The sequence below is a fragment of the Phytophthora cinnamomi genome (genome assembly GCF_018691715.1).
Source record: "Phytophthora cinnamomi strain GKB4 chromosome Unknown Contig29, whole genome shotgun sequence".
NCBI classification, from domain to species: domain Eukaryota; phylum Oomycota; class Peronosporomycetes; order Peronosporales; family Peronosporaceae; genus Phytophthora; species Phytophthora cinnamomi.
The window spans coordinates 92,296-346,478 of NW_027150962.1; the positions used below are offsets into that span (position 1 = coordinate 92,296).

At 56.1% G+C, this 254,183-nt stretch overlaps 69 protein-coding genes across 72 annotated transcripts; 38 read left to right on the plus strand and 31 right to left on the minus strand.

Moving 5' to 3' along the window:
• Window positions 1–2,469: 2,469 nt before the first annotated feature.
• Window positions 2,470–4,619, minus strand: IUM83_09911 (uncharacterized protein; the record flags this gene model as incomplete). The annotated part of the gene is made up of 3 exons (XM_067934386.1): window positions 2,470–2,966; window positions 3,168–3,770; window positions 3,869–4,619. 3 exons carry the CDS (start codon window positions 4,617–4,619, stop codon window positions 2,470–2,472), a joined length of 1,851 nt encoding a protein of 616 aa, XP_067793357.1.
• A 1,849-nt stretch (window positions 4,620–6,468) lies between these two features.
• IUM83_09912 (putative carboxypeptidase) lies at window positions 6,469–7,986 on the minus strand (the record flags this gene model as incomplete). Its single annotated transcript, XM_067934387.1, has 1 exon — window positions 6,469–7,986. The coding sequence occupies one exon, from the start codon at window positions 7,984–7,986 to the stop codon at window positions 6,469–6,471; it is 1,518 nt and encodes a 505-aa protein (XP_067793284.1).
• An 18,735-nt stretch (window positions 7,987–26,721) lies between these two features.
• IUM83_09913 (putative ubiquitin-conjugating enzyme E2) lies at window positions 26,722–28,080 on the plus strand (the record flags this gene model as incomplete). Its single annotated transcript, XM_067934388.1, has 7 exons — window positions 26,722–26,829; window positions 26,890–26,985; window positions 27,055–27,123; window positions 27,194–27,335; window positions 27,426–27,507; window positions 27,574–27,649; window positions 27,742–28,080. The coding sequence occupies 7 exons, from the start codon at window positions 26,722–26,724 to the stop codon at window positions 28,078–28,080; spliced, it is 912 nt and encodes a 303-aa protein (XP_067793282.1).
• Window positions 28,081–28,201: 121 nt separating this feature from the next.
• On the plus strand, window positions 28,202–28,908 carry IUM83_09914 (uncharacterized protein; the record flags this gene model as incomplete). Its single annotated transcript, XM_067934389.1, has 5 exons — window positions 28,202–28,234; window positions 28,315–28,469; window positions 28,555–28,627; window positions 28,710–28,772; window positions 28,849–28,908. The coding sequence occupies 5 exons, from the start codon at window positions 28,202–28,204 to the stop codon at window positions 28,906–28,908; spliced, it is 384 nt and encodes a 127-aa protein (XP_067793347.1).
• Window positions 28,909–29,041: 133 nt separating this feature from the next.
• On the minus strand, window positions 29,042–30,565 carry IUM83_09915 (putative mitochondrial protein; the record flags this gene model as incomplete). Its single annotated transcript, XM_067934390.1, has 1 exon — window positions 29,042–30,565. One exon carries the CDS (start codon window positions 30,563–30,565, stop codon window positions 29,042–29,044), a length of 1,524 nt encoding a protein of 507 aa, XP_067793281.1.
• A 1,003-nt stretch (window positions 30,566–31,568) lies between these two features.
• IUM83_09916 (CAMK protein kinase) lies at window positions 31,569–32,591 on the plus strand (the record flags this gene model as incomplete). Its single annotated transcript, XM_067934391.1, has 1 exon — window positions 31,569–32,591. One exon carries the CDS (start codon window positions 31,569–31,571, stop codon window positions 32,589–32,591), a length of 1,023 nt encoding a protein of 340 aa, XP_067793313.1.
• Window positions 32,592–33,056: 465 nt separating this feature from the next.
• Window positions 33,057–33,701, minus strand: IUM83_09917 (serine protease family S33; the record flags this gene model as incomplete). Its single annotated transcript, XM_067934392.1, has 2 exons — window positions 33,057–33,569; window positions 33,648–33,701. 2 exons carry the CDS (start codon window positions 33,699–33,701, stop codon window positions 33,057–33,059), a joined length of 567 nt encoding a protein of 188 aa, XP_067793312.1.
• An 818-nt stretch (window positions 33,702–34,519) lies between these two features.
• On the plus strand, window positions 34,520–35,676 carry IUM83_09918 (WW domain-containing oxidoreductase; the record flags this gene model as incomplete). Its single annotated transcript, XM_067934393.1, has 6 exons — window positions 34,520–34,890; window positions 35,007–35,108; window positions 35,189–35,252; window positions 35,331–35,362; window positions 35,443–35,531; window positions 35,603–35,676. 6 exons carry the CDS (start codon window positions 34,520–34,522, stop codon window positions 35,674–35,676), a joined length of 732 nt encoding a protein of 243 aa, XP_067793345.1.
• A 427-nt stretch (window positions 35,677–36,103) lies between these two features.
• IUM83_09919 (V-type proton ATPase subunit H) lies at window positions 36,104–38,136 on the minus strand (the record flags this gene model as incomplete). The annotated part of the gene is made up of 9 exons (XM_067934394.1): window positions 36,104–36,332; window positions 36,401–36,523; window positions 36,595–36,758; window positions 36,850–36,993; window positions 37,073–37,124; window positions 37,196–37,390; window positions 37,476–37,617; window positions 37,704–37,927; window positions 38,018–38,136. 9 exons carry the CDS (start codon window positions 38,134–38,136, stop codon window positions 36,104–36,106), a joined length of 1,392 nt encoding a protein of 463 aa, XP_067793311.1.
• Window positions 38,137–38,401: 265 nt separating this feature from the next.
• On the plus strand, window positions 38,402–39,064 carry IUM83_09920 (Flagellar adenylate Kinase; the record flags this gene model as incomplete). Its single annotated transcript, XM_067934395.1, has 2 exons — window positions 38,402–38,512; window positions 38,579–39,064. 2 exons carry the CDS (start codon window positions 38,402–38,404, stop codon window positions 39,062–39,064), a joined length of 597 nt encoding a protein of 198 aa, XP_067793299.1.
• A 559-nt stretch (window positions 39,065–39,623) lies between these two features.
• On the plus strand, window positions 39,624–41,732 carry IUM83_09921 (Golgi transport complex COD1 protein; the record flags this gene model as incomplete). Its single annotated transcript, XM_067934396.1, has 2 exons — window positions 39,624–40,606; window positions 40,685–41,732. 2 exons carry the CDS (start codon window positions 39,624–39,626, stop codon window positions 41,730–41,732), a joined length of 2,031 nt encoding a protein of 676 aa, XP_067793418.1.
• Window positions 41,733–44,606: 2,874 nt separating this feature from the next.
• Window positions 44,607–46,302, plus strand: IUM83_09922 (Major Facilitator Superfamily (MFS); the record flags this gene model as incomplete). The annotated part of the gene is made up of 3 exons (XM_067934397.1): window positions 44,607–44,719; window positions 44,782–44,916; window positions 44,985–46,302. 3 exons carry the CDS (start codon window positions 44,607–44,609, stop codon window positions 46,300–46,302), a joined length of 1,566 nt encoding a protein of 521 aa, XP_067793378.1.
• Window positions 46,303–47,197: 895 nt separating this feature from the next.
• IUM83_09923 (Major Facilitator Superfamily (MFS)) lies at window positions 47,198–48,960 on the plus strand (the record flags this gene model as incomplete). Its single annotated transcript, XM_067934398.1, has 3 exons — window positions 47,198–47,310; window positions 47,404–47,538; window positions 47,610–48,960. The coding sequence occupies 3 exons, from the start codon at window positions 47,198–47,200 to the stop codon at window positions 48,958–48,960; spliced, it is 1,599 nt and encodes a 532-aa protein (XP_067793379.1).
• A 324-nt stretch (window positions 48,961–49,284) lies between these two features.
• On the plus strand, window positions 49,285–50,972 carry IUM83_09924 (Major Facilitator Superfamily (MFS); the record flags this gene model as incomplete). The annotated part of the gene is made up of 3 exons (XM_067934399.1): window positions 49,285–49,397; window positions 49,472–49,606; window positions 49,676–50,972. The coding sequence occupies 3 exons, from the start codon at window positions 49,285–49,287 to the stop codon at window positions 50,970–50,972; spliced, it is 1,545 nt and encodes a 514-aa protein (XP_067793412.1).
• Window positions 50,973–51,183: 211 nt separating this feature from the next.
• Window positions 51,184–51,863, plus strand: IUM83_09925 (Rieske domain-containing protein; the record flags this gene model as incomplete). Its single annotated transcript, XM_067934400.1, has 3 exons — window positions 51,184–51,337; window positions 51,426–51,689; window positions 51,763–51,863. The coding sequence occupies 3 exons, from the start codon at window positions 51,184–51,186 to the stop codon at window positions 51,861–51,863; spliced, it is 519 nt and encodes a 172-aa protein (XP_067793298.1).
• Window positions 51,864–52,023: 160 nt separating this feature from the next.
• On the minus strand, window positions 52,024–55,187 carry IUM83_09926 (uncharacterized protein; the record flags this gene model as incomplete). The annotated part of the gene is made up of 4 exons (XM_067934401.1): window positions 52,024–53,244; window positions 53,319–54,479; window positions 54,568–55,043; window positions 55,121–55,187. The coding sequence occupies 4 exons, from the start codon at window positions 55,185–55,187 to the stop codon at window positions 52,024–52,026; spliced, it is 2,925 nt and encodes a 974-aa protein (XP_067793376.1).
• Window positions 55,188–57,664: 2,477 nt separating this feature from the next.
• Window positions 57,665–58,495, minus strand: IUM83_09927 (NPP1-like protein; the record flags this gene model as incomplete). Its single annotated transcript, XM_067934402.1, has 1 exon — window positions 57,665–58,495. One exon carries the CDS (start codon window positions 58,493–58,495, stop codon window positions 57,665–57,667), a length of 831 nt encoding a protein of 276 aa, XP_067793377.1.
• Window positions 58,496–82,140: 23,645 nt separating this feature from the next.
• On the minus strand, window positions 82,141–82,890 carry IUM83_09928 (Integral membrane protein; the record flags this gene model as incomplete). Its single annotated transcript, XM_067934403.1, has 1 exon — window positions 82,141–82,890. The coding sequence occupies one exon, from the start codon at window positions 82,888–82,890 to the stop codon at window positions 82,141–82,143; it is 750 nt and encodes a 249-aa protein (XP_067793300.1).
• Window positions 82,891–83,946: 1,056 nt separating this feature from the next.
• Window positions 83,947–85,323, plus strand: IUM83_09929 (protein phosphatase 2C BIPP2C1; the record flags this gene model as incomplete). The annotated part of the gene is made up of 1 exon (XM_067934404.1): window positions 83,947–85,323. The coding sequence occupies one exon, from the start codon at window positions 83,947–83,949 to the stop codon at window positions 85,321–85,323; it is 1,377 nt and encodes a 458-aa protein (XP_067793301.1).
• Window positions 85,324–85,397: 74 nt separating this feature from the next.
• On the minus strand, window positions 85,398–86,330 carry IUM83_09930 (peptidyl-prolyl cis-trans isomerase-like 3; the record flags this gene model as incomplete). Its single annotated transcript, XM_067934405.1, has 6 exons — window positions 85,398–85,524; window positions 85,679–85,797; window positions 85,872–85,980; window positions 86,058–86,110; window positions 86,179–86,253; window positions 86,328–86,330. The coding sequence occupies 6 exons, from the start codon at window positions 86,328–86,330 to the stop codon at window positions 85,398–85,400; spliced, it is 486 nt and encodes a 161-aa protein (XP_067793328.1).
• A 500-nt stretch (window positions 86,331–86,830) lies between these two features.
• On the minus strand, window positions 86,831–91,561 carry IUM83_09931 (ring zinc finger-containing protein; the record flags this gene model as incomplete). Its single annotated transcript, XM_067934406.1, has 4 exons — window positions 86,831–86,893; window positions 86,964–86,993; window positions 90,473–91,266; window positions 91,351–91,561. The coding sequence occupies 4 exons, from the start codon at window positions 91,559–91,561 to the stop codon at window positions 86,831–86,833; spliced, it is 1,098 nt and encodes a 365-aa protein (XP_067793327.1).
• An 891-nt stretch (window positions 91,562–92,452) lies between these two features.
• On the plus strand, window positions 92,453–96,086 carry IUM83_09932 (CRM1 C terminal Exportin 1-like protein; the record flags this gene model as incomplete). The annotated part of the gene is made up of 6 exons (XM_067934407.1): window positions 92,453–92,671; window positions 92,743–92,835; window positions 92,925–93,209; window positions 93,284–95,350; window positions 95,430–95,690; window positions 95,781–96,086. 6 exons carry the CDS (start codon window positions 92,453–92,455, stop codon window positions 96,084–96,086), a joined length of 3,231 nt encoding a protein of 1,076 aa, XP_067793329.1.
• A 294-nt stretch (window positions 96,087–96,380) lies between these two features.
• On the plus strand, window positions 96,381–100,057 carry IUM83_09933 (RWD domain-containing protein 1; the record flags this gene model as incomplete). Its single annotated transcript, XM_067934408.1, has 4 exons — window positions 96,381–97,206; window positions 99,322–99,564; window positions 99,645–99,677; window positions 99,753–100,057. 4 exons carry the CDS (start codon window positions 96,381–96,383, stop codon window positions 100,055–100,057), a joined length of 1,407 nt encoding a protein of 468 aa, XP_067793271.1.
• A 610-nt stretch (window positions 100,058–100,667) lies between these two features.
• Window positions 100,668–101,060, minus strand: IUM83_09934 (uncharacterized protein; the record flags this gene model as incomplete). The annotated part of the gene is made up of 1 exon (XM_067934409.1): window positions 100,668–101,060. The coding sequence occupies one exon, from the start codon at window positions 101,058–101,060 to the stop codon at window positions 100,668–100,670; it is 393 nt and encodes a 130-aa protein (XP_067793247.1).
• Window positions 101,061–103,444: 2,384 nt separating this feature from the next.
• Window positions 103,445–105,724, minus strand: IUM83_09935 (Cilia- and flagella-associated protein 52; the record flags this gene model as incomplete). Its single annotated transcript, XM_067934410.1, has 2 exons — window positions 103,445–105,543; window positions 105,610–105,724. 2 exons carry the CDS (start codon window positions 105,722–105,724, stop codon window positions 103,445–103,447), a joined length of 2,214 nt encoding a protein of 737 aa, XP_067793330.1.
• Window positions 105,725–105,802: 78 nt separating this feature from the next.
• IUM83_09936 (DEAD/DEAH box RNA helicase) lies at window positions 105,803–107,459 on the minus strand (the record flags this gene model as incomplete). The annotated part of the gene is made up of 3 exons (XM_067934411.1): window positions 105,803–106,420; window positions 106,490–106,573; window positions 106,728–107,459. 3 exons carry the CDS (start codon window positions 107,457–107,459, stop codon window positions 105,803–105,805), a joined length of 1,434 nt encoding a protein of 477 aa, XP_067793433.1.
• Window positions 107,460–110,134: 2,675 nt separating this feature from the next.
• Window positions 110,135–110,575, plus strand: IUM83_09937 (uncharacterized protein; the record flags this gene model as incomplete). The annotated part of the gene is made up of 1 exon (XM_067934412.1): window positions 110,135–110,575. The coding sequence occupies one exon, from the start codon at window positions 110,135–110,137 to the stop codon at window positions 110,573–110,575; it is 441 nt and encodes a 146-aa protein (XP_067793248.1).
• Window positions 110,576–113,128: 2,553 nt separating this feature from the next.
• Window positions 113,129–113,521, plus strand: IUM83_09938 (uncharacterized protein; the record flags this gene model as incomplete). Its single annotated transcript, XM_067934413.1, has 1 exon — window positions 113,129–113,521. One exon carries the CDS (start codon window positions 113,129–113,131, stop codon window positions 113,519–113,521), a length of 393 nt encoding a protein of 130 aa, XP_067793275.1.
• Window positions 113,522–114,903: 1,382 nt separating this feature from the next.
• IUM83_09939 (uncharacterized protein) lies at window positions 114,904–115,410 on the plus strand (the record flags this gene model as incomplete). The annotated part of the gene is made up of 1 exon (XM_067934414.1): window positions 114,904–115,410. The coding sequence occupies one exon, from the start codon at window positions 114,904–114,906 to the stop codon at window positions 115,408–115,410; it is 507 nt and encodes a 168-aa protein (XP_067793316.1).
• A 2,140-nt stretch (window positions 115,411–117,550) lies between these two features.
• Window positions 117,551–118,138, plus strand: IUM83_09940 (uncharacterized protein; the record flags this gene model as incomplete). 2 transcript variants are annotated; one of them, XM_067934415.1, is made up of 1 exon in its annotated part: window positions 117,551–118,138. In XM_067934415.1, one exon carries the CDS (start codon window positions 117,551–117,553, stop codon window positions 118,136–118,138), a length of 588 nt encoding a protein of 195 aa, XP_067793272.1. The 2 variants fall into 2 exon arrangements, with proteins under 2 accessions (XP_067793272.1, XP_067793273.1); XM_067934416.1 differs by having other exon boundaries at window positions 117,566–118,138.
• A 1,161-nt stretch (window positions 118,139–119,299) lies between these two features.
• IUM83_09941 (uncharacterized protein) lies at window positions 119,300–121,005 on the plus strand (the record flags this gene model as incomplete). Its single annotated transcript, XM_067934417.1, has 8 exons — window positions 119,300–119,332; window positions 119,393–119,526; window positions 119,604–119,802; window positions 119,868–120,288; window positions 120,359–120,438; window positions 120,515–120,592; window positions 120,666–120,806; window positions 120,883–121,005. The coding sequence occupies 8 exons, from the start codon at window positions 119,300–119,302 to the stop codon at window positions 121,003–121,005; spliced, it is 1,209 nt and encodes a 402-aa protein (XP_067793424.1).
• An 860-nt stretch (window positions 121,006–121,865) lies between these two features.
• Window positions 121,866–123,474, minus strand: IUM83_09942 (WD domain-containing protein; the record flags this gene model as incomplete). Of its 2 annotated transcripts, none has more annotated exons than XM_067934419.1 (6): window positions 121,866–121,903; window positions 121,987–122,759; window positions 122,834–122,941; window positions 123,023–123,134; window positions 123,202–123,293; window positions 123,359–123,474. In XM_067934419.1, 6 exons carry the CDS (start codon window positions 123,472–123,474, stop codon window positions 121,866–121,868), a joined length of 1,239 nt encoding a protein of 412 aa, XP_067793426.1. The 2 variants fall into 2 exon arrangements, with proteins under 2 accessions (XP_067793426.1, XP_067793425.1); XM_067934418.1 differs by having other exon boundaries at window positions 122,834–122,956.
• A 204-nt stretch (window positions 123,475–123,678) lies between these two features.
• Window positions 123,679–124,229, minus strand: IUM83_09943 (uncharacterized protein; the record flags this gene model as incomplete). The annotated part of the gene is made up of 2 exons (XM_067934420.1): window positions 123,679–123,807; window positions 123,882–124,229. The coding sequence occupies 2 exons, from the start codon at window positions 124,227–124,229 to the stop codon at window positions 123,679–123,681; spliced, it is 477 nt and encodes a 158-aa protein (XP_067793419.1).
• Window positions 124,230–127,594: 3,365 nt separating this feature from the next.
• On the minus strand, window positions 127,595–128,325 carry IUM83_09944 (uncharacterized protein; the record flags this gene model as incomplete). The annotated part of the gene is made up of 2 exons (XM_067934421.1): window positions 127,595–127,732; window positions 127,807–128,325. 2 exons carry the CDS (start codon window positions 128,323–128,325, stop codon window positions 127,595–127,597), a joined length of 657 nt encoding a protein of 218 aa, XP_067793420.1.
• Window positions 128,326–129,940: 1,615 nt separating this feature from the next.
• Window positions 129,941–130,933, minus strand: IUM83_09945 (Zinc (Zn2)-Iron (Fe2) Permease (ZIP) Family; the record flags this gene model as incomplete). Its single annotated transcript, XM_067934422.1, has 1 exon — window positions 129,941–130,933. One exon carries the CDS (start codon window positions 130,931–130,933, stop codon window positions 129,941–129,943), a length of 993 nt encoding a protein of 330 aa, XP_067793366.1.
• A 2,200-nt stretch (window positions 130,934–133,133) lies between these two features.
• On the plus strand, window positions 133,134–134,426 carry IUM83_09946 (uncharacterized protein; the record flags this gene model as incomplete). The annotated part of the gene is made up of 1 exon (XM_067934423.1): window positions 133,134–134,426. The coding sequence occupies one exon, from the start codon at window positions 133,134–133,136 to the stop codon at window positions 134,424–134,426; it is 1,293 nt and encodes a 430-aa protein (XP_067793421.1).
• A 5,644-nt stretch (window positions 134,427–140,070) lies between these two features.
• On the minus strand, window positions 140,071–142,857 carry IUM83_09947 (M96 mating-specific protein family; the record flags this gene model as incomplete). Its single annotated transcript, XM_067934424.1, has 6 exons — window positions 140,071–140,181; window positions 140,256–140,483; window positions 141,575–141,700; window positions 141,800–141,904; window positions 142,016–142,144; window positions 142,243–142,857. 6 exons carry the CDS (start codon window positions 142,855–142,857, stop codon window positions 140,071–140,073), a joined length of 1,314 nt encoding a protein of 437 aa, XP_067793422.1.
• A 1,370-nt stretch (window positions 142,858–144,227) lies between these two features.
• IUM83_09948 (Mucin-like protein) lies at window positions 144,228–144,827 on the plus strand (the record flags this gene model as incomplete). Its single annotated transcript, XM_067934425.1, has 1 exon — window positions 144,228–144,827. The coding sequence occupies one exon, from the start codon at window positions 144,228–144,230 to the stop codon at window positions 144,825–144,827; it is 600 nt and encodes a 199-aa protein (XP_067793432.1).
• A 644-nt stretch (window positions 144,828–145,471) lies between these two features.
• On the plus strand, window positions 145,472–146,325 carry IUM83_09949 (putative phosphatase PhoE; the record flags this gene model as incomplete). The annotated part of the gene is made up of 2 exons (XM_067934426.1): window positions 145,472–145,619; window positions 145,727–146,325. 2 exons carry the CDS (start codon window positions 145,472–145,474, stop codon window positions 146,323–146,325), a joined length of 747 nt encoding a protein of 248 aa, XP_067793368.1.
• A 563-nt stretch (window positions 146,326–146,888) lies between these two features.
• IUM83_09950 (Cellobiose dehydrogenase) lies at window positions 146,889–148,976 on the plus strand (the record flags this gene model as incomplete). The annotated part of the gene is made up of 3 exons (XM_067934427.1): window positions 146,889–148,237; window positions 148,397–148,629; window positions 148,783–148,976. 3 exons carry the CDS (start codon window positions 146,889–146,891, stop codon window positions 148,974–148,976), a joined length of 1,776 nt encoding a protein of 591 aa, XP_067793423.1.
• Window positions 148,977–149,189: 213 nt separating this feature from the next.
• Window positions 149,190–150,862, minus strand: IUM83_09951 (T-complex protein 1 subunit delta; the record flags this gene model as incomplete). The annotated part of the gene is made up of 2 exons (XM_067934428.1): window positions 149,190–150,691; window positions 150,763–150,862. The coding sequence occupies 2 exons, from the start codon at window positions 150,860–150,862 to the stop codon at window positions 149,190–149,192; spliced, it is 1,602 nt and encodes a 533-aa protein (XP_067793287.1).
• Window positions 150,863–152,384: 1,522 nt separating this feature from the next.
• On the plus strand, window positions 152,385–153,896 carry IUM83_09952 (M96 mating-specific protein family; the record flags this gene model as incomplete). Its single annotated transcript, XM_067934429.1, has 5 exons — window positions 152,385–153,035; window positions 153,133–153,205; window positions 153,272–153,477; window positions 153,589–153,716; window positions 153,797–153,896. 5 exons carry the CDS (start codon window positions 152,385–152,387, stop codon window positions 153,894–153,896), a joined length of 1,158 nt encoding a protein of 385 aa, XP_067793310.1.
• Window positions 153,897–154,242: 346 nt separating this feature from the next.
• Window positions 154,243–155,886, minus strand: IUM83_09953 (M96 mating-specific protein family; the record flags this gene model as incomplete). The annotated part of the gene is made up of 3 exons (XM_067934430.1): window positions 154,243–154,689; window positions 154,760–155,104; window positions 155,194–155,886. 3 exons carry the CDS (start codon window positions 155,884–155,886, stop codon window positions 154,243–154,245), a joined length of 1,485 nt encoding a protein of 494 aa, XP_067793309.1.
• A 2,782-nt stretch (window positions 155,887–158,668) lies between these two features.
• On the plus strand, window positions 158,669–160,231 carry IUM83_09954 (M96 mating-specific protein family; the record flags this gene model as incomplete). The annotated part of the gene is made up of 3 exons (XM_067934431.1): window positions 158,669–159,322; window positions 159,387–159,731; window positions 159,803–160,231. The coding sequence occupies 3 exons, from the start codon at window positions 158,669–158,671 to the stop codon at window positions 160,229–160,231; spliced, it is 1,428 nt and encodes a 475-aa protein (XP_067793315.1).
• Window positions 160,232–160,403: 172 nt separating this feature from the next.
• IUM83_09955 (M96 mating-specific protein family) lies at window positions 160,404–162,008 on the minus strand (the record flags this gene model as incomplete). Its single annotated transcript, XM_067934432.1, has 3 exons — window positions 160,404–160,838; window positions 160,928–161,272; window positions 161,346–162,008. 3 exons carry the CDS (start codon window positions 162,006–162,008, stop codon window positions 160,404–160,406), a joined length of 1,443 nt encoding a protein of 480 aa, XP_067793314.1.
• A 195-nt stretch (window positions 162,009–162,203) lies between these two features.
• Window positions 162,204–163,780, minus strand: IUM83_09956 (uncharacterized protein; the record flags this gene model as incomplete). The annotated part of the gene is made up of 4 exons (XM_067934433.1): window positions 162,204–162,638; window positions 162,730–163,071; window positions 163,137–163,471; window positions 163,651–163,780. The coding sequence occupies 4 exons, from the start codon at window positions 163,778–163,780 to the stop codon at window positions 162,204–162,206; spliced, it is 1,242 nt and encodes a 413-aa protein (XP_067793234.1).
• Window positions 163,781–166,055: 2,275 nt separating this feature from the next.
• IUM83_09957 (M96 mating-specific protein family) lies at window positions 166,056–167,618 on the plus strand (the record flags this gene model as incomplete). Its single annotated transcript, XM_067934434.1, has 3 exons — window positions 166,056–166,718; window positions 166,778–167,122; window positions 167,193–167,618. The coding sequence occupies 3 exons, from the start codon at window positions 166,056–166,058 to the stop codon at window positions 167,616–167,618; spliced, it is 1,434 nt and encodes a 477-aa protein (XP_067793288.1).
• A 415-nt stretch (window positions 167,619–168,033) lies between these two features.
• On the minus strand, window positions 168,034–168,597 carry IUM83_09958 (uncharacterized protein; the record flags this gene model as incomplete). The annotated part of the gene is made up of 1 exon (XM_067934435.1): window positions 168,034–168,597. One exon carries the CDS (start codon window positions 168,595–168,597, stop codon window positions 168,034–168,036), a length of 564 nt encoding a protein of 187 aa, XP_067793290.1.
• Window positions 168,598–169,354: 757 nt separating this feature from the next.
• On the plus strand, window positions 169,355–171,085 carry IUM83_09959 (imidazoleglycerol phosphate synthase, cyclase subunit; the record flags this gene model as incomplete). The annotated part of the gene is made up of 2 exons (XM_067934436.1): window positions 169,355–170,058; window positions 170,146–171,085. 2 exons carry the CDS (start codon window positions 169,355–169,357, stop codon window positions 171,083–171,085), a joined length of 1,644 nt encoding a protein of 547 aa, XP_067793289.1.
• An 874-nt stretch (window positions 171,086–171,959) lies between these two features.
• Window positions 171,960–173,269, minus strand: IUM83_09960 (uncharacterized protein; the record flags this gene model as incomplete). The annotated part of the gene is made up of 2 exons (XM_067934437.1): window positions 171,960–173,161; window positions 173,242–173,269. The coding sequence occupies 2 exons, from the start codon at window positions 173,267–173,269 to the stop codon at window positions 171,960–171,962; spliced, it is 1,230 nt and encodes a 409-aa protein (XP_067793429.1).
• A 626-nt stretch (window positions 173,270–173,895) lies between these two features.
• On the plus strand, window positions 173,896–175,585 carry IUM83_09961 (Protein phosphatase 2A regulatory subunit A; the record flags this gene model as incomplete). Its single annotated transcript, XM_067934438.1, has 2 exons — window positions 173,896–173,910; window positions 174,038–175,585. The coding sequence occupies 2 exons, from the start codon at window positions 173,896–173,898 to the stop codon at window positions 175,583–175,585; spliced, it is 1,563 nt and encodes a 520-aa protein (XP_067793416.1).
• Window positions 175,586–179,993: 4,408 nt separating this feature from the next.
• Window positions 179,994–180,602, minus strand: IUM83_09962 (uncharacterized protein; the record flags this gene model as incomplete). Its single annotated transcript, XM_067934439.1, has 1 exon — window positions 179,994–180,602. One exon carries the CDS (start codon window positions 180,600–180,602, stop codon window positions 179,994–179,996), a length of 609 nt encoding a protein of 202 aa, XP_067793440.1.
• Window positions 180,603–181,138: 536 nt separating this feature from the next.
• On the minus strand, window positions 181,139–186,124 carry IUM83_09963 (uncharacterized protein; the record flags this gene model as incomplete). Its single annotated transcript, XM_067934440.1, has 12 exons — window positions 181,139–181,570; window positions 181,646–181,858; window positions 181,918–182,965; window positions 183,761–183,909; window positions 183,980–184,088; window positions 184,161–184,262; window positions 184,336–185,021; window positions 185,087–185,218; window positions 185,305–185,400; window positions 185,475–185,549; window positions 185,616–185,986; window positions 186,091–186,124. The coding sequence occupies 12 exons, from the start codon at window positions 186,122–186,124 to the stop codon at window positions 181,139–181,141; spliced, it is 3,447 nt and encodes a 1,148-aa protein (XP_067793428.1).
• A 197-nt stretch (window positions 186,125–186,321) lies between these two features.
• Window positions 186,322–187,692, plus strand: IUM83_09964 (ELMO domain-containing protein B; the record flags this gene model as incomplete). Its single annotated transcript, XM_067934441.1, has 7 exons — window positions 186,322–186,409; window positions 186,475–186,635; window positions 186,739–186,797; window positions 186,862–187,070; window positions 187,133–187,226; window positions 187,303–187,487; window positions 187,559–187,692. 7 exons carry the CDS (start codon window positions 186,322–186,324, stop codon window positions 187,690–187,692), a joined length of 930 nt encoding a protein of 309 aa, XP_067793431.1.
• A 155-nt stretch (window positions 187,693–187,847) lies between these two features.
• On the plus strand, window positions 187,848–188,388 carry IUM83_09965 (zinc finger protein; the record flags this gene model as incomplete). The annotated part of the gene is made up of 3 exons (XM_067934442.1): window positions 187,848–188,026; window positions 188,107–188,199; window positions 188,268–188,388. 3 exons carry the CDS (start codon window positions 187,848–187,850, stop codon window positions 188,386–188,388), a joined length of 393 nt encoding a protein of 130 aa, XP_067793417.1.
• A 919-nt stretch (window positions 188,389–189,307) lies between these two features.
• Window positions 189,308–189,830, plus strand: IUM83_09966 (uncharacterized protein; the record flags this gene model as incomplete). Its single annotated transcript, XM_067934443.1, has 2 exons — window positions 189,308–189,310; window positions 189,378–189,830. The coding sequence occupies 2 exons, from the start codon at window positions 189,308–189,310 to the stop codon at window positions 189,828–189,830; spliced, it is 456 nt and encodes a 151-aa protein (XP_067793441.1).
• A 696-nt stretch (window positions 189,831–190,526) lies between these two features.
• IUM83_09967 (CK1/CK1/CK1-D protein kinase) lies at window positions 190,527–191,781 on the minus strand (the record flags this gene model as incomplete). Its single annotated transcript, XM_067934444.1, has 2 exons — window positions 190,527–191,511; window positions 191,567–191,781. The coding sequence occupies 2 exons, from the start codon at window positions 191,779–191,781 to the stop codon at window positions 190,527–190,529; spliced, it is 1,200 nt and encodes a 399-aa protein (XP_067793430.1).
• Window positions 191,782–193,521: 1,740 nt separating this feature from the next.
• On the plus strand, window positions 193,522–194,523 carry IUM83_09968 (putative 4-mercaptohistidine N1-methyltransferase, OvoA C-terminal domain; the record flags this gene model as incomplete). The annotated part of the gene is made up of 4 exons (XM_067934445.1): window positions 193,522–193,612; window positions 193,680–193,855; window positions 193,928–194,120; window positions 194,189–194,523. The coding sequence occupies 4 exons, from the start codon at window positions 193,522–193,524 to the stop codon at window positions 194,521–194,523; spliced, it is 795 nt and encodes a 264-aa protein (XP_067793427.1).
• Window positions 194,524–195,154: 631 nt separating this feature from the next.
• IUM83_09969 (uncharacterized protein) lies at window positions 195,155–196,021 on the minus strand (the record flags this gene model as incomplete). The annotated part of the gene is made up of 1 exon (XM_067934446.1): window positions 195,155–196,021. One exon carries the CDS (start codon window positions 196,019–196,021, stop codon window positions 195,155–195,157), a length of 867 nt encoding a protein of 288 aa, XP_067793439.1.
• Window positions 196,022–197,606: 1,585 nt separating this feature from the next.
• Window positions 197,607–198,101, plus strand: IUM83_09970 (Kri1 like protein; the record flags this gene model as incomplete). The annotated part of the gene is made up of 1 exon (XM_067934447.1): window positions 197,607–198,101. The coding sequence occupies one exon, from the start codon at window positions 197,607–197,609 to the stop codon at window positions 198,099–198,101; it is 495 nt and encodes a 164-aa protein (XP_067793338.1).
• Window positions 198,102–198,446: 345 nt separating this feature from the next.
• On the plus strand, window positions 198,447–199,751 carry IUM83_09971 (Kri1 like protein; the record flags this gene model as incomplete). Its single annotated transcript, XM_067934448.1, has 1 exon — window positions 198,447–199,751. The coding sequence occupies one exon, from the start codon at window positions 198,447–198,449 to the stop codon at window positions 199,749–199,751; it is 1,305 nt and encodes a 434-aa protein (XP_067793302.1).
• Window positions 199,752–201,117: 1,366 nt separating this feature from the next.
• Window positions 201,118–202,694, plus strand: IUM83_09972 (cAMP-dependent protein kinase regulatory subunit; the record flags this gene model as incomplete). Its single annotated transcript, XM_067934449.1, has 8 exons — window positions 201,118–201,141; window positions 201,217–201,283; window positions 201,355–201,404; window positions 201,463–201,569; window positions 201,641–201,800; window positions 201,875–202,172; window positions 202,370–202,435; window positions 202,513–202,694. 8 exons carry the CDS (start codon window positions 201,118–201,120, stop codon window positions 202,692–202,694), a joined length of 954 nt encoding a protein of 317 aa, XP_067793307.1.
• A 481-nt stretch (window positions 202,695–203,175) lies between these two features.
• IUM83_09973 (1-phosphatidylinositol 3-phosphate 5-kinase fab1) lies at window positions 203,176–205,200 on the minus strand (the record flags this gene model as incomplete). Its single annotated transcript, XM_067934450.1, has 1 exon — window positions 203,176–205,200. The coding sequence occupies one exon, from the start codon at window positions 205,198–205,200 to the stop codon at window positions 203,176–203,178; it is 2,025 nt and encodes a 674-aa protein (XP_067793303.1).
• A 2,595-nt stretch (window positions 205,201–207,795) lies between these two features.
• IUM83_09974 (4-aminobutyrate aminotransferase) lies at window positions 207,796–209,366 on the plus strand (the record flags this gene model as incomplete). The annotated part of the gene is made up of 2 exons (XM_067934451.1): window positions 207,796–209,302; window positions 209,356–209,366. The coding sequence occupies 2 exons, from the start codon at window positions 207,796–207,798 to the stop codon at window positions 209,364–209,366; spliced, it is 1,518 nt and encodes a 505-aa protein (XP_067793306.1).
• A 224-nt stretch (window positions 209,367–209,590) lies between these two features.
• Window positions 209,591–213,227, plus strand: IUM83_09975 (Kinesin-like protein; the record flags this gene model as incomplete). 2 transcript variants are annotated; one of them, XM_067934453.1, is made up of 8 exons in its annotated part: window positions 209,591–209,938; window positions 210,004–210,060; window positions 210,125–211,019; window positions 211,089–211,750; window positions 211,851–211,912; window positions 211,999–212,783; window positions 212,865–212,979; window positions 213,053–213,227. In XM_067934453.1, 8 exons carry the CDS (start codon window positions 209,591–209,593, stop codon window positions 213,225–213,227), a joined length of 3,099 nt encoding a protein of 1,032 aa, XP_067793305.1. The 2 variants fall into 2 exon arrangements, with proteins under 2 accessions (XP_067793305.1, XP_067793304.1); XM_067934452.1 differs by having other exon boundaries at window positions 210,125–212,783.
• Window positions 213,228–213,576: 349 nt separating this feature from the next.
• IUM83_09976 (putative phosphatidylinositol-3,4,5-trisphosphate 5-phosphatase) lies at window positions 213,577–216,058 on the plus strand (the record flags this gene model as incomplete). Its single annotated transcript, XM_067934454.1, has 7 exons — window positions 213,577–213,615; window positions 213,681–214,586; window positions 214,658–214,765; window positions 214,843–215,157; window positions 215,226–215,581; window positions 215,652–215,773; window positions 215,853–216,058. The coding sequence occupies 7 exons, from the start codon at window positions 213,577–213,579 to the stop codon at window positions 216,056–216,058; spliced, it is 2,052 nt and encodes a 683-aa protein (XP_067793414.1).
• A 153-nt stretch (window positions 216,059–216,211) lies between these two features.
• Window positions 216,212–217,096, minus strand: IUM83_09977 (Mitochondrial Carrier (MC) Family; the record flags this gene model as incomplete). The annotated part of the gene is made up of 1 exon (XM_067934455.1): window positions 216,212–217,096. The coding sequence occupies one exon, from the start codon at window positions 217,094–217,096 to the stop codon at window positions 216,212–216,214; it is 885 nt and encodes a 294-aa protein (XP_067793413.1).
• A 310-nt stretch (window positions 217,097–217,406) lies between these two features.
• IUM83_09978 (Mitochondrial Carrier (MC) Family) lies at window positions 217,407–218,264 on the minus strand (the record flags this gene model as incomplete). The annotated part of the gene is made up of 1 exon (XM_067934456.1): window positions 217,407–218,264. The coding sequence occupies one exon, from the start codon at window positions 218,262–218,264 to the stop codon at window positions 217,407–217,409; it is 858 nt and encodes a 285-aa protein (XP_067793380.1).
• Window positions 218,265–237,810: 19,546 nt separating this feature from the next.
• IUM83_09979 (reverse transcriptase) lies at window positions 237,811–240,967 on the plus strand (the record flags this gene model as incomplete). Its single annotated transcript, XM_067934457.1, has 2 exons — window positions 237,811–238,064; window positions 240,958–240,967. 2 exons carry the CDS (start codon window positions 237,811–237,813, stop codon window positions 240,965–240,967), a joined length of 264 nt encoding a protein of 87 aa, XP_067793308.1.
• Window positions 240,968–254,183: the final 13,216 nt, after the last annotated feature.

A 254,183-nucleotide genomic window follows, 5' to 3' on the forward strand; every position in this document is an offset into this window, starting at 1 on the left:
TTGACGGTGATAAATTTCACAAGCTAAAGCAACGCAACCTGGGGCTCACAGCTTGTGTAAAGGGGCAGCAACTTACGGGACAAGGAGTGGTTTGACCAGAGATTTTATAAATCGTCGCGGGAGGTGGCATGCCCAGAAGAGTGTCGTCGACGTTTATATTGGTAACACGCAGCCTTATCCGGACGCCGCAACGGCCAGCGTGCTAACAGGTCCACTGGGCCCGTGCTTTTACGTTATCGAAGATGGCATGAGATTTGTCACCGATAACTTGCTCGTCAACCGAATCGGCAGCGACATCAAGCAGAAAATGGGAGAAGGCGTAGCACACGAACTGAGTATAATCTTGTTGTGGGCGTCGCTGGTGCCCGACGGCTCGTTTGACTATGCATTAGTCCCTACGGCGCTGAAACAACGCGTGATTACAGCGTATCGGGATGCTGGCGGAACCCTACGGTAAATCCCGTCAAACGGGTTCCCATTCAGGTCGTGGGGGAGGGCGCACAACTCCAGCTTATTGAGCTCACAGAAGACGGCCCATATCCTGATAGCAGCACACCTGTAGAACACAGCAACATTCCCACCAGGACGAGCGCAGTCAATACTCGAACGGTGTTCACAGCATTACACTCACAGTTGTTTTGGAGTGCGAGTTGGTCACGATGTTCGAGACCAAGTACCATGCACGCTGCGCGTAAGCATGGACGTCATGCTTACCCTGCTGCAGGTCGAGGAACTCCGCCCTCGACCGGAACTCGTTTTGCGGGGGCTCAAACGCTTGTCTGAGCTCCTCTTTGAATACTTCGTACGTGCTAAAGCACGTAGGATCGGAGAGTCGGCGTCCGTACGCCCAACTCGTCGCTCGTCCGCCAAGACATGACATGGCGAACGCAACCTTTGACAACGGGTCGACGATACGTCGAGCCTCAATGGCTGTGTCGAGTTCGACAAGCCATCGGAGGAGAGGCTCGCCCTCTCTTCCTACATAATTGTTCACGCTCAATTTTAATGATTGAGCACGCGGTGTCGTCCCCGACGACGCCGTCGCTGAGTGGGCACATCCGTGCTCATGGGGTTCTCGGCTCCGCGTTCGTACACCCTGTACGAACGCCACGTAGTCGGTCGTTGGACGGACTACAAAGTGCTACCAGGTGTAGTGGGCCTACTTTGGCTCACTACTTTAGCTTACACGTCGCGCCACGTGTATGAGGAAGCGTAGGAGTTTATTAATAATTTGAATTAATTATACTTGAGTCCACAAGTATAATATAAATCAAATAAAACACCAAGTAGCTAGTTTAAGGTAAAATGAGAACTGTATTGTTTGTAAATTGATCTTCCTCCTAAATCTGCTAAAAACTGTTTATCATCTATGAAAGGGTTGACAGCGGCTGGCTGTCAGAGCCCCGCTAATATGCATGACTCTGATTGGTAGAAAGATGCTGCTTTCTACCAATAGGATCTTTGGGTAGGTGTGGACCACTCATTGTGGTGGCCCACTTCAATGTATCCATTGATGTGCCTTACACCAATGTGAGGAAGTATCTAAAACCTTTAACAGATATTTATCTGTTAAACCATAAGTGACAAATGTCATGCACAAGTGACAGTTATCACTTGTGACCGTTGTCGTGCACAAGTGACTGTTGTCACTTGTGTGTATAACTCCGTTACACGTCGACTCAACAAACTTTGCATTCAACCACGACGCTAACCACTCATCAAATGACACTCAGCCTACCGGTAGACGCTTCATCACCACTGCCTTCATTGTCGCCATCGTCGCCGCCCCCATCCTCGCTTCCTCCTCGCGACGAAGCTGTAGTTCCCGCCGGGTCTTCTTGCGCTTTTCTGCGTTCTGGCCGGGCCGGCGCAGCACGACGCGCTTCCCCAAGTTGGCTGGAATATCCTACCCGGCCCCGAAGTCATCGTGCCAGATCTCAAAGCAGGTCTTGGGGACGCCCTTGAAATCGCGGCGGATCTTTTTGCAGAGCCAACACTTAGCGTCGTCAATGGAGCAACGCTCGCAAAAGTAAGTCGTCGCGAAGGACCTCTTCTTTTCCGTGCGCAAGAGTGCACAGACCTTGCACGACCGTTGGCAGCGCTTCTGGACGCCGCTGACGGTGACCCAGTCTTCAGCCCGCTGAAGTGCGTGCGTCAGGCGAGGTGTCCGCCTGCGCTTTTGGCAGGATGCGGGTGGCGTAGCTTGGACCCCTGCGAAATCCTCGGCGTTGAGCTGCAGGAGCTGGTTCTGGAGGACCGCAAACCACTCAGCCCTTGGTATGGCAATCGTGCCCTTGATCTTCGCTGCCTCTTTGTGAGTCAGGAACGCATTCACCAGCGCGAGGTCCAAGAACACCAAGAATAACCCCTTGTAGTACTTGGTGAAGCGCGTGGACATTTGCAAAGAGTAACTCTGGAGGCGGAGTTGATCATGACGATCAACTCCGCCCATCCAGTTCTGGTAGTCGTTCACAGACTGAGGGCACCCCACTTGCAACGCGCCCACACGCCCACACGCTTGACCTTACGCTCGATTGTCGACGCCGTCATAGCGGAGCCTGTGCACAAGTAGTACACAGGCTTCCGTTCCCACCAAAGATACGAGATCATGGTGGGGATCACGACTGAGCGCGAGAAGAGGAACGAGCCACGGGGGATACGTGCTGGACGCGTCTTGTGATCGGACCGGATGGCCTTGTTGAATCCCAAGCGGTTGGTCTGGATCGTCCCCACCACGTACACGTTCATCTTCAGCAGCTCCACAGCAAGGAGAACTGAAGAATAAGACCTGTTGACCACGACCACATGCCATTTGCGGCGCGATTCAGGAGTGAAAGCAGCCGACAGGTTTCGAACTACGGCAGCTGCGCCAGCTTTGAAGTCAATTCCATTGTCAACGCCATCCCGCTTGCCCACGTAAACTTCAAGTCTAGATTGGTTACGATATAAAGAGCTGTTAGTACGCACTGGAAGGCGTAAGTTACGACATTAAAAAAATTGAAAAAAAAAATACCTGTGGCAGTACGCGGTCTTTGCGTCACACAGCATTTATAGTTTGGAGTCGTAGCGGTGCGGCTTGTCGTACATGAACATCCGAGTGGGGTTGCGCCTCGACGTGGCAGGAAGTACACCTTCATCAAATGAGAAGACGGCTGGAAGAGACCAACCTGACAAGAATCGTTCTTGGATCTTGTCCACTACAGGACGCAGCTTCCACAGCTTGTCGCAGTCGTGGTCTACGGTATTGTCTACGAAGTGAAGGTCACTCAGGATGCTGTTGCAGCGGTCACTACTCATGTACCGTCCACAGAGTCCGGCTGGTATGGCGCCATCCTCGACCATGGTCCAATGCGCAGCGAAGCGCCTCTTCTGAGGGCACAGCATACGCGCCACCAGAAGCCCAACTACATGAAGGATCTCGTGTGCTCCGTAGGCTTGCGTTGCCGTCAAGCGACGAGCAATTTGTGTGGCGGTCTCACGCTGGCGCCCGGACTGACGCGCAGCCATCTTTTCTGCTCGTTTGTTCATTTGCTGTAAGCTGTAGCGGTTGGTCTCGGTGGTGATCGAGACCCAAAGGGACTTCGGCACAAAGTAGAAGAGCGTCAGGAGTGGCGACCGCCACACGTCCAGCAACTCGCCCACAGGTCTCGCCTCCTCCGCACCTAAACCAGGGTACGGAGTTGTATCAGTCTTGAACTCTGCCGAGGGTGCAGTCCACTCCATCGCCCGCAGAGTGTTCTCGCGCTCGTCGAGTGCTGCTTTGCTCAAAGCTGTGTCACCAACATGCAGTGACGCGAGGAAAGCTTGATCCATTTCCTCCGCGTCACTGCCAGAGAGTCCTCCTCCTCCTCCTCCTCAAACTCGTCACCTCCGCAATCATGGTCGTCATCAGCGATAGCAGTACTATCGCTCTCATCACCGGAGCTGAAGTCCTCGTACTCACTGCTGCTCTCACCGTCCTGCAATACGTTCACGTCAGCGTTAGGTTTTGCCGGGATCTGGTGTCGCCGTGGGGGAGCAGCGGGGGGAGTGACAGCACGTTCGTCCTCCCCATCACTCTCCAGCCCCGACGCCTCCGACAGCAAGTGCAAACTGGCCGCTGCATCCCGTTGCTCCTCGTCCGCGTGGAAATCTCTCTGTGAGAGATCAAAGGCTCTGGCTACGGCATTCTGTGACAGCTCAACCTCCGATGCATCGGAGCCTGGGCCGAATATCTGGTCGACTGTTTTCTGCGAAAGCATAACACTAGTGCCTATCTGCGATGGTCGGGTGATGGCGTCGTCAATGCCACCATCGCCTCCGCCACCTTCGCCTCCTTCCTCTCCGACATGTTCGTCTTCTACATGCTCATCAGCGTCGTCTGCTCCGGCCTCGACCGAATCGTCCTCATCATCCACCAGCAAGCCAGACTGGAAGGCATATTCGACAACAGCACACTCACCAACCAGCACGTTGTTCTTTGGACTCGTATACGTCCAGTCGGTCTGGATTCCGGTCGGCCGTTTGGGTGTCCACCCCGCTGCCCTGAGCTGTCGCCATAGGTGCCCAAAGTCAACGTCGTGTGCTACCGTGGCCGGGGCGGCGGGGGTGGCGTGTTTCTTGCGGGGACTGGACCGCATGCTGGTTAGCTAGCAAAATCTCGAATGAGTGGTCTGACGAGACCTCTGGTATCCATCACCCATCTTGAACCTGTCCCTGTCCCGATTTTGTGAACTTGTCGCAGAGACCTCTCGCAGCTTATATGTTTCGGTTGCCTGAAAAACACTTGATTAAAGTATGGGGAAATCTTTTCTGAATCATTTTCTAATATAAATCTTCCTATATCGTAACTTACGACATAAAAAAGACATCTTGTATCTTACAACGTTAGGAAGGAAGGTGTTAAGTAGAGTACTCTTGCCAATCGAAATAGTTTGTGGCCAGGGAATGATCCCATCTACCATCCGTCAAACGATTTAACGACCAAATTTTCGCGGTAGGTTATTACTCGTGATCCTGTAGTCAGCTTGATCTATTGGAACTCGTCCTTCCTAAGAAGAGCGTGCTGGGCGACCCAAATCCTTAGTTACGTCTCAGATCCGACGGAGGATTTCCACACGACACTTACCTGAAGCATCGATCTCCTCTTCAGGTGTGGGATTTGAGCCCACGCCACCTGATAGACACCTCTCTATCTAGGCGCACGCCCTATGGGCATACTAAAATTTTCATGGCAAAACAAGTGCTACTAATACAAAACATCACACTAGTACATATTATACATATTATACAATATCAATTATAAACTAAAAGAGGTATCGAAGTTATAATTGCTAGGGATGAATGATGGTCAAAGTTGATCAATGATTGACCAATAAAGTGGATTGACCCAAAACTAATCGCTCCCATCAATCTTAATTTGTTTAGGCTATTTTTATTTACGTTACATTAATATTCATCACACAAGATGTTTCTTGGTCCAGAGATGAGACCGCGGCAAACAAAAAGATGCTTAGCCACAATTTGGAGTTATCGAGATAATCGCGTTTAAAGTTGACCAATCAAAATTCGTACATAACCGGACATCAAAATTTAAAAGTTAAAAACACTCGCATAAAGCATAAAATAACTCTTATTCGATTGCTTTTTACAAGAGGTTTCCGACAATATACAATACGCTAATATTGAAAAAATATTGAGGTCACACGCCCCAAATAAAGTCCAGGATTTTGGGAGTCCGGAAATGGAGATAATTTTTATCGACCGATGTAACTCCACGAGTTCTAAACATTTATAACGATCAATAGCTTAAAAGAAGCACAAGACGCAGCTCTTTCTGTTCATGCGGTTAAATCGTATTCGTACTTAGCTTCGTAAGCATTTTTTTGTTTGACGCGGTCTCCGATGAGCTTGCAAATTGATAAATGGTCTTGAAACTCGAAAGTTCGTCGTCCTCTGGCTTGTAAAATGAGAGGTAGAGCAAGTTCACCCTATGCCAGCATTCATTTTGCTCGGATAGACTTCCCAACATGTATATGTGGGAATCTCTTTGTCTATTGTCAGCTCCATCCTTGTCATCCCTGGAAGTAATAATAAGTTTAGAAATAAAGAGGATACAGTATCTGCGACGTGCCAACGCGGTGTGGTTATATCCAATGCTGTCCACCATGCTTGGACCATGTAATTACACTTCCCGCTGCGCCACTTAATAGCTGGAAACTACCTTCCTACGTCGGTGCGATTGTTCAACCGCCCTACCTTCAAGAAACTCTGATATGTCCATCGTGGTGACGTACTTACAGGCTACTGAAGTATTCAACATGCCGGTGAAAACGGTGAAAAACGTATACATGTAGTCGTTCGCACTTCCTGTCGGCAGTAGGAAGATCCTACATACTCCTGCTTGGATTATCATCTGCGATAAGATGAAGATCGGAGCTGTACGTCTGGATGACATCAGTCGCTTATATTTTTCAGCCACGAGAAACTTTACTCGTCGTTGCTGTTTCTGTAACTATCGTAATCAGCATTCACTTCCTCGACAAATTTGCTGTACTCCAGCGCCTCATGCGCAAATTGGCGCAGACCCAGGTAAATGTTCCCCCCCACGGGACGAATACTACTTTGCGGTGATACAAAATCGTCACCCTCGACCTCAATCGTCAACGCCGGCACTGTCAAATTATACTGGAGGAACATACCATCGTCGAAGCACCCATAGGCCTTGTACAGGTACGCTCCTGTTTCGCTTTGGTAGTGCACATTAGGCTGAGTGGACAGCGCTTTGCGGACGCTATCTCCCAGCGCACGCATTTTTGAGCCAAACGGCTCGGCTCCTTCTCCAGGTTGGTTGCTAAATGGACGCAGAACTTGACCACCGAACGTGTGCATGTCCAGAAGCCCAGCCAGCGATTCCAGACTCGTGATGAAGTCGAACAAACCCGCCGTGGAGGGTTCACTGAGTGGATATTCACCAGGGTACGTCTCTTCGTCCACGTCACTGGGGTCAAGGTTGAAATACTCCTTCGGCGGCCAGTTGCGGTTCAAATCCACTCCAGCATCCCTTCCATTCACTTTGACAATGTGGCGGTTGGTACGCCACATCCTATCAACCTCCCATGTGTACTGGTATCCGTCGAGATTGACGATCGGCACAAAATACCAGTCGACCTTGTCGAACAAACTCTTCGCAGCTTCGTCTCCAGCTCGCAGGTCGTCCACCATGGACGCCATCGTGTAGAACGTAGCAGCCCCCGCCTGCCACTCGCGAGCGTGAATGAGTGCCTGCGTGTAAAGCGTCTTCTTGTCGCTGTTCGCTTCGTCCTGCTCCGACGTGGTCGAGATCTTGAATGCCGGAATCGACTGGCCCTCGTACGTCACCGACACGTTCTCGTACTTGGTGATATACTCCGGGTTCTGTTCCGTCAGCGAGTCCAAGAACTCGAAAACCTCATGTGACGGCCTAAAGCATTCGAAGAAGGGGCTGTCAGTGTACACCACGTCCTCACCTGATCCATCGTTCGTGCTCCGTTTCAACTCGTCCAGATACCCCTCCGTGCGTTCCAGGCACGCGGTGACCTCTCCCCTGTCCTTGGCCACTATTTGGGCTTCGTTGTACTCTTTGTGCCTGAGAATCTTTAACGGGGACGAGGTGGTCGACACCTTGCCGCGGATGTGTTTGCCCATGTGAAAGTCCGAAGTCGAGTGCAGCTCTCCAGCCGCGGCAAAGGCCTCCACGTCCTTGTCGGAGCCCACCACGTCCGCTCTCACTCTGGTTTCTGCCGTGACTGGTTGGTCGGCGCCTTGGATCGCCTTGATGCTGCGGATATCCAGGGGTCCGCGAGATGTCCGCAGCGCCGCGTCCATTCCGGCTTTCGTGCCCTCGATGGTGTAGCGGTGTCTCGCTGCGTGGTGCCCATGGTGGTGACGGTGCGACGAGGCGTTGCATTCGACTAGCAGAGGCGAGATTAGCGCTGTTGCGGCGTATAATACGCCCCAGGCCTTCATGACTGGTTGCAGGTAGGCTGATCCCTTGAGGTGGATATCTCGGAATGACACAACTGAAGCAATGGCGCGCAGAGATGTGGCTACACCGTAACGGAAATCATGTAGGTTTTTGGGACGGATCTGATATTTTTAGGAACGAAGAATCAGATATGTTCACTTTGAGGTATCAGATGAATGTATACTTGACTGATGCACTTGTGAACTTCGAACTTCGGCTGCTCGCCGCCGCGCGAGCCTCCGCGGACCCGCAGGCGAGGCAACAACGGCAAGCGGGTGACGAGCACAGGCCCGGCAGGGTAGCGTCCGCAGTGGGACGATGCTTGCAGCATCGTCGAGCACGCCCATGTCCACGCAGGTCGCGAGTCTTCACAATTCTTTAACCTGAGCAAACTGATCGCAGCCTCCCGCAGCTCCACAAGTCATATACAGAAGCCGACAATGTTTTCGCCACCCCAGAGGGCCGCAACACCCTATTGTCTAGCCATCCATTCATCCACACTTTTCGTGCGATAGTTCTCTTTTGTCATTCAAAGTAATGTAAGTGCGTATTGAGTTTACTTACAGTGTCCAGCGGTCGGCCAGTTATTCTCCGCGTATGAATTGTTGGCTGGCGTTATCGTAGCTCCTACAAATGTGCATTAAATGCGAATAAATTTTTATTCAGCACCATTTTTGAGCTCTACACATGTATATTGTATACTGTATTATGCTTTGCAATGCGTTTGTCGTTTTCACCTAGTGATTTGCCCGAGTTATAATATCTGGCGCCCGATATAAAAACAGATGGCCATTTAATCCTTCAAGTTATAATCGCGAGCCTCGATATCGATCTCGATTTACGCTATATGTGGTCGAATTGCCGATCCTTCGCGCCGATTTATTTTAAATCGCGATGGCTGTGTACGGATTATAATGCCGCGCTTTATCTATATAATATGCAATAAGACACTTACATCTGGACACTTGACGAGCATTATCAACATATGGTCTTACATGGCGGGAGAAGCTCGCGCCACACAGAAGCGGAAAGCCCAGTGATGCAGGAGCCACTAGTTCACTCGCAGGCGAGACTAACGAGCCGTTAAACACGTCCAACAGAGCCGTACCGGAGTATCAGTGGCCAGCGATGTTACCTTGGTGTCCTGAGAACCAACGATGCGCTCGCTTTGTGAAGTAGGAAGAGGCGGTGCGATTTACCCACACCTGGGTTTTGTGGGAGGTCGATTTACTGCCATACATATAAATATCGACCATCGGTGCAACAATCAGTGCAACTGCGTTTTGATTGGTAAAAAGTCGCTCTAAACTACGCGCGGAGCGCTGGGTATCCGCCATTCTTCTTGTCGCGGCGAAGAGCTGTCAGGATCGCTGTCACTGGCCGCTGGCGTCCGTACGCTGCGTAGATCCTGTCGATAGCGACGTCGCTCGTGAGTCCCGCTCGAACGAGGTACGCCGCACTATCCCAGAAAGCTTTCCGTCGCGAATATGCGAACTTATTTGCTCCTCTCTCTGCTCGTATGAATTCTTTTGCAGGTTTGGTTCCATTCAAGCCGAACTCATACTCGTGCCGCAACTGGAACAAATTTCGCGGCCTCTTGGCCAGCCGCACGACTCTGCGAACTGCACCAACACCAGTAGCAACGTCAGAAACCTCACTACCCTCTGCCAGCGTTCGGACAACAGGCTGCAATGCGATGCGTCGCATCACAGCCATCATTCTTCGGTGCTCCTGCTGCATTTCTGTTATCAGCCGAAGGACCTCATTCATGGTGTTTGAGAGCTGAGGCGACTAAAGTCGTCACGTTCATGAAGGGACTGAGAGATGGGCCTGTGAAGACCTATCTCTTCCGAGAGTACCCGAGTACTCTCGAAGCTGCGATTACTCTCGCAATGCAAGAAGCGTTTAGCCTGCGGCAGGCTAAACTGCATGCGAACGTGCCGAGGCCGCAACCGCGCCCGGTAGTGAGCACGGGAGGTCCAGAACCAATGGACCTCTCGAACGCTACAACTGCTGGCTACCAGCAGCAGGGAGGCAACGTGCGATGCTTCCGTTGCGGAAGGATCGGTCACTTTGCACAGGAGTGCACAGCTCCCATGCCCCATGGAGGTGGCCGTCGTGGCGATGCTAGGCATCGCCGCGGACCAACAAAAAACGCGAGCATCCAGTAGGCGCGGGGCGCCCTACTGGTAATGCAGTCACGCGTGCCGACATCGGGCACACGACACTGAGGACTGCAGCCCCCAGTGAGGCTAGCTCTCGCTGTAGAAAACAAGATGACAGGCCGAACCTAGTCATCTTGAAAGTTTACTCGAAGAGAGCGAGTGACTCTCTTCGAGCTTTGGTAGATTCAGGCGCGTCGAACAACTTTGTTCGACTACGAAGCCTGTCGAGACTTGACTTCGAGGAGGTAAACGTACCTCGAAGTCTTCTGGAGGTACGACTGGCAACAGGTGCCATCGTGAAGACCGAGAAGCGCGTCGTGAACGTGCGCTGCTCGTACAAACAACGAGTGTTTGTCGAACACTTTATCGTCCTGGACCTGGACGATAAGTTCGACGTGAATGGGCATGCCGTGGCTTGCACGGCATGATCCGGTGATAGACTGGAAGAAGCGCACGCTCGTGCGCTTCGGACGCGACAGCGGAACAGAGAGTGATGGCCCTGTTACCGCAGCGCGCGCACCTGCTGGTGCGCGCGGCTCACTCAGTCGATACAGCGCTTAATGCCGCTGTCCCGGGGTGCCCAAGGGGTGCGCGAGGATGCGCACAAGAGGAATCCACGTCGGCAAGGCTGCCGACGTCGGAAGGAAAAGATGTGTCGGTTCCGGGAACCAACACTCGCGTTCAAGTACGCATGGGACAGTCCCTGACCCGAAGAGGTCAGGTTGACGACGACGCGTCGACTCCGGGAGTCGACGCACCCTCGGTGATGAGGGGATCCGCCAATAACTGGCGTCGAGGTGACAAAGGCGTGTCAACTCCGGGAGTTGACGCTGCAAACAGTACGGACGGTTGCAAACGTCCCGTACTGACGCAATTTGTATGCTGTCGTGCAGCCGGGCTGAACGACGAAGCGCCATGCGATCAAGCCGGGCTTGATACCGCGCGCCCGCGGACAGGGTCCGCCGGCGAACAACTGTCCACGGCCGGGCCTGGACCAGAAGAACCACCGTGCGGAGCCGGGCTCCGCACAACAAGAAGACGGCGCATGCGGAGAACGCTGCGCAAGTCTCGGTCCGGGACCGAGACGCAACAAGAGCAGTCTGCTGGGCAGACTGAGGCGGTGACGCCGGATGTCAAGACGCTAAGCGTCTTGACGCGCACCGATACTGGATTCCAGTATCAGGAAATGGAACTCGCTAATCCTCCGACGACGGCGTCGGAGTTGACTTCGCTTCCAGCCATGAGCTGGAAGCGCTTCACGCGCGACTTGCACGATGGACGCATCGAGCAAGTCTGCGTTCTTTCGGACAGCGAAAGAACGGCGAGCGAGAGCGAAGAGCTGAGGCAGCTCTTCATGGGAAGTACCACTGAGAGTGAAGACACTCTCAGTGCGAAGACGAAGCGAGAGCGCTTCGAGGAACAATGTTGGGACTCGCTGAAGTCGAGTCCCTATTACGAATTGTTGAGGGAGTACAAAGACGTACTCCCGGAAGAGATTCCTGCGGAGCTTCCGCAGGACAAGGGCATTCAGCACGAGATTGATCTCGTGCCGGGCACGAAGTACTGTGTCACGCGGCAGTGGCCACTGCCGCGAGAGCAAGTGAAAGCGATCGACGACTTCTTTGAAAGTCGTCGTAAAGCAGTACAAGTGCGGGAATCAAAGTCCCCGCATAGTGCTCCGACGTTCTGTGTCAAGAAGCCACAGGGCGGATGGCGCATCGTTCATGCCTACAACAAGCTGAACGATGCGACGGTACCGGCGCAGACGCCGATACCACGAAAAGATGTTATCATCGATTCGATGGCCGGGAGCACCGTTTACAGTGCTCTCGACTTGCGAGATGGATTTTATCAAATCCTAATGCGTGAGAGCGATATCCCTCTCACGGCAGTGAGCACGCCAAGCGGCATGCTCTGGGAATGGCTAGTGATGCCACATGGGCTTAAGAATGCCCCTGCGACTTTCAACAGGTGCGTGACGCACTTGTTGCGCTCGGTGCGCGACTTCGCACCGAGCTACTTCGATGATGTGTTCATCCACAGCCGGGCTGTGGACGGGAAGACCGACGTAGAGATGCACAGGGTGCATCTCCGGAAGCTACTTGAGCTTATGCGAAAGCATAAGCTCTACGCGAACCTGAAGAAGTGTATCTTCGGGGCGAGCGAGATACCCGTCCTCGGGTGTCTCGTAGGGAAGAATGGCGTTCGCTCTGACCCGGAAAAGGTCAGAGTGATCAATGAATGGCCAACGCCTTCAAGTGTCAAGGAACTGAGGCAGTTCTTTGAAGCGGCCACGTACTTGTGCAAGTACATGGAGGATTACGCGGGCAAGATCCGCCCGCTGTCACAGCTCCTTAAGGAGGAAGCTATGTGGAATTGGACAACCGATTGCCAAAAGGCATTCGATGCAGTCAAGCAGGGCTTGACTGAGGCGCCGATCTTGGCAGTGGCTGACCAAGATCGTCCATTCCACGTCGTATGCGACGCATCCGATTTAGCGATCGGATGCGCGTTGATGCAGCACGATCACGAGGGCCGTGATCGTGTCGTCTGCTACCAATCGCGTCAGCTGAAACCAGCTGAGCGCAACTATCCGGTACATGACAAGGAACTCCTTGCCATGAAGTACGCACTCGCAAAGTTCCGAGTGTATCTACTTGGAAGTAGACCATTTGTGGTCTACACCGACCATGCATCACTGCACACCGCGGTGAAGTCGCCACACATATCACAAAGAATGGCGAGATGGCTCTCATTCATTGCAGAATATAACTTCCGGGTCGAATACAAACCCGGAAGATTGAATGTGGTGGCCGACGCGTTATCACGTCGGCCGGACTACGCAGAAGCCGCTGACGTCAATACCATTGACGCCATGCGAACGAGCACACCCACGTCGTCTCTGTTGGACAACGTGAAGGCCGCGTACGCGCACGACGCGGACGCGAAACTCTTGCTGGCCTATGGCATAACACCTTCTGACAAGGCTCGTCAGAAGTTGCCCAAGCACCTTCGTGCGCGTGCACACCGATATAGGGTGCACGAGGGACTGCTTCTTTATAATGCAGTCGACGACAACGCAGACCGCGTTGTCGTGCCAAATGACCATGACCTGCGACTCAGGATCATGTACGAGTATCATGATGCCCCGTCTGCGGGACATCTCGGACGTGAGAAGACACACGTCCTTCTCACGCGTGACTTCTACTGGCACCACCAGTACAAGTGGGTGCGCAAGTACATCCGTGCTTGCGAGGTATGCCAACGCGTGAAGCCTGCGCCGTTTGCGCAGGCTCCATTGCAATCACTACCGACTCCGTCGGAGTGTTGGAAGTCCATGTCATTGGACTTCATCTTTGGTCTTCCCCCGGACAGCGGAGGGAATACCGATGTTGTGGTCTTCGTCGACCGCTTCAGCAAGATGTACCATCTTGCTGCGGTGCCGGCAGAAGTGACTGCGAAGCAGACGGCCCGTCTGTTCGTTGACATGGTGTTCAAACACCATGGCATGCCGACCGACATTGTGTCGGACCGAGACCCACACTTCACAGCGAACCTGTGGCAAGAAGTGTTTACACTTCTTGGGAGCCATCTTTCAATGTCGACTGCGGACCATCCGCAGACGGACGGCCAAACCGAGCGCGTGAACCGCGTGCTCGTCGACATTCTGAAGAGCTACGCTCACTCGTTCCAATACTGGAGCGAGTGTTTGTCGACGGCGGAATTCGCCATCAACAACTCGGTGCATGCCTCGACCGGGCATACACCGTTTTATGTGAATGCCATGCGGCATCCCCGTCTGCCGAGTTTACTCGGAGTGGTGGCTCCCACTTTAAGTGGCGGAGGATCTACGACTGCAACACAGCAGTCGCAAAAACCGCTGACACCTGCACAGTGTCAGCCGTGACAACAAGGAACAAGACAACCAGGTCTGCCCGGGGCGCAGACCTTGGCAGGAAGAACCAAGGGTCAGCGCACTGCGCTGACCCCCAGAACAAGGAAAACGAGTATGTGCAGAGCACAGACTCCACAAGGAACAAGGACCACGGGTCTGCGCAGGGCGCAGTCACCGCGAAGAACCACGCAGAGGCCGGGCCTCTTGCGGAGAGCGAGCTGAACGAGTTCAGCTCGGATGCGATTGACTTTATCAATAAAAGACAAGCCGTAATTCGGTTTGTCCAGGACACAATAGCAGCTTCTGTTGATAAACAGAAGCTGAACGCCGATAATATTGGCAGGGGCAACACAAATGAATTCAACGTGAATTCATTGGTTTTGTTATCTACTCAAAACCTGCTCAAACATGCAGTTTCGGATTTCGGAGCAAGCAAGCTTGCTCCGCGCTTCATCGGGCCATTCACGGTGATGGCACGCCACGGTAACGCATACACGCTAGACATACCGTCTAGCATGCGGCTCCACCCGACATTTTATGTCGGGCGGTTAAAGCCATACTTCCAGCACGAGCCAAGTGGCTCGTCTGACCCGAAGAGACAGACTCGACAGGGGAAACCCTCTCCAGCGCGTAGTCGCGCTGGAGCAGTTAATACAGTCGGGCCTACAGCCCGACCGGCACGTTCAAGGCGGTCTGGGAGACCGCCAGAGCCGGGAAACGAAGGAACAGAGCGGCAACCGCCGCGCTCTGAAGGTACTCCACGACCGACACTTGGTCGTGGAGCGACACGAGATGAAGGTCAACACGGCGTTGACCATCGGGGCGTGTTTCCACCACCTCCGCCACCGCTGCGAGACGCACACGGAGAAATTCGCTGGTTCGTCCAGCGAATTGTTGATCATAGGAAAACAATCCGAGGTCCGGATTGTTTTCGCATTCGCTGGAGAGGTTTCCCTCCCCAACACGACACGTGGAAACCACGGAACGTCCTGATGGAGGACGTTCCGGACATGGTGAAGGAGTACGAAACCCAACACGCACTACCAGCAAGAAGGTAGTGCGAGCGCTGTAGTAATCTACAACGCCTGACTACTCGCGTGCTAGATAATTAGCACGGAGGTCATTGAAGCTTTCAGGTATACATATAGTACACCTGTTGTGGTCGCGGTTGCTAATACGCACCGCTACCTGGACGGACATTGCGCACGACGCACGGACACCAGCCTCCACCGCAACAGCGTGGAGTTGCTAATACTTGCCTCACTTCGAGAAGGACTCGAAGTGCTTTGGCGCTTGCTTACCCGATCACGGTAAGCAACAGAAATTCGCTTAGAGATGTCGACGCACAGGCGCGGTCGACATCGAAGAATCGTACACAGACACTGTGTTGTCTGTTCCCGTGGTAGTGGCGAACCTCGCCCTACCGCGCATGGTACTCAGCAACAGAGAGCTTACCCTCTGTTGCAATGGCAGTCTTCAGCTTGGTCGTACTCATTGCGGATGAGTACGGAAATCCCCCAACTCAAACAATTGACAAGCAGTCAATATTAATTGACGTGTCGAGACCGACACGTCTGAGCTTAACGGGGGGATGGTGTAACGGGGTTATACACACAAGTGACAACAGTCACTTGTGCACGACAACGGTCACAAGTGACAACTGTCACTTGTGCATGACATTTGTCACTTATGGTTTAACAGATAAATATCTGTTAAAGGTTTTAGATACTTCCTCACATTGGTGTAAGACACACCAATGGATACATTGAAGTGGGCCACCACAATGAGTGGTCCACACCTACCCAAAGATCCTATTGGTAGAAAGCAGCATCTTTCTACCAATCAGAGTCATGCATATTAGCGGGGCTCTGACAGCCAGCCGCTGTCAACCCTTTCATAGATGATAAACAGTTTTTAGCAGATTTTAGAGGAAGATCAATTTACAAACAATACAGTTCTCATTTTACCTTAAACTAGCTACTTGGTGTTTTATTTGATTTATATTATACTTGTGGACTCAAGTATAATTAATTCAAATTATTAATAAACTCCTACGCTTCCTCATACACGTGGCGCGACGTGTAAGCTAAAGTAGTGAGCCAAAGTAGGCCCACTACACGACGTACCTTCTTTTGTTTGGTTTCTGAAATGAATTGCATAGACATGCCGCTTGCTTTTCATCTCCTGACTGCCCATGGGGTCAGTTACGACATTGAGCAGAGATTTCTCTTCACCAATGCCGTAACCCGTACGACATTGGCCGGAAAACCTGCTGACAATTTATACACCTATCCTCAAGTCAAACACATGGCCCATACAAATACCAAGCGACTTTGTATGTCATATCTTACGACATGCGCTTAGCCGTCTGAGGCGAGTACCGTTCGGAAAGACGGTGTTAACCAGTTTTTATTGCAAAATACTAGTATAATTCTTTCAACCCACTTTTTGGAGCAGTACAAAACAGTTACTCCTACACATTTCGATGGTGTATTCTTTGTGAATTGACTAAATCAGGAGAATTGCGAGTCTTCCAAACTCAAAGAAATGTGTATTATGCTAACTACTTAGCATACTTAGACAGTTTGGGTCATAATATTCAGGTGACATGACCTGGTTGAATCATTACCTGAGTCAGATTCATCAGAGTCATAGAAATTGACTTCCAAGTCAGAGTCCAAATATCTTCAACTTGGCTACCGTCACTCTCTTCGACTTCCGAGCTTAATGATTGGTACAGCAATATAATCATATTCCGTGTCGCTGAACTCAGATATTTCGGACAGGAGCGAGTTGGACATCGATTCATCGGAGGCGAGTCTTGCATCCATGGGGCGTGGTACTTGGTTTCGGTAGGGTGGAGGTGGTGGCGGTTCTTTAAACCTGGCAGATTTCAAAGTGGTCACTTCGGCACAGTACGGATAACGCCAGGATCTCACGTCACACATGATACTGCGGAATGACCACGCGAGCGACCTCGAAACTGGCAATCACGATGGAGCAATGGTGAAAGAGCGAACTAAGTAGCAATTATCGGCAAACCGACAACAGTGTAGTAAATATTTCTACCTCCGGTCCGATAGAGAATGTGCACTTCTACTTATTGGTCGCCATGTGAAGATGTGAAGATGGAAGAGTTATGAGCTCTGGGTAGATGCATTAGAATCATCGAGACGTCCTTCATACCACGATTTTTTAATGCGCATGACTAGCGGGCGCGCGGCGAGTTATTTATAAAGTTGTCTTATCAAATTGCCTGTCTGTCACTCAAGACTTCGATGTCACCGTAACTGTTCTCGTTTCAAGGTAATATGCACACGAAAACAATCCTGGCGGTGCGAACCGGAGGTTTAGCAGGGGGGGGGGTCTCCATTTATGTTAACCAATCGTGCTATTTGGCTGAAAACAATTCAGCATCGCTTCAGTTCCATTGGGTAATAGATTCTGTGACATTGTTATTTTGGCCAATCAGGCAGACGATACTTTTACGGTCAGTTTTACAACTAGTCAACCTACGAGTTAAATCAAAGCTATATGCAGGAAAAGAGTCGTGTTGAAGTGAGTAGTTTTACTGAGATGCACGGAGTGCTTCAGCAGAGCATGGCAGGCAAAATCAAATGGTGCCGGCTCTCGTTAGCGCATCTTTGCGAAGGTGGGGGACCTCGTAGCTGTTACCACCACCAACAAGCATCGACGCTTCGATTACATTCTGTAGCGTCAAAAAGCACTTGGTGGTGGTGGTGCTGTTCATCTCATCGTAGGCACCTTCGACAGCCTTAATCAAATCGTCAATGCCCTTAGTTCGGTTTTTGTGTTGCAGTGACTGGAGCGTGTTAAAGATCCCCAGATCGAGGACGTTGAAGTTCGGGCTACGTGGTTGATGGGCGAAAGTAATCTTCCAACCACCATCACTAGCAGCTGCTTGCACAGCTGGGCAGTCGGACGCACGGTGGGTTGATGCGTTATCCTGCTGAAAAACTACCTCCTTTTTATCTGTAAAAACGCACGGTAAAAATAAAATATTAGTAAAATAGTCCTGTAAGAATAAAAAATCGAATAAACACAATATATTACCAGGCCAAATTCGATTAATGGCAGGGATCACGTGGTGCGTTAGCATTCGCTCGTATGTGTCCTGTGTCATCTCGGTAGGGGCGGTGATCTCCGTGCCTTTAGGTCGATTCTTGCTGTTGCGCACAGCCTTCACGGCCTCGACGATGAGCCATAGACCGGCCTTTCCGCCGAACATCTTGTGCAGGTGATGGTCGTAACGGAGGCGGACAATTGCGACCAAGAACATGACCTTCGTCACGTGATGCTTGTTCTTCGTCACAAGGCGAGGAATTGGCTCATCTGTGGACGCGTATTACGTGTTTCGATTGCGGTGCACAAAAAACACTTTTCGTGCAGAACGTTGCGCATGTTGAAGAAGCGATACCCACGATCATCTGCAGCAAAACATGCGTAGCATAATCATCTAAGTAGACTAATATTGACAACTACATAAAGGATAAACTTACCGAGACGTACCTCTACATAGGACCGGGCAGATTTCCGGTACTGCGCCATGTGCTCTGGCGTGAGCTGCAGCTTCAGCATGACCGTTGCACGCGTGATCGTCTCCTTCTCTGCTATCCTCCGCGAGAGTTGCGTGCGGGGAATACCCGTGGCAACCGACAGTCAACGGAGGGTGGGGCGGTCTTCTAAGGCCGTCGCTGGCACAACCGTCTTGACCCCGCCGTCAGTGTAAGCTCGCGGGTGGCCACGGCTGCTTTGTTTGCTGCCAAGCGTGGACAGCTCACGCCACATCTTGCTGATAGTGTTGCGACGGCAGCAGAAGTGCTGGCTTGCCTCAGATTTGGTCTCCCATGGAAAATTCCCAAGGGTTGCCAAGTCCGAGAGAAACAGCGCTATCTCGAGCTGCGTGGAAAGCGGGAGCTCCTTGGCCAGCGGGGCATCTTGGTAGGATTCAAAAGTGTGTTTTGCAGCTTGCTTCTCGTAAAGGTTGCTGGGTTTACCGGGAACTCGTTGGCGGGAAGTCGCCCATGGAATAGGTGGTTCGGAGGTAGCAGATTGACTGGGCAAGTTTGTTGCGAAATTTGACCAATGAAAAGCTCACAATTTATTTTTGTGTGACACATCGGTGGAAACGCACACATATCGGAGGTAGTAACTCTTTCGCGAGCTAGCTGAGGCTGGTGTCCTACCACACAACGGCACCGGTGGACCACACTCACAAACAGTAGGCTACACCCGATCCGTGCGTTCTGTGCATCTAAATTATCAAAAGGGAGTGTCCACACAAACAGAGCGTTTATCTTGTCGGCAACTCAGCACAAATGAATTATTGAGTAGATTGCTAGTATTGCGACAAATGTTGAGACGAACTTCGCCAACTGTGTAGACATTCCACAGTGGGCGGTTGAAGTGGAGAAAATGTGTATCTCGAGTGTAACTTGATTCATATTCGTATGGAGGTCGCTCAATATCAGCCTAGCGCGTTTCAATAGACGCTCACACTCATTTAAAGTGGGAGGAACGTATCCCACGTCCACGTAGGCGTTGCGGTTCGATATCTTGCGTCGCTTGACGGCCTGAGCGTGTTATGAGTCGGTAACTAAAAATCACCGAGGTCGGAGAACCAGTTACCACTCGGCCTGTTTACCACGTGACCTATTTGGAAGCGCCGCAACCTTTGCTCCCTTACTTCGTTCGAGCTGAGGTGAAATAATATATTTGAACTTTCAATACAGATGCGAAGGCACCAGGTCAGAAAGCGAAACAGTAATAAACTTTCATTCCTTGCCCCTAACACGCAGGTTGGTGCAAATTTTCTACAACCTTGTACGGCCTGATATTGAGAGGTTATCTCCCTAGGGTTAGGTGTAGCTGTACTTGAATGCACTATAGAATGGGGACGACGTCCCTCCCTGCAGGCAGCTCTTCGGTGATAGCAAAAAATAGTCCATATCGTAAATTGTGTTTGGGGTGCCATGGAGCCACCAGGATTGCAAGTTGAGCTCGAAGAGGACGGTAACGCAACGATAGATCGCTGTCGCGAGGCAAGGCCTGCCGACACGATCCGCGAATAAGGAAGCTGTTTCTAATTTTCTAGAGCCGGCACTGTCGCATAATTTTAAGTTCTCAAGGCAGGAAAAAAATCAACAAAAGCAATGACATACCGAGCACATTACGGCGCTACCGTAAATTTTTCTCTGCCCTCAGTATGCACTCAAAAACTAAGACCCACGCTACCCGAGGATCTGGATCCTGAATGGCTAACCTAGCTGGAGCAACAGAGTCACAGATTAGAAGGTTGGCGCGCTGGAATGCTGGCGCTGTGGAGGGATATTACCTGGCGGCTTTGCCTCGGGACGCCATGCGCTCCCTTGCTGGGATTCCCCCGGACCGCCGCTCATTCGTTTTAGATCGAGCTGGTCTTACACCTTCTGATAGTCTGCAACGCGAAGTGTTTCCATTTAACTACATGACAACATAGGTAAAACAGTCAACGCCGCACATATGAACTCGAGGATTTTTGGAATTGCTACTGTACCTCTGGGTAGTCGTCCTACAAGATGCTGTGCTGCTGCGTGAAGTGCATCCATCCCATAAATTGTGGGCAAATCCTCCGTTTAACACGAACGCGAGCAATCCGTCTGTGCTGTCAAAGCACACCGTACACAGAGCAAGATTACACTCAATGCGCTGAGCGACAGTCTCAAAGGCAATTCCTAGTTCACATTTAAAACCAATTTCAAAACTAGTTAGTAGTTCAATCTATGCTCAGCCCCCTCCCCCTTGTTGTACGTACATATTTGACTGCCGCTCTTTAGCACTGGCGCTGGCCCCTGCTGCTCTGTTTCACCGCGCCGTCCTTCAGGCCGTCACCCCCTCCTGCGTCGACGCGCTAGTCGTCGGCGGGCTAGTCGTAGCAGCGCTGACCCCTGCTGCTCTGCTCCGCCGCGCTACCCTTCAGACCATCACTCCCTCCGGCGCCGGCGCGGTCGACGACCGTGTGGTGCCCCGCCCAGTTCGCTGGTTCCGCTGCGTTCTGTCAAACGGATTTTGTTTAAATGTGTTGTGCAAATGTGTTTTTTTGTGTTTTGAGTACGTGGATATGTGCTGTTATCCGGAAGTCCAAACTTCAGATAGTTGACATATCAGAGTGACGGGCGAGGGACGGGGTGGGGACGAGGTGGGGACCGCGTCTCCCTAAAACTTCCGATAATGCGTTTTATAAGCTTAATTTTAACGAGTATAGTTACAAGATCTTACGCGGCCTACCGAATCGCGTATAATTCTCTTTGAGAATTTGAAAACTGCTTAGGATTTTTTCCTTCATATCACATGTTAATAAGATATTTGATTCGATAAGTATTGGGCGAGGGAGTCGTGCGTAGCTTGTAGGAACATCAAAACTGAGCCATATCAAAGGTCGGTGTAGGGGCTGCGACTGCTACCGCCCGGAGCCAACGGAGCTCTGAAATCTATAAAAATGTAATATATATATATTATGAACTACTGGGGTGCTAATTAATATATGTTGCTCAAATACTGACACACCTGTTGCCTACCGTTTTGTAGGAACACCTGTTGCTAGGACTGGGGATAGTGAAATACTGTTGCTCCCTGCGACAGCTTGCACTACTTTCCTTGGTATGGGACACTTCGAAGGTGTAATCGTTTTTATAAGTCTCAAGTCGGAGATCATGTATGAATCCAGCTAGCAGTCAAAATCATACACATTCAAGTAATTTAACTGTAGCTAGCCGATGCACATCAATTCATTCTTAAATTTGTCGCTTAAGGACCACCGAGCTCCTACTCTGGTAGAGTTCGTGACAGTAAATTTACCATTAAGTGGACGCTGCCGTCGGCCATCGACGACCGCCCGCACCAGCGCCAGAGAACGAACCCCGAGGGTACGAGATGGGATGTGTCTCCTAGCAGCCACGCCCAGCCTCACCCAGCGCCAGGACAGCCGGGCTCCGCGACAACGACATGGTCGGCAACGACAACCGTGACTCCAGAACTGTTGGAGCAGATGCTTCAATGCACGCCCCAATCAACGTAGCAGCAAACGACTTAAATGGACCAGCTTCTCGATCAGAGAGCTAATCCTGGAGGCCCAGGCTCGTCCCAGGACGACGCGAAAGAAATCTGATCCGACGCGCTTCGAGGGCAGCAACAATGATGATCTGGAGCTCTAGATTTTTAGTACAGAGCAGTGCTATTCTGATTTGCAGACCGAGTTGCGCGAGCTCTCGTCAGATGGGATTCACCAACCTAGCTGATAATGCCCAAGCGTGGTTTTCAGATGTGAAACTATCCACAGTGTAACGGGGTTACACACACAAGTGACAACAGTCACTTGTGCATGACAACGGTCACAAGTGACAACTGTCACTTGTGCATGACATTTGTCACTTATGGTTTAACAGATAAATATCTGTTAAAGGTTTTAGATACTTCCTCACATTGGTGTAAGGCACACCAATGGATACATTGAAGTGGGCCACCACAATGAGTGGTCCACACCTACCCAAAGATCCTATTGGTAGAAAGCAGCATCTTTCTACCAATCAGAGTCATGCATATTAGCGGGGCTCTGACAGCCAGCCGCTGTCAACCCTTTCATAGATGATAAACAGTTTTTAGCAGCTTTTAGAGGAAGATCAATTTACAAACAATACAGTTCTCATTTTACCTAATCTAAGTCACTTGGAATCCTTTCTTACTTTACTTATATTTGTGTATTCAAATATAATTAACCTAAGTAATTACTAAGTACTTACGCTTCCTCAAACACGTTGCGCAACGTGTATGCTAAAGTAGTGAGTCAAGTTAGACCCACTACAGATGTGCCCATGGAGAGCTCCAATACGCCTGCAACGCATGTTGCACGCGCTGACTGCCCACACCTGTCTGACCCAGAGTGGGAGGCCCTCCAACGACTGTCAACAGTCATTGGAGAAGCGGCGATAGCTACGATGCTGCGTACGCTATCGCCGACGGAGCAACATGGTGTTGCTCTCGGGTTCAGCATGAAGGAGCAGCGTGATGCTGCTTCCTCAGTGACGGCGTCGTCGGGGACGACACCGCGTGCTCAACTATTAAAGTTGAGCGTGAACAATTATGTGGGAAGAGAGGGCGAGCCTCTCCTCCGATGGCTTGTCGAACTCGACACAGCCATAGCGGCTCGACGCATCGTCGACCCGCTGTCGAAGGTCGCGTTCGCCATGTCCTGCCTTGGCGGACGCGCAAGGAGTTGGGCGTATGGACGCCGACTCTCCGATCCAACGTGCTTCAGCACGTACGAAGTGTTCAAAGAGGAGCTCAGACAAGCGTTTGAGCCCCCGCAAAACGAGTTCCGGTCGAGGGCGGAATTCCTCGACCTGCAGCAGGGTAAGCATGACGTCCATGCTTACGCGCAGCGTGCATGGTACTTGGTCTCGAACATCGTGACCAACCCGATAGACGAGGCGACTAAAGTCGTCACGTTCATGAAGGGACTGAGAGATGGGCCTGTGAAGACCTATCTCTTCCGAGAGTACCCGAGTACTCTCGAAGCTGCGATTACTCTCGCAATGCAAGAAGCGTTTAGCCTGCGGCAGGCTAAACTGCATGCGAACGTGCCGAGGCCGCAACCGCGCCCGGTAGTGAGCACGGGAGGTCCGGAACCAATGGACCTCTCGAATGCAACGGCTGCTGGTTACCAGCAGCAGGGAGGTAACGTGCGATGCTTCCGTTGCGGAAGGATCGGTCACTTTGCAAGGGAGTGCACAGCTCCCATGCCCCATGGAGGTGGCCGTCGTGGCGATGCTAGGCATCGCCGCGGACCAACAAAAAACGCGAGCATCCAGTAGGCGCGGGGCGCCCTACTGGTAATGCAGTCACGCGTGCCGACATCGGGCACACGACACTGAGGACTGCAGCCCCCAGTGAGGCTAGCTCTCGCTGTAGAAAACAAGATGACAGGCCGAACCTAGTCATCTTGAAAGTTTACTCGAAGAGAGCGAGTGACTCTCTTCGAGCTTTGGTAGATTCAGGCGCGTCGAACAACTTTGTTCGACTACGAAGCCTGTCGAGACTTGACTTCGAGGAGGTAAACGTACCTCGAAGTCTTCTGGAGGTACGACTGGCAACAGGTGCCATCGTGAAGACCGAGAAGCGCGTCGTGAACGTGCGCTGCTCGTACAAACAACGAGTGTTTGTCGAACACTTTATCGTCCTGGACCTGGACGATAAGTTCGACGTGGTAATGGGCATGCCGTGGCTTGCACGGCATGATCCGGTGATAGACTGGAAGAAGCGCACGCTCGTGCGCTTCGGACGCGACAGCGGAACAGAGAGTGATGGCCCTGTTACCGCAGCGCGCGCACCTGCTGGTGCGCGCGGCTCACCAGTCGAGACAGCGCTTAATGCCGCTGTCCCGGGGTGCCCAAGGGGTGCGCGAGGATGCGCACAAGAGGAATCCACGTCGGCAAGGCTGCCGACGTCGGAAGGAAAAGATGTGTCGGTTCCGGGAACCAACACTCGCGTTCAAGTACGCATGGGACAGTCCCTGACCCGAAGAGGTCAGGTTGACGACGACGCGTCGACTCCGGGAGTCGACGCACCCTCGGTGATGAGGGGATCCGCCAATAACTGGCGTCGAGGTGACAAAGGCGTGTCAACTCCGGGAGTTGACGCTGCAAACAGTACGGACGGTTGCAAACGTCCCGTACTGACGCAATTTGTATGCTGTCGTGCAGCCGGGCTGAACGACGAAGCGCCATGCGATCAAGCCGGGCTTGATACCGCGCGCCCGCGGACAGGGCCCGCCGGCGAACAACTGTCCACGGCCGGGCCTGGACAAGAAGAACCACCGTGCGGAGCCGGGCTCCGCACAACAAGAAGACGGCGCATGCGGAGAACGCTGCGCAAGTCTCGGTCCGGGACCGAGACTCAACAAGAGCAGTCTGCTGGGCAGACTGCGGCGGTGACGCCGGATGTCGAGACGCTAAGCGTCTTGACGCGCACCGATACTGGATTCCAGTATCAGGAAATGGAACTCGCTAATCCTCCGACGACGGCGTCGGAGTTGACTTCGCTTCCAGCCATGAGCTGGAAGCGCTTCACGCGCGACTTGCACGATGGACGCATCGAGCAAGTCTGCGTTCTTTCGGACAGCGAAAGAACGGCGAGCGAGAGCGAAGAGCTGAGGCAGCTCTTCATGGGAAGTACCACTGAGAGTGAAGACACTCTCAGTGCGAAGACGAAGCGAGAGCGCTTCGAGGAACAAGGTTGGGACTCGCTGAAGTCGAGTCCCTATTACGAATTGTTGAGGGAGTACAAAGACGTACTCCCGGAAGAGATTCCTGCGGAGCTTCCGCAGGACAAGGGCATACAGCACGAGATTGATCTCGTGCCGGGCACGAAGTACTGTGTCACGCGGCAGTGGCCACTGCCGCGAGAGCAAGTAAAAGCAATCGACGACTTCTTTGAAAGTCGTCGCAAATCAGGACAAGTGCGGGAATCAAAGTCCCCGCACAGTGCTCCGACGTTCTGTGTCAAAAAGCCACAGGGCGGATGGCGCATCGTTCATGCGTATAACAAGCTGAACGATGCGACGGTACCAGCGCAGACGCCGATACCGCGAAAAGATGTTATCATCGATTCGATGGCCGGTAGCACCGTTTACAGTGCTCTCGACTTACGAGATGGATTCTATCAGATCCTAATGCGTGAGAGCGACATCCCTCTCACGGCAGTGAGCACGCCAAGTGGCATGCGCTGGGAGTGGCTAGTAATGCCGAACGTGGGCGGAAGCTCCTCGGCAACCCTACCCTCCGCAGACCGGTACACGCGCATCAGGTACATCTTCAATGTATTTTCGCTAATCGAGGACAAGGATGCGTTGTATTTCTCGTCACCTTTCGCTCGATGAAACGCAGAGGCAGATGGTCCAGGACGATCCACTCGCACCAGCGAAAAATGGTACGCGTCTCATCGTCGACTACACGTAGACGGAGCGTGTTGCAGTCCTTTGCGGCTTGAGAGGCGTCTTCAAGGTAGGTCGGGTGGTTGGTGCGGAGATGCGTGATCAGGTTGGTGTAGTCATGAGCACTCTTACACACCTTCGAGCAGGTCAAGCACACAAACTCTTTCTCGGACTTCCTAGTGAACATCAGGCTACACACTAGCTTGTTGCTGAGCTGGTTGGCGTTGGACGGCATCGGGGCAGGTTGTTTTCGGCTGTAGCGGGGGTAGAACTTTGTCAATTTAATTCTAACCGAATAATTCCACCTATGATAAGATCTTTCGCTTAGTTGAGTAGTATACTGAGCCCAAGTGTAGCGAGACGCCGCAGCCTACGATGCACAGCGGCCGTGATTGGACAATTTCGTAGATGTTAGAGGCATATGATTGGTCAATACACAAAGCGACTTACATTTGAGTAGTATACTGAGCCCAAGTGAAGTGGGACACCGCAGAAGTCACTGTTATCTTAGATATTAGAGGCATTGATTGTGTAGAATAGAGTATTGGATATTATTGTATGAAAATGCTGGGGAAATATCAGAACCTGGAATAATCGCGGTAATTTCCAAAACACACTGAAGCATGCAAGGTGGCCAAAAATACTCGATGAGTGTGTTCTTTTCTGGTGTGCCCCTACTGAGCTGGCAGGGATGAAGGTGAAAGTTCACGTCGGTGGGCCTGAAACTTGGATCGCATCTCTGCCGGAGAGCCTCAAGCATGAATTCTCGCGGGAAGAGCTCGAGCAGATGAAACAGCAGGTGCATCGAAGGCGCTTGTCGATCCATGATAATCTAATCTGACTGCTGGTGTGTGTGTAGTTCTCCGACTTTGACACAAGTGGTGACGGCAGTATAGCTGCGTCAGAGCTTATTGTCTTGATGGAATCCATGGGGATCACATCCACGCTGGAAGAAGTACGCATCGATAGTACATGTATAGGCTTTATTAGGACAATCCCGTCTGAATAGCTGTAATCCACCCAGGTCCAAGAACTCATTGATAAGGTTGACGATAATCGCTCAGGCGAACTGGAATACCCTGAATTTGTTCGGGTACGTGGAATTGGCACGTTTTGAAGCGTTCAAAAGAATCGAACAGCTCGCTCTTGATGTCGTGATCTAGCTTGTGAGCGATATTCGGAGAGGAAATGGAGACAAACTCGCTATGTTTCTGCAATATTCGAAGCATGTAATGGCTATTCGTCACGAATTGCTAGATTTGAACACCAACCCCACTGCCAACTCGCAGGTCTTCGGTGTAAAAGGTTTGTGCGTACAAATTCCTCTTGGAGAGTCACCCCCTCCCTCCCCCTTTCGAATCGAAAGTTTCGATACTAAAAGAACTTCATCCGCAGAAAGTGCCTGGGAGTGGGAGGTGTTGATGAATGGACCCACAGGAACGCCATACGAGGGCGGAGTCTTCCGCTTCCATGTTCGGTATGATACAGCACGCACTTTGTTGTTTCACTATTTTGTTAAGCTCATCCAACTCACGTATTGCAGGTTTAGCCACGAGTACCCGTTCGAACCACCGGTACTAAGCTGGCTCACACGCATCTACCATCCAAACTTTGTTCCGGTACGTAGCCACGCCTTCTCTAACATTGCGTCAAGCACAAAATAAAGACAACTTACACGTACTTGCAAAAAAAACGTTTTCCAACTTGAAAGCTGTTGAATGGCTCCATGTCGCTATACGGATTACTGCGTCGGTGGGATCCAGAGTGGCGCACGCGACGCCTCCTCGAAGCTGTCGAGGAGCTGCTTGCCACGCCAGACGAAGAGCTCATCGCCGAGTTCGAAGCTGACACAGCTCAGATGTTGCAGGGCGGGGGAGTCGACGCTGCATCCGCCGTCGCTTCCATCATCGCCAGCTCCAAATCTAAAGCTGCTCGCCACACTCGCGTCATCACGCTCGAGTGCATCGCCGCCTACCACAACGACCACGAAGCCTTCACTCGCGACGCGCAAAGACTCACTCAGCAATGCGCGCAGCACCACCAAGTGTAGCCATGTATCTAGATGCATGGCTCCATGTATCCACGTCCTAATACAGAGAGATTCAATATTCTTATATAGAGACCTTCGATTGACTGGGTCTCCATTTGCGAGGAGCTCCGATAGTGACAACATGCTGGCCCAGCAACAGGAAGTGGAGGCGGATGTGCGTGCATATCTCGGGCCCCAGTCCTCTATTGGAGGATATAAAGGCACGACCATGTAGCTGACGCGCGTGTGCACCAGGTCCGAAAGGAAGACCAGCTGCGCATCAACGAGTTCGGCCGCAACAACGCGTCGCTGCACGAGATCCGCGAGCAGAAGAAGGCGCTCAAGGACAAGCTCGATACCCTGGACGACGCCAACACGGACCTCATGATGGGCGAGGGCGACAACGTCCAGTGCGTTTTCATGGCCATACAAACTTGCAGTCAAAGCCTTGCACCTCCCAAATTGTTGACGGGGGTATGCTATGCGTTGTTGCAGGCTATTTATTGGGGAGAGCTTCGTGGAGGCCTCGGAGGATTTCGCCCAGGAGTACCTCGAGAAGCGCGTGGAGGTGGGTGGATGACGTGCAATTTTGGGTGAATGGGTGGGTGTAGTGGGTTTTATGGCGCTGATGCGGTGTTGGGTGGTTTTAGGAAGCCAACGCGGAGCTCAAGAAGCTGCAGGCGGAGGAGTCCAAGCTCGAGACGCGGCAGGCGGTGGGTGATTGTTGTGGTGGATGCGAGGGAAGTGGGTGACTGACGGTGGGTGGGTGGATGTTGATGGGGTTTTCAGGCTTTGAAGAAGGTGCTGTACGGCCGCTTCGGCCAGAGCATCAACCTGGAGGACAGCTAGATGGTGCAAGACAAACGACGAAGGACGGGTCCTTGACATTCAACACGCACACAGACTGTTCTCTAGGAGAGGAAGTCCATTTTGACATGTTTTGGAGACGTTGAATATTGCGTCTATTCAGCCATTTTGGTGGTCAAGCTAACCATTTGTAGCGCGAGTTTTGCTCTTCTACGAGAAGGTTGTCCGTGTGCCACATGGACGACTCCAGCTTTGAAATGAACTCGTCGTTCAGCGCCAGAGCTTCATGGTATTTCTCCCCCACGAGGTCCCATGTGCTTGTCGGTGGAGCAGGAGCGTCTTCGAGCGCCAACTGGATCAAAACGGCGTGCAAATGAGCTCGGAGAGCGTCCTGACTCGTTGCATGCTCCTCCAGCGCGAGGTCGATTCGATGCGGCCCACGTTCTACTAGTTTCAGGTTCAGCAGGTACTTCTCCGCCGAGTAGAACTCCTTCAGCCGACCCAAAGTCTCGGGACTGCCGTGCGAAAGCTGATCCAGCGTAGCATCCTCGTGAATAACCGACTTGCTGTGCAGCGTCTGGTACCCGCTGAGCATCGTGGGGATGAACACTTCTCGCTCGCTGACAGCCTTCAACCCGGGGATCTCCCTCGTCTCCGAAGAAGCGCGTAGGAAGTGCGTGGCCACGATATGCAGTCTCTGGCAGTTCAACGTGCGCAGCTGCACGCAGTCCACTGACTTGTACGTGCTGACCATGTGCACCGTCGAGAGCAGAGCGAACGCCGCCACCACATTCATTGTGGACGAGCCCGTGAACTGCGAGATCAAAATGCCCAATCCAGTACCAAAGATCGAGGACGCAATAGCTTGGGACCCCGCCTTCGCCGTCACGTCCGCCAGGTTCTCTCGGATCGCGAACGAGTTATGAAACCCCGCGCGCGTAGCACTAGCACTCAGCCACGCCACATTCTTGGCCACATTGGCCAGCGACGCAATGGCCAGAAAACTCCCAGGCGCCAACGGCGTCAGGATCTCCCCGAGCACCGACACGTCCAGCGCTACAGAAGACGCCACGCGCCAGCGCTTCGGGTCTGCGTCGTACCGGTTGTTGACGATGCTGGCGAACAGCACGCCGCCGAACTGGCCCAGTCCGTCCTTGAGCACCCAGTTGACTGCCGCAGCTGTGGGGATGGCCCCGGCGCCCAGTCCAATGGCATACAGTAGCGACTGCATGGACAGCACGCTGGCCGCGCAGGAGGCCACGGAGCCCGCGAAGCTCCACTTGGCGTACGGGAAGTAGTCGCCCGTGAGCGACGCGCGCGCGTCCTTGGGCAGGAACAGGTCCCACAACACGTCGTAGAGCCACGAGCCCGTGCGCCGCGCCGCCGCAAGGCTGAGGCTCGAGGGAACGCTGCCGGCCTCGGCCTTGCGGGTCCACAGGCCCAGCGCTCCCCCGGTCTTCTCCACGTCGAAGCGCTGCGAGGAGGCGGAGGCGACGTGGTAGATGGTGCGGCCGCGGGCGAATCCGTTGTCCTGCGACGCCACGGGCGCTGCGGGGGAGGAAGAAGAAGAGGCGGAGGAGGAAGAAGAGGAAGAGGAGGTGGAGTAGATGCAGACTGGAGGACGCAGCAGCGCGGACCGAGACGCGCTGCCAGCCCCGCGCAGCGCCACGAGCGGGCGGCGCAGTGCCAGCCGCAGCATTTTGCTCTCGGCCGTTGGCGGCGCTTCAACTGATGGCTCGAGGGCGCGGATTGGACGAAAATGATGGCTTCAACTTGGACCTGCCCATTGACCGAGCAGCTCCGATATAGAAGCATGGACATGGTTGCACAGACTTGTGACTTATGATATGCATTGTTTGCTGTGCTGGTACAGTGTGGTGTCCGAGTTGGTGCGCTGATACTTCTGCATCAGGCTGGCTGTAAGCGTTGGGTGTGATTGCTGCGGGGCTGACGTAAGCGGATAACGTCCACTGTTATACATATGCGTATTGCGGCTGAGGCCTCCCTAGCGTGCCGCCGTCGTCGCGGGGCTGACGAACCATGCGGCTATCAATACCAACTGAATGAATAATGCCCCGAGGCCCAAGATCGGCAGCCGAAGATCGTCCTGCGTGAAATGGCATAGCCACGCGAGCGGCGACTAAAATACCTCTCCCCCCACCCCACGCACGTAGAAGGCATCGACGGCGGTGACAGCGACCGGCAGGATTGCGAGCTTCACTCCACACATCGGATATTCATTCAGCGGCAGACGTTGCTTGCTATAAGTGCAAGCCGCCCGAGGAGCGTAGCCAAGTCAGATCGCCAGAATCAATTTGATTTTTGCAGCTGTGCTAGGCATTTTTCAAGCGGATGTACAGCCGGACAATCTTTTAGCCTCATTACCAATAACATCCCATAACCTGTTAGAATTCGTAATTCAAATACACCTTCTACATAGTACAATTACTTCATCATCTTAATAAATTTGAAATTGAATACCAGGAGAAACCCCTTATAACAAAACCAGTACTGCAAGATGTAGATTCAGAAGCGACATTTCCTGCGATTTTTTGCGATAAGAGCGTGTGGAAGTGCATACTCCCTTGAGATACCTTCACGACCCTGATGATACATCAACATCGCGCGTCATGGCTGGCATGGAGCTCTGCCCATTTCCCCAACGACTTCCAAGAGTCCACATCAACCCACCCTACTACATCATGCTGGCGTGCGTGACCCCGTCGCCCCTGGCGCCGCGGCGGCTGCAGACGCCGCCCGACGAGCAGCTCCGCAAAGGCCCGTACACCATCACCAAGGAGCTCGGCTCCGGGCTGCACGGGCGCGTGCTGCTGGCCTTCGACGACCGGCTGCAGCGCGACGTGGCCGTCAAGCTGCCGGCTGCGCTCACGGTCGACGCGCTCAGCGCGGACTGCGTTGACACTGACGCGCTGGAGCTGCAGGTGTCCTCCATCGTGCACGAGTGCAACGCCATGAGCCGCGTGCAGCACCCGAACGTGCTGCAGATCGACCGCCTCGTGTCCGGCACCAAGCTCGACTGCGACTACGTGGCCATGGTGACCGAGTTCGCGCCCAACGGCGACCTGTTCGACCTGCTGGAGGTCGGCGGCGCGCTCCCGGAGCCGCTGGTCAAGGTGTACGCGTGCCAATTGCTGCGTGCACTGGAGGCGTGCCATGCCAATGGCGTCGTGCACCGAGACGTGAAGCCAGAGAACTTGCTGCTGGACGCCAACTACCAGCTCAAGCTGGCCGACTTCGGCGTCGCGGCGACGGCGCCCGCGGGCGAGGACGCCTCCGACGTGTTCTCAAGAGACGAGAGCGGCACGGCGCTGTACATGGCACCCGAGATCAGGTCCAGACGGCTGTACCGCGGCACACCCGTGGACGTTTGGTCGTCCGGCGTCGTGCTATTCATCTTGATGACGGGGCTGCCGCCGTTCAACGAAGCCCAGAAGGGAGACGCCTGGTACGACGATCTGCTGGCCGGTGACCTGGAGCACTTTTGGCAGTCGCAGCCGGATGAAGTGCTGCAGGCTATGACGCCTGGTGCGAAGGACCTCATTTCCGCCATGCTGGTCAACCCGGACCAGCGCATCACAGTGACGGAATCACTGCAGCACCCGTGGCTGCGAGGCGCAGATTGCGTCGACTCGGCGTTGATCCGCGATGCCGTGTCGACCCACCTCGAGGCGGCTCGCGCTGCAAGTAAAATCGAGACTGCTTGAAGCAGCAACAGCAAATGAAGTGGCCGCGGAGACGCAGCCACTCGTATAGAATAGTATTTATCAATTGCGAACAAATGTAAAGTAACATTGCTCTCTCCAGTCGTTGTCATCCACCGTTCAGTTAGCTCCGGCGCCTTCATGCCAGTTCTCGCTAATTAATTTTCGATGTGTCATTCGTCTTCCTACATGTATAGTAAGTGGCTTCAAGCATACACACACACACACCGCAGGACGATCGCAACACGATGGCATCGTCTCAGACGATCGCAAAAACGAAAGGGTAATTATTACACGATATCTTGATAATACTTGCTTTGTATTTATACACACAAAATTGACCTCCTGACGCACACCAAAACTTGGAATCCGGTTGATGAGACTTCGGACGCGATGCATGGCTCTAGACATGATAATAAACAGCGCGGCGGCGGCGCACAATTGATAAATGCTCAGCAGTTGCGCCCCTTACGCGCACGCCGTCGATCCCGTGTGCATGATCATCTGGCGCAGCTTCTTGATCGTGGGCGAGGGCTGCCCGTGCATGATGCTGAACGGCGCCCTGAACTTGGCGCCCGACACCGAGCGGCCACGCACCGTCTTGACCGTGTGCATCTGCAGCTGCAGCGTCTCGAGCTCCTCGGCCTGCGACAGCACGCTCGAGTCGTCGAAGAACTTGACGTTCTCCTTCCAGTTCATGCGGCGCCACAGGTGGAGCGAGTTGGCCCATTCCTTCATTAGGTCGTTGGTCGGGGCCGCGAACTCGGTCACGCGCGGCTCACCGAGCTTCATGCGGCGACCTTCGACGCGCACCACCTCGGCGGATGACACCGAGAAGCGGTACGGGAACTTGCCGGGTGCGGCCTTCTCCACGCGCACCTTGGTCACGTGGCCCGCCAGCTCCAGCTCGCCCACGAACATGCCGCCCTTCTCCTGGAAGTACTTGAGCACGCCGTCCTCGAACACGCAGAAGAACAATTGCTGCACACAGACCACGCGTCCGTCAGCATCTGAGGCAATGTTCAACAACTGCTCAATAGCAGCAACCAAAGCTCTTACCGGTGAGTCGTACGCACTGCGGCCGCACTTGATGAGGTATCCCTCGCGGTACATGGTTGGCTTTCGAGTAGCTTGGTGGCTAGACAGCCTTCTGAGCCTCCAGGCTCCCGTTTAGGTGTGAGATGAGTGAGTAAGTGCCTTTGTCGCGCCTCGCGCCAACTGGCCACTGCCGCAGTAATGGCTCGCTTCGCCCCTGTTGGTTTGCAGCCGTTGCCGCCGAAGAAGTGCAAGTGGCGCCACGCAACGCAGCAAAAGAGCACGGCAGCAAAAGCCTGTCCTGCTGCACGGCTGTCTCTGGCTGTTATCGCGCGGGTGAAGGGACGCAAATCGCGCTGTGTAACGGAGCTGCTGCTGCCGAGCGCTTCCTGCGTCGGCGCTGGCCTCGGCGCTGAGCTGCTGCTGTCGGACTGCCAGCCGCGGTCCATCGCGCGAGATCGCCGCCATCTGCCGGCTTACATACAATCCCCCAGTGCGCGCGACGCCACGCATCCCAGCAGCTTAGCATGGGCCGCCCGTCTATGACGGCGATCGTGCGTCGAGCGCGACTGTGATCGATTCCTATTGGCAGGCGATTTCGGGGACTCAAGCTGTTGTGATGAAGGAGCCAGACCGAAATCGCACCTGTTCGAATTCGGCACCATGTACCGTCGCACCTATTCGAAGCGTACAACGGTACCGTGTACCAGACGCAACTTCATGTACCCATGATCTAATCGGGGACACAAATATTGGTCCTCCCGGACCAAAACACGTCGGGCCGGTACTGATGCGTCAAACGGTAGAGTCCACTTGAAGTAGCCAAGCAGGCATACACGCAATACTCGTGCGCGCATTAGCCGATTCGTCCAGCCACAGCCACCCACAGCACAGACATGAGCGCCGACAAGAGCAGCCTGGCGCTGCTGGACGTGGACAAGTTCGCGCGCTTCAGCAGCGCGACGTTCCGCGCCGACAAGTTCTACAAGACCATCGGCTACGGGCTGGGCGCCACGGGCCACCTGCTGGCGCGCGCGGCACAGCAGGACACGGAGACGTCCAAGGGCCTGCGCGCCATCGCGTCCAACATCTCCATGGCGCGCTACGTGATCCGCTTCACGGGCGGCTTCGAGTCGTTCGAGGCCTGGAAGAACGGCTCCTGGTGCTACGGCGACGACAGCGACCACGTGCGGCGCGTCGTGAGTCTGCAGGCGCTGTCCATGATCGCCTACTACCCGCTGGAGCACGTCTCCTACGTCGGCTTCGTGTGAGTGGCTGCAACCTGCAACGTAGCAGCAATTGGGAGACGGTCTGGGGGACTGATTTGAGACTGTTTGTGACTGGGATTGCGTTCTGGTGGTGTGGGTGTTTGGTGCCTGGTAGCGCGCCGAAGCTGCTGAACATTGACGCGATGAAGGTGTCGCGCCTGTCGTGTCAAGCGTGGGGGATTTACATTATGCTGGACGTATACGCCAACGCGCTCCGGTAGGCTGAAGTTGTAGGACATCCTGCGCGATTGGATAGGGGGATGTCTGACTGATGAGTGTGCTGGGGACTGCCTACAGGATCCGCGCCTTGACGGCGAAGGAGAAGGATGTTAAGGAGCAAGCAGACCTCTCCGACGAGGAGGTAAACGCGACAATGAATGGTGGTGTTTGTGAAGTTGGGTGGAGTATAACTGATCCCGGATGCATTTGTGTTTTGTAGCGCGCGACCCAGCTCGCTGCTATCCAGGCTCGGTAAGGCAATCATCCTAGTTTGAATGACGTTGGAATTACTGGACTTGACTAAGATCTTTTGTTTGTGGTTGCTTGTGTAGCCGTCGCGAGCTGTACTACGTACAGCTGCGAAACTTTTTCTACGCTGGACCGTGCATTCACTGGTCGCGTGAGAAGGGTTTCCTCCCTGGTACGTGTGGTGTGCCATTCAGCTATTTAAATGAGTTGGTTGTACTAACACAAGGTGGTTGTTACTTCCAGAACCCGTCGTCAGCTTCTTTTGCGCGGCTGAGGCTGCCGTCGGACTATGGCGTTCGTGGGCGAACACTAAGTAGGCGAACGCACCGCAGCTTGTTGATCCATCGAAAGCATACATCACATACATTGCGGCATCGCTACGATGAACACAAATAACGAATGTCTGTGTAATTGTCAATCATTCACCGTGCTTCATCTACCTTGCACCTACGTTGATCACGGTTTTGACCACACCTGATGCGCAAGGTGGATAGACTGAACCAAATTGGCGAATGAGCTTCACTAGGTATGCAGCCGTACAGCATGCTTTACTGTACTACATGTAGTAGTAATAGTTCGATTTACTCTCCACATGCAGTCTTCGTCCTTCGAACAACAATCGTTGCAACAACCACAACTCCCTGTCATGTTAAAACTGTTTACCTGCGCCTCCTACGATCGTATGACGCCCCGAAGACGCATGGATCTGTCCGTGCCTCCTACACGCACCAAACTGTCGTGTTCTTACTTGACAAACTCCCACTTGTTGACCATCATTTTCGAGATGCACTGTAGCGCTTGCTTTTGCACCTCTGCGTTCTCGTGAGTCATGAGCTTCATTGCCACCTTCTTCGCACCAAGTCTCTTCGCAATGTGCTTGCCATTCGGGTAAAAACGCACAAATTCGCCCAAATCGAACAGAGCCACAGCAACCGTCTTCGAGTCGTCGGCTTCCAACAGGTCGATCAGCAAACTGCAGCATACGCCGCCATTAGGTTCATAGACCGATAAAGCGAACACAACGAGCCACATACTGCTTACCGAATGAGCTCGAAGTCCTTATTCTCGAACGTCATGAAGTTATCCTTCCAGAACTTGTCCGTGTGCAGCAGACCCCAGTTCAGTGTTCCCGTTCGTAGTTCCTTCTCGTAGCGCTCCATCGTACTGTTCACCGAGGTAATCAGTTGGTCAACTCCACACTAAAATCGTACAATAAAGAATGCTGAGGTACGTACTTCAGTTCTTTGTACTCGCGGATAAGCACATCACGGACAGCTTGGATGCCCTTAGCGATATCCTCGTCAGCCCACTTTCGCTCTCGCATGTTGTTAAGTGTCTTCAGCAAACCACTGTCAATCATACGCTCATTGAAGAAGCCACTGAGTTTGCCCAGCAGGTTCTACGAAAGCAAAAACTTGTTGATTAGCAAGGCAATGGCACGTGTACAGTTTATTTCGAGTGTGATTGACTGTAGACGATCTAGAACTTACCTGAAGAGCTTCCAAGGCGACACGCACGACCTTCTCACGAGGAGCCGCTGCCACTTGCAGTACAATTGCATCCAATGCCTTGGCCGCCACAAACTTCTCCATAGCTTCGTCGCAAAACGCCAACGTCCACAATATGAACGTGAGCTGCAGCGAGTCCAAAGCAAACAGACAAATGTTAGCATAATCTTCACGACGAGCAACTTGAAGAGCCCCGCTGACATACCTCGTAGGCTAGCTGAGCACGATTTTGCGAGCTCTCCAACAACTCCACCACTCTGTCTCATAGCAACATTTTTGCGGTAGGTAAAGAACTGGCACCACCATTACACAAGAGGCAACAACTTACGGAGGCACACCGCCCTGCTTCACGAACACCACACGCAGTTTCTCGTTGCGCAAAAGCACCATCAAAGACGCGACCGCAGCACGAGTAACATTTGCGCGGGTTGAGTCGTTCGTCGACGTCGGCAGCGCCCCCGTCTTCAACGCCTGAATCGTCCACTGACCGAGCGCTTCTGCATCTTCCTGGCGCGGTCGAATCCTAATTTCGACGACCCACACTTCAGCATTACCACAACCGTACCACAAAGTAAAATACAATTGACCAAACCAACCAAACCACTCACGTGAGAAATAGAGCCAACAAATGGCTCGCGGCGTATTGCATGTAGCCCGTGTCGTTACGGATCATCCTCAAGAACGGGGCCGCATCCACGTTGCTCCCTTCCGGCACAAAATACACCATCCGCTTGTGCAGACGAAGACCATCTTGCACCAAAAACACAAAAACACAAAAGCACAAATTCAGTCTCAAGATACCTAAAAAGAAAGTCTAAACATTATCCAACTCGTACCTGGCAGCAGCTCCTCCATGCGAGCGAGACAGTACTTGAGCACCGTCGGCTCCGTCACGTTCTTGACCAGCTTGAGCAGTGCGCTGCCCACCAACGGGCCGGCATCGCTCATGAACTCGTCCACGGCCTTGACGATCGTGGCGTCGTCTGCGCCGGGCTTGATGACGCCCTCCAGGTCCTTCAGCGCCGTGATCTCCGTCTTCTCCAGCGAGAATCCGCCGGCGCTAAATAGTCCGCACCAAAATTGGAGCGAGGGCGTTAGTGACCATTATTTTTGCGAAAAGGACCTGATAAAAATTAGTGTGGTCTTTTACCGCGTGTAGGTGGCCCAGTTGATGTCCCGGAAGCGGTGCAGCGCCTCCTCCCTGGCTAGCGCCACGTCCAGCGAGCCGCTGCCCGACATGTTGATGGCCACGTGGCTCTTGTTCTCCATGGCGCGCCTGAACTTGAAGCGATCCTTCCTTCCCTTCGCACTTCTGGAGCGGATCTCAATCAAGATCGAACCGCCTCGCAAAATAGTCCCGAACACACTATTTTAGTCCGTCCTAAATTAGGACGCAATCCATGATTTTATGTACGCCACACGCATTAGAGCTTTTGCGCACAAAACGATTTTGTCCCCTCGTACGTTTTTGGGCAGTTGCAAATTTGACGACGAAGAGCACCAACCTACACGCGTACCTGAGACTGCTGCCGAGATGAGCGCCGCGCTGACCAAGAAGATCCTGTTCGTGCTGGGCGGCCCCGGCGCCGGCAAGGGCACGCAGTGCGCCAAGCTGGTGGAGAAGTTCGGCTTCGTGCACCTGTCGGTGAGGGAGATATGGCTCAAAACAGCGATGTGTCACAACACTTTATTGACTTTTGTGTCGTGACAGGCCGGCGACCTGCTGCGCGAGGAGCGCCAGTCGGGCTCGGAGAACGGCGAGCTGATCGACCGCATGATCAAGGAGGGCCAGATCGTGCCCGTGAAGATCACGCTGAACCTGCTGCAGCAGGCCATGGTCAAGAGCGGCCGCGACCTGTTCCTCATCGACGGGTTCCCGCGCAACTTCGACAACCTGCAGGGCTGGCAGGAGGAGATGCCCGACGACGAGTTCCAGGTGCAAGGCGTGCTCTTCTACGACTGCCCCGAGAGCGTCATGGAGGAGCGCCTGCTCGAGCGCGGCAAGACCAGCGGCCGCACGGACGATAACGCCGAGGCCATCCGCAAGCGCTTCCGCACGTACCTCGACTCCACCATGCCCGTCATCATGCACTACGAGAAGCAGGACAAGGTATTCAAGGTGGACGCCACGCCCGGCCCCGACGAGGTCTTCGAGGCTACCAGCGCGCTCATCGGCCCCCTCGTCGCCGACAAGTAAGGTAGCTGCGCGTCTCAGATCAACTCAGGAAGATGAGCAACACTTCAAGTTGACGGCAAGGAGCATAGATAAAAATCCAAATGAATAAACAGCGGTGGCCAAAGTATCCACCAACGCAGCAAAGGGCCAGCGCTACACAGCTCGGCATTGCGCTCCTGTTCTAGTTAGTACACACGAGATAACGAGAAATTGCACGATCCTCTCACATGCTCAAGTCGATAGAACTTCGACAAAAAAAATAAAAGACTAACGAGAACGAGTCACTCTCACCTTTCTTGAAACCAATGAGCGTATACTCAAACATCCTTATCCAAACTCACGTTGTCGTCTTCGGTCGTCTGGAACGAATTTGATGTCGTTGACAACGTCACTGTGCCACGTACTTCCACGTACCAAAACCTGTCACTCTATAATCAGTACTCTCTTCTTCGAAAACTCAAAGCAAATCGAGCTTAAACACTGATATAAGATTCATATGTCAGTATACTTCCCATCTTTACTGTTATAACACCAGCGAACCCCTCTCGTGGCGTGCGAGGCACCACTTGCGGACCTGACCATGAGCTTCGAGGAGAGCGTCACGCGCTTCTACGTGGCGCTGGCGGAGCAGCAGCTGGAGCAGGTGTGCCAGGCGCTGGGGGACATGCGCGTGTCGGCTGCCTCCTCTGCCTCCTCCTCCGACGCGGCCGTGCGCGACGAGATGCTGCGCAGCTGCGAGGCCAAGGCGCAGACGCTGCAGGACGCGGCGCTCTCCGGCCTCCAGCAGGCCTGCGCGGGCGCCGACGTGGACGTGGACGCAGCGCTCTCGGCCTTCGCGCGCTGCGCCGCTCTGGGGGCCGCGCGCGCCGCCGCGCCGCGCTTCGGCGGCTGCCTGAGCCGCATCTTCGCCAAGCAGGCCCGCGCCAGCCTCGAGCGCGTGCGCGGCAGCAAGCAGGCCGCCGCGGTGAACGAGCACGGCTACATCGACCGCGCCTTCTACGTGGAGGCGCTGAGCGAGCTGCTCACGGGCGCCTCGGACATCATGAACGCCGTGGCGGACGTCACGGCCGACGCGCTCGTGCTGCGCCAGGTGCTGGAGCCCATCCACGCCGCGTGCGCCGACGTGGCGCTGCAGATGGTGGAGATGTACGCCGGGGACGCGCGCATGGTGGCGTGGGAGCGGCGCGCCAACGCGCAGGCCCAGCGGGACCCGCGCCAGGCGCTGCAGGAGGAGGACGTGGAGGCGGACGAGAGTCTGCAGATGATCGACCTGTTCCTGGACGAGCTGGCCTTTATCATCAGGGTGCTGGTGAGCTACACAGCCTTCTTGGCCACGGTGTGTGAAGGTCTTGGCCAGGAGGGAGAGGGAGGAGGCTTCCAGGTCAAGGTGCAGGAGCTCAGCGGGGTCTACGTGGTGCTGGAGAGGTTCTACGTGTTCCAGTCCGTGCACAAGGCCACGGCCATTGCGGAGCCCCAGGAGCTGGAGCATGGAGTGTACGTGTCCAGTGTCGTGGAGGACGCCTCGTTCGTGCTCAACAAGGCTTTCTTCAGGGCGTCGCAGTGGTGAGATTGGGGCTGGATGGTCTTTGTTGGTTGCAGCTTTGAAGGAGTTACTGATGTTGTCGTTGTGGTTTGATGCAGCATGAATTACCACACGGCTCTTTCTATTGTGATCGCACTTGTGGACGCGTTGGAGTCACAGTATCTGCCTGCTATCTTGGCGCTACCGAGTCGACCGTGCGCGATCCCGCTGAGCGTCCCTACTGCGGCGTCGGCAGGGTCAACTGCCAATGGCAGTGGGTCTGCTAGGCTCGATGGTGACGGCGATGGTGAGAATGAAGTGTCTTTCTCCGATATGCTTCTTCAGGCTGTCGATGACGATCTGGAGCGAACGCTGCAAGAGGAAGCAAGGCTGATTATGGCTATCAACTCGGCCTTCATGAGTGGTGAGTTCGTTCGTGCGCTGCAGGAGAAAATCGACGAGTACTCTCGTTCAGGATTTCCCAGCGACGCGCCGATCCTCGATTGCCTGCCAACACCAATAAACGACATGACCGAGGCATTCCACTCTATTGTATCCAACGAGGTCCAAGAAGTGCTCTCGAGATCGCTGCGTAAGCGTCTGCTTGAAGTGATCCAGCGGCAGATGGAAGAACAGCTGAAATACGTGCTCACCTCATCCGAGTACGATGCGTTGGGCTCACGGGGTTCGCCTTTGCTGCGGCTAGTAGAGCAGGAGGTTTTGAAGAACCGGGAGCTGCAGCGATACGAGCGCGCGTTGTGCAGTGCTCCCTTCGAGGATCTGGTCGAGGCGGTTACGCAGGATCTCACCTCGTGTGTGGAGCGTGCACTTCTCACGACTAAGAAGCATTGCAATGACTTAGGCGCGTTGCAGCTCGAGCGCGAAGTCACGGATATGCTCGCTCGTGTGTCGACACTTGTGCCCCAGAAGAGTTTACGCGCAGCTTTCACGCGTCTCTTTCAGGTTGTGTTCATTTTGAATCTGATGCAACCCTCGCATGTGCTCGACTACCTTGCTAGCGTGCGTGAGGAGTTGTCACTGGAGACCATTGCGACGTTACTGCGCATGCGCGTGGATTTTAAGTCTCAAGATGTCGCGCGGGCAATAGACCAGATGACAAAGGCGGAGGCAAATAACAAAGCGTCAAAAGCAGGGGGCTCATCGTAGCTCCAGTAATATGGAACTGATTTTGCTTCCTCACCCGGTAGATGTCAACGACAATAGAGATGAGTGGAGTGTTCGCATGCGGATTTCATGAAGCCCTTTGCTTCTCTGGTACACCAACGACTAGCGTGTCTAACAAGAACGGGGAAGTCGCACTTCATGGCATATCTGTTTCGTGTTGCTATGTCGACTTTATTTTGTGTTTTGCATCCGCTCCGCATGCAACGCAGCTGAGTGGATCTAGATTATTGCTGATGAGATAGCAGAGATGGATGCAGGATACCCGAGTTGAGCTACTAATAAGTCAGATTCATTTCCTCCCCCAGCTAACTACTTCGTTCCGTGTGGACGCACAAATTATCATCTCGCGGGTTGAAGAGCGACTGAAATCCCTAATGGATTAGTGCATGCCGATCAATCAATTTCCATCGATGAGTGAGGGTTCCCATACAAAAGCAAGTTACTTTATCGCCCAAAAACACTTACACCCGATATTTCGGGCGAATGTTACCTGTGGTGGCAGGTTGTGTGGGCCTAATATACTACCCTAACGCTTTGGTGTGGATTTTGGATGACATTCACCACAGCCCTTTTCTACTTATTCCACTACGCTATACGCCATTGCTCTAAAAGCTAGGGTTCGCTCCCTCTCCGGCCAATACCCACCACCACTCACTTCACACGCTAACACCACCCCGACGACACCTCCTTATTTTTTTCTTAGGTCCGAGGATCGCGTAACAGCGATTCATGATATGTTCAATCACAAAAAGAAACCTTCTAACAGCATGGGTAAGTACACTCCGAGAAAATTGCAGTACAGGAACCAGTCCGCCTACTAGGGAGTCTGACATACTCGCAGCAAAAGCCTATTTTTTTCAAGTCTAGCTTCGTGAAAAGTGTAACTGGAAGTATTACTGGTATTAGCAATTCGGAAAAGTATTATTATTCAAATTATATTAATTCTGTTATCCAGATAGTTAGTATTAGTATTAATACCATTTGCATTAATACCGAAATTGTATACATGCAACTGAGTAATACAATACTTTGAATTATCCGAACCTAATACGGAAGTGTTGGCTCGCGATGAACCAAGATTGTCCGGGTTCTTCGTCAGATAATTTTATTCTACACCCAAATCGTTGCACTTTCGACGCTTGAGTCACATGTTTTGATCGAGAAATATTGGCAATCCATGAATCTTGAGAGATTGATCTCAAGTCACCTATGCTGTAAAGTTTCGTGCTACCATAAAAACAGTTAACGTTTAGTTCAATCCACTCGTTTTTACTTGGTAACGGCGTGAATTCTCTTATTTTCATTTTGTTTTCCGTGGATAATGCTGTTTGCGCTCAGGGTGCACTCTAAGTCACATTTTTCGAGTTTCTCTATCCTCCGTACCGGAAAATAATATAATACCCATTTAATGGACCTCACAGAGGAGTAGGACAAAGGAAGACAGTATGTCATCGACCTGTACAAATGTAGAAGCTTGAGTGTAGAGAAGACGGTAGAAAAGAAGATCTGTGTCGGAAGCTTTCTAAAAGCAGAAGAGTGACTGACTTCAACATTCTCCAACTCGAGAAGAGAAAAATTCGACGGATTAGACAGATATATCATTTGTCAGAGATATTATCGTTGCATAGAGACTATACGAAAGTAGGATTTTTTTAATCTCAGTTGGATGAACAGCATAATTTGGAAAACAAACAGGCTATTCAAAACAACAGGCATCAAACAAGGACAGATATCACAGATCATATTCAACAGTGTAAATGAGAAGTCAATAATGGCACCAATCTGGAACTCTGGATAAAATCCAGAGAACAGTATGGCGGTTAATCGAAACGACGTGATTTTTGTACCAAACATCGCTGGTCAATCCCCGTTTTCCGAAGCTAATGCCAACTCGCCTACATTATTTAATCTTAATACCGTTGGGCGGAAGCATCGTTGGATGTGAGCGCCTTGAAGTGGAGCTTCAAGGAGCTCATCTGACGGAGAAGCCCTTTCCTGTCGTCGCGATGGTACAACGCGGCGATGCCTGAAGCGAAGCGATCGATGGTCATTGAAACTCTGCTCCTTTGTATGCCAAACGTCAGCGCTGTACCAACGTAACCCGCTCAAGCAAATTCATTACGTGGACGTTGATGGCGGGCGTAAATGAAAGAAAACGCCGTGGTGCCTGTGGCCAAGGTGCCAGCTGGTCCTTCTCGAGGCAAATCGACTCCGCCTAGGAAAGCCAAAGAATATCGCCGCTGTGGCGTGCGAGACACGCGTCGCACAGAAGATCAGCCTTACGGCTGCGTTGTCGTCCACTCATCAACCACAGGTCCGTCTTGCATCACGATCGTGCCGCCGGCGAACCGGGGCACCTCATGAGCAAAAACTTGCAGCGAGGAGGAAGTGGAGCTGTCCCGGGGGCTCTCTGAGCACGCACCGTCGAGATTTCACCCAACATGCAGCGATGCCTTCGCTGCGGTGTGCAAGAATGAACGTGGTGGCGTGGATGCAGTGCAGACCGCCCAGGTAACCGCCATGATGTTGAAGTCAAGTGGCGAAACCATTGGACGCCCCGGATTGGTCGCGGCGGTGGGTTCCGAAATGGAACACGGTCTCCGATTGGTCCACGGACTGGGTTCCGAATTTTCAATGCACTTCAAATAGGCGACGCTGCAGCAACAGCAACTTGGGGGCATTGGCTGGAGGAGGAACTCTGGGCTCAGAAAGTGGCGCATGTGACGTGCACGCGCGAAGAGCCACGCAAGTTGTTGCATCGCATGAGCAGGGAGGGAGGCCATCGGGTTGCATGGCTCTCGGAGCTGCTCTCATTCTCGTATTTCCCCGTGCTGGGCAGACCAAACCAATTCCAGGATGGATGCCCAGGTGGTCATCTCGCTGCTGATCCTCACCTTCGTGACGGCCTGTGTCGTCTATGACGTCGAGCTTAGCCCCCAGGGGCGGAAGCTGCACTCGAGGGGCTATCGGTAAGGCCACCTCGAAGTCCTCATTGATCGGTGGAGGGCTTTGCTGACAGTTTGCTGACTAGGTGGCGTCGACTGCAGAACTGGTTACCCATGGGCATCGCCTACGCCGCGTTCTACATGGCGAGGTACAATATCGCTGCTGGCAACGTTCCGTCCGTGCGCAACCAACTTGGCTTCTCCTCTGTCTACATGGGCTGGTACGTTGCGCGATTTACGGTTTCGGTGCTCGTCCTTCTTGCTAACGGTGCATCCGTTGCATGAATAGGGTCTTATCGGCTGGATCGTGGGCGTACGCCGTCAGTGCACCCTTCACCGGGCAGATCACCGACCGCATCGGAGGCAGGAACGGCATGATCGTGGCCTGTGTCGGGGCAGCCCTGTGCAATCTGGCCCTCGGCATGCTGTTCCTCAGTCACGGCTCACTTCTCGTCAAGAAAATTTTATTCGTCGTGTTCTACGCGTCGAACGTACTCATGCAGGGCTTCGGCACCAGCGCCGTTGTGAAGATCAACGCTGCGTGGTACACGACGAGCGAGCGCGGCGTGTTCGCCGGTGTGTTCAACGTCATGCTGACAAGTGGGTACTACTTGTCCCTGGGCACGGGCAGCAGCATTATCGAGTCGCTAGGCTGGGCGTACGTGTTCGTCATTCCGGGGGCCGCTCTTCTCGTGATGTCGGCCATCATCCTGTCGTTCGTGAAGAGCTCACCCGCCGACACGAACCACTTCTCGACAGAGGAGATGCCAACATTCTCAGCTCAGCTCGAACCTCAATGCATGTCGTGTGGAGACAACCTTGAAGAAGCTCTCACGCCCAAGCAACAGATGAAGCAGCTACTTCGGAACTACACCTTCCTCGGATACCTCGCCGCTCTGTTCTTCCTCTGCTGGGCAAGGGACGGGTTCCTCAACTGGTTCCTCTCGTTCTTTGACGACGTTCGCTCGGAGTCTCTCACGTCCAGTGATACCGCTATCATCGGCGGAGCTTGGACTATCGGAGGTTTCGTCGGGGGCATCCTCTGCGGGTGGATCAGTGATGCTGTTTTCCACTCGAACCGGGTGAAGCCTATCTTCATATTCTCTCTTCTCCAGGCCGTTGTGCTTGGAGTCATATACTTAGTGAGCGCTACGTGCACTGTTGCAATGCTGGGAGTGCTCACGTTCCTCTCGAGTGTGTTCATTCTTGGCAACTACACGTTGCTGAGCTACACAGTGCCGACGGACCTGCCTCAAGACATTGCTGCGGGGGCGACTGGTGTCATGCACGCTGTCGGGTACTTCTCCACTGGTCTCTCCAGTGCCATCATGGGTAACGTTATCGACGGCGCAGGCTACGTCGTCTGGGCGGTGTCGCTCGTTGTCGCGTCGGTATTGTCTGGAGTATTCGTCAAGCTGGGCTCCCACTTCGCCAAGGACCGTACGGCCGAATCCAGGCACCAGCCAGCTGCCATCACGCCGATGACCGACGCCTCTGATGAGCTGTCGACGTGCTCCGTCTCGTTCGGGAGCGACTTCATCATGGTGGAGTCGCCCAAGCTGGCTGATAGTGCGCCGTCACCGCCCAAAGCCTCCCCACCTTTTTGAAACAGGGTCAAATAGCCTTTTCCTACTGGGTTTGGATATGTGTTGTGTAATCAACTGTGTCATGACCGCAGTTTAAGGGCGCTGTTTTGATAGTGTGGACGTGCAACCAATGCAAGATACGTTTAGGTTGGACTAATCACCAACAGGTGTAATCGACACCTTCCAGGTGACAATCAAAGCTTCATTTTTCACGGAACCCAAGTCACAACGGTATGCATCACCAGCTACCATCTCACGCTTGAAACGCCGGTGGGGGGTTATCTCTGACGTTCTAGCTAAGCTGCCTTGGCAAGGTCCTTGTCGACCAGCAGACGGCGCAGTGTTCTTTCGTCACAACCAAAAGTCGCCGATGAACCACGCCGTGTAACGTGCACGTAACCTAAATTCTTCACGTTAGACAAAGGCACTCCCGCAGGACCAGGCTGCAGCAACGATGCCCAAGTGGGCAAGTTCAGGAGCTATGCCGCGGATCCGAAGCAGCTCACGCTCACGGTGAGTCATCGATCACGCTGATTGGTCGCTCGACCAGGTTCCGATTTTTCTCGTGGCGTTACAACGGTCTCCGTTCGCTGTGCAAGTACCTGTACTACTTGCACAGCCAAGTAGCAGTCGCCGTTCTTCTCTGGTAGAGAAGACAAACCAATTCGGTGCCATGCACATGCGAACACAGAGTTCTATGCAATTGTCGGGTGCATTCTGCCGCCCTGCATCGTAGCAGAGGTACCAGGCATGACGCAGCTCGACGCGACTGGCTGGATCAGCAGCGCATCTCCATTGCTGACGTCGGTACCCTGCGCCAGGCGCCCGGTCGCGCAATGTGCGACCGGTGCTCACTCTCGAATCCGCCTTGACCTACACAAGCCAAGCCAAAGCCACGCCAAGCGACTCGCGCGAGATGGACGTGGAGACGCTCACCTCGCTGCTGATTCTCGTTTTCGTCGTTTGCGGCGCGTTCTACGACGTAGAGCTCAGTCCTGAGGGACGCGCGCTGCACTCGCGCGGCTATCGGTACATCGATCAGCAACACTCTCCCTGAGTAATGCGCAATAGGCCGTGACGTTGACACTCGTGACGTGTTGCGTGCTGCCTCGGCTCGAAAAGGTGGCGACGACTGCAGAACTGGTTCCCCATGGGCGTGGCCTACGCCGCGTTCTACATGGCCAGGTACAACGTGGCCGCCGGCAACGTCTCAGCCGTGCGTGACAAGCTCGGCTTCTCCTCTGCGTACATGGGCTGGTACGTGGCGTCGGTTCTTATCGCCGCGCTATTGATACTGGCTGGTGATGCACTGACGTTCGTGTCGTCAGGGTTCTCTCGGCTGGATCATGGGCCTATGCAGTCACTGGGCCCTTCACGGGGCAGATGACCGACCGCATCGGGGGCAAGAACGGCATGATCGTCGCCTGTCTCGGAGCTGCACTGTGCAATTTATCGCTGGGGGTACTCTTCCTCTGTAAGGTGCCGTTTATCGTGGAGCAAGTGTTGTTTGTAGTGCTGTACGCGACGAATGTACTGGTGCAAGGGTTTGGTACCAGTGCCGTTGTGAAGATCAACGCGGCGTGGTATTCTGCCAGCGAGCGAGGAATCTTTGCGGGTGTTTTCAATATTATGCTGACGAGTGGATACTATCTATCGCTGGGGACGGGCAGCAGTATTATCGGGAGGTTGGGGTGGGCATACGTGTTCGCGATTCCAGGCGTTGTGCTGTTTGTAATGGCTCTCGTAATTTCGTGCTACGTGAAAAGCTCTCCGGCAGAAACGCATAATTTTTCTGGAGAGGTCCTACCAACCACGTCAACGCAGATGAACGACCGGCGTATATCGTCCTCCGATGACGAAGAAAATGAGTTTTACCTCACACCCAAGCAACAGATGCAGCAACTCATGCGGAATTACACTTTCCTAGGGTACCTCGGCGCGGTATTCTTCCTCTGCTGGGCACGCGACGGATTTCTCAACTGGTTCTTCTCGTTCTTCGATGCGGTGCGTGAAGACCCGCTAACGTCGGGCGATACGGCAATTATCGGCGGCGCGTGGACTATGGGCGGATTTGTTGGCGGCATTTTGTGCGGCTGGCTGAGCGATGTCATCTTCCACTCAGACCGCATCATGCCGATCTTCATTTTCTCGCTGCTGCAAGCTATTGTGCTTGGAATCATTTATCTCATGAGCGCAACGTGTAGTGTGGTGATGCTCGGTGGGCTCGTATTTTTCTCGAGCGTGTTCTTGCTGGGTAACTACACGCTGTTGAGTTACACAGTGCCATCGGACTTATCGCAGGATATCGCTGCCGGTGCCGCTGGTGTAATGACGGCTGTGGGTTATTTCTCCACGGGCTTATCGGGTGCCTTCATGGGCAATGTTGTTGGGAATGGAGGCTACGGTGTGTGGGCATTTTCGCTGATGGTGGCATCAGTCTTCGCAGGCATCTTCACTTTATTAGGGTCGTACTTCTCCGAGGAGGGCATGATGATGACAAAGGAGCAAGCCGCCGGGACGCCACTTCCCGGGGAATTTGAGGAGATGACGCCACTGTCACTTGCCAGCTTAAGCAGCCGTCGCGCCTCGATCGTTCGGCTCAACGGCGATTTTGTTGTTTCGCCGATGCCTCTGAGACGCAAATCTCCTCTTCTTCAAGATGAAGCGGCACCTTTCTAGCAAGGTCTCCGAACTTGAATCGAACCATTGGAAGAGTTCAACTTGATGATGCATGAGAACTAAGAATAAAGATACTTTCTGGTGCCAGTGGTTTTCGGTGTACGTTGAGCGTTCAGGGATTGGTTGTGTGCCTGGGTTCCGAATTGGTTGATCATCAATATGCGTCGTGCATTGGGAGCGTTACCACAAAAGCACATCGGCGGCGAAACTGAAAATAGTGTCCTATGTGACGCGACAAGCCGTACCAGCACGTTCTGGCCAAAAAATCCCCGTGGTGTTCAACCTTCAGTCTCAAATTACTCGTGTCGAGCGGGGCCATCAAACATGAGTGCTCAAGTGGTCACCTCGTTGCTGATTCTCGCGTTTGTGGCTTGTGGTGTGCTCTACGATGCACTCCTCAGCCCTCAAGGGCGGTTGCTACACTCGCAAGCATTTCGGTATGTACAGTGAATTACAAGGAAAGTGTGTGTGAAAGAACCAAAGCTGGAATTGTGTGCGTCTAAATAATTAGATGGCGCCGACTTCAGAACTGGTTCCCTATGGGCGTGGCCTACGCAGCCTTCTACATGGCCAGATATAATGTAGCTGCTGGGAACGTCTCGGCGGTACGCGAAAAACTTGGGTTCACCTCCGCGTACATGGGCTGGTAAGTTAGTTTGTTGACGGAAGCTAAGTGCTTTTTTTACTTACGTCGTGCTTTTTGCGCTGCTATTAGGGTGTTGTCTGCCGGGTCCTGGGCGTACGCCATCAGCGGACCTTTTACAGGCCAAATCACTGACCGCATCGGAGGCAAAAGAGGCATGCTTATCGCTTGTCTGGGGGCTGCAGTGTGCAACCTTTTACTCGGTGTTCTCTTTCTCTGTAATACTCCGGGTGTCATTCAGCAAATTTTCTTTATCGTTCTCTACGCGGCAAACGTGTTGGTGCAAGGTTTTGGTACCAGTGCTGTTGTGAAAATCAACGCGGCCTGGTATGCACCGAGTGAGCGCGGATTGTTTGCAGGCGTGTTCAACATCATGTTGACAAGTGGGTATTTTTTGGCTCTGGGCACGGGAAGCAGCATCATTGGGTCACTGGGTTGGCCATACGTATTTGTCATCCCTGGCGCAGTGCTGTTCGAAATGGCTCTCGTGATCTCGCGCTACGTCAAGAATTCACCTTCAGACACGCACAATTTCACAAACAAGCAATTGGTTCTCATCTCCCCACCGCAACAGCCAGCGGACGCATTAAAGGGTTCATCGAAGGACGGATCAAAGGATAAAGCGTCGTCCTCAGCTGACAACCAAACAGAAGATGAAGGCGAGAAAATCCGACTTACGCCGAAGCAGCAGATGAAGGAGCTCATGCGGAATTACACCTTTTTGGGATACCTCGTAGCGGTCTTCTTCCTCTGCTGGGCTCGCGACGGATTTCTCAATTGGTTCCTTTCATTCTTTGATGCCGTTCGAGAAAGCCCGCTCACTGCAAGTGATACGGCCATCATTGGTGGTGCCTGGACAGTGGGAGGATTCGTGGGAGGCATTCTCTGTGGGTGGCTGAGCGATGTTATCTTCCATTCCGATCGCGTCATGCCCATCTTCATCTTTTCACTGCTCCAAGCGTTCATGCTCGGGTTAATCTACTTCGTCAGCGCCACGTGCAGTGTTGCTATGCTCGGTGGCCTCATCTTCCTGTCGAGCGTCTTCCTGCTAGGCAACTACACGCTGCTGAGCTACACGGTGCCATCAGACCTTCCTCGCGATATTGCAGCTGGGGCGTCTGGCATCATGACAGCAGTCGGCTACTTCTCGACAGGACTCTCCGGCGCCATCATGGGCGGTATCATCGACGGCGCAGGCTACAGCGTTTGGGCACTATCTCTGATGGCTGCGTCCGTGCTGGCTGGCGTGTTCACCAAACTGGGTTCCTACTTCTCGGCGAAAAGGCCCAAACACCACGCCGTCATCGCCCCAGTGCCACCCAAAATCGAAGAACGCACGCCGCTCGCTCCAGACTCGTCCGACAACTAAAGGCAACGAAACCAAGCAAATAATATTTGCTTGGTTTTGATAGTAATGTAGTCCCATTCTCAAAGTCTCAAGTACAATGTGAGAGTATTATGTGAGACTTTGAGAATGGGACTACGTTACTATCGGACAGGCGTACAAATCCAAAAACCTAATGGGAATCCATTTAAGTACGAAATGACTTCCAGATTATAGCTTGCCTCAGTATTCCCTAATGATGGCGGATCTGCTGACGTTCGAGTTCGTGTGCAAGCTGTCGGAGCTGCCGTCCGGGTCCAAGAAGTGCGTCGAGCTGCCGACCTCACATCGCAGCGTCATGCTGCTCAACATCCGCGGGCAGGTTTTCTGCATGGACCAAGCCTGCTACCGTGAGTTTGGAGATCCACGTTCTGGTGGTGGAGATATTATTATTATGCGTATCGGAGTGTTAACTTAATTAAACCTATTGACTGGAAGACCACGGAGGACCTTTAGTCAACGGAGACATTGAGGAAATGGGCGGCAAGACGACCATCAAGTGTCCGTGGCACGCCTACCACATTGCAGTGGAGACGGGGGAGGGGCTCTACAAAGGGGTGGACATGGCCATGACCCCTTCCGGCAGACTGCAGCCGTCGTCGCCCAGACTTAAATCCAAGGGCGTCAAGCAGCGCACACACTTTGTGGAGCTGCGCAACGACGGACAAGACATCTACGTCGCGGACTCCTCCGCCATCCCAGGTGACAACCGAATTCATTGGGAAAAGATGTCGTTGCATTGTTCCTAATCGTAATCAAAATGGTGCTGCTGCAGGAGCTTCGATGATCGAGTCCGACGTGTACGCGTTCCGTACGGCCAACATCCCGGAGGCAGCCAAGAACGGCGAGGTGCGAATCCACTCGCGCTTCGAATAGTCAACCGAGCAATGAAAAGAAAAAGCCCAGCACGCCCGCACACAAGGTAGAGACCACCCGCTGCGAAGGGCCCAGCAGGGTGCTTTTTAATTTATTGCAAGTGCCATTGGGTTCTGTTCGCCTGTTGACTAGTGCCATGAGTAGTCTGTCGATCTGCACATCAGAAAAGCGACTTCGTCACGATGCGCGCAGCTTCTGCACGCACGAAAAGCTTCGGGCGGACGTATGGCTTCTGGCTCTGCAGCCAGTAGTTGGCATCGTCCATGGTCACTTGGCTGTCGACATCACGCGGTGCATACTTGGTCGAAATGCTCTCGTTGACACGACCATCCACTTTCACCACGCTGCCCTTGTCTTGTTGCAGCAGACGCTCCTTCAGGTCCTTCACAGCCAGCTCCTCAATGTCCATCTCTGCCTCGTCACGCTCGTCCTGGTTGAGCTTGCTGCGGTCTACCTTTTTGCGCTTCTTGGCGCGCTCCTTTTCGATCTGCTCCTCGCGCTTCGCGTCCTCCAGCAACTGCGACCGCAGTGCCAGGTCCTCCTGTCGCAATTTTGTGAAGGAGTCTTCGCAGCTAACGCGCAAAATATCTGTCGCGGTGAGTTCCATGTGGCTTCCTGCCCGCCCGTCCATCATTGCTCCTACCCTCTGTGCCTTTTGCAACGCCTCTAGCGAGTGTGCGTGCGAGTCGCCGCGCTGTCTCGAAACTTCCACCATTTCCTCGATCACTTGTTTTAGGTACTCGTGGAGAGCGTAAGCCATCACCTCGCTCGTTTGGACTCCAAGCTCGACGCCTGACCGCCGACCGACCTCGCGCATCTGGGTGCGCAGTTTTTCCGAATTAAATAAGTCTTTCTCCACCCACTCTTCTTTCTGGCAGGGCAGCTGCTCCGCCATCCGCACACGTCGCACTCCACCCTCCATCATGATCCGCCGTTCCGTGCCAAGCTCGATGTTTGTGTGTGTAAGCACATCAGCCTCCTTGCGAATATCCGCAACACTGGCCTGAGCAAGCTCTTGGCTCACCAGCTCGGATGCAGCAGCGCTCTGAGCTGCCACTTCTGCAGCCGTAGCCTTGCCTCGGCTGGTAGAATTAGTGCGCGGCTTTTTCAACGGAGAACGTGGAGTCGGCGATACAGCATTGCTGCTACGCTTGTTCAATCCTCCTGACGGCGAAGACGTCACTGCCGAACCTGGTGTAGTATTGACCAAGGGTACCCCGGTCTTCAGGGCCTGAGCTTGGGGCGATGGTGTTGGGCTAGCTATGGGTGCTGGCAGAATCGGCAGTAGTCCAATTTTGCACATGGGGCAATTCGCTGTGTTGTTTTTCGCCAGACATGTCTTGTAGTGCCCAAACACCTGTTTGTACGTTTTCGCACGAGCCTGGCAGCATCCAACAACAAAACCAAGGTCAGCTTTCATATCAAATTCGTCGATAACGTGCTACGGGCACATACCGGTGGGGTCGGAGAGTTCATCTGCTTCATGATAGCTTTCGACTCCGCACACTCTTCGCCAACAGGGCATGCACTCGTTGTACATTTTTCCACGTGAAGAATTAGCTGCAACAGCCGGCCATACTCCTGCGTCATATTCGCAGTCACATTCTTTTGCTGCGGCTTGGCAGCGGCTGCCATAGAAGCTGCCGTTGAGGCCGTAACGCTAGGAGTTGACACCGTTGACGTTGGTCCAGGCGACAGTGAGTTTGTTCTCGGAAGCGATGTGTTGGACATCTTGCGCTTCAGGGGGTGAGCAGCCGGCCCCCGAGTAGGTGTGCTCTTAGGAGACTTGGCCTTTGCATTCTTCTTGGCTTTATTCACCGCAGAGGACAGCGGCGTATTGTCATCATCGTCATCACTACCCATACCGCTGAGTTTTCTTCCAGCCGCTTGTGCTGCCTTAGCCTTAGCGGCCATAGTTGCTTGGTTTTGAGCGTAATTGCGTCGCAAACCGTCGCAGAACGGGATCGAACAGTGATCTGTCATTCCAATGACGCATTCCTTCGCGTGATACTTCACCAGCCCCTTCAACTGCTCGCAATGCGAGCAGCCATTCGCTCCTCCACAAGACAAGCTGTGCTTGAACACGCGGCGGACGTCGTCACACTTTTTCACCTGACAAATGCCATGAGCCAACGAGCACGTAGCAGCGTGTGACAACAATCGTTTCGCGAACATTATCTTCTCCAGTGCTTCGTTCCTCGACTGAGCAACAGCAGAAGCGGCGCTGGGCGAAGAAGTAGTCGCCGTCGTCGTCGCAACACCAATAGAAGTAGCCGCAACAGCAGCAGCCGGCTCTGGCTTCACGCCAACCGCGGCCTTGGCCGGCGGCGTACTGACCGTCCCAGGCGGCGGCTGGATCGCCGTCGGTCTTGCAACCTGAGCTGCGATCGACGCAGGCATCGCCACTGGCAGAGTCGGCGGCGCAGCAGCAATGGGCCGCGTGTTCGGCGCAATGGCCGTGGGCAGCGTCTTCTTCGGGGACGCAGTAGTGGCCGCAGGCACCGTCATCCCGGCGGTTCTCGCGGCCAGCGGCCTTCCCATCGCGCCAGGCGACGCGACCGTCGGCGGCGGCACTCCGGCAACTCCCGGCTCAGGCTTCACAGCACCAAAAGCTCCCTAAAAAAACAACAAAGTAACAATAAAAAATAATAAACTTCCAGCCCTACAACAACAACAAAACTTCCAACATGGAGCCCAAATGTACCGGCGCGTTGTTGGTGGGGAAGGTCCTGGTCAGGTCCATCTTCTGGATGACGCTGGAGAAGATGGCGTCGCCCGCGATGCGCTTGATGATGTCCACGATAGACTTAATGTCGTTGCCGTTGCCCTTGCGCATCTCCGAGTGCAGCGTGGCGTACTGCTCCACCGGCAGCATCTGCTTCAGCAGCGCGAACATCTGCTGGAACATTTGCTGCCCCGAGCCGGGCGCCTGCTTGGCCTGGGGCAGCGTCGGCGGCGGCGGCGTGGGCGTCGGCACGGCGCTGGCGACGGCGACGGCGCTGGGCGAGGGCGTCGGCGCCAGCGGCTGCGGCTGCGGGCGGATGGGCGTGGCGCCCGACGGCGTGAGCGGCTTGGCCCCCGGGGGCACAATTGTCGCGGGCGCTAATAGACCCCCCGGGGGCGCTACGGCCGCCGCCGCCAGCGGGACGCCGCTGTACGAGCGCATGGCCGGCATGGAAGCTGCGTAGCGCGGCACACAGAGCGTTGTTAGAGGCGGGAGGGGCACGGCTGGAGAGAGGAGACGCGCGCGCACGTACTGTTCATGTCGTCCTCGTCCCCGGAGTCGTCGCCGCCGAACAGCAGGTCGTCGATGGGCGCGCTCATGGTCGCTCGCGGTTACACGGACGCTTCTCGCTCTCTGGAGGGCAAAAGGAGAAGTGAGGGCGAGCGAGGGGGCTGGGGCGGTGAGTTGCGCGTACACGTACTGAGTTGCGGGAAGAGACGGGGTGAGTACAAGTTGCGGGTATGGTGCATGTGGTGTGTCACACGTGAAATAGGGACCACTTCAACTTGGGTGCGGGTGATCCCATACAAGCCAGTCGCTACTTTCTCCACGTGTGCCTGTGCTTGGTGTTCTCGAGATACTCGGTGCAGATCGAGTACGCGATCCCGTTGTACTTGACAAACTCCGAGCGATGGAAGTTTGTGATGAGGCCGTAGATGTGGTACATGATTTATCCTCTTTCTTGCTCTGGGAAGTGGCCATGTTCGTCATCACGTGGAGCTCGGCTGCACTACGCGGGTGGTCCTCTTCTGGGCTGACCACGAGGAGCTTGGTGCTGCCGCGATCGATCACGAAATCCGCGACCCCCTTCAATGGTGCTGGCGGAGCGTTATTAAACTCGGCTTTCCTCGTGAGGAGTGGCGGGTTTTCTTTGAACATAAGCACCACACTGCGAAGCAAAACGTGCACCGACGAATCGTTGCGTACTTTCACCTGGTCGGTGTTCGGGGTGCCTTCGGATGTGTCAACCTACAGGAGCTGGGAGAGCAAGTTCAAGAGCGCTTCTTGTCCAATGTTAGCAACGGGTACTTCGGTTTCCGTCATCTTGAGGTAATTGCTGTAGGCTTCGTCAACTACGTACCACAAGAGCGCGTTGCACGGCACAAGACCGTCGTCAGGCTCGCAGCACCATTTCCAGTGGCGATATTCGCCCGGTGCACTGCGTTGGCACGAGAGCTGCTATTGTCTCGGCACGGCTTGGCCCTCAACACTTCGTTCAGCGCGCCGAGGTGCTCCATCCACATCGCCACGTGATAGCACGAAGATGTTTCAGCCCGCGACTGAATAGTTGCGAAATCTAGTCCCACAGAATGCTTGAGCGCGCGTAGTTTGAGCTGGTCCGTCGATGCATGGCAACCTGCGTTGGCGACAGTCTAGCTGAGTCTCGAAAGGGTCGCAGACTTCTGGAGAAGTGCAGCCAGTGTGAAAGTGAGCTTTCATGTAGTGTGAAAGTGAGCTTTCATGTAACAGTTTTGAAGAGCCTTACTCAATCAGTTTTTCGAGAAGCATCCTTCGTATCCATCGCACATTACCGCCAATCGACACAGTCCCCCGCGCTATGGTAGTCTGCGTCCCCACTGGCACTTCAACGTAAAACGGCTTGCGTTCCTGGGCTCTGAAGTACTTGTCGGAGAGATGCTTGCTAGAGAGCAAGCGCCTCGTAGCGTGCGACCGATCCGTGGTGCTGTGACTCATGATTAGAAGTGGCAAGAACATCTTGCCGAACTAAACGCAATTTCGCGACGTAAAAAGATGGCAACGGCGTGGCATGCCGCACCCTCCGTTGGGCCGATCTTTTGGTGGTCTTCCATCCTTTAATGGTCGAGGATATGTCTCAATTCCCTCTCGCTGACGTGGATTGTTCTCGGTTCAGGTCGATCCTTGAAAATGTGCGAGCAGTGGATGAGGCCTGTGAAGATCACTCATACCAAGGCGCTTACGAGCAAGTTCGTGTATGCAGTGCTCGATGCTGTTGTGGCGATGTTTCCTTGGTCACTGTTGCACTCGAATCGACTGTGTCGATAGGAATGTTCCTTGGTGAGTATGTGCAACGTCGAGACTAGCACTGTCGGCGCTGTTTCCTGCGGACTCAATGGATGGGGCCGTGGTAACACCGGCAACGCTAAGCACGACGGCTTCGGTGATGGCGAGGAAGTACTTGATCGTGGATTGAGCTCCTGAAGTCGAAATGGACCAGGAGAGGCGAGCAGTGTGCATGTATGCATACTTGGGACCAAGCGATCAAGCAAAGGATGCGTCATTCACCTCAAGTGTTTACATAGGGTACGGTACGACAGAGGTTCGAACATACATGTAGCTCATACATACCTTATCTTACTGTCATCCTTAGTTGATAATACTCAGCTTGTGATCCGGCTAGTGGTGGCGTCAGCGAAGGATATAAAGGCCGAACGTCGCAGTGGAGTGTAGATACTTAAGATGTTGCGAGGTATCCACACTGCAGTGTTGACAGCTGTGGGATCTATTATAATACACGGCTAGCGTCCTATGCGCCTTGCACCCGCTGTAAATTTTTATGGCGCTGTATTCATCCCTACCTTTTCATCCAACAAATTGGAAATCACTACTTGACGAAACTCATTGTGGTTAGACTGATACCGAGAGTGATCAAGCTCAGATGTAAAGTGCACTTGCGATGTCAGACCAACCACGTCTCTACTTCAACAGTGTTGAGAATGCCATAGTGGAAAGGGTGGTATGCAGTAGTAGTCATTGTGCGTCTACGACGCGCAAGCCGCCAATGCTGAAGAGTACCCCCTCGAGATGCCGCCGTGCGTTAGGCGAACGGCCAGGCCTTGCCGAGCTGCAGCAAGAAGTAGTCGTCATTCATGGGGACTTGCACGCCAGCGAAGCTCTGGTCATTGTTGAGCGCCTCCTGCGCCGCATCACTCAGCTGGTGCCACATGATGAGATCTTGCGTGTGTCCGCCCTCCGTTGTGGTCGCCAGTGCGTTGTCGCTGTAGCTGACCTTAACGCTGGTGCCACTGACCATGCTGGCATCAGGGGGAGTTTGCGACGTGTAGCCTCCAGTCGAGTTGGATGTCGTCACGGCTAAGATCACTTGGTCCGTCACATTAGGGTTGTTCGTCCACACGATAACGTGTTCCCAGTCGGGGGTAACGTCAGGGAAGTACCAGGCGTACATGATGGCCCACACTCGACCGAACCAGGCGGAGCGGCCATAGACCTGAGCCCCCAACTTCGAGCCCTTGCACTTGGCACCCTTTGCGTCGGCCTTCTCGAGCCAAGTGCTGATTTGGCCAGCCTCGTTCACAACAGGGTAGGCGTGACACCCGTTGGCGACGTGGAGCTGGGGCTTGAACTCGATAGCGGCCTTCTCGGTGACCGAAGAGGGCTTCGGTTCCTCGAAAGGCTTGACCTTTTTGTACGAAATCGTTGGCGAAGCAGTCGCCGTCGTCGTTGCTTCCTTTTGTTTCTTCGGTGCGGGTGTTGCATCGTCTTGTTGTTGGGTCACACCTTCAAGTTGTTCCTCCGGCATCGTCACCGAGGGTGTCGGGGCCGGGGTCCCCGTATCCTTCGTCTTTTGGGCCTCCGTAGCAGCAAGGCAAGTGGTGGCGAGTACAACGGCGAAAAAGCTGATCTTCATTGCGAGGATGAGAACTCTTGGAGGTTGGAGGGCGTTGCGGGGAATTTAGAAGTGATCTAGCACTGATGCAGAGCGGAGCAAGTTGTTCGACACGTAGCACACCAACTGGGAATCGGGAACGAATGGGATCATGCTACACGTATTTCACGCGATCACGACTTCTGAATCACGGGATACCGCGACGCCTGTTACCGTACTTGTACCGTATAGGTACACTAATAAATGCAAACGACGATTGTGCTTGCTTGGGGCATTACTAACTGTATTGTACGTCCCCGGCCTGCTGGTTGGACAACCTCGAGTAATGGGCCTGGTCCGAGGGATTCTGGCATTAGGTATGCGAACCACTACCACGTGAAACAACCACAGGAATTCCTCGATCCCTGGAGAGGTATGGCATTACGGCCGAAGCGATAAGGAAGGTGAAGGCTGAGAAGAAGTTGTAGCTGTAAAGTATAGCGATTCTGGATGCGATCGGTGCATCTCTGATTGAATATCCGTAATAGTCGTTTGACCGGGATGAACCGCTTCCCGCGAGCCGATCCGGTCGTGGCTCCTCCGATCCAACAACGATCTTGTTACAACTCCGGCTCCAGGATGCGTTTGCACGGGCGAACTTGCAAGACTCTGCCGATACAGACTAAACCGTGCTAAAGCACGGAGAAGCTCTAGATTTATCATGAAGTATAATAAGTTCTGCTTCTAAGCTACATCGCCTCTCTGTTTCTGCCAGAGCTCTTGTGTTGGCGGGAAGTACTGTAGGAAATCCAGTGTGAGTCGTTCCATTAGATAGAGTTCTTTCATCGTCTTAACTCGGGTCACCGCGACGTAAAATGACGTTTTTTGTGTGTGTGTCTGGACGCGTTGGATGGCGCAAAGGGCCGAGAATCATTCGATCAACCGTGAACCCTTGACATTTGTCGCTTGCTGGTTGAAGTTGATTGCTTCGATTGAGAGCAGTCCTGTGACAATAGAAAATGGGACTTGTCACGCGACTGTCGCCCCTAAAAGACTCAAGCAACTGGATAATAATATTATACTATCCACGCCGGTATAAAAAATGACAGGTTCGTACCGATACATTATTCTTTTGTCGGCTATAAGCAGTGATGCCGAAAACTCAACAAGTACTGATTGTTCATTGAGACATCAAATAAGTAATTATCTTCGGTAACCATCAGCAATAATAAATAATTGGATTGTTATGATCAGGCAAAAAATATTTGTTATTGCTGATGGCCTGCAGTGTTGGCAGGAGATTGGTTTTAGGTTATCCTGGTTTTACAAAAACCATGGTTAAACCAGGTTGCACGACCAGAAGAACCTGGTTGTGGGTGACTCTTCCGTCTGACCAGATTGCACACCATTTCGGTTTTGACATAAAGTGTACCGCTCTCTTGCACAAAATGTCACTATGCTGTGTACACAATTTTTACATAGAACCACATACAACACGAAGAACCTGATCGAAAAACATAAAAAAAACAGGCGCATTGGTCGTGATGGTTTTTGCAACCACTGGTTTTTCCAACACTGCTCAATGGTGTTATGATGTCGTTATGATAGGAAGATATGATGCACTCTAATTGGGTCTAAATATCTTATTAAATTAGCCAATAGGAAAAGTACAGGTCACCTACTTGTGTGCACCACACACAACCTGCCGAGGGATGTAAGAGGAGGAGGAGGACGCGTGGCACCGCCACTGCAGTCCCCCTCACTTCGAAACTGACGGCCTACAGCTAAGGCTGACAGTTCAGATACGTGCTCAATCTCCACGCACTATGAGCTCTGGTCGCAATGGGGGCGCTCCAACTCTTGGGCTGGAGAAGTTCATGGGGAACAAGGAGGGGGAGTACACCATGTGGAAGGACAAGTTCCTTACCTACATTAAGGAACAGGACCAAATCTACGAGCGCGGGCTTTTGGAAAAGGACGAAAGCCCCGCCTCTGTGTTGATGGTCGACTTCCTGGATGGACATCCGGAAGAACCGATCATTACGGTCGGTGAAGCCACCACAAGGGAAGAGGCAAAGGAGTTGCGTTGGCGCCGCCAGCATTGGACTAGGGCTAACTCGGCCATGCTGAACCTGCTCAACCAATTGGTGACCAACATGTTCCTCTCGGGACTTCCAAACCCGGTGTCTAGCATGAGGCCCTGCGACATCTGGAAGCTGCTGGAGAAGACGTATGGGGTTGGGGACGCTGGAGGTGTAATCGAGCTACGCCGAAAGTGGGATCGGATTATCGCCTCGAACAGGAGTGACTTGGGGACCCTATTCGCCCAGTTGAAGCAGCTCCGCAACGACATGAACCGGAAGATGACGGGATTGGTTGGCAAGGAGATTGTGACGGAACACTGGCTGTGCATGGAGGTGCTGGCTCAGCTGCCCAGCGAGTTTTGGGGAAGCTCCATCAGCATGACGGCGGAATGGTTTTCCATCGAAAATGTCGAAATAAGCTTGCGACGCGTCTTTGGTGATCGCTCCAAGAAGGAAATCAACATGCTCACGGAAAAGAAGCGTCCCGTCATGATCAATGTGGCGAAGAAATTCACGGGGAAGAAGCGCAACCAAGTTGAAGCGACGAGTGCTGAGCCTGGCAGCTGCTTCTACTGCTTTGAGGATGGTCATCGTAAGAAGGACTGCCTGATTATGGCGAAAGATCGCGATCCGAAGAGACCGGGTGGAGCGTTGTTCCGCTCGAACATCCGGGCTGCTCCGAGTGCGAAGAAGAAACGTTGATGGCGGTGAAGAGGGGACCCACTCCGAAGAAGAAAGCAGCCAGCGAAAAGGGCTCGGAGATGACGACGGCGGAAGCCCACGCCTACGACCAACCACTGGCAAAGGCGATTGAGGACGCCGACGAATTTGCGTTTGAAGAGAATGTTCCGGTGAGTGAAGGCGAAGAAACCGAGGACTAGGTGTTCAACCCAATGGACATCGATGCTGAGGTAAGGAAGCATTATGGAAGGTACTTATCTATGTTAACGGAATTAGAGGTAACTGATGATCTGTGGGTTGTCGATACTGGCGCAGGACACGCCGTAAGCCCAAGTCGACACTGGTTCAGTAGTCTTGGACGAGGCCAACCTCACACATTTGAGTACGGAAACCGGGGCACCTCATTGAGTACGCTACAAGGCACGGTGAGATTTAGTATACTCAAACCAAAAGGGTATTACAGTGATATCTCAATAAAGAATGTTGCCTTTGATAAGGAGTGTAGTAGCAATTTGTTAAGTGCATATTACCTTGCAACGCAGGGATATTGGCACATTCAGGATAAGAGCGGGGAGTACCTATATTATCTGGATAAGAATAATCGGTTCGTATTTGCTGCAGTAGCAATAGACGAGGTGTACTACCTCCCCAGTAAAAGAATGGGAGATAGTACTAAAGTACTATCGGCTAAAAGTATAAATCTCAAGTTCATTCATAACGCAATGAAAGAATGGCACTTGCGACTAGGTCATGTTGGAAAGGACCGGTTGATGAGCATCTTGTCCAGTGCAGTTATTGACGGTGCGCCCTGTCTCGAACGAAAGGACATGGCAAAGATAGCTTTCTTTTGTCGCACATGTGCACTGGCTAAATCTCGTCGGATGTCATACCGAAACATGATAGGGGCAAAAGCAACTGAACGTCTGCATACACTTCATATGGACTCATTAGGAAAGATAAAACCCCTTGGTTTATATGGCACTGCAGGTTTTAAGTATGCCCTGGCCGTTGTGGACGACGCCACTGCCTATAAATGGTATTTTGTGATGAAATCACTAAAGGAGGTGGGAGCGAAATTAACAACTCTCATTACACAACTTGAAAAGCAACTTCCATATACCGTCAAAAGGATAAGGACGGATGGTGGAACAGAATTTCTCAATACAGTTGTGAAAAAGTACTGTACTAAGAAGGGCCTGATATTTCAACAGTCAAATGTTGCATCCCAAGAAGAAAATGGCTCAGCCGAACGAGCACATCAGACCGTTATGGGTAATGTTAGGTGTGCCTTGGTAGGATCTGGTATGGCTGCAAAGTGGTGGCCAGAGGCGTTGATGTATATGACCTCCGTAGTCAATCGAGTGCCAACAGTCAGATTAAATGTAACGGGGTTACACGTACAAGTGGCTGCAAGCCACTTGTGAATTTAACAGATAGGTTATCTGTTAAACGTTTTGGATACTTCCTCACATTGGTGTAAGACACACCGATGGATACATTGAAGTGGACCACCACAGTGAGTGGTCCACACATACCCAAAAGATCCTATTGGTAGAAAGCAGCATCTTTCTACCAATCAGAGACATGCATATTAGCGGGGCTCTGACAGCCAGCCGCTGCCAACCCTTTCATAGATGATAAACAGTTTTTAGCAGATTTTAGAGGAAGATCAATTTACAAACAATACAGTTCTCATTTTACCTTAAACTAGCTACTTGGAGTCCTGTCTAAGTTAACTTATATTTGTGTATTCAAATATAATTAACCTAAGTAATTACTAAGTACTTACGCTTCCTCATACACGTTGCGCAACGTGTAAGCTAAAGTAGTGAGTCAAGTTAGACCCACTACACCTGGTAGCACTTTGTAGTCCGTCCAACGACCGACTGCTTGACGTTCGTACGCGGTGTACGAACGCGGAGCCGAGAACCCCATGAGCACGGAGGTGCCCATGGAAGCTCAAGACGCCTGCAACGCATGTTGCACGCGCTGACTGCCCCACCTGTCTGACCCAGAGTGGGAGGCCCTCCAACGACTGTCAACAGTCATTGGAGAAGCGGCGATAGCTACAATGCTGCGTACGCTATCGCCGACGGAGCAACATGGTGTTGCTCTGGGGTTCATCATGAAGGAGCAGCGTGACGCTGCTTCCTCAGTGACGGCGTCGTCAGGGACGACACCGCGTGCTCAACCATTAAAGTTGAGCGTAAGCAATTACGTGGGAAGAGAGGGCGAGCCTCTCCTCCGATGGCTTGTCGAACTCGACACAGCCATAGCGGCTCGACGCATCGTCGACCCGCTGTCGAAGGTCGCGTTCGCCATGTCCTGCCTTGGCGGACGCGCAAGGAGTTGGGCGTATGGACGCCGACTCTCCGATCCTACGTGCTTCAGCACGTACGAAGTGTTCAAAGAGGAGCTCAAACAAGCGTTTGAGCCCCCGCAAAACGAGTTCCGGTCGAGGGCGGAGTTCCTCGACCTTCAGCAGGGTAAGCATGACGTCCATGCTTACGCGCAGCGCGCACGATATTTGGTATCAAATATCGTGACTAACCCGATTGACGAGGCGACCAAGGTCGTCACGTTCATGAAAGGACTTAGAGATGGGCCTGTGAAGACCTATCTCTTCCGAGAGTACCCGAGTACTCTCGAAGCTGCGATTACTCTTGCCATGCAAGAAGAGTTTAGCCTGCGGCAGGCTAAACTGCACGTGAACGTGCCGAGGCCGCAACCGCGCCCGGTAGCGAGGACGGGAGGTCCGGAGCCAATGGACCTCTCGAGCGCAACAACTGCTGGCTACCAGCAGCAGGGAGGTAACGTGCGATGCTTCCGTTGCGGAAGGATCGGTCACTTTGCACGGGAGTGCACAGCTCCCATGCCCCCTGGAGGTGGCCGTCGTGGCGATGCTAGGCATCGCCGCGGACCAACAAAAAACGCGAACATCCAGTAGGCGCGGGGCGCCCTACTGGTAATGCAGTCGCGCGTGCCGACATCGGGCACGCGACACTGAGGACTGCAGCCCCCAGTGAGACCAGCTCTCACTGCAAGAAACAAGATGACAGGCCGAACCTAGTCATCTTGAAGGTTTACTCGAAGAGAGCGAGTGACTCTCTTCGAGCTTTGGTAGATTCAGGCGCGTCGAAAAACTTTGTTCGACTACGAAGCCTGCCGAGACTTGACTTCGAGGAGGTAGATACACCTCGAAGTCTTCTGGAGGTACGACTGGCAACAGGTGCCATCGTGAAGACCGAGAAGCGCATCGTGAACGTGCGCTTCTCGTACAAACAACGAGTGTTTGTCGAACACTTTATCGTCCTGGACCTGGACGATAAGTTCGACGTGGTAATGGGCATGCCGTGCAAGCCACGGCATGATCCGGTAATAGACTGGAAGAAGCGCACGCTCGTGCGCTTCGGACGCGACAGCGGAACAGAGAGCGATGGCCCTGTTACCGCAGCGCGCGCACCAGCAGGTGCGCGCGGCTCTCAGTCGAGACAGCGCTTCATGCTGCTGTCCCGGAGTCCCAGGAAGTGCGCGAGGGCGCGCACAAGTGAGACCCACGTCGGCACTGCTGCCAACGTCGGAAGAAAAAGATGTGTTGGTTCCGGGAACCAACACCCACGTTCAAGCGTGTAAGGGACAGTCCCTGACCCGAAGCGGTCAGGTCGACAACGACGCGTCGGCTCCGGGAGCCGACGCACCCTCGGTCATGAGGGGCTCCGCCAATGATTGGCGTCGAGGTGACGAAGGCGTGTCAACTCCGGGAGTTGACGCTGCAAACAGTGCGGGCGGTTGCAAACGTACCGCACTGACGCAATTACATGCTGTCGTGCAGCCGGGCTGCACGACGAAGCGCTCATGCGATCAAGCCGGGCTTGATATCGCGCGCCCGCAGACAGGGTCTGCCGGCGAAGGACACATTACCGTGCAGCCGGGCTGCACGAAGGAAAATGCGGTCAAGCCGGGCTTGATACCGCGCGCCCGCGGACAGGGTCCGCCGGCGAACGACTGTCCACGGCCGGGCCTGGACAAGAAGAACAACTGTGCGGAGCCGGGCTCCGCACAACAAGAAGACGGCGCAAGCGGAAAACGCTGCGCAAGTCTCGGTCCGGGACCGAGACGCAACAAGAGCGGTCTGCTGGGCAGACTGCGGCGGTGACGCCGAATGTCAAGACGCTAAGCGTCTTGACGCGCACCGATACTGGATTCCAGTATCGTGACAGGGAACTCGCTAGTCCTCCGACGACGGCGTCGGAGTTGACTTCGCTTCCAGCCATGAGCTGGAAGCGCTTCACGCGCGACTTGCACGATGGACGCATCGAGCAAGTCTGCGTTCTTTCGGACAGCGAAAGAACGGCGAGCGAGAGCGAAGAGCTGAGGCAGCTCTTCATGGGAAGTACCACTGAGAGTGAAGACACTCTCAGTGCGAAGACGAAGCGAGAGCGCTTCGAGGAACAAGGTTGGGACTCGCTGAAGTCGAGTCCTTATTACGAATCGTTGAGGGAGTACAAAGACGTACTCCCGGAAGACATTCCTGCGGAGCTTCCGCAGGATAAGGGCATTCAGCACGAGATTGATCTCGTGCCGGGCACGAAGTACTGTGTCACGCGGCAGTGGCCACTGCCGCGAGAGCAAGTGAAAGCGATCGACGACTTCTTTGAAAGTCGTCGTAAAACAGGACAAGTGCGGGAATCAAAGTCCCCGCACAGTGCTCCGACGTTCTGTGTCAAGAAGCCACAGGGCGGATGGCGCATCGTTCATGCCTACAACAAGCTGAACGATGCGACGGTACCGGCGCGGACGCCGATACCGCGAAAAGATGTTATCATCGATTCGATGGCCGGGAGCACCGTTTACAGTGCTCTCGACTTGCGAGATGGATTTTATCAAATCCTAATGCGTGAGAGCGATATCCCTCTCACGGCAGTGAGCACGCCAAGCGGCATGCTCTGGGAATGGCTAGTAATGCCACAGGGGCTTAAGAATGCCCTGCGACCTTCAACAGGTGCGTGACGCACTTGTTGCGCTCGGTGCGCGACTTCGCACCGAGCTACTTCGATGATGTATTCATCCACAGCCGGGCTGTGGACGGGAAGACCGACGTAGAGATGCACAGGGTGCATCTCCGGCAGCTTCGCGAGCTTATGCGAAAGCATAAGCTCTACGCGAACCTGAAGAAGTGTATCTTCGGGGCGAGCGAGATACCCGTCCTCGGGTGTCTCGTAGGGAAGAATGGTGTCCGCCCTGACCCAGAAAAGGTCAGAGTGATTAACGAATGGCCAACGCCTTCAAGTGTCAAGGAACTGAGGCAGTTCCTTGGCAGCCACGTACTTGTGCAAGTACGTGGAGGACTATGCGGGCAAGATCCGCCCGCTGTCACAGCTTCTTAAGAAAGAAGCTGTGTGGAATTGGACACCCGATTGCCAAAAGGCATTCAATACAGTCAAGCGGGGCTTGACTGAGGCGCCGATCTTGGCAGTGGCTGACCAAGATCGCCCATTTCACGTAGTGTGTGACGCATCCGATTTCGCGATCGGATGCGCGTTAGTAACACGATCACGAGGGCCGTGATCGTGTCGTCTACCAATCGCGTCAGCTGAAGCCAGCTGAGCGCAACTATCCGGTGCATGACAAGGAACTCCTTGCCATGAAGTATGCACTCGCAAAGTTCCGAGTGTACTTGCTTGGGAGTAGACCATTTGTGGTCTACACCGACCATGCTTCACTGCGCACCGCAGTGAAGTCGCCACACATTTCACAAAGAATGGCGAGATGGCTCTCATTCTTTGCGGAGGATAACTTCCGGGTCGAATACAAACCCGGAAGATTGAACGTGGTGGCCGACGCGTTATCACGTCGGCCGGACTATGCAGAAGCTGTTGACGTCAATGCCATTGACGCCATACGATCGAGCAAGCCCACATCATCTCTGTTGGATGATGTGAAGGCCGCGTACGCGCACGACGCGGACGCGAAGCTCTTGCTGGCCTATGGCACAGCGCCTTCTGACAAGTCCCGTCAGAAGCTGCCCAAGCACCTTCGAGCGCGTGCACACCGCTTTCGTGTGCACGAAGGACTGCTACTTTACAACGCAGTCGACGACAATGCGGATCGCGTTGTCGTGCCAAATGACCATGACCTGCGACTCAGGATCATATACGAGTATCACGATGCCCCGACTGCGGGACATCTCGGACGTGAGAAGACATACGTCCTTCTCACGCGCGACTTCTACTGGCACCACCAGTATAAGTGGGTGCGCAAGTACATCCGTGCTTGCGAGGTATGCCAACGCGTAAAGCCTGCGCCATTCGCGCAGGCTCCACTGCAATCACTACCGACTCCGTCGGAGTGTTGGAAGTCCATGTCTTTGGACTTCATCTTTGGTCTTCCCCCGGACAGCGGAGGGAACACCGGTGTTGTGGTCTTTGTAGACCGTTTCAGCAAGATGGTACATCTTGCTGCGGTGCCAGCAGAGGTGACCGCGAAGCAGACGGCCCGTCTGCTCGTCGACATGGTGTTCAAACACCATGGCATGCCGTCCGACATCGTGTCGGACAGAGACCCGCGCTTCACAGCGCACCTGTGGCAAGAAGTATTTACACTTCTTGGGAGCCAGCTTTCCATGTCGACTGCGGATCATCCGCAGACGGACGGTCAAACCGAGCGCGTGAATCGCGTGCTCGTCGATATGTTGAAGAGCTACGCTCACTCGTTCCACTACTGGAGCGAGTGCTTACCGATGGCAGAGTTTGCCATCAATAACTCAGTGCATGCCTCGACAGGGCATACACCGTTCTACGTGAATGCCATGCGGCATCCACGTCTACCGAGTTTACTCGGAGTGATGGCTCCCACTTTAAGTGGGGAGGATCTACGACTGCAATACAGCAGCCGCAGAAACCGCTGACACTTGCACAGTGTCAGCTGCAACAATGGACAAACCACATGAGTCTGCGCAGGGCGCAGACTCCCCTAACAACATGGTCAACGACCACGGGTCTGCGCAGGGCGCAGACACCGCAAGAAACCACGCAGAGGCCGGGCCTCTAGCGGAGAGCGAGCTGAATGACTTCAGCTCGGATGCAATCAGTTTCATCACCAAAAGACAAGCCGTGATTCGGTTTGTCCAAGACACAATAGCAGCTTCTGTTGATCAACAGAAGCTGAACGCAGACAATGCGGGCAGAGGCAACACAAATGAATTTAAAGTTGGTTCATTGGTTTTGTTAGCTACACAAAACCTGCCTAGACATGCAGTTTCAGTTTCGGAGCAAGCAAGCTTGCTCCGCGCTTCATCGGGCCGTTCACTGTGTTGGCACGGCACGGCAACGCATACACGCTAGACATACTGTCTAGCATGCGCCTCCATCCGACCTTTTACGTCGGACGGCTGAAGCCATACCGGCAGCACGAGCCATCTAGCTCGGCTGACCCGAAGCCTCGGCAGGAGCCGAGGCAGAAGCGGAGGACTTGGCCTCGGCGACGAGCAACCTCTCCTCCAGCGCGCGGACGCGCTGGAGCAACCTTCATCTGGGTCCCCAGCTCGACCTGGATATTCGAGGCGGTCTGCGAGACCGCCGCGACTTGGGCCTTCTGGTTCGCCAGCTCCTGCTTCAGGGCGGCGAACTCAGCGCCCTGCAGACGCTCCACGACGGCCACCCGGTCGTGGAGAGGCGCATACTGATCAGCCCGGGGCTGATCATACCTGGGGCGTGTTCCCACCCCCGCCACCGCCGATCCGTGACGCCCGCGGCTCAACCCGCTGGATTGTTGAGCGGATTGTTGACCATAGTATCCCGAAAACGAACCCTCAAGGGGCTCGTTTTCGTATTCGTTGGAGAGGATTTCCTCCCCATCGAGATACATGGGAGCCGCGGAACGTCTTGCTGGAGGACGTTCCGGAAATGGTGAGGGCGTACGAAGAGCAGTACGCGCTGGCGCAGCGGAAGTAACACGAGCGCTGCGATCATCGCTAGCGCCCGAACCCTCACGTGCTAAGAACTTAGCACGGAGCTCTTGAGACTCTCGGGCACACGGAACGACGTGTACCCGTTCAGGTCGCGGTCGCTCAAGCGGACCGCGCCTGGAAAGCACTTCGTGCACTGAAAGCCCTCGGGCACAGCGCACGGCACATTTGCCTCCTCAGCAGCAACATGAAGTTGCTCCAGCTTTCCACGCTTCGAGTACGTCTCGAAGCGATCACGCGCTTGCTTAATCCGATCACGGTAAGCACTCGGCCTCTTGTTGAAGTTCTCAACAAAGGCGTTCCAGCTTTGACAAAGTGCCTGCCATTCGGGCACTTTGCTGCGAGAAGAGGTCTTCTTGCTTTGAAACCATCGGAGCTCATGAAAGAGTCCGATGTAGTAATCGCGCCTTTGATGCGTTTCCGCATCAAAGTGCAGCTCGGCAGCCACAGCGTCATCTTTGATGGCGCTGCATACGTACAGCGGCACCTCATTCGGAGGTACCGAGTTCCCAAACCGGTCCGCGATCTCGGACGCGGACAGCATCCATGGATCGCGCGCTGCAGGCGCAGCGCGCGGAGAGCCCTGAGCTTTAACATCACGCGCTGCAGCAGCAGCGCGCGGAGTACTGAGAGCCCCAGCTGAAGCGAGTGGGGTATCACTCTCAGTACGCGAACGCTTCGAACTCGAAGCGTCCGATTCGTCCCCTTCACGCGGGCGAACGATCTTGGCGTGAGGGTCGAGCGATTCGCTCGACACTGAGTCTTTACGCTTTGAGGGCGAGTCCTCCTCGCCCTCCATGTCTTCATCGTCGTCGTCGAAGTCGACGACGTCGCCGTACTTCGCCTTCTGGCGTTCGAAGTAGTCGTCGATGGAGAGATGACTCCCCACCGACTTTGCGGACTTCTTCTGAGGCGCGCTCATCGTTGAATGAGCGCGGATTTCTTCTCCAAACGCGGAGAATTGACGAATGGTCAATTCCAAAGATTGACGTGCGGAGACCCCGCGCGTCTAACCTTAAGGGGGGGATGGTGTAACGGGGTTACACGTACAAGTGGCTGCAAGCCACTTGTGAATTTAACAGATAGGTTATCTGTTAAACGTTTTGGATACTTCCTCACATTGGTGTAAGACACACCGATGGATACATTGAAGTGGACCACCACAGTGAGTGGTCCGTCCACACATACCCAAAAGATCCTATTGGTAGAAAGCAGCATCTTTCTACCAATCAGAGACATGCATATTAGCGGGGCTCTGACAGCCAGCCGCTGCCAACCCTTTCATAGATGATAAACAGTTTTTAGCAGATTTTAGAGGAAGATCAATTTACAAACAATACAGTTCTCATTTTACCTTAAACTAGCTACTTGGAGTCCTGTCTAAGTTAACTTATATTTGTGTATTCAAATATAATTAACCTAAGTAATTACTAAGTGCTTACGCTTCCTCATACACGTTGCGCAATGTGTAAGCTAAAGTAGTGAGTCAAGTTAGACCCACTACATTAAAGGGTAAAACACCGTATGAAGCGCTATATGGGAAAAAGCCTAGTGGGTTAAGCTTGAGAATATGGGGTAGTACCTGCTACGCTCATACTCCAAAATCTAAACGAGCTAACCAAAAGCTTAGCGATAGAGCAGTCGAGTGTAAACTACTCGGGCTCTCTGACAACTACAAAGGATACCGACTTCTTGATGTGAAAGAGAATAAATACCTCATAGCCCGAGACGTCAGGTTTGACGTCACGTCTACTGCAGGCCTAATCGCCAAGTTGTTTCCATCGGGAACCGTTGAGGTCAGTCAAGAAACCATAAACGAGGTGTGTGGGCTAGGTAAGAGGACACGGGATGCGGTTGCACACGCTCCAACAAAGCACAGACGAACAGAGGAGTCGCCATTGCCCTCAATGAGTACGGAGACAGTGGGAGATGTGGGGGCTAATGAAGGCGTACCCCCAATTCCACGGCCTCGTCGAAAACGGACGGCTAATTCTCGGCTAAAAGACTACGTGGTGGCAATTAACACGGTCACGCGGAGTATTAAACTAATACCAATTCCGAGATCACTCAAAGAGGCAAGGCAGGGACCTCATGCCAATCAGTGGGAGGAGGCATTATTAGTTGAGTACCGGGCACTAGTTAAAAATGGAACTTGGGAGCTCGTCCCGCAACCTAAAGGCCGAAAGGTACTCGGCTGTCATTGGGTTTTTGACGTAAAATACAACCCTGACGGTACAATTGATCGTTTTAAGGCACGACTTGTCGTCAGAGGTAATACACAAATATATGGGATTGACTATGATGAGATCTTCTCTCCAGTGGCTCGGTATGAGTCGCTGAGATTGTTCTTAGCCATAGCAACTATACAGGACTTGTATGTCCATCAAATGGATGTGTCCACTGCATTCCTCAATGGGACTATATTTGAGGATATATATATGCAACAACCTCACGGATTTCGGCATGGGAACGCTTCAACAGTGTGTAAGCTAAAGAAGAGCCTTTATGGACTCAAACAGGCACCACGCATCTGGTATGCGCTTCTCAATAAGTTCTTACTTCAATTAGGGTTTTCCGGTGCAAAAAGGAGTACTGTTTGTACCGGCAAAAGTGGGAGGTAAAAGGAGAGAAACACATAGTACTCATATGCGTATACGTAGATGATATTACTATCGCTGCAAGTAATATGATACTTATGAATAAGGTGAAAGCCAAACTTGCCTCACGATTTACTATGAAAGATCTAGGCGAGATCCACTACCTCCTCAAAATGGAGATAAAAAGAGATAGGAAAAACAAAATTCTCAGTATGTCCCAACTCAAGTATATTATGGACTTACTACAGAAGTTTAATATGACTGAGAGTGTAGCAGAGCCAACACCTCAAGCCAAAAGTATAGTCCTCGAAAAGGAAGTTAGTATGAGTCCAGAGCAAATAGCAGCTCAGCCATTTGATTATAGGGGACTTGTGGGGTCTTTGATGTATCTAGTCCGTGGTACGCGCCCTGATATTGCAAACGCAGTCAGAGAACTAAGTAAGTTCCTGTCCTGTTATAACAAAACTCACTACAGGGCAGCACAGAGAGTACTAAAGTATCTGAAAGGAACGTCGACGTATGACCTCATATTCGACGGAAAAAGTAAAGAAGTATTATATGAGCTATACACAGACGCGAGCTTCGCGAACGCTAATGAGAATCGAAAGTCAGTGACTGGGTATGTGAGTATTATGGCCGATGCCTGTATTACATGGAAAAAATCGAGGCAAGATACAGTCAGTCTCCACACAGCACAAGCTGAATTAATAGCAGCAAGTGAGGGAATAAAAGAGAGCGAATGGTTGTGGTACCTACTGGAGGAACTGGGCTTTAAGCAAAAACAACCGATAGTATGCTGGTGTGATAATAAAGGAGCAATTAGTATAATAAAGGACCCAGCTAACCATGCTTCCACAAAACACATTGATATTAAAGGGCTTTATGCGAGAGAAGTACATGACGATGGAAGAATAGTAGTAACATACTGCAGTACAAATGATATGGTTGCAGATGCCCTCACCAAGGCACTGCCTCAAACTCAATTTGAGAAGCTGAGGAACCTCATGGGGGTTAAGGACCTAAGCCTACCCTTACCACGGCAACATAGCATGGGTAACTCGTGACTTGCGATCTTTTTGGTATCACTTGATTGTGAGAAACCATCGGGTCTGCGATCTTTCGCTAGTATGTCTTTAAGATCCACCATGTGGTCAAGTTCAAGCCAGCCGGCTTCAAGTTGAAGTGCAAAGATACTTTTGAGCCAAGGACAAGTAAAGGACAAAGACTTATGCGATAAGACTAAACAATAAGACGCAACGTTATCGTATTATTAAGACTCTCAAATGCTTAAGTTTTTGGTTAAAGACTAGACTAGGACGAACCAATATGAATTGGTCCAAGCACAGCCAGAGCCACCGTTGACCGCAGCCGAGGTTATGCGGCGAATAGGAACTGTGCCACGCGCGCGCCTCGGCCTCTGGATGGTGGTGCCACAGGATTGCTCCTGGGCTTTTTAACCATGTTTGTCCTAGCCCCCCGAAGGTTCAATTGCGGCCATAGGCGCAAAGTCGAACCGAAACCTTAAAGCAAAATTGAAAGTGAGGAGAGTGGAGAGCTTGAAAGCCAACAAGGAGGCCAATGCGAGCCCCAGAAGCAATTAAGTAATAGGCAGAAGTCATAAGAAATCCAGGAAGTCATATGAAAAGTGGGGTTTCAGAATTATAATTTTCAGAATTGACGTATGTTTTGCCTGTAATCACATCTTGTGATATGCCGAAATATTGTCATATAGTGAACGATCATATGAGCCAAAAATATGTTTTTCTGGCTCTGTGAGAAAAGTATTAGAAATTTATTTCTAATGGGTAAGTTACGATGCAGATCCCAGCCGTCCTAATAAATCCGGGAAATCTGTAAATAAAAGTATGAAAGAGGACGCTGTAATGCCATGTGACCTAAGAAATCAAGTAAATTAAGTAATCTTAGGTAAACAAAGGATCGGCTAACAGCCGTCTTAAGAAAGGATGGAAATCCGTGTGGTGAACACAAGATGCGATCTGAGATGTGCCAGAACTTTTAGTGGGAGTGTTATGATGTCGTTATGATAGGAAGATATGATGCACTCTAATTGGGTCTAAATATATTATTAAATTAGCCAATAGGAAAAGTACAGGTCACCTACTTGTGTGCACCACACACAACCTGCCGAGGGATGTAAGAGGAGGAGGACGCGTGGCACCGCCACTGCAGTCCCCCTCACTTCGAAACTGACGGCCTACAGCTAAGGCTGACAAATGGGCTAAGGGCATTCATTACGAATCAACAACAGCTATACATTTCCATCGTTGGCGTTCACTTAAATATTACATAAATAGCAGTATCTCGAGCAACATCGAGAGGGACCGCATTGGTGGTGATCAGTGAGTAATAAATTACGGATATGTGTGGTAGGGCCAGATAAACTATTGTATTTTTTTCAAGAAAACACGAAAATCAATTACTGTTTCTCGCCGTAAAATGATATTGACCAATATATATTTTTTTCGGCATCCCTGTTTATAAGTGACTCAGACATGTTATTTTTATATTGATTTGCACCTGCAATCGTATCGCCCTAACAACCATGGATAAAATCCCAGAGAACTTCTGCTTCAATACAGAACACCGTATATTTAAAAATGTGAAAGGTAATGCAATATTACAGTCAAAATTGTATTTCTGATACTTTCATAACTCATACACTATTTAAGGTTGTAGTTTTTTTTATGATATTTATTGAAGGAGATGTCTGTATCCAAGAGGATATCAACAGCAAGTTGCATGTTTCTATTAGTTGAACGCTTCTAGAATGGACCGTGCTAAAGTGCAGCGATTTTATCATGCGGGTAGAGCGGCTGCATCACAGAGTTTTCAATGCATAAACACTGCTTATTAAACAGTAAGCAGAAATGGAGAACACTGTTGATCTTGTATCAGCAGACAACTGTCAATGCAGTCCTCTCCTTCCTATTGCTTTCAACGGACGGACTCCTGTCACTCTGAACTCGATACAGTTCCTTGTCAATTCTTCTCAAAGATTAGCCTGTTTCGCTGGCATGGCGTTGTACTGCGTTCCGTGTACAATAGATTGATTACCATGCCGTCACTATGTAGATTAGTTACTATGCCGTGGTCTCAAACATAAAAATATCGTGAACGTATGGCGAACGTTGTATTAGGATTTACGATTGACCGACATTTCTCAGTAAGTTCAATATATACTTCGTTCGAGTAGAAGCCACACCCATGATCAAAATCCACCAGTGTTAATTAATGCAAACCAATTACAGCAAAACGTGTCAGCATCGAATCTACAGAAGGCGAGAGCAGCGTCTCTTGTACGGATGGCAACATCTTCAATTTTTACCAGGACGAGAGCTGATTGGTGCGCGTGCACCACAATTAGCACGCCGAATTCCTTCCGTAGATATTTGTCTGGAGTACGTAAGATATTAAATTGAAAATATTAGGGAACGTACATAATGCAGCGTGCTAGCCCCACTGAACATCATGGAGTTGCTTACCACGAAGTAGGTTGTGGGTGCGACATCGCAATTTCCTTGGGGAAGGGGGAGGGTCGAATCTTGGGTAAGGAATCTAAATCGGACGCGTAGCGTAAAGTGGTGATTGCGGTATTTGCGAGGACCCTGCTGTGTCGAATTACATATACTAAGTGTTGCACGTAGTACTTCGAATCACAGGTCGCAAACGCAATTTTTCCGTCCACCACACCCTTCTGTAAGTGATGATCATGACCAACCGTGATATTCGTTTGGTCGACTGTATGGGGCGAAATATTGTTTCGGTTCACCAAGAAAACGAGTTATTTCTTCATAAAATACCTACCGATGTTAGAGTTCTACAACGCACCGTCATTTCGAGCGAAATGTATGTTATTAGCACCGTCAAGGCTCTATCCCTTTTTAATATCATCACTGAATCGAACACTGGACTGAACTGCCGCAGTGGTCGATGAGGTATTCTACGGAGGCGATTATTTGTGATGCATAAGGTTTGAGCCGACCAACCAAATCCAACCATAAGAAGGGGTCGCAACAGTACCCGACCAATTCCAGATCCCGGGCGATTTCGGTCAATGGTTGACCATGGTTACGGTTAAAATTACCCGTTCGTGTACCGTTGACCACTTGCGACCTCTGCTTCGAAATATCGATCTACCGTTTGCGCTACCTATTCCGACAACTAAGACGGACCTTACAAAGTTTTCTAATTTCCTTCGAAAAACCGTACCAACAGCACACCCAGATCTAGTTGCTAAATTCTGATAATAGTTAAGACTTAGCTTAGTGTGAATGCAGCTACCACGATAGTCGCTGTTGGTGGTGATGATCCAAAATCCTTTAGAATTTTAATGGCGACAGTGTAGATCAAATAAAATATCTTCTACTACTGCTGGGGTACAAACCTACAAGTGCCTTGTAGCACGGGGGGTATCGTAAAACCTGACAGAACACTTAAAAAAAAAATAGCTGCAGTCCTTATCATTATCGCACGAATAACACGAATCTACCCCAGTTTTTGTTGCTAAAATCGGGTGCCTTAACCGTATCAACGTAGGAGGAAGCAGAAGTGGTCAATAGTTCGGGATGAGGACCGATTTGATTGCTATAACAATTATTGGTCCATGATGACGCTTGGCTTCCTTCGGCTAGCTTCTTTACGTGTTCTCTGAAATTTAATTCAGGGTTAAGGAGCGATTGGAATCCCTGGTTTGATAAATGGATTTGTGCATTCCTGACCAAGTTGATCCATCAATTGCCATCAGATTGACAGCCTACCTACTTTCGTGCCGATCGTGCAAGGTAGAAAGCATTCCAGTATTCGGTGCAAAAGCGGATGCCAACTTGAACATGCTGACTATAATAGGTATCGTTTTAAGATGATAAAAACGACCTGCGCTTTGATTTGTATGCTCTTCCACACTCTGAATTTTTTACATGTCCCGTGAATTCTTTATCTGTTGCATGGAGAACGAGCTTCGTCGGGCCGCTGGCACAACTTTGTTTTCGTTTTTTGTTTTTTCGAACCGCTCGGCGATTTCTTGGGTCGTCCGATCTGTGGCTCTGCGTAAGTGATGAGGAGAGCTGGGTCTGTGGCCAAATGAATGAAACTACGGATTAGCCTTCCGTCTGGCAGCGGCGGCTGCCGCAGCCTCAACTTTTGCTTCATACTGTGCGCCCCTGAACACACGGTACCACGTCCACATCGACTTTAGCGACTGGTAGTTTCCAGCCTCGTCGATTGCTTTCAGCACTTTCGTTTGGAATACTTTGTCAGCATACATGGTATCGAACATAGCTCGCCGGGTTGCCCTGGCTTCCGGGGTTCTTCCGAGGACAGCCTCAAATCGCTTCGATTCGACAACGTCATCCATTTTCATCAGTGATACCAGGGTCACGCTTCTCTCTTCTTCGTCTTCGGGCTTATCTTCATCCGCAGTCTTGTGGGTCCTCAGGAACCTGTGTGCGGCGGCGGTCATCTGAACCGTGTCGGTCGGTTGAATCTCGTTGGATAAACCCAACTTTGACACATCCGCGTGGTGCTGAACCGCGACAACTTTGTTACTTGCGAAGGGGGTGGTCATAGCCATCAATAGAACGTAGCACACGCGCATTGGTGGGTTGTTCCGAATGCTGAGAGAATAGCAAAATGCAGAATGAAGAACCTCGGACACCAAATTTACTGAAACTGTGATCTCCAACGATTACTGATTCTCGGTTGCAAGCCATTGCCATAATCACGATCCCCAGGATGTGTCCTCAGGGTTGTAGTTCTCAGCTTGTGATGTGTTTCTTTCCGCTATTGGCTTGGATTCCAAGTAAATTTACTCAATAACGCACACATATGCTTCGCGATAAACCATGCGATAAAAATGAAAAGCTGGTCTGAAGCGTTAGCCTTGATGTCAGAAGACGAGCTGCACAGCGTACATGTACCGGTAGCATGATTTCATAGCGTCGATTCCAGCGGCAGCAGCTTATACACCACCAATTCGCTGATTCCAGCGCGAGGCAAGCGTCGTGATACACAAGGATTGCTGAGTCGTCACGCGCCAGCAGTCCGTAGCACGAGATACGGACTCCGTAGGGTACTTCTGGATTGAGCATTGGCTCAATGCTCAATGCCATTGAGCACCATCGAGATCGTGAAGCGTAGACTCGTGAGAAAAAACGATGCGTGCAGCCTGCTCAATTGAGCAGGCAACATGGCCCTCTTGGTCAAGAGTCTTGGAGATACATGTATATACCATGTACGAACAGTGGATGCACAGGTATGCGGTGGTATTAATTTTCAGAACCGTATTGCTCACTACTGCTCGCAATTCTGGATCAATATTTGTAGGTAATGCTTCAGTCATTCGAATTTCAATAAATTTAGAGCAGGAGATTCTGCGGAGCCATTCCGATTAGGCAGCATGAACCGTCTGTTTCTCTTCAAGGATACACTGTTCAGTATCCGAATACTGCCCGAATGATATAACGTGGTGCGTTCATACGCACACATATCGCCACGCATTGACCATTAAGAATTTCACCTCCAATTCATACGAATCATCCGTGTATTCTGACCTTTGGCGATGATGTATCGCCTGCTGTCGATTCTTTCACTCATGCAACGTGTGCGCTTTCATAGTATTACTTTATGCCGCATACAGTTCAAATTATTCACGACTTCAAAGTATCATAAATTAGCGTGAGCATTTCCATCTTAGAAAGTGTTCCAACTTGTGAAAACCGTACAACTTACACTACATAGTTGCCTCGTTTGAGCACTTGGATCAACTCATTAAGATGTACATGTATCGACGAAGTAAGAGCCTCTACAAATCGAACTTACGTATGAAGTTTGATGACGAACTTATTTTTTTTTGCTATTACGCTTTTTCCTCTTAACAATAAAAAAACATCCTTGTCGCTGTTATGAAATGATTGTGGTCTTTGCTTTCGAAAGAAGAAACATGCAAATTCAAACGAGCAAGTGCGGTCGATTCACAACTACTAAGTAAATATTTCGCGCACGGACCAGCAATGAGTTACACCCTTAGACACGAGGTCATTCGCGACGGCGCTGCTCATACTCCAGCTGAATCTCTGCACTTGTTTTGCCCGACGTCTCGGGCACCAATTTAAGCGCCATGGAGATGAACACCGCCAGCAACACCACAAAGGGAACGTAACTGAAGTCTCTCAACGCATCGGCTAGATACGGATACGTCACACCCACAACAAGATTGCAGAGCCAATTGATGCCAATGCACAGCGATGACGCGCTAGCCCGAATACAGTCGGGGAAAATATCAGCAGTCATGACCCACACAAGCGGGCCCAGCGTCACGCCAAATATGATCACATACAGAGCCGTGAACAAGACGGAAAGTGCTGGGACGTTCACGAGAAATGCCAACGTCATACCAAGTGCCATAACCAGCATACCAGCCAACCCCCACAAAATCATAGTGCGATTTCCGAAACGAACAGCTAAGACTCCGGTAAAAAATGCCGGCCAAATGTTGATGAAATCAATGATGAGGGTGCCCACGCGAGGATCCGAGATACCGGCGTCCGAGAAAATTTCACTTGAGTAGTAAAAAACAGCATTGATACCCGACAGTTGTTGTGAGCACGAGAGAAGAATAGCGCCTGCTAACTGTCGACGATACTTCGGGTCAAACATGGAATCGCTCGTTTCCTTTACACTGATGACGCTCTCCTCATTCTCCGTGGTCGTCTGAAGCCACTCCAGCACCGTATTTACGTTTTCCACGCCATAAAGTCGAGTTATCACGTGTTCCGCTTCCTCTCGACGGTTTTTCATCAGGAGCCACGCGGGACTCTCCACGCAAAGTGACGGAGCAAGCAGCAAGAACAATGCTGCTAGCACCAATGGAAACCCTGCTAGAAATCGCCAGCCCGTGCGGGTGTTTGCGAAAAAGAATGCGACCGCCGGCACCATAATGCCCAACGTCACTGAAATCTGGAGTCCCAGACCAAGAACGTTGCGCATGTGCGGGGGCGACAACTCGCTCACGTACGCACCAATCGTACCAGTGGCGACACCGGACCCAATGCCAGCAATTAGACGCCCAACAGCAAAGACCCAAATGTTAAAGGCGCTCATCTGGACTGCTGCCCCCACCGCAATGAACCCGCAGTTAACAAACAGCAGCTTTTTGCGACCCCACTTATCGCTGAATCTGCCGCAACACAGACTGCCAATCATAGCGCCGAAAATCCACGAGTTCACCGCAAAAGTCCATTCCAGCTTCGAGTGTCCAGGGAACATCAGGCACGTGTTTTCTGCTACTGGGCGAGCATTGCACTGTGTGGTATCGTTGAACTGAGCCAGATTGAGCTGCGATGTTGACCACCCGCTCTGAAAAGGTTGGAGCAACGACGCCAGTACACTGAGGTACACAGCAGCTTTGGGATTGACTTGACGCGAGTCGGTGGTGGGGGATAGCAACTCCGACATTTATTCTTCTTGGACAAAGGACAAATGCGTGACTAAAAATCTGGTTTTGGGACGCGGCGAAAACTCGGGGAAAATACTAGACCAAACCATTTTTTACATGAACTACTGCACGAAACCAAGATAACTACACTTGTAGCCAGCTAGGGCAATGCCATGGACTCGCGCTTAATGGCTAGCTCTCCGCCGTGGTCAATGACAACTTGTCGTCCTTTGATTTTCTTGCTAAGAACCTTGATTCGACGTTCCCCGATGATGCTGCACAATATAGTAGGTGGAAGGAGCACAGGTAGCATGAATCCAGGTCGCGACGCCGCGCTATAGCCCCACATAAATCCCGTCATGACGTACTGGAATATGCAGCCACAGTTCAATATGATGAAAGCGTTCCGAAGGTAATTGGCTTCGTTGTGGAGGAATACGACATTTCCTAGGCAAATAACCGTTTTGTTCTTGGAAGTCATGTATGTGTCAGCATCACCGCCGCTGAGTTGAGATCTTAGTTCAACTGTTTTATTGCCGTGGGTAGTGCTTGTGTCGATGAACACGAGAGGAAAATGGCTGCTCAAATAGTGCACAGCGCGAAATCTCGAGTCCAAGTTCATTTTCTCCTTCAATACACGCACCAGCATGACAATCCGATAAATGTAGACCGGGTGATCGGTCATGGCCTTCCACGTGAAGACTCCATTAACGACTTGCGCGGCGATTTCACTCCACTTGTCTTGGGCAACTTTGTTACCCACGTTTAGGACGCCAGTTTTCACCAGCATTATAGACACACCCGCGACGATGGCGATGACATTCAGTAGTGCGTGATACGTTACTGTCGCGAGGTTCCGTTGTCGGTTTGACTCGTTATCGGTATCACTATCCCCAAGAATGGGTGTAGCCAACGCTGGCGTTTGGTCGGGTTGGACGTACATGTCGAAAACGCTTGGCGATGGCAATCTGAGCTCGATCACGCGTTTTTGGAAGTGTGGGCAAACGAACGGCTTGTGTACTGGGTGAAGCAAAGGCATAAAAGCCAGCTGTCGATGCCAGTCTCTCGGGCCTGTTAAAATAACGGCTGAGCGATTCGTGCCAAAAATGCCCTATCCTGGCGGATTAACAAATGTTTGTTGGCATCCATACCGCTTACTTCAAGGTCTACCCCTTGAAAGATGCTGGACAGCGGAAGTCATTTCCAGAATCATTAACCTCTTGTCCAGTGTGGACAATTCCTAGTATGCCATCGGTTACTTATGAATTATAATTTGAATTTGTTCGGTATCAACGACATTGACGATGCTCATTAAAAAACAATTTTCAACCGACAAAGCTGCTCTACATGTACTTCTGCAAAGCTTTCCCGACGTATTATAGTATCGATTTCGCTCGTTTTCTTTCTAACCAGACGAATCCATGAGTGCTTTCTACTCCCCCAGCAAGAATGGCACGTACCAGTCTCGATTGATTACTTTGCTAGCAATCCTTTACATAGCGAAAAACCATCAACACGTGGTCGGTTTGACTCTTCTGAAGTGAAAGCAGTCGTCGCTTTCATCACTGATCACAATTTTTGACTTAAAAGGAAGTAATACGAAGTGTTTTCGAGATACTGTAGACGACTGTCGTGTTTGTGATGCGTGTTACTGACGTTATCGTCGCAACACCTGCGGTAACGTGGGCGTTGATGTACACGGGCAAAAAGCTGTGGCACGCCACGAATACTCGAGAATCGTAGTTGAGTTGCCAACGTTCGACGCGACGGAGCAAGAATCATCTTCTTTTTCGTCGTGATTTACGACCCGAACAGCGTCATGCAACGATACAGCGTGGACAGCAGAATTGATACGGGGCTATCTGCATTGAGTAGAAATACTGTACATCGCGCTAAGTCAGCTCGCTTCAGTTTTCGCTGTTCGTCAGCACGCTGGGGTCTGCGTTGGCTCGCCGAGCCTTGATGTCCTTGTTGAGCTTGTAAATGCGGTACTGCCCCCCGAAGTTGCACATGAAGGAGAGCGGCAGGAAGACGCCAATGACGAACCCGGGGCGCGTGTGCGAGTTGTAGGCCCACATGACCGCCGTGATCGGGTACTGGAACAGGCAGTTCCAGTTCAACATCACGAACGTGTTGCGTAGATTCTCCGCGTCGCTGCGGACGTACGCGATCTCGTCCACCTGCTCCACTTCTTCCATGTCCGCCAACAGGTACACGTCGTTGTCATCATCTGCTCCAGCGGCCTCTTGAGCTTCGGCGAGCTCCATCTTGTGGTCGTGGATTGCCACCGTATCGACAAAGACGAGCGGGAAGTGGCGGCTCAAGTAGCGCGCCGCCCGGACGCGGCTGTCCTTTGGCGCGACCCAGTCCCAGCGACGGATGCCCAGCACCTGCAGCGTCTTGCCGAGTCGGTAGAGGAAGAACGGGTGGTTGGTGATTGCCATCCACGTGAAGACCCCGTTGAGGATCTGCGAGTTGACCTCGATCCAGTGCTTCTTGACGTCCTCGTCCCCGCCGCCGACCGTGATCATGCCCACTATGACCATGAACAGGATGGCGCCGGACACCACGATCGTCGCATAGAGCACGACGTTGTAGGCGATCCACGCGTACAGGCGGCGCCTGGCCGCCGGGTCTGCCGAGCTCGTCGCTCCCATGGCGTCGCCGATTCAACTTCAGCCAAGATGTTCTTGGCTTGACCACCAGGCGTTTTCGGAAGTGAGGTGACGACGGAAGAGGAGAAGTGCGGGACTATCGGCGATGGTCAGCACATGTATCCTCATTCGAGGGCCGCGGCCAACCGATAATCGTGCTCGCGCGCGTCAACGGGTTGCACCGCCGCCGCCACATAATCATTTTCCTCGAGATGGGGGGGAGGGTCCTTGAACATACATCGGCGGCACCCCCCGCGCCGTTGAGCGAAGTGATCGATTCGTTCCTGTCGCCGAGAGTCCGTCTTCAGGGCTGGGACGTGACCGTCGAAATGAACACCACGCGCGGCACCTGGAAAGCAGGTAGGCAAACTGGTCTTAGTCGGTGCTGCAAATGCATCTGCCCATGACAAGTGGCGCTTCCCGTGGCTCAACGCCACCGTCACCGTCGAGTTGTGCCAACCGCTGCGCACACATGGCGGCGTTGGTAACTAACCAACTAGCCATGGCACGGGCGTTTAAAGTTTGGTAATCCCGCATTACCAAACTTTGTAAGCTGCCGCCGCGGAGACCAAGAGCTCCATTGCGACAGGTGACCAGTCGAGTCAGTCACCGACTGCAGCATCCATAGAGAGCGACGCAGTGGCACTGGACAAAGGCCTCAAGTGTACATGCACAGTGCGAAAGCCGGCGGACCAACGCGCGGCGGCAAATCCCGCCGAGCTTCTCGCTGGATCCTCTCTTCCTCCCTCTTTGCATTTGCAACGCAGCGCCTTGTCCGCCGCTGCGCTGGACGGCCGAGTTCTCACCGAGATCACCACGCCCGCTTTGCCGGATACATCCTGGCCAGCCACGCTTTGGTCTCGGCGCTAAACCTCCGCCTCCAGTCCACTAAAACCCAGCAGCCGCCCCCACCGCCTACCCAGCTGCCGTCTGCCGCCCGCGGCGCAAAAGACCGTCTCCTTTACCCTAAAGCGTCGCACAAGCCGCTCCACCTCCCGCTCAAGCGGCGCATTCCCCATTTAGCGGCGAGCAGAGCAGCTCACCCCCGTCCACTTCCACATGCCGCGTACGCTGCTGCCCCCGCGGCCAGCGCAACTGGCGCAACTGGCGCCGTCGCCCACGGCCGAGCCGGAGCACGCGGTGTGGCTCACGGCGCCCGCGTCCGCCGTGGCCGCGCCCGTTCCGTCCCCGGCGTCGCGTGTGTCGTCCACGAAGCGGCGCGCGTCCTCATTGGGGGACCTCTTCCAGCGTCCACCGACGTCCTCATCCCCCGCCAAGGCGCTCGTCCGCGCACTGCACTCGGTGTCCACGAGGACGCACCAGAAGCTGGCCACGTTCCGCTCGCAGTCGGACCACGTGCTGGCCAGCGGCGGCTGGCTCACCAAGGTCAACAACCCCATCCGCCGGGCCGCGCCCGTCAAGGCGCACAGCTTCCAGCGCGAGCCGCTGCAGCACGCGAGCGCAGCCTTCGAGTTCCACGCGGAAGACGCCGGCGCGGCCGCCAGCTACTTCCACGTCGTGGCGGACGGCGTGTCGTCGCCGTTCGGGCGCCAGTCGCTGGCTGAGGTGGAGGCGCCCGTGTCGTCGGCCGTTCTGTCGGCCGAGGTGGTGCGCTGCGTGCGCGCCATGCTGGAGGAGCTGACCAACCACAACAGGGAGCCGCTGGACCAGCAGGCCTTCGAGAGCGCCGTGGTGGACGCCGTCAAGACGGCCAGGATCAACTGCTTCCAGCACCGCAAGTCCAGGCTGGCCACGACGCTCGCCGTGTCCTACTTCAACCGGTGGACGGGCAAGCTCCTGACCTTCTCGCTCGGGGACTCCAAGTGCCTCGTGGTGAGGAACGGGAAGGTCGTCTACGAGACGCTCGCGGTGCTGCGCGAGTTCAACGTGCCGACCGTCGTGAACCTGCGCGAGCAGGTGGTGCCCAAGGACTACGTGGTGCAGAGCTTCGGGCTGCAGGAGGGGGACGTGTGTCTCACCTTCTCCGACGGACTCGGGGATAATGTCTACAAGGACGACATCACCGCGGCGCTCGCGGCCCCGGAGCTCTGGGAGACCGAGGGCACCGGACTGCAGAGCGTGTGCGACCAGCTTGTGAACATGTCCAAGGTGCACGAGAATATTCAAGATGGTATCGTGAGCGAACGTCGGTTGTATCCGTTTGCTACGGCTGCAGTTCTGGAGTACCGCGAACGCACACTGGAGGAGACCAAGTTGGCTGCGGGAGCCCCGGTGGACGCGAGCGGAGTGGACCATATGGAAGTCTCACGGGAGCTAATGGAGCGCCACAAGGGCAAGAAGACACTCGACAGGCACCTCATGCTGCGCAGGCCGTCGCGCAAGCACCATTACTCGCTCATGCAGCTCAAGCTCATGGCAGAGATGCAGACGAAGAAACCGGATGACATTACGCTCTTCATGACGCGTTTTGTGTAAAGCGGATCTTGAGTAGCTACAAGCGAGCTTTCGCTGTCACGCCACCGCTGTCTATGAGGCTGCTTATACCAGCCTCACATATCGGCGATGGGGTTCGCATGGATGGTGACGGACTTGATCACGATCTCCTTGAGCGGTCGGTTCTTGGCGTCCACCGGCGTCTTCTCCATCGCGTCAAGCGTGTCCATGCCGTCGATGACCCTACGAAAACACCAAGTCGAGTGGAATGGTTAGTATTTATTTTATCAGTCAGTCACAGCAGTTAGTTTATCACCAGCCACAGACACCAACTCGCACGCCGCGAGTACAAACAACACAGATTGTTATCTTAAATCAAATTTGAACCTTCACGTACTTGCCAAATACCGTGTAGACGTTGTTGAGGTGCGGCTGCTTCGCGTACGTGATGAAGAACTGTTGCTTGTTGGTGTTGGGGCCGCTGTTGGCCATCGACACAATACCCCGGCAGTTGTGCTGATCCACACGACAAAAAAACAAAAGTAAATATCAACTTACTCTAGAAAAAATTCCGCCATCTCATAACTTACTCTGTTCTGCGGGTGGAACTCGTCGTCAATAGTCCCGCCCCAAATGCTTTGGCCACCTTTGCCCGTGCCCGTCGGGTCTCCTCCTTGCACCATGAAGCCCTTCATGTTGCTGTCACAACAGTAATAAACATGTTAGAATTCATAGACGCATAATTTATCAAATCACTACGGTAATATTTGTTGTACCGATGGAATTTAGTGCCGTCGTATGCCCCAGCAGCACACAGTGCCAGGAAGTTCTGCAAATATAGGATAAAAATGGTTGAGGGGTCTGAAAAGTATCGGGGGAATGGAGTTTCGCGCCTACTTCGGCTGTACGAGGCGCCGTATCGCAACACACTTCGATCTTGATGTCGCCCAGCGTCGTGTGCAGCATGACAGACTAAAATAACGACAACACACGCGTTAATATCGTCTAGAGAGCTCGAGCAAGACAAGCAGGAGGCGTCAGCATACCATGGTCGATGGCTGCGATGTCAATTATGCAATTAGCCAATCAGAGGATTTTATTTATGGTTAAGCCAATCATATGTCGCTATTTTACAGAGGATGAAGTATATGGAAATTACACGTGACAGACATGGCTACACTCCTTGGTCTCTTTGCTTCAAGTACTTCGGCAAAAAGTGAAAGAAGCAAATACATGTATGGAGATTTGTAGGGCTAAGCACGCCTTGTTTGTAAAAAAAATAAGCGCTGAATCACGACTGCAATACTGCAGCCGAGCAAGCGATTGTCAGTTGAATTGTTTTTGAGGTGTAATCGCTCGTTAGTCTTTTCTTAGTTCTCAAAAATGGTCTTTTTAGTGTTGGTCATTTGGCATTGGCGGCAGCCAGCACTGTCAGGTTTCCGCATACGGAGGATCTCACACAATCTGCACGGTCGTGGAGCTATCACTGTCGTTACTGTCCCAACGGATGGTGGAACCTCGTCCAAAGGAGTAGACACCACGTTGGAACTCATTGAAACTCCGGGAAACACGTCGCCACCAGTGGCTGTATCCGATTCAATAACCTCGATATCTACATGTAACAACAGAACAAAAGCATGTGAGTCGAATCATTCACACGTTGCAACAACATTAAAACATACCGTTGCCTTCCTCTTCATTTTGAGGCGTTTCTATTGACGGCAGGGGAACAGTCTCAACGACATCTTCGGACGTTGAACTTGAGCTGTCACTGAGCGTTAGCAACGCAACAGCATTGACAGGGCCGCTTCCCGCACCCCGTACAAACATGAACTCACACCCGTCGCTTGACTCAGTCGAGACAGAATCGCTGTAGCTTGGGCGCCACCTGTGTTCGTTTTGGCCATCATCTAACCGAAGTAAAAATTCTGCAGCACTGGCTGCGGCCAAGCGAAAAGCTTCGCGCTTGTCGTCGTGACTTCCACTGCCGATTTCAACGATTCCAACGACAAAGTTCCAGTGATGGAGTCGAGATCCACAGAAGTAATTTGACTGCCGTGGCAACGATACGTCGCCTGAACGAGACTTCAGATTGTTCCACGCACGGATGAACACATTGCTCAGATCCACAGCGTCGCCTTGTCGGGCTTTATAAAACTCCAGTGAGTGCTCAACTTCAGATTTCAGATTGCTCCAGGAAATGGCCTCAGCTCTCATTTTTTGAATTCCTTCTCGGAGAACAACGATTGTAGACGACCTTTTCAATTTAATCCAAACTCGGTTGTGATCCATCACCACAACCCGCCCGCTTTCCATTTGTATATGCAAATGCGGCCTGCAAGTGCGCTCAATCTGCTCCATGTATTTGATGTACCATTACATTTTGCGTGGCTTCTTCGTTACGTTCACCACGGGTCCCAACAATGCCGGCAAATGTCGGATGGATAGCGACAGAACGTCAAGAAGAAATGGGTCGTGGTACGAGAAAGTTGCTTCGTAATCGTCGTCCATTATGCCAGAACGGGACGGCTTCGTAGTAAACACACGATCCGAACGTACAAATACATTTGGATATTGCTCGCTTAAAGATGGGTCCTCATGGCGTGGTCGATCGACAGTGCCGTCACCTGGTTCATCATCGCGTCTTGTATGTTTGGCATTGTAAACGTTAGAAATGACCGGAGAACGTGTGTCAGGCCACACTCTTTCTTCTTGCCCATCACTTCGCCAAGTATCCAGATTTGAATCGTAGTTGTATCTACAGGTCAAACGATTGTCTTCATCATTGTGCAATGGTCGATAGACACTGATAAGCTCGCTATCCTCGGCAAAAGCCGAGTCCACGGTGAAATCTTCTCGTCGCCCAAACGCACTTGCTAGTTGATCAATATCGCCTCGATGAGCGGAGTACTGGCTTGAAGAAGCACGTGGCAGGGAGTAGGGGGGTCGTGGCGCTGCGCTGTATTTGTACTCACCTTGGTGATCCCCCTGACCGAGTTGGAGTAGTTTCGGGCAGGAATAAAGCCAACTATGCGGTGGCCTGACATCCTGCTCGGAAGTAGAATCCGGAACCACTGCTCCACTCGAGGCCTGCATTGGCAACACAAGCTGTGTAGGTTGATTCATCGACCGTCGAGATGTAGACGACGTGTTTGACGGCACCATAGGTGCTGCATCTGCTCTTCTATTGGCAGTCTGAGATCTTGCCTGCTCTGTATCGCATCCCGGGGTAGGCGAGAAGCTAAAGACGCAAACTGACTATGGGGGCAACGAACATTAATGATTCCAGGTTTTGAAATGCGTCACCCTTTTAGGAGTACACAGCTAGCATTTCCTCGATCTCTATGCGGCAGATTGGGCACTTGGTCACTTCTTCACGGCGGGAACAAGTTTTACACAAACACAGGTGGCGGCATGGTAGGCACAGAATGGTCTTCTCGTTCGCCAGGCAGATCACACAAAGCTTGAGTTCGTTCTGTTCCTCGACTTGCCGGTCCAGTTTTTTCTGCATCTCTAATGCCTTTTCCTCCTTGGCGGAGCGCACATGGCACAACGTGCTCTCCAATAGTTGTTCCCATTCCTTGAGTTCATCCATCTTGCTGCTCGTTAGAGACGCTGCTGAAAGGTGGGAAAGTGTCGATCGAATACTTTGGAATGGATGGGAGGCAGGGCTCATGTAAGCTGCGTGGAACTGTGGATGTGGGTTTACACTTCTCACATCATGTGAGTGCTGCTGTTGCTTCAGCCGCTTCCGCAAAGTAACGACTTCCTTCATAAGTGCATCCTGGTGGTGCTCATGATCCTCGTATCCATGTAATTGTGTTTGTAGCAAATCGTTCTCAAACAGCAAACCATCGCGGTCTCGTTCCACACGGTCTATGAGCAAGTGCAACTTCTGGTTATTGTGGCTCAGCTGGACAATGCGACGACGAGCAAATGCGACTTGCTCCTGCATTTCTCGATTGCGTACAATCAAGTCTTCGCAGTATCTCCGCCACGGCCTCTCAGCACAATCTTCACTTTCCTGGGATACATTCCAGGACTGTTCTACCATACCACAATCAGCTAGAGCTTCACGAGCGTAAGCCGAGGCGCTTGATGTCGCGGTCGAGGACTCCGCCTGTGCTTCACCTGACGACAATGATACTCGAGCTGGGGAGCAGATCGAGCCATTATATTGGCATTCTTGAACGAGCTGGTCGAATAATGACTGATCCATTACTTTATCTTCATCAGGTACCTGGAGTTCGAGCGCACTGTCGCTGTCAAAACTCTCACCGTTCTCGTTATCATCGACTCCTTCACCGGGCAATCGCACGGCGTAGCCTTCACCATCCCAGCCATGCTGCGTCACGATACCTTCATGCTGACTCGATTCATATTGTTCTCTCATATCCACACTTCCAGACGACAGGTCTAGTAACGGCGATGGATTAAACTGTCCATACTCAAGCGGCCTGCTCACTACCCATTCACCTGCATCGCTGCTATCGTCATCACTATCACAAAAGAAGTTCTGTTGTTGGGCAACACCAGGTCGAAATCGCTCTGCAATAATGCTTTCGTGGCGCTCAAAAGCAGGAGTAGTGAGGTCGTCTGGAAAAGCACCGGGCCTCGTACCGCCTGAAAACGAATCGGGGAATGATGCCCCGTCGTTGATCATAGCACTCATCCGTCGCTGCTCTTCAGCAGAAGATTTGACTTGGTACTGACGGAACAAGTTGCCTCTGATTCTACCAAATGGCCCCCTACCCCAGGTCAGCCCGTCGACTGCAAACGCACACCTTTTTGCCATGTCTGGATCATCAAATTCAAGAAAGGCATGGCCTTTTGTTCGTCCCGTGGAACTTGCTGATGGAATGACCACTTGAATAGGATCACCGATCATGCAAAACAAATTGCATGACAAAACTTCCATCAACTCCTCCGTACGGTCCATCGACACCTTTGGTAGGTTTGTCAGCACACAAACGCTGTTGAAGCACGTTCCTGGCCGTGCATTTCCAAACTCAAATTGCGCCATATCAAAGACTGGCCACTTGAAAGGAAGAAAAGAGCGCTGCTCTAATCCGTTGGTCGTGTTAGCGTCCATAGCACCAGCTTCATCGTGACCGTCTGACGTTCTATCAGATGCCCAATCTTGACCGACGTCGTCGTTCTCGTTTAAGACATCGACGTGTGCATCACATACCATCTTGATCAACGACATGAAGATATCAACGTACGCCAGTTCGCAGTCAGAATCATAGTGGTCTATCTCGAGAACGCCAGCCTCGAGTGCTGCAATCGTGATGTTCTCGCGAAAGCCTAACCGGATCAGGTTCCCCAGCATTGCACTTCTAATTGCGCGCGCTTTCGATGCATTGATAGCTCGATTAGAAGCGTCTATGAGCTCGCCTTGTTCAAGCTGCAACTCGCCATTTTCATGATTCATAGCTTCGATATCCTCCTCTGAGCCCTCGCTGTCGCAGTCATATTCATATATGGCGCCATCCCCTCCATGCACTCTGTTTTGCTGCTCGTTTCGGTCAGAATAAAAGGCGCCAGTACTGTTATTATGCCTCACAGGCTCCACGAAGGTTTCATCCGAGGGATATCCTCCAGGCCGAGTCACGCTCAGAAGCGTCACGTCCGACACGCTCTCTGACTCGGTGTCATCCCCATCTTCTCCTTCATAGTCCTCCTCCTCACCGCTCAACGTGCTATCATCATCCGCGCATTCATACTGTCTAGGCAGAGGCGACCTGCTCGTCAAAATAGCAGAAGCCGACAGCCTTCTCGAAGTCTGCAGCTGCACTGGCTGAGCTACTGGCGATGGATCATCAGCACGCTCCGCGAGGTCCACAGCCGACCACAGTTGCGCCGTCCGAGCTATCAGCGTCCTGATCTCCGCAGCTTCACTCTCGATCTCCACCGCAAAGGCGTCCACACTACCCCGCCTCACCGGTGCCGCACCCTGTGCCGGCACAAGTTCCTCCCTTCCAGCTATAAAAAATAATAAAACATGACAAATTGTGAGCTATCACATAATAAAATAGCTCCAATTTAACTGAAAAAGAAAAAACTCACAGTCTACTAGCTGCTGCTGCAGACTGGAGCGGCGGACTCCGAGTCTCGTGCGCTCCAGCAGCTGCTGACGGCTCGCTCCTCTCTTGTCTCGCGGCTCAGCGGCAGCAGCAGCGAGAGCGCGGCCAGGCGAGCTCTGGAGCTGCTGCTCTTGCTCCTCCTCGTCGCTCTCCGCCTTGTCCAGCGAGAACTGCGCGGCTGCAGGCCGCTGCATTAGTCGCTCCTGCTCCTGCTGCTGATTGGCGGCCGCTGCCGCCGCCTCGGCGCGAGCAGCGGAGGCTGGCGACCGCATTTTATATTATGTTCTCTGATTTGAATCTTTCGCGGGGAGTTACGCGGCGAGTACTTCGAGTTTGAGAGCGATTCTTGCGCGGATAGATAGAACTCCGTCTCGCGCACACGCAGATGCGGTTCGTTCAGCTGTACGCGGTCTGGATCGGGCGCTAAGGCCTCCGGAGGCGCAGCAGCTCGACGGCGAGTGCGACTGTCGAAGGAAACGACCGCGCCCTTTTCAAGATTGGGCGCTATCGGATTTGGCAGGTCGTTCAGGTGTCACACACGGGTTAGTGTGGCGCACACCACCTGCTGGTGCCATTCATTCGCAAGCATAACATTCAGCCTATCAGAAGCTTCGTTGAACACACTTTCGACCAATGACCGCGCGAGAGCTAAGATTCCGGCTTCCAGAGCTCAGAGGCACAAAACAAAGCGCAAGCGGCGAAGCTTCGGTGCGTTGCGGCGGCTCCCCGCGCCTCCCCTGGGCCCTTGCGCGCCCCCAGCCGCGTTCTAACCCGTCGGCGAGAAGTGTCTGCGTGTGTGCGTGCAACAGCGGCGAGCGGATCTCCATCGCGGCGGCTTTAGCGTCGATTCGACGAGGAAAAGGTGCGAGATCGCGGGAAAATGCGCTGTTGCAGCGCTAAACGCAGCCTTCCTGCCGCTTTTCCGGCGCTGCAGCAGCTGCAACACGTGCTCTAGCCCCTGGCAGTGGATGCCGCGCAGTTGCGGCGACTGTAGCGTCGCTGGCTCGGGAGATGGAGGCACTCACTTTTACTGCCCCGTGACTGCTGCTAATTAGGAGTAAACCAGGGGCTAAAAGCGAGGCAAGATGGAGGCAGTCGGTCAGAAGCTGCTGGACTTCTCGCAGCCCTTCGACGTGGCGGCGCTGGACCAGGTCGTGCAGTGCATGAACGACCCCAAGAGCCCGCACCAGCGCGTGGCCAACCAGATCATGGTGGCGCTGCAGGAGCACCAGGACTCGTGGACGCGCGCCTCCGACATCCTGGAGCAGTCCAGCAGCATCCAGACCAAGTTCTTCGGGCTGCAGGTGCGCGGCGGCCAGTGGGCGGTGCAATAAACAGTGACGGGGGCTAACGCACACTCGTGTGTCATTTCCAGATCTTGGAAGACGCGATCCGGTACCGCTGGAAGATCCTGCCCAAGGACCAGCGCGAGGGCATCAAGAGCTACATCGTCGGCAAGCTGCTGTCGGTGCGTGGGGGTGCTGTGGGGAGTTATTTGGTGTAGGTGGGAGGGTTTCTGAGTATTGATGTTTTTTTTTTATTTTTTATTGCTCGCAGATGTCGTCGGACGAGTCGACGCTGCACAGCCAGCGCATGTTCGTGAACAAGATGGACCTGGTGCTCGTGCAGGTGCTGAAGCACGAGTGGCCGCAGAACTGGCCGTCGTTCATCACGGACATCGTCAACTCGAGCAAGACGTCGGAGATCTTGTGCGAAAACAACATGACCATCCTCAAGCTGCTGAGCGAGGAAGTGTTCGACTTCTCCAAGGACCAGCTCACGGAGCAGAAGACCAAGACGCTGAAGGAAAGCCTCAACCACGAGTTCACGCAGATTTTCCAGGTACGGCGTGATACAAGGGATAATTCAGCTGCTTGGCTTGGACATACTGACGCTTTGTCATTGCGCATTTGCAGCTCTGTGAGTTCGTGCTGAACAAGTCGACACACGTTCCGCTGCTCCAGATTACGCTTCAGACGTTGCTTCGTTTCCTGAGTTGGATTCCGCTTGGCTTCATCTTTGAGACGGACCTCATCAAAATCCTTGTCACAAAATTCCTGGCGACTGGCGTGTTCCGCAACGATACCATCAGTTGTTTGAGTGAGATCGCGCAGTTGCGTGATGTCCCGGAGCAGTACAACAATGTGTACGTGCAGCTGTACATGGGTGTCCTGAACGAGGTGGGCAAGATCCTGCCGCCCGGCAATTCGTTCACGCCATTCTGGGAGCAGGACGAGGTGTATGTTCAGCGTTTAAGTATTTTCTTCACGAGTTTCTTCCGGTACCACATTCAAGTTATTGAGCGACCGATCACTGCTCCCGGCGATGAAGCCCACCAGGCTCTGCTGGCGGGTTTCACGTACCTTGTGTGCATTGCTGAGGTGGACGACGACAGCATTTTCAAGATCTGCTTGGACTACTGGCACTTCTTCACGCGTGATCTGTACACGGTGGACCAGAACCAGATGAACCCGCTTGCGGGCTTCCAGAACCAGTCTCGCAGTCGGCGTGAGCTTGTGTCGCCCGTGATGAACCGTGTCCGTCACGTGATGATCTCGAAGATGGTGAAGCCGTCGGAAGTGCTGATCGTCGAAGATGAGAATGGCGAAATTGTGCGTGAGACGACTAAGGACACGGAGGCACTATCGCAGTATAAGACGATGCACGAGACGCTCGTGTATCTCACGCACTTGAACTACGATGACACGGAGACGATCATGCTGGAAAAGCTTACGGCTCAGGTTGAGGGTACGGAATGGTCATGGAACAACCTGAACACGCTTTGCTGGGCTATCGGTTCGATTTCTGGTGCGATGAGCGAAGAGAACGAGAAGCGTTTCTTGGTTACGGTGATCAAGGATCTGCTCGGACTGTGTGAGATGAAGCGCGGTAAGGACAACAAGGCTGTGGTCGCTTCTAACATTATGTACGTCGTTGGTCAGTACCCGCGATTCCTGCGCGCTCACTGGAAGTTCCTACGCACTGTTGTCAACAAGCTGTTCGAGTTCATGCACGAGCTTCACCCCGGTGTGCAGGACATGGCATGCGATACCTTCCTTAAGATCTCCCAGAAGTGCCGACGCAAATTCGTTGTTCTTCAGAGCGGCGAGAGCCGTCCGTTTGTGGAAGAGCTTCTGGAGGAGCTGCCTCGTATCGTTTCAGACCTGGAAACGCACCAGGTTCACACGTTCTACGAGGCTGTGGCGTCCATGCTTGCTGCCGAGAACGATGCTGGCCGAAAGGAAGTGCTCCTTGGTCGCTTGATGAACCTCCCCAACGAGGCCTGGAAGTCTATTATGTCCCAAGCATCGCAGGATGTGAACATTCTGTACGATAGCCGGGGTATTAAGGAGATTGTGAAAATCATTCGTACGAACGTGAGGGTGTGCAAGGCAATTGGACCCAATGGCTTCAACTCACAGATGGGCTACATCTTCCAGGACATGCTGAACGTGTACGTGGCATATACGCAACGCATCGCTGCGATGGTAGAACAGGGTGGAGAAATTGCTGTGAAGACCTCGGAGGTGCGGTCATTGCGTAGTGCCAAGAAGGAGAGTTTGCGTCTGATGGACGCGTTTGTGGAGCACACTGCGGGCGACGACTCATCTCGGCAATTCGTGGCTACCCACTTCCTGCCCAAACTTTTGGAGACGATCCTTGCAGACTACCAGAACACAACGCCTACGGCGAAGGAGTCAGAGGTGCTGAGCTTGCTGGCAACTAGTATCAACAAGCTCAAGAACATCATTGCGCCCACTGTGCCGATGATTCTCGAGGCTGTGTTTGAGTGCACCCTGCAGATGATTACCAAGAACTTTGAGGACTTCCCGGAGCACCGTGTGAACTTCTTCAAGCTGCTGCAGGCTGTGAATGACTTTTGCTTCGAGGCGCTGTTCAGCATCCCCCAGGAGCACCAGAAGCTGGTCGTGGACTCGATCATCTGGGCCTTCAAGCACACGGAGCGCAATGTCGCCGACACGGTACGAGTTGTATTAGCATATACATTTGTTGTGAATGTGGTTTACTGACTTTTTGTGGCTATTTTTTATGCTACAATAGGGTCTCGCGACGCTGTTTGCGCTGCTGTTGAATATCCAGGAGAATCCGCAGATCGCCGCCGGTTTCTACCGTTCGTTCTACCTCCTGCTGCTGCAAGACATCCTGGCCGTGCTGACCGACCGCCTGCACAAATTCGGCTTCAAGCTGCACGCGGCGATCTTGCGTCACATGTTTGCGATCGTGGAGAGCAACCATGTGGCTGTGCCTCTGTGGGAGTCGGTGCCCAACGCGGGCCCGGTGCCGCCTGGTCAGACGAACTCGGTGCGCAGTGTGTTGTTTTCTCGAACTCGACCCATTTACGGCTCGTTGTCCTGACTGTCGTTCTACTTGGTTTGCGTTTCTTTTTTGCAGGCGTTCCTCAAGGACTACGTGGCCAACCTGATCGGCTCGTCGTTCCCGAACCTGTCGCGCGCGCAGGTGGTGGAGTTCGTGGTCGGCTGCTTCGACATGTCCAAGGACCTGCCGACGTTCAAGAAGCACCTGCGCGACTTCCTCGTGAACATCAAGGAGTTCGCGGGCGAGGACAACGCCGAGCTGTTCCTGGAGGAGAACCTGGCGCGGACGCAGCTGCAGGAGAAGCAGGACATGGCCGCGAAGCTGGCGGTTCCCGGCCTGGTGAACCCGAACGAGCGTCCGGACGAGATGGCCGACCTGTAGGCCGGAACAACAGCATGCAGAGAGATGCAGGCGGCCTCAAAACTGACCAACTACGTTGCAAAATTGAACATGACTGGTGCACAAAATTTGGTCCCCTCGGACGACTTGACTTCACTATTGACTCGGAAATACACGGAGTGCCTAAAAAATTACTGGTCAAGTGCCGAAATATCACTAATCGGTAACAAAATGTGACAACGCCATCCCAACCACTTGCCGCCACTATGTGCGAGCCCTTGTAATAAAGCCACAAACGTCGGCGCCCGCCATTATTTGGACCGAAACCGCATCAGGATGAGGCGGCCGAGAGGCAGCCAGACACTCTTGGCCGACAGGGACCCGCGCCGGCGGCAGGCGCAGGGCCTCTCCACCATGTCGGCGCGCAAGTCCGCGCCCGTCTCTGCCGGCGGCGTGAACGCGCGCCGCATCGAGCAGCGGCGGCTGGCGGCCGAGCGCAAAGCGGACGAAGAAGACGAGGACTATGTGGACGAAGAAGAAGAAGAAGAAGAAGAAGAAGAAGAAGAGGAAGAGGAGAAGCAGCCCAGCAACCAGTGCGGGAACCCGTTCTGCTCGCAGCTGCTGGCCAATCGCTACGCGCGCTTCTGCGAGGACAAGCCCATGTGCCAGCGCTACCGGGCGCTCAAGCTGCAGTGCCTGGCCAACGCGCAGGCGGAGGAGGACGAGGAGGACACGCGGCCGCTGGCCCTCGTGCTAAAGAAGAAGAAGGAGAAGGAGAAGGAGAAGAAGAAGGAGGAGCAGCCCTTTGCCATCCCCAGGAGGAAGAAGGCCGAGGGCAAGAGGAGGCTGAGTCTAAACGCCGCTGCGTCTCCTGTTGAGCAGCGGAGAGGGAGCAACTCCAGTAGTCCTGGGGAGAATGAGAGGGCTGCTTTGAAGAAGAAGAGGGAGATGGAGAAGCAGCTGGAGGAGAAGAGACAGAGGAAGAGGCTGAAGAGAGGCGGGGAGGCGGCCGAAAGCAACGGCACCACGTCCATGTCGGCCACCAGCAACTCGCCCAGTGTGCAGGGTTCGTCCGTCTCCTCGGACGAGGAGTTTGTGTCGCTGGCGGATGAACTGAAGAAGAGGATACGTCCGCGGACGCGGCGGCCTCCGACAGAAGCAGGTAGCGACGCTGAAGCTGCGGCGGCAGGCGCGAAAAAGCGTCGACTTAGTCGACATGCTAGTGCGGATGACGTTTTGTCGCGCTCGGCGGCGTCATCGCCGGTTAGTGCTGCCGCCGCCGCAGCAGCATCAGGCTCAAACTGGAAAATCCCTCGGGCAAAGCCTGCGAAAACGACGACGCCAGCGCAGGCGATCAGGAGGAAGATGAACGTGGATCTGGTGCCGCTTGGCGTCACGAACCAGGCCAATATCACTGGAGGAGGGCGTTATGTACAAAATGGAAATCGATCGACAGCGCCGTCGCTGAGACCCTCCGGCCTTCGACAAAGACCACCAACCAAGTTTTCTTCACCCGCACCAGCCACCACAGCTTCCGCCACTCCACCAGTTGCATCGTCAAGACCCGCACAAACCACACGCCTGTCGGCCCCAGCACCTCCACAAGCACCGACACAACCTCCGTCACTGCCACCGTTGCCCCCACAAGCTCCGCCGCTGCCCCCTCCGGTGCCTCGACCAAATGTGCCTGCTCAAATAGTGACGCCCTCAGCGACAATATCCAACTCTGTGCCATCTACTTCCGGAGGAACAACTACAGCTACATCCGCAGCAGCAACTGGAGCTTCTGGAATAAAGCGGATTTCGGCTTCCGCCTATCGAAAACATAAGATGGGCAATGAGCGGCAGCCTCTCGAGCGGGGAGACCAGCTGCCGTCGCGATCATCGTCGCTGGAGCGCTCAAGTACTGACGAACGTGCTCCAGCATATCCAGCCGCATCTTCGGGTTACGCAAGCAGGCCACCCGAGTACCGTCGAAGTGACAGTGCGCCATTGTCATCGTCGTCGTCTGCTGTTTCTGTGTCGAGATCTAGAGATACGGGTGGCAATGTAGATCCACGTCGGCAATATTCACACACCGAGGAACAATTTCGACGCCAGCAACCACAGTACGAAAGTGATGGCGGGCGAATGGAGTATCAAGACAGGTCTGCAAGCCGTGGTGAATTCGTGGGAAATGGCAGCTATGCATCAGGGTCAGAGCAATGGGAAAAGCGCAACTATCCACCACCCCGTGATCCTTATCCGCCCCGCCACCAGGAGTCTTCTGCATTTGTCACTAGCAATGGTCGTGATGGTGGTGGCTACGACTACCCAATGGATAACCTCGTCAGCCCCGCATCATCTCCACCCGATCAGTCGTACAGGAGAGAAACTCAGCGTGAAGGTCTTCCGCTTCTACCACGTGCACCGAGTCCTCGCCGAAGTGAGCTGGAGCGCGACCGACGGACATCGGAGTTTGACGACGTTGATGCGGACTTGCCGACATTTTCATATCATGAAACGTTTCTGCCCCAGTTGCTGTCAGTATTTATTCACAAGTTCCCCCACACGTTGGATGCTATATCTAATGTGACGAAGAAGCCGCGCAAGATGAACTGGTATATCAAGTACATCGAGCGAATTGAGCGGCTATGCCAACCGTATGATCTCCGTGTTAAGTTTGAGGGCACAAAAGCTGTGGTGACGGTGCGTGGACGTGAGTGGTTAGCGTTGCAGGGTACGTCAACGGTGACCTTGCACATGGATGTCCTTAAAAGTTTGAAGGCTGAAGCCCTTACGTGGCGAAGGCTGTATGATGAGATGGATAAGGCTCTTGAACATTACAGGGGTATATATGGAGATCAAGCAAACGAGAGCTATACGTTTCTTCGCGCGTGGAATGAGTTAAAGAGCCCGGGAAATTATATCACGTTGCCAAGACAGGCAAATTACTTCTGTGGCGCACGACTTCATCACTGGAATTTTGTGGTCGGGAAGGTAGAGATCGGGAGCGGCAGCCATGAGGAGAAGCGAGAAGCTTTCCGTTTGGCTACTATCAGTGCGCTAGATTTCCTGCTGAATGCGGGCCGAGGCAGCCGACGTACCAGTCGTCCAAGCGAGGTAAAGCGTGAACGAGCCTCAGAGGCGGCTCAGCTTAGCGAGAGGGGGCAACATCGAAGCTCAAGCCGGGAGTCATCCATCAGCAATAGGGTGCCCGAGCGTGGAGGTGGGGCTTCTACTGAAGCACTACATACTCCTGGAACAGCGTCTACTGCTGCTGCTGCTGCACGACTAGCACCTGTGGAGTCGTCGGCATCTGCCAGGCAACCACGCGGTGTCGACTCAACAACTCCCATTGAACCACACTCTACTGCCGATCAACCAACCACTATAACGGAACCATCTTCTCCCGTCGGCGTGGAACGCACCGAGAAGGAACCCGCTGCAGCTGTCATCCCGACTACTGATTCAAGCATCAGTAACGCGGTGGCAGATCCTTCAGAGCAGAGCGACGCGGGTGAGGAAATGAGCATCAGCGGTACGAGCTTGTATGGTTTTGTGTCGCCAAATTCTGTGTCGTTTACTAATTTGCGTGCTAAACTTCTTCCAACGACATAGATGTCAGCGACGTAGGTGCCATAACTCCAGCCGGTTCGCCCCGCCTATCGACGACAAACTCTTCAGGCATACCGCTTACTACGTCTGGATTTGTTGCCGCCGCCATAGATCCTACGACCAGCATGCCAGCGTCTTCTCCTGTCCCGAAAGCGACAAATTCCAGTAGTATCGCGAAGGAGTCTGCCCCGGCACTGCTGCCCTCATCTGTTTCAAGTGGTATTGCAGCCAAGCTCGCTGCTGCAATGGGCATCTCCACTACATCGAGCACCCAACCGACGGTTAAAGCGACGATGCCCTCACGCCGGTGCATGATGTGCGAGATGATTCGAATGCGAAAGCCGGACGGAGAGCGGTGCCTGCGCTGCCAGCAAAAGGATGTCCCAGCAAATGGGATGCTCGGCGCGAATCCGTGAGCGGCGGCAACAAGAATAATTATTGTGGTGGTTCAAGCACCACTCATTATAGATGGCAAGATGCTGAACGTCCTCTTGACAGATGATGCTCGACGCAAAGTAACAGCTTTTTCGCGTGAGCACCACATCGAGACGTGCGCGGCGTGAAGGCCGCTAGTAATTTATTTAACCGCATGAGCAATGCTCAAGTGTCGAAGAAGAAGAAGTACAAGGTGCAGTTGGTTGTGATGATTGTGGCTCGAACAACTGAGCCAACGACAGAAAGCAAAAGATGCGATTCAAGTGTAGCGTCCTATCGTGAACACACACATACCATAAACAAACAAACGCGAGCGGCGTCGCGAATGAGACCAAAAATTATGAGCGAGCTGATTTTCGAGTGCGAGCACGCACTGTTCACTGCCTACATCGACGAGATAGTTGTCATCGCTTCATCCAAGGTGGAAAACACCGCAGATGCCAAGTCAAACCAGAGCATTTGTGCATCTGAATTCATTTATTTTAGCCGCAAGCGCTGCGGCAGGAGAATACACTTTCAATAGCTAACTTATACTTGTACAATGCCCCAGCGGCGGGGTGTCTGCGTGCCTTGTGTGCTTGTGCGGCGTGCTCACTGCAGCGCGCGCTTGGCCACAAGAGCCTGGCGCGGCAACCGCAGGCCGAACTTGGCCATGTTCTTGCGCTTGCGCAGCTCGATGAGCCGGCGCGAGACCTGCGCCACGCGCGCGCGCAGCGTCTGCTCGTCCAGGTAGCTCTCGCGCGAGGCCGCGGCCTCGAAGAGGAGGCGCTCCACCTTGAGCGCCAGCGTGAAGGTCTTGGCGTACCAGTTGGTGTTCTGCTCCACGTGCGTGAGCACCACGTGCGGCCGGTGGTTGCGCAGCATGCGGTCGATGTTGACCACGTTCTTCCAGCGCTGCGTGCGCAGGTCCTGGCCGATCTGCAGCCACGAGCCGTCGAAGTAGCGCACGTCCGCGTGCGTCGGCGCGTTCACCGCGATGCTCATGGTTGGGTGGCTGTCCGTGTGTGAGAGAGTAGCTCCGAGCTTGGGGATTTTTGGTGTCGAGACGCTCGCGGTGGGATCCACACCCGCGTGCAGGCTCAGTCAGCTCAGCGAGAGAAATTGGGGAATGCCAGCTTGGCGTCGGCCAAGTCTAGCTGCAAGCAGCCGTGTCAAAGGAGCTCATGGCGCTGTTATAGCGCTATTATTCGTGCCTCTGCGCCGAGGTCGCATCGTTTCTGGCGCGACTCGCCCATTGGCCGGCGCCGCCGACTGCACCGAGCTTCCGCGTGCGTGTCTACCGCAGTGAAGGCGCGCGAAGGCCCGAACTGGCTCAGGGGGGATGGCGTGTTAAAAGCGACCAGCGTCCGTCGAGGCGGTCCCACGAGCTGCTGCTTCGCCTCGGCGAACGGTCTGCGACAGCAAGGGCAGCAACGCGGCTCGAGGCGTTTACGTGGTCGCTGCTCCTACCTAGCATGCAGGCAACAGCGAGCGGCGAACGTGGCCAACGTGGCTCGCAGTATTGCAGCAGCAGCATCTGGCCGCGACCCAGTCCTACCCGTCTCCACGTTCGTAGGTTATATGCGGCGCGAGGACCGAAGTCGCATTTCTTACAGCGAGCGGAGCGGCGGCTATCCTGCCTTGCGATGACCAGCCAGCGCTCCATATAAACTACCGAGAGGGGCACTATAGCAGCTTGCAGTGCCCTGATGCGGCAGCAAAGACGACCGATGCCGCCAGCCAGCGTCAACGTTGGGCTCACTGCGAGAACGCAGTCCTGGGCCCCAGCCCCCGCCGAATCAGGGCGAATAGAGTTTCCTGCGCGCGTTGCTACTGCGCGGTGGGCTGGGGACGATTGCGTCCCCATTCACGGCGCCTCGCAGCGCTGCTTGGATGCCGCAGGCTCAAAAAGGCAACTTCTAGTTGAAGTGCGGGCGTTTCAGTCGCGAGCCGCTTTTTCAGGAAACGGCTTCCCGAATTTTCGTTTGGCCCTTTTGCAGGTTTTCAACCGCTTTGAGATTGCGGGCACGCAGGCACGGCCACGCAGGATTTGCATGCCCTGATCTTCGGCCCAGAGTCCGCGTTTGGCCGCGGTCGATCGTTCCTCGGAATCCGAGACTGGGGACGCCGCAGCATTCGCGCACTGCACCTCGACCCAAGTCGAGGTGTTGTAAGGCTGCCGCGGTCGATTGGTCCGCTGCAGTAGGTACAACATGTATGCGACCTCCGGCACAGAGCAGTGAACTGTTCACCGAACAGCTCCGATAGCGTAATACTCTCCGCGTGAGCACAGGGCAGTGCTGCTGCAGGAAGACAACCACATCAAGCTGGCCGGAAGTCTTTGGGGGAGAAAATCGCTGCATCGTTGTCCGTTGCCATTTACGTTGATCCACTCGAGCTCTGCTGTCGAGTTAAACGCTCGCTGCCGAGCAAGCAGGCAGGCAGGCAGGCAGTCGTTTGGTCGCTGACCTGCAGCACCGTTCGAGGATCCAGCTTTCTCTCGATCCGCCAAAGACACGCACGTCTGGAGAACGCGTGTCTACCCTCGAGTCCGGATGCTGCAAGCGCCCTCTGCGATGGTGCTGAGATTTTCTTGCCTCGAGGCACTGGCTGCACAGCCTGGAACCTGGAACTGGCCGCCGTTCCCGTTGAAAGAACTTCGCCCTTGTTGGTTGGAAGGGGGCCGCGACCACTTCCTGCCTGCTGGTTGCTGTCACGCCCGGCGGAAACACACGTGCCATCGCTGGCCGAGGCAACGCAATCCACGTGTGCAGGTTCCATTAGCCTGGAAGTGCCAGTCTGGCATCGGTGCTGCAATGCCGGCGCTGTTCCACCGCGTTCGGTCAAGTGCTACCGACGGCATTTGCTAAGCGGGTCCTGGTCTTGGTATCCCGTTCGTCCGAAGCAGGCTCTGCTCTGCTCTGCGCTGAAGTGTTGAGTTGCAGTGACTGGAGTGGTGCTTGACAAACGATGGCTTGGCTAGGCACTGGCTAATCAATTTAGGAGTTGTTGCCGTTCGTCGACATCTTGCACCGTCAGGCTGACGGCGTCAGCACTCGTTGCGAGCCCATTATCGTTTGATGCGCAATGGGGAGTCGGAATACAGCGCACCGATTCAATGCGACGGGTAATCCTTTTTACTGTTTAGTCGAAGGCGCTACAGGATACCAGTGCAGCAGCAAGCGAGATCAACCTTGACCTCAGTCGTTTTGATTGACATGGTATCAGATCCTTTTGGCAATACACCAATACGTGAGAAACACACAGTTCCTTGTCACTAAACGAATCGAATCAAAGGCAACAAATGTTGGTATTGGCAATAACTTCCTCAGTTATCGAGGCCTAGCATGCGGTTGAAAGCGAATGAACAGCGAATGCGCGGGCAAAGATTATCCACGTGCTTGCTCCAGCAAGTCGCCCATTTCCCAGATCATAATGGCCCCTTCGGAGCCGACCGTGACGATCTCCTTGCGGTCTGGCGAAATCTTCACGGCGTTGATGGCTTCGCTGTGGCCTCGGCCGATGGCCACGGTCTCACCGTTGTCGTAATGCCAGAGTTTGAGCATACCGTCGCGCCCACCCGTGGCAAACAGCGTCCCGCTGTGCTCGATGTCCATGGCCAGCATCTCAAGTTCTGCGGCCTCCTCGAGGAAGCGGATTGCCTCGCCATCATAAGCGTCGAAATACGTGATCCGTCGGTCGGAGCCGCACGTGAGCAGTTGACTTTCGTCGGGGTGGTAGAGCACACGACGGAATACGGTGGAGGCAAACATGGCTTGGGTGCGCACGAAGGTCTCAAGGTTCCACACGATGCAAGACCCGTCTGAAGACGCGCTCACGCACGCGGTGCAGTCTTGCACCACTTGGATAGCATTCACCGGGCCGCGGTGCTCTTTCAGAGACGCCTCCATGGTCTGTCGAGATGGAGTAATGCGCCACACTCGCACACGACCATCCTTACCACCGGTGAGCAGTCTCCATTCGGGCGCTGAAGACGACGAAGACGAAGATGCGGACGACGAGAAAGACGACGGAGTGCACACAGCAATCGCCGTCACTGCTTCGTTGTGGGCGTCCTGGATGACGAACTTGAGTTTGCCGCTCTCCGGGTAGAAGGCACGCACTTTGCCGTCGTCCCAGCCGCTAACCACAAGTCCTCCGTCGCGTGTGAGCTCTACACAGTTGCAAACAAGGTTGGGTACTTGCACGCGCAGAATCTCCTGACAACGCCGGGCATTCCAGATACGAATGTCGGTTTTGGCGCACGTGAGGAACAAGTGCGAGTTGTCCGTCGGGCTGCGTGTGGCCGAGCTAGGGAAGACGACGTCGTTGATGCTGCCATAGTGGCAGGTGGATCGAAGAGCCACGCGTAGTCCTGTACCGCTAGGAGCAGCACTTCCCGGACGATTAGAGGCGTTGTTGGAGCGTGAGCCGCTGCCATTGGAGCTGGGATCATCGGCGAGCTGGAATTGATACATGTTGGAGTGGTTCGTTCCTGCGTAGAAGTCGCCGTGCTTTCCTTCACTGAGTGCCGTAATGCCGCCCATAAGCTTCTCCATACAAGCTGTTGCAATAGGCTGAGTCTTCGATCCGTCCGAAGCCGCGCTTGCAGGACCGAGCTTCAGCACTGCAAGATTTCCATCACCCGCACCAATCAAGACAAAGCGACGGTTCTCCTCGTTGTCATGTACGAGCAGGGTCACTACACCCTGACTGAACCGCTCCTTGGTGGTGCGGCTGTATCGCGGCTTGTGAGTTCCTACGGGTGGGAACAGACAGTTGGGGTTGGTGAGGTCGCAGTCGAGCAAAATCTCGAGCAAGTCGCCGGTCTTGGTGCCGCAGTAAGCCACTTTGTCGTCTGGAGACACACCGATGCACGTCACGATACGCTTGAGGTTGCCCAGGTTGGCACGCAGCGCGTGGAACTTGCGGTTTTTGATTTCCACGCGCCAGACTGTGATCATGTAGTTTCCACCGGTGACCAGCAGCTCATCGTTAGCCTCGCGGTTGAAAGCAGTGACCACAAGCGTCGAGTCATCCCCGGACGGCGTGCCACAAATGGGCTCACCGTTCGCCATGTTCCAGCAGACAAGTGCATTGTCGTCCTGGCCACCCACCGTGAACAGATAACTGTCTTTCGCTGAGAAGGACAACGCCTGCACTTTGCCCATGTGCAGCACGAGGCGGAAGGCTACAAAGTTATCGCCATGATCACCGTCTCCGCCGTCCGCCGACGCTGACAGCCGCTTGGTAGCTTCAGCAAGGTCCCAAACGATAACTGGGGCCTTGTTACCACGACTCTTACTCTGCTGCCCGGACGCGAGCTTCGAGCCGTCATTGGAGATCGCCAAACACGTGATCACATCTGTGTGGCCGCGAAGGAAGCTCTGCGTGTTGCGCTTGATATCCTTGACCACAACGGCGAGTCCGAGCGAGTAGATGAGGTACTTGCCGTCCGTCGTGTAGATGAGCGTATCGGGGTATGTGCCTAAGCAACAAAACAACATCAGTCGCAGTAAACGACGGAGCAGTAGCTGGTAGATCGCGTTCCTACCATTGTACCCGATGACTCGGCGCAGCTTAAGTTCCCTGGTGTCCGCCATGGCAATGGAGCTGGCGCCTCGACCGGAGTTGCAGGCGAAAGTGATCTTGGTGCCACGAGGCGACAAGGCAGGGGTTTCGCAGCGAGCGAGGGGACGCAGTCACGGAATGGCAGATACATACTCTATTCAGGGGCGCTCGCTAGCCTAGTAGTCGCTGCTGCTGGGGCGCAGAGCCTTCTTGAACTTCTTGCGGAGGCTGCGCTTCCGGCTGAAGGCGTTCTGCAGCGTGGACGACCCGGCCTCGCGGATCTTGTCCAGCACAAGGTTGTTTTCGGAAGACTCGATGCTGGTGACGGTGCCGGACGTGCCTGCACGCCCGGTGCGGCCAATGCGATGCAGGTAGCTCACGACGTCGCTGGCGAACTCGAACTGGACGACATGGGACACCTTCGTGGTGTCTAGTCCGCGCGCGGCAATGTCCGTGCAGATGACGACGAGGTCCTTGTCGGCATCGGCTTCGCTGTCGAGGCGCTTCAGGAGCTGCTGACGCTGGGGACGGTCCACCTCCTTGTGAAATAATGCGCAGTTCGTCATACCCTTCTCATTCTGCAGGTAGACGAAAAGCGCGTCGGCGCTCGCAATGGAGTTCGTGAAGACCAGTGTCTTCTCACTTGCTGACGCTCCTGCCTCGTCGGTGGATGTCAAGATTTGGTACAGGAGCTCGCAACGCGCGTGCTGCTCGTCCATAAAGTCACCACTTGCCATAAAATCTTGCAAGTTACGGGCGCGCAGTGTCAGCTTCGGCAGAGTGCGGTGGAAGCCCTACCAAATCCAATGCAAGAGTTAGTTACCATCGAAAAGCATGCCAATACGTACATCTTGGATTTCTACCTCAGTAATAGCAAAGACAGTGGACGGGAACTTGTAGTCGATGTAGTGGCGCACCGAACGCTTGCCGTAGTCGGGAATCGTGGCGTAAAAATCACACAAAGGGAATGCACCACACACACACACACGAGCCACCTCACGGGGGGTTAAGGAGAACAGCATCATAGCAGCAATACACGCAAACATGCAACATTTTCCATCTACACAAGAGGAACGGTGAAGAGGATATTGCACTGAAGACGGTCTGGGTGCGGTCCTCGGAGAAGTCGTCGTCGCCGAACTCTCTGTCCTTGAACCCAGCGTCCGTGCAGTTGTTGAGCTCGGCGCGTAGCAGCGGCTGATTGCGGATCGTGGCGAGGATCTGCTTGGTCTCCTTCTCGAAGCCGCCGCTGAGCAGCATGTCGGCCTCGTCGACGACCACCATCTGCGTGAAGGCGAAGTCTTTGGGCTTGGTGGCGCGCAGCAGTGCGCTGGGCGTGGCGAACACTAGAGGGCAGGCGCGACTACCGTGCTGCCCCAGCGTTTGCCTCGAGGACGACAAGCTCACGGCAAGCCGCGCGAGCTCCGGGTCCACCTGGTGCAGCACGGCGGCCAGTTGCCGCACCAATTCCTGCGACGTGGTGAGCACCAGCGCGGCCGGAAGGCGCATCTCGCTTGGCGGCAGCGGGTTTCGGCGGAGCTGCTCCACCACCGGCAAGAGGAAGGCGAGCGACTTGCCGCCGCCCGTCTCGGCGGCCACCACCACGTCCTCGCCCGCCAGAATGGGCGGAATGGCCTTGCACTGGGCAGAGGTGGGGGACGTGAGACCCAGCTGCGTCAATCGGTCGGACAGCGCGCGGCTGAGCCCCAGCGAGTGGAACAAGCGGGCGGCGGGCTGCGAAGCGGCATGGAGCTGCTGCTGTGCGAAGATGGCGCCCGGGCGTGCCGTGCGGGCGGCGCGCGCGACCTGGAGGCGTTGACGCAGCGGCAGCATGACTGTGCGATCTGAGACTGTTGGTTTGACTGGCCAAACTGAACCCTCTGAAAAGTGATGCGACGAATCAGGTTAAGGAGGGATCGGAGGTGTTCCACTTTTGGTCAAATGGTGGACATCTGTGTATCGGTCGTTGTCTTAACTTGAAATAGTATATGCTATACGTTTCGCTTGTCAGAGTGGCAGCAGTTGAGTCGTTGCGTTCGATATCCTCACGATATCCTCACAGTCAAAACATGGCAACGGGTTGGGAGGAAGGCGCTCTCGGACGAGCAACACGGGCTGGAGCGCCGACCTTAGCTTGTCGGCTAGTTTGCGTGCTGCTCACCCGGTGAGCAGGGCTCCGTTTTTAGCGATATTTTACTTCTGCAAGACGTCGCATAGAGCCACCGGCGCGCCTTCAATGTGCTATGCTTGCTTCGCTGAGCAGCTCGCCGACAGCCTCCAGCGCCGCTTCGCTCGACGCTTCGTACGGGTTCTGCGCGGCAGCACTGGAGCACGCGGCGGAGCTGCTTCGCAAGTCGCTGCCACCCAGCGCCCGCAAATCGCGCGCCTACGATCAGCCTCGCGAGCCGAAGAGCAGCGCAGGGCCCGTTATTCGCAGCAGCGTTGTGAGACGCGGAGTGTCTATAACGGCTGCGGGTGGACGCGTGATGCCCCGGCGTCTTTGCCGACCCGCGATCGGGCGCTATAGGCGATGGATGGCGCGCCCGAACGCCAGATTTTCGGGTCTGGGCGCCGCCGCGGGTGAGCATGCAAGGCCAGCGGCCCCTGCGCGCTGCAAAGGCGCGGAAATCGGCTTTCGGAGGGGGCTGGCGAGCGATCTTGGCGGGGTGTACGTGCGGCAAGTTGAAGCGGAGCGCCAAAGACGCGGGCGAGTCAAGCGGCGCCGGAGGCATAGGTGAGGGCTGCCGCAGCGTGTCTTTGCTGGTAGCGCATGCTTTGCTGCGCGGGGCTTCGCTCAGGTTCGTCAGTGCGGGCGACTGCTGCCACCGGGCGGACTCCGTTGGCGCCACCGATCGCGCTCTCGGCGCTGCCTGGCTTGCTCCTGTAGGCGCACATGATCGAGGCTGGCAACGGCCGTAGCCGGCGATAGAAGCTGCGCTGGCGACAGCGAGCTCGCACTATTTACGGGGTGCTGCGGCTCGGGGAGCAGCACCAACCTCAGCCAGCCGGCAGCATGCTCAACTCAGCAGCGCCACCGTTGAAGTTGCCGTTTGCCCCGCTTGAAGCCGCAGTCTTACTGTACTGGCCGGCATCCAGCAAAAGCAACAGGTTTCTCCCTGCACTTTGGTGATCAGGCAGCCAGACACGCGCGCGTTGGATTAGCAGGTATTGGTATCGCCAAGCAACAGGCCGCGCCGCTCTTTGCGGCCTCGCTTCAACTGCGGCGATCTTCCAGCAGAGGCTTCGGGCAGCGCCTGGATCAGTCTCCGCCGTAGTCGCACGTAAAACCGAAGGGCGTTCGTCTAAATCGCGGGCGCGCAGCAGATGTGAAGGATTGGGCCGCGTTTTGCGATGCATTTGCTCTGGCGAGTCAAAATTGGCCGACATTTTAGCTGTCTGGACAGCGACTGGCCAGTGAGGAGTTCGAGGAGGCAAGTACGCCATGCCTTAGCGTGTGAGCACGACGTTGCCGAAGCTATCGCCTTCCGCTTCGGCTTCAGACCTCGCACAGATTGCCGCTGCCCAGACTGTCAGACGAGTGTCATCTCGAGGCTTTCGGCCATTTTTACACTTTCGATCTCCGTTTTACAGTGTGGACACCCTGAATAATCTTATCGCATCGCGATTTGGGGTCATCAGCAGAGTGTATGTCAATACAGCTCGAGCATCACAGCAAGAGCTTCCAGCTGAGCCTAGGCATTGCCTGGGGCAAGGGCAAAGGGGCTGACCTGCTGGAACGGGGAAGTCCGACCGAGGACTATCCCCGTTTCTGAGCAGCGCTAGCAGGCTGGCCAAGACTTTTCTCCGCAAAGCGGACGAGTTGTTCGGTGCCATCGACACCACGATTGCAGCACTCGGCGCTGGTCTATCATACATGTAGCGCGCTAGAGGCACGGTCCGCTGCGCCGAGCCGGTGTACCCATGTCGAATGCGCCGCCGAGACGGTCGTTCCTGAAGATCGCGGTGCGGGATTTGCGAGCTTCGGCTTGCTTCGGCGATGAACGCAGGCCTAGAGAGCAATCCAAAGCCCGCGGTGGCGGCGTCGCAGACAGAAGTTAACCGCGCTGAGCGCAATGCAATCGGCCGTCGTCGGGTCTCCTCACGCGGGCGCAAAGGTTCGCTTTTAGGGCAACTTGGCGCTGTTAAACGACGCGCGCAATTCGGAGCCTAATTTGAAGACCATTTCGTCACTGCGTTTTTTTTGCGTCAAAGAACCTACCCTCCGTTAAATGGGCGGGGTCGCATGGTCGCACCTCCCGCAGCAGAGCCACGAAATCGCTGAGGACGCGTCGCAGGTTTTCTAGCGCGCGCCAAACTTCAAAAATACGTTTCCGCATTTCTAGCTCAGGACGCGCCAAGCGCGGGGCTCACTATCGATTTTGCCCAATTCTGGAGATAACAAAAAGCGCCTAACAGAAAGCGCCGTTGCCGTCGAGTCACTTTTCGATTCGACCTTTGCGACCCGCACCCCACCCTCAATCCACTCCGTCACCACGGCGTCCGCCAACATGATCAACCGCCCGGGTCTCCCGGGCCTCCAGCGTTTTCCGCTGAGCACCGGCACTCCCGCCATGGCCGCGGTGGTTCCGCCTGCCGTGTCCACGGCCTGCGCCGCCGTCTCCGCCAACGGAAGCGGAGACTGGCGCCTCAGCAGCGACGACGAGCTGCGTCGCCTGCGCTCTAACTACGCGATCGTGATCGAGCGCATGCTGCGCAATCACCAGCCGCACGACGTGCTGAACCACGTGCCCGAAAACACGGACTGGCGCTCCAAGACCTTCAAGCTCGCGCTCAAGATAGAGCGCCTCATGTTCAAGGCCGCCAAGTCGCGCGCCGACTACCTCAACGAACACACACTGCACCACCGCGTGAAGATCCTGTGCCGCTACCTGGTGCGCATCCGCATGCGCAAGAACGCCATGGTCGAGGGGATCACCAAGAGGTGCTAGGCTAGACCCCCCCCCCATCTCGAGTCGGTTCGCCGCCATTTTGTCCAGGACCCCGTTTCAGGTTCCAACCCGAGCGACACGCCTAGCCGGTGTCGACGGTTTTCGACGCTGCCCCGGTAGTGTCGCGGGTATGTCGCGTTGAGTCAGTCCGATGCAAGCCGTCGCAGCAGGGCGCCCTCGAGTCGTCGGCTAGCACAGGTCAACAGGCCTGTACACGTCGCATGGAACCACATAGTGGCTCGCAGCGGTGACCCCCGACGCGGAAGCAGCAAGCACGTAGCATAGCTTGCTGGTATTTACGCTATACAATAATTAGGTTAAGAACTATAATTTATAACCTCCCCATTTGAACATCCTCTTGGTTGAATGAACACATGTATCTGAAGGTGCGAGTGGAGGTTGTGCGGGTGCTTGGGTCGGGGAGCATAGCGGATGCGATTGTTGAGGAAGGTGATGGCGAAGGAGATGGCGTCGTTAAACGGGCAACCATCAGTCACGCATAATGGGCTGCAAGTGAAGTCGGTCCTGTGTAAGGAGCAACTCTCCAAGCAATCCGTTTTGTCAACAAAGGTAGGCCGTCATCCTGCACTACGTCTACACTGCGCCTGCGAAGCCGTTCCTACCATCACTGCAACTCAACACTTCAGCGCAGAGCAGATCCTTCTTCGGACGAACGGAATGGCAAGACCAGGACCCGCTTAGCAAAAGCCGTCGGCAGCACTTGACCGAACGCGGCGGAACAGCATTGCAGCACCGATGCCAGACTGGCACTTCCAGGCTAATGCAATTTGCACACGTGGATTGCGTTGCCTCGACCAGCGATGGCACGTGTGTTTCCGCCGGGCGCGACAGCAACCAGCAGGCAGGAAGTGGCCTTCCAACAAGGGCGAAGTTCTTTCAACGGGAACGGCGGCCAGTTCCAGGTTCCAGGCTGTGCAGCCAGTGCCTCGAGGCAAGAAAATCTCAGCACCATCGCAGAGGGCGCTTGCAGCATCCGGACTCGAGGGTAGACACGCGTTCTCCAGACGTGCGTGTCTTTGGCGGATCGAGAGAAAGCTGGATCCTCGAACGGTGCTGCAGGTCAGCGACCAAACGACTGCCTGCCTGCCTGCCTGCTTGCTCGGCAGCGAGCGTTTAACTCGACAGCAGAGCTCGAGTGGATCAGCGTAAATGGCAACGGACAACGATGCAGCGGTGCTTTCCCCCCAAAGACTTCCGGCCAGCTTGATGTGGTTGTCTTCCTGCAGCAGCACTGCCATGCTCTGAGCAGTGCTCACGCTGAGAGTATTACGCTATCGGAGCTGTTCGGTGAACAGTTCACTGCTCTGTGCCGGAGGTCGCATACATGTTGCACCTACTGCAGCGGACCAATCGACCGCGGCAGCCTTACAACACCTCGACTTGGGTCGAGGTGCAGTGCGCGAATGCTGCGGCGTCCCCAGTCTCGGATTCCGAGGAACGATCGACCGCGGCCAAACGCGGACTCTGGGCCGAAGATCAGGGCATGCAAATCCAGCGTGGCCGTGCCTGCGTGCCCGCAATCTCAAAGCGGTTGAAAACCTGCAAAAGGGCCAAACGAAACTTCGGGAAGCCGTTTCCTGAAAAAGCGGCTCGCGACTGAAACGCCCGCACTTCAACTAGAAGTTGCCTTTTTGAGCCTGCGGCATCCAAGCAGCGCTGCGAGGCGCCGTGAATGGGGACGCAATCGTCCCCAGCCCACCGCGCAGTAGCAACACGCGCAGGAAACTCTATTCGCCCTGATTCGGCGGGGGCTGGGACCCAGGACTGCGTTCTCGCAGTGAGCCCAACGTTAACGCTGGCTGGCGGCATCGGTCGTCTTTGCTGCCGCATCAGGGCACTGCAAGCTGCTATAGCGCCCTCTCGGTAGTTTATATGGAGCGCTGGCTGGTCATCGCAAGGCAGGATAGCCGCCGCTCCGCTCGCTGTAAGAAATGCGACTTCGGTCCCCGCGCCGCATATAACCTACGAACGCGGAGACAATGGGTAGGACCGGGTCGCGGCCAGATGCTGCTGCTGCAATACTGCGAGCCACATTGGCCAAGTTCGCCGCTCGCTGTTGCCTGCATGCTGGGGGCAGCGACCACTTAAATGCCTCGAGCCGCGTTGCTGCCCTTGCTGTCGCAGACCGTTCGCCGAGGCGAAGCAGCAGCTCGTGGGACCGCCTCGACGGACGCTGGTCGCTTTTAACACGCCATCCCCCCTGAGCCAGTTCGGGCCTTCGCGCGCCTTCACTGCGGTAGACACGCACGCGGAAGCTCGGTGCAGTCGGCGGCGCCGGCCAATGGGCGAGTCGCGCCAGAAACGATGCGACCTCGGCGCAGAGGCACGAATAATAGCGCTATAACAGCGCCATGAGCTCCTTTGACACGGCTGCTTGCAGCTAGACTTGGCCGACGCCAAGCTGGCATTCCCCAATTTCTCTCGCTGAGCTGACTGAGCCTGCACGCGGGTGTGGATCCCACCGCGAGCGTCTCGACACCAAAAATCCCCAAGCTCGGAGCTACTCTCTCACACACGGACAGCCACCCAACCATGAGCATCGCGGTGAACGCGCCGACGCACGCGGACGTGCGCTACTTCGACGGCTCGTGGCTGCAGATCGGCCAGGACCTGCGCACGCAGCGCTGGAAGAACGTGGTCAACATCGACCGCATGCTGCGCAACCACCGGCCGCACGTGGTGCTCACGCACGTGGAGCAGAACACCAACTGGTACGCCAAGACCTTCACGCTGGCGCTCAAGGTGGAGCGCCTCCTCTTCGAGGCCGCGGCCTCGCGCGAGAGCTACCTGGACGAGCAGACGCTGCGCGCGCGCGTGGCGCAGGTCTCGCGCCGGCTCATCGAGCTGCGCAAGCGCAAGAACATGGCCAAGTTCGGCCTGCGGTTGCCGCGCCAGGCTCTTGTGGCCAAGCGCGCGCTGCAGTGAGCACGCCGCACAAGCACACAAGGCACGCAGACACCCCGCCGCTGGGGCATTGTACAAGTATAAGTTAGCTATTGAAAGTGTATTCTCCTGCCGCAGCGCTTGCGGCTAAAATAAATGAATTCAGAAGCACAAATGCTCTGGTTTGGCTTGATATTGTATTATAACCAAGGTGTACGACGTCGTCTGTCGAGCAAGTGAGAGTGCACAAATGCCAATTTTCTGACAGCACAGGGATCGAATCCAGGGCCTTGTCGCGATTTCGCCGCACACGCGTAGCGTTCCATGCAGAGGCACTCTGCTTGGAGCTCCTCCCCGAAACGTCCTCGGCAAACGAGGACACCGTCGGTTTAACGCCTACAACTTGCGTCGCGAGCGAATATATGGGTTATGTGGAACGCTGCAGTTGGGAAGCGCTCTTGCTCGCTACGACACGGCATGGGATCCAAGAGCGGCGACTACGGCTGTCAGGGCTTCCACGCCCGGCTCCGACGAAGAAGACTGCTGGCAGCAAGTTGGTCCAGCTCCGTGGAGATTGATAGTGAGGGGGGATGGGACGGAATAGTGCAATTCGTGGCAGATACCGTGTAATAGAATGGTGATAGTGGTAATTACAGAGAGTTAGCCTGCCATTTACGTCGTTGCGTCGTTATTTACTTCAATTTGCGCCCTATCCCTCGCTATCCCTGCTTGAAGCCACCATGAGCGCGTCGCCTCACAGCAGAACATGGCCAAAACCTGCGAGCACTGCTTGGATTTTCTCCTAGGGGCCCATGTCCATAGCGCACAGTCTCGTTTAGGGAGCTGCAATCTGGATTTTAGCGGCCTGGCAAGTGGGAAATAGCGCGGCGACTACTGCAACCCAACCAGCAGAGTAACCTCCAGCCTTCAGCAACAGCAAAATGCCAGATGAGCTTGCCGCGCACTGGAAGAACGAAGAGGTGCAACCTTGTCTCTGGTTGCCAGTCGGCGCTCGGCTCAGGGCGAGCCTGCCTGCTGCTCGGGTAGATCACCGCGAAACGGTGCTCTGAGCGACGATTTGTCGAGAGAAGAGCCGGGAATTAGCTCATGAGCGTTTAACCAGAATTTTACGGACCAATCGCGAGCCCCGCGGTAAAGATATGAGACTTTCGCGCCGCACGGACGTGCAGCTCCGTTCGTGTCTACCTCCACGTAGAGGAATTTGTATGGGTGTAATGGAAATGCGTTCATGGGGCTTTCCAGCCAGCCTAGGGCCACGAGGAGGAATCCCCCCTCGTACACTCTGGGTTTGGCCCCGCCGAGCGAGAAGCGCCGAGCGCTGTCAACTCCGGGACTTGCTGCCGCCTGCATTTTGCACTTCGCTCCGTCTGCCGCATCCTCACCGAAGTCTCCAAGCAGCAGCGATGACTACGTTCCCCGGAATCCGCACGGTTGACACCGCCCAGCAGCAGGCGAAGCAGGACTCGAGCGCCTTCTTCTTTGGGGTAGCGCCCACCAACCCCGTGGGCCCGTTCCAGGGAGCCCCCAGGCTGTACGGGGTGCCCGCCAGCTTTGGGCCTAACGCGTACTCCACGAGCAGCAGCTACAGCGCCAACTGGCGCGAGAACGACGGCGCCGTGCAGGGCCTGCGTACACGCAACGTCGTGCTCATCGAGCAGATGCTGAGCAACCACGCGCCGCACGACGTGCTGACGCAGGTGCCCGAGAACGTGGACTGGCACTCGAAGACGTTCCAACTGGCGGTCAAGATCGAGCGCCTCATGTTCAACACGGCCACCTCGCGCGAGGACTACCTGAACGAGAGCACGCTGCGCGTGCGCGTGCAGAACCTGTCGCGCAACCTCATCCAGCTGCGCAAGCGCAAGAACATGCTCTCGGACAACTTCGCAGCGCTGTCGATGAGCAGGTAAGGTTGACTCGGAGACGCCAGCAAGGCAGGCACTCGATCGTGCGACGAGTTTTGGTTTCAGTGGCGGGTGTCGTCGATACCAGCGGACGCTGTGGTGACGACGTCGTGGCACACTGCCTGGAGAAATGAAGGGGGGGGGGGGGGGGTATTTATCGGAGCGAGGTTGTGCTGCAACAAGTAAGCGAGCGAGCGAGCCTGAAGTTATGATTAATTCTAATGTAAATTTTGCCTTATCGTTACATTTGGATTTCTCAAAGATTGGGAGGAGGCTTCAAATTGCCGCTATTTTTTTAGGACATTGCGTTAAAACCTAGCTTCCGCTGGTGCGTGCAGCGTGCTGCTATGGAGCTGCCACGTCAATGAGCTCAAGTCATTGCGCTGCGCTCGATGCAGCCTCTGATTGCCAAGGCCAATGTTACCTCGCGCACTAATGCCTCGGCCGCAGTCGCGGAGTTGCGAGATGGTACGGAACTGGCCGGCCGCTCTGTAGGAAACGGATAGCAGCACGCACGGGGTGGTTGCGGCGGCGGTGCTAGCTGCTACCGTCGTTCACGGGCTGATGTGTCCCGCCAAGAAACCATCATTCGGCGCTGAACTGGCTGGTTTGGACCAGAGCGCAAACCGCAAGGAGGCGCGGAGACACGCGCGATGGAAGCTTGCTCTAGACAAAACCCTCTTGCAGTTCTTTGCTGCCGGCAACGAGTCGTGCGGCTGCCGTCAGTTGAATTTGCCGCTTATTTCGGCGGTCGAGGCGGCGAAATGTCAGAATAGCGATTGCGGGCGTTTCCCCGACAGATTTCGTCATTTTTTGCAAACAGCCGAAATCCGGCCAGCAGCGTCATCGTATTTTGGTTACCAAATCAAGCTTCCGTGTCCATTGTAGACATGGGCAGCCAGAACACTTTAAATAATGCTAGGCAATGGAAAAAAGTTGAATGTTGAAAGGCAAGTAGGTTTTCCGAGTTACCAAAGCCAGAGATTAAGTCTGCCGAAGCGTCTAAACTACAAGCACTATGAGCTGGCGGTACCATGTTAATAACTACGGTCGGCCCAGCCCTCGCCGGCGGTGCTTGATAATGTGGGTCACTGTGCTGTAACAAATGGAATTTGTAAGTTCACTGTAAAATTGCTGGAAAGGCTATCACTTCAGCAATGGGTCTTCCCCACCTCAGCCTGCCCTTCCAGAGGGCCCGGAGACGAGTCCGCAGGCAGCGCTTCTCCTGCACACAACCAAAGTAGTGTTCGAAAGCGTCGGGGCGTCGGGCGAGATTTGCACAAGGAAACCCTCGGAAAGCACGCCGTCATATGCTTGCCATCTGCATCAGCCCTGCCATCAGCAGTAATGACCGCTGCGTCGGACCGCAGCGGTGGTGGGGCATTTGCCATGAGTGGTGGCGACGTGGACATCTAATGCAAACCGTGCGTACAGTACTCGCACGCGTGCAGCAAAGAGGTTGCAGAGTGCCCAGTGCTTTTCCCGAAAAACAGGAATCGTGGCCCGACCGAAAATTCTCGATAGCGTACCGTACGCTTGTACTGTGAATTTCACGCTTGGGGCGCCCATCCCACATCTAGGGTTGGTGGGCCGCGTGGGCCAATCGCAGGCGCCGGGCTGCATGGATACGAAGCGGGCTTTTGGCGTGTCTATGGCCCGAGAGGGTCTCACTTAGCCCAAGTATGGAGACGCGGCGGCAACCGCAGCGACAAAAGTATTGCACCGAGTTGCAGTGCGGGCGGCCAAGCCGGACAATGGGCGCGCTGCCATCCGCGGCGCCAGGCGGAGCGCAGCCCAAACAGTATTGCGTGTTAGGGGTGACACCCCGCCCGCGACTCCGCGAAAAATAGCGGTTGGGGGCCGGCGGCTTTCGATCCAGGCGCTTCACTTCTTTTCCTCCCGGCTCGGAAGAAACATCGCCAAAACTCGCTTGGGAGATAGTCGGCGCCAGCAGCCCTCGCTCGCCTGTGCCACAGGCGGCCCGCGCGTTGTAGTCGTCCCAAGAGAGAGAGTAAGCAATTCCCAAAGCCGCAGACAGCAACAGGCTTCCGTCCGACGTGGCAAGCAGGCACTTTCAGTTTCGGTGGTCGTCGCTTCGAAACACACCCACACAGGCACAAACTCGAGGCGTGCTGCTTGCTGGCCAATGCCCAACCTCCCCATGAACGGGTCCCGATTTCCTGCAGCCATGCGGGACTTTGACGGATCGGGTGTACCAGGTGCCTTCGTGCCTGGCGGGGGCCGCAACAACGCAGCCAGGATGGTGACACCCGCGGCGGTGTCGGCAGCTCTGCCGGGCGGGCTGCCGCTCGGCTTGGTCGGCGTCATGCCTGGCACCAACGCCGGCGCTGCTGGTGGCTGTGCCGCCGTCCCCGTGATGCCCAACGCCGGCGTCGTCCCGGTGCCGCAGGACCCGGCGGCGGCCAATTGGCGGCAGGCGGGGGACGAGATGCGGCGGCTGCGGTCGCGGCACGTGATCCTGATCGAGGGCATGCTGCGCAACCACCAGCCGCACGACGTGCTGACGCAGGTGCCCGAGAACTACGACTGGCACTCCAAGACCTTCGCGCTGGCCATCAAGATCGAGCGCCTCATGTTCACCACCGCCACGTCGCGCGAGAACTACCTGAACGAGAGCACGCTGCGCGCGCGCGTGCAGCTCCTGTCGCGCCACCTGGTGCGGCTCCGGAAGCGCAAGAACGCCATGGCCGCGTCGTGCGAGACCCGCGTGTAGAGCAGAGCGCCGAGCGGACGGAGTCGTATACAGGTTTAGAGACGCGACCTCCGACGCGGGCGGGGCCGAGGCCGCGGAGACTGCGGCATATAGATGAGGACGCGGGGAAGTAGGCAGCTCAGACCTGCACGTAGTATTTAAGTAAGGAGTAGTATAAGATGCGTTGCCAACTTGCTTGCATTCCACCGGTTCCCGTTGCCGTCAAGTAAAGAGTGTCCGGCGAGTGCCTGCCTTCTGCCTTCTGGTGCTGACTAATGCCCGACTGTTGAATAGCCGCTGGCCCCGCGGAACGGAGTTGCGCGGTGTCCACGCGCATGGCGCGAAGACTCGCTTATTACAGAACCGATGGCACAAGACCACCGGCAAAGGCGCGAGCTCCATGTAGCTATTCGTACGAGTGAGTGGACGACATGGGCTCAGCTATCCGATATTGGTAGCGGTTAGCTTCCCGCCACGACGGGCAGTTTCAATGTCCAGACCGTCGTTATTGGTGTGCTCTCTAAGTAAGTGGAGGCAGAGGGCAAGAGCTCGCGTGGCGGCAACACAATCTCGGATGCAATTGTCATCGGATTTCACGCGGAACGTGAAATTTAGAAATCCTAATGTGATTTTGTCTTGAACTCGAACTTACTGCATTGAGCAGGCTAAAACACGCATTCACACATGCACCGTCACGTATGTGCTGTAGCCCAGATTCTCGCTGCGTTCTTCGCTTTATGCGGATTGCACCTCGGTGACTGCAGTGCGGTCCAACCGCAACGCCAGTCTAAATAGCCAACTTCAACTTGTCAATGAACAGTAGTCGCGTTCACCCAGGTTGCCAATGCGCCCACCTCAATAGTCAAGCAGATACGTGTTCGCACGAAAGCCTGCGGACACTTGGATGCAGTGATGGGAAGCTGCTGTAGCCCTCGTCGCCGCTGTCAAACACAAGGTTTGACTTCCGTTGTGCGTGGGATTAGCAAGTGAAGCTGGAGAGGAGCGAAGATGCTGCAAGCATGCCGAGCAATCCCAGTAAAAATAGTGGTGACGCATTTAGCTGTTCGCGCTATAAGATGATGCCGGGGCTATATGGAGGGTCTGGGTCTGATGCCGGTGAGGACGACAAAGTGCGCGGTGCAGTAGCACTCGTTGTGGCGTTAGCTACGTAGTGGCGTCAATATGACCCACGAGCCTGCGAGTGTCTTCGGCGGGGTACGTCCGTGGATGGGTGGGCGTCTCGACGGTAGTGCGACTAACTGTGTCAATGTGCAGGCATCCAGCGCCTCTGGCCGGGCCATGTGGAAGCGGCAGGTTGCCAGCCAGCAGTCCAGGGAGAGATCTGTCAGCGGTGGCGACGCCGCGATGGCTCGGATTTCTCTACCTTCAGGCGAACAAATCCACGACATGTACGTCCGTAGTGTAAGCGTTCCACACCAGTAAGAGTATCGATCGAGCCCACTTTGATATTGCGTTTGTCTTGCAGAAGCAAACTGTACCAGAAACACTGCCTCAAGGATGAACAGCGCACGGCTCATCGTATTAGCCAGGAGAAAGCACGTTCAGCACGCGAGGTTCGATCGACGGGGAGCGAACGCCAGCCTTTGGATCCTGAGCATCTTCTAGCTCGAAAGCTTACAGGTGTGCCTGACGTTGTATACAACACGGATTGCGGATCCAAAAAGGTGCGCGCGCAACTTATACGTGTTGTCGGTGCTCGCCTTCCTCACCCAATGCGTCAACACTCTAGACTCTTCAACGACACGTGGAAGACGGATCCAATACGTGCCGAGGTGCCTTCAGCTCCACCAAAGACCGCTTTGCCAGCACAGCGGCGTATCGTTCATCCACGTTTGCTAGCGTGGTAAAGGAGCCGTACGCAGACCCACAAGCTGTGGGTCCTGGTACCTATCGTGCGCCTCGGCGTGCAATTAATGTGAAAAAGCAACAAATTCCGACGCCAGCTTATGTAAGCAAGGCTGCGCGATTTGAGGAAGCCAACGCACAGGTTACTGCGTTGTTAGCCCTCGCAAGCCCCACGTCGCCAACCGAACGAGAATACGTTGAAATGAGCCCACGTGGTGCCGGAGGTTGCGGCCACTCGTCGCCCGATAAAGTTCGTGGCCCCGTGCTCTCCACCACGCCTCGCTTCAAATCGGACGTGTTCCCAGGTGCGCTCTCCACTGTTGAACCCACGCCGCTGTTGCGTCCAAACACTTACAATTGATTTACCTCTCTTAGAGCGGTACGTGTCCTCCAAGCAGCATCGTGTGCTCGCTGATGCACCCGACCGATTTTACGACGTCAGCCCCTCCTGCAAGGTTGGCCTTGCTCTTCATTTATCGAGGCCGAGGTCAGTCTAACTTGTACGCCCAAACTTTTGTTTTTCTCATGCAGTTTTCAGTGAGCGCAGCTGTGGCTAGCTCAAGCTTCAAATGCTCCGCTATGCAATCGCGTGCAAGTCGCTTATCGTCGGTGCGTATACCTTCCTTCTATCCCAGAACCACGAACGTCCCTAACATGGTGTTTTACCTGTATTGCATTGTAGGAAGCTTCCATGGTCCACAACACACCTAACTTCCCTATCCTGACAAGCGCCACTCAAGAAACTGTCGGTCCGGGCGCTTACAGTCCCACGTCCAGGACCACGCCACCCGAAGATGTAAACTTCATCATGATGCCGCAACACGTACGTTGCATTTGATGCCATGTCGTGAACCGGCCACCATTGCAGCGCCACTCACATTCGTATTCTTTGAACGCAGATGGATCGCTTCGGCCTACCCAGCGCCAAGGTGGGCTTCATCGAGGCTCGCTTCCGCCGCTTCGCCGTGGACCCCGAGCCGCCAACGCCGCACCGCCCACCGCCGAAATCTCCTGCGCACTGATCAATAATACAGCACAAAGCGCAATGCCCATCAACTTCAACGCTGGAAGTTGTATTTTGCCTTTTTGTCCGTTCATCTCGTGTTACAATTACAGAGCTATCACAGTACTCCAACCCATAGTGAAAACATGTTGCCCAATGAGTTGCTTAATCGGGGTGTAAAAATAAAAACCTAAACTAACTTGATATTTGTATGTAAAACGTGAAATATAGAGTGCTCACGGTACTTTTCAGTTGCTTATTGAGGGGGCGCGCCCCGCCCAGTCGCTGACAATCGCGAAGAGAGATAGAGACCATGGCGGCGAACAAGCTCTGGAAGACGGCGCCCACCAAGGTGTTCAAGACCATCAAGCCCATCGTGCACTGGGGCTTCGTGCCGCTGGTCGTGTACATCGCGCTCAAGCAGGAGCCGGGCCTCACGTGCGTGTCAATAATAATGAAACCTCTAGGATAGAATGTGTCAATGCTAACGGAACGATTTCTGTGGCTGTGCGCGTCCCCCGCAGTCTGATGCAGATTATCAACCCGTTCGCGGCGCCCGCCGAGCCCCCCATGTAGAGCGACACTAGCACAGCAAGGCGGCCGAAGCTCCAGTGTGGTTTACAGGCAGAGAGGAGGGAAATCGAGAGCCAAAAGATGAATTTTAGGTCGGGCAGGCGGCCAGTCAGACTTACGTCAACTCTGCAGTTGAGTTGAGGTGGCTCGGCTTCTGTCTCGTTGTTTTGTTCTCTTAACTTTCCCGCTTTCTCTTCTGGAATTGGTACTTGTCTCCTGTCTCTCTTTTCCTCTTTTTTTTCTGCTTTGGTGTAGTGTCAGGCTGATAGTACTGGTAGTCGAGGAAAACTGGGGAGGCGCGGAGGTTTAGCACTTCCAGATCCGGCACGTGTTGTCTTTGGAGCCTGTGGTGAAGAGCAAGATAGCGATGAGGGTGGCGAGATTTACGCATAGATACGAGGAGAGAGGGTGAGGTGGCTGTCTGTACCTGTGATGATCGTGTCGCCCTCGTAGTTGAAGGCGCAGCTGAAGATCTCGTCCGTGTGGCCTTCGAGCATCTGCAGACAGTCGCCGGTCTCGACCTCCCAGAGCCGCGCTACCTTGTCGCTGCTGGCTGTGAGCACCTTGGAGCCTTGCGGGTTGAAGCAGACCTTGGAGATCTCGGCCTCGTGGCCGATCAAGATGGCTTGGCACGCACCAGTCATGGTGTTGTAGATGCGCGACGTGCCGTCCGCGGAAGCTGTCACGAGCTTGGAGCCCGTGGCGTTGAAGCTCACGTCCAGGATTTCGTCGTTGTGGCCTCGCAGCGTCTGCACATTCTGTCCAGAGGCGACGTCCCAGATCTTGCAGGTGCGGTCAATAGAGCCGCTGATGCACAGCTCGCCGGTGTAGTTGAACTGCGTGCTGGAGATTTCCCCGTGGTGGCCCGCGAGCGTGTGGATACAGCGACCGCTTCGGACGTCCCATACCTTTACCGTGTGATCGAACGAGCCCGTGATGATGCGCTCGCCCTGCGTGTCGAAGTTGAGACTCACAATTTCGGCGGTGTGACCGAACAGCGTGTGCAGTTCCTGACCGGTCTCAACGTCCCAGAGCTTCGCTGTGTTGTCCATCGAGCCCGTGCCGATGACGGTCCCCTGCGGGTTGAACGCCAAACACACGATCTCCGTCGAGTGTCCGCGGAACGTGTGGTAAAGCTGCCCAGTCTCGGCGCTCCACAGTTTGCACGTCTTGTCAAATGATCCCGTGATGATTTTGTCGCTGAGTCCACAGAACACCGTTAGCTCGAATGAGCTTGAATGAATGATCGCACTCCATCCACTGCAAGCACCTACCCGTAGGGGTTATTGAAGGCGATGGCGTAGACAACATTCTTGTGTCCTTCCAGCGTCAGCAACTCGTCACCCGTCTGGGTATCCCAGACTTTGCAAGTGCGGTCATAGCTGCCGGTGATAAACCTGAAAATGCAACGAGCATCGTCAGCTCCGTGCTCCCACAACAAATATTGAATCCAGCTTTCGTACTTGTCTCCGGACTTGTTGAAGGCGCAGTTGGTCAGCGGCAAAATGTGGGCCCGTAATATCTTGAACAGGTAGAAGTCGTTGCTGTCGTTGACCTCAAGTTTCTCAATGAGTTCTACCACACACATAGGATAGTTAGCACACTTTTGCTCTAATTGGTTCGAAGAATTGAGCTGCCTCACTGTAAATGAGGCGACGGAGTTGCGGCTTCCGGGACTCGGAGATCAGCGGCTCCTCGAACACGATCTGGTTCACCAGCACCTCGATGTCCGACCTATTCACCGTTATACCCCGTCAGTCTCTTAGACCACACAAAGATACTTTTTTTGCTCTGCATACTCCGCCGTGAGGTGCAGCAGGTCGATCTCCTTCATCTCACGAGTGCCATCGCGCAGCTCGTACTCGAGGATGATGCCCGGCGGGTAATAGCGTAGTAGGAATCGCTTGAGCTTCATGGCGGAGACTGGGGCGAGCTCGAGAATAGGATCCGCGCGCGATCCTTCACAAAGTGCCGATTAGCGAGTGCGACCTTTGAAGGCGCGAACGCTGGTGTTCCGCACACCAGGATCGGCTTGAAGGAGGCGAGTTACTGCATGAACGAGTCCGCTTTAGTCAACTATGCGACAGTGCGTTGAAATAGTGCGAGGCCAAGGGAGTCGCTAGATTATGTCGAGTTCTGTTAAATCCCTCTCAAGAAGTAGCGTCTCGACATCGCTGAGACCAGTTGCCTCAAAAGCAGTGTCCGTCCCGATCGAATCGGGATCCTGTACGAATGCTGTGTCGATTCCCTATTTTCCACATTGTTTTCCGAGTTAGACATGAATTCAACAACCTCAAGCCCAACGTTTACAGCCAAACATACCTGTGCTGCTAGCTGCTGAATGAGTGCACTCAACGCCCCCGTCATTTGAAATTGGTTGGCCACGCGCAATTTCAGAGAGCTGTTCATTTCTTCGGATTGAAGCCTCGCTTGATAGTTCGCCTCGGCCAATTCTTCCCACGTCGCCCCCGCACTGTTTAGGTCGTGCCGGTGCTGTAGATCGGATAGACGTTTGCACCGAGTTTTAAGGATCTGCAGTTCTTCTTCCAGCTCGACCACCCTTTTGCGAAGATACAGGATTTCTGCCTTCTTGCACTGATGTAGCCTTGTCGAAGAGCTCAAGTTATTCCTCTTTCTTTTCTTGCTCTTGGTAGCCTTGCGCTGCTTCATGCCCACGTCAGTGAGCGAAGTGTCGCCGTCCGACCAACGGGTTCTCACCAAAATCTGCGCTATACCGACTAAACTCTGTCGAGTCGACTAACGCGAACACCTCCCCCAAAGTGGCGAAATGATCTTTGTCGCCAAGTACGAAGGTACTTGTCATTGTGTGTAGACTTTCCCGAATCCGAAGACGAAGGGATGTTGACAATTTGGAGAGGTGTGTTTGATCTAGTAAACAACACCATCAAAACGACTAATACTGGCGAATACTGGGATTTGCTGTATGTCGAACACGGTCCTTGCAACCCCAAGATTCGAGCACGCAGGTTGTATAACAGTTTCGAGCGGTGTGGTGCCGCTTGAATTCTCACGACTGAGGGGGTACTCAGAGATAGAAATGACGTAAGTGGATTTTGAAAGGACAGCACGGTTTACTTGATGCTGTCCATCACCAGCCCAAGAAACAACCATACAGTTTTTTCTGATGCAGCGTTAGACACAAAGGCCAAATACTGTACACTGCTGGTCTATGTCTTCTTTACTGTCATTTCAAATTGCAACACGAAGCAAAAAGTACTGTACACCATTTGAGAACCGCTAAATTCAAAACGAGAAGTCGTGGTAGGATAATTTCGCTTTGCGGAGGCTGATCCGGTGAGCAAAAGTAGTCCGAAATTAATACAGGTAATATATGGGGTTAGCGGTTACTACTACTATTAGGTGTTATGAACACCAAACGAGAGAGATTTTTCGTTTTTTTCATTTTGATCTTGAAATTTCTAGAAATAGTTATCACTTGTGATCACATACGGTATGCCTACAAAATTTTGCGCATGCAACGGCTGGACGATTAGTGGGCAGCCTATCACTTGTTTCTCCCCAAACAGCTCTCGAACTAACCACTCGCTCTACTTTTGCTGATCATTGTGCAATTAGCACCACCATGGTGCAGTTACACCACCAACGAGAAGCTTGCAGTTCCAGCAGACTACAGTACATCAGAAGGGTTCGCTGTAACCTAGATCTTATTAGCGAATAGAGCCCAAGTGCATCATTGCATTCGTCAGAGTACGCAAGCTAATATGCATATTACAACCTTGGAGATAAGGTTACCTGAATTTTGATTAAGGTTTGACGATTGAAGATATATAGGTAAAATTGGATTTGTTCCTTTACTTTTAAATAAAGAGGCTGAGAAACTGAGCGAACCTTAATTGGAATTCATGTAACCTTATCCCCAAGTTGCAGTACGCATATTAAGCGTGCGTACTCTGACGAATGCAAGGGTGCACTTGGGCTCTATTCGTTTATTTAAAAATAAAGGGGCTGAAAAAACGAGACCGGGAAAGCCAAAACCCAGCTTTGCAAATATATTTTTCAATTGTCTCCATACCTCGTGCTACTTGCTCTTGAATATATACTCCTTCAAGTGAACGCTGTCGGAGATGCGAAGTAATCTATTCGCGTGAATGTCGTCCGAAGGAGGTGCTCGCGGCTTGATGCGGAGGCTTTAGCGTAGCGTGGGGCATGGGGCTTGCGTGAGTAGGTGGGATGGACTCTACGTTGCTCAACATACCGTGTTTATTTTTCCTTTTCAACGTATTACTATGCCGTGTAAACACGGTATTAGTAAAGTTTTGTTATTAATAGCAGTAATGGTGTCTGCACGGAAACTATCACTACGTTTCAAGTTACAATAGCGAAGTCATATCGAGATTCAAACAAAAGTCAACTGTGGGCGCCGATGGAACAAGACATCGAACGCGACCCATTTTTACCATTTTGTGCCCATACGTGCACACAAACCCTTCCGTAGTTATGACGTCGGCGACCCACTTTGTATTCTAGCAGAGGGCGTTCCTGACATGGGGTATGTCATGGCTGTAGTACAGTCCAATGTACATTCCCAGCATTCCTTTTGTTCAAGGTTTTCCACTGGGCTGAAGGTTACATGGTGGGTCCATACCGTCAAGTAGTTTGCGCCTCAAGTTTTAAGAAGAAGGCACTAGCAACATCAACATTGAGCCCTCCATCTAAAAACTGACTGGGGATGTCGGACATCTATCTGCTCATTAGCGACCTACGCGCGAATGCATCCAGCTAGATACATTGTTTAGGAAGAAATTCCGCACAAATAATTAAAGAATGCAGACCAACGAGAGATGGCGAAGGTGCAAACATCGATAAATGCGCTTGGTAAAGGGTGAAAAGCTCAGCATGGACGTTATTTTCATCATTGCTGCTTGATATTGATGTCCACGTTCTAGAAATTGTTCCTAGCGCAAAATTCCCGAGACCTTCGATCTCCGTAAAGCTTCAGCCAAGTTGCAAACTCTTTGTTTAGTCTTTATGCGATAATTGCTGTTGTGACTTACCGTGGAATTGGTTCGAAAGTTTGTTCGATTTACTCTAGGCAGACACAGCGGGTGGGGCACAGACTTTTGTCCTACTCGGTGTAGCATTCAATTACCTACTTTTACGTTTGTGAAATTGAAAAAATAGCAAGCGTGAAAGTAGGTTCATGAAGGCCAGGTGCGATACGCAGAGCTTTTAGACCACCTGCATGCCACCGGGCCGTTTCGTAAAATGACATCCGCTTGGAAATCTAAGTACTACGATCCGGCAGGTAAATCGTGATAATGGATCTGTATTTGAATTTGAGTTTGATGCGGTTTAGATGCTAACTGCAACTGCACACATCCGCTATTCACACACAAGCCGGACGCTCCCAGAATTCTACGCTAAGGAATCAAAGGCCGCCGACTGCCAGTATGCGCCTCACTTTTATCTTCGCTGTAGTGGTAGCGGCCCCGCAATGCAAATACCAGATCTAGATTCAAAAGTAGGCGGAGAAGATCGACATGTGAGCTGGATGGTCGTCAACTCCGTGGGGATATATCGTCTGTCATCTGAAGCGATAATTTACAACAATTCGGGGATTTATATCACGCCATGGCGTCTCGTTCGATTTAGGCCAATAGTGTTACTAAGAATGCTTAGCTATCAATTTGACTATCAAGTGACGAGCACTCGTTAAGCGCTTTGTTATCTTTAAGATGCCCGACTTTGTAGTCTTCCAACCATCTGAAGTCCGTCGGCATGGCGCATTTTCGGATTCGAAAAGTACTACTTGAAGTACACACAGCCACGCACCGGGACTAAAAGGTAGCGAGGACATCAATTATTCAAGTACAGTACCTTTGGAATATTCGTTTGCTATGCTCTGAGCCATTTACGGCAACATCAGATCTGATGACCAGGTGATGGTAAATTCTCTATCGGCATTCATGTGCTCCAGGAGTTTAGATACCAGAGCGACAAAACCTTGTCGCCGCTAGGAAGTTTGGCTTAACGTGCATTAACATTCTACACATCTAAGACTTGTCGAATTCCGCTAAATCCGTCTCAAAAAGTGGTAACTCGGTCTCGCTTAGACCGGCTTCTTCCAAATGAGTATTAGTCCTCATCGACCTCCTCGTCGTGGACTCCGGCGAATATCCTATATCCATTTCCTGTTTTGGCCATTATTTTCTGAGTTAGACCATGAATTCAATAACCGCAAGCTCAACTCTTACTGCGAACGTACCTGAGTCGCAACTTGTTGCAAGAGTGCACTCAACGCCCCACTCGATTGAAGTTGGTTGGACACGAGTACTCTTAGAGCGCGGTTCGTTTCTTCGGATTGCAGCCTCGCATGATAATTCGCATCGGCCAACCCTTCCCACGTCGTTGTAGCGATCTCACCGGTGTTTGGCTTGCGCTGATCGTATAGTTTGAATGAATGTTTGCACCGAACCTTCAGTATCTGCAGTTCTTCCTCCAGCTCGAGCACCCTTTTGCGAAGATACAGGATTTCAGCCTTCTTGCTCTGCTGCAGCCTTGTCGACGAACTCAAGTTACGCCTCTTTTTCTTCTTGGTCTTGGTAGCCTTGCACAGCAGCATACCCACATCAGTGGGCGACGTGTCGCCGGCGGGAATGCTGTGAAGCAGCGAGTCCCCGTCGAAAGTTGTGGTGGCCCCACTAAACTCTGGCGAGTCGATGAACGCGAGCACCTCCCCCAAAGTGGTGAATTGTTGGTCCATGTCGCCAAGTATGAAGCTCATGCTTGTCACCCTGTGTAGAATTTATCGGATCCGTAAATGAAGTGATGCCGATGAACGTCAAGGTGGTGGGTTCGGTCAAGTAATCAATTTTTAATCAAAACAACTAATCATGCGAGTCCTGGGATTTGCTCCATGTTGAACACGGCGCTTTCGCCTCCGAATGTACGCGACAGCGGATGTCGCCAACTGTGGTGGGTTGCACGACTTGAAATGGCATCCTTATAGCAAACGTGACTCGCCACTCCCTGAGGCTATATTTTCGTTGGCATCTCCGTTAATTAAAGCTGTCCATTTTTCGATCGCAAAATCCATTACCACCGGGAAGGTGTTCTGTATCAAGGAGCCAGGACGGGCACTGGTTTACTTGATCCTGTCCAACACTATGTACGTGTACCATAGGTATAGCCCAGATTCGAGCAAACAACAAACATGCATGCATCTTGCGCAACGGTAGATAAGCACTTTATATTTGCACCTTACTGATAAGTTTCCAGTGCAGGCGTCATCATTGCTGAACAAGAATTGCGGGTTGTTGGATCTTAGCATTAGAATCCCAACACCAGTCAAGGAATGCCGCGGGAGCGGGTTGCTCAGCGTAGCTGTGGTTTTGGCCATTAAAACCTGACGGTGGGTAATTCTCTTCGGCTACAACTACTCCTTTCGTGTTCTCGATGGTCCCTCGTTAATCTCTGGTCATCACGCAGGGCACTTACCGATACTCTGGATACGCCCAGAGGGCTGGTTGCTCAGCGTGGGGCACCTTCGGATTACTTCACCAGCACGCTTTTCAATCGATCATGCGACATTTGTTGATTCGATTTGCCGCGGAATCGGACCGAAGGTTTGTGGGATTTGCTCTGTCCAGTATTGTGCCTTTCTGTCGTTTTGCCGAGCTTCAGGCTGAAGCTCCGGCGCTGAAGTTCAACGGACTTTAATCTATACTTTTTAAACGTCGCAGGACTTTTAAAGATTAAAATCTTAGGGTTTGTAACGCATAAAATGTCAGGACAGAGGCTAGGTGCTTACACCGGAGCACCAGCAAATGCAGAGGTCAGCTAAAGGATGCCGGAAGGTATAATGCCTACCCCGACATCCAGTTTAAGTTGCTTTAGTTAGGACAAAACCACGCATCGTTTTCCGCATTCATATAATATATGAATATATATATATATATATGAATGCGGAAAGCGATGCGTAGTTTCGTAAAGCAACGTAAACTGAAGTCTTCGCACTACCTACAATAGCCCTACGAAGGCCCGATTGGCAGCGATTTTCTCGGCAATCAGGCCTTCCCTCCTTCACCGGACCTTCGTCGGGGTCACCACCAGGATAAATCGGTATCGGTTACCTACCCCGTTGTTGTAAAGGTAGTTTTTTAACTCTGACACCCAAAAGATCTGAAAACCACAATACCAGTACTGTACGGTAAAGCTGGAAAACGTGGTGCTACACTACTTTCAACTGCCTACATCACGATACGTGATTAACACGGGTGGATCACGCATGCATCTGTATTGCTTTTGGAGCGAACGTCGTCGCGATCGATTCACGTGTGTTATTGTTTTAAGTGCCGAGCTTATAATTTGTTGGCATCCGCGAACATGGTGCTGAAGCCTTACACGCCAGCGTAGCCGAAAAGGGTGAGACTGGCAACCATGATGAACATACCCGCGAACATGCCCACGGACACAATGTACGTCTTCTCCTTGGCAAACTTGTAAGCCGTCGGGATCAGCTCCTTCACGCAAATGCACACCATGATACCACAGACAATGCCGAACAGAATACCCTCCGAGACCGGGTCCATACCGTCACCAATGGCCAACCACGCGATGAGTCCGCCGATCGGCTCGGCTCCCGCAGAGATAGCGCACCACATAATTCCACGCCAGCGGGAGCCGGTCGCAAAGTAGATGGGGGCAGCAACAGCGATGCCTTCGGGGATGTTATGTAGGCCGATACCGACAGCGAGGGAGAATCCGACAGAGGAGTTCTGGATGGCTCCGACGTAGGTGGCGATGCCCTCCGGCAAGTTGTGGATTCCGATGGCAAGAGCACTGAGCACACCCATGCGCTGCAAGGCGCGCTTGGCGTTCTCGTCCATCTTCACGTACTGGGTCGTCGGCTCAACACACGTGGACGGACCGGCCTCCAGGCACGGCGTGGAAGTCTTGTTGTTGATACCTGTCATTTTGCTGCTTTCAAAGTGGCGAATGGACTCGCGGACGTCTTCGAGGTTCTCGATTTCCGTCATCTCATGCTCGGGCGAAATCTTGTGCACCACAATGTCAATGATGTAAATGAGCGCGATGCCAATAGCGAAGCATCCGGTCGCACTGAGCCAGCCGTGGCCCGTGGCCGTCTCCTCCGTCATGTTCTCAGTGCGAAGACCTTCCGTGAGCAAGTGCACGGACTCGCCGAAGATCTCCACCAGCGAGATGAACATCATTACACCCGACGAGATGCTGAGAGCAACCGCCAGACTGACCGGGTTGGCCAGGTACACGAGGCGCTTGCTGAAGACGACCATGCCTCCCAAAATGGTGGCAGCTCCGGCAGCGATGTTGAGTGCGAAGGCGACGGCGACAGCGTGACCCGTTTGGATCATCACTTTGCGAGGATGGGACTGGGCTTGTTCAGTAGGAGGCAAGTTTTTAAATGGCAATCTCTAGTCGTGACGCTTGACTCCTCCATTCAGCATGTATGGATATACAGTTGATAAGGTATATGCCTCTGTGCTTGATCTGTAGGAAGCAACTGAAGACTTACTCAGGACGGTCGATCGATATGAATGGCTGGACGCTTCTCAACCCCAGTGCAGATTTCTCCCACTAAGTTGAAGGTGGAGGTGCAATGGCGATCTTTTCAAGATTAATTCTGACTAAAATATGTGTCCACTTTGCACATGAGGACCAGCGGGCGGCAGAAATGCACTCGCGACCCTGGCTCGACGATCCGGCTAGTGCGCCGAGGCGGCTGCTGCACATGAAGCCCCACCGATTTCATTGGAGCAAGGCACCACGCCAACGCGGGCCCGCGGCAGTCTCCACTGTCAAGTGCCGAGCAGGATCGAGGTATTGTGCTTTGCGCTGGTGACTACACAGTGTTGTCTACACTAGACAAGCGTACAGTGCGACCCCCCGTTTTCGCGGAGGGTGGACCACAAAAGAAACGAGAGGGTAATAAACTATGCCATGGACATTAAAATGATTTGCTATTTGATACTGTATTTCACTTAATCCGGGCCTTATAAATGAAGCCTGTGCGGCACCAGCAGTTGCGAATAGTTCATCGGAGATCTTTTAAAGCCCTCAGAGCAACACTTCATTGCGGAGACGAGATCCACAGTCTTATACCATGTTGGCGCTAAGACAAAGTTCGTGTTTCTGAGTTAGTGTCAGCGTAGTGTACCAGGAGGGGCGACGCAACATTTGTACGACACAGAAATGTTTAATGAGAGCAGGGGTATGAAAAGGTCTAAGCACCCGAGTTTAAGTCAATCTCAGAGAACGTGTCATCCCTCCCTTGATTCAGGGAAAACCTTTGAAAACGGAGATGTGCACGCCACTTGCGCAATCCAGTCCTATCCCAAAAGCTATCATCCGAGTGCCTCCGAATGTGCGGAGTATTATTTCTAACAGTTTATTAGAGGTCAGCAGCCGCGAAAACGGGGGGTCGCACTGTACTCGCGTCGCCGTCGGAACTGCGTAACCTGATCGCGAACCGTCTCGATGTCAACCTAAACTGGTTTGCTGTCGATGATTCACTTGGATTATGAGCCTGGTTGGTGGTGAAGGGGTGCTTTCGCGATCGAACGTGGATCACGGAGAGGGGGGTTGCGGCAGCAACCGTTGCTGGCCTCCATTGCACCAATTATCGTTAGCGACATACTAAAATTCACAGTTTGCATGCTCACTTACAAGTTCGCTACAGTGGATGCGTAGTGTAGACTCAAGCACCGCAGTGGCCGCAGTGGCTGATCTCACCCAGGTTTTCGTAGCGCGGACTCAGACAAATTCGTTGCAGGGATACATACAGTCACCAACCATGCATGTTGAACGATACCCGCATCGACCAACACCCGTTCAGCTAATATGTACATCGTTCCTTCCTACCTATAACCTTCCAGCCGGGTCAAGCATCACGCCGACGGCGGTGTCCGAACTTCGCACTCCGAAGTTACCGCGAGGTCGGCATGCCGAACGGATCTCCAGAAGTTCGGTCCCACAGCATTTTTCTGTTTGGACGTCTGCACTAGGGGGCACGCATCGCCAACTTCTAATCGGCGCGTGCGAATGCAGCCCCAGGGCCATTGGCCCGCCGAGAGCTCGTTCATGCCCTTGCGGCACGTTGCTTCGACCCAATGAGAACTCTTGGGATACGATTGGGATCGGCATACAGTAGCCATTTTTCCGCCGCAAGCCGGATCACGAATTCTATGTTCAGTATTGCGCTACAGTCATGACAAACTCGCTTTCCAATCTGGTCCTTGCACTGTACATTGGCCTTCAGCTTTGTATCAAGCGTCCCAGCATACACCACCGACAACACAGGAGAGTTCCGCCGTGCTACAGTAGGGCTATAAGTGTAGGTGGACCATGGGCTTCCGCCGGGACAGATGCAATCTGCGATCAGACTTGCCTGTCAGATTTGCTCGGCCACCAACAACGAACGTCACCAACGACCTCAACCATGGACAACGCTAAGATCGCGGCGCTGGTCACCAGGATGCCTCCTCAATTGATTGGAGCCAAGGAACGAGACCCAACTTCACTCCATCTCACAATTCATTTTACCTCTTCGGTCTCATGTGGCACTCCAGTCTCCTCCTCGTCCTCTTGGCCTGCGTCTGCGCGGCGCAGAGCCCCTCCAGCTCGTCGAACACTTCTCTTATCGCCTTCTCTTCGAGCGGCAGCACTAACGATGTGTACAACGTTTGCCCCGTTGTCGTCGACTTCACCGAAGAACAGGAAAACCTGTCCGATGACGAGCTCAAGGCCAACGCCGCCGACGCAGCCATGTCTGCCTATCTGCTGAGCCACCCCAACAACACTCTGTGGGACTACTTCAAGATCGAACGCAAGCAGAAGAGGGAGATGAACAAGAACCTGCCGCTGAAGCAGAGGATCAAGAACGCCATCACGGGCTTCGTTGACTACACCGCTGACACCGTAATCGCCATGGCGCAGACTCTCGCGGACGCTATCGAGTGGATCGTCAACACCATCCGCAACCCGCTGGTCGGAGTCAAGCAGGTGGCCAACTTCTTCAAGGAATTCGGCACCAACATCAAGGCTCTTTGGGGACTGATGAAGGAGGACCCGAAGGAGACGGCTGAGAACATGGGCGGTGGTTTGCTGCTGCATATTACGCACCACCCGTCCGAGTTCACTGCTGAGACTGTGCTGATGATCGGTGGTGGATTCGCGGTGATCGGAGGTCTCATGGCTGGTGTCGAAGCTGTCTTCGGTACGATGAGCAACGTTATCTCCAACGTTCTCCTGTCGGTGCTGATGTTCATCCACGCCATTGACGACCCGATCTACATCGTCACGCCCCTCGTCACGTCCATTGTGAACACGGCTGGTGAGCTCGCCAACGGCAACTCCAGCGCAGATGGCACTGTCCTTACTGTCGATACGATTCAGGCGTTGGATGCGTGCCAGATTCCCCCCGAGTACCGTCCGGTCTTCTCGTCTCGCGACCTGTGTCTGAGTTCGCCCGAGCAGGTTCGCCAGCTTATCTTCGGAACGTTCAAGCGCACCGCCAAGATGAACTCGTTGGAGCGAATTGCAGCTTACAACCACTTCCACGACTTCGTGTGCTGCTACCTGGAGAACCAGGAATTCGAGGTGAACGCTCCGAAGACGGACGCCACGGCTTTCGAGTCTGAGCTGGTGTCCACGCCCGTCAAAATGACCAACTGCTCTCAACTGCTTGGCAACTACAATGGCACTACCGTCTGGAAGTCTGCCACCAGCACCGACGGAACCACGAGCCTCAGCAGCGAATCTGGTGCTGGTAAGGTTGACGTCCAGACTGCAGGCGACAAGACTGGAACCCAGACTACTGGCAGCAAGACTGCACTGCGCAGGGGTTAAGCTACATCGAAACATTCTACCACTGGGTCGGTGGTCTAGCATACAGCTCGTTAACTTCATAACATGAACAGTGCTCCTAAAATTTTTTGAAGCGCTAAGTTGAGTACTGGTAGGAAAGAGCGGTAGGTTTAATGTAGTGCTTCGCCTGGCATCATCGCATCAAACGTTTTAACTCCCCCGAGTCACGGCGCCTGTACCGTTATTATATTTCGGATCGTGGAATACTGTGCAGACAAACAAACAATATTTTTTCTTGTCGGTCACAATAAAAAGAAAACAATCGCGACGCTCAAACGAACCTGTACGAAGCTTGCATATGTAAGACGTCACGCAGTACACCGCTGGTTCTGAGTTGAGCGTTCATGATCGCTTTAAGATTGCGGTTTGTTTCCTCGGACTCGCGACGTGCGCGATATTGGGCTTCGGCCAATTTCATCCCCACCGATATCTCGTGTCGTGTCGTCTGGGCTGAAATTCCATCTTTCAAAGCTTGCAATTTGTCGATCTGCGCTTCCAGCTCTTGGACAAGGCGGCGAAGATATAGTATCTCGGCTTTCTTGCGTTGCTGCAGTCTTGTCGACGAGCTCAGGGTCCCTCTTTTTCTTTTCGTGGGACGTCTTGCCTTGATACGGTCGTGTTGCATTTGACTGTCGCCGGGACAAGGAGTGGACTTATCCGAGTCTACAGAGTCAAGAAACGCGAGAACCTCCTCCAATGTTAGGAGGCCGTCTGCAGCTTCTAGCAGCACACTCATATTTAGAATAGTTCGTATGCTGCTTCCGTGCCAATTCAAAATGAAGACAACGTTCGCTGCTTAGTCTGTCTTTGATGTGATTCCGTTACGAACGTACAACGTTGTTTCACAATCAATCATTAATAATTGCTGGAGATGGAATAGCGTTGGACACTATGACCTGCATAATCACTTCGCCTGGAAGCAAATTTATACCTACAAAATCCCATAACTCGGTCTATTCGGCTTATTATGCGTTGCGGTTCGGACATGAGTACCAGAACACGGTGCAAAAGACGTGGCATACTTGCGTTTTTGCATTCTAACGGGTGGCTCACATACATGTACAAAAAGCAAACCCGCGCTTCGTCCGGAACAACTCCGGATTTTAATTTGCAAACCGAACAGCACGCAACAATAGGAAGAATTTTGCTGTAGTACTGCTCTCATCTTTTCTTTTATAACAGGGAATAGGAATGTTCTTAGTTTTTTTTTCACTGCCCTACTGACCTAATACAGTAGTAGGAGCTAAAGCAGAACAGAACTGCATTGCAATACTAAATGGAAAGTTCGCCTTCACTTCTACCAGTCAGTGACATCGGAGTGTGACTGGCAGTCACACTCCGAGGTAGCACTGTTTGAAACTGACACTGTATTACATGGACATACAGTACGTATGGGTCTGCACAAGGAATTATGTCAATAACACGGACGTGTTGGCTCGCGTAGACTGTACGATGAACCGTAATTTTCCGGGTTATTCGTCAGATAAGTTTATTCAACACCCAATTCGTTGCACTTTCAATGCCTGAGTCGCACGTTTTGATCGAGAAATACTGGCAATCCATGGGTCTTGAGAGATTGGCCTCAAGTCACCGATGTTGTAAAGTTTCGTGCTATCAAAAAAAAAAACAGTCGAGGATTAGTTCAGTACACTCGTTTTATTTGATCATGACATGCATTCTCTAGTTTTTTTTATTAAATTTCCCGCGGTTAATGCCGTTCGGGGTCAGGGTGCACTCTAGCTCACATTTATCGAGTTTCTCTGTTCTCCGTAACTACGGTTACGGCTGTATTATATATTTTCCGTTGTAGTGGAATATAATCTACTACGTATTTACAGAGCTACAACTGTAGTTTACCTAATTCTCCCAGATTGAAACTTATGTTCCGCACCTTAGAAGACTGTGAATGTTTTATTTGGTGAACTTGGGAGTAACAATTATTAACAATTTGTTACTCCCAAGTTCACCAAATAAAACATCCACAGTCTCAACGATAAAAGTGTCGCTTCCCGTGGCCTCCGAATGCGAGCGACTTACCACGTGTTGTTTGTTGGAGTAATGGACCTCACAGCTGGAGGACGACCAGTATGTCATCGACATGTACGAGTGTAGGAGGAGAAGACGGTAGAAAAGAACCTGTGTCTGAAGCTTTATAAAAGCAGAAGAGTGACAAGCCTAACTTCGCGCTGCCGTCACCAAGCGGTATACGAGTTCTTCGGTTGCTTCGGTGCAGGTGATGGCGCCGCTCGTCATGTGTTGGAAATCTCTCCATGACTGCCGTGCAGGACTCATCAGTTCACGCGGGCTCCGCAGGCATCAGCCGTCACCATAGGAAGAGGTTTACCGTGGCGGTGAGTTCGCTGATGATGTCGACCACAGTGATGCGTTTATCGCAAATTTGTCATGGGAGATTCTGCCCTGGAGGAAACGGCAGCGGCTCCTTTGGCGGGTGACAGTCTCCGTGACTTGGACTCGGGTGATGTTCTCGACTCGGGAATTTTGCGATTCTTCGGACTCACAACGTACACAAGGCAACATGGTGCATACTCTTCGGTGTATGAATGCAGCTTCGTGTGGTTGACGATGAGGATGCCACTGCTTGAGTTTTAGTGCGCCCAAGCCTGAGCTGGGCACCTGAACGCTAGTCGATTGTACCATCGCATGTGAATGAAAGGCGTTAGCAACATCTGCCCGCTCCTGCACCTACACTTTTGCTAGTTTACATTGAGCCCACCAGAATTTGACGGCGCTGGCAAAGGTAACTTCTCGAAGGAAGAAACCATTATCATGGAATTGAAGAGATAACTCGGAAAAACAGTTTGTGTGCAGTGAGAGGAACGCTAGCCCCACCTTCATACGCAGTTCTACTGCGACTTATGCCGTGAGGCTGACACATCGTGTAGCGATGACATGAGAAATGTAAAACTAGCGACAGTACAATCAAAAAGTCTGGATAGAAGCATTGATAACACCAAGGATTAGGTAAGACTCCAAGCTTCAGATCGTTATTGTCCTCGATCAAAAGTTGCGATAAGTTTACCGCTGGGGCAACGCAGTAACACCAATGTACAACAACCACAACGAAACATCATTCACAATAATATGTGAAACTTGGTAGACGTGGTAATGAAATAATTGTACGACTCTCGCTACGAAGAAACGACTTCGTATTGCAATGTGCAGTGTAAGAACCAGCGTGCGGTTGCTACCTGCGCTAATGGATCGTGCCACGAGACTCCGACGCATCGAGCCTCGGAACCGAGCCCAGTAGATTGGATAGGAGGGCATGCGTGCTTCGCGTTGCGCAGGGCAACGACTTCGTGACGTTCACGTACGGACGTCACCGTGACGACAATCCGACCGAGTATAACACTTGTCCTCTTCCACCTGTGGTGATCGGTGTGTTGGTATTTGCAGACAGAGAAACATGCACGCACACTCGGAAATGTTGAGTCGTCACGTGACAGCACCAACGGCACCTGGTTCGAAGCAATATATCATTGCTAGGCACTAGGGAGACGCACTTTCAAAATCGCACGATGTATTGAATTACGCGTAGAACAGCGAGGTGCAGCTGATGCTAGCTAGGGTCTCTATCAGGATACCGTCCTTCTACCTGGGGTGGTCGCCCGACTGAAGAATACGCTGCCACCTAGCGCACGATAAAGCCAAGTCACGATAACTGCGATATCAACGTCCATCTCTGTTGAGGAGATCGATGGTCTTTAACCAAGCTGAAACGTTGACGCGGCGCTCAGCTTGCTCCGCCGTGGCTTAGCCTATGGCCTCGACGAAGTCGTTCAGCCACAGAAGGTCAATGATGACAAGGCGGTTTTCTTGGCCGACCAGAGCGGCGGGCATGTTCCCGCCATGGTACCGTAGAGCTTCCAGAGAGGGAAGGTAGCGGCTCAGGTGGCAGCTGCACACCCGGGCCGAAGTCGGCCGGAACCAACAGGGCGGGAGTGGACGGAGCACCAGCGGTCGAAGCCGAAGCAGTCACGACCGGATCCAACGAAGCACAAGCCAGTGCACCACGATTCGTCGGTGCAAGAACCGATGAAGCAGGAGCCGTCGCAGCCGAAGTAATTGGAGCCGAAAATGACGGAGCAGCAGCCGAAGACGCGGGAGACGCCGAACCTGGCGAAGCAGAAGCCGCCCGAGATAGCTCTTTCGGAGCGCCGGCACGAGTCGTTGTGACTTTGGGCGTCGGGGAGGCAGACGATGAACCGCGTGGGACGATGACCTCGATGGGCGGCCGCCGACTACGCGGTGTACACAAGCGGTGAACTCAATCCCGTAGTCAGCGATCGTCCATCGAGGTCATCGTCCCACGCGGTCCATCATCTGCCTTCCCGACGAACCCTTCGCGCCTCGGTCGGAGCTGAGGGTCTGGGCTTTGGCGCGAACTGGAACTATATTAAAATGCATAATTATTCAGATGAAATTACGTAGGTATCCTCCGACTTGGCTGCCGCGGTCTTTTCAGCAGTCCCGTGGTGGACGAGTCGGTTGCTGTGGCTGTCTGCTTGGCTGGGTCGCTTCAGCGCGTGTTTTGGGACACCAGGGTCCCTGCGAGTGTGGAAGGTGTCAACGCCAATTTTTAATCATATCTTTGAGCCTTGCTATCACGGATCGACCACTGTACGGACTTGATTAAAGATCAGGAAAGCCTTGGCGAAGCAAGGCCAGAGTCATGCCCTCGGCCTGGGCGTGCTCAGCACTACCCCACCTGGATCCCAGCGATCTATACGTCGCTCGAAGCTGCAGCACGATATCTTCTACAAGCGTAGTCTTAGCACGGTCGAGAGAGCGCTCACATGTGTACGAGTGGATATGCGTCAGCTTGGCGTGGTCTGTCGCGATCCACCTGAGCCGCCAAAGCACCGTTGCACAGGCTGCAGGGGTCTGCCATGGTTCTGTCAAATGGAATGTGTGGTAGTAGCACGTCAGACTTGGATAAAAGTAATTAATCCAAATATGCTTCATTTTCTTTGCATGTGACCCGGGTCGTCGCCAATCACTTCAATTGATGACTATGCATAAACAACTTCGCTTTATAGTGAAAAATCTGTTAATAATACCTAGGTATTGTGCGGCCATGACACCGCACTTCAATGCAAACCCAAAACGTGACATTCCCCTAAATTGAGATGTCATCAGCACTTGTTGTCGGCAATGCAGCCATCATTCGCTCCGTTTCCTCGACTAACCAGTTTTGGACGTACTGCGAGTTCTGGCGGGATCTAAGGACCTTGTCCTGGGCGTAGTTGATACCTTCGGAAAGTCCTTCCTTTGTATAGCCGGACACACTTATCGACAATAGACGAGTGTACCGGGTTGAGCGGTGAAGGTGTCACAACAATCCACGTATTATTGTAAAAGCGGAGGACTGTCGTCCCGATCAGCGTCGTATCGACCCCTACGAGCACGGTCCGAGCAGGCTCATCAAATCTGCACATGTTCTGCATCCCGCTCATCTTCAATGCTTGAGAATCGCTCCGTACAAGAATATCATAGTTCTTCCTCATCGTGTTTGGCTCAACCATCTTCTTCTGCTGAGACTAATTTGTGTCGACTGAAAGAATGATGGCAACAGCGTTGGCTCGATGAGCGAAATTGAATCCAGCTACAAAACCGACGCCTTCCTTTGAAGTTCATTGTGTATTGCGCTTTCGTTGCCGATTGTAACAAATTCGGTGCGAAGTGCAGGCGGAAGACTGTTCACAAACTTTATCTCCTGAACACCGCAAACAAGCAAGTTTTGGTCAGCAATATGGCAGTAAGTTTCATGGTTAACTCTCTCAAGCCCACCTGGAATGTACGCTGATCGTTCAGGATGCTTTTCAGCGAGTCGGCTAGCTGCACTTGGTTGGCGAGAATTTCTCTTAATCTGCGGTTCATTTCTTCTGAGTGAAGTCTTGCACGGTATTCATCGTCTATCAGTGGGTTCGAACTCCTGTGCGCAGCGTTCGATGGCGGCGGAGATAAAAGTTGTCCGCGAGAGCCGTGGTTCAGATGCTTGATGTAGTTCTCCATTTCCTGCGCTCGTTTCCGCAAGTACAATATTTCAGCTTTCTTCTGCTGCTGCAGTCGCGTCGACGAACTCAATGTGCATCTCTTCCGCTTAGCTTTCACTCGCCGCTTCTTCGACTTCATCTTTATGACTCCAGCTTCCAGTGGCGTATTAACAACATCGTCAGCTTGGATCGGCGAGCCACTCTGCGAGCCATTACTTGCGATGTTACTAGAATAGTCCCAGCTTGCATTAGAGCTGTCTATACCCAAGTCAGTTTTAACTTCCCATCGATGAAGGCGATAGTCTCCTCCAGCGACTCGATAGGATCTTGATCAACACGAAAGAGACTCATCCTGGACCATCGAGGAGTGTACCTGTAAGCCGATAGCAAAGCACGCTTACAAAATACAGCACACGTTGGACACTAACGTTTTCGAGTATTGCTGTCAGGGTCAAAAGCACCAGTTCGTTGTGCAAACAAATGACTTCATAATCGTCTAGCTGTACAGTAGTGACAGACACTGGCGTAATAGCCGCTTTGAAGTATTGAGGAATGCAACTCTTACGTCGTCGGACGCATTATTTCAAATTGCCTAGGTTCGTTCCCGGGACGTACTTCAGTATGTTGGGTTTACGTAGGCTTGTTTGGTGATGTAAAATTCTCCTGTACAATGATGGCTTTAAGAGCCCTGGTGACCGGAAAAAATCTCGGAGATTCTAGGATGATAAAACAATCATGGGGAGTTGTGCGGTATATATCGAACCAAAGGTCGGAAAACTAGATCAACCTATCTCCCCTATATGCGAACCGCTGCGTCTACCGCCTCAAAGCTTGATCAACGAGTGCATTCTCGATTCGCTCCTGATAGGAACGGATATTCCCTACCATGTTGCCAACTATAAATCGAACGACTGCCCGAGCGTGGTCAGGATTATACTCCACTCTAGGCTCTTTGTCAATCGAGACGCGAGAACAGAACTGTAGCAGCGACAGCTCATGATCGGGATCAGAGGCTGAAGATCGCTTGGTGACCGCATAACCACGCAGATGGTACGTCAATCCAGCGATCGCTTTGTGCTTGATTTCGACCGGGGTGACACTTGACACGAATACGATCATGTCGCGATCAGCTTCCACATAGCGCCGAACAATCTGCTTAGCTTTCATATCTGCTCGAGCGTAGTTCGAGTGGAGCTCCTTGGTAAAGTCTTCGACGATCGTATAAGGTTGGTCGAGGTTCTTAATGATCGCAAGCAACACCGCCATAAGATGAAAACTGTCAGCAACGTTTTGACACCACAACCAGCTAGCCTACAAACATACAACACCAGTGATCACCTTCGCAGCTTTTTCGTAAATTCCTCCGTTTCCGAAGTGCTTCTCAACGCCTTTGAAGTGATCCCATGCAGCCTCTGCTGTATCCCGCAGCCCGAATGGCATGATCTTGTTAGAGAAAAATTCAAGGTATCTCCCATCAACGCCTTCCCGGATATGAACATCATTAGTCGAATTCTCCATGGTTGCCAGTCCATTGGCTGCAAACACTGCATCCACCTCCGCGTAGGTAGATTCCAGGTGACCAAACAAGTCCCGAAACGCGTCAATGTCCCCATGGAAATCCAACACTCGACTGAGTTGGTGTTCTGCCGCACGCGGATCCTTGCCACGTGCACACTCGACGACCTGGGTCAACGCCAAAACAACGAAAACATTCCCGAATCTTTAATGCGGACTCTACTTAAAAAAAAAGAAACTGTTCGATACTGGAAGGTCTCACTTACTCGTTTTCGCAATAGGTTGGCCAAGTCAGCAGCGGCCTTCCTTTGCCGCTCCAAAAGGAGCCGCAACCGCGCATTCTCACGCTCTGCATCCTCGCGTCGCTTCCTCTGTCGACCCGCGATCCCTTCCCAAACACCGAGCCCTTGCGTCGATTCACCATGATGAACTATCACCACTGTCGGGACATTCTCTCGACAAACAACAGAAGTCGCGTTCGTCTGCGCCTGTTGCTGCAGATGACTCAACTCCTGCTCCAACTGCACGGACTTCTCCCTGAGGTAGGCCAGCTCGAATTTCATTTCGTCCCGAGCTCGATTCGGATTGGCTTGTGGTTTTCTGGGCCTCGACGACTTTCGTTTTCTAGTTGTTGTTCGTGAATCCGTAGTGACTGTTGCGTCCGGTATGGGCAATGGTATAGTTGCCAAGGTCTCAGTTGGGAGCTGGTCACTTTCGTCTACCAATGAAGCGACGTCGAATGGCAAGAGCTCGGAAGATGGCGACAAGAGGGTTGTGACGCTGGGAGTGAGCTCCGAGATCTCGCCAAAGGTTTCAATGGCGCATTCCTCCACGAACCGCAGCGTCGCCTCGAAGGTGTCCGAGTCCAGCTCGTCCTGCATGGTGGATGGTCAGGCGAAACTTTTTGGACTGACTCACTCTGACGCAACTATCAGGATAGCTAACCAATCGGGGCGCGCAATTAGACCAATTGTTTTTGTACACTGTTGCGAAATTGATATAACGGCGTATTTTGCCAACACAGCAATATTGCAGGTACCGATAGATTTAGCGATCAAAACTGCCTGGACTAGCTATCGTCACAGGCTGGTTAATATTTGGTCCTCTTCTAATCGCTTATCTCGACGAACATGACATCAAACGCAACTCACATCCAAACACACGTTAACGCCCCGCGCGACGTTCACAGTATCTGCACTGGCGGGGTCAACTGGCGGTCACTTTGAAATGTCCGGGCTTCACGACTGGCTCGACTTGGTAGTAGAGAATATCGTTCGTGGGTGTGGTGCGGGGTCGATAAGGCGTTCTCTGCTCTCTTCTTGATAACCGCGACGGCGCCAATGGCCGCGACACACGCAGCCGCAACAGCGAGAAGCACCGGTGTCGATGGACCGGCCGATGTGCTGGCACTGGTGCCTACTGTAGCCGCATTGAATGTCAAAACTACAGCCTTATCCGCTTCGGCGAGAACCGCATCGTCGGGGATGTTTCCACTACCGGAGACTATCCGGGAGCCTCGACGATTTCTGCAACGACGAAAATGAGCGAGTCATCAAAGGAAGATGTCAGCGCTGGCAGTAGCCGCGGCTGTCACAACTGCCTGCTTGTTCACAAAATTGCCGGCTCCGATCCCGTTGCCTGGTTGCAACGCGGCGTTTATTGGTAGTGCTGACTCAAAGCTGTTCCTTTGTTGATAGTCAGAAAGACCTGCAGACCGGGTGATGACTACGTAGCCATGCAGGTTGTTTGCCCGTAGAGGGGTTAATTCTTACTCCACTAGCACGGATTCGTAGGTCGTTCGAAGTTCATCTCGTCCCGAGTTTGATTCGGACTGGATCTCTACGATTAATTGGCGGTGAGATGCCCACATTCTCAGATGGATGGATGGTCGGATGAAGCAGTATCAAGATGGGAATGCTGCGTCTCCAGGGGAGTCCGAGGTCTCTCCGATTCGGAGCCCGAAGGTTTCACCGGGAGTTTGTCTGGATCAGTCCGGCTTTAAAGTGCTGTACCGCTGACACACTTGGCGTTATAGTAGCTTTTGCCGTTCGCCCTTGCGACGTCATGTGGCACGAAGGCTTGTTCTTGGTCTGCGCGTGGTGGGTCTGGTCCGTGCGAACATGTGTGGAGGGAGGGGACGGGATCTCCCTCTTGCAATTTGCGCGGCGCACAGCGAGACCAGAAGCAACCAAATGCTTTCACTCCACGACTTCGGCGCAGGGACAGAGTACTACTCAGCGGGGCCGCGAATATGGCGGACACGCCGTCGCTCCGGAAGTTGATTACCTTCGCTGGCGATAGCAACGATGAAGTGTCGTGCTCGCGCGTCAGCGTCAGTGGCGGCGCGACCTACTGCATCATAGGGCCAGTGTGCGGCAGCGTGGCCGATGGGTCGACAACGCCGGCGTGGGGCACGTGTCCATCCAAGGGGAACGCCGCGATCGCCAACTGCCTCCCGTCGTCTCCGAGTTACGCTACAGGTTGCGTGGCCCCGGCCGATGCGCACTGCGTACTCGCCTCCGCCAACCACTGGGAGTGCGTTTTCCCAGACACAAACAACGCCGGCAGCGCTGGCACAACGATCACGGCCGCACCACTCTCGGCGTCATCCAACCACCAGGTGGCCATGTCGGCCTCGAACCCGAAAAGCACATCGTCCGAGTCGCAGATCGAGAAGCTGGTCCACTCGCCCAGCGCAGCGCTCAACGTCGTCGTTGGTGCGTTGTGCTGCATGATTGCTATCGCGGGGCTCGTGGTAGCCAAGAAAAGACACAATAAAGCGCGCTCCTCGAGCTCCTCGAGCACCAGTGGGCTGTCCTCGTCCGACAACTCCGGTATTATGAGGCTCTAGTATTTTAACACGACTAAAACAAGTTGCCGTTGGACGACGCCAACCAGGCTTACCAGTGTTGCAACGTCGTAATCACGAGTCAGTATTTTGGCCATCCCGTCCGCGCCAACGAGTTCTCCCCAAGCTCTCTACGGCAACAGCAACTTGTCCATTTGACGTTGCGATCTTCCACCTGCAGACACGCACGCGTCAAAATTCTTGTGGTGTCGTGCGATTGCAGTCGCCGCTCGGATTCCGAGGGCGGACTCGGCGGGAGTCGCGTCATGCCTAGTTGGTCGTGACGCAACTCCATTCGCTCTAGCTGGTCGTATCGCCTAGCGATTGGACAGTGGACTCCGCAGTACCGGACACCTAGCACTCACCTAGTCCATGTATAACAGTGCCCCGCGTCCTGGCCAGCAGGGAAGGGCCGCACAGCAAGCAAAGGTGAGTTGAACGGTGTCACATACTGGGCGACCGTCTCTTGGCCGCCGTTCATCCTCGAGCCTGAGGATGCAGTCATGCTGCAGGCGCCTGCCCTATGCGAGGGTTATTCAGACTTTAGCCTCGTGCCACGCACCCGGGTCACCATATCGCTATCCGCCGTGCGCCAACGCCTGCTCCGCCCTTCGTGTCGTCTACGAAGTCGCCACTTCTCAGCCAACATGCCTCCGCACCGCCAGCACTCCGCCGACTTCCAGCTGCAGCTCGACCTCGTCAACGACGAGAACAACACACGCAGTGTCGCCCAGCAACTGCCGCCCGTGGCCGAAGGATGCTCGAGACTGTACCTATGCCGTCACGGCCAGACAGGTGAGCAGCCATTGCCATTGCCTATTGGAAAATGGACCCTTATGTCCACCCTGCTAGTCGCACATTGCATCTGAAAGTTAACGGACGGTGTGTTAATTCTTCCACAGACTACAACATGCAGCGCAAGCTTCAAGGTCGCGGCGTTAACATGCCGCTGAACGCCGAGGGCCTGGAGCAGGCCAAGTGCCTGGCCAAGGCCATGAAGGACGTGCCACTTACGGCCATTTACAGCAGCGCGTTGAAGCGCGCCTTCCAGACGGCGGATACGGTGGCGCAGCTCCACCCGAAGATCGAGGTGCAGGCGTTCCACGACATCGAGGAGATGAACTTTGGTCAGCTGGAAGGCCACCCCATGGAGCTGCATGAAGAGCAGATCAGCACCATGTTCAAGAGGTGGGAGCAGGGCGAGTTCAACGTCGCGTGGCCAGGAGGTGAAAGCCCGCTAAATGTCGTGGCGCGCGGCGTCTCCAAGATCACGGAGGTGGTCAGCAACACGCCGCCCAAGGAGCAGGTACTGATGGTCACGCACGGCCGCTTCAATAAGATCGTGCTGGCTCAGATGCTGCACGGGGAGCTAAATCGCATGACGGAGATCCACCAGGACAACACGTGCGTCAACGTCATTGACTTCGATCACGCTACTCAGACGTACCACGCCATGGTGCTCAACAACATCAACCACTTGCCGGGTCCGCCGTCGGTGTAGATACCGACGCGTAAATTACTATGGGAACATTATTGCGCCTGTATAACGGGAAAGCGCGCGTAGACGAACGATTAGATGAATATTGCCAGCAAAATCTCGTTCGAAGCGCGGCGTGAGAGTAAGTTATATTATAAAATATCCAATGTTCTCGCGTCTTTATTTTGGGGAATTCATGAATTCCTACGCTGTGTTGCTGCAGTGCGCATCAACTACTACTACAAAGTTGTTGCCTGGTAAACTTGCTCAGTATCGTACCTACGGGTAATGATTTGCTTCGGCATGAGGTTCGGTTCGAAGCGCACTCTCTGCTGGGCGTACCGCACCAGTTGCTACTTGTTTTTCTTCGTGCCCACAACTTCAGACCATGCAACTTGGGAGATACAAGTCAGCTGTAATTGCTCAGATGGCGTATCGGATTACCTTCAACCTCTGCCACAAGCGTGGTAATCGCTTAACATCGCATAGGTTCATGTTGAGCTGCGAACAGCAATGAGATCATTTCCGGATCTACATTCTTGCTCCAACGTCAAGAAGCAAACCGTTCCCAACGCAACTTCTCTCCGATGCGTGTCTCCAGCTTCGTGGCTTGCGCTTCGCTAGCGCTCAGTTCAGCCAACCTCATCGTTAACGCCGGCACGTACGACGTTGTGGTGGTAGGTAGTGGTCCTGGAGGTCTTGTAGCTGCCGAGTACTTGTCGCGGGACCCCAACGTGTCCGTGCTGATCCTCGAAGCCGGGCCCAAGTCGATGGCTGCAACAGGAGGCACTGATGCACCCGACTACGCCAAAGGAAGTGGGCTGACCAAGTTTGACATACCTGGGCAGTACGATCTCATCATGTATAATCCGGACAACGAGCAGTACCGTGTCGACTGGGTCTCAGACGCCTACATGTGGCTCGGCAAGACTGTCGGTGGATGCTCGTCTATCAGCTCGGTGACTTACTTTCGTCCACCTGATATCTACACGAACCAGTCGCAGTGGCCATTCTCTGCGTCTCAGATGAATGCCAAGATGGACGAGAATGAGAAGATGCACGAGCACACGGACGTTCCTTCTCCTGATGGAAAATGGTACACTCAAGAAGGCTACGCTCTCGTTTCAAAGGCATTGCTGTCACTAGGCTACTCCAAACGAACCCTCAATGATCCAGACGCTCGAAACAACAAACACAAGACATTCGGTCACGTCCCCTTTACAATTAAGAACGGGCAGCGCGATTCTCCTGCTGCTGCATTCTGGGCTCCGATGAGTACACGAAGCAACGTCAAGCTCTTGACGAAAGCTAAAGTTGACTTCTTGGTGCGCGACGCGAAAGGAAAAGCTACGGGGGTGGTCTACAACGGAGGATCACAAGCTCTTGTAAGCGCACGAGGGGCGGTTTTGATGGCGGCTGGTGCTTTGGGAACACCCAAGGTACTGATTCAAAGCGGAGTTGGTCCAAACTCGCAGCTTGACCTGCTTGAAAAAATCGGCGGCTACCCTGGTATTTCTCAGGACGCAGGGCGAGTGGCGAACCCCAACGTTGGGCGCAATTTGTTCGATGCAAACCTCATGTATGTGTCGTTCTCACACCCAGATATGAAGTCGTTCATCTTCGACAATATGCCACCCGACGCAATATCTCAGTACATGAACAAAAGTCACACTGGGCCTTGGGCTGGTGCAGGTCCGACACTTATCAGCTACGAAAGCTACGAGGTTCAAGGTCGCAAATACGATTTCCAGTCAAACGTCCTCACTCACGGTTTTGGAGAACTTGGTCAGAAAAAGAACGCCTTCACGGTTGCCATGTATGTGACCAACCCTGAATCTCGAGCACACTCTGGATTTGATGTCAATGGTGACTGGCGAGCTTTCAATGAGGGTGATGCATACTTCGGTACACCTCGTGATCTCGCAGCGATGCAATCGTACGTTCAGAAAATGGTTCGCGTCCTGGAAGACAGCGGTGCGACCTTCATCTCCGAAACTGGATCGGACCCCGCTGCTGTTGCCGATTTTGTTGCGTCAACCGACAGCTACATCTCCTATTTTTTCGGTGGCACTTGTTATGTTTCTAATGATGCCAGTGACATCGAGCGCTGCGCAGACGAAAAGCTGTGTGTCGTGGGTCTGGAAAACGTGTTCGTCGCCGACGCAAGTGCTATGAAGGAGAGCACCGTGAGTCCGTACGGTTTTGTAATGTACATTGGTCGCGAGGCTGCTGACCAGGCGAAGAGATACATCGCTTCTAACAAGGGCAGTACGGACGACACTTGTTTGCCACTGGAAAATGATGTGGATTTCCAGGGTGGTGACATCGGTCAGTCACACAGTTCCTCTGCGGATAGATGCTGCTCAATTTGCTCCAGCACAAATGGTTGCCTTGCGTTTACCTGGACAAACTACAACAGAGGAACATGCTGGCTTAAGAGCGGGAAAGGAATCATCAAAACCAAAAGCGGTGCTGTGTCAGGAGTTCTCAAGTCAGCATCGAGCTGCCCGGCCCTGGAAGACAATGTTGCGGAACCCCACGGCGTCACGATGATAGCTAAGTCTTCCGAGAAATGTTGCTCCGTTTGCAAGGCAACTGGGGGATGCAAGGCTTTCACGTGGAAGGACCAGAACGGAGGTACATGCTGGGTCAAGGGTGGCAAAGAGAACAAGTAAGACGTGCACGGAGTGTAAACAGACGATGCCAATCCAATACTACTTGTTAAGAAAGTGTCGAGGTGATGCATGCGCGGAAGCAGTCGGTTAATTGCTCTGTCTCGAAACAACACTGACCCATCACTGCAACAGCAACCCACCACCTCGTCCACGAACCGCTCTCCTCGCTAATGTGTGTGCAGACGGAGATCGGCTCATCGATCAGCTACCTATTTACCGGACCATGACGATGTCGTCAATCTTGAGGATCATGCGCACGCACTCGGTGGCCAGCGAAATCTCGCTCGTGTTGACCAGCAGCGGCTGCAGCACGTTGAGCTCATACATATCACTAATGGCGCCCTTGCGCACGTTAATGCCCATGCTCGTGTGGCCCTGCGCATGCTTGGCACGCAGCTCCGTGACGATGCCGATCGGGTGGAGTCCGGCGTTCTCTGCGAGTGTGTAGGGCACCACCTCCATGGCGTCAGCGAAAGACTGCAAGCAGTAACTGGCCGTGCCCTCCAGCGTGCGGCCGTAGGCGGCCAGCTTCTGGGCCACCTGGATCTCAGGCGCGCCGCCGCCGCAGATCAGGAAGCGCTTCTTGACCAGCGAGCGCACTACGCACAGAGCGTCGTGCAGCGAGCGGTCAGCCTCCTCGAGCACCAGCTTGTTGGAGCCGCGCACCAGGATCGACACCGTCTTGCCCGGGTTCACGATCTCCGTGATCTTGACGACCTTGTGGCCGCCCACCGTCTCCTCCTGCACCAGGCCGGCCGTGCCCAGCTTCTCGGGGGTCAGGTACTCGATGTTCGCCACGGGCAGGCAGCCCAGCGTCGTGGCAATGTGCTCGATGTCGTTGCGCTCGATGTCCGTGATGACGCGGATGCCCATCTTGGCCAGGAAGTGGAGCGACAGGTCGTTGGTGGCGTCGCGCAGGATGCTCTTCTGGATGAGCAGCACGGTGGCGCCCGACTTCTTGACCTTCTTGCACAGGTTCAGGATGTACTTGCGCTCCTCGCGCAGGATGCGGTCCATGGCGGCGTAGTCGTTGATCACCACGTTGCTCTCCATGTCGGCCTTGGGCGCCGAGAGGCAGAACTGGATGAGCGCAATCTTGGCGTTCTCGAAGGTGGTGGGGGCCGCGCCGCTGGCCGTCTTGTCGAAGCCCTTGCTGAACACGAGGCCTTCCACGAGCTCCGAGTCGTCGATGGTGCCGCCCAGCTGCTTGACCACGCGCACGGCGTTGAGGTCCACGTTGGTGGCCGACGCGATGTCGATGACCTTGAGCACGGCGTCCACGGCGATGGGCGACAGGCGGTCCGCGTACTCCGAGATGACCTTGGAGGAGAGCGACGTGTTGACGCAGTTGATGAGCTCCTCGCGGTCGGCGAGAGCCACGGGCCTGGCCATCTCCGTCAGGATCTCCTCGGCCTTGACGGCGGCCAGCCCGAAGGCCTCCGAGATGTTGGTGGGGTGGATGCCCTTGAGCAGCAGGTCCTCGCAGGCGCTGAGCAGCGCGCCGGCGATCACGCAGACGCTGGTGGTGCCGTCGCCGGCCTCGATGTCCTGCGACTTGGACAGGTCCACGAGCATCTTGGCCGTCGGGTGGTACACCTGCATCTGGCTCAGGATCGTGGCGCCGTCGTTCGAGATGATCACCTCTCCGTTGCCCTGCTGGATCATCTTGTCCATGCCGCGCGGGCCCAGGCTCGTGCGGATGGCGTTCGCGATGGCTGCGGCCACGTAAAAATTGTCGCTTAGTTTTGTGTAATATCCAGATATTTTACGCTGACAGGTCAGAAACCTTTGGCGGCGATGATGTTGGACATGCGCACGTCCTTCTCCTTCTGCTTGCCGCGCAGCGTCTCGCCCGTGGGGCGCGCGATCGTGGCGGGGGCGGCCATGCTAGGACAGTATCGGGGGACGGCGGCGGAATCTTTGGCTGGACAGCCAAGCCCTCTCAATTGCACAACGCGCGCGCATTGGCTGAAATTGGACTCTAGTGGAGCTGCTCGGTTTCGACCAATGGCAGAGCGGATTGGAGGACCTGCGGATTGTTATGCTGCTTTGGAGACGGATTTTTTGCCTTTCGGTGTGCGTTGCTTCTACTGGTATGATACGACGGCCGTCCTGGACCCGCGAAGTGATGGCGGCCAGACGCAGTGTGAAGAGCATGGGGACTGTGGCTCGTGGCTCTGGATCGATTCGTGCCATATCTCCGTCACCTTTACCCCCCGCCTGTGTTACTCGGATGTTGATACCTGCTGGAAACGCATGCCATCAGAAAACGGCTTGAAACCGGAACAGTATCGATGCACTACCTGTAATAACGGATTCACCGAGGCAGTCTATAAGCAACAGCTGGTGGGGCTTATCCTGGAAACACGACAACAGTGGCCATCACGGGCATTGACCACCCTGGTCAATGGTAAGGCAGATGTCCTTTACCTCTTGTCGGGAGGAACTGCGTAGCTTGCATCGGCTTCGTCTTTCCCATTATTCATTTGCTTCCCGAAGGACCAAGCCCCGAGCTAAAGTCCCTACCGTCCACGCGCGTACAACTTCCATCTACCAACCTCTCCGCTCGACCACAGTTGAAAATGAGGCGCTCCTGGATGATGCTCGTGTCTGCCATTGCAGTGGTGATTGCCTCGCCCGTTTCCGCACAGACCTATGTGCGTTCTGGCAACGAAGTCAGCACTACCAACGCCGCGGTGCAACCAGGCCACGGGATCGGAGCCGGCAGTTTCGTGAACGGACAGGCAGTCGTGACAGCCGCGCCTACTGTAGCCGCAACGAATTTCAAAAATACAGCCTTGTCCGTTTCGGACGAGAACCGCATCGTAGGGGATGTTTCCACTGCCGGAAGCTATACGGGAGCCACGACGATGACTGCAACGACGAAAACGAGCGAGTCATCAAAGGAGGATGCCAGCACCGGCACCAGTGACAGCACATCGGCCGGTCCGTCGACACCGGTGCTTCTCGCTGTTGCGGCTGCGTGTGTCGCGGCCATTGGCGCCGTCGCGGTTATCAAGAAGCGAGCAGAGAACGCCTTGTCGACCCCGCGCACACCCATGGACGATACGATCTACTACCAAGTCGAGCCAGTCGTGAAGCCCAGACATTTCAAAGTGAACCGCCAATTGACACCACCAGTGCAGATACTGTGAGCGTCGCGCGGGGCGTTAGTGTGTGTTTGGATGTGACTTGTGTTTTGATGTCGTGTTCGTCGAGATAAGCGATTAGAAGAGGACCAAATATTAACCCGCCCGTGACGATAGCTAGTCCAGGCACTTTTGATCGCTCAGTCTACAAGTGACAGCATTGTATCCACACTGCAACTATTACTGAAAAAAATATTCTGCGCGATCTGATTGGCCAGTCAGCGTGAAAGTCGCTTAAAAAGTGATTCAGTGCGTCGGAATGACTGACGAGCTCGATGCCAGCGCAATTCAGGCGATACTAAGCTTCGTGGAGGAATGCGCCGTGGAAAGCATCGCCTCCTCGGGGCTATCAGAGCTCACGCCAAGCGCTGCGGTCTTCTCTTCACCGTCGGACGCACCGCCCTTGGAGTTCTTGACGGTCGCCGCCGCACCATTCGTGGGAAGTAGCGACCACCCATCCGGTTCTACTGCTAATGAGAATTTGGCAGCACTGTCATCACCGATGGCGTTCACGGTGCCTATGGGGGCTCAAAACTGCCAACCTGCGACTAGAAAGCGCAAACCCTCGAGACCCAGGAAGTCCCAGGCCAATCCGAACCGAATACGGAACGAGCTCCGATTCGAGCTGGCCTTCCTTCGGGAGAAGGCGGCGCAGATGGAGCAGGAATTGAACTCGTTGAAACTGAAGACGCAGCAGGATTCGACTTCTATTTCCTGTCGAGTGAAGACGCCGACGGTGCTGATTGTCCCTCGCGGGGGATCAACTCAAGGTCTAGATGCCTGGAAAGGAATCGCGAATCGCCAGAGGAAACGGCGCGAGGATGTAGAGCGTGAGAATACGCGTTTGAAACTCATTGTGGAACGACAGAGGAAGGTCGCTGGTGACTTGGCCGATCTGCTGCGAAAACGAGTGAGCAACCCTTTCAGTCTTGCTACCTGTTGCTCGTTTTGTTGATTCCGTACTAATGCGCACTGTGTCCAAAACATCCGCCTTGACTTTGAACCAGGTTGCTGAGTGTTCGCATGTCAAGGATCCGCGTGCTGCAGAACATCACCTCGTTCGTGTACTGGACTTCACAGGTGATATAAACGATTTCCGGGGCTTGTTTGGCCACCTTGAAGCTGCTTACGCGGAGGTGGATGTAGTGCTTGCATCAAACGGGCTGGCGACTATGGATACACCAACAAATGATGTACATATTCGGGAAGGCGTCGATGGGAGATATCTGGAATTCTTTGCAAACAAGGTCATGCCGTTTGGGCTACGCGATACAGCAGAGGCTGCATGGGATCACTTCAAAGGCGCGGAGAAGCATTGCGGAAACGGCGGGCTGTACGAAAAAGCGGCGAAGGTGAGCAATGATATTGATTTGTTTGAAGAATACCTATCAATAGTTGTGATGTTAAATGTTCCTGATACAAGTGTATATTCTTGCATTGGTTCGCCTTATGTGATCATTCAGAAGCTCGACCAACCATTTACCGTTATCGAGGAATTTACCAAGGAGTTGTACTCGAACAGCTCTCGAGCAGATATTAAAGTAAAGCAAATCGTTCGGCGCTATGTGGAAACAGAGCGCGACATCATCGTGTTCGTATCAAGTGTAGCCCCCATCGAGATCAAGCACGAGGCGATTTTTGGACTAACATACCATCTGCGCGGCTACGTAGTTACGAAAAAATCTCCAGCGGCCACGCCAGGGCACGAGCTGTCAATGCTGCAGTTCTGCTCGCGCATCTCGATCGACAAAGAGCCTGGCATCTTGTATGATCCCGACGACGTTCGAGCAGGGATCCGGTTTCTGATCGGCAACACTGTGGGTAATATCCGTTGCTACCAGGAGCGAATCGAGAACTCTCTGGTTGATCACGCGCTGACGCGACAATTTTGAGAAATTGAAGTTGTGTGCCAAGGATTTTTGCAGTTTCAGTATCGTAAAGTGTATATGTCCGAGCTTGTGGTAATGCTTTTATCCCATTGTTCATAATGATGGCTTTGGCAACACCTTAAGCACTTCGTACAAAACTTGATGCATGTTCTGATTCTATTTGTTGTGGGAGAAATTAACAAGCTGTGGTAAAACTTCCTTCCTAGCAATGTTTCACGCGCTCTAGCATTAATCGCTGCCTGGAGACTCCATTTGTCGTCTCAGAGCTTGATCTACCAAAGCATTCTCAATTCGCTCTTGATAGCATCTGAGGTTACCCGCCGTGTTGCCGATCAAAAACCTGGTTAGCGCCCGAACGTGAACAGGGTCGTACGCCACACCAGGCTCTTTGTCAATTGAGATGCGGGAACAGAATTGTAACATCGACAGTTCGTGATCTGGTGTGGATGCTGGAGATCGCTTGGTGACCACGTATCCGCGCAGGTGATACGTCAGTCCGGCGATCGCCTTGTGCTTTATCTCAATGGGATTAACTCGACACACGAAGATCACGACATCCCGGTCCGGCTCAACATACCGTCGCACGATCTGCTTCATCTGCATGTCTGCGCGAGAACTATTCGAGTACACCTCCTTCGTGAAGTCTTCTATGATTGTGTAGGGCTGGTCGAGGTTCTGTTACACGAAACAAAAAAAGTTACCACTCTGTTTGATGAACAACACGAAGCGATCACTTCCAACTTACCATCGCCGCCTTCTCGTACAGCTCGCCGTTCCCGCAATGTTTCTCGACTCCTTTGAAGTGATCCCAGGCTGCCGCCGTTGTGTCATCTAGTCCAAACGGCAGCACTTTGTTCGCGAAGAACTCGAGGTACTTGCCGCCGACACCCTCGCGGATGTGTACATCTTCGGTCGGAATATCCATCGTCGCGAGGCCTGTCTCCTCGAGCACAGAATCCAAGTCTTGATAAGCATCTTCAAGAATCTGGAACAGCTCGTGGTACTCGCCCATGTCGCCATGGAAGTCCAGCACGCGCGTAAATCGGTTCTCCTTGACACTCGGGTCCTGAGCGTCCGCACACTCAGCCATCTGCAGCCGCAACACAACAGCATACACAGCAACGAATGAGCATCGCCCCTCTCTCACCACCTTCCACTAAAAACTACCATCACACTCACTCGCTTCCGCAGCAGCTTGCTCAAGTCAATGGCGACCTTGCGCTGGTGCTCCACGGTCATCCTGAGCCGCGCATTCTCACGCTCTGAGTCCTCACGTCGTCGTCGCTGTCGATCAGCGACGCCTTTCCAGGCGCAGAGCACCTGGGACGATGGGCGGGAGCGTCGCGCTCCTGAGACCGTGGCCAGAGCGGTCGTGGTCTGCCCCCCGTCACAGAGCAGGTTGTCCTGCGCCTCGGGCTGCAGCGCCTGCAGCTCCTGCTGCAGCTGCGTGACCTTCTCCCGGAGGAAGGCCAGCTCGAAGCGCAGCTCGTTGCGCGCACGGTTCGGGTTGGCCTGCGGTTTTCTCTTCCTAGTGGCCTTCTTGGGCTTGGCGGCTTGGGTGGCGGCCGCGCCGGCGCGGTGGGCCCCCGTTGCGACGTGGTTGGCCGTGACCAGCTGCCCCGCAGTCCCCGAGTCAACCGTGGCGGCGGAGGACGCGGGGGAGCACGCGGGCGACGGCGCGACGCCAATGGGCAGAAGCTCCGGCGGGATGTCGTCCGCCAGCCGCAGCGAGAACGAATTGGACACGTCCGAGCTCACGGACAGCGCCGGCAGCTCGGCCGAGGCCAGCGCGTCGCTCGCGTACTCCTCCACGAAGCTCAGCGTGGCCTCGAAGGCGCGCATGTCGTCGTCGGCGTCCCCCAGGAGCTCCATTTCCAGTCGTTTGGTGCCGCTAGCCTCGCTGAATTGTGGTTGTGGGAATATTGGCCAAGCAGAAGGCAGAGAGCGCTGCCGTAAAAAGGGGGGCAGCACCTGTAGACGAAGCTGCAAGTGCTGTAACGTTAATTCGACAATTGATTGAGGAGACTGCTCATTGAGCAGATACCGGAACGGTTACATGGTCGGGGAAGTGCTGTTGAGTGAGACCAACGAGTTCGTTATGAACGCGAAGCTGTCCATGACGGCTAGCGCTGAGATTGTAGATAAGGCACCGAATTGTGCTAATTTTGGGGTGCGTTTTTGACAAGAACGGTGTCTTAAAATCCCCCGGTTCTAAACCCCCACGTGCCCAACTGACGGCTGCATGTACATGTAGTTGAAGACGATTGGTGACGAAGGATATGCTGCGCCTGCACATCCCCTCGCCACGTTTATCGACAATGCTTCTCGACCGCGGTGAAGCTGCTCACTGACCAGGGCGTCAATATTCTTCACTAGAAAGTAGGCTACAACGAAGTCGTTCTAGCATACAACATACGGACAAGTCTGAAAAATATTCATTCGTGGCAGCATGTTCTGCTTCTTCTGTTCCTTTTGCCAAAATCCACGTGATTCGCATTATATAGTTTGACAGCATCGATACATATGTAATACGAAGAGAGAGAGAGAGAGAGAGAGAGTAGAGGAATTGCTGCTGGTGGTTTTTGGACGGGAAGATTCTCGTGTCAGCGCGAGATACGCTTTACAGCTACTTCAACCTCGTTTATTCGGTGGGGGTTGTGATTATGTAAGGCGATGATTATGTGCGCACGATGCTTATGTGGAGCGGAACACGGGGTCGCTTAGTTCGAGGCATCCTAGCTCTAGAAAAGGGACGGCTACATCGTATCACTTACCTCAATGGACTTGCCTTTTTCGTGACATCAGCGTCTCCGCCTTCGCCAGTGGTCATTTCTTCTTCGCAGTTCGCATTCACAAGGCAACACAAGTTGCTGTAGGACGAGGACGGCATTCGCGTGCTCACGGTGGCGCTGAGCTTCGTGGATGAATGAGTCCCTTCTCAATACTCGACCGCCATGTTAAAGACTCTAGTACTTCGTGCGACTTCAGCAGCAGCAGCAGTGGACTCCGTCAGAGCACCAGTATTTTTAAGCGGAGGGCCATCGTTCATCATCGCCTGGAGTGAGGCAGCCGACGTTGCATACGTTTTCCTTCGGACGAGGATTGACAAACCGAAGATGGTGGTAGCCAACCTGAATTGGGTTTGTGGCCAAACCCAATACGAGGTGGCTTATCTTCTTGCTGGACTGGAGGTTAAATGCTCCTCATTTCAGCAACGCCGTCAAGATCAAACGAAATGCGATAATTTTCTCCATGCGAACCATCATCAAAATGAAATTGATCCGGTTGACCGCCCGTAAGATTCCACGATAAATGACGCTCATGTTTGACTTTTTTCGGGTGCTGTGTATCGGGAAGCGTTTCCAAGAACTCATCGTAAATGATTTGGTGGATCAAGTACGAGGTCACCAAGGCTAAGATCGGTCGACACAGCGTCGTACTAAGTATGAGGAATTACGGGCTGCGTTTGCTGCAGGTATTCAATTTTCCACGTAGTATGCTCGTGTTATATGCTTAGTTCGGAAAACGTTTCGAACGATGTCGGTCATTCAGTGGTACTGGTCATCGCCTAGTCAGCGATCAGTGGGCTTAGCTTGACATGTAGCCTGCTCCGTTGGAAAACTCTCGGGTAGTCTCCAGAAAATTGAAAAGCGCATGCCGTGGCTGTGACTCGAATATGATTTAAAAGACGTATCAAGTGCAAGCAAGTTGACACAATACCAAGAACTAGCGAGGTTCGTCAGCTGGGTGATCAGAGCTCGCAACGGGCACCCGAAAGTCGGGTACCCGCCCATGTGACTTTCGGAGGGGTACGGGTACCCGAGTTAAATCGGCGAAGGGAGTCTCGAATTGGTTCGCCGTCTAGATTGTTTTCCGTCCAGACGTGGAGGACACAAAGCGCACGCAGATCGCAGTAAAGGCAATTACACGTAGTTATAATGTAGCCACCCTATTATTAATTAATATGGTCATTGTAGTTTACCGAACATCACTATTCTCACTTACCTTTGGTGTTAGACTGCCTCTAATCCATCTTGCTTTCTTGGTGCCATGGAGCAAACTCTTGCAACAAGATAGAACCCCACGCTCGGCGTAAATATGAACGCAGGTATCAACTACGAAGCTTAGTATATATTTGTGCCTATTTCACACAGTTACGCATCATATTTGGTGACGCGTTAACTCCGGGCGGGTAGATCCGAACGGGTACGGTTGTATGGACGGGTCCGAGTACCCGAACTTCACACAAGAACCACTTAGGTGGATTCGGGCACCCGGCCGTACCAGCCGAGCAGGCAGGGTGAACCGACGACTTCTGTTTGCGAACTCTTAGTGATGAACTCGGACTCGTTCGGCATACTTCAGTATCGCATTGGTATCGGTGAATAATACGTCAATTGGGTGCAGGAGAGTTCCCTGTTGTTGATACCGTACGGGAGAAACAGGTTGAAATGCTGTCGGTATGAAGCCGTGCTTCCACGTCTGCACTCCCAATTGCGTTATGGAGGCTATGCGGGGGTTGGCTAGAAAAAGGGCGGCCCCATCATATCAATGGCTTCGATGGACACGTCCTTTTTTTTGCCAAGTAGAAGTCGCGTCACGATGACCACTAGAATTTTCAGCCGTGATTCATTTATCGTCCGCCCTCAGCACCATGGCGTCCCTGCAGGACGGGGAAGACGCGCGCGTGCTCGAGGCGGCGCTACGCTTCGTGGACGAATGCTTTCTCGACACTTCCGCCACCACGGCTGAGACTCTCCTGCCTCCTGCTGCTATATTAGCAGCAGCACCGCTGTTACTAACAAAGAATGAGCAGAGCTCTGCAGAGTCCAGCGGAGGGCCATCATTCAGCATCGCCTGCAGAGAGGCAGCCGCAATGGAGCCGCTCGGCATGAAGATTGGAGGTAATAGTGCAGAGCTCCTCCAATTGAGTTTCCCTACAGAAGAAGAACTCGACGGCTGGCCTCAGGCGTCGAGTCTGAAGAAGGTGGCAGCCAACCCCAACCGAGTTCGTGACCAGATCCAATACGAGGTGGCTTATCTCCGTGAAAAAGTTGCTGAACTGGAGCTACAGCTGCGGACACTACAGATAACTAAAGGTGTTCCGCGTCGGAATCCATTCACCAAGTCGTCCGTCCCGCGGTGCTTCGGCGAAGTACCACGCGTTTGGAAAGAGGTGGCGAGTCGTCAGCAACGGCGTCGGGATCAAGCGAAACGGGAGAATGTTCGCTTGAGAATCATCGTCGAACGAAAGAAGAAAATGGCCACGGGGTTGACTGCGCTACTTCACAAGCAACTTGCTCAACAGGTAAGCTTCGTTTATATAGTGTACATATTTTCGAGGATGAGCCTCATTTTCTTATTGTTCGTAGGCAACCGAATGTTTGCGTGGCAAAGGTCAGCATTACTCTGAAAGACTTGCAACTTGTGTGCTGGACTTTCGAGGCGATATTGGAGGCTTCAGCAGCCTGTTTCAAATTCTTCGAAGTGCCTATCACGAAGTTGAAACTGTATTTACATCCAGCGGTCTGGTATCGATGGAAATCCCGATCAACGACGTTCATGTTCGCGAAGATGTCGATGGCAAGTACATTGAGGTTTTCTCCAACAAACTGCTTCCATTCAGTCTTTGCGACACTGGAGAAGCTGCGTGGAATCACTCCAAAGGAGTTGAGAAGCACTTCGATAACGGCGGATTGTATGAAAAAGCAGCGAAGGTGCGTTAGATGCAAACCGGAAACAGCATTACACCTAATGTGGGCCATTGCTGATAAATTCATGCCTGCAGAATCTTGACCAGCCGTACACTATTATCGAGGACTTCACAAAAGAAATGTTCTCCAACAATTCTCGAGCTGACGTGAGAACAAAGCAGATCGTGCAGCGTATTGTAGAGCCTGATCGAGATGTAATCCTCTTCGTGTCAAGCGTTACACCAACTGAGATCAAGAACAAGCCACTCGATGGACTGGTCTACCACGCACGGGAGTATACAGTGATCAAACGCTTCTCAGAGTCAACTCCCGAGCATGAAATCTCGCTGCTGCAGCTATATGCGCGACTTTCTTTTGATTACAAACCTGGCGTTGAGTACGACTTAAGACACGTACGCTCGGTCATCCAATTCTTGAAAGGCAACTTTGGAGGCAGTCTCCGATGTTACCAAGATCGCGTAGAAAATGCTCTGGTGGATCAAGCGCGAGTTCGCCTCGACTAAAAGTAAAATCAGTCGACCTTGTGTCGTTAGAGAATTTTATGTGTTGGAAGTGCTGTGGCTGGGTTTCACATGCTGTAGTATACAATACTACATGCGATACGCTTCGGTTGGTTTCTGGGTAGATAGCTAGCAACGTGTACCATTGTCGTCCAAGATTCATTTCGTTATGAGCTCACAGTGTTAATTGTCGCGTCAACGCTCCATCAACCAGAGCATTCTCGATTCGCTCCTGGTAACATCGGATGTTACCCACAGTGTTGCCGATCAGAAACCTGGTAAGTGCGCGAATGTGGTTGGCGTTGTACGTGACGCCAGGCTCCTTGTCAATCGAGATGCGGGAACAAAACTGCAGCAGCGAGAGATCATGCCCAGCGGTAGCGACTGGCGATCGTTTTGTGACGACGTAACCTCTAAGGTGGTAGGTCAACCCAGCAATCGCCTTGTTCTTGATCTCGATGGGAGAGACTTTGGATACGAACACGATGATATCGCGGTCTGCTTCCACATAGCGTCGAACGATTTGCTTCAGCTGCATATCTGCCTTCGAATTGTTGGAGAACATTTCCTTGGTGAAGTCTTCGAGGACTGTGTAGGGTTGGTCGAGATTCTACAACATGCAAACATGGCAAACATCACAAACGTCATCAATAGAACCAGTGTCCGCAGTATGCAGCGCTTGTCGTTAGCAATGCGTACCTTAGTTGCCTTCTCGTACAACCCACCGTTTCCCCAGTGTTTGTCCACTCCCTTGAAGTGATCCCATGCAGCTTCAGAGGTCTCACTTCGTCCGAACGGTAGCGCCTTGTTCGCGAAGAACTCGAGGTACTTTCCCCCAACACCCTCACGGATATGAACATCATGTGTAGGAATATCCATGGTCGCGAGGCCGTTCGCATGAAGCACTTCATCCACTTCGTGGTAGGCATCTTCGAGGTGCTGAAACAGTTCCTGAAACTCGCCAATGTCGCCGTGGAAATCAATCACGCGAGCCAAACGACGCTCGGAGACATAGGGGTCGGTCACATGCGTGCACTCATTCATCTACACCGACAAGCAATACACCACTCATCAAATAAGCAACACCTCACACCTTCAACCATCGACCGACACGTACTCGTTTGCGCAGTAAGTCACTCAAATCAATAGCCACCTTCCTCTGGCGCTCGACGATGAGTTTGAGTCGCGCATTTTCGCGCTCTGCGTCTTCCCTCCGTTGTCTCTGTCGTCCAGCCACTCCTTTCCAAGCAGAAAGCACTTGAGGCGAGCTCGAAAGCTGCGTGCTCGACCCCTCACTACCTCCTCCCACTTCTCCATTGCTCGACAGATTCACTCGCGGCCGCAGATGCAGCGAGCTCAGCTCCTGTTCCAGCTGCGACACCTTCTCCCGGAGGTAGGCCAGCTCGAACCGGAGCTCGTTCCGAACTCGGTTCGGGTTCGCTTGAGGCTTTCGGGGTCGGTTCGACTTGCGCTGCTTGGAGGGCTGCGGCTTGGCACCGGTGGTCGCCCCAATGCTGAATGTCGCCCCCGTTGTCGCCGAAAGCTGCTCCGCCATTGCCAGGGGCATGGTGGTCGAGGCCTCAGCGGTAGAGGCGTCGGCGGCCAAGAGCTCCGATGGCAGCACGTCTGACAGTCGGAACGCCAATGAGCTGGAGGCGTCCGAATTGTCCACGAGCGGCGGCAGCGCCGGCGGGTTCAAGGAGTCGTTGGCGTATTCCTCCACGAAGTTGAGCGTGGCCTCGAAGGCGCGCATGTCTTCGTCCTCGTCCAGGAAGTCCATGGCTGAGCGGGTCCGTTCGTCCGAATACATGCACTGACTAGGACAAGTACCGTGATCGGTTGGGTTTTACGTCAACCACTTGGATTCAGTATAGGAAGGAGTACCGTAGGGTTTGTCGACGTGCAACGTGCACTTTACAAAAGGCCCAGTCATAGTTTTTGAGTTGAGTTTGTTCAGCTTATTACATCATGTGAGTTATCGCACTTGTCGTCGTACTGCCTGATCGACGAGGGCATTCTCGATTCGCTCTTGGTACCAGCGGAGGTTGCCTGCGACGTTGCCGATCCAGAATCGCGCCGCCGAGCGAAGGTGCCGAGCGTCGAATTTGACGCCAGGCTCGCACTCGATCGAGACGCGAGTGCACAGCTGAAGGAGTGAGAGCTCTTGCCCGGGGATTGTGGCATTCGGGAGACGCTTGGTCACCGCGTATTCTTGCGCGTGGTATCTCATCCCGCTCACTGCCTTGTGCTTGATCTCGGTGGGCGTCATGCTTGAAACAAACAAGATCATGTCGCGGTCGGCCTCCAAGATGCGCCGAACAATCTGCTTCGCCTGCACATCAGCTCGCAGGTTTTTCGAATACAATTCCTTCGTGAAGTCTTCAATAATGGTGAAGGGCTGGTCCAGATTCTATTGAGAAGCCAATGGGATCAATCGTCAGTGTTTCAAGATTTTGGATCCAAACCGGCACGAGGGGGTGTGAGCTATAGTCTATGCCTACCTTCATGGACTTCCCGTACAGTCCACCGTTGCCTAGATGTTTCTCAACTCCCTTGAAGTGATCCCAAGCAGCCTCACCCACGTCGTTCAACCTAAACGGCAGAAGTTTGCTCACGAAAAGCTCGATTTGTTTATCGTCAACTTCGCGCACCTGAACGATATCTGTCGAAATGTGAACGCTGGCGAGTCCGTTGGCAGCAAACACGCGGTCTTGTTCCTGATGAGCAGCTTCAAGCCGTCGAAAAAGGTCCTGGAATTCTCCGATATCTCCATGAAAATCTACTACTTCGACGGAGCACTGCTCTACGGCATCTAGTTCGACGCCATGGCAGTATTTGGCGTTCTGCGAAGTAATGGCAGGTCGTTAGCTTTGGCTTCATTCGCAATATCCACAATTGAGTTCCTCACCTGATCAATAAACCGCTTCTGCAACGCTTGGCACAAACCGATGACCATCTTTTGCTTGCGCTCCACCATGACTTTTAACCGAGCATTCTCCTGCTCTGCCTTCTCACGATGGCATCTCTGGCGACTTGCCATGTCTTCCCACACCTGTGGCATTCGCGTCAAGGGACTCAACTGCGCAGGAACCAACACACCTTCCACCGACACTGAATTAAGCTGAAGTGAACGCAATTTCGTCTCCAGCTCCTTCACTTTGTCACGCAGGTAGACCAACTCGAACTGAGCTTCATCGCGTGCACGATTCGGGTTCGTCCTCCTCTGTCTCGGGTCCAATGGATCTACTCGATGCGACAGCAAACTCCGGTCAAAACCCGCGTTTTCCCGTTGATCCGCAGCTTCTTCGTGTTCTGGAACGGGGTCATTCTCGACGTCTCTAGGCAGTCGATAGCGAACGATGGTGCGCCACGTGAGACAGACATGCTTGACGCATCGTGGGGCTCCGGTTCAACTGCGGTACCAGTTGACGATCTCGACTCCAGTGACGTTGGGGCATAGCTGGCGCCTAAAGTATCGAGTTGGTACTCGTCCACGAAGCCCAGCGCCGCCTCGAAGACTCGCACGTCGTCCTGGCCCTCCAGGAAGGCCATCGGGTTGTATTGTGATTTGTGACAGCTGGACCCGCAGGACCAAATCCCGAAATACAGAACGGCATGACCGGCTTACACGAGCCTGTTGACATGACGTTGACATGTCTGCTGCGGAATTTCATTAACGGCACATCCAATTGCTGCGTTGGCTCTCCATGAATCTGTCGGAACGACGGCTTTGCGAACATGAACCAGAACGCCTCAACAAAAGCGCCAAACTTGCTCAATCCAAGACTACATGTATTACTACTGGCTTGCAATGACACGCAGAATGGGCATTTAATAGTGCATTGCCAGCAGGAGCTTCGGAGGTAATTAATCGGGAGCTGCTCGGTGCGAAAGGTTGTGTTCACGGGCACTTCATGTCGAGGATGTGCGTGTTACCGGAGACCACGAGATATTTGTCCGATCGTAAAATATAAAATACTGTGTAAAAAGTATGGTAAAAACTGTCATTCAGCGCGCGGGAGCACTGCATCGTCGCCACTAATTCGTTGCTGGCCACACGGCCACCATTCAGTTATTTGCAGGATGGTGCGAGGCCCCCACCAAAAGAACAGCGTCAAGGCGAAGGTGAGTTCACCAGCGAAACGAGATGCATGCACCACGTCTAATCATTTACTCCACTGTATGCAGGCCATCACCGCGAGCGAAGATGCCGTTGCGAACGGCAGTAGCCTCGCCGACGTGGCGGCAGAGTACAACGTGTCGCCGCGCACCCTGTTGCGCTGGCGAAAAGCAGCGTCTGCGATCGCGGCAGCTCCGCCCTCGCGGAAATTCGTCCGCGGCGCCGCACCACGAGGGCCGCCGATACTGTATACTGATATGGAGAGGAGGCAAGTTCGTCACATCCTACTGTACAGCTATGAGTTGACTGACCTTTGATCTGTTTATTGTAGGTTGCAAGAATGCGTGCATCAAATGAGAAAAAATAGAGCAAGACGAGTGACGAGCCAGTGTTTGCAAGTCATTGGCGCGCGACTTGAGCCGCGGCTGCTAGGTAAGCGCACTCAGTGCGCTGCCTACGAGTACTTGCAGCGGTTTCGAGACCGCAACAAGCTGTCCATTCACCGCATCACCTACAGCGGCGTCAAGCAGTGCGATGAGCTACAGGTACTGTGCCAGCGTGTGCTCGATTGAACCAGTTGGTGGCCGACGCGTTCGGGTGCGCCATGCGCTACGCGTTTGAGATGAACAGCGTCGTGTCCATCACGGCTGGCGACGATAAGTACAACTATGTATACAATATGGACCAAACGTCGATTTACATCGACGTGAACCCGAGCACCACGATCTCTCTTCGGGGCGAATGTCATGTTGACGTTGTCCAGTGTAAGTCTCTAACCATTTCAATGCGCAGTGTACTACTTTAAATTAAGTTTTGTATTGATTAGCTATGTCAGCGAACTCGTTCCGAACCTCCGTGTTTCTGTGTGCATCGGCTACGGGGTAAGCATCCCCCGTTAGTCGTGTTCAAGGGCGAGCCTAGCTACCACGTCCAAGCCGAGTTCGAGCGTCTTCCTGCGCACCGCTCGGACAAGGTAGTGCTCACGATGCAGACGAACGCGTATTGTGACCAGCACGTCATGGAGGAGTGGATCCAAGAGGTTCGTGATTTTATTTCAGTGTCGGCACCTACTGTATGACTTACAATTTGTATGATAGGTGTGGAGGCCATCGGTCGGTGGCCCATCAGTGCTGCTGCTCGACAGCTTGAAGTTCCACAAGATGGCTTCAACGCGAGCATCGCTCGCAGCCTGCTGTACGGAACGTGAGTTCATCCCTCCTGGTATCACAGGCCTTTCCCAGCCGATGGATGTCGCGGTAATGCGTGTGTTTAAGCACTTTACTAGGGAAATGTATGTGAGGTACCATGTAGATATCGATTTTTGCACCAATCCCATGCAGCGACGCAGTCTTATCACAGACATCGTGGTTGCTGCGTGGGAATCTGTGCCGGTCGAAGTGATTCGACGTGGTTTCGTCAAGGCTGGGCTCATTCCAGTCGGCCCACGCTCGGACACCGGTGCATTTGTCATTGACAAGACGGACTAAAAATTAGCTTTTTCGTGCAAGTTTTTGCATAAAGTTATGGTTGTACCTTTGAAAATCTATAGTATTCGGCTTTTTACACGTCGGACAAAAATAGTGGGTCGGACAAATATCTTGTGGTCTCCAGTACTTACTACCTGGTACACGTACAGATGCGAAAAAGCGATTTGATCGGCACCGGTCGGTCTCTGCAAAGCCCAAATCACAAATTGCTGTCGCAGGGATGGCGCTCCTGCCAGACGTGGACGATGAGCAGGCATTCGAGGCGGCGCTGAGCTTCGTGGACGGCTATTCCCTCGACGCCTTGTCGCCGACCTCGACGTCATCGATTGGTTCTTCAGTGTCGGGGTCCTTGTGGCCGTCGCCAGAGCGGCCCCGCGTCAAGCATGAGCCCAAGCCCGCGGTGTTAAACGGAGGGCCGACGTTCACCATCGCCTGCAGAGAGGCGTCTGCAATGACGCCGTTTAGTATGGCTACCCTGATGAATGGTGCCCATTCCTCGGGGCTCCAATTGAGTCTGCCCACAACGGACGAGACTCGACCGAGACCAAAGTCCACCAAGGCCAAGAAGGTGCCGACCAACCCGAATCGGGTGCGTGACGAGGCCCAGTACGAATTGGCTTTTCTCCGTGAAAAGGTGGCGGAGCTCGAGCTGCAGTTAAAGAAGTTGGAGCTCAATGCTGCACCGTTCTCAAGTTCTGCCATGATGTCTGTGCCTCGGCCTCTACTCCAAGTGCCACGAGTTTGGAAAGACATGGCGAGTCGGCAACGACGACGTCGGGATGAAGCACAGCGCGAAAATGTTCGCTTGCGGCTGATCGTAGAGCGGAAGAGGAAGATGGCGACGGGGTTGAGTGCACTACTTCGAAAACGACTTACTCAACAGGTACGGAGTTGTTGGATTGTGCTGTGAACAGGATTCTAACGTTTACCTTGTTGTGGCAGGGCGCCGAATGCTCGCGTGGCAAAGGTCAACTTCGCACTGAACGTGGTACGACCTGCGTGTTGGACTTCCAAGGCGACATTGGTGATTTTCACGACCTTTTTCAGCACCTCCAAAGCGCGTATCATGAAGTAGACGCCGTATTTGCTGCTAGCGGGCTGGCCACGATGGAGATCCCGACGAACGACGTTCGTGTTCGAGAAGGCGTCGACGGCAAGTACATCGAGATTTTTGCCGACAAATTGCTTCCATTCAGCCTCCGAGATACGGGTGAGGCTGCGTGGAATCACTTCAAAGGCGTAGAGAAGCACTTTGACAATGGTGGACTGTACGAGAAAGCAGCCAAGGTGGGTGGAGCTGAACACAGACACCGTCATGTCTAGGTTTCTAACTTTGTTTATCACTTGTTCACTACAGAACCTGGATCAGCCGTACACAATTATCGAGGACTTCACAAAGGAAATGTTCTCAAATAACTCGCGCGCAGATGTAAAAGCAAAGCAAATCGTGCAGCGCATCGTCAACGCTGATCGCGACATGATTCTCTTTGTATCAAGCGTGACCCCCGTCGAGATCAAGCACAAGCCACTGGATGGACTGGTTTACCACGCGCGAGAGTACGCCCTAACAAAACGGTTCTCAGATTCGACTCCTGAGCACGAACTGTCACTGCTGCAGCTGTACGTGCGGGTCTCGTTCGACTACGATCCGGGTGTTGTGTATGATACTCGTCATGTCCGCTCGGTCATCCAGTTCGTGATTGGTAACGTAGGAGGCAGTCTACGCTGCTACCAAGAACGCATCGAAAACGCGCTGATCGATCCAGCTCTACGACAACAGTAACGATGGCAAATGCTTCTGACTGCGAAAAACTATCCCTTCGTACCATACTATCTGACCGGTGGCTTCTACTTCGTAGTAGCAGGTATTAAAACCAACACGCTCAGAGACCGACAGTGTACTTCTATGTTTACAATGAAAAGCGGTCAAATACCTGGTTCACAGCTCAGCACGTTCTTACATTTGGAACAAGATTATACCCGGACGCTAACCATCTAACGACTTTAGGAACTCCACTTGTTTGTGGAGAACTCACTTTAAACCATCAACACCTACACTGTACTCAGGACAGCTAACAACAACAACAAAACGTCAAGTGGCATGATTGCCCAAAACTATCGGTGCACCCCTGTCGTCTTCACTGCGGAGTTCGATCCTCCACAGCTCGACAAGGCACCACAACTTGCATCTCGGTTCCTTACGCGGCGGCGGGCGTGTGGATCGCGTCCGAGTAGTCGACCTCGGCTTCTTCCACCGAGGCCTTGCGCTTGCGCATGATCACAACGGCAGCCACAGCACCAAGCACAGCAACCAAGCAGCCCACGACCACAATCGGAACGGTGGTGCCATTGCCAGAGCTGCTCTCGGAGCTCTTGGTGGCCTCGTATTCAGCGCGCGTGGTAGCGTATGCCGTTCCGACAGTTCCAGAGGTCGAGTACGCCACGCCAACGATTCCAGTGGATTCGCGCTCGGACTGCGTCGCGTCTTCACTTCCAGACGACGTCGTAGGGGCAGGCGTCGGTGCCAAATCGGCACTAATTGTCGGCGCTGCCGTCGGGTAGGTGGGAGCCGGAGTCGGGTCACTGAAGTTGGTCGGCGCCGGCGTCGGTAGATCAGGGAGGGTAGTGGGCGCTGGTGTCGCGCCGACGACATCTGCGAGGTCACTCTGCGATCCCGAGTTCTGCGCTACATTCGCGGGGTTGCCGGCGTGGGTGGCCCCAGCGACAGCTAGGAAGGTGACGAGGAAGGCGGTGAGGTTCATGGTGCTCGTGTCGGCTCTTGGAGGAGGATTGCTCGCTTCGAAGTGAAATGCAAAGTGAGTTGATGGAGCATCCGACGCGCTCGACGGGCAATGCAGGACATGTGTAGATTGACATCCTGGGTAGAGGTCTCGCCCGAGGCGTGCGCGCCTCGAATGCTGCCCGTATCTTTCATGTTGACCAGGTTGGATAAGACCTCTACTGTTGGCAAGAGTATCAAAAGCGCACACACATGTAAATGCCAGACGACCGAGCGCCGTCAGGTGGTGGGGTGGCTCGCTGCCAGTCGGCTGGGGCCATTGCCCGTCACCTCATTCGCGTGTAGAGATCCGGGCGTCATACGTGAGCTCCAGCCGGAGGCCGCACCCGGCTTGACGTCCACTCTCGTCCGTCATGTTGACCCGCGGTCTCTGCAGGTAGAATATTCACGCGCGGACGACCGCGCGATGGTAAAGGTTCAACTCGAGCAGACGACGGGTAGTCACCCAAGCAGTCACCCACACACGCGTACGTCAAGAGGTGACGTCGCCCAGCTGACGTCGCCACCTACGTGCGCTACACTAAGTTGTAAGATCGCGCAATCAGTAAAAAAATACCATGAGATTTTTCTGTACGCCGCGGACATGGGTTCACGCATTCCAGCCAATCATCGCCCTCCCCACCCTGCTTTTCAGCCAACCGCGCGGCGCCAATCCGCCTCAACGTCCTCCCCACACACTTCAAACCTCCAAGCGACTCCTACCATTAACAGGTGAAACGATGGTGGAGGTGACGGTGCTGGACTACGGCGCGGGCAACGTGCGCAGCCTGAAGAACGCCATCCGCGCGGCCGGCCACTCGGTGAAGGTGGTGGCCTCGGCCGAGGACATCCGGCGCGCGGAGGTGCTGATCTTCCCGGGCGTGGGCAACTTCCGCGCCGCCATGGAGTTCCTGAACGCCAGCGGCTACGTGGACGAGCTGCGCGCGTACGTGGCGGCGGACCGGCGCTACCTGGGCATCTGCCTGGGCATGCAGACGCTGTTCGAGGGCTCGGACGAGTGCCCCGAGCTCAAGGGGCTGGGCGTGATCAAGGGCAAGGTCACGCGCTTCCCGTCCGAGCACGTGACGGTGCCCCACATCGGCTGGAACGGCATCACGGCCTGGAAGCAGTCGGCGCTGCTGGCGGCGCTGCCCGTGCCCGCCGAGGAGGCCAAGCTCTACTTCGTGCACTCGTTCCGCGCCTCCAAGACGGACAAGAACGCCGGCTGGGTGCTGGCCACCACCAACTACGGCGACCTCGAGTTCGTCAGCGCCGTGCAGAAGGGCAACGTCATGGCCACGCAGTTCCACCCGGAGAAGAGCGGCGCCGTGGGGATTGCCATCCTCAAGGGCTTCCTGGAGAACACGGCGCTGCCTGACCACGACAAGCCCATTGCGTCGGCGGCGACGGCGCCCCGCACGACGCTGTCCAAGCGTATCATCGCGTACGTGGCGGTGTGAAGTAGTTTTTTTATTGTTGGAGATGGAGGTGGTGGTGACGGTGGGTTGGTCGGGTGTTTGTTGTACTGCAGGTGTCTGGATGTGCGTGCCAATGACCAGGGAGACCTGGTGGTGACCAAGGGAGACCAGTACGACGTGCGCGAGAGCTCGGACAACGCGCAGGGCAACGTGCGCAACATGGGCAAACCCGTGGACCTGTGCAAGCGCTACTTCGAGGAGGGCGCGGACGAGGTGGCCTTCCTCAACATCACCAGCTTCCGCGAGCAGCCCATGGGCGACCTCCCCATGGTTCAGGTGCTCGAGGCCAGCTCGGAGTGCGTCTTTGTGCCGCTCACGATTGGCGGTGGCATCCGCGAGTACGTGGACGACCAGCAGAAGACCCACTCGGCCCTGGACGTGGCGGCGCTCTACTTCCGCTCGGGCGCTGACAAGGTTTCCATTGGTAGCGATGCTGTGTACACGGCTGAGAAGTACTACGCCAACGGTGGCAAGGGTGACGGAACCAGCTCCATCGAGACCATCTCCGCGGTGTACGGCATCCAGGCCGTCGTGGTGTCCATGGACCCGAAGCGGGTGTACGTGGCGTCGTTCTACGATGAGAACGCCAAGGGCCACAGCGTCGTGAAACTGTCTAAGCCCGGCCCGAACGGCGAGGAATACTGCTGGTACCAAATGACTGTGCGTGGTGGACGCGAGACCCGTGACATCGACGTCGTGCAGCTTGCCCAGGCTGTTGAGGCCCTTGGTGCTGGCGAGCTGTTGCTCAACTGCGTGGACATGGACGGCCAGAAGGCTGGCTACGACCTGGATCTGATTTCGCTGGTCAAAAAGTCTGTGCGTATCCCCGTGGTTGCGTCCAGCGGTGCTGGTAAGCCGGAGCACTTCACCGAGGTCTTCGAGAAGACGAACTGTGACGCGGCACTCGCGGCTGGCATCTTCCACCGCAAGGAAGTGGCCATCAAGGACGTCAAGGCGCAGCTGCACACCGACAACATCAGTGTGCGTCTCTGAGTGCTACTTTCATGCATCAACGCAGCATCAACGCAGACAAGCGCAGGAACCGAGACCAGAGACTAGACACAGGGAACTAGCTTCGATCCTCACACGGTTGGGTTCATAGTATGCCCGTCCCTCTGCTGTTGCAGCTCCGTCCCCACATATCGTGCAGTTCCTTTTACTCACACTAACACGAAAAAAATAGAGCAACACTACAACGATACCTTTGTTCACCGAGAACAAATTTTACGAAAAACACATTGAGCTATTATCCGCTCGAGGGGAAATGAAACATATCACTATCATCGTTTCTAGCGGCGGTGTGGAAGAAGTTCATGGGTGCACTCTCGCGTCTTGCCCGCGGGTCTTTTGATGTCGGCTTTCGTACTGAGACTCGCGTTGCAATTCTAATATCCGGGTCACCTTCAGCTGGGTTTTCCTCTTTTGACTCTTTTAAGCCAGCATTGTTGTCGGTGGTTGGCAATAGAGGACTGTCCGTAAGAACTTTTGGCACGGCACCTGCTGTCTGAGCTCGCCAAGGTATCGATGGCGACCTGCTACTTCGAACAGCGCCTGCAGATTGTCCTGGTCGAGCTCCGGCAGGGAAGATACCATTCGGAGTACTACACGCTCGGATTCGCGCGCTTGAAGTGTGAGGTCGATTCGCAGCCTTTGCTGCAAGAAGCATTTGCTGCTTGTGTTTTCGGCTGGCTAATACAGAATCGCTCGAGCCGCTCGACGAAGACGATGACGGCCGAGACGGCAATGGCACAAACATTTGGGAGCTCTTCTCTCTCTCCAGTAGATCCTGGTAGTCAAGCATAATGTCTCGTGTTCCGTTCTGCGGAGTGAAAATCAAATGAGAAGCAAAACGTAAGCTCACAGCGGTCTAAGAAACACCAATTTTGAAACTACGAACCTGGCTCCGCTCGATCTCCTGCAAAATAGCCACATTCTCCTCATGCAAGTTAGTCGCCAGTGTTGCTAGTGGTCCCTTTACGTTGTTGAGATCTCCTTGGGTTTCCTTGAGTAGGCCTGCCAGCTTCCTCAGACAGGCATCCAGTTGCGCAAGGCGTTCTTTATGCTGCAGTAGTATATCATTGGCTTTGTTCATCCGCTGGCTCAGCTGTTGTGTGTGCTGTCGGGTCACCGCATTAGTCTCGTTAAGCTCATTACGCAGCTTATCATTGCTGGTCTTCATTTTGGCATCCAACGATTCCAAAAGCCCTGAATGTGCAAATTGCTCAAGCTCGTTCAATGCATTGGCGAGGTGTTGGGTGCGCGCTTCCACCTGCTTGACGCTATTGGCAAGCCGAGCTTCTCTCACGTCATGAGTGCTCCTGTCGGCTTGTGTCTGTGCTTGCAATCGACCTAGTGTTTCCGTCAACGACTGGATGTTCGCCACAGCTAGGCTGGTTTGTTCGTCCAACGCACGAAGCTGAGCTGTCGCTGCCTGTTCAGCGCTTTCAAGCTGTACAATGGAGTTTCTGGCTGCCGTCTGCTTGCGCGTGAGGTCTAACATATTCACGTTAAGCTCCGCTACTTGTCGCTGCCGCTGCCGATCTCCGTTCACGTAGTTGCTGAGCGAATCGAGCTGGTCCGTTATCTTCGCGATTCGCAGCGCAGCCGCTTCCAACGATGCCTTCTGAGCGGTAGTCTCTACGTTGAAAACTCGGTTGAAGTCGTCGACGCCAATCTTGGAGCTGACCTGGTGCTCCACTTGACCTGCGAACGTTGCAAATAAGTCATGTACGTGCTGCTCCAAGGCAGCGCGAAGCTTGTGCAGGTCCCACGAATTGGCTTCGAACACAGACACGTCCAGCTTGGAGCTCTGCAGGCTGAGTAGCGACGCGACGTCCGCCTTGTGGTCCAAGTGCGCTGCCACCTCGGATCGCATGGTGTCCATCTGAGCGTCCACATGCGCCAGTGACACCTTTGTGGACAACGCAGCGTCCAACTGAGCGCGCGTCACGACCGACGCCATCAGCTCAGCTGTTCGAGCCCGCTCTTCCTGCGTGAGGCGGTTGGCAGCTCGCAACTCGTGCACCTGCGCCTTGAGGCGGTCAACTTCCGCCCACAGATAGCGACTATCTGCATGCACAGACAGATAATACTCACTCTAGCATGAAAAAAAGTTAAACCACGACAGTCAAGGTCAGACCATGACGCACCTGCAATGGCCATGTGCGTCGCCTCCATTATCACTTCCCAGGAAGTATCGGTGCAGTATTACTCACTACTCGGCTACAACTATTTTACCACACGGTATTATTAGCTGTCGACTGTCTGTCAGAGCAAGTCGAGCTTCTCGGTGGGCCGGATCGGCCACTATTGCCGAAATGGCTTCAACCAGGTCAGAGAAAGGGATCCGCCGGTGAGGTAGGTGATCGAGCGCGTCGGAAGATTTCCACCGCAAATACATGTACGCTGCACGCCCAATGGATATGCCCGTTGCCAGCTTCACTTCAAGCCTGGGTTTTCCCGTTCCTGGCAACCGTTCGCTGTCTTCCTGTCCGCGCGCCCTACAACTTTGTCGCTCACACCCTACAACTTTTACGCTCTTCACGCGACCTTCGCGCGACATTATCCGAGGTTTTACCCGCAAGATCCCGAGGTTTTTCGCGAGGGGGGAACAACAACAGACAACAGCAGCCGAACGTCCGGAGCCGCACCGCAGCGCCTTCCTCGCTCGCTTGCGTGGCGCCCTCCTCGCTCACCCGCGCTCCCTCTCCGCGCCGCGCACGCCCCGCGCGCTCGCTCCTGCGTCCCTCTCCAAGCCGCCGCAGATCTCCCCTCGTCGCCGCGCGCGGCAGGCTCCCGTGCTCATGGATTATGAATTGGTGCGTCCAAAAAGTTCAAGTCAAGTCAAGAATGAATCGCACCGGCAGCCCAAAACTCCGCGCCGCAATTCAAGGTTCTAATATTTTTTTTCTTATTTGCTTCTTTGTTTTCGGGCACATGTCGCAGGGCGACGAGCAGCTCCTGGGCAAGGAGTCCGAGCTGGCCAACGGCCCGACGTTCGAGGACCTGGCCATCGACGACAGCCTGAGCGACCTGCAGCGCGTCACCAAGTACGTGTGCAGCAACATCGCGCTGCAGCGCGTGATCCACGTCAAGATGCTGCACGAGACGGCGCGCAGCGTGGGCTTCCAGGCCACGTGCGACCAGCTGCTGCCGCTGCTGGAGCCGCTGGTGTGCGACGTCGAGTACGTGGTGCGCCAGCACGTGGCGCTGCAGTTCCCGCCGCTGTGCCAGTTCCTGGTGCAGGCCGAGCCCGACGCCGGCTACCGCGTGCTGCTGGACAAGCTCATCCCGCTGGTCACCAAGCTCGTGTCGGACGACCAGCACGAGGTGCGCTCCGCCGCCAGCGAGAGCCTCGTGGACATGGCGGCGCTCGTGCGGCCCGAGGACCAGGGCCAGCACGTGCTCACGATCGTGCTGCCGCTGGCGCACGACGACGACAACGAGCAGTTCCGCATCTCGGCCGTCACGCTCTACAACGGGCTGGCCGAGCACTTCGGCGCCGAGCTGTGCCAGCAGTTCTGCGTGCCCGAGCTCATCTCGCTGTCGGAGGACCCGGTGTTCCGGGTGCGCAAGTCGACGGCGCTCAGTTTTTCCAATGTGTGCAAGACAGCAGGTGAGGAGCTGAGTCGGGAGAGGCTCATCCCGGCCTTCCAGAGACTCGCCAAGGACGACATTTGGGGCGTCAGGAAGGCCTGCGCCGAGTGCCTGGTTAGTGTTGCGTTGGCGCTCGCACCCGCAGACCGCGGGCCGCTGCTGGTACCGATGTTTGAAAATTTTATTGGGGATTCGTCCCGGTGGGTTCGCATGGCAGCGTACCAGAGTTTGGGGCCGTTTCTGGCGGCGCTGGAGAAGGATCAGGTTACGGACGAATTGGTGGGGCATTTCACGAGCATGGCAACGACGGCGGCGTCGCAGCTTGGTGGAAGTGGCGAAGTAGATATTAAGTTTCACTGTGCGTTCAATTTCCCGGCGGTGGTGAGCATTTTGGGAGCAGCCGATTGGCTAAAGCTGTCGCCGACTTTCGAGTTGTTGCACAATGATACGTTTTGGAAGATCCGGCGGTCATTCGCGTACTCATTGCACGAGCTGGCACGGATTCTTGGTCAAGGCATCACGGAGACGCAGCTAGCCACAGCGTTTGACAGTTATCTTCATGACGTACAAGACGTGCGGCTAGGCGCGATGCTGCACTTTGCCGACTTTTTGGAGAATGTGTCACCGTCGTTTCGTGAAAGTTATTTACCTGTTCTTGCTGAGTTCGATTCTTTCGACAATACTACCAAGTGGCGTTTTCGCGAAGTGTTGAGCGGTCAGCTAGCGCAGCTGTGCCGCACTTTTACACCGGAGGCAACGTTTTCCGTAATTAATCCGTTGGTGTTCAAGCTCGTCACAGACCCAGTTGCCGTGGTGCGAGAGGAAAGCTACCACGTACGTGCACCGATTGATTTTCTTTCATTTCTTCTCGTCAGCCACAAGCTAACGTTTTTGTGACACTGTTTGCAGGCATGTCCGCTGCTAGTAGCACGTCTGAGTTCAAATCCAGAGTGGCTCACTGCCGTGGTTGAGAGATTCGTGACTCTTGCGAAATCTTCACATTATCAGGAACGACAATGTTTTGTAAAGATATGCGCGTCTTTCCTGGCAACTACATCATCTGAAGAGCAGTCTCAAGACGAAGGCAAAACACCGGAGGAGGACGTGATGCCTATCAATGCTGTTCGCGACTTTTTTTCGTCGAAGCTTGCATCTGCGTTTTTCACGCTAGCGTTGGACCCGGTTTCGAATGTTCGCGTTGTATTCTCGGAGACGGTGATGAAGCACCGGCAATTGTGCCGCGAGCACCCTGATTGCCCGGATGTATTGCGAGAGATTTTGAGCGCCGATTTCGCGAATGCCGAGAATCTTGCTGCTGTTTTGTCTGAACGTGTAAACGGACAGCGCGAAGCACAAGCAAAACTAGACGGAGAGGCCAAGAGCAATGTAGAAGCGGAAGAGGTAAAACCTGAGGCGTCTGAAGCGACAGTATCTGTGGAATCAACAGAGGTTGGAGCGTCTGCGGTTCCTCCTCCAGCCCCATCATTGGCCGTCCCACCAGTAGATGCAGGAGAAGCTCCTCAGCCTGCATCGTTGGTACAACCAGGGGAGAGCGCAGAGGCAGCTTCTGAGCAGGCATCGCCGATCGATGAGTCTTCGAATTCGTCCTCTGCAGCCTCAACACAACAGCCTCCGTCCGTTGAAACAAACGGAGAGGCGTCAAGTCCTGCAGAAGCAGACACATCCGAGCACCAAACAAAAGCGCCTGAACCCCCCGCTACGCAAAGCTTACAGCCGTGAGCGGGGAAGAATGACGAATGGATAGATAAATCTAAACAGTTTAGAAGCAGCGCGTAACTCGACGAACAAGACGCTGCGTGAAGATGTTAAATGTGTGCGCATTGAGTTTCTTTCTGTTTCCTGTAGCTCTGCTACGAGGTGGAGTCGCGCTTTATTCTCTGCAGTAGGTAGCGAGTGCGCAGCAGACTTTGGTTAGAAGCATGATTGCTGCACACATGCAATTCATGCAGCGGAAAACGTGCGAGTTCGTTGATTTTAATCCTGCCTCAAGTATAAAAAAAATGAGCTTCAAGTATTATAATATATTTACATCACTTTCCACAAAGACAAACTAAGATACTTTGAAGTAAAGCGAGGAGACTCGATTATCGTTTAGCTTCTCAATTGGCAACGAGCCGCTGCTCCAATCTTGAGGCTAGCTGCTGTGAGGCTACCGACCCATAGCCTTGACCTCTCTTGAGTATATTCAACAAAGCTTCGTTAGTGTAGTGTGCCTTTAGAGAAGCCAGCATCATATCATCTGCGCGGTTGCTGTTCAGCTTAGTTGCATACGCAGCCCAAACGGTCACCGCTCCGTTTTTGAAAAGATCGCTCCCTTCGTCGTTCAATTTGAGCAGACGGAAGACATCATCTAGAGTTTTACCATTCACCATCCAATTTGTGAATTGGGTGTCCTTAACTTTGGCAACGAAGTCCCACAGAAAAGTCGATCTAGTCGCCGTAGGTAACATTTTGGCCAAGATAGCCTCGTGGTAGTGAGTCACTAGTGACTGAAAGACCATTTTGCCTGCAAGGTTCTCGTCCAGCTTGATTGCGTACGAAATCCACATGTTCACCAGATGACTTTCGAAAAGTTTGGTTCCCTCATCGTCAAGCTGAAGCAGGCGAAATACATCGTCAACGCTTTTGCCGGTCGCGACCCAATTTGTCAATTGTGCGTTCTCCAGCTTTTTAATGATCGCGACTGTATTGGTATCGGATGTTTCTTCCGCAGCAAGGAACATCCTGGTTAAGCTGGCTTCGTCGTAGCGTGCTAGTAGTGACTGGAACATTATTTTTCCTGCGCGGTCCTCATGGAGCTTGGTTGCGTACGATGACCAAATATTCACCGCAGGGCTTTGGAAAAGTTTGTTTCCCTCATTGTCAAGCTTAAGCAGACGAAATATATCGTCAACGCTATTATCGTTCATCCTCCAATTGGCGCGTTGAGCGTCCTGAATTTTATTCTTCATAGTAGACGGTATTGCTGCGAATAACATGTTGGCCAAGGTGGATTCGTCATAGCGTCTCTTTAGTGACCGAAACATCATCTCTCCATCTCGATTCTTGTTTCGAATGGTTACGTACGAAGTCCAAAGTTTCGCGGCCGGGCTCTCGAAAAGTTTGCTTCCTTCTTCATCGAGCTTGAGCAAGCGAAAGATCTCCTCAACAGTTTTGCTAGTGGCCATCCAATGTGTGAGCTGGAATCCCGAAGTCGATCAATACCGACTTTTATTGATCGATCCAATGATTCGATGTTTTGAGCTAACATTTTGGCCAAACTGGCCTCGTCGTAGTGAGTCATCAGAGACTGGAACATCATTTTTCCTGCGCGGTTCTCGTCCAGCTTGATTACGTATGAAATCCACATGCCCACTACCGGGCTTTCAAAAAGTATGGTTCCCTCATCGTCAAGCTTGAGCAAGCGAAAAACATCGTCAACGTTTTTGTCGGTTGTCATCCAATTTGTCAGTTGTGCGTCCTCCACTTTGCTAACAATTGCTACCGTTTTACGATCGGATTGTCTTTTCGCAGCAAGTAACATGTAGGACAAGCTGACCTCGTCGTAGCGTTCGTTTAGAGACCGAAACATCTTCTCTCCGGCGCGATTCTCATCGAGTTTCTTTGCGTAGGATGCCCAAACATCCACTGCCGGGCTTTCGAAAAATTTGGTTCCCTCATCGTCAAGCTTGAGCAGGCGAAAATATCGTCAACGCTTTTGTCGGTCGCCATCCAATATGTCAGTTGTGCACGCTCCAATCTTGTAGCAATTGTCGTCGTCTTCAATGATTTTTTCGCTTCAGCTATCATGTTGGCTAAGCTGCTTTCGTCATTGCGTGTTAGCTGCTTCAGTGACCGGAACATCCTCTCTCCTGCGTGGTTGTTATCGAGTTTCATCGCGTAGGATGCCCACACGTTCACGAGCGGACTTTCGAAAAATGTACTCCCTCGTTCGTCAAGCTTGAGCAAGTATAGGACATCGTCAACACTTCTGCCTTGGGTAATCCAATTCGCCAGTTGCATTTCTTCAAGTTTTGTGGCAATCACTTTTGTATCATATGACTCCTTCGCCGTGACTATCATCCCGGCCAATTTGTCATCGCCGTAGAGACCCGTCATTTTTACAATAAGGTTTCGATCCGCTTTAGAGACCCTTGGGCGGCGCACATTAGCTCTCGTTGCCCATTTCCGCAAATCCAGATTCTTGAATAAATCTGGCGTGTGTGCTGTCAAAACTGGAAGCAGTTCATGCCGACCATTTGGTTTCATCTTTCCCAACATCTTTTTGGCACTATCAACAATTTTATCAACAAACCCTCTTTCCTCACCGTTGTCGCCTCGATTGCCTTGGTTCGTCACACTTGCTCGGAGTCGCCGATAGAATTCCACACCGCCTTGACGGCTTTGGCCACCATTGAGATCTCGATACACAGTTCTTGCGTTGGTTACAACTAATGTGTTGCTCAGATTCTCTGGAAGCGTAGCGGCGCAGACGAAAAGAATAAGAAGAGCTAGCAGAACGTTGCCGAAAGAAGACTTGGTAGCTCGGTAGGCATTGGTATTCATCTTGAATTGCCGAATGAGATCAAATTCCGAAGTGGATTCATGCTAAGAAGCGGTGATGGCGGTGTGGACACATGGTAACCTACATTTGGTCCAGAACGTAATCAATCTTATTCATAATACGCACCGCGCAATCAACAGTTTTCATAATATCCGTTCGTGAAAACATTTTTCCTGTACAGGACAAGGATGTCCTCATTGGGGCAAACTACCGTATCACCCCATATGTACCGAAATGCTGCTTGGAGGAGACACGTTTAACAGCCAAACTCCACCTTCAATACAAGGTTCGAGCGAATTGGTTTAGCTTTACCGGTGCGGGCACTCTTAGCCTGCTTAGATTCATCTATTTTCCGCGGTGTAGTCGTCCAGCTCGTCCTCTGGCTCAATTCCTGCAGAAGCAAACCGTACAGACCTGCCCGGGAAGAAAGATGAATGCGTTGCTCACTTAATACTGTAAGTATTCATCTACTCGTTTCCCTCTTGACATTCTCCACCGAAAATGTCAAGCCAGGCGACGACGACTTGAGAGCAAGTTCAACAAGAGCACGACGCCGGTCTCCTCAATCGCAGGATCGCCGGGAAGAAATATCGTCCGCGTCAGGGACTTCCTCCCCGCATCCATTGACGGCAGCAGCATTAAATGACCGACCTCCGCCAACACCCCCGCTAATAAAAAGTGACGCCTTATGACATTACAGCATCTTACAGAATACACCACCAGCCCAGCTCTTCTCCTCCTCTACTGCTTCTCCGTCCACTTGTCCGCGGCCGCGGCCAGGTCCTTCACGGCGTCGGCGGCCACCGAGTCCTTGGCCGGCTCGCAGAAGGCCGGCTGGAAGGTGCCCTGGAAGATATCGTTGCAGATCTCCTCGACGGCGCGGATGCCCTTGGCGGCCGTCTCGGCGCCGCGGCTGACCGAGAACTTCTCGAGCTTCTGGCTCAGCAGCGGCACGAAGGCCGTGACCTTGGCCTCGGCCTCGTACAGCGTCTGGCGCGCGTCCTGCGGGTGCACCGAGTACACGCACGTCTCCTCCACGGTGGCCACGGAGCGCAGCGACAGGTTCGTGGACTTGAGCACGAGCCGCTGGCGCCGCGCGTCGCACGTCGTCTCCTCGAACACGTACGTGGAGTCGCCCAGCGCCGAGCGCACCCAGCCGGGCACGTTGCGCTGCGTCACCTTGGCCAGGCGCGTCGTCACGAGGCGGCCCTGCGCGTCCAGGCGCCGGTCCAGCACGTCCACGCGCTCCACGTGCGCCAGGCGCGAGTTCGGGTACTTGTTCCAGAAGGCGCGCGTCACCACGTCCCACTCGAACGGGTACACGTGGCGAGTCTCGTTCGTCAGCACCATGGCCTTCCGCTTGCTCTGTATCTGCCTTTCCTCTTGAGTCTTGACTGTCGACTGGACTGAGAGGGCCGCACGTTTTGTGGTGGGAGCCTGTGTGGAGACATATCGGACACCTGCGAGATTGGATATATGCTGGAGCGTGGGTTAGGTGGATGGATGGAGGCGACGGTATTTTGGGGTCGGATACCCTTCTAGAACGCATCGGAGGATGGCGTGTGCCGGTGGTTGGGAGAGGCCAGTTGGTGTGACGGACATCGTTTCTGAGACGCGGCATGGCCAGCCACTTCAACTCGCGGCGTGCGTGTCCATTGCATCCGTCTGCGGTGGATTCGCCACAGTACTGGAGTATTATACAGCAATCGATCTTTTCTGCAGCGGTGATGGATGGTGGTGGGTCAGATGGGGAGGGTCGAAGTCTTGTCGGACTCTGAAGTTAGCAACGGCACTTTGAACTCCGGGAGAGGTGAATTCGAGAACTCGGCGGCCCCGTGATCGAATAAGTTACTGGTTAGGCAGGTCGGAAGCGATACATGTGCCTCTCAGGTCGACAGCCCCACTGGATGGCGTTCCACCTTGGCGCGGTCGATGAAGATCTCCACTAGTCGTCGCCGTGTGTCGTCCAGCTCCGCCGCGAGGTACTTGGGCACGATCGAGCTGTCCTCTCTGGTCGCGAAGTGGAACGCCACGAGGCAGTCCACCGCGTTCTTGCGGACGCTCGAGCTCGCGTGGTCCAGGCGTCGCGTGAGCACGCCCATGAGACTGTTAGCCACGTCGGGCGTGCGCAAGAATGCTGCGTCCTGGAGAGAGCTCCGCTCGCAGGCTTGCAAGCAGGCCTTGACGAGGCGAAGCACCACTTGCAGCGTCGGGGGATCCATACGCGGAACCAGCGGCATCAAGGTCGACAACGTTTGCTGGTGGTCGCTAGTGAAGCTCACGAGGTCGTGCAGAATACGCTCCATCAAGTGGCGAGCCTGTTTTAACACGGCAAAAAATGTTAGGTCTCGAGGAGGTTGGTAGTGACGCACTTCACTGGTGTTTGAGCTCACCACATCAACCTGGTCACTAATGGCGTCAATCAAGCGCTGAAGAAGCAGCTCGAAAAACATTTGCGCTCGAGAAGGTTGCGCTTCAACGAGCTTCTGGAGAACCTTCAGTGCGTAAACGTCCTTGTCAGTTGCAGCATCAAGCAGCAGCAGAAGCAAGCGGCCGAAACAACGGTCCCAGGTCTCGGATGATCCAGTTTCGATAAAGCGTAAGGTCTGTGTCATGGATGCTGTTAGCGCAATAAATTCATCCTTGCATTTCAGTAGGAGCATACCTTGTAAAGTGCGTGCTTGATCTCCGCTTCGGACAGGTTGTTCTGCTCGAGGAGGAGGAGAAGGTCGTCCAGCTGTACGCCCTGCTTGTCCACCTTGGTTGAGCCCGACGAGAACACCGCTGTAGAAAATGTTGAATTTCCGGTCAACGTATCCTTGCTGGTCTTCGCTTCAGATCGTTTAACGGGTACTGATCTGCTGGGCCGATCACCAGAACTTGGGTTCTCCGCAGCTATCGGGGACGCTGCTTGAGCTGTCGTATTCATCCTCTTCTGGCTACTCTGCCGGGCAGGGCTTGAGGAGCTTACGCTAGGCGACTCCGGTCGCTTTCGACTCCGATCCATCTTCGGTGCCGAGAGTTCCATGTCCTGGTTTTCATCCTTTCCGTCGCGGGATCGTACTGAGAGCGGTGCAGCTGAAGAGGAAAGAGGTGGTCTCTGCGAGTTGCTGAAGTTTAGGACGATTTTCTTAGACTTCAGAACCTTGGACACAACCAAACGCTTTGATGGAGGCAGAAGACCCAGAGCGACCTCCATTTCAGGATCGTAAAGCTGCGCGGCGACCGACACAAGCTCGCCGCACGCAGACGACACAGAAACCGGGACGTCTGTATCCATGAGCAAAGCGATCTTGAGCAAAAAGGACCTCATGTGGCTGTTGTTGGCGCCATGTTTCATGTATTCTCCAGCCCCAGGAAGAAGATCTCGCAGGTAGTGACACATAGCAGCCTTCACTTTCATGTTACTGCCATCTCCCAGCATCGATATTACCAGGGCAGCAAGTGTCGAACAATCGACTGTAGATGCGATATACTCCAGATTTTCCTTAGCAATCACCCGAATCGATTCCTTCGTATCGATATACTTCTGGAACAGTTTCGGTAGAACTGTCTTCAAGTGAGGAAGTAGGCGCTGGCTATCGTTCGATAACTTCAAAAGTGGCAGGAAACCTTTCAAAACTCCTTGCGAGACGCGGTAGTGTCCGTCGCTTAAGTGCTTGATAAAAGCCATAAGAATTCGGCCGTCCACCTTGTACTCGCCACTCGCATCGCTGGTAATTCGGTCCATCCGTCTCTGGAGTATTTTCCCAATGTATTCTGCAGCCTCCAACCTAGTGGACCAGGATCTGCTTTCGATATTCCGAAGGGCTTCCTCAAGCTCATCTACGATGGGTAATTGCGCTGCCTTGGGTCGTTCTAATGACTTCACCGGTGCAGTTCGAGCTGGTTTTGACTTTGTGTCGACTGAATCGCCGCGCGAAGAATTTGTCCTTGAGCTTGATGCATTTGACGCTGTCGGTGAAGGCAAAGCCGCAACCGGCAACCTTTTCGGGCCACTGGGCTCAACCTCGTCGATTTCCATCGGAACTGGGGCGTCTGTCGCACGTTGAATTCGCTGTGCTTTAGAAGTTGGATTCTTCGAGCTGGTGTGGAAGTTCGCAGTCGATTGCTCTTGCCTTGATGTGTAAAGGCTTTCCACTATCGAGCTTGGTGCTTGCGATGGTTTGGACGGAGCATTCCATACCCGCAGAGGGCCTGCAGGAGCACCCTTCTTCCTCTCATTCGCTAGCGTGCTGATATCCTGTGAGATAGGAGTTTTGGTTCTCCCAACACGCATCGGCCCCTGCGACAGCATTCGCGAAGGCTGCAAATTTTCTTCGGCAGTATCAAGTCCCGCTGAACTTGAGCTTCCTCCAAGTACCCGTCTAGGTAATTTTTCAGACATCAATTCTCCTGAACTCAAGACGCGCTGAAGGCTTGGTTGGTCATCGCTGAATGTCACCGAGTTTGATGTAGCAGGGACACTAGTGGGCGGTTGGACTGTATTGGCTGTTCGAAGCACTGACCGCACAACGTCACCAGCTTGGGGGACTGGGGCATCCACGGAGCTAAATTCCGTCTGACGAGCATTTTTCGCCGTGAGTTTTGAGGGATCATCCTTCAAGTTCTTCTGCGTCGTTCCGTCTAAGCGAGCAAACACGCGGCTAGCCTCGTCCTATTCGTATGGGAATATCACACCGTATGTTAGTATGCCCAAGTGCTGCTTATAGGCCGCAACCACATACCGGGAAGAGATGATGAAATGACCAATACAACTTCCTCGACTGAGCGCGCACATCACCCAACGCATCTTGCAAAATGGTGGGCAGAAGTGGCACGAACACATCCGAGTGCCTTGAACAGCGGAACAGTAAATGTGAGCCAACATGATACTCTAAAAACATGTCGAAGGAAAGGGAGACGTACTTGCTCAGAAAGCTTGTACTCCATCGCTGTAGCGTCATCGTCAAGTAGCACACTGCATTGTACCGAAGCACCTGGTTTCGAGACTTCGCACACTCAATTAACCTGGATGTTGGAGATAACAAATACAAAGCGTGAGTGAATCAGATACATCGCGATTGGCGAACGGATAACCTACTTCGGAATCACACGGGCGTAACCATTACTAGTACTTTCGATCATGCTCCGAATCGTCGTGTCTGCAGAAGTCGAAATCACTTGGATAGTCACGTATGTCGCCTTAAGCAGATTGCCTAGACAAATCTCTGCATGGGCGTTGAACTCGTCACCCAGATTATTGGCGAGTGCCTGGATCGTTTGGCATGCTTCTCGGGATACCGACGATCGTAGGTCGCTCACTTGCTGACACAGACGCTCACGAATCGGGCGCAGACCCTGCGATAAGAATGAAAGGACAGTTCCACTATTTGACGCACTGCCGCATCGCTTCACCAGCTTCTGGAGCATCTTCAAGCCGTCGACACGCTTATCCCAATTGTTGTCGAGATGAAGCTTGTCAAAAATCACGCCGAGCTGCTTTTGGATTTCCTTCTCTGAAATATCGCTACCCCCTGATCCAAATGCACTTGCAGTACTGAAGTCCTGAACAACTTTGCTGCTAGTCGATGATGCTTGAGACGGAGACCGGTCGCCTTGACCTGAAATGTCAGCTGCGGCTTTCGCTTCATTATGTGTTCGGCTCCGAACAGATGCCAAGTATCTAGCCACGGAAGACGACGACGACGAGACTTGCAAGTCGTACGATGACAATATTGACGACAACTTCTCGTTGGCCTGTGCCGGGGTGTCATCAAAATCTTGATTCTGCAAATGCACAGCTTTAGTAATTTCACCACCAACTCATTGTCCCCACAAATTTATCAACGTACCGATCTATCGTCGTAAGCTGGCGCTGTGCGCGTAACAGCGCGCTCCTCTTTTCCACGAACCGGAATCCGCTCGAACCTGTCCGTTAGCATCTTCACATGCGCAGATCGAATATTCTTGTACTCCAGGTCACTCTGCACCGCCGTCCACAAGAAAAAAAACAATATCGTAAGCAACCCCATCAACCCCACCACCACCATCACCCCCAACTCCAACGCACCAGCAGCGACGGCCCAATATGCACGTAGAACTTTTCCAGCGCAGTGATCGCCGCGTCCCGCACATCTTTCGACGAGTCCTCCAGCAACTTGAGCACCTGCACCCAGCACCACAGCACCACAGCCGTCAAATAACCCTCACCACCCTGTCACCACTCCCTCCACCACTCACGTCGTCCAGCAGCTCGTCCTGCCTCTCCTTGAACAGATCATGTCGCTCCAAGCACCTCCACAGCGCATGCAGACTCTGCACCGACAGCAGCAGCAACATCAGTGCCCACTCTGCAGCCTGCCAGCCTCCCTGTGCGTTTACCTGCTCCCTGGTGCGCCAGTTCTTGTGGGCCATACACGCCCTGAGTTTGTCCAGCACGGCGTCCGCGTCCAGCACGACCGAGACCTCCACCACCACGTCCACCGCCTTCTCCCGCACGGGCAGCTTGCTGTCCCCGAGGCGCTCCACGAGGCTGAGCCACAGCAGCTTCAGGTACGAGCGCAGCGTCGCCTCGGCCACGCGCGACAGCAGCAGCTGCAGGATCTCCAGCGCGCCCAGCGCGATCTTGGAGTTGTGGTCGCGCAGGCAGGGCAGCACGTGCGGGATGAGCGTGGCCGAGGCCTCGGGGGCCGCGTCCTGGCGGCGCAGCTGCTCCAGCAGGCCGGTGACGCCGGCGAGGCGCTGCTTGATGGCTGCGGGCGGCGATTTCGCGGCCATTTCAGCGGGGGGTTAAGTGAAATTCAGTGCGTTAGAGAGAGGAGACACTGGGCGAGGAGATGCAGCTGAAGAAACGCACCTGAAGAGCTCAGCAGCGCCGCGGTGTCCTCCATACTCTGCGCGCGCGGCGGCGTCGGGTTAGCGCGCCTTGAGGTCTTCCACGGTTTGAATTCCGCTGCGCTGCGGTTGGTCGAAAAGGGGATGTGGCATTTCAGCGAATCGGAGAGCGCTTTCTATATTTACGGACTTTCCGCCAATAGGAAGCGAGCTGAAGCGTCAGAAGGTGTTTCCAGGTCAGTTGTGGGGAATCATGTCGGCGGGGCCGCGAGTGCGTCGCGCTGCGGCGGCCAACGAGACGATCGTGGTGCGCATCTGGCGCTGGGTGAAGATCACGATCTGTGCGTGCTGGTGCGCGCTGCAATTGGCTGTAAATGCGCTCGCTGACGTCTGTGTGAGGCGGCAGGGCACGTGTTCTACGGCCAGAACGAGTGGCAGCGTCTGTGCAGCCCCACGGGCGCCGGCGTGGACGAGCAGCAGCGCGTCGTGCGCTTCCGCACCGAGTTGGCGCTGTCCAGCAAGATGGTGCAGACCTGCAACGTGGTGTTCGACAACGAGCCGTTCCCGGTGCGAAGTGGCGTCATGCGTCATAAGGTGGCGGACGTTTCTGTTCCGGTGTTGTGACGCATTGCATCGCATTGCTGTGCTCTGCTATTGTGTGCTGCTGCAGATGGACGCGACGCTGCATGACGTGGCGACGAGGGCGAAGCTGGACGAGAAGGACGTGACGTGAGTTGAGTGGGTGGAGATGCTGCATGGAAGTGGTGGCTGATGCTTGGGCGTGCGTGTTCAGGTTGATGGCCAATGTGCGCTCGTGTCTTCAGCGCTGCAATTTTGTCAACAAAGTGTACTCGCGCGTGTACGCGCTGAAGAACGAAGGCTACAGCTCGGCGAAGCACGAGCACGAGGAGATGCTGGAGCAGCTGTGGAAGAATCTCAAGCCCGACGTGCGTCGCGAGGGTGGACGCATTACGAAGGAGTGGGGAGAGATCGGCTTCCAAGGTGTGTTCTCGGCGGACAGTTCTGCCGTTGTGTGCCGGATTGATTGATCGTTGTTTGGCCAGGTACCGATCCGATGTCGGACTTCAGAGGCATGGGCGTCTTCTCGCTGATTCAGCTCAACCACTTCACGAAAGACTACAGCGTTGAAGCTCAGCGGTGAGGCCTGTCGACCATAACCCTCGACAGATGCTGGAAATCCACGGCTGACATTTTATGGTGTTTCTGCTGTCAGTGCGCTGGAGGAGTCGAACCACCCGACTCGCTGGTACCCGTTCGCCGTGACGGGCATCAACGTGACAGCCTTCATGATCGAGCTGATCGACGAACGCCTACTGGACATCAAGCTGTACCGCCATGTTGCAGGCGATAGGGACGATGATGTGAACACCGGCCTAAAGCAGCTCCACGACGTTTACGGTGCGTCCGGCCAGCCCATTCCCGACCCAAATGTGAAATTTACTAACTCGGCTTCCCTCTTCTGCACGCAGCCACGATCTTCACGCGCTTCAACAAGCTGTGGGTGGACACGAACCCGCGCGACGTGATGGCGTTCCCGACCATCTTCCAGTCGCTCAAGGACGACATCCGCCTCGAGTTGACGCGCAAGTCGTTCCGCTACTGAATTGAAGCCCAGAAACCTGCGACGTGTGAGATGGTAACCTAACGCGTTAAGCAGCTGTTACGAACCTTTTTGCTCCCATCCAATCGCTTCTCTTGAAATTCCCATACAAACGTGCACTGCCCCACTCGCCAGCACCTCCGCAGACAGCAGCAGACATGGGCACGGGGCGATCGGGAGCGGGCCGGGCGCGCGCGCACGCCAAGAAGAAGCAGTACAAGCGCGGCCACGCCACCAAGAACCGCGCGCGCGACATCGACCAGATCCAGGACGACCTGCGCGTGGAGAAGCTCTCGGGCAAGAAGATGGCCTTCGAGGAGGACGAGGACCTGCCTGGGTGCGTGTTACTGTTCTTCTGCAATGCAGTGCAATGCTGCAGTGTACTGACTCTTGTTGTGCAATGTTAATTGGATGCAGTCTGGGTCAGTTCTACTGCACGCCCTGCGGCCGCCACTTCATCGACGAGAAGACGCGCGACGTGCACCTCAAGACCAAGGTGCACAAGCGGAGGTAGGACTGGTGCTGCAGGTGCAGTTGAGTGAGAGTGTAAGAGGCTGATTGATTGATGGTGGTGGCAGAATGAAAGACGTCGCTCAGAAGCAGTACACACAGAACGAGGCCATGCAGGGCGCCGGGAAGGGCATCGAGACCTACCAGCCCGCACACCCCAAGCCCAGCGACGACATGGACGACCTTTAGATTTCGGGGTACAAGGGACAGACGCCGAGTCGACGCTGACTTATTTGCTCGAGGAGCTTTGCGCTGTAGGTGACGTCCGAGTTTTGGTCGCTTTGTTGTATACTTATCAAATCTACAATTGCTTTGATTGCATACGAAAATGAAGCTGTTAATGCACTAGCAAGAATCGTGAACTTGCATTTGCACCGAGCGTGGCAGCACGTAGGTCTCGTTACGTGAAGATCTTGGTGGGGCGCCTTCGTATAAATAGGAATTCTGCACGCATGAGCTCTACCTTGGTATAATTTTACCTGGAGCTACGATCCATTGAAAGTCTGGCATTCTCTCTGAGCATTTGTAGCAAATGACTGCTCGTCCAGATTCACGGCGCCAAATATCTAGCCGGGAGAGCGACGGCGTCGATGCTGATGTAGGTGCTGCACTTTAGATGCATCAATCATTATTCTGTGCGAGCTAAGGAGATGTTTGTGTCATTTGCAGGGACTTCCTTCTGCTGCGGTCAGTCCTTGGAATAATGTGACGCCCGCTACAACCCCGATGCAGCCTCATCGCTTCAAGCATCAGCAAGCACACAGTGATGACCACAAGAGCCAGCAACCGCATCGCCCTGTTCCTCCGATCGCACCGCGAAAAATCTCGATCGGCCCTATTCGTCCCGTGAAAGTGCCGCGGCTCGCACGTGATCGCGATCCCTTTCAGCCGATCCCGATCATACCGAAGTCACCACCAAAGCCCGAACAAATGCTCCCGAAGCACACACTAAAGGTGAACCTGCTGAACAATGTCAGAACGACAAGTCAAAGCTTAACTTCAACTTGTCCTGAACCAGATAGCCAAGGCTGGCTGGAGTCGAGCTGACAGACTCAACGCCAAACCTGTCCTTGAAGCCTACCATGATCTGCTCAAACAAACTGAAGCCATGGTATACTGTTATTGCTTTCACTTCGAGCGTATCCAAAAGCTTACTCGTTGGTACTTGTTGCGAGCAGGAACTCGAGTCTGCTGAACTCGCTGAAAAGCGGAAAATGGACATCGCCGCCTATCGGATGGGGTTGGCCAATATCTCGGATGAAATGGTTAGCAGGCAGAAGGAACTCATCCGCTTCCACACGTTCAAGAACGAGGTGGATATCTTCCAGCAGCACCTGGTTCCGTTCATCTTCGACATCCGCTCTGAGCATGAGCGGCAGGTCAACTCCAGCGTCTACCGCCACTTCAACCGCATGAGAGCGATCCAAGACATGGGCATCCCTATCTACAGTCTTGGCGACTACCTGTTCGAGGAGACGGACAAAATCATCACCGCCCGCACCAAAAACACGTTATACCGACGCGTTCGACGTCGCAGTGCGGCTCATTTCATCGACACCGAGCTCATTCCTCGCCCGGAACGGAGGCGTTGCTCCATTGTGTTGAGTCCAAGCTTCAAGTCTGATGAATAAATAGCCTGGTCATGCATCAGTTGCCTCCATGCCACAAGCACGAACACCTCGGGCGTTACTTGGTGGTAAATTTATTTATCACAAAATGAAATGAAAAAAATCAAAGTCCAAAGTTGCCAAGGGCTGCGTTGAGCGCACACGTGTTAGGCCAAGCCTCGCGGACTCGTCGCACGCCACCCGACCGCGGCCTCGTCAAAGACCAACCGCAGCTACCTTCGCCGCGGTACTGGGGCCTGGCATCATCCTGCTTCCCACCTCAAGTGGACTAAATGGGCGCTTCGTGGCTGCAGCCATTTCATCCTCTTGCTTTCTCTTCTCTCTTCCTCCATCTTTTCTCACTACAACTACAAAGTCCTCGGGTCGTCCGACGTTGTCGTCTGATCCTTCATCTTCCATCTCGTGAGCGGCCTTCAGGTCTCTTCGTCTGTCTTCTTCTCCGTCCTTTTTTAGTTTGGGTATGTTCGTGCTTCCTCGGTCGCTCGCTCATCGTATTCATCACTCCTCGTCGTTTTCTTCAGCAGTTTCCATCGTTTTGTTCGTTTCTCGTTCGGATTCGCGGTCTTTGTGCAGTGTCATCGATCTCTCAACCAAAGCCACCTCACGAAAGACACATCAGTCGTGGAGCAACGTAGTCGTGGGTCACCGCCAAGAACTTGGCAGCGAAAGCACAACATGCTCCGTGACAGATCGCTACGCTCAGTAGCGCTGTCGGCTCATCGGCTTGGCCTCGCCGAGAGCATCACGGCTGGCACCGGTGGCCACGCGCGGGGCGGGGTAGCCCGCATCCATGGCCACTTGCCGGTCGTCGCGGTAGCCCGCCGAGCGGTACGACTGCTGCGCCTGCATCTGGGCATCACCCTCCTTGGCCTCATCACGGACGTACACGCGACCCTGCGACGCGATCTGGCGGCCGTCACGGGCAGCCTCCTGGCGCGGGTCGGCACGGGCGCTGCGCTCGCCCTCGCCACTGGTGCCACGCTCGCGGCGGCCGCTGCGGAGGTTGAGCACCGTCCAGTCGAACATGGCGTCGAACTGGAAGCCCTTGCGGAAGAAGAGCTCCTTGAAGAGACGCTTGAGGTAGGCGTAGTCGGGCTTGTCGTCGAAGCGCAGCGCGCGGCAGTACTCGAAGTAGGCGCGGAACTCGGCGGGGTAGCCCTTGCAGAGTACCTCGATGGGGGTGTTCATCTTCTTCTCCATAATCTTCTCGTACTTTTGCTTCTTGGTGTTGGCCTTGAGTCCCTGCCACGGCAGGCTGCCGCGGATGAAGTACATGTACACGTAGCCCAGGGACTCGAGGTCGTCACGACGGCTCTGCTCAATGCCCACGTGCGTGTTGATGGAGGCGTAACGCGCCGTGCCCGTGAGGTTCTTGTTCTCACGGTAGGGGATGTGCTGGTGCGTCTTGGGGTCGCGGTACTTCTTGGCCAGACCGAAGTCGATGACGTGCACGATCTGGGCCCGCTTGCCCAGGCCGATGAGGAAGTTGTCAGGCTTGACGTCGCGGTGGATGAAGTTCTTCGAGTGGCAGTACTCGAGGCGGCACAGCAGCTGGTCGGCGATCATCAGCACGGTCTTGAGCTGGAAGCGGCGGCCGCAGTAGTTGAACAGGTCCTCGAGCGACGGGCCGAGCAGGTCGATGACCATCACGTTGTACTCGCCCTCAACGCCGAACCACCGCAGGCTCGGCACGCCCACCGCGACGTAACACAAGACAGCATATCAGTTAGTAGCCGCACCTCAACCCACGGCGCGCAGCAAACTCACGTCCGCCGTTGAGGATCTTGTAGATCTTGGACTCGTAGAGCAGCTGCGGGTGCTTGCTCTTGACGGACTCGAGCTTGATGCCGACCTCCTCGCCCGACGTCATGTTCGTGCCCAGGTAGATGTCGCCGAACGAGCCGCTGCCGATCTTGCGGCCCAGGCGGAACTTCTTGCCGACTCGCAGCTCCAGCGCGCTCTCACGGGGGGTGGGACATCCTTCTGCGTAAAGTGGAAAGGGAGGAACTGGGGGAAAAGAGGCTGCAGGGGGAGGGAGCAGGCGAGCAAGCAACACGGGCGTTAGTAGGGCGTCGACGCACACGCACTTTTGGGCGCCTTCCCCTGCGTCCTGGAGGCCCGCGAGACCGCCGCCGGGGAGAGCAGACGCAGGGGCACACGCAGAGCTGCCGCGCGTGTCCGGTGCGGCGCGGGGGCCGCACCGAGGGCGGCAACGGCGGGGCACTTACTTGCTCGGAGGAGAGGCGCGCGCACTGGCTTATGCTGGCTGGGAAGAAAGAAACAGGGGGGCGCCGGCTCGCAGTGGAGGAGAGACAGCGCAAAACGCGCCGATTTGGGTCGGAAATAGCTAATTTCCAGTCTGACAAACCCGCGATCTCCGATGGTATTCCGGATCTGTGGCTACGTGTAACTATCGCTATATAGAGAGTAGAGGAACCAAGAACCGATCCAAATGTTAGACACTGGAGTGCTGCTAGATATTGCCATAGACAGGGTTGCAGTGGGCCTGCGTTTCGGTTCGGCGGGTTGCCGACTCGTAATTACGCGAAGCGACGATGCGTAAAAATAACCCGCGAGAGAGCCTACTGAATCCAAGTCACCTTCACTCAAGCGAAAGGCACTCACACCACAATCGAACGCGAACCCAAAACGTAGCAAGCGAGTCGGTATTTCGTCGATCGAACGACCTGTGGGTGGGAGGAATTGCAAAAAAATCAGTGAAAATCAGGACGGGGAGACTTGAAGCAGTGCTCTGTCAGAAGGTAACTTACGAGGAAGCCGTTGCGTAGCATCTCTTCGCAGCATGAAGCATGGCCGCAGCTGCCCTCTCTACGCGGTAACAGCGCTACACATTCACTGGGCAAATCACTGTCACGGTAGTAGCGCGGCGCCCATGCCTAGAAATACCTAGAAATACCACGAATATCGTTGGGGCGATACGAATGCTAAACAAAATGCATTGTACAACCGAAATTTCTTGAAGCCAAGCGGACTTGGTTGTCGCTCGCTTGGAGCCGTTTCTCCAAAATGCAGAAACAAGGCTTGCAAGAGCCTCGAGCACTACAAGTACGCAGTAAAATATCTAGGTAGGACACTGCATCCATGAGTTAGCACGTCGAACGTGTGTACTATCTACTTGACGATTCTGAGCTCGAACTGCATTTCAAATATTCTGCTGCGCGCCAGAAGTCCCTCTGGGCAGGGTTTTGTCTGGCAACACCCCTCGAATCTCTTTTCCTGCTTAAAAAGGAAATCTAGCCGCAGCGCAATATGTACTGATTTATGGACAGTGCGAAGTTCGTGCGACAGCGCGTATTTCCGCGTTTCGACGTGGCTAATTCGTAGCGGCCACTTGGCGTCGCTGCGTCGCTGCGGTCGCCATGCCTCCGCCTGGAAACCGAGCAGCCGGTCGCCACGCCGACGGATTACCATGTCGGCGCTCCATCGCGGGGCAGGTTCAACTCGCCGGGTACGGCACGGTGCCCCCCAGCTCCTGCTGCGTGTCTCTCCATCCAATCGCACTTAGCCGAGTTCAACACCACTGCCCGCACCGCGGCACGTCGACTAACTCCGATAGACGGGTTACGAAGGTTACGCCACTGTTTACGGGACTCATGTCCCGTATCCAACGCCGGATTGCCAGCCGCAGGCTCAGGTCCCCGAGTCAGGTGGGGCATTTGCGCTCTTGACCAGCATGGCCCCCGCCGTCCGCAGCACGACGGCCAGCGGCTCAGCCGTCTACGAGTCCGAGCGAGCCGTGCACGAGTATCTGCAGTTCCACTACGGTGCGTTATTGACGGGCACGTTCTCTTCCCTGCCATTGCCCCTTACTGATGACTTCCTCTCTGCCAGGCGAGCCTTCGGCCGTTGTGCCCTACAGCTTCGCGCCGCTGGACGCGCTGCAGTTTCTGCCGCGCACTGTGGAACGCTGCGCCAAGCTGACGCCCGTGGGCCAACACGGACGCGCGCTGGACATTGGCTGCGCTGTGGGACGCGCCTCGTTCGAGCTCACCAAATTCTACGATGAGGTGCGGGCGGAGCAAGATACTTTCCTAGATGCATACATGCATTGAAGTTGCATTCTGTTGCTGGTGGTTCAGGCCGTGGGCATCGACTTCTCGCAGCATTTCGTGGACGCCGCCAAGCAGATGAAGGAGAGCGGTGAGATGCAGTACGAGGCGCACATCCAGGGCGACATCCACGAGCTGCGTCACGCGAAGCTCCCCGGGGGAGCCAAGCCCGCTAGCGTCACCTTCAAGCAGGGAGATGCGTGCAATCTGTCGCCGTCGCTAGGTACGTGCTTTCGTTCGGGGTGATGGGGGTGTGATAGCCGATTGAGCGTTGCGGTCCATTGCTTGCAGGTAAATTCGACGCGGTGTTCGCGTCAAATTTGCTGTGCCGCCTGCCGGAGCCGCAGAAGTTCTTGACGGAGATCGGCGGCTTCATCAACTCGGGAGGCATTCTTGCTCTTGTGAGCCCGTACTCCTGGCTGGAGGAGTACACGGCCAAGGACAAGTGGATCGGCGGCGTCCGCGACGGTGAGGGAAAGCCCGTGGACAGCTTCAGCGTGATTGAGAAGTTGCTCTCGGCAGACTTCGAGCTTGTCGAGCGCCAGGACTACCCGTTCATGATCCGTGAGCACGAACGCAAGTACCAGTGGGGTGTATCCGACGGCACCTTCTGGAGGCGCAAATAAATACTAGTTGTAGTGATGGTAGTAGATCTACGCCGAAGTTTTATCGCCGTGTTCCTCATCCCATGGACGTTGAGAGGTAAATCCACTATGCCTGCCTGCTTCTGTTTGGTGTTGCCATTTGAACAGTGATATTTCAAAGAACCCGGTCTAGATTACAAAGGCACTTGCACCCCAGCATCCGCGAAGGAAGCTGAGAGTGCAAGCGGAAGCAACCTGGGTGACTTTGACTAGCAGCTAATACTATCGGAAGACTATTGACTGACTGACCCACAGTCAGGTGGCTATATTAAAGGAGAGGCGAATGGTGGGGACGGAAGCGAGCGGGGAGAGCAGGATAGAGCGCACGGGAGCTGTATGACCAATCCTCGCAGAGGCGCGCGAGTTCGCGCGGCACACCTGCTACCTTTGGACTGGGGTTACCGCTTCTCATCGCGCCTAGAGATTGCTGCAACGATCGGTCGTACACTTGGTGCTCACGGCTTGGTGTTCCTTCTCCCAAGCCTCGCCGGGTGTCTAGCTGCTCTCCTTCCCTGCTCGCGCGCCGTCAAAATTATAGTGTTTCTGTGTGTTGGTGTCGCTCCGGGGGTGTCTCCGCCTCTCTCACAGCCAAGCTGCCGCTTGGACAAGTATATTACGCGTTCACCCCGAGCGCGACAGCGCTCCTCCTCTTCTGCCCGGACGCCCGACTTGACTTTGTGCAGGCGATGCCGTTGCCGCTGTTCCCTGTTGCGGAGCCTGCGGCGGCGCCGTTCTCGCCGTCTTCTACTGTTCGGCGGTGGTGGTGCATGGGGGCCATCATGGGTTGTGACTGGTGGTGTGACTGGTGGTGCAGCGGCAGCGGGTGGCTGCGGCGATGCTCCTGCTGGGGCGGCACCTTCGGGTAGCTCTCGGTCACGTACACGAGCTGACCCTCGTGCTGCGGGTCGGGCGCGACGAAGTGGCGCAGCTGGTAGTAGGGCGAGTGCGGCAGCGACGCGCTGCGCACGCGCGTGTACATGTAGTGGTTGGCCAGCTCGTTGTAGTAGCGCGCGTACGTCTCGCTGTTCACGTGGAGGCTGAAGTTGATGAGCAGCAGGTACTCGACCTCGAGCTCGTTCATCTCGGGGCAGGGCACGCCGCCCACCTTGGCGTAGTAGGCGTTGTTGAAGTAGTGGTCGTCGAAGAACTTGGCGGCCAGCACGACGCTCGTGATGACCACGCGGTGCACGTTGAGCTCCGTGAGCACGAAGCCCTGCATCTGGTGCAGGCGGTCCATGTACACTAGCGCCAGCACGAAGCACTCGGGGCTGCAGCTCGCATACTTGTGGATGCGCGCCAGGTAGTCGCGCACGGAGATGCCCGGCGCGCGGAAGGCCTCGAACTTGGTCTTGTGGTAGTAGCCCAGCGGCATGCGGTCGCTGGCGTGCACCATGGACTCGACGACGACCGCCAGCGTCTGCACGATGGCGCGGCCGCGCTCGTCGTTCGAGTCGGCCGTGTCGTCCAGCATCATGGCCATGGGCGGTCGCTCGTCACAGCGCTGTCCGCCTGCTGCTGCTGCTGCTGCTGCTGCTCTGCTGTCTCCGTGCTGCCGGTTGCACTGTGATGGCTGGCTGCTGCTCCTCAACGGGGCGGTATCCGAGGCGTGGGATGGTTGCACCGGTCCCTCGAGTTGTGACTGGCCGCGCTTTTGTTCCTGCTTCTCTATGCGAAGCGAAGGTTGGCAGGGCGAGGCGAGGCTGGCGAGGGGAAGAAGGAAGGACGGCGCTCCTGTTCCTGCTCGGTGCCTTTTTTGGTATGCAAAGCCCCCGCAGACATAGAGAGGGGGCAAACGATATGCCCGGGCTGCGAGCTCAAAGCCCCGTTGGTTGGCAGTCAGCGCAGACCGCCGCAAACTCGATATCTCCGGGACTCGATTGACTGGATGGCGTATTAGGACTTTAAAATACTCACTTTAGACCTTCCATATTGTATGCCCTGTGACATTTGCATATTTAGAGTTGGCGCAGTTTGGCGGAGCAGGACCCACAGCCCTGCTGCTTTTCTGCTGCTTTTCTGGCACGGAGAACATGGGACACCAGGCTCGAAAGTGCTGCTGGCTGCACGCTGCTGCCGAACGCCAACAGCTCCGCCCCTCCAGGATCCAGTGGTCTGCAACGCAAGCCACCCCAACTGCCTCCTCCAGCAGCGGATACTTTGCTCTTCTATCCTTCCTACTGCCTGGAGGCACCTACTAGGGCTGCATGGGTTCGCGTCCACCGCTTTGCGTGAACGCTCGACCGCTGCGATTACATGGTCATGCATGTGCTGCGGCATGGCATGGTGTTATGCCTGTGCGGCGAGCGTCCTCCTCCACCAGTTTCGGCCACCCGCCAAAAAGACTTGGCTTCAGTATGCAAAATCGAGAACACTTTTTTCGCAGGTCTCTCCTCCTCCCTACCCCGTGTTCTATCGATTCCAGGTCGCACTTTAGGCGCGCGCTGGTGTTGAAGTCGGCCGCTCTCGAGCTGCTGCCCTCCATTCGTAGTGCACCACCGCGCTTGAGGTCGAGCTGGGGCTTTTGCGCTGTTTCCGGCCTGAACCGGCGTAATCTGCTCGAACTAATAGCACGAACCTTTGATGTCTGCGCTGCACGGGGAACTAAGCGGCACGCAGCAAAGCTCTAATGGCCGAGCAGCGACTCGTGGCCTCCACTGCCTGCAAAGGGGATCGACAATCCGCCTCGGCCCCATCTTCCTCTCAACTGCCGCCTCGTATCTTCCACGATCGCAGGCAGCCGTCGACCTCGGCCTCGTTTCCGCACGCCTCTCACCTCAAGAAAATATCCGTACAGTACAGCATGCACGTAAGCGGATCAACCGCAACGCATTGCTGTAAGTTCATACATCCAGTCAATCCAGTTCGATGCAGTCGTCGTCAAAATCCCCACCGAAACCGTCCGCCACGCTCGACTCGTACTTAGCGATGAATACACCCTCGCTCGAAAGTTTCGAGTCGAAACGTCGCGGTACTCGATCGGTATCGCACCTACCCGAACACCCACAGTGCGCGCTCTCTTCCAGCCGCGGCCATCCACCACTTCACTGTGTCAATCGTCGCGCATCATGGGCTCCCGCCGCTCTAGCAAGGGCTCCAAGACAACAGCGCCGCCCGCCGCGCAGCAGAAGCAGCACCACCACGAGGAGGAGAACGACGACCTGCTGGTGACCAAGGGCGCCTCCATGCCCGCGCGCGCGTCGCCGTCCAGCAGCCCGGAGGTGCAGCTCAGGGTGAACCAAAGGTTCGCCGCGGCCTTCGAGCAGCGCAAGCGCCAGGAGGAGCTCTCGGCGCTGGAGAAGCGCGGACTCAACGCCGATGACGACGACGACGAGTCGGACTCGGAGACGGAGGACGAGGACGGCGAGGAGCTCACGCGGGAGCTGGACGCCGACATTTCCAAGACGCTGCGGCTCATCCGCAAGAAGGACCCGGCCATCTACGACTCGTCCATCGCCTTCTTCAAGGCGACAGAGTCCGAGTCGGACAGCGACAGCGACGACGGGAAGAAGAGCAAGAAAGAAGAAGAAGCAGAAGCAGGGCTCGGCGCCGCTGTACTATAAGGACCTGGTGCGTCAGCAGGTGATCGCGGGCGACGTCAGCGGCAGCGAGGAGGAGGAGGAGGAGAGCAGACCGGTGCGGACGTACGCGGAGGAGCAGGCGCAGATCAAGAAGGACTTCCTCAAGTCTCTGAAGGAGAAGGAGGGCAGCAGTGATGATGATGAGGAGGAGGAGGAGGAGGGGGACGACCTGGACGGAGGATTGTTCACCGTCCGGAAGAAGACGGAGGGGAGCAGAAGCAGGAGGAGGAGGAGTACGAGGAGTTCACCTCCAAAGTACGGCTCCAAGATCAAGAAGGACGAGGTGGACCCGGAGAAGTTCCTCGAGCACTACCTGAGCAGCGAAGGCTGGAAGGACAAGATGGCGGTCGTCCCCACTACGACGATATCGTAAAGGAGGACGAGGAGGACGCTGAGGAGCTCGAGAAGGCCGAGGACTTTGAACACACGTACAATTTCCGCTTCGAGGAGCAGGGCAGCAGCGTTATCCAGACGCACTCGCGTCACATCGAGGACACGATGCGTCGCGAGGACGACTCTCGTAAGCGCAAACGTGCCGAGCGCAAGGAGCGCAAGGCTCTCGAGCGTCAGAAGAAGGAGGGGGAGCTGCGTCGTCTGAAGAATCTGAAGCAGGCCGAAATTGAGCAGAAGCTCAAGAAGGTGGCACGGCTCATGGGTGAGGAAGAGGGCACGGCCGGGCTGAAGCCGGAGGACTTGGAAGGCGACTTCGACCCCGAAGAGTACGACAAGCGTATGCAGGCTGTCTTTGACGAGCAATACTACGACGAGGATGATGACGATATGGAAAAGCCTACGTGGGATGACGAGGAAGACAAGGAGCTGTTTGCTGGTCTGCCTGTTGACCCGGAGGAGGAGGAGGAGGAGGAGACGACAGAGACTACCACTAAGACTAACGAGGAAGACGATAGCGAAGAGCAGGAGGAACCGGAAGAAGGCGATGAGGAAGAGGAGCAGGAGGTGGAAGAACAGGCTTCCTCAAAGAAGATGACGAGGGAGGAGATGCAGCGTGAAAAGCAGAAGTACTTGGACGAGCTGTACAGCCTAGATTACGAGGATCTAATTGGCGACATCAAGTGCCGCTTCAAGTACCGCCAGGTGCAGAACAACGATTTCGGTCTGACGGTGGACGAGATTATGGCTGCCGACGACAAAGAGCTCAAGCAGCTTGTGTCTCTCAAACGTATGGCGCCGTATGCTGAGATGGAGTACAATGTGGACCGCAAGCGGCTCAAGAGCTTCAAGAAGGGTGTGCGTGAAGCCCAGGAGGAGAACCGCAGACGCAAGAACAAGAAGGAGGCCGTAGAGACACAGGACGATGAGACCGATCAGCCGAAGAAGAAGCGAAAACGCAACAAAAAGAAAAAGGCTGCTGAGGACGAGTCGAAGCCCGAAGAGGACGAGGAGATGCCTGAGGCGGTGGAAGATGAGGAGGCAGCGTCCGCGCCCAAGATCAAGAAGGCAAAGAAAACCAATAGCGAGGCAGCTGCGGTGAAGGCCTCAGACGAGCCCGAGAAGAAGAAGAAGCGTCGCGGTAAGAAGAAGGGCGGTGCTGAAAAGAATGCGTACGCGTCCACCGGTCTGCCGACTTCCCGACTCGAGTCGTACAAGCTGGTCAAGGCTAGTAAAAAGTAGAGAAAGTTTGGGGCCACCTAGAGCGCGGTTCAGCCTAATGCGATAGATGCACCTTGCACCAACACCTGTCTTCAAATGTCTTCAAATGGCTACGTTTTCGTCTACAGAAATCAGAAAACTTCAACGTACACTTCCACAAATAGCGTAGCCACGTCTAGCATTCGCAGTGTACCAAGAGCAACCCGTCCACTCTGTGGGCGTCTTCCCCTCCGTTTTCCTCGTCCAAAATGACTGCGTTGCCAGCAGTAGCCCCAGTATCGTCAAATTCGCCCAGGTCTTCTAATGCCACTTCAGCAGCGAGTGCGTTGGAGGGGAAAGCGTCGAGGCTGTCTCGCATTTATCGGCGTGGCGGAGCAGCAGCGAGCCCAACTTCCAGTACTTCCGCCGCATGGAGTGCCAACAACGAAAAATCCTCCTCATCTTTTGAGCATGAGGGCGAGAGCAACAAGGAGCCACCAGTGGCGCCAAAAATCCCTGCAACGACGAAATCGAGCAAGTGGAGTGCACTGCGCCGGGAAATTCTACCCAGCCCGGCACTTATGGCCGTTAGTGCGAAGGTTCAGCGTATAATCGAGTGAGTTGTAGCACCTGGTGGATCTCGTGGTTTGTGACTATTAACTCGGTGCCATATCGGATTCAGAATGCTGAAGAAACCACCTGAAGATCGATCGGAGAGTGATATCCTTTCCACATTGTTTTAGTTCCGCATTTCTTGCTCTGGTGTATTTGATCGAGGATATTTGTTTCCTTGACCAAGGTTGCATTGGTCAATTGCACATGTGAAGATGCTGTACCAGTGGCTCATGAATCAGGAAAAACTCAGCTCGCTCTTTACAACAATGTCCGAGGTATCTGCTAAAAAGTTATGCAAGGAGATGGAGTTCCTCCATCTCAACAGCGGAGAGGTCGTCGTAAATCAGGGTGAAAAGGGCAGCACATGCTTCGTAAGTGCATCTCATCAGCCAAAGCACTAGTTTTTTTGTCAAAAATCCGCTGATTGCTTGTGTTGGTCGTAGATCCTCATGAGTGGTCTCGTATCGGTATACGTCCGTAGTCCGGACGAGCAGATCAGGTATCAGCGGATTATCCGCTCGAGCTCTGTTTCCTCCAGCATGCGCCGACTTGTAAGTTTTCAGCATCCAGACCTTCCCTACTAGATACGCGACTGCAGTTTCCACTTACGATGTTGTAGTCAGGGACAGCAAGTATCAACTACGGCAACAAAGTGGTAACACTCACGCCAGGCGCGACATTCGGAGAGCTCTGCCTTATTGAGCCTGATTCCAAGCGAAGTGCAACCGTAATCGTCGACTCGCAGGCACAAATGGCAAATTTTATCGTTCTTACAGCAGCATCCTATCTGCGAATGACTCGCAGCCAAACGATTGAGGTCCGTTGCGAAGAGCTTCACTCAAGGTTAAACTTGTAGTTGACTTTATTTTATGTTTTCTATTATATCACCCAGGGAACCATCACGGACAACATCGCCTTCTTGCAGCATTTACTTATATTTAAGAACTGGACGAAGATGCGTGAGTTTGGTACTCTTATGAATCCTGCTTGTATGTTATGCATCTCACGCATCCTTACATTTTGTTTTCAGAACTCATGCACATCGTAAACTCAATGAAGCTCGTTAATGTCTCTGCTGGGGTACGTCATAACCTCAGTCTTTGCCTCACGAGTGCATCACTAATTATCAATTTTCCAGCAATATTTGACGCGCAAAGGCTCTGAGGCGGATTCCTTTTTTGTTTTCTTGCGAGGGGAGGCCGTGGAGAGCGTCAATCTCACAGTTAGTGAAAGCTCGAAGATGAGGTATGCTTACACATTCCTTTATTTTGCACTAGGTATTTAATTTGCCGAGTCTCACCGTGAATCTAATGCAGCATGGGTGAAGTCCGCGGTGTGCAGCGCAGTATCACCGTCGAGTTGACATTTTTGGGCAAATTCGACGTTGCTGGTGAATATCTCGCGTCGGAGAAGAAAGTATCTTTATGTCCTGTGGACATTCGCGCCACAACTGATGTGGACTGCCTGATGCTCACGGTATCCAACTTGTTCATGGAATTTTGGTCAACCCTAGGCTGTTTACTAACGCCTTTGTTGTTATGTTGCAGAAGAAATTGTTCATGTTGCATTTTGGTGGCAAAGAGCTAAAGCCCCACGTCGTTCCAACTCGGAAACGACTACGCGCTATTGCTGAAGCACGCGAAGCTTGGCGAGAAACGCGAATTTTACAGGCGCTGCAGTACCCAAATCTGAGAGTCCCCATTACGCGCAAACTCATGCGACTCAGCGGCAACTGCTGCTTGATCTGTGGGAGGCGCACACACGTTGCAGGGGACCAACTTTGCATGGAGCTCCCATTGTACTACATGCTTGAAGAGAAGCAGAAGAAGCGCCAGCAGAAGGAACGAGGTCGTACTGCAAGCAAACATCGCATAAGTGTCACTCAACAATCTCCTACAAATGCCTCAGCGCCAGACGCTTCCAGAACATTGACCAGGAAACCAACCATGACATCGATGACCAGTCGAAGTGATCTACCGTCACTGCGGGAACACGACCGCGAAGATGTCAGTGAGCCCCCGAGTCCTGTTCGTCTTGGTATGCAGCTGGTAACGAAGCAGTGGCAGGAAGCGGACAAAAGTCGAGCTTCGCGACTACCGCAGCGTCCAATGGTGAGCACTACCAGACAGACTGACCTCAATGTTCCATCCACACATCCACGAGCTAATTTCTGTGTTTGTCCCTGCAGACGACTCCATCTGGAAAGCGCCCAGTGCCTCTGGCAGTGACCTCCATTACACGTTCGTCCCATGTTTCGCGTCGTCAGGAAGAGGCGGAGCAACTACGTCGCCAACAAACGCAGCACACAACTCGCACTATCCAGGAAGAACTCCAGCATATTCGAGATTCCTGGCCGTACTGCTGGAATAAGAGGGAGGACGGGAAGCAGCAAGACGCAACAGCAGGAATGTTGGCACGACTGCGGTCCCGATCGCGGTCTCCTTCACCTGATGGACGAAGGTCTCGGCCCGGACGGCATGGAGGCGGCAGCTTGTCAGCCCGCACTTAGATTGTATGGGATCTCTGGAGCAACTTGTATGCCACCAACAGCAACGCAGTTATGCAGACTTTAGCGAAGTAGGCAAAACCGGAAAATATTTAATCACTTTGGGGTAGCAATGAATTCACACAGCAGCTACCAAGGAATCTATAACCCCCCTCAACAATTTTCACGTACCCCGCTTAAGCGGTAGACAAGGTGGCAGGAGGCCCGGGTAGACGCGCCAACACTCCCGTTCTCCTGCCAGACAGGCTCACATATACACCGCGAGTGGTTGAGCGCACCACCATCCTACCCGCCGACCACCGACCAATGCGTCCACGTTTTTCAGCTTCACCGTGCCGTTATACTTTAAAACGCAACTTCCCTGGTGCTTCGTGGCGGGGATTCGTCATCTGCTGGCTGGGATACAGATCCACTTGTAGGGGGCCTGCGGGCCAAATTTGCGGCCTTGAACTCCATCAGATCCTCCTGGTACTCCTCCGATTGCATATACTGAGTGACTGTCTCGCCCAATACATTGAGCACCTCCACCTGCTTGTGGTCGATATTGTCACGGGCGTAGCGGTCCGCGACACACAAATCGCCAACCACCTCGCCGTTTACGAGCAACGGAATACCCACGAAAAACTGCAGCTTAGCCGTAAAACGCTTTTCGCCAGAAATTCGCTTGTCCGAGCTCACATCGAGCACGATGCACGGCTTACCGCGAGTTGCCAGTCGTCGGAAGGTCGGCAGACTTCGAGGTAGGCCCGGCCCCGGCTTGCCGTCATAGTACCTCACGAGCTCGAAATCTTCGGTCCGAATACCTGCCATGGGGCATGTCAGCGTTTCCATCGCCAACATGCAGATCTCCTCCATATCCTCGTTGAAATAATGGATACGACGATCGGAGCTCTTCTTCCTGCTGGTAGCAATACTAGCATTGGACGCAGTTCTACCCATGGAACCAATCGGCCTACCCTCGTAGCCCGTTCCTCTTCCTTGGCTTGACACAGAGGAGGACTGCTTGCGGTAGGGCGGGGGGCTGCTACTTCCATCGTCGCTCATTTGTGACGCCGAGTCATAGTCATTTAGAGACATTCCCTTGTTTTGGATCATCATCGTAGGGGGAGACGCTGACGCTGGGTTGTCGTTGGGTGGACTGTGTGATTCATCCGAAGTCAACGAGCTGGTACTGCCAATGCTGGTGCCAACGCCTGCGCCATTAGGAGGCGGAATATTTCCCATCCCACCATTGACCTCCAATTCGGTGCCATTGCTACTCAACAGCCGAGCTGGCGGATTAGCGTATCCTGAGACCGTGGTGTTTCCAAAGTTCTGGTTGGCGAAGGCGTTGGTGATAATGCCGTTCGAGCTGGCACTCTTGGCCAAACAGGCCTTGCACACTCGCACTTTCGCCGCCACTTCTTGATCGCCCTTGACCATTTTGAACACGGTACACGCGGAGCAGACGACTTCGCCGCACACACGACAGTGGTGACGTCGCTTCAGCATGCTGAAAGATTGCACGCAGAGCGAGCAATTGGTTCGTTGCGAGTCGTTCACCCACTCCTGACGTTGCGCCAGCGCTGCCGGGGCAAAAAGCGCCTGTTGCACTGCCTTCTGCATGCCGGAGAGATCACCAGCCAGTCGAAGCGACGTGAGGCGCACGCCAGCTGAGATGCTCTCGCCTCCGCGCGCTTTCCGCATCGCGAACGTCCACGTGACGTTGACCATGTTGGGGTCCTCGGGGGTCTGCTGCACCACGAAGGAGCTGGGCTCGAACACAGTCAGGCTGTAGGCGTCGGGCTTGCCGCGAATGCCGTACTGCGCCGCTGCGCCGTCGTACGACTCGAACTTGAGCACGCCGACGTTGCCGTGCACCGGGTGGTTGGGCACCAGCGCGCAGTACTCGCGAATGCAGAACTCCTTGGAGCGGCCCAGCGTCTTGGGCGACGAGTACACGAGCCACTTGAGCGTCATGGACTCGACCGACGTGCCGTCGTGCGACGAGGCCGGGTCCATGTGGTGCGCGTGCAGCACCTCTCCGTCCAGGAAGTTGCGCGGGTGCAGCAGCTTCTGGAAGCCCTTGAGGGTCGCGTTGTCCACGGAGCGCAGGCACTCGAGCACGTCGGACACGGAGCCCGTGACCTTGGTGACGGCACGCACGGAGTAGGAGAGGCGCTCGCTGTTCTTCGAGTGCAGGAAGACCATGGCGTTGTCCTTGCGGTTCTCCACCGCCCAGACGCTCATGTCGGAGGCGCTGCGCACGAGCTCGTCCACCTCGGCGCGCTCCGACAGGTACAGCGCGTCCAGGTCCACGTCGGCGGGCCATTGCGACGCCACGGTGGGCGCGCGCGGGTACTCGGGGGACCCCGGGACGTCGCCGTTCATCTATCTACGAGTATCTGCTCAATGCAATGCAACGGGCGGTTAGAGAGGTGGAGAGACGCGATCGAGGAGACGCCGCGCACCTGAACTGCCGGACGAAGATAGCTCGCTCGCTCGCGTGGGGAGGAGGCGATCGGAGGTGGAGTAGGACACGCTTGTGCCTTCCGCCCTTGCAGCGCAGGAGTGCCAGTGCTCCCTCGCTCGCTCGTCCGCACTGGCTGCGAGCTCCAGTTGGTGGCACGTTGCGACCTTCCCCCCCCATGGCGGACGTAGACAGGCGGCGCAAAGAGGCACGCGAATGGGGAAGTTGTGGCTTGGGCGAAACACCATTTTAGCCAATCAGCGACGACCAGAGAACCCTCGGGCCGATGCATTGATGCAGCGAGCCAGCGGTGATACGTATCGCCGTCCGTATCTCCCCGCGCTGGTGGCAGAAACAAGTGAGAGGCGACTCACGAAACTCGACTTGCTGGGGTCCCCGACTCGGTGACTGAGCGTCTCGGCGGTGGCAACATCGGCAGACAGCCTGGTTGCCGCAGCGCCAGCCGACTTCGGTGTGATACCCAGCCAAATGGCACGGCGGCGTGCGGCTGGCGTATTGGCTCAAACAAGTGTGATAAAATAATCGCCGCCGGAACCCGTCTCGAAACGGCAGGGAGCCCGTTGCGAGGGCGGACGAATACGAAGCAAGCGCGCCGGCCCTCACTGATGCTCTCTTCGTCGCGTGTGTCCCTTGCGTCCGTGCCGCGCAGCGCTGGACTTTACGCTCCATGCTAGGTTTGCAAGCATTGCACCAAGCACCTCTACGGACGACGACACCAAAGAAAGCAGTGGGATGCGCGATAACTTTGCTATGTATGGTGAAATGTATGGAGTAGAGTTTGTGAGTGGGGTAGAGCGTTCGATTGTGTAATGCGTTGTTTGGTTGTGGCAGCTGCTGATTTGTGATTGGCCAAAACCCGTGGCAGAAAGTCATTGGACAAAATTCCATTTCGGTGGAAACGGGCAACTCGTTGAACTTGTTGAAGGCAACTTATTGATGCTCTGGTGCTATCGAGCTCGCTACGAGGTCATTGCAGGCTTGACTAAACTTGGCTTGCAGTCGTCGCCCACACACCAGCAGTAGGTCCGATAGGTCATGCATTGGATATCCGTACTAAAACCGATCAGCGACCGACGGCAGCCTGCGATCATGCTCGACCACAGGAAGGTCGAGCCGTGGGTGAGTAAATGTACGCCGTGCTTTAACAGCGTGCGGGGCTGCTAGCCAGCATATCAAGCAAGAGCTTGCTCTATTAGTCAAGAAGTGATAGCTCGGGTTCGTCGTGGAAATGGCGGTACGATCGTGGATCATTGATGGATCGCTGTTGAACAGGACTGGAAGGTAGCACGACCCGCACAACCTCAGTCATCGCAGGCTGCCTCGGATCCGTCGTTGACTCATTCGACGCATCGTAACGCGTTGGGAACGCGAACGACAGCGTCGTGGCTTGAGGCGACCGAACATTGCCGCCGACAGCTGCAGACGCAGCAGCATTGCCTGGCCATGTCCAATGCACGAGAATGGTCGCTTGTGTGTACACGTACTTGACACGCGGCGGTGTTTAACATTGCTGTGCACGGAGCCGGAAGGAGCGTACGCGCAGCTTGCTCTCGGGCTTCGATACTTTCGATCTCTTGCATTCCACTAGGACAGTCTCCCCAACCCGGGCAGTCCTGGACGCAGAGATGGTCACTAGCTACTACGCAGTACCAAAGCAGCACAGGAGGGTAATACAGCGCAGTGATGGTGTGCCTGTCAACATTTCCGTTGGGAGTCATTTTTCGTCACGCAGCTTGGTGCACTTCGTCCTGGTGGACAAAGGACCACATCTACTTCTCCGTTTTGGAATCGAAAACGTGGCTGTCCAAGCTTTGAAGCCGACTTGTTTGCTCCTATAACGTCAAATTACCTTGCGAAGTGATTCCTTTAGCAATTGGCAAGCCCCTACCCTAAAACGTGCCTTACAAGGGGGCTGTGGCAGCGCCCTTCAGATCCGCAGCTCTACGTTGATCGCGGACGGCTTGGGGGCCTTCGTGCCGTAGTTTAGTTCGTTCTGTCCCGAGCAATCAGTGACCTCGCTCATAGCCGACAACCCGGCAGCTCTGAGCTTCCGAATCCGCTTCCAGACGCGCGTCCGGCTTAGCAGGAAAAGCCTGGTCATCGAGCAGCACCACCGGGATCCATTGAAGTAGGAGCCTGCCGCTACAATACCTTGTTGACATGCCGACAGGATGCGCACAGCGTTGAGCGCAGCGAGTTCTCCTGGTCTTGGCGCCTCGCAAGGAGATACAGTGAGCAATGCTCACTGAGCCGCGGTGCAATGAATACGTTACGGCTGTGCTCCCAGCTGCGCTCTCCACCATAAACGCCTTGTTTGGTGTCTGACTGGTGACGCGCTGCTTGTAAAGCCGAGTCCCGCGCAGCAAATCCGCGGCGTCGGTGACCATCACTCCGATACAAACTTCAAGTCAAGGGCAACTTGAAGTCCCGATCCGCGTCATTCCGCAATCTGCACCCTCGGAAGCAAGTGACCCCCCCCCCCTCTCGCCCTGCTGATGTCGCTGAGCCTGCGCGCCCTGAAGCCTCGCTGCGCGCCGTGGCGGCGCTCGCTGTCCACCGCCGGCAGCCACGCGCTGCCCTCCACGCCCGCGCCCGCCTTCCCGGACGAGTACGCGCGCGCCGAGGTCGTGACGAGCCGCGTGCCCGGGCCCAAGTCGCAGCAGCAGCTCGAGCGCCTCGCTGCGCTGCAGAACACGGGCGCCATCAACTTCTTCGCCGACTACGCGGCCAGCAGGGGCAACTACCTCGTGGACGTGGACGGCAACCGCTTCCTGGACGTGTACGGCCAGATCGCGTCGCTGCCCATCGGCTACAACCACCCCAAGATCCTCGAGGCCATGGGCGACAAGGACAACCTGGCCCTGCTGGCGCAGCGCCCCTGCCTGGGCGTGTTCCCGCCCGCGGACTGGGTCGACCGCATCGACGACACGCTGCTCAAGGTGGCGCCCGAGGGGCTCGAAGACGTCAACACGCTCATGTGCGGCTCGTGCTCGAACGAGAACGCCTACAAAGCCGTGTTCATGTGGTTCCAGACCAAGCTGCGCGGCGGCCGGCCCCCGTCCGAGCACGACCTGGAGACAAGCATGGCGCACCAGCTGCCGGGCACCCCCAACTTGAGCATCCTGTCCTTCCAGGGAGGCTTCCACGGCCGCCTGCTGGGCTGCCTGTCGACGACTCACTCCAAGGCCATCCACAAGGTGGACGTGCCCGCGTTCGACTGGCCCGTGGCGCCCTTCCCCAAGCTCCGATACCCGCTGGACGTCCACCAAGCGGCCAACGAAGCGGAGGAGGCGCGCTGCTTGGCGGAAGTCGAGAGGCTGCTGAAGCACAGCGCCGAGGTGACCAAGGCGGAGGAGTCGCGCATTGCCGGCATGATCATCGAGCCGATCCAGGCCGAGGGGGGAGACAACCACGCGAGCCCGGCGTTCTTCCGCGCTCTGCGCGACCTGGCGGCGAAGTACGGCGTCGCGTTCATCGTGGATGAGGTGCAGACCGGAGGTGGCAGCACGGGCAAATTCTGGGCGCACGAGCACTGGGAGCTGGAGAACCCGCCCGACCTCGTCACGTTCAGCAAGAAGATGCAGACGGGTGGCTACTTCGCCAAGGAGGAGTTCCGTCTCAAGGAGGGGTACCGCATCTTCAACACGTGGATGGGAGACCCCACCAAGATGATCACGTTGAAGGCGGTGCTGGACGTGGTCGAGAGCGACAGTCTGCTCGAGAACGTCCAGATCACGGGTGCCTACCTGAAGGCTGGGCTGAACGAAATTGCTGCCGAGTTCCCGACGCTCGTGACCAACGTGCGCGGTCAGGGCACCTACCTGGCCATGGACTTCCCGACGGAAGCTGTGCGCAACGACTTCGTGAGCCTGATGAAGACAAAGGGTGTTGCCTCTGGAGGCTGCGGCGTCAACTCCGTTCGCTTCCGACCGGCGCTTGTCTTCCAGCCGAAGCACGCGGCGGAATACTTGGACAAGATGCGCGAGGCCTGTGAAATCCTCAGCCAGGCACGAGACGAGTGATGCAGCGTGCCATTTGAACCCGTGTCGTCATAGGTCGAGCTTAGAAGCAAAGTCAACGATGAAATCCATCCCTCAACTTCGTATATGCTTTGTAGTCCTTGATCGAACAGAAGCGGAGACAGTATTTGTGGTCGGGACATCCATGTGCCTCTTGAGCTGCTGTTGCAATGAACACCACAGCTACCCGACTTTTCGGGCAAGGGACACACATTGCAAGCTCCTACAGCCCCACGAAGAGCGTTGGCATTGAACCGGAGCTGCCACCGCCATGAGCGTGAGCATCAAGGTGTCGGTTCGGTGCAGGCCGTTCACGTGCGATGATAAGCTCGGTGTCGTGATGACGCAGAACGGTGAAGAGGAAGGCGACGTGGAGCTCATCAACTCGACGTACTCTACGACGAGGTTCCCCTTCAGCTACGCGTGGTGGAGCGCATACGGCTACAAGCGGCACATCCAGGGCGACTCACTGCAAGCCGACAATATGACACTCGTCGACCAGCAAATGGCCTACGAGAGCGTAGGAATGAAGATCAAGGCAGACCTGATGGGCGGCAACGCCGTCGTGCTCTTCGCCTATGGTCTCTCAGGATCGGGCAAAACATTCACCGTGTTTGGGGTGAGTTCAGCACTGTTTGCTTCCAAGTCGGACCTGCTAACCACTTCTGTTGTGAAAATTTACAGCCGGATGCTGTAGACATTCCGGAGGCATGGTTCAAGCACGAGGATCCCCATCCACTGGTACGATGGAAGTTCTAGAAAAGCGCCCATGATCTTCGATATTGATATTTCTGTTTGCCTTCAGTGGGGGATTTTCCCTCGTCTAGCGTACGAGTTGTTCAAGGAGAAGCAGGATGGTTGGAAGATCTCCATGAAGTACTTTCAAAACGTCGTGGACACCGTACGCGATCTAATGTCCCCAGTAGCACAAGAACAGCAATACAAGTCGGGCATGCGCAAGGACCCGGACGGATTTACAGATATCGACTGGTGCCAGTCAGTCGTGCTTAAGGATTGGAACGACTTGCGCAGGACATTCATGGCAGCCAATGCCAAGAAGGCCATTGCACCGACACAGTTCAACCACCAGTCTACTCGTGGTCACTGCATCATGACCCTAGAAGTGGAGAAACCTGACCCAGAGCGTGAGGGAATGAAGCAGAGAGGTCGAGTTTACGTGTGCGATCTCGCCGGAACAGAGCCTGCGGGTGATATCGTGTACGCCGAGTACAAGAAGGTTGTGTACGAGAATGGTGAAATCGAGCATAAGTACTTGGGGCCTCACCCGGATGCGTCAAAGTCTAAGGAATTGCAGGATCAGGGCAAGAAGATCAACCTGTCGCTTACAGAAATGGCGCAGTTCTTCATGAAGATGGCAGAAGCTGTCAAGGCCAACAAGCTCAAGCCCGGGATGTCGATCCCTGGGTGTAACTCGTACTTCTTGTGCAAGTATCTCAAGGACACGATGCTGCAAGCACGAACGTATTTGTTTTGCGCTATCCGGCCGGAAGTCAAATTTCACGGTTATACATTCTCAACACTTGGTTTCGCCAAGAATGCCTCGGTTATTAAGCTTCAGCCCAAGAAGGCTTCAACCGCAGCTAGCCCAGCAGAGCGGAAGCTTATGGCTGAACTGGAGCAGATGAAGACTCTTGTGAGTCAATTGAAAGAGGAAAACGAGCGTATTGCGAAAATGCGCAGTGCAGCTGGAGGTGCTTCATCAGATGGGGAAGCTGGAGGAGAGGACGATGCTGAAGCTTCCGGTGGAGATGACGCGGCCAGTGCCCAGGTCGCACAATTAGCCGAACTGCTCAACCAAAAGCAAAAGGAGTTAGAGAACGTGTTGAGTGGAGGGGGTGGGGCTGGCAGTGGTGGCATGAGTGTGCAAGATGAAATGATGCAGAGGCAGCGCGAGGAGTACGGCAAGCGTGGAATTCACTTGTATCACTTTGAAGCTGACACAAAGTCGCCATACCTCATCAATCTGGATGTCGACGCTTATCGATCGAAGCGATTCATGTTCCTGCTCGATAAATCCCACCTCACTGTGGGGCCACAGGGAGATATCCAGCCCATGTCGCTAAGTATTGTCAATGGCCATTGTTCGTTTGAGAACGATGGGTCGGAGATCTTCCTTTGTGCTGGTGCCGGGGAAATTATGCGCAATGGGAAAAAGATTGAGAAAGCTGCACGCATACAGCTCGTGCCGTACGATCGGATCGTGATCGGAAACGAGCTCATGCTGTTTGTATACCCTGGTCGAGAGCCCGAAGGTGAGCCACCTTCGGCAGATACTGCCGCTGCAGAATACAAGGAAGCTTTACAAACGGTTGATAACTCCGCGATGAATGAGCTGCAAGAGCAAATGAAGAAGTTTGAAGAAGAGAAAGCAAGGTGGGAAAAAGAACGACTAGAACGGGAGGCAGCTGCAGTGGAAGCTGCTGCCGCGGCTGCGGCCGCTGCTAGTGCTAATAATGCTGCTAATTCAGCTGAAGCGGAAGCTGCCGCGGCTGAGGCAGCGGCTGCAGCAGCCAAAGCAGAGGAAGAAGCAAGACTTGCCGCTGAAAAGCAGCGTGAGCTTCTGGCACGTCAGGTAAACGACCAGGAACTCCGAGAAGTCCTGCCCAAGATTGCAGAACTCACACAAATTGTCAAGTTCCTGAATCGCGATGTGCTAAGTTTTGAGACGGCGCTGCAGAGTTCGTCTATGGAAGACAAGGACGGCACTGGCACAAGTGGAATCCCGAAGGTCAAGGTCAAAGTGTACAACAAGGCAACGGACGAGACCATTTTCCTTGATGTGTTCGAGTTTGTAAAGGCGCATGCACTGCTCAAAGATGAAGTTGCATTTCTACGAAACGCGCTTATGAACGACCGCGAGTACGAATCACCGGCAGGCCACGACCCGATCACGTTACTCTTTGATAACTCCTTCCACGTTGGCAGTGCCACTACATTCCTCGAGTACTTATTGTACAATCTGGAGACAGAACCCGAGGAGTCTCAACTCAGCATTAAGTTGGCAGTGCCACCATTCAACACTATTGGAAAGCTGCAGGTAATGTGGATTCCCCTATCATCACCCGATCCGGAGAAACACAACGAGGACGACTTGATGGATGTTGAGAGTCCGAGCGACCTCATCGGTAAGCCCTGGACGTTCAAGATTCGCATCGTTGGTGCTACTGGTCTTCCAATTATCACGGATTTGGCCTACTGCCAATACGAGTTCCTTGGCGAACTCTTCACGACTGAAAGTGTCGAACAGAACACACGAAGCCCCGTATTCAACTACGAGTTTATCCATCACGTAGATTATGTCACGGAGCAGTTCATCGAGTATCTACAAAGCGCACGACTTGAGTTTCAGGTGTTCGTGAACCCGTATATCCTTGATCCACCGAAAGATAAAATATCGACGAACAATCCTGCTATTGCCGCACAACTCGGGGAAGGACATACAGGTACGTGAATTATACTGTTGCAAGTGATGTTGCAATGCTATCCTGACTGTGCGTTGCTGTGATGGCTTTGAAAATGCTTAGCAAAACCAACGTATGATGAGTTGCAGGCGAAGTGTGCGCATCTAGAAAATAGCCTGGCAAGCGTTACGGAAGACCTCAAGTTCTTGAGGGAGCAATATCGGAATGTTGTCGGAAGGTATGCTGGCCATCGATTACAACAATTCGCGTTTGTTTCTCACTTTCATGTATTGAAATCTGCGTGTGTGTAGCGATCCACCCGCACGTCCATTGCCGAGTCTAGCAGGTATCGAAGATGTTCAAAAGAGCCCGACTCACTCCGCACCGTGCACCCCACGGAAGAAAATTGAGATCGCGAAAGCGAACGACGAACGTCTGAACAGCCCGACGAAGGAAGCGAGTGATCCGAATCACGCGGCAACTTAGTGGACTCGAGTCGAACGTTTTTACCTGGTAATTGCGACGGGATCCGTTGCGGCATATTCAATTCAGGAACAGAATCTTGTCGGGATGAACGAGTTACGCTTCACCATCACCGTTTCCATGCATTCGCTCGATATGGTGTCAAGGTTCGCATGAGATCGATTTAGCAGCACCCACCACTGTCCGTATTTTTAGTCGAACTGTTTTGCCGCGACGTCTGAGCATTCGGCATAGTCAGCTAGGCAGCAGAGAGAAGTTAGTCGCAATGGAGGAGAAACTAGAGGAGAATGCTGGTACGCACGCTGAGCCTGCAGCTCCACCTGCAGAGTCACTGGCTGTGCGGTCGAAATCCATGGCCCCTCGACTGGAAGTGGACGATATTCAGCTTGAGGTGAGGATGAACCAACCGCCTCGGGACATTCATGATGCTATCTGACGGAAGTTTTGTACATGCAGGTCGACCATGAATCTCCTCCACCTCGTAGACAAACAGTCGGCTCCACACCAGTCTCACCTTCTACGAGCCCGTTAGGTCGGAAGGCTTCCGTGAGTCTTATGGCCTCGGGCACCCCACTAAAAATACTCGTAGCTTCCTGGAACGTGGGTAACACAATGCCGCCTAAAGACTCAAAACTCTTGAACGACTGGATCCCTGAGGGTGGTGGCGACTATGATGTTATCGCTGTTGGGCTGCAGGAGAGTACCTACAAGAATGAAAAGGTGTCGGAGAATTTGGTGAGAACAGATAGCCGGCACAATTCGAGCTCCAGGGTGGACGACCAGGATGAGGAGGAGAATGACACGGACTCTCCTGGACTGGATAGTGTAATTGATGCCACTGAGGTTGAAGAGGGCGATGAGGAAGAGGAGGAGGAGGAGGAAGAGGACAGCGAGGCAAAACTTGATGATCCTGGTAGCAGAGCTTCGATAAAGAGATCCGGGGCCCACAAGAGCTCGTCGACCACTGATGAAAACAACAGCCCCACCAGTGACGCGATACGATCGGGTCGTGCCGGCGGGCCATTCAGTAGCTCGACCTCAGACCAGAGCAATGGCAGCACTATTGGCCCCAACAAGTCATCGGACGTGATTGTAAAGCGATCACGCACGAAAAAATCGATGCGCAAAATGACCCGAATGGTGCGTCAACTGAGCAGTAACCTGCGCGACACAATGGGAGACGTGCTGGACTACCCGTTTAGCAAGCAAATCTACCTGCATCTGGGAGAAAACTATGTACTGGCTGGAAAGGTGGAGCTGATGGAGATGCGGTTGTTTATCTACGTCCACGAGCGCAACAATGTTTGTGGTGTGGAGAAACTCGCGGTCCCGACGGGCTTGGGGAGTGTCATTGGCAACAAGGTATCCAGCACGTGAAAGCAAAGTTATTGGGATAGCGAGACTGACATAGTTCTATGTCTGTCGTGAGTCAGGGTGGCCTGCTATTCAAATGTGTCGTTGAAAACACGTCGCTATGCTTTGCTAGCTGCCACTTGGCTGCGCACCAAGACCAAAAGTTCCTTGACAAGCGGAACAGTGATGTATGCTCTATCTGCTGCCACGTACTTTGACGTTATATTTTGTTGACTCATCGCTTGTTGTCTTCGGTATGCTGTAGTGTGCTACCATTCTTGGCGCGCAGTTTGGTCAAAAGAACGTATCGATCGACCACCAATTTGATCACTGCTTTTGGTTCGGCGATCTCAACTACCGGGTGGACTTGAACTACACGGCTCCGCGCAAACGCAACCACGACAAACACTGCGCTGAGGTCATGGCACTTGTACGTGCTAAGAAATGGGCTTTACTGAATCAAAACGATCAGCTCAAGCATCAGCTTGACCTTAAGAAGACCCTCACTGGGTGGGAACTACCACCGGCGCTTTTCCCGCCAACATTTAAGCGAGTGCGACACAGTCTCGATGAGTATTTGGTTCGTCATGTATTTCCATTGCCTGACTTCGGTGCATTTATTGATCTCACTTCTGGATTGCTTTGTAGCTGGAGCGTGTTCCATCTTACTGTGATCGTGTACTATACAAGTCGCTGCCGGGATTGCGCGGTAACATCAAGCTGCAACGCTTTTCCTGCTTCGAAGCAATTGCAACAAGTGACCACAAACCCGTAGCGGCTTCGTTTCACGTGGCTCGAACGCCGCCCATTAGTTCTGGTACTACGGAAACGTCCACAGTCGTCGAAATCATAGACCTCGCCGGCCGAGACCTTCTGGGGCTTGACTTGGCGGGGCTGAGTGATCCCTACATCAAATTTTACTCGGCACCAAGCAACGCGGTGCAAGTAGACGCGAATGGGAGCCACCCCAGCACGTCTACGATCTCAAACTCGTGTTCACCAAGGTAAATTTTATTTTCTTGGGGTTATATGTTTGAATTTGCACGACTCATGTTTTTGACTGGACAAATCAAGGTGGCGGAACGACCAAGTTCCGAAACTCCACGTTCTGTGCGACAACGAGCGCGACGTGAAGCATGTTCATTTGACCTTGGTCGTTATGGACTATGATGCCACTTCGAAAGACGACCTGATGGGTAAGTTTGCATTTGCGTTCCGGAATTTCGGTCTCGGAGGCTGAACATATTCATGGTTATCAACTTCATGGTAATGCAGGTGTCGCGTCGGTGTCGTTAGAGAAGTTTTGCCAGAGCCGGCCACGCTTCCTGCCATTTGAGGTGCCTGTCGTGCTTCATGGCAAGGCTGCAGGCACCCTCACCGGCAAGATTCGAGTCACGCTTCCGCATCAGGCTGCGCCACCTGCAGAGGAAGCGGGGCCGCAATTGATTCGAGTGGCCGGATGCCACTGCGCTGTCTCCTAGGTCATCTGAAGCGCAGAAGGAAGAGAAGTAGACTCAACGCACTCATTAACAAACCAACGTTGGGATATACGCTTCCAGCAACACAGCAAGAAGCGAGTCTAGACCGTTGCGACTGACTCCTCTGTGCGTGCTCTCTCTCCTTCCTTGTTTCTCTTACTCACGTTCGTAGTTGGCGACAGCTTCAAACCGTAGCAAGTCGTGGTCCTCGAAGAGCTCCTCTAACCGCATGCGAGCCTGCCCTAGAATGAAGACTGCGCCAACGAGTCGGCTTCCACGAGCCACAATGCCGCGGTAGAATCTCCGCACCCCTCCTTCGCGATAGATACGCCGAGCTGTGGCGAGCATATTAGGCCCGCGACCTGAAGGCAGCTTCATGGCCTCACCTTGCATGACTGTTTTGATAGTATCCACTGGCTGCGTCAAGGGGACCACCACGAGTCCAGCAGCCAAACAGCCCGCAATGGAGGCCGACGCCTTTTGCGACGCCGTGGCAGTGTCGTAGTGGCCGAACGTCTCGGGTCTCATGCGGTGCACCTCGCGCGTGAACAGCGGACCCAAGGCCAAGTACCCGGCGCACCACACTGCGTCACGCAGAGCGGTGGCCGGGTAGCCGCGCGCGAGTCTCGTCACGCCGTGGGTTTCCAGCACAGCCTTGACCGTCGCTCCGAAGCTGCGTCCGTTGTTCTGCTGCAGTGTCATGACGAGTTCGGCGGGACCCGTGATGGCCGCAGCGGTAGCTCCGGAGACCGTACTGCAGAGCACCTTGGTCTGGTCGGTCGGCGCCGAGTCCGTCCCGTTCAGCAGGCGCAGCAGTCGGCCGTTGATGGCGAAGCGGATGGCGCTCACCGGCGCAATGGAGGACAAGGACACGCCCAGGCCGCGGTAAAGCGCCGGAACCGAGCGCGGAACGGGACGACCCTGCTGCACCGCGTTCTTGACGGCCACCCAGGGCTGCTGGATGGTCATCTCGATCATGCCGGCGAGGGAGCCCACAGCCCCGTTCTGCAGCGCTGTGAGCCGTTGCGCGCGCTCCGTCATGCTGCCGTCGAGTCTGCGATTGATACCAAGGTGAAGCTGCTGCTGTACCCGTTTGCGTAGCAAGTTGCACCGCGGTCAGCGAATCGCTGCCCCACGATGGTCATCGTCAGCAGAACTCGGCGCTGCACCTTCCACCGCTCCCTTCGACTACTAGCACTGAAGCCGTTCGCAACGGAGACTCTGGACACCCAGGAAGAGGAAGGCTGCTGGACGATAGACGGCGACGGAATCGTGTTGAAAATGCTCGACTGCGTGGGTGTGGCGGGGTGGCTACCGTACCGAAGAGCTCTCTATGGCGCGGGTTGTCTACCTAGAACTTGAGCAGCTCGTGCTCCTCGAAGAGCTCCTCGAGCCAGATGCGCGACTGGCCCAGGATGAAGACGGCGCCGACCAAGCGGCATCCTCTCGGCACGATGCCGCGGTAGAAGCGAGGCAAGCCTCCTTCGCGGTAGATGCGGGCGGCGGTGGCGAGCGTGCTGGGCGCGCGGCCCGAGGGTAGCGCCATGGCCTCGCCCTGCATGACGGTTTTGACAGTATCCACTGGCTGCGTGGCCGCCACCGTGATGAGTCCGGCCGTGACGCAGCCGGCGATCGAGGCCGAAGCCTTCTGCGACGTGGTGGCGGTGTCCGCTTGACCGAAGGTGGCCGGGCTCAGCGTGTGCATCTCGCGCGTGAACACCGGGCCCAGCGCCAGGTACCCGGCGCACCAGACGGCGTCGCGCACAGCCGTCGCCGTGAAGCCGCGCAGCAGCCGCACCACGCCGTGCTGCTGGGCGACCTCCTTGACGGTGGCGCCGAAGCTCTTGCCGTTGTTCTGCTGCAGCGTCATGACGAGCTCCGCGGGGGCGCTGAGCACGGCGGACGCGACGCCCGACAGCGTGCCGCACAGCACCTTGGTCTGGTCCGACGGCGCCACGCCCGGGGCCGTCAAGCCGCGCAGCAACCGGCCGTTGACGGCGAACTGGATGGCGCTCACGGGCGCGATGGAGGCCAGCGAGACGCCCACGCCGCGGTAGAGCGCCGGCGCGGACCACGGGATGGGGCGGCCCTGCTGGACGGCGTTCTTGATGGCCACGGTCGGCTGCTGCAGCATCACCTCGATCATGCCGGCGATGGAGCCCACGGCGCCGTTCTGAAGGCCCGAGAGCCGCTCTGCTCGCTCCGACATCTTCCAGGAAGCGGCGTGTAGCTGTGTAGCAGTGCGAGCGTCGGAAACGGTTTGGCGACTGGCGATGGATGGCGCGCGGACTGCGAGTGAGCCGTCTGATTGGCTGGAGGTCATCATGCAGATTATACGCAGCCCCGGACCAGCTCCGGCCGCGAGCAGCGTGCTGGCGGAAGCCTCATGGAGCTCCGTCTTGCTCGGGACCAGGTCGTTGCAGTGCAAACCGGCGGTCACTTACGCCGTTGGAGCAGCCTCTTAAGCGAGCAAAATGGGAGTACTTGAAGTATCTTTGAAGCTAAGAGGAGGTTCTACAGGGCGAAGTAGATAGACACTTGTCTGCGATCCCGTGAAGGGCACACACGAGAGCTGTGCCAATCGCATCAATGACATTGAACAGCGACCAACGTCGATGCATGCACAAAATTCCTCAACCTTTCTCAACCGCCGAAATCCGCTTCGACGAGAAATATAATATTCCGATTCATATAGCCCAAGCACCACGCTTAAAAATGCAGAAGGCGGCTATTATAACAATATTATACGTTAGATATGTAATACTACAAAGATATTATGACCCTTTGTCCGTAAGGTTGGCAGTACTGTATAGATAAAAACTGTGAAATCTAGCAATAATCATACCTTCTCGGCCTTTTGGCTAAGATCAAGTGTAGTATCTGTTCTAATCAGTGTGAAAACTGGTTTCCCGACTTTCAGTTGGGTCTTTTTCACATTCATTTTTGGACATCCCGTAGATAGCCGGCTTGCTGGGTATCCACGGGACGGTCTCCGGGGGCTTTCACCGCATCCCCCGCGAGGCCAACTACCTTGCTCTTCCTAACCTTTCCTTTCCCACCTCTGCCTACGGGCCGGCCCTTCACCAACGCATCCAGGGATGCGCTTCTGGTGGCCGGACTGGCAGCCCCGGGAGCGCTCGCCGTCCACCGACAGCGAGTGCTCCACCGCCAGCCACTCCAGCCTCGCCAGCGACGCGTCTTTTTATAGCGCGGTCAGCGACGGGGCGGGAGTGGCTGACCAAGTGGACGGCGCGGCGGACGGTCCTCTAGGGCTTCGGTTACACATTGTGGACCGTCCGCCCGCCCCCGTTTTGGACTCGCCAACCGGCGGAAACGGCTCGGCGGAGCCGCCGCGCGCGGTGCCGCTGCTCGGCACCGGCGCGGTCTCAAGCGACGCAACTTCGGGCACGGGTTCAGGACCCGCCGCGCCCATTGCACCCCAAGCGCCATCGCGGGCCGACCCCGCTGGCGACCAAGCCAGCCCCCGGTCCTCGAGCGCGACCTCGCGTCGTTTCGAGGATCGGGCAGCGGGCGGACGGTCCACCCTTCCGTCCGCCCGCTCAGATCGAGCCCCCTGGCCGGCCGGCCGGGCCGGGCCTCGCTGCTGCCGCCGCCTACGCCGCCCTTGACGCCGCTCCGACCCCCCAAGCGCGCCGTTCGGCTTCCTCGGTTGCCCCGCCCGCCGCCTCGCCTCCCCACGCGCCTCAGCTGCCCCCCAGTGATGTTGGCCGACCCGGCAGGGCGGCCGGCAGGCTGCCCGATTGGGTAGCGCCTGGGGCGGCGCTTGCAGCCGATACTGCGCGGGCCCTGGCTGTCCGCCACGGGCCCAGCGACCCGGACGACGACGCCAGCAGCGACGAGGACGACTCCGCCGGCCCTGCCACCGCCGGCAGCGGCCCCCAAGACCCCGCCAGTGTGCTGCCCCGACCCGGCAGACCGGGCGGCATGCTGCCCGCTGGGCGAGTGCTCGCAGCCCCGCCGGCTCGCGCTCCCGCGGCCACACCCACGGCCCCCCAGCACCCCGACGACCCCGACGCCGGCCCAGACGCCGAGGCCGACCGCGCCTCCGCCGCCAGCCGCCCCCGATCCCCCGCGAATGATGATGGCCGACCCGGCAGGGCGGCAGGCATGCTGCCCGTGCCGGTCGTGCCCGGGGCGGCCCAAGCAGCCGCCACAGCTCGTGCGCTGGCGGCTGCCTACGGCCTCGACGGCCACGCCGCCGTCAGCAGCGACGTCCCTCCGACCCCCAGCACTGCCAACTTCTCCACCCAAGCACCCGCCGCCCCCCTGCCCCCCGCGCATGAGACTTTCCGACCCGGCAGGGCGGGCGGCATGCTCGTCGAGGGTCGAGCACCTCCGCACCCAGCACCAAGCCCAGCTGCGGCTGCTGTTGCCATCGAGGTAGCAGCAGTCGCAGCTGCCCCAGCTGCCCCGCCTGCTGCATGTGCCGCCGTGGAGCACCGCGCGCGCGCTGAGCCGGACCAAGACCAAGATTTTCAGGCTCGCGCGTGCGCGGAGCCCATGACGGGCGGCGCACACAGCAGCGGGGCAAGCAGCATCGACTTCTGGGCCAGGGCACACGGCAACGGGGACGACGGCGACGGCGATGCCAGCGATGATGACGTTGCCGCCGTCCCCATGGACGTGGATCAAGGTGCGTGGCGGCCGACAGCAGGGCTCCAGCCGCTGTCGCCGCCACCGGAACTGCGGCTTGGTGGCAAGCGCCGCCGCCTCAACGACGCCGACGACGAAGACACCCGCGAGCTGGCGGAGCTCTTGCTCCTGGTCGAGGACGAGGCTGGGGACCACGCACCAGCGCCAAGGCTGCCCACGGCCAGCGCTCGCCCGGCCTCCGTCCTCTCCGTGTACGTGCACAATGCGCAGCACTTCTCGTGCACGCTGTGCACGCACACGGCCGCCAGCTTCGCCGCGCTTCGGCGCCATCGCGACTCGCGCCATCGGCGCACGGTCTTCGTGGACCGGTTCTCGGCGGGCTGTGCATGCAGCTTGCCTTTTGCCTCGCGGCTGTCCGCAGCGAACCACGCGCACGCGTGCGCCGGCCCAGCGAGCAAGCTCCCGGCAGCGGCTGGGCCGGCAGCAGGAGCATCAAGCCCCACTGCCGGCGCAGCCAAAGCAACCGCTACGGCGGCCACCGCTACACCCGACTCGCCCCCTGAAGCCCTCCCAGGGCTCAACGCGTCCCCCCCGCGACCGAGCCTACCTGCCCAGGACCAGCAGCAGGAACAGGAGCAGGGACACGACAGCGACGGCGTGCGGGAGTCGAGGCCAGCGGCAACTCGCTGGGGGCCTCTACTCCCCGATGAGGCAATCGAAGCGCGGTGGGCCCGCACGGCGGCTTCCCGACCGACACGATGGGGCCCGCCGCTACCGACCTCGACAGTGGAGCTCCACGCTGCAGGCTTGGACCTGGCGCGGGCGCTATCACACCCGGCCACCGCCCTGACGACGCGATGGGGACCGCCCCTGCCGACTCGCCTGGTGGAGCAGCGCCTGGAGGCGATGCAGCGAGACACTGCCCCACCCTCGAGCACCTCGAGCACCTCGATGCCCACGCCTGCCACACGCTGGAGTCCGCGACTCCCCCAAGAACTTTGCGCGGCCAGGGCGACAGCGGTGAGACTCTCGGCTACGATGGTGGCTGCGACGACGCCGGCGGTGACGACTCCCAGTGCAGAGCCCCCATCGGAGCCGAGGGCGGACGTCGACGGGGAGATGCCCGCGGCCGCTGCGAGCACAGCTGAAGGTGGCACCACGGCGGCCGCGGCACCCGAGCGCACCGAGGACGGCGAGTGGCTTCTCCGCTTCGACGGCGCGTGCCGCGCGAACCCGGGCCCCGGTGGAGCTGGAGCTGCGCTGTTCAAGCCCAGCGGCACGATCGCGTGGACGTGCTCCCACTACATGCCCAGCAGCAGCGAGACCAACAATACGGCCGAGTACACGGCGCTGCTGCTGGGGGCTCGGGCGGCGGCTGACCACGGCGCCAAGGAGCTGCGTGTGGAGGGCGACAGCACGCTGGTCATCCAGCAAGTGCGTGGCATTTTCGCCACACGCAGCACCCGACTCCGTGGACTGCGGAACGGGGTCAAGGCAGAGCTGGCGCGCCTCGAGCGCGCGTCGCTCCACCACATTGACCGCCAGGACAACGGCCACGCGGACCGCCTCGCCAACCAGGCTCTCGACCGCCGCGCCACGCGGGTGGAGTGCGGCGTGCACACGGACAGCCACGGCTGCTCAAGCACCACGGTGGCGGCCGCCACGCCCGCGCCGGACCCGACCACGACCGGGACGACGACGCCACCTGAACTACCGGCCGGGATTCCGGACGTGGAGATGTCCGGGCCGGAGGAGGAAGGGGCCGGCGACGTCGACGACGGCGAGGTCTACGGGCCGATGCGCATCGGACCGGACGCCGTGCCACAACGCCGGCCGCGCCTCCGCCTCCGCAAACTGGAGGAGGCCGAATACGACGAAGCTGCAGCGGTGGTGGAGCGGCTGGGCGCGACGCTGGCGGCCAAGATCGCCGACGCAAGCGACTGGGAGACGGCGGAGGGCTACATCACAGCCCTCCCGCACAAGTTGTACGATACATTGCAGCCGTACTCCCAAGGCCGACGTCGAGCCCAGCCTCCCCACCAGACCAGTCAGCCCCAGCCACAGCAGCGAACGACCGACCAGCGCACACAGCCGCACAGCGAGGACCCGCGCGCTCATCAGCACACCGACGGCCGCCGCCAGGACCAGCAGCAGAGGGTGGAGGACCACGACCGAGGACGGCGTCGACGGCGACGCGGCAAACGCTCCGGCGCGGCCAAGCGGCGACGGCGGCAGCGACCTCCCAGGGTCACACGCCACCACCGCGAACATCGCCTCGACGAGGCCCTCGATGACCTGCACGCGGTGGAGCACGCGGCGCCCGCCGACCGCAGCAAGGTGGCCAAGGCCCGACGGCGTGTGGGGCGCGTGGCTTCGGCCATCGCCCAGCAACGGCTCCGCCACCGGTTCGACACGGAGGAAAAAGCGTGCGTCGACGACATCCTCGCCACGGCACATGCGGCGAGGACGGCGCCGACAGCGGACCAAGCGACTACAGCGGTGACGGGGGCGACCAGCGCCAGCGTCGACGACGACGGGAAGTGTCCCATCCCGGCCGACCGGCTCTGGGAACACTTCACCGCCGTCAACACACCGACGGCCAGCTTCGACCCGATGGCACCGGTGGGCACGCAGTTCCGCGCCGCGCTCGCCCGCTTGCCACCCGCCACCACTGCCGCCGAGCTGTTGACGGACCCGCCCACGGTGGACGAAATTGAAGACCAGCTCCACCGTGTGCGCGGATCCTCTAGCCCAGGCCTGGACGGCATCGGCTACGACGTGTACAAGATGTTCACGTCGCAGCTGATGCCGGCGCTCCACGCCTCCTTCACCAGCTGCTGGAGGTTCAAGAGGCTGCCCCAGAGCTGGAAGCTCGGCGTGGTGCGCTTGCTGTACAAGAAGGGCTCGCGCGAGGACCCGGCGAACTGGAGGCCAATCTGCCTCCAGCAAGCCCTGTACAAGTTGTACGCCGGGCTCCTCGCGCGCAGATTCACACGGTGGTTGGACCTGAACGCCCGCCACGCCGACGCACAGAAGGGTTTCCGCGCGGTCAACGGCTGCGGGGAACACAACTTCCTCGCAGCCACGATGGTCGACCAGGCGCGCCGCAAGCGCCGCGAGCTGCATGTCGTGTGGTACGACCTGAAGAATGCCTTCGGGAGCGTGCCACACGACTTGCTTTGGGAAGTGCTAGAGCGGCTGGGCGTCCCGGAGGCTTTCGTCGCGTGCTGTCGCGGCTTGTACGACGGCGCCGCCTTCACGGTTGGCAACGCGGCGGACGGGACGACGGCGCCAGTACAGCAACGGGTGGGGGTGTTCCAAGGCTGCCCGCTGAGCCCCCACCTGTTCACTGCAGCGATCAGCCCGCTGCTCCACGCGCTCAAGGCCCTGCCCGCCACGGGCGTGCAGCTGTCCGCGGACGACCGCCCCGGTGCGTCGGCGTACGCCGACGACCTCAAGGTTTTCAGTGACACCGTGGACGGCGTCAAGCGACAGCACGCGCTCGTGGCGGACTTCCTGCGCTGGACCGGCATGGCGGCGAACCCCAAGAAGTGCAGCACCATGTCGGTCCAGCGCGATGGCCGCGGCGTGCTCAAGACCGAAGACCTCAAGCTGGAGCTGGACGGCTCGCCGATCCCCGCGCTGTCCATGAGCGCCTCGTACGCATACCTGGGGATCGGCGACGGCTTCGACCACGTGCGCCGCCGCATCGAGCTCGCGCCCACACTCACGCAGCTCAAGGACGATGCGACGGCGCTGCTGCAGTCAGGCCTCGCGCCGTGGCAGGTGGTGAAGGCGGTGAAGGTGTACCTCTATCCTCGGGTGGAGTACGCCCTTCGCCACCTTCGCCCCTTCCAGCAGCAGCTTGAGGGCTTCGACCGGCACCTCGCCCGCGGACTCCGCCACCTGATGCGCCTCCCAACCACCGCCACGACGGCGTTCTTCTACGCACCGGTGTCGCGCGGCGGCCTGGGGCTCCTGCCACTGACGGAGCTGCACGCGGCGCTGCAAGTCGCGCACGGGTGGCAGATGCTGAACTCCACCGACCCTGCCATCCGGCGCATCGCGCGCGTGCAGCTCCGGCAGATCGCCGACGCGCGGCACCGAGTGGACACGGACCATTGGCGGGAGCGCGCCGACGAGCTGTGCGAGCTGCTGCTCAACTCGCAGCTCGGGACGTCGGCCCACGCGACACCCAAGCGCCGCAACGGCGACATCGGCTCGCTGTGGGTCGACGTCCAGCGCCACCTCCGCGTGTTCGGCCTCAAGTTCGAGACAGCGCCGGCGTGCGCGGAGATCGACACACCGGAGGCGGCGCTGCAGCTTCGCGTGCCGCACCACGACAAGTGGCTGGACCACCGCACGGTGTTGCGGCACGTGAAGCTGCACATGAAGAACAAGCACTGGCACAAGTGGGCGGCCATGAAGGACCAAGGAAAGACCGCGCGCGCCCACGGTGGCGCTGGTAGCGGCTTCCTCACGCGGCCACGAGGCATGTGGGAAGCCGACTACCGGTTCGCGGTGGCCGCCCGCCTGAACCAGCTCGACACCCACAGCGTGCTCAAGCGCCGGCGTCTCCGGGCACACGACAGGTGCCGGCATCCGGGGTGCGCCCGCACGGAGACGCTGGCGCATGTGCTCAACCACTGCCCGGGCACTATGGACGCGGTCCGCGGCCGCCACGACGACGCACTCAAGAACATCGAGCGCGCGCTCATCGCGTCGTCGGGCGACCGGCAGGACCGCGTCGAGCTCCGGGTGAACCAGACCGTGCCGTCGCTCGCCGGCCCCGCGCTGCGACCCGACCTCCAGCTGTACAACCACGCCAAGAAGACGGTGGCGGTGGTTGACCTGGCCGTGGCGTTCGAGGAGCAGGCGAGCGACGACACTGCCAGCTCGGCGCTGGCCCGCATCGCCGCGCACAAGCGCACCAAGTACGCGCGGGTGCAGCGCCACCTCGAGCGCCAAGGGTGGAAGGTTCACCTCTCGGCGCTCGTCTACGGGTCGCTCGGCGCGGTGCTGGCTGGCAACCACAAGGTGTACACGGAGCACCTCGGGCTCCTCAAGCGCGATGCGAAGCGGCTGGACCGGCAGCTTTCTGCCTCATGCATTCAGTCCAGCCGCCGCATCTGGAACCTGCATTGCAGCCAGCACCGTGCCCGCCAGCACCATCCCCGTCAAACTTCAGGGGGCAGTCAGGCGACGGAGACCGGGGGGACTCCGTCGCGCACCGGCCGCCACTAAGCGACAAGGAGGCCCTTAGCGGCCGACAGGGCCACACCCAGGTAGGGAACCGCCCTCGGAAACCCTGCTCCGGCTTACATGGTCCGACCCCCCGCTGGTTCAACCTGTACACCAATTACACACCAAATAGGGGACTCCCAGGTAGTGACTACCGGGATGTAACGGACTAACCGGCAGGTAATACACACACCCTTTCTGTTCTAATCAGTGTGAAAACTGGTTTCCCGACTTTTAGTTGGGTCTTTTTCACATTCATTTTTGGAACTTCCGAGAATGCTAGCTTGCTAGGTTTTCTTGGAACGGTCTCCGGGGGCTTTCACCACTTCCCCCGCGAGGCCAACCATACTACTCTTGCTCTTTTACATTTAGTATCTTACTTTTCACAATACTTTCACTGATATATTTCAGTTCCTATTGACACATTTTAGTATTCTATTGCAATATTTGACAATATCACTGCTATATTTCAGAAATCGCAACACACATATTCCTGAAATGTCAAGGTCTGAGACTCCTTTTTGCATGAGAATACCTTCTCGGCCTTTTGGCTAAGATCGTTCTAATCAGTGTGAAAACTGGTTTCCCGACTTTCAGTTGGGTCTTTTTCACATTCATTTTTGGACATCCCGTAGATAGCCGGCTTGCTGGGTATCCACGGGACGGTCTCCGGGGGCTTTCACCGCATCCCCCGCGAGGCCAACTACCTTGCATCTTTTCTAACCTTTCTCTACTTTCGCCTACGGGCCGGCCCTCACCAACGCATCCAGGGATGCGCTTCTGGTGGCCGGACTGGCAGCCCCGGGAGCGCTCGCCGTCCACCGACAGCGAGTGCTCCACCGCCAGCCACTCCAGCCTCGCCAGCGACGCGTCTTTTTATAGCGCGGTCAGCGACGGGGCGGGAGTGACTGACCAAGCGGACGGCGCGGCGGACGGTCCCCTAGGGCTTCGGTTACACATTGTGGACCGTCCGCCCGCCCCCGTTTTGGACTCGCCAACCGGCGGAAACGGCTCGGCGGAGCCGCCGCGCGCGGTGCCGCTGCTCGGCACCGGCGCGGTCTCAAGCGACGCAACTTCGGGCACGGGTAGGGCACCCGCTGCGCCCATTGCACCCCAAGCGCCATCGCGGGCCGACCCCGCTGGCGACCAAGCCAGCCCCCGGTCCTCGAGCGCGACCTCGCGTCGTTTCGAGGATCGGGCAGCGGGCGGACGGTCCACCCTTCCGTCCGCCCGCTCAGATCGAGCCCCCTCGCACCCAGCCTCGCCCCCTGGCCGGCCGGCCGGGCCGGGCCTCGCTGCTGCCGCCGCCTACGCCGCCCCCGACGCCGCTCCGCCCCCCCAAGCGCGCCGTTCGGCTTCCTCGGCTGCCCCGCCCGCCGCCTCGCCTCTCCGCGCGCCTCAGCTGCCCCCCAGTGATGTTGGCCGACCCGGCAGGGCGGCCGGCAGGCTGCCCGATTGGGTAGCGCCTGGGGCGGCGCTGGCAGCCGCCACTGCGCGGGCCCTGGCGGTCCGCCACGGGCCCAGCGACCCGGACGACGACGCCAGCAGCGACGAGGGCGACTCCGCCGGCCCTGCCGCCGCCGGCAGCGGCCCCCAAGACCCCGCCAGTGTGCTGCCTCGACCCGGCAGGGCGGGCGGCATGCTGCCCGCTGGGCGAGCGCTCGCAGCCCCGCCGGCTCGCGCTCCCGCGGCCACACCCCTGGCCCTCCAGCACCCCGACGACCCCGACGCTGGCCCAGACGCCGAGGACGGCCGCGCCTCCGCCGCCAGCCGCCCCCGAGCCCCCGCGATTCATGATGGCCGACCCGGCAGGGCGGCAAGCATGCTGCCCGTGCCGGCCGTGCCCGGGGCGGCGCAAGCAGCCGCCACAGCTCGTGCGCTGGCGGCCGCCTACGGCCTCGACGGCCACGCCGCCGTCAGCAGCGACGTCCCTCCGACCCCCAGCGCTGCCAACTTCGCCGCCCAAGCACCCGCCGCCCCCCTGCCCCCCGCGCATGAGATTTTTCGACCCGGCAGGGCGGGCGGCAGGCTCGCCGAGGGTCGAGCACCTCCGCGCCCAGCACCAAGCCCAGCTGCGGCTGCTGTTGCCATCGAGGTAGCAGCAGTCGCAGCTGCCCCAGCTGCCCCGCCTGCTGCATGTGCCGCCGTGGAGCACCGCGCGCGCGCTGAGCCGGACCAAGACCAAGATTTTCAGGCTCGCGCGTGCGCGGAGCCCATGACGGGCGGCGCACACAGCAGCGGGGCAAGCAGCATCGACTTCTGGGCCAGGGCACACGGCAACGGGGACGACGGCGACGGCGATGCCAGCGATGATGACGTTGCCGCCGTCCCCATGGACGTGGATCAAGGTGCGTGGCGGCCGACAGCAGGGCTCCAGCCGCTGTCGCCGCCACCGGAACTGCGGCTTGGTGGCAAGCGCCGCCGCCTCAACGACGCCGACGACGAAGACACCCGCGAGCTGGCGGAGCTCTTGCTCCTGGTCGAGGACGAGGCTGGGGACCACGCACCAGCGCCAAGGCTGCCCACGGCCAGCGCTCGCCCGGCCTCCGTCCTCTCCGTGTACGTGCACAATGCGCAGCACTTCTCGTGCACGCTGTGCACGCACACGGCCGCCAGCTTCGCCGCGCTTCGGCGCCATCGCGACTCGCGCCATCGGCGCACGGTCTTCGTGGACCGGTTCTCGGCGGGCTGTGCATGCAGCTTGCCTTTTGCCTCGCGGCTGGCCGCAGCGAACCACGCGCACGCGTGCGCCGGCCCAGCGAGCAAGCTCCCGGCAGCGGCTGGGCCGGCAGCAGGAGCATCAAGCCCCACTGCCGGCGCAGCCAAAGCAACCGCTACGGCGGCCACCGCTACACCCGACTCGCCCCCTGAAGCCCTCCCAGGGCTCAACGCGTCCCCCCCGCGACCGAGCCTACCTGCCCAGGACCAGCAGCAGGAACAGGAGCAGGGACACGACAGCGACGGCGAGCGGGAGTCGAGGCCAGCGGCAACTCGCTGGGGGCCTCTACTCCCCGATGAGGCAATCGAAGCGCGGTGGGCCCGCACGGCGGCTTCCCGACCGACACGATGGGGCCCGCCGCTACCGACCTCGACAGTGGAGCTCCACGCTGCAGGCTTGGACCTGGCGCGGGCGCTATCACACCCGGCCACCGCCCTGACGACGCGATGGGGACCGCCCCTGCCGACTCGCCTGGTGGAGCAGCGCCTGGAGGCGATGCAGCGAGACGCTGCCCCACCCTCGAGCACCTCGAGCACCTCGATGCCCACGCCTGCCACACGCTGGAGTCCGCGACTCCCCCAAGAACTTTGCGCGGCCAGGGCGACAGCGGTGAGACTCTCGGCTACGATGGTGGCTGCGACGACGCCGGCGGTGACGACTCCCAGTGCAGAGCCCCCATCGGAGCCGAGGGCGGACGTCGACGGGGAGATGCCCGCGGCCGCTGCGAGCACAGCTGAAGGTGGCACCACGGCGGCCGCGGCACCCGAGCGCACCGAGGACGGCGAGTGGCTTCTCCGCTTCGACGGCGCGTGCCGCGCGAACCCGGGCCCCGGTGGAGCTGGAGCTGCGCTGTTCAAGCCCAGCGGCACGATCGCGTGGACGTGCTCCCACTACATGCCCAGCAGCAGCGAGACCAACAATACGGCCGAGTACACGGCGCTGCTGCTGGGGGCTCGGGCGGCGGCTGACCACGGCGCCAAGGAGCTGCGTGTGGAGGGCGACAGCACGCTGGTCATCCAGCAAGTGCGTGGCATTTTCGCCACACGCAGCACCCGACTCCGTGGACTGCGGAACGGGGTCAAGGCAGAGCTGGCGCGCCTCGAGCGCGCGTCGCTCCACCACATTGACCGCCAGGACAACGGCCACGCGGACCGCCTCGCCAACCAGGCTCTCGACCGCCGCGCCACGCGGGTGGAGTGCGGCGTGCACACGGACAGCCACGGCTGCTCAAGCACCGCGGTGGCGGCCGCCACGCCCGCGCCGGACCCGACCACGACCGGGACGACGACGCCACCTGAACTACCGGCCGGGATTCCGGACGTGGAGATGTCCGGGCCGGAGGAGGAAGGGGCCGGCGACGTCGACGACGGCGAGGTCTACGGGCCGATGCGCATCGGACCGGACGCCGTGCCACAACGCCGGCCGCGCCTCCGCCTCCGCAAACTGGAGGAGGCCGAATACGACGAAGCTGCAGCGGTGGTGGAGCGGCTGGGCGCGACGCTGGCGGCCAAGATCGCCGACGCAAGCGACTGGGAGACGGCGGAGGGCTACATCACAGCCCTCCCGCACAAGTTGTACGATACATTGCAGCCGTACTCCCAAGGCCGACGTCGAGCCCAGCCTCCCCACCAGACCAGTCAGCCCCAGCCACAGCAGCGAACGACCGACCAGCGCACACAGCCGCACAGCGAGGACCCGCGCGCTCATCAGCACACCGATGGCCGCCGCCAGGACCAGCAGCAGCGGGTGGAGGACCACGACCGAGGACGGCGTCGACGGCGACGCGGCAAACGCTCCGGCGCGGCCAAGCGGCGACGGCGGCAGCGACCTCCCAGGGTCACACGCCACCACCGCGAACATCGCCTCGACGAGGCCCTCGATGACCTGCACGCGGTGGAGCACGCGGCGCCCGCCGACCGCAGCAAGGTGGCCAAGGCCCGACGGCGTGTGGGGCGCGTGGCTTCGGCCATCGCCCAGCAACGGCTCCGCCACCGGTTCGACACGGAGGAAAAAGCGTGCGTCGACGACATCCTCGCCACGGCACATGCAGCGAGGACGGCGCCGACAGCGGACCCAGCGACTACAGCGGTGACGGGGGCGACCAGTGCCAGCGTCGACGACGTCCCATCCCGGCCGACCGGCTCTGGGAGCACTTCACCGCCGTCAACACACCGACGGCCAGCTTCGACCCGATGGCACCGGTGGGCACGCAGTTCCGCGCCGCGCTCGCCCGCTTGCCACCCGCCACCACTGCCGCCGAGCTGTTGACGGACCCGCCCACGGTGGACGAAATTGAAGACCAGCTCCACCGTGTGCGCGGATCCTCTAGCCCAGGCCTGGACGGCATCGGCTACGACGTGTACAAGATGTTCACGTCGCAGCTGATGCCGGCGCTCCACGCCTCCTTCACCAGCTGCTGGAGGTTCAAGAGGCTGCCCCAGAGCTGGAAGCTCGGCGTGGTGCGCTTGCTGTACAAGAAGGGCTCGCGCGAGGACCCGGCGAACTGGAGGCCAATCTGCCTCCAGCAAGCCCTGTACAAGTTGTACGCCGGGCTCCTCGCGCGCAGGTTCACACGGTGGTTGGACCTGAACGCCCGCCACGCCGACGCACAGAAGGGTTTCCGCGCGGTCAACGGCTGCGGGGAACACAACTTCCTCGCAGCCACGATGGTCGACCAGGCGCGCCGCAAGCGCCGCGAGCTGCATGTCGTGTGGTACGACCTGAAGAATGCCTTCGGGAGCGTGCCACACGACTTGCTTTGGGAAGTGCTAGAGCGGCTGGGCGTCCCGGAGGCTTTCGTCGCGTGCTGTCGCGGCTTGTACGACGGCGCCGCCTTCACGGTTGGCAACGCGGCGGACGGGACGACGGCGCCAGTACAGCAACGGGTGGGGGTGTTCCAAGGCTGCCCGCTGAGCCCCCACCTGTTCACCGCAGCGATCAGCCCGCTGCTCCACGCGCTCAAGGCCCTGCCCGCCACGGGCGTGCAGCTGTCCGCGGACGACCGCCCCGGTGCGTCGGCGTACGCCGACGACCTCAAGATTTTCAGCGGCACCAAGGACGGCATCAAGCGGCAGCACGCGCTCGTGGCCGACTTCCTGCGCTGGACCGGCATGGAAGCAAACCCCAAGAAGTGCAGCACCATGTCGGTCCAGCGCGATGGCCGCGGCGTGCTCAAGACCGAAGACCTCAAGCTGGAGCTGGACGGCTCACCGATCCCCGCGCTATCCATGAGAGCCTCATACACCTACTTGGGGATCGGCGACGGCTTCGACCACGTGCGCCGTCGCATCGAGCTCGCGCCCACACTCAAGCAGCTCAAGGACGATGCGACGGCGCTGCTGCAGTCGGGCCTCGCGCCGTGGCAGGTGGTGAAGGCGGTGAAAGTGTACCTCTACCCTCGGGTCGAGTACGCGCTTCGCCACCTTCGCCCCTTCCAGCAGCAGCTCGAGGGCTTCGACCGGCATCTCACCCGCGGACTCCGCCACCTCCTGCGCCTCCCAACCACCGCCACGACGGCGTTCTTCTACGCACCGGTGTCGCGCGGCGGCCTGGGGCTCCTGCCACTGACGGAGCTGCACGCGGCGCTGCAAGTCGCGCACGGGTGGCAGATGCTGCACTCCAAAGACCCTGCCATCCGACGCATCGCGCGCGTGCAGCTCCGGCAGATCGCCGACGCGCGGCACCGAGTGGACACGGACCATTGGCGGGAGCGCGCCGACGAGCTGTGCGAGCTGCTGCTCAACTCGCAGCTTGGGGCGTCGCCCGATGCGCCACCCAAGCGCCGCAACGGCGACATCGGCTCGCTGTGGGTCGACGTCCAGCGCCACCTCCGCGTGTTCGGCCTTAAGTTCGAGACAGCGCCGGCGTGCGCGGAGACCGACACACCGGAGGCGGCGCTGCAGCTTCGCGTGCCGCACCACGACAAGTGGCTGGACCACCTCACGGTGTTGCGGCACGTGAAGCTGCACATGAAGAACAAGCACTGGTCCAAGTGGGCGGCCATGCGTGACCAAGGAAAGACGGCGCGCGCCCACGGTGGCGCTGGTAGCGGCTTCCTCACGCGGCCACGAGGCATGTGGGAAGCCGACTACCGGTTCGCGGTGGCCGCCCGCCTGAACCAGCTCGACCAGCACAGCGTGCTCAAGCGCCGGCGTCTCCGGGCACACGACAGGTGCCGGCATCCGGGGTGCGCCCGCACGGAGACGCTGGCGCATGTGCTCAACCACTGCCCGGGCACTATGGACGCGGTCCGCGGCCGCCACGACGACGCACTCAAGAACATCGAGCGCGCGCTCATCGCGTCGTCGGGCGACCGGCAGGACCGCGTCGAGCTCCGGGTGAACCAGACCGTGCCGTCGCTCGCCGGCCCCGCGCTGCGACCCGACCTCCAGCTGTACAACCACGCCAAGAAGACGGTGGCGGTGGTTGACCTGGCCGTGGCGTTCGAGGAGCAGGCGAGCGACGACCCCGAAAGCTCGGCGCTGGCCCGCATCGCCGCGCACAAGCGTGCCAAGTACGACCGCATCAAGCGCCACCTCGAGCGCCAAGGGTGGAAGGTGCACCTCTCGGCGCTCGTCTACGGGTCGCTCGGCGCGGTGCTGGCTGGCAACCACAAGGTGTACACGGAGCACCTCGGGCTCCTCAAGCGCGATGCGAAGCGGCTGGACCGGCAGCTTTCTGCCGCATGCATTCAGTCCAGCCGCCGCATCTGGAACCTGCATTGCAGCCAGCACCGTGCCCGCCAGCACCATCCCCGTCAAGCTTCAGGGGGCAGTCAGGCGGCGGAGACCGGGGGGACTCCGTCGCGCACCGGCCGCCACTAAGCGACAAGGAGGCCCTTAGCGGCCGACAGGGCCACACCCAGGTAGGGAACCGCCCTCGGAAACCCTGCTCCGGCTTACATGGTCCGACCCCCCGCTGGTTCAACCTGTACACCAATTACACACCAAATAGGGGACTCCCAGGTAGTGACTACCGGGATGTAACGGACTAACCGGCAGGTAATACACACACCCTTTCTGTTCTAATCAGTGTGAAAACTGGTTTCCCGACTTTTAGTTGGGTCTTTTTCACATTCATTTTTGGAACTTCCGAGAATGCTAGCTTGCTAGGTTTTCTTGGAACGGTCTCCGGGGGCTTTCACCACTTCCCCCGCGAGGCCAACCATACTACTCTTGCTCTTTTACATTTAGTATCTTACTTTTCACAATACTTTTCTACTGATATATTTCAGTTCCTATTGACACATTTTAGTATTCTATTGCAATATTTGACAATATCACTGCTATATTTCAGAAATCGCAACACACATATTCCTGAAATGTCAAGGTCTGAGACTCCTTTTTGCATGAGAATACCTTCTCGGCCTTTTGGCTAAGATCAAGTGTAGTATCTGTTCTAATCAGTGTGAAAACTGGTTTCCCGACTTTCAGTTGGGTCTTTTTCACATTCATTTTTGGACATCCCGTAGATAGCCGGCTTGCTGGGTATCCACGGGACGGTCTCCGGGGGCTTTCACCGCATCCCCCGCGAGGCCAACTACCTTGCATCTTTTCTAACCTTTCTCTACTTTCGCCTACGGGCCGGCCCTTCACCAACGCATCCAGGGATGCGCTTCTGGTGGCCGGACTGGCAGCCCCGGGAGCGCTCGCCGTCCACCGACAGCGAGTGCTCCACCGCCAGCCACTCCAGCCTCGCCAGCGACGCGTCTTTTTATAGCGCGGCCGCTGACGAGGCGGACGTGGACCAATGGCCGGCCGACGGTTTCCCGCCAATCAGCGACGGCCGAGGGGTGGGGGTTCACACTTTTGCCTCCGTTTCGGCTTCAACTTCGGCCGGAAACGGCTCGCCGGACCCCTCGCGCGCGGTGCCGCTGCTCGGCACCGGCGCGGCCGCTGGCGCTGCAACTTCGGGCACGGGTTCAGGACCCGCCGCGCCCATTGCGCGCCAACGGGCTGCACGGCTCGAGCCCGCTGGCGGCCAGGACAGCCCCCGGTCTTCCGCCTCGCCCTCGCGTCGTTTCGCGACGGACGCGAGCGGCCGCCGACCCGCGGGCCTGCCCAGAGACGGGCCCGGGCCCGCCACACTGCCCCCCAGTATGCCAGGATCCCTGCACGCTCAGGCGTCGCAGGGTCCTGGCACGGACGAAGATGGCGCCGCCTCCAACTCGGCGGCCGCCCAAGATGCGGCGCGGGGCGCGAGCTCCTGCGCCGCCCCAAGACCCCCTCCGGACCCCTACGCGCGCCATTTGGCTGCCCAAGATCCCCCGCCTGCTCGTCAGCCCGCCGCCGAGCCCCAGCTCCCCCCTGTTGAAGTGGCACGACCCGGCAGGGCGGGCGGCATGCTGCCCGTGCCGGTCGTGCCTGGGGCGGCGCTTGCAGCCGCTACTGCGCGGGCCCTGGCTGTCAGCCACGGGCCCAGCGACCCGGACAGCGACACCAGCAGCGACGAGGACGACTCCGCCGCCCCTGCCGCCGGCAGCGGCCCCCAAGACCCCGCCAGTGTGCTGCCTCGACCCGGCAGGGCGGGCGGCATGCTGCCCGCTGGGCGAGCGCTCGCAGCCCCGCCGGCTCGCGCTCCCGCGGCCACACCCCTGGCCCCCCAGCACCCCGACGACCCCGGCGCTGGCCCAGACGCCGAGGACGGCCGCGCCTCCGCCGCCAGCCGCCCCCGAGCCCCCGCGATTCATGATGGCCGACCCGGCAGGGCGGCAAGCATGCTGCCCGTGCCGGCCGTGCCCGGGGCGGCGCAAGCAGCCGCCACAGCTCGTGCGCTGGCGGCCGCCTACGGCCTCGACGGCCACGCCGCCGTCAGCAGCGACGTCCCCCCGACCTCCAGCGCTGCCAACTTCGTCGCCCAAGCGCCCGCCGCCCCCCTGTCCCCCGCGCATGAGATTTTCCGACCCGGCAGGGCGGGCGGCAGGCTCGCCGACATGCCAGCGCCTGGAGCCGCGCCGGCTGCGACTGCCGCAGCTATTGCTGAGGCGGCAGCTGCAGCTGACGCTGCGGCCCAGGCTGCCGACCAAGCGCGCGAGCCAGCAAGCAGCGACGACCAAGAGATGAAGACCGAGGAGAGCGATGCGGACGCAGCCAAGGCCGCCGCCGCCCAAGCCGCACCGGGGTCCAAGACCCACTACCTACGGCCGCAAGACGGCCCCCAGGACCCGGTGCAGGCAACCTACGCGCACGACGCTGCCCAGTTTGAGTGCGCGTTGTGCGCGTACGTTGCCGCCGACCTCGCGACACTGGTCGCCCATCGGCGAGCGGCGCACCGCGGCACCCGCTTCACGGACATTTTCTCTAGCGGGTGCCGGTGCCCGCTTCTCTTCTACGCGCGCGTGGCTGCTGCGAGCCACGCTCGAGCGTGCGCCAAGCGCCTCCCTCCAGCCGCGGCCGTCACCACCATGACGGCCCGAGCCTCGGAGCCGACGGGAGCAAGGACAGCAGCAGTGCCACGACCGACAACTGTTCACCTCCCGACGCGGATTGAGGCCGCCCAACCCCCGACCGGGCCCCTCACCGCAGCGGTGGCTGCCACTGCGACAGCCGCACCAAGCGACATCGCAATGGCAGCCGCTGCCAACCTCCAGAGCGCCGTGCCCGCCGCTCCCAAGACCCCAGGGCGCCAGCATGTCCCCCCAGTGCTGGCGTGCGCCCCTGCCCGCCATGTTCCTGCTGCAGCAGGTAAGCGCCGACGGCTGAACAGCGCCGACGATGAAGACATGGCCGGAGAGAAGACGGCGGCGACGGCGCCCCCGCCGGACCCTGCAACCCCGCCTACCCCAGCAGAGCCCTCGCTGGACCCGGCAACCACAGCAGCAGCACCGACGGCGAAAGCACCACTACAGACGGCGCGTTCGACCCGCTGGGGCCCACGCCCACGTGCACCAGACCCCGCGCAGGCTACGACCGGCGAGCTGGCCACCGACCCGGTAGTGCGACGACCGCTGGCTCCTGCTGCACCGGTCACCGGTGCAACACGGTGGGGGCCAAGTCACCGCGCGATCGGGGCGGCGGCTATCGCTCGCCTGGTTACTGGCCTACCGACAGCTCCGGCCCCGCCTGCGAGACGACCCCCGCCAGCGCCATCACCTCCTCCCAGCGCGGACGAGCAGCAGTCTGCTGCAATGGACGTGGACGCCGGGGCCCCAGCTGCCGACGATGCCACCGACGGCCAAGAACCCTGGCTGCTGCGCTTTGACGGCGCCTGCCGCCGGAACCCCGGACCCGGCGGAGCTGGCGCTGCACTCTTCGACCCCAGTGGCAAGGTGGTGTGGACGTGCTCGCACTACATGCCCAGCAGCAGCGAGACCAACAACACGGCCGAGTACACGGCGCTGCTGCTGGGAGTGCAGAGCGCAGTCCACCATCACGCCGGGCAGCTGACCATCGAGGGCGACAGCCACCTCGTGGTGGCACAGGTGCGGGGCACCTTTGCGTGCAGGAACCAGCGCCTCCGCCAGCTTCGCAACCGAGTTCGCCACGCACTCCGGTCGGTGCCCACGTACACTCTCCGACACATCGACCGGAAGGCCAACGCGCATGCAGACCGATTGGCGAACCGGGCGCTCGACCTCAAGCGCTCGCTGGCCGAGTGCGGCGTGCACCAAGGGGCGATGGAGGATTGCCTCCAACCGAGGCCCGCCAACGAGCCACAGCAAGAGCGACCGGCGTCACAGGCAGCGCCTTCCAGCCCTGCGCCTCCGGCTACAGATGGTGACACCAACGAGGACGACGAAGCTGAGGTGGCCGCGCGTGACGGAGGAGAGGTCTTTCCTACGATCCCTATCGGACCAGACTCCACACCGGCGCGGCAACCTCGGCTCCGCCTCCGTCCTCTCAGTGACGACGACCTGGAGACCGCTGCAGAGGCTGTGGAGAGATTCGCTGCGGAGATGGCGTGCAGGATCACGGACGCCGACAGTTGGGCAACCGGTGAGGGCTACATCGGCGCCATCCCGGATCGCCTGCGCGAGGTGCTGCAGCCATTCGCCTCGACCCCGCCGACGACCCGCCCTCCACAAGGACAGCAGCGGCAGCGGCCGCCTCGGGTGACGCGCAACCAACGCGAGCATCGGCTGGATGAAGCACTGGACGACCTCGCAGCGACGCAGCAAGCGGCGCCAACGGACAGACGCGCGATGCGCAGAGCTCGACGACGGGTGGGGCGCATCCGCTCCTCCATGTCCCAGCAGCAGCTCCGCCAGGACTTCGTGCGCGACGAGGCCAAGTGCGTGGCGCGCATCCTGCGCAGTGCGTCAGCGGAGTCGGCGGCTGAGGAGCAGCACGACACGTGTCCCATCGGCCGCGAGGAACTGCACCGCCACTTCACGGGCACCAGCGCCATGCGCACGGAGTTCGACTACGCCGACGAGCGCGGCCAGGAGTTCCGGGAGGCGGTGGCCGGCAGCGAGCAAGCGACCGAAGCGACCGACGCGTTCGGCGAGGAGTTCACGCTGGACGAGATCGAGGACCAGCTCACGCGAGCTGCGACGGCGTCGAGCCCCGGACATGACGGCATCGGCTACGACATCTACCGCTTCGCTGCCCAGCTCCTGCCACTACTGCATGCCGCCTTCGGCTTCTGCGGGCGGCATCGCCGCGTGCCAGCCCTGTGGAAACTCGGCTTCGTGCGGCTCATCCACAAGAAGGGTGACCCGAGCCAGCCCAGCAACTGGCGGCCGATCTGCCTCCAGCCCACTATCTACAAGCTGTACAGTGGGCTGCTGGCGAGGCGCCTCTCACGCTTCCTGGAGTCGAACGATCTCCTCCCCATGGCGCAGAAGGGCTTCCGGGCGTTTAACGGGTGCCACGAACACAACTTCGTGGCCACCACGTTACTCGACCAGTCTCGACGGCTGCACCGCAAGCTGTACCAAGTCTGGTACGACTTGCGGAACGCGTTCGGCTCGCTCCCGCAGGAGCTCATGTGGCGCGTGCTCCGCGACCTCGGCGTCGACCGCCGCTTTATCCAGAGGTGCAAGGACATCTACGCGGGATCGGCTTTCGCCATCGGCAACGCAGCGGACGGCGCGACGGACCCCGTGAGGCAGGAGGTGGGCGTCTACCAGGGCTGCCCGCTCAGCCCCCTCCTCTTCATCGTCGCGCTCGTTCCGTTCCTGCGACGCCTCGAGCAGCTCGACGGCGTCGGCGTACCACTTGTCGACGGTGTGCGGCTGCGCACCACGGCGTACGCCGACGACCTGAAGGTCTTCAGCGACAGCGCCGCCGGCATCCGCAAGTGCCACGGCGTCGTTGCCCGCTTCCTCACGTGGACCGGGCTACGAGCGAACCCGGCGAAGTGCGCCAGCCCCGCAGTGACGACGAACGCGCGTGGAAACCTGAAGCGCGACGCCAGCCTGCAGCTCGAAGTCCACGACGAAGCCATCGCCACCCTCAGTCTCCAAGACAGCTACCGCTACCTGGGGGTGGGCGACGGGTTCGACCACGTCCGCCACCGCCTCCAGCTCGCACCAACGATCCAGCAGATCAAACAGGAGGCGGTGGCGCTCATGCAGTCGGGGCTGGCGCCGTGGCAGGTGGTGAAGGCGCTCAAGACATACGTCTACCCCAAGGTAGAGTACGCGCTTCGCCACCTCCGCCCGCTCCAGTCCCAACTGCAAGGCTTCGACCGCGCGGTCACGCGTGGGCTCCGGCACCTGCTGCGCCTGCCCCGGTCCGCCACAAGCGAGTTCTTCTACACACCGACATCTAGTGGTGGACTGGGGCTCCAGTCGCTGGTAGAAATGCACCAAGCGCTGCAGGTCGCCCACGCGTGGCAGATGCTTCATTCGAAGGACCCCGCAGTCGTCGCCATCGCCACGGCGCAGGTGTGTCAGGTGGCGCGCAAGCGCCACCGCCTACAGGAAGAGCACTGGAGGGGTCGGGACGACGAGCTCGCGAGGACGTTCCTCAACTCGGAGCTCGCCGCCTCGCCCCACGCCGAGGCCCTCCGGCGCAACGGCGACATTGGCTCGCTGTGGGTGGACGTGCAGCGCATCCTGCGCATCCGCCACCTACAGCTTGAGCACCGCGCCGACACCCAAGACCCATTCGGCCTCCGCGTGCCGCACCACGACAAGTGGCTGGACCACAAGACCGTGTTGCGGCACGTGCGCCTGCACATGAAGATCCGCCACCAGACCCGATGGAAGGGTCTGGTGGACCAGGGCAAGACGGTGCGGGTGCACGGCGGCCCCGGCGCCAAGTTCGTGTCGACGGGGGCGGGCATGTCGGACGACGACTACCGATTCGGCGTCAAGGCCCGCCTCAACCAAGTCGACACGAACTCGGTGCTCAAGCGCAAGCGGCAGCGGTCCAGGAAGACCTGCCGGGACCCGACCTGCTCCGAGGCCGAGACGCTGGCCCATGTCCTCAACCACTGCGCGTCCAACATGGACGCCATCCGCCAGCGTCACGACGACGCCCTGGAGCAGATCGGGTCCAAGATCCGCAGCGCGCTCGAGCGCGCCAAGTCGACCGCGGAGCTGCGCCTCAACCAAACGGTGCCCGAGTACACGGGCGCAGCTCTGCGGCCCGACATCGTCCTGCGGAACGTGGCCGCCAAGAAGATGGTGATCGCCGACTTGGCGGTCACGTTCGAGGAGCACGCGGCCAGCGCCCGTCACTCCTCGCTGCAGCTCAGCCACGATCACAAGACGCTCAAGTACCAACCGATCGTGGCAGAGCTGCGGGGCAGGTGCAGACCGCGGCGATCGTGTACGGGTCGCTGGGCTCGGTGCAGCCCAGCAACTTCAAGACCTACACGGAGAAGTTAAAACTGCACAAGCGCGAGGCTCGACAGCTGGACCTTCAGCTGTCGAGCCACTGCATCCGCGCCAGCCACCGCATTTGGGGCTGGCACTGCCGGCGCCACCGCGAAGGACAACGGAGCGGCAACGCCTCGCGAGCACCGCGTGGGTGACCTCCGCGGCGCACATCGCAGGCTATGGCACGGCGGTAAGCTGGTCATGACGACCGACAGGGCACCACCCAGGTAGGGAACCGCCCTTCAAAACCCAGGAGGACACAAACACCCTCCCTTTAGTGACATGCATATTTTAGCCTACATTTTAGTCACGGAGAGGTTCCTAACTGGTAAACATGAACACACATTCTGTTCTAATCAGTGTGAAAACTGGTTTCCCGACTTTTAGTTGGGTCTTTTTCACATTCATTTTTGGAACTTCCGAGAATGCTAGCTTGCTAGGTTTTCTTGGAACGGTCTCCGGGGGCTTTCACCACTTCCCCGCAGGGCCAACCATACTACTCTTGCTCTTTTACATTTAGTATCTTACTTTTCACAATACTTTTCTACTGATATATTTCAGTTCCTATTGACACATTTTAGTATTCTATTGCAATATTTGACAATATCACTGCTATATTTCAGAAATCGCAACACACATATTCCTGAAATGTCAAGGTCTGAGACTCCTTTTTGCATGAGAATACCTTCTCGGCCTTTTGGCTAAGATCAAGTGTAGTATCTGTTCTAATCAGTGTGAAAACTGGTTTCCCGACTTTCAGTTGGGTCTTTTTCACATTCATTTTTGGACATCCCGTAGATAGCCGGCTTGCTGGGTATCCACGGGACGGTCTCCGGGGGCTTTCACCGCATCCCCCGCGAGGCCAACTACATTTGTTCTTCTCTACCTTTCTTCTCCTTCTTCCGGTCCTTCACCAACGCATCCAGGGATGCGCTTCTGGTGGCCGGACTGGCAGCCCCGGGAGCGCTCGCCGTCCACCGACAGCGAGTGCTCCACCGCCAGCCACTCCAGCCTCGCCAGCGACGCGTCTTTTTATAGCGCGGTCAGCGACGGGGCGGAGACTGACAAGCGACGGTGCGGCGGACGGTCCGCCCTGGGAACGGACGGTGGGGTTCACATTTGGACCGTCCGCCCGCCCCCGTTTTGGACTCGCCAACCGGCGGAAACGGCTCGGCGGAGCCCGCCGCGCGCGGTCATGCCGCTGCTCGGCACCGGCGCGGTCTCAAGCGACGCAACTTCGGGCACGGGTTCAGGACCCGCCGCGCCCATTGCACCCCAAAGCGCCATCGCGGGCCGACCCGCGGCGACCAAGCCAGCCCCGGTCCTCGAGCGCGACCTCGCGTCGTTTCGAGGATTGGGCAGCGGGCGGACGGTCCGCCCTTCCGTCCGCCCGCTCAGATCGGCCCCTCGCGCCAGCCTCGCCCTGGCCGACCGGCCGGGCCAGGCCTCGCTGCCGCAGCCTACGCCGCCCCCGACGCCGCTCCGCCCCGCCCAAGCGCGCCGTTCGGCTTCCTCGGCTGCCCCGCCCGCCGCCTCGCCTCTCCGCGCGCCTCAGCTGCCCCCCAGTGATGTTGGCCGACCCGGCAGGGCGGCCGGCAGGCTACCCGATGGGTAGCGCCTGGGGCGGCGCTGGCAGCCAAACCACCACTGCGCGCGCCTGGCGGTCGCCACGGGCAAGCGACCCGACGAGACGAGCAGCGAGCGACGGGGACGACTCCGCCGGCCTGCCGCCGCCGGCAGCGGCCCCCAAGACTCCGCCAGTGTGCTGCCTCGACCCGGCAGGGCGGGCGGCATGCTGCCCGCTGAACGAGCGCTCGCAGCCCCCGGCTCGCGCTCCGCGCCACCCTGGCCCTCCAGCACCCCGACGCCCCGACGCTGGCCCAGACGCCGAGGACGCCGCGCCTCCGCCGCCAGCCGCCCCCAGCCCCGCGAATGATGGCCGACCCGGCAGGGCGGCAAGATGCTGCCCGTGCCGGCCGTGCCCGGGCGGCCCAAGCCGCCACGGCTCGTGCGCTGGCGGCCGCCTACCTCGACAGCCACGCCGCCGTCAGCAGCGACGCGAGGACGGCCACGACCGAGCCGACGCTGCCAGCCGCCGCCAAGACTCCGCCACCGTCGAGTGGCCACCCGGCAGGGCGGCCGGCGAGCTCCCCGCCGGTGGGGCCCATCAGCTCTCGCCGGCCAGGACGGCCCTGGACACCGCGTCCCCGGCCTCCAGCGCCACCACCAGCCCCGCCACGCGCCGCCCCTGACCCCGCGCAGGAGTTTTCGGCCCGGCAGGGCGGCGCGGGCTCGCCGACAGGCCAGCGCCGGGAGCCGCGCCGGCTGCGACTGCCGCAGCTATTGCTGAGGGCGGCAGTTGCAGCTGACGCTGGCTCAGGCTGCCGACCAAGTCGCCGCGCAGGAGCCGGTGCAGACGACGTACGCACACGCCACCGAGTTCAAGTGCAGCGTGTGCGTACGTCGCCAGCTATGGCCACGCTCGTCGCCCACCGCAGATCGGCGCACCGCGGCACCGCTTCTCCGACATCTTCGACAGCGGGTGCGCGTGCAGCTTCGTGTTCCACTCGCGGGTGGCGGCGACGAGCCATGCCCTCGCGTGCGCACAGCGCGCCACGGAGCAGCGCCTTCCCCGTAGAGGCCATGGACGTCGACCAGGGCCACGCCCGCCGAGTCAGCGCCGCCCATCGCCTCGCCGGCCCAGCGAGCGACGCTCCGACGGCAAGCGCCGCCGCCTCAACAGCGCGGACGACACCGACGCCCAGAAGCTGGCCGAGCATCTGCAGCTCGTGGCCGAGGACGGGTCGAGGACCCCCCAAGCGCACAAGCCATCCGCGGCCAGCGCTCTCTCGCTCCTGTCCTCGCCGTGTATGTGCACAACGCGCAACGGTTCACGTGCACGCTGTGCACATACACGGCCCCTCGGCACCCTCCGGCGTCATCGGTCTCGGCACCGGCGCGTGGCCTTCCAGGACCGGTTCTTGGCGGGCTGCGCGTGCGGCACGCCCTTCGCGTCGCGCCGGCCGCAGCTAGCATGCGAAAGCGTGCGCCGGCTCACGCACCCGCAGAGGCTCCGCGTCCGGTAGGAGCATCAAGCCACGCCGATCGCGGGAGGCCACCGTCGACTCGGCGGCCACCCCACGCCCGACTTGCCGCCAGAAGCCTCATCGGAGCTCGCTGCGTCCCCCCGCAGGCGAGCTCCACAGACGTGACATTCAGGGACAGGAAGCGGAAGCACAAGCTCGCGGTCGCTGGGGCCCACCACTGCCCCGCAGGTGGTGGCGGCCAGGATAGCCGATCGACTCGGCGAGATCAGGCCGCCTCGGTGGGGACCTCCACTACCGCGAGAGGTGGTGGTGTCTCGCATCGCGGCGAGACGAGAAGCTGCTCCAGCACCGCGCTGGGGCCCCGCTTCCACGCAGGTGTCGCGTCCAGGATTGCGGATCGCCTCGCTCCACCTTCGCCGAACGTATCGCTGCTGGACGAGGAGCGAAGGAGAGCGAGCCGCCGGACCCGACGCACTGCGCAGCGGACAGGAGTCCACGGCCACCGAGCCGATGGACGTGGTGGTGGAGACCACGACCTCAGCGACCGCCCGACGACACCCGGGCATGGCGCCTCCAGTTTGACGGAGCTTGTCGAAGTGCGCCCAACCCTGGTGGTGCCGGCGCCTGCTCTAACAGGGGCGCCGTCGTGTGGACGGGCTCGCACTACATGCCGGGCGCCAAGGGACTAACAACACGGCCAGTACGGCTCCTGATCGCGCCGCGCGGCTCGGACCCGGTGCCACCAGCCTCCGCGTCGAGGGCGACAGCCTGCTGGTGATCCGCCAGGTCAGGGGCTATACGCCACCAAGAGCACTCGGCTGCGGCAGCTCAGGAATGCCGTCCGCCACGAGCTGGCTCGGTGGGGCAGCACTCGCTCCACCACATCGACCGGCAAGGCACGCGTTCGCTGACCGCCTGGCCAACCGGGCGCTCGACATGAAGAGCGACAAGTCGAGTGCAAGGAGCACCCGGTGGCCGGCGCGTGCACGACACTCATGGGTCCGCCCTCGACGGGCCCGCCGACGACGCCGCCGCCTGCCCCAGTGGACGCCGAGATGGTGGACGCGGACAACGATGACGGTGAGATGTATGCTCCGATGCGTTTGGAGCCCGGCGTGATCCCTGCCCACCGCCCGCGTCTCCGCCTTCGCCAATTGACCGACGACGGATGGAGGCTGCCGGTGAAGTGGTGGAGCGTCTGAGCGCGCTCTATCGGCCAAGATCACGAACGCCAGCGACTGGGAGACCGCGGAGGGCTACATCACAGCCCTCCCGTACCTGCTGCTGACGAGCTGCAGCCATACACCCAGTCGCGACAGGCCAGACGCCCGAGCCCACGAGCAGCCACCTCCAGGCACCCACGACCAGCACAGCGGGACCACAGCGGGCAGCGGTGGGGACGACGAGGCGAGCAGGACCCGGCTGGAGAACCGCGACCGGCTCACCCGCGCCGCCGCCGCCGCCGCCGGGGACGAAACGCCGACGCAAGGGCCACCGCCAGCGACGCCACCCACGCACACCGCTCGTCAGGCTGGTGGTCGGAGCCAGCGCAGGAGCCGACGACCCCGAGCGCCGGACGAGGACCAGCACCACCTCACCTACCGGATCGACGAAGCTCTCGCCGAGCTCCATGCGCTTGAGGGGATGACCCCACAGGACAGGCCAGCGATTTCCAGGGCGCGCCGCCGTGTCGGCCGCATCCGGTCGGCCATCAACCAGCGCCTCCTGCGTCACCGGTTCGACACGGCGGAGAAAGAGTGTGTCGACGGCATTTTATCGGGCGGTGCAGCCGCATCAGCTGCGATGGCAGCGGCGGACGGCGAGCAGCAGCACGAGGACGCCGGCACCTGCCCCATCCCGGGCGCCCAGCTTTGGCGCCATTTTGACCAGGTCAACGCCCCGGCCAAGGCATTTGACCCGGAGGCCCCGGCTGGAGAAGCGTTCCGAGCCGCGATGGCAAGTCTGCCCGCCGCCACGAGGTTCCGGGAGCTGCTCACGGAGGCGCCGACGGCGGACGACATCGAGACGCAGCTCCAACCGCCCGCGGCGCCTCCAGCCCGGCCTCGATGGTGTCGGGTATGATGTCTACAAGCGCTTCGCGATTCAGCTGCTGCCCGCGCTCACAGCGGCGTTCCAGCGATGCTGGGAGGCGCAGCGTGTGAGCTGGAAGCTCGGGGTGGTGCGCCTCCTACACAAGAAGCCCGCGCGAGGACCCGGCGAACTGGAGCCCATCTGCCTCCAGCAAGCCATCTACAAGCTCTACGCGGGGTCCTCGCGCGGCGGCTGGTGCGGTGGCTGGACGCCAATGAGCCCACGCGCCCGGCCAGAAGGGCTTCCGGTCGGTGAACGGCTGCGGGGAGCTCTTCCTCGCGGCCACGCTCATCGACCACGCCCGCCGCCGCCACAAACCGTTGTACGAAGTCTGGTATGACTTGCAACGCGTTTGGCAGCGTGCCCTTCAAGCTGTTGTGGGACGCGCTGGAGCGTCTGGGCGTGCCCCCCACTACGTCGACGTGTAGGACTTTACGACAGCGCTGCCTTCGTCGTGGGCAACGCTGCCGGCCCGACGGACCCGATCATGCAGCGCGTGGGGTGTTTCAGGGGTGCCCGCTGGGCCCGCACCTGTTCTCGGCCGCGATAGCCCCTCCTCCACGCGCTGCAGAAGCTGCCCAGCTCCGGCGTCCAGCTCTCCGGTGACGACCGCCCTGGTGTCTCGGCGTATGCCGACGACCTCAAGATTTTCAGCGGCACCAAGGCGGGAGTCATCGCGCAGCACGGCTGGTCGCCGCGTTCCTCGACTGGACCGGCATGAAGGCAAACCCGCCAAGTGCCGGTCCAGGCGTCGGCGGCAGCAACGGCGCGGTCGGGAGGGCGAACCTCGACCTCGCCCTCGCGGACCGCGTCCACGATGACGCACCATCAGTCGTACGCGTATCTGGGGATCGGCGACGGATGTTCCATGTGCGCCGTCGCATCGAGCTTGCACCCAAGCTGAAGACGCTCGCAAGATGCGACGGCGCTCATCGAGTCGGGACTGGCGCCGTGGCGGGTGGTGAAGGCCGTGAAGGTGTACCTCTACCCTCGGGTGATGCGCCCTCCGGCACCTCCACCCCGAGGACCAGCACCTCAAGGGCTTTGAGACCACCTGCGTCGTGGCCTTCGCCACCTGCTACGCTCCCCAGTCGACGGCCAAGGAGTTCTTCTACACGCCGGTGTCGCGCGGCGGCCTGGGGCTACTGCCGCTGGTGGAGCTGCGCGCGCTCAGATTGCGCACGGGTGGCAGATGCTGCACTCGCCCGACCCGGCCATCCGGCGCATCGCGCGCGAGCAGCTCTACCAGATCGCCGACGCGCGGCACCGGCTGGACCGCCCGCACTGGCAGCAGCGCGACGAACTGTGCGGGCGGTTCCTCAACTTCGAGCTCGGGATGTCGGTCCACGCGCCGGCCAAGCGCCGCACCGGCGACATCGCCTCGCTGTGGACCGACATCCGCAGAATCTCAAGAAGCACGGTCTCAAGTTTGAGACCGCGCCGACCAGCATCAGCCACCAGCCCAGCCGCTGCAGCTTCGCGTGCCGCACCACGCTGAGTGCTCGAACCGCAACGTGCTGCGGCACGTGAAGCAGCACATGAAGATCAAACACTGGCAGGGCTGGTGCGCGTTGCCGGACCAGGGCAAGACGGCCCGGGCGCATGGTGGCGTGGGTAGCGCCTTCCTCACGCACGGGGGCTGTGGGAGAGCGACTACCGCTTCGCCGTGCCGCCCGCCTCAACCAGGTGGACACGCACAGCGTGCTCCAGCGGCGGCACCTCCGCACCCACGGCCGCTGCAGGCAGCCGGGTGCCCGCACGGAGACGCTACCCCGTGCTCACCACTGCCCGGGCACCATGGACGCGATCCGCGCCGCCACGACGACGCCTCAGAACATCGAGCGCGCTCATCGCGTCGTCGGGCGACCGCGGGATCGCGCCGAGCTCCGGTCAACCAGACCGTGCCGTCGCTCGCCGGCCCCGCGCTACGGCCCGACCTCCAGCTCTACAACCACCAAAGAAAACGGTGGCGGTGGTCGACCTGGCCGTGGCGTTCGAAGAGCAGGCGAGCAGACGACCGGAAGCTCGGGATGGCGCGCATCGCCGCGCACAAGCGCGCCAATTACGACCGCATCAAGCGACACCTCGAGCGCCAAGGATGGAAGGTGCACCTCTCGGCGCTCGTCTACGGTTCGCTTGGTGCGGTCGCGAGCGGCCACAAGGTGTACACGAACACCTTGGGCTCCTCAACGTGATGCCAAGCGGCTGGACAGGCTATCGGTGGCGTGCATCCAGTCCAGCCGCCGCATCTGGAACCTGCATTGCGCAACACCGGGCGCGCCAGCAGATCAAGGGTGATCGGGCGACGGAGACCGGGGGACTCCGTCGCGCACCGCCGCCACTAGACGCACTACAGGCCCTAGTTGGCCAGAAGACCATGTAGGGAACCGCCCTCGGAAACCCATTTCGGTGCCGACTGAACTGACGGATGTGCCACCACCTTGGGGTGGTGCATTTCGACATCGGACGCGCCGACTAGTATCAGATATTGTTACGAACCATAGTTAGATATCAGATAGGAACTACTTAGGCAGTTAACGGGTCTACCGGATGGTAAATACACATACACTCTCTGTTCTAATCAGTGTGAAAACTGGTTTCCCGACTTTTAGTTGGGTCTTTTCACATTCATTTTGGATTCCGGAATGCTACGCTGGTTTTCTTGGAACGGTCTCGGGGGCTTTCACTTCCCCGCAGGGCCAACCATCACCGCTCTTTTCATTTATATCTTACTTTTCACAATACTTTTCTACTGATATATTTCAGTTCCTATTGACACATTTAGTATTCTATTGCAATTTACAATATCCTGCTATATTTCAGAAATCAACACACATATTCCTGAAATGTCAGGTCTGAGACTCCTTTTGCATGAGAATACTCTCGGCCTTTTGGCTAAGATCAATGTAGTATCTGTTCAAATCGGTGTGAAAACTGGTTTCCCGACTTTCAGTTGGGTCTTTTCACATTCATTTTGGACATCCGTAGATAGCCGGCTTGCTGGGTATCCACGGGACGTCTCAGGGGCTTTCACCGCATCCCCGCGGGCCAACTTGCCCATCTTTTCTAACCTTTCTCTACTTTCGCCTACGGGCCGGCCCTTCACCAACGCATCCAGGGATGCGCTCGGTCCCGGACTGGCAGCCGGAGCGCTCGCCGTCCACCGACAGCGAGTGCTCCACCGCCCCACTCCAGCCTCGCCAGCGACGCGTCTTTTATAGCGCGGTCAGCGACGGGCGGAGTGGCTGACCAAGTGGACGGGCGGCGGACGGTCCCCTAGGGCTTCGGTTACCATTGTGGACCGTCCGCCCGCCCCGTTTTGACTCGCCACCGGCGGAAACGGCTCGCGGAGCCGCCGCGCAGTGCCGCTGCTCGCACCGCGCGGTCTCAAACGACAACTTCGGGCACGGTGGGCACCCGCTGCCCATACAAAGCGCCATCGCGGGCCGACCCGCTGGCGACCAGCCACCCGGTCTCGAGCGCGACCTCGCGTCGTTTCGAGGATCGGGCAGCGCGACGGTCCACCTTCTCCGCCCGCTCAGATCGAGCCCTCGCCCAGCCTCGCCCCTGGCCGCCGGCCGGCCGCCTCGCCGCTCCGCCGCCTACGCCGCCCCGACGCCGCTCCGCAGCGCGCCGTTCGGCTTCCTCGGCTGCCCGCCCCCTCTCCCTGCGCCTCAGCTATGATGTTGGCCGACCCGGCAGGGCGGCGGCAGGCTGCCCGATTGGGTAGCGCCTGGGGCGCGCTGGCACCGCCACTGCGCGCGGCCCTGGCGGTCCACGGGCAAACCCGGACGACGACGCCAGCGAGCGAGGGACGACTCCGCCCCTGCCGGCGGCGGCCCCAAGACCGCCAGTCCGCATCGAGGCGGCGCGGCATGCTGCCCGCTGGCAGCGCTCGCAGCCCGCCGGCTCGCGCTCCGCGGCCACACCCTGGCCCCAGCACCCGACGCCCCGCGCGCTGGCCCAGACGCCGAGGACGGCCGCGCCTCCGCCGCCAGCCGCCCCGGCCCCGCGATTGATGATGGCCGACCGCAGGGCGGCAACATGCTCCCGTCCGGCGTGCCGGGGCGGCCAAGCAACCGCCGGCTCGTGCGCTGGCGGCCGCCTCCACCTCGACGACGCCGCCGTCGCAGCGACTCCCTCCGACCCCCAGCGCTGCCAACTTCGCCGCCCAAGCACCCGCCGCCCCTGCCCCCGCGCGAGATTTTCGACCCGGCAGGGCGGGCGAGGCCTCCGAGGGTCGAGACCTCCGCCCAGCACCAAGCCCAGCTGCGGCTGCTTTGCCATCGAGGTACAGCAGTCGCCGCTGCCACTGCCCCGCCTGCTGCATTGCCGCCTGAGCACCGCGCGCGCTCGAGCCGGACCAAGACCAAGATTTTCAGGCTCGCGCTGCTCAGGCCATGACGGCGGCGCACACACAGCGGCAGCAGCAGCATCGACTTCTGGGCCAGGGCACACGGCAGCGGGGACGACGGCGACGGCGATGCCAGCGATGATGACTTGCCGCCGTCCCCGTGGACGTGGATCAAGGTGCGTGGCGGCCGACAGCAGGGCCCCGGCCGCTGTCGCCGCCACCGGAACTGCGTCTTGGTGGCAAGCGCCGCCGCCACCGGAACTGCGTCTTGGTGGCAAGCGCCGCCGCCTCAACGACGCCGACGACGAAGACACCCGCAGCTGGCGGAGCTCTTGCTCCTGGTCGAGGACGAGGCTGGGGACCACGCACACAGCAAGGCTGCCCACGGCCAGCGCTCGCCCCCTCCTCCTCGTGTACGTACAATGCGCAGCACTTCTCGTGCATGTCGCACACGGCCAGCTTCGCCGCGCTTCGGCGCATCGCGACTCGCGCCATCGGCGCACGGTTCGTGGACCGGTTCTCGGCGGGCTGTGCATGCGGCTTGCCTTTGCCTCGCGGCTGCCGCAGCGAACCACGCGCACGCGCTGCGCCGCCACGAGCAAGCTCCGGCAGCTGGGCCGGCAGCAGGAGCATCAAGCCCCACTGCCGGCGCAGCCAAAGCAACCGCTACGGCGGCCACCGCTCCGACTCGCCCCTGAAGCCCTCCCGGGGCTCAACGCGTCCCCGCGACCGAGCCTGCCCAGGACCAGCAGCAGGCAGGAGCAGGGACACGAGCGACGGCGTGCGGGAGTCGAGGCCAGCGGCAACTCGCTGGGGCCTCTACTCCCCGATGAGGCAATCGAAGCGCGGTGGGCCCGCACGGCGGCTTCCCGACCGAACGATGGGGCCCGCCGCTACCGACCTCGACAGTGGAGCTCCACGCTGCAGGCTTGGACCTGCGCGGGCGCTATCACACCCGGCCACCGCCCTGACGACGCGATGGGGACCGCCCCTGCCGACTCGCCTGGTGGAGCAGCGCCTGGAGGCGATGCAGCGAGACGCTGCCCCACCCTCGAGCACCTCGATGCCCACGCCTGCCACACGCTGGAGTCCGCACTCAGAACTTTGCGCGGCCAGGGCGAAAGCGGTGAGACTCTCGGCTCGATGGGGCTGCGACGACGCCGGCGGTGACGACTCCCAGTGCAGAGCCCCATCGGAGCCGAGGGCGGACGTCGACGGGGAGATCGCGGCCGCTGCGAGCACGGCTGAAGGTGGCACCACGGCGGCCGCGGCACGAGCCACCGAGGACGGCGAGTGGCTTCCGACGGCGCGTGCCGCGAACCCGGGCCCCGGTGGGCTGGAGCTGCGCTGTTCAAGCCCAGCGGCACGATCGCGTGGACGTGCTCCTACATGCCCAGCAGCGGCGAGACCAACAATGCGCCGAGTACACGGCGCTGCTGCTGGGGCTCGGGCGGCGGCTGACCACGCGCCAAGGAGCTGCGTGTGGAGGGCGACAGCCGCTGTCATCCAGCAAGTGCGTGGCATTTTCGCCACGCAGCACCCGACTCCGTGGACTGCGGAACGGGTCAAGGCAGGCTGGCGCGCCTCGAGCGCGCGTCGCTCCACTGACCGCCAGGACAACGGCCACGCGGACCGCCTCGCCAACCAGGCTCTCGACCGCCGCGCCACGCGGTGGAGTGCGGCGTGCACGGACAGCCACGGCTGCTCAAGCACCCGGTGGCGGCCACGCCGCGCCGGACCCGACCACGACCGGGACGACGACGCCACCTGAACTACCGGCCGGATTCCGGACGTGGAGATGTCCGGGCCGGAGGAGGAAGGGGCCGGCGACGTCGACGACGGCGAGGTCTACGGCCGAGCGCATCGGACCGGACGCCGTGCCACAACGCCGGCCGCGCCTCCCTCCGCAAACTGGAGGAGGCCGAATACGAGCAAGCTGCGGCGGTGGTGGAGCGGCTGGGCGCGACGCTGGCGGCCAAGATCGCCGACGCAAGCGACTGGGAGACGGCGGAGGGCTCATCACAGCCCTCCCGCACAAGTTGTACGATACATTGCAGCCGTACTCCGGGCCGACGTCAGCACCTCCCCACCAGAGGTCAGCCCCACAGCAGCGAACGACCGACCAGCGCACACAGCCGCACGGCGAGGACCCGCGCGCTTATCAGCACATCGACGGCCGCCGCCAGGACCAGCAGCAGAGGGTGGAGGACCACGACCGAGGACGGCGTCGACGGCGACGCGGCAAACGCTCCGCGCGGCAAGCGGCGGAGCGGCAGCGACCTCCCAGGGTCACACGCCACCACCGCACGCATCCTCGACGAGGCCCTCGATGACCTGCACGCGGTGGAGCACGCGGCCCCGCCGACCGCAGCAAGGTAGGCCCGACGGCGTGTGGGGCGCGTGGCTTCGGCCATCGCCCAGCAACGGCTCCGCCACCGGTTCGACACGGAGGAAAAGCGTGCGTCGACGACATCCTCGCCACGGCACGTACGGCGAGGACGGCGCCGACAGCGGACCACGACTCAGCGGTGACGGGGGCGACCAGCGCCAGCGTCGACGACGACGGAAGTGTCCCATCCCGGCCGACCGGCTCTGGGACACTTCACCGCCGTCAACACACCGACGGCCAGCTTCGACCCGATGGCACCGGTGGCACGCAGTTCCCGCCGCGCTCGCCCGCTTGCCACCCGCCACCACTGCCGCCGAGCTGTTGACGGACCCGCCCACGGTGGACGAAATTGAAGACCAGCTCCACCGTGTGCGCGGATCCTCAGCCAGGCCTGACGGCATCGGCTACGATGTACAAGATGTTCACGTCGCAGCTGATGCCGGCCTCCCCTCCTTCACCAGCTGCTGGAGGTTCAGAGGCTGCCCCAGAGCTGGAAGCTCGGCGTGGTGCGCTTGCTGTACAGAAGGGCTCGCGCGAGGACCGGCGAACTGGAGGCCAATCTGCTCCAGCAAGCCCTGTACTAAGTACGCCGGCTCTCGCGCGCAGTTCACACGGTGGTTGGACCTGAACGCCCGCCACGCCGACGCACAGAAGGGTTTCCGCGGTCAACGGCTGCGGGGAACACCTTCCTCGCAGCCACGATGGTCGACCAGGCGCGCCGCAACGCGAGCTGCATGTCGTGGTGACCTGAAGAATGCCTTCGGGAGCGTGCCACGACTTGCTTGGGAAGTGCTAGAGCGGCTGGGCGTCCCGGAGGCTTTCGTCGCGTGCTGTGCGGCGGCACGACGCGCCGCCTTCACGGTTGCAACGCGGCGGACGGGACGACGGCGCCAGTACAGCAACGGGTGGGGTGTTCCAAGGCTGCCCGCTGAGCCCCACCTGTTCACGCAGCGATCAGCCCGCTGCTCCGCGTCAAGGCCCCCCGCCACGGGCGTGCAGCTGTCCGCGGACGACGCCGGTGCGTCGGCGTACCGGATTCAGGTTCAGTGACACCGTGGACGGCGTCAAGCGCAGCACGCGCTCGTGGCGGACTCTGCGCTGGACCGGCATGGCGGCGAACCCCAAGTGCGCACCATGTCGGTCCAGCGCGATGGCCGGCGTGCTCAAGACCGAAGACCTCAGCTGGAGTGGACGGCTCGCCGATCCCCGCGCTGTCCATGAGCGCCTCGTACGCATACCTGGGGATCGGCGACGGCTTCGACCACGTGCGCCGCCATCGAGCTCGCGCCCACACTCACGCAGCTCAAGGACGATGCGACGCGTCTGCAGTCAGGCCTCGCGCCGTGGCAGGTGTGAAGGCGGTGAAGGTGTACCTCTATCCTCGGGTGGAGTAGCGCCTTCGCACCCTTCCAGCAGCAGCTTGAGGCGTTCGACCGGCACCTCGCCCGCGGACTCCGCACCTGATGCGCCTCCCAACCACCGCCACGACGGCGTTCTTCTACGCACCGGTGTCGCGCGGCGGCCGGGGCTCCTGCCACTGACGGAGCTGCACGCGGCGCTGCAAGTCGCGCACGGGTGGCAGATGCTGAACTCCAACCCTGCCATCCGGCGCATCGCGCGCTGCAGCTCGGCAGATCGCCGACGCGCGGCACCGAGTGACACGACCATTGGCGGGAGCGCGCCGACGAGCTGTGCGAGCTGCTGCTCAACTCACGGCTCGGACGTCGGCCCACGCGACCAAGCGCACGGCGACATCGGCTCGCTGTGGGTCGACGTCCAGCGCCACCTCCGCGTGTTCGCCTCGTTCGAGACAGCGCCGGCGTGCGCGGAGATCGACACACCAGGAGCGCTGCAGCTTCGTGCCGCACCACGACAAGTGGCTGGACCACCGCAGTTGCGGCACGTG